General features: G+C 42.4%; 4 protein-coding genes across 5 annotated transcripts; 1 reads left to right on the top strand and 3 right to left on the bottom strand.

Annotated features, from left to right (window-relative positions):
• Positions 1–48165: 48165 nt before the first annotated feature.
• Positions 48166–149467, bottom strand: LOC311516108 (carbonic anhydrase 3-like). Of its 2 annotated transcripts, XM_084619808.1 has the most exons (8): positions 149389–149467; positions 148294–148396; positions 75371–75568; positions 63075–63193; positions 60616–60708; positions 56057–56122; positions 55142–55297; positions 48166–49299 (listed from the first exon to the last, which is right to left on the bottom strand). In XM_084619808.1, the coding sequence occupies exons 1-8, from the start codon at positions 149455–149457 to the stop codon at positions 49180–49182; spliced, it is 924 nt and encodes a 307-aa protein (XP_084475934.1). In that variant the 5' UTR covers positions 149458–149467; the 3' UTR covers positions 48166–49179. The 2 variants fall into 2 exon arrangements, with proteins under 2 accessions (XP_084475934.1, XP_084475935.1); XM_084619809.1 differs by lacking the exons at positions 148294–148396; positions 149389–149467 and adding an exon at positions 76143–76310.
• Positions 149468–158078: 8611 nt separating this feature from the next.
• On the bottom strand, positions 158079–198942 carry LOC311516107 (carbonic anhydrase 13-like; the record flags this gene model as incomplete). Its single annotated transcript, XM_084619807.1, is given in 10 exon segments — positions 158079–160408; positions 164779–164934; positions 166081–166143; positions 167761–167856; positions 171801–171919; positions 187773–187970; positions 192490–192540; positions 198622–198787; positions 198789–198914; positions 198916–198942. Coding segments are annotated over 10 exon segments (1116 nt in total). The 3' UTR covers positions 158079–160294.
• Positions 198943–206632: 7690 nt separating this feature from the next.
• RBIS (ribosomal biogenesis factor) lies at positions 206633–211350 on the top strand. Its single transcript, XM_084620262.1, is given in 5 exon segments — positions 206633–206767; positions 206771–206791; positions 207428–207544; positions 210191–210307; positions 211248–211350. Coding segments are annotated over 5 exon segments (444 nt in total). The 5' UTR covers positions 206633–206647; the 3' UTR covers positions 211317–211350.
• Positions 211351–211490: 140 nt separating this feature from the next.
• Positions 211491–239192, bottom strand: E2F5 (E2F transcription factor 5). The gene is made up of 9 exons (XM_084620261.1): positions 238899–239192; positions 225115–225224; positions 224076–224239; positions 220416–220457; positions 216983–217047; positions 215241–215508; positions 214364–214564; positions 213861–213905; positions 211491–212143 (listed from the first exon to the last, which is right to left on the bottom strand). The coding sequence occupies exons 1-9, from the start codon at positions 239073–239075 to the stop codon at positions 212034–212036; spliced, it is 1182 nt and encodes a 393-aa protein (XP_084476387.1). The 5' UTR covers positions 239076–239192; the 3' UTR covers positions 211491–212033.
• Positions 239193–243793: the final 4601 nt, after the last annotated feature.

The raw sequence follows: 243793 nt of genomic DNA on the forward strand, positions 1-243793 counted from the left end.
CCCCGCTTTACAACACATGAAAGACAAGGTCCATAACCCAAGAGCCAACAGTCTAATTTGGACAAGTACAATAACAGTTACAATGCAAGAGGGCAAGGCATATTGTCAGCTAGGAAATAAACGTTGGAAGGGTGTATTTCCTTCTCACACATACACTGTTTAGATTCTACAGTTTTGGACAGATCTCTCTCTCATGTAATGCTAATTACTGTTAGTCTGAGGACTATGCTAGAACCAGTGAAGAAAAGAGCCAGGAAGCTCATCCTGAATTTGCCAGCCAGAGCAAGATACAGGGTACACATAAAAATGCCTAATTAGAAACCCATGTATGTTCACAGGTATGGGTTTAACAATGATTGTATTTGGCAGTAGCACAGACATGGAAGCCCTATTCATAGTCAGATCTGTGCACACATCTGCCAAAAGCAAACAAAGGACTATATGTAAGTTATGTTGAACTTATAGAGCACAAAGATCCATTTAATAGTCCAAGTTACTCACTCTTCATGGGGATCAGAAATGAGCCCTAGCAGAACAGTTGCTCAAACCCTTTCATCTCTGGCCTGAGAAGCTTCCCACACCAAATGTTTGACTGAGAACATGATTAAGAGGCTATAAAAACAATTGTTCAGCCAGGTTTGAGGGTCAAATTGCAGCCTGTAAAGATTTTTACCATGAGATAGTATGGCTGAATACGTTCATCCCAATATCTCACTCAGAATATGCACAAGAAAAACATTGGCGTCCTCAGATCATCTTTTATTGAAAAGTAAGGGATAGGTGTCTTTCTAATATAAATGAAATATTACCATGGCTTCGTACATTTCACATTGCTGGGGTTTGGTTGTTTGCTGAGAATTTATATTGCTTTGGTGATTCCTGTTATGAAAATTTCTTATGATTTAGGAACATTAGGAAGCCTCAGCTCCTGGCACCACTGAGCTAGAAAGATCCATTCACAGTCCAAATGTCTTCTAAAGAATCTCAGTTCCTCTGTTTTCCCTCAGCAGAATAAGATTAAAAAAAAATTAGACAATGATTTAGAAAACTCAGCACTAAAACAGAGAAATACACCTTTTCGGTTTCTGTACAAAGAGGAACCACTGGTATCATCTTACTTTATTACACCCCATCATTTTATGTATTCTCACTTTTGTTTTTTAGCCCTTGAATATAAAATTGACCCATTGCCATTTTAATTCATAAATCTTAGCACAGACATTAATCTCTCAGAAATGGTTTCTTCCTCATGTACTGAGAGCCAGCAATGTTTATGAGATCATCAAATTCCATTTGGAGCAGCTCACAGTATTTTAGTCATTACAAACAGACGGCTCTAGCAGTCTTGCTTAGCAGAAGCTCAAAGATACATATAATTTACTTCATACAGAAAAAGAACACTTACTAAAGCCATTTATGGAAAAACAACACTTTTTACTACAAGGAAAAAAAATCTTTTATTGATTTGTTTTCTTTCATTACATTTTTTTAAATGAAGGTTTGAGCAATCTATTCCATTAAGAATTCCTACAAACTGCAGAAAAACCTTTGAAATTTTAGCTTTCCAGTAAACTCTACCTGATCTATTGCACAAACAAAATAGCTTCACAGCTAAGTGACAGATGTTGGATCAGTAAAATTATGTGGAATCAGTCACAATCAGCAAGTTGTCTTGCACTGTACGGCTCTTCTTTTTATTAGCCTTGTTGCCTTTCCTTTTCATCGGGAAATTACATGGGCAAAGTAAAGGATTCGATACCTTTAACTGGACTGACAAATAGTCATAGAATATTTTTGGCTGTGTTCCAAAAAATCCCTTCTTCAAATGTCAGTAAAAGACCTTTTCAACCCAGAAAACTTGTTAATGATGATGATTTGTTGATCCAAAACCTAACATGTCTACTTCCACTTTTTCTTGGGGCAAACATTTGCTGCAAGTCATAAAATTAAGTTACTCCAGCCACCTATTACTGATTGTTTAAGAAATGGCCAAACTTGAAAGCTTAAGCAGAAGATAAATACCTAACAATTTACAGCTGTGTTGCAGCTATTTATTTATTGTGTTAAACCTCTCCAATGTTTAATTCAATGCACTATCCAACAAGGCAGTTCCCAGAAAAGAGAAAATTGCAAAAAACAGAACATAACAAGCTCAGTTTGGTTCATTGTCCAGTGACTTAACAGCTTCTAAGTATATGCATATATGAACCTCTCTCCCCACACTATATTGCAATATCTGAGTCCATCCCAACCATCAATATCTATCTCTTCCCATTCACTGTACAGGGAGCCTAAGTGCCTAACTTTGGTTTTGTGAATCCCAGTGATGTTGTTATCGGCACTAAAAAGTTAGGCATGACAACACTGAGCATCACCGCACCTGAGGTCTTTGGGAATCTACCCCAGAAAGTTTAAGGGTGGGATTTTAAGAAGTGCATAATGGGATTTACATGCTTTCAAAAATCCCACTCTCCATGATTTGCCCATGGTTACGCAGGAAGTCTGTGTGAGAATGGGAACCAGTCCCTATGGGTGCTGGAACTAGGAGTGTGGGGGGTGCTGCTGCACCCCCTGGCTTGAAGTGGTTCCCATTATATACAGGGTTTACAGTTTGGTTCAATGGCTTTCAGCACCGCCACTATACAAATTGTTCTAGCACCCCAGCCAATCCCAGATCTCCTGAGTCAAGGGCCAGTGCCTGAATCAGAAAGCTATGCTCACTCCCCTTGGAGCATATCTGCATGCATAAGAACAGCCATACCGGGTCAGACCAAAGGTCCATCCAACCCAGTATCCTGTCTGCCAACAGTGGTCAATGCCAGGTGCCCCAGAAGGAGTGAACCTAACAGGTAATGATCAAACGATCTCTCTCCTATCATCCATCTCCACCCTCTGACAAACAGAGGCTAGGGACACCATTTCTTACCCATCCTCGCTAATAGCCATTAATGGACTTAACCTCCATGAATTTATCTAGTTCTCTTTTAAACCCTATTATAGTCCTAGCCTTCACAGCCTCCTCAGACAAGGTGTTCCACAGGTTGACTGTGCGCTGTGTGAAGAAGAACTTCCTTTTATTTGTTTTAAACCTGCTACCCATTAATTTCGTTTGGTGGCCCCTAGTTCTTGTGTTATGAGAAGGAGTAAATAACACTTCCTTATTTACTTTCTTCACACCAGTCATGATTTTATATATCTCTATCATATCCCCGCTTAGTCTCTTTTCCAAACTGAAAAGTCCTAGTCTCTTTCATCTCTCCTCATATGGGACCCGTTCCAAACCCCTAATCATTTTAGTTGCCCTTCTCTGAACCTTTTTTTATGCCGGTATATCTTTTTTGCTATGAGGAGACCACATCTGTGCACACAGTATTCAAGATGTGGGCATACCATGGATTTATATAAGGGCAATAAGATATTCTCTGTCTTATTCTCTATCCCTTTTTTAATGATTCCTAACATCCTGTGTGCTTTTTAGACTGCTGCTTCACACTGCATGGATGTCTTCAGAGACCTATCCAGGAGGACTCCAAGATCTCTTTGCGGATTAGTTGTAGCTAAATTAGCCCCCATCATATTTTATGTATAGTTGGGGTTATTTTTTCCAATGTGCATTACTTTACATTTATCCACATTAAATTTCATTTGCCATTTTGTTGCCCAATCATTTAGTTTTGTGAGATCTTTTTGAAGTTCTTCACAGTCTACTTTGGTCTTAACTATCTTGAGCAGTTTAGTATTGTCTGCAAACTTTGTCACCTCACTGTTTACCCCTTTCTCCAGATCATTTATAAATAAGTTGAATAGGATTGGTCCTAGGACTGACCCTTGGGGAACACCACTAGTTACCCCTCTCCAGTTCATTTATTCCTGCCCTTTGTTCCCTGTCTTTTAACCAGTTCTCAGACCATGAAAGGATCTTCCCTCTTATCTCATGACAACTTAATTTACATAAGTAAATTAGCCTTTGGTGAGGGACCTTGTCAAAGGCTTTCTGGAAATCTAAGTACACTATGTCCCCTGGATCCCCTTTGTCCACATGTTTGTTGACCCCTTCAAAGAACTCTAATAGATGAGTGAGACACGATTTCCCTTTACAGAAACCATGTTGACTTTTGCCCAACAATTTATGTAGTAACACTGACTGATAGCACTGTAAGTGATGGACTTTGATAACAGATACTATTCCTACCTACATGCCTCTAGCTTTCACCCAGACCACACCACATGGTCCATTGTCTACAGCCAAGCTCTACAATACAACCGCATTTGCTCCAACCCCTCAGACAGAGACAAACGCCTACAAGATCTCTATCAAGCATTCTTACAACTTACAATACCCACCTGCTGAAGTGAAGAAACAGATTGACAGAGCCAGAAGAGTACCCAGAAGACACCTACTACAGGACAGCCTAACAAAGAAAATAACAGAACGCCACTAGCCGTCACCTTCAGACCCCAACTAAAACCTCTCCAACACATTATCAAGGATCTACAACCTGAAGGACGACCCATCACTCTCACAAATCTTGGGAGACAGGCCAGTCCTTGCCTACAGACAGCCCCCCAACCTGAAGCAAATACTCACCAGCAGCTACATACCACACAACAGAACCACTAACCCACGAACCTATCCTTGCAACAAAGCCCATTGCCAACTGTGCCCACATATCTATTCAGGGGACACCATCACAGGACCTAATAACATCAGCCACACTATCAGAGGCTCGTTCACCTGCACATCTACCAATGTGATATATGCCGTCATGTACAAGCAATGCCCCTCTGCCATGTACATTGGTCAAACTGGACAGTCTCTACGTAAAAGAATAAATGGACACAAATCAGATGTCAAGAATTATAACATTCATAAACCAGTCGGAGAACACTTCAATCTCTCTGGTCACGCAATTACAGACATGAAAGTTCCGATATTACAACAGAAAAACTTCAAAACCAGACTCCAGCGAGAGACTGCTGAATTGGAATTCATTTGCAAATTGGATACAATTAACTTAGGCTTGAATAGAGACTGGGAGTGGCTAAGTCATTATGCAAGGTAACCTATTTCCCCTTGTTTTTTCCTACCCCTCCCCCCCCACCCCGTTCCTCAGACATTCTTGTTAAATCCTGGATTTGTGCTGGAAATGGCCCACCTTGATTATCATACACATTGTAAGGAGAGTGATAGCTTTAGATAAGCTATTACCAGCAGGAGAGTGGGGTGGGGGGAGAGAAAACCTTTTGAAGTGATAAACACCCATTTTTTCATGATCTCTGTGTATAAAAACATCCTCACTGCATTTTCCACTTTTATGCATCCGATGAAGTGAGCTGTAGCTCACGAAAGCTTATGCTCAAATAAACTGGTTAGTCTCTAAGGGTGCCACAAGTACTCCTTTTCTTTTTAAACATCGGTTTCATCAGAAAGATCAAATTTGCTAAGATGACAAAATTGGACACGAAGCAGGAAAGTGGAACTAGAAGAGGAAATGCTCGAAGTAATCAAATAGAGCAACGAACAAATTTCAGAAGGATTGTTACTGATTATGTCTAAAGAAACAAACAAAAACAGTGTCAGCTGATCACAGCCAGATAAAGTGTATGCTGAATAAATGGAATATTAAGTTTCTTATAACCCATCTCTGCATAATTACAGCAGAATAGTCAGTATATTGATGATAAAATGAAAACGTGAGTTAACAAGTCAATACATTTGCACCCCATTTTCTAGTTAAAAGTCTTAATTCAATAAAATATTCCAAATTAGGTGACATGACATAGGGAAAAAGCAGCTGCTTACCTTATAGTAACTGTTCAAGAAGTTCTCTGCATGTGGATCCCACTCGTGGTGCGCTCACCCCCCCATACAGGAATTTGAAAGTTTTATCAGTAGAGTCCTGTAGAGGTTACACATGGGCCTTTCAGGCCCTCTCACTTCCTTCCAAAGGTATGAACAGCAGAGTGACTCTACCCACTGCTCAGTTCCTTCATCGCCCAGAGTCCCATGAAGAGTTTCTGAGCTGTGGGGATAGAGGGTGGGTCATGGAATCTGTCACCATCTTGGGGTTCATTAAACAACAAACCAGTTAATGAGAAAGGAATAAAACTTTAATACAACAAACTGGAGAGCTTCTGTAGTGCGTTGCTGCACACAATGTTCCCAAACCCTGCCTGGAGAGCACATTCCTATGTTCATAATACTGTCCCTTATGAGGGAGTGATTCTAAATTATAATCTTTTACAAATATAGTTCTACATCGTCCCTCTTAAAGAAAAACAAATTAACTCTTTACATACATACATATATAAACAGCTAATAACCAACGACAACACACATTAAATTCTCAACCCATGTAGTACATTTCCATAAACCCAATGTGTCAGCTACCTTGAGAGGAGAATTTATCAGCACATCACTCTCGAATGAGTCTTTACCACTCACTTTCCTATAATACCGCTTCTCCAGGAAGGTTAGCAAGTCTCTAAGAGTCTTTCAGGACATTTAATTTCCCTTTCTGATCTTCTTGGTATCAAGTCTTTCATTAGAGTCTGAGTTGTTCTCTTGTTCCTTGACAGTTACTGTACCTTTAAGGACAGTATTGGGAAGGAGTTGGGAGAAGGGGAACAGCCTAAAAGCTGCATTATCCCTCACAGTCAAACAGGCCTGGTCTGCTGAACCCTCCAGACTGGAAGGTAACTGGGAACAGTGTTCAGCTGAAGGGAGATGGCAAAAGTCTTACAGCTGACTAACCTAAAACAGGCCTGAGACAAAAATCCCAATACCAGAAAGAGGGCTGAAGGGGAGCTCCTGTTCCAAGGAGAGAGAACTGATTGTCTTAAGGCAAGGGGCTGAGAAAACTGCTAGCAATACAATCCAGCTGCTGCACAGAAGAGCTGAAACTGGCTTTTAGGAAATGCATCTGTTTCTGGCCCCAGAAGAAGCTTTGAGGAACCATGAAGTCTAGTGAGAACTTCAGGGGCTGATTTTGGAAGAAGCACCATAAACCTGCGCTTATATGAAAAGATCTTCAAGAGACTCATAGTGCTGGAGATCAGTCAGATACTGTGCTGTGCGTCCCACCTCCAGTCTGCCTACTGCAAGGCAAAGGTTGGGACTGGCTAGTCTGGCAACTCCCCACTATATGGCTGTACTATGAAGAATTCAGGGGGGCACTCACCACTACCCCCAAAACAAAGTCCACAGTTCTCCATAACCATCTCTTGAGCGGGGTCAGTATATTTTTCAGACAGGAGGCTGAGGGGATGGGGGCAGTGACAGTGGACAGCCTGGAGGCAGAGGGGACAGAGTTGGAAGACTAGAAGCTGGAATAGAGCATGGTGCTGGAATTGGCCTCACACCAAGCCATGTGACTGGATCAGCTAGGGGATCCAAATATCTGTTTAGGGATGGGCACTTGGGGCACCCAGAAAAGGAAGCAGTATCACAGTGGAACTTAGAGCCTGGTAAATGGCATCTGCCATCTTTATTATTATATTGGAAATTGCAGCATAAGTAGGAGGGATTTCCAGGCTATGACCAATACAATTATTGTTATGAAGGATATTATAGGCAGGGGGTTGGATTTAGCTTTGGTTGAGGACAGAAGCCCTGCCACCACCACATGGGATCCAACATGGGTGTGGTTGTAGGTGTGGGGTGCGTGCATAGAGGGGGATTTAAAGAAACTAGTGATTTTTACTAATTGTACTCTTACTGGTAGAAAAAATGAACCAGAATTATAAGATTAGCAAGCATGAGTGCATCTTTCATCTTATTCTCCTCCCAGTGTGCTGGTATAGAGTTAGGTCACTGTTAGCATTGCAGCAGTGTCCAAGACAGTCTGGATTATAAGTGCCAATGGCTGTAACAGAATGGAAAAGCTTCTTAGGGACAGCAGTGTCCTGGCCCCCTATCTATTCACATGGTATCCAGTCTGGAGGGGAGGAAGGTGATGGTGGGGGAGGGTCTCAGTTCCATTTCTAGCAAGCCTCTGAATCCTAGCTCAGCATCCTGTTAATGTTCCCTCAAATTTTCCCCTCCTGGGTGGTGATGCTTTAAAACTTTTCATGAAAGAGAAACTCTAAACCGTTGGTCAGATTCCTGGGCAGGGCAAACTTACGATACTGCCTCTGTAGCTCACTAATCATCTCCACTCATTGATATACTGTTCAGTTTGCAAATGCTGAAAAATCTCCTTTGCACAGATAGAGGGAATTCCTCCACTGGCCTGGAGAAGAAACTGCTCTTTCCCCTCTGAAAACCCCCAAAGGCTAACATCCTCCAAGGCTTCCCCAGTCTTAAATAATGTTAAAACCAGTACTTGTAACAGGAACCTTATGAGGTGCCATCCCCCACTCTTGGTCAGGGCCAAAATGTTGTTTATTCATTACTTTTTTTAATTCATTCAATATATAATTCTTAACACAGTGTGTCTGTGGGCTGGCAATGTTAGCAGGAGCTTCTGAACAGGATGGTGAAGAAAGATGTAATAAAGCATACCAAGAGGATAAAAGTATCAACCGCTAGCTTGCCATGATGTAGAATATAAAAGGGGGAATTTTCTTCTTTTTTTCTATGTTGTAAAATAGTATGCTTTTTTTTTTTGCTTGTTTAAGCAGGGTCTGAGTGAACTCCCCTGACAGCTAGCCAGGAGATGGAGAGACTTCAGGAGCAAACTGTATTTACATGAACACATCTACTCTGCTTAGATATCCAGCAGATAGAGCCGTGTTGCTCAAAGTGATCAACTTTGGCTGGTGTTGGGTTACAAGTCACTTTAGTATTGAATGCAGAGGTAGTCAAATGCTGTTATCAATGTTGTCATCTTTATTGTATGAATAAAGGGGAGCAGAACTGCGCTTAACCTGTCCCAAATGGTGATGGGGGGGTGTCACCCTCAGCTGAATGGACCTTGTTAAGCCAGGGGATCGAATGCCAGACCTCTGTGAAAGTAAGAGGGGTGGGACAGGTGTCCCAGCCAGGAGATGTGGACTCTCCCTAAGGGTTCCCACTCTGGTTTAACCTGTTCCTCCCCACTGTTAAAAGATAGAGCTAAATAGGCTTTATTAGAAGCCTTTTGTTTTGTTAAGTACTCAATGAAAGCTGAAATCACTTGTGATGAGGCAGTGTTTCTGCCCAGCCTGCTGAGAGCTAAAAAAAAAAAAAAATCACTAAGAGACTGACCTACAGGGGTCACAGCAGAGAGGCAGGTGGCAGCCGGAGCTGACTGATGGGTGGCTGGCGGGAGCGGTCAGCAAAAGTGGCTAGTAGTTGGCTGGCAGGAGGCAGCAAGGAACAGCGGCTGGCAAGGCAACCAGGAACAGCAGCTTGCAGGGCGGCCAGGCAGCGAGGAGCAAATAATATGCTGTGTATACCACAGGAATATACAGCATTACACCACTCTTCAAAACTAGGCTGCGAGCACACAAGGCATCTCTGATTTCCCTTGTCTGCCTGGACTGAGCCCCAGCGATAACAGATGGACTTTCTGGTTGCCTATACCAGCCTGCAAACCAGCAGTGTCTTGAGACCACTCCATGCAAAATTACTTGTCTTTAGCCTCACAGACATTGTACAGGGCACACAATAATATGGACAGCATATGGCCTCACTGGCATACAATGGTTCTGTAGGCTTCATCATCTTGCCTTAAGCATGCCAAATGCATCCCACTGCCATCCTGTAACTGCTAAGCATGTAATAAACCTTCTTTTGCTAGACCCTCTGAGGTCATGGTATGGTTTCATGAGCCAGAGCAGGAGAGGGTAAGGAGGGTTCTTTAAAATAGCAGTGGGCTCTGATATCCTATTGATAACCATGTCATTTGGAGGGAAAGTGTTTGTCCAAAAAGGTAAGTGCCAGATCTCCTCAGAACCCTGGTATTGTGCACCTTTCCTCTGTATCCCATGTTAGTATTTATGACCTGGCTTCAGCAGTTGACCTAGGCCTGCATAATGATATAGTAGTACCCTCTGTGGTTGATATACTCATGTGCTCTTCATGGTGGGCAGACTATTTACAGGAATGCCATCAGTGGCCCTAGTGTAGTTTAGGAAGCCCATCCTCCCAAAGCCAGCTATTATTTCAGATAGCCACCACCCAGGGTAACCCATGCTTCAAATCTTTCCTACCACAACTCTGACAGTTGACTTGCTAACACCAAACTGGTCAGCCACAGACCTGTAGCAGTCTGCAGTAGCCATCTTCCACATGGCAACAGCAACCTGCTTCTGGACCTGTTTGGCATCTCTTATGTGCGTGTCCTGGGACTGGAGGGTTGGGGCAAGCTCCTCACACAGCTCCACCTCACAGATCCTGTTTACACAGATCAATGCAGCTGCAAGCTAGAAAAGCTCTTCCCCTGGTGCTAAATACATGGCTTGGATCTAGCTGGAACAGACTCTGATAGGTGTGTTTGTGGGCTAAGAATGCTGCTGCACAAGGACTTGGGAATTAAACACATTCTCCCACAATGCACCACGAACCCAGCCCTAAAGCAGCTTCAGTAAGTGAGGTGCTATGAACCTTGAGATATGCCCCCAGAAATTCTCACATTAAATGTGTCAACATAGTGCCACTGTGGATGCAGCTACACAGGTGTGGGACATATGTAGCCCTATTGTATGGACATTCTCAGGTAGGATAACAAACACAGATTCACATGCATGGAAGCTGAACATGGGTACATTCTGCACTGTAGACATACCCTAAGAGGCAAAATAAAACAATTTTCCCTGTGGAAACCTGACAAGATGAACATAATAAAAAAATCTGTATCAATGCATATATTGAATCAATTAATACATGAGACATCGACAGTAAAAACTCTCTCTCCATTTAAAGCACAGCTTCCAGATTTGATGCATTGAACTGCATAATCATTAGTATGTTACTGTAGTTTTTGCATAGGAATTTGTGTGAACGATATGCATGCTAAAATCCAAATCTCGATTCAAGAATGAAAATCCAAGATGAGCTATCTACTTATGCACTCTGGCACAGCCCGATTCCAAATAATCCAAGAATGAAAATCTGACTTAAGCTGTTTGCTTTAATAAACTCCTAATGTGTCTGTTCTGAAATTTCAGCACATTGGCATCTCTTTTCTACTAAAGAAAAACTTTGTCATGTAATGACCTTGAATATTACAATGTGACATGAATATACTAATATCTGAGAACAGTTCAAACCAAACAATAGAAACATTAGGTAAGGCCCGAAAGACTAATAAGATATGGAACCAGAGCTTCTATCAACACACACCAGGGATGACATTATCCATGTGGAAATATGGAAAAAGTCTCACTTTGCAGCATATCTACTGATATGGGAGTTTGGAAGAGGTAAAAGTTTCTAAACACTTTAGTAAATGGAAGGTAAATGAACTCCAAGTAGGTCAGACAGTATCACAACAAAAATCAAACAAGATACATGTAAAGTGATGCAAACCACCAGGTTCTGCTCTACCTATTTAGGGGGAGGCTGCTCGTGGTTGGCTCTTCCCACTCTCTCTAGAGACAAGTCAGTGATGATCCCCTAAACTCTCCTTCTAGGAGACACACTCCCTGTACATTCTCCCTCTGAGGCGAGTGCCCCTCAGTGAGCACCCGATAAGAGTCCCTCATGCCATACATTCCTCTAGTTCATAAGACACCCTTCCCCCACGTAACATCTGACACCTCAGGCATGCACATGAGATATTTGCCCTTAACTGATCTCCAGAAATCCTCCTCCTTTGAGTTATCCAGACAGCTCTTAACTCTCGCTTTGAGAAAGCCATCCCCTATAAACATGCCACCTTTGAGACATGCCATCATGAGTTAATGATGTGAAAAATTAAGCCCCCTCCCAAGAACATTACATTTTGGGACATCTAGCCCTTCCATGTGCTCCCACTGAATCACCTGCCTTCATCTCTCAATTCTCTACTGTTTATTTCATAGGGAACCAGAGACCTCCCCTAGGTTTCCTCCACTGTAAAATGGGCATTTGTTCCCTCAAAAGGAAGGTAAAACTGAACTGAAATAATGTAAATTCAAGGAGGGGGACCCTAAATTAGGTGGGAATAGTAAGAACATGCTAGTTCTGCTTTCCTTTTTCAACATTCAGGATAGAGAGTGTGACCAGACACTTCTTTTTTTAAAAGGCAGACTACTTGAGAATGGCTGGAAGATCACCCAGAGAGTACTAAGAGTCAGAGGGTAAAATCTTGGCTCCATTGAAGTCTCTGGAAGTTTTGCCATTGACTTTAATGAGGCTAGGATAACACCCAGTATGAAACTGTAGCTGAGAAAATAATTGTCTCTGGTACCAAAAAGATAACCTGAAGTTTGGTAGCAAATGTCAGCAGTATAAGGAAATTGGCTGCACAGCCCATGCCTTCTCAAAAGCACAACCATCAGCAGTGCATAATATACCAAGAATTAGTATGAGGAGAGAAGAAATTAAATGAATTAAATGAAAAAAAAAATCTTTAAATCCTCATGTCATAGAACCTAGCAAGCGCCCTGTCCTGGCCTCCCACTATGACTGCTGGGAGGGGAAGCCAGGCCTCTGGATGCCTGGGCTGTGCCACATTTCTGCATCCTCAGCAGTTGCAGCACACGTTCCCCTTGGTCTTTCTAGCACATTTCTTGGGCATTGGTTCTCAATCTGTTACCCCTTTTCATAAATATAAAGGGAAGGGTAAACACCTTTAAAATCCCTCCTGGCCAGAGGAAAAACCCTTTCACCTGTAAAGGGTTAAGAAGCTAGGATAACCTCGCTGGCACCTGACCAAAATGACCAATGAGAAGACAAGATACTTTCAAAGCTGGGGGGGGGTGGGGGGGACAAAGGTTCTCTTGGTCTGTGTGTTTTTGCCAGGAACAGAAAAGGAATGACAGGTTTCAGAGTAGAAGCCGTGTTAGTCTGTATTCACAAAAAGAAAAGGAGTACTTATTTGTTAGTCTCTAAGGTGCCACAAGTACTCCTTTTCTTTTTGAGAAAAGGAATGGAGTCTTAGAACTTAGTAAGTAATCTAGCTAGATATGCGTTAGATTCTGTTTTGTTTAAATGGCTGATAAAATAAGCTGTGCTGAATGGAATGGATATTCCTGTTTTTGTGTCTTTTTGTAACTTAAGGTTTTGCCTAGAGGGATTCTCTATGTTTTGAATCTGATTACCCTGTAAGGTATTTACCATCCGGATTTTACAGAGGTTATTCTTTTACTTTTTCTTCAATTAAAATTCTTCTTTTAAGAACCTGATTGCTTTTTCATTGTTCTTAAGATCCAAGGGTTTGGGTCTGTGTTCACCTATGCAAATTGGTGAGGATATTTATCAAGCCTTCCCCAGGAAAGGGGGTGTAGGGTTTGGCAGGATTTTGTGGGGACGTTTCCAAGACGTTTCCAAGCAGGCTGTTTCCCTATTATATATTTGTTAGATGCTTGGTGGTGGCAGCAATAAAGTTCAAGGGCAAAAGGTAAAATAGTTTTTACCTTGGGGAAGTTTTAACCTAAGCTGGTAAAAATAAGCTTAGGGGGTTTTCATGCAGGTCCCTACATCTGGACCCTAGAGTTCAGTGTGGGGAAGGAACCTTGACACCTCTTCTTGGAAATGGGGCTCCTGAGCCTACTACCCTCGGTCCCAGGACCGGTGCTGACCCCAGAGATTATCCCAGTTGTTTAACTCCAGCCCCCTTTCCCAGAACATCACCCAAAAGTTCTGAAGCTTCTGGTTTACAGTTTAACCCTCTCAGGGGCATACACTAGTTGTAAAGCAGTCAACACAAACACTTTGGACAATCTAATACCTTTATGATCTTTTCGATTTAGTCATGGAAAGCACAGGAGATTACAGATCATATAAAACAATAAACACTACATGCATATTTCTGTCTCAGTTTCCTCACCACTCCAGGGCATTCAATGGGATGGGGTTTGATTCCCTTGGGTTGTCCACAATCCTTGAGGTCACCTGCGCTCAGGAAAGGGGGCTATATGCTGGGTGACCAATCCCTTCTGGAGCCTATGATGGGGTGTTCATCCCACACTAACCTAATGAGGTTGAGAAGGGGACAATTAACCTGATAGGTCACAGCTAAGGGGAATTAGGTGGCCTAAATAACCCCCAAGTGATGATGGAGCCCTGCTGAGAAGGAACAGATGGGGCTAGTATAAACCCAGGAAGCTAGCAGCAGAAGGGGTCTGGAATGAGGGACCCTGAAGCCACTTTCTGGATGTTAGAAAGGAAACCCAGAGGGAGAGTAGAAACCTCAGAAAATCCAGGCTCTGAAGGAAGGGTTTATCCAGAAGGGAGGGGTGGAGTGAAAGCCTGAGAAAGACACAATAGGAAAAGGCACAGGGAAATTGCAGCAAGGTGGGACATTACAGACCTTGGCTGCTGATCAGAGGGTCCCAGAACTAGAACCTGGAGTAGAGGGCCGGCCTGGAGTCCCCTACCAGCCACTGGGGAAGTGGTACGATCTGGGCAGTGAATGGAAAGACTTGCAGAGAGAGAGAGAGAGAGAGAAATGGGAGGGTGCAAGAATGATCAACAGAAGGGCATAGGACCTGGGAGGAGCTAATCTCCAGAGCAACCAGGAGGAGGTGCCCTAGTGGTGAGTGTACCCCATGGCAGAGCCCTTTTCCCAGCTTCTGTGACTTTACTGTCTTTTCTCATGCTGGTTCTTCCTATGGGTTTCCTTATTTAAGCTCTTCCTGGTTACCTGGCCTCCTTTGTTCTCCTGGTAACTTTGCACTGTTCCTACCTTCCCCCCTCTCTTCAGAGGAAAAAGCTAAACTGTTTTTTCTAAGGATATAGCTGGTTGTTTTGCATAACTTTGAGGTTTAAGTGTCATCGCTAACCTTAAGTATTTCCCACTGTCCCTGTTTTGTGTGCATCTCCTACAGGACTGGTCAGCAATGGTGGATCCACATACATATAGGCACTAATGATACAGCAAGTGTTCATAATCCAACTTCACAATGTCAGTCAGAATTCATAAATCGTACTGATATAACCCCAATTCATTATACCTCACTATATACGAGCGTAGTAGAGAGAGAGCCTAGAACACTGTGCCTCGTGCAAGACCTGAGGCCTGAACCAATAGCTATGAACCAGAGTAAGCCTGGCCTTGGCAAAATAATAGCACACTAGATATTTACTTAAATACATTCCAGAAGGCTGGAACAGGTACACCCCTATCTAGTCCAAGATAAAATGGTTTGACAGAAGCATGAATAGGAATGTTGTGTCTGAGGTATCAGGAACAAGGGGAAGTAACAAACAGATATGATGAAATACATAAGGCGATATACAAGTTGTGTGTTTCAGTCTATAAATGTCAGAATACTTCCCCTTATTCCTTTGTGTGGCCAACGGACATCAGAAACTCCCATTGCTGATGGAGCCATTCCTTGCCACTGGGAACTCATGTGTTAGTATACTTATAGCTCCTATGGGATTCTAGTACTGTGCCTTGAGGACAATAAACCTGGCCGAGTGCCTTTGTCACTGAACCATGCGTGTGGTCTCTCTTTATGAGAAACATCAAGGTCTGCTGAATTAGCAGACTGCATTATCTGCTAGTACTGATAGCACTGGAGCTCCAAGGACAGAAGCACTGAGCAGCCTGACCAGTGTTACCAAGGCAATGACATTCCAGCCTTCAGCACTTCACACTGAGTAACTGTATAACCTCATCAAGCAGCTTGGAACACTGGATGAAAATAAAGCTAAATGGCAAAAGTGCTATTATCCTGGAGAACGTGGATGCTGTAATAATAATCACTTTTCCTTCTATACTATTCAGTAGAAAACTTTGCATTGCCTAAGTAGAAATGAGGCATATGTAGTTCAAAAGCCTGTACAACAAATATTACTGAGGGTTTCCTATGCTCATATTAAGCATATTTTCTCACTATGTCTAGCTTGCAAACAGGCATCATTTGGATGTGTCATTAATGAAGCACTGTTAGATATTGTAAAATGTTGGGCTATTAGGCCTTCAAGCAAAAACTACTAAGTGTTCTTCTCAGAGTGTGATTTAGGAAAATAACCATAAACCAAAATGTATTTCTTTGCAAACCCCCAAACAAATGAATAAAAAGTATATTGTACAAGTTACCCCTAAGATGTAGCTTGTAAGTGTCTATTTCCAGATTCAGCAGGAGACCAATGCATCTCTAATTGCTCTTTCAGCATGTCCTTTAGACCAGTGGTTCTCAAAGCTGGTCCGCCGCTTGTTCAGGGAAAGCTCCTGGTGCACCCGACCGGTTTGTTTACCTGCCACATCCACAGGTTTGGCCGATCGCAGCTCCCACTGGCCACTGTTTGCTGCTCCAGGCCCATGGGGGCTGCAGGAAGTGGCACAGGTCAAGGGACATGCTGGCCGCCCTTCCCGCAGCCCCCATTAGCCTGAAGTGGCGAACCGCAGCCAGTGGGAGCCCCGATCGGCCAATCCTGAGGATGTGGCAGGTAAACAAACTAGTCCGGCGCGCCAGGGGCTTTCCCCGAACAAGCGGCGGACCAGCTTTGAGAACCACTGCATTCGACAGTGTTTCACAACCTTTTTGATACCAGAGACCAGCTTGCTGCCTTCCTAAACTGTGTAAGGGAGATCTCAGAGATCAGCACCAGTCCACGGACCAATTGTTGAAAAACGCTGCTTTAGAGGCTCCTCATCCCCGCTCCAACTTTCTATGAGGGTTCCACAGGGCTCTGTCCTTGTTCCCCTTCTCGTTTCCTTCTATATTTTATCTCTGGGTAATCTTAGCTGCAAATACAAATTCAACTACTATCTCTGTGCTGATGACTTGAATATGCATCTTTCTACTCCAGACCTGTCTCCTGCTGTCCAAACTAAAATCTCAGCCTGTCTTGCTGACATTTCATGGATGTCTAGCAGTCAACTTAAGCTTAACACAACTAAAACAGAGTTCTTAATCTTCCCACACAAACCCTCCAGCCACATCTTTTCTTGCTGACTGTGGACAACACCACCATCCTGCCAGTCACTCAGGACCCTAGGCATCCTCTTTGACTCAGACTGCTCTTTAGGTCCTCACAGCCAGGATGTGTCTAAACTTGTTGATTCTTTTGTATACTATCTCTGCCATACGGCATTTCCTATCCATCCACACAGCTCAAACTCTTGTTCAAGCTCTTTTAATCTCCTGTCTCAATTTCTGCAAAGTCCTCTCCATCTTTTGCCCCACTGATATCCATTCAGAATGCTGTTGCAAAAAAAAAAACATTCTCCTAATCTGTTGCATGGCCTTTTGTTCCCCCTCTTCAAATCCCTCCACTGGCTTCTCCTTGTCTATCATATTAAACATAAGCTGCACGTCTTCACCTTCAAGGCCCTTCATGGCCTATTCCCACCCTACCTACCACCTTTCATTCATTACTGAGCTTTCAGCTCCCACCTCCAATCAGCCAAAAATGCCAGCCTCCATTGCACCCTTGTTAAATTTTCAAAACAGCACCATTTTGCTTTTTCCTGTGTTGCTCCTCATTGTTGGGAGGAGCTCACTGTAAACCCGCAAAGCTCCTTAAACTCTTCTTTGCTGTGATGTCTCCAAAAAAAAAACTTGACAACGTTTACTGGTATGTTGATACCACTGGCTATATCATACTGACCAATATTATCTTGTTTCCCTGTACTCCCCCATCTATCTGTATCCATCTGTTGTCTCTTGTCTTATACTTAGATTGTGAGCTTTTGGGGAGGTACCATCTTTTTGTTCTGTGTTTGTTCAGCACCCAGTACGATGGGATCTGGATCCAGGACTGGGGATCCTAGGCACTATAGTAATACAAATAAATACTAAGTAATAATTGTACATATGGAAAATTAACTCTACAGTCATAAGGGGTAAATATTTAGGGCCAATTCCCCTCTCATTTACACTGACTTTTTACTGATGTACATGTACTGATGTCAGTGGAGTTACTGTAGGCTTCCCAAAAATGTAATCAAGAGCAGGATTAGGGGAATTTTAAGACATATCTGCACTAGAGATGAAAATGGAAAAAAAGTTACTTATCTTTAGTAACTGGAGTTCAAGATGTGTGGTCCCTGTGAGTATTCATTGTCCATGTGCATGTGCACCTCAGACTTCAAAGCCAGAAGGGACCATCATAATCTAGCCTGACCTCCTGCACCTTGCAAGTCACAGAACTTCACCCACTCCTTTCTGTAATAAACCCCTAACCTTTGGCTGATGTCCTCAAGTCATGATTTAAAGACTTCAAGTTTCAGAGAATCCACCATTTACTCTAGTTTAAACCCATGTTCCATGCTGCCGAGAAAGGTGAAACCCCCCAGAGTTTCTGCTAATATGGCCTGGGGGGAAATTCCTTCTGGACCCAAAAGACGGTGATCAGTTAAACCCTGAGCATGTGGGCAAGACCCACCAGCCAGACATCTGGGAAAGAATTCTCTGTAGTAACTCAGTCTTCCCTGTCTAGTGTCCCATCACCGGCCATGGGAGATTGGCTGAAAGCCGTTGTTGGCAGTCTCATCATGCTATCCCCTCCATAAACTCATCAAGCTCAGTCTTGAAGCGAGTTATGTTTATTGGCCTCACTGCGCCCCTGGGATGACTTCTCAGTACCTGTGTCCATTGGTCTGTGCCTGAGCTATGCCTTCTTGTGCTCTGAATGAAGGGTATATGTGACAATGTGAATAACTGCCTCTCCAGTTCCCTCTCAACCATGAATCAAATGAGGATTTGAGCAGAGGGGAAGGAGGATGGGGTCGTGGGATACCCATAGGGATGACACATCTGGAAGAACTCCAGTTACTAAAGGTAAGTAATCTCCATTTCTTCTCTGAGCACTGGTCCCTATGGGTATTCGCTTTGGGTGAAGCAAACTCATTAAGGAGAAGGATGCAAGGAAGCATGCTGCACCACAGATCTCTTCCACAGATGAAGGAGGCATTTGCAGATGAAGCTTCAACAAGGGCATAATGCCTAGTGAAGGTATGAATGGAGCCCTAAGTCACCACTCTACAGGCTTCTGAGATGACAATTCCCTGCAGGGAAGCCACTGAGGCAGCTTGTGCTCTAGTTGAGTTTGCCCTGACAGCCTGAGGGGAAGGATTTCCATATGCTCATAGCAGAAGAGAATGCCCCCTGACATCCATTTCAGGAGACTTTGCAAAAAGATTGCTTCTCTTGGTGATGAAACAAATAGTCTTAGACTTCCTAAAGGGATTTATTTGTCTTTTGCAAGTAGAAGGCTAGAGCTTTGTAGACATCCAAAGATTGTCATCCCTTTTATTGAGAGGTTTCAGGTAGAAGATGGGCAAGTGAAGAGTCTGATTCAGGTGAAATTCAGAGGTGACCTTAAGGATGAAACTGGGATACAATATCAAGGACACTGTGTCCCTGTGGAACACCCAGTAGGTAGGGTCTGCCATGAGGGCCCAGAGCTCACCCACTCTTCTAGCAGAAGTGATTGCTGTTAGGAAGACCACTTTCACAGAGAGGTGAAAGAGAGTAGGAGGCCAAAGGCTTTAATAGTGGGTTCATGCCAAAAGTATCAAGTTCAGGTTCCAGGCAGATGCAGGCTATATTACTATTGGAAAGGTTCTGATGATACCTTTTAGGAACTCCATGTTTGTGGGATCGGTGAAAGTCAAGCAGTTCTCCACTGGAGATGGAAGGCTTCATAGCTGCCAGATGCACACATAGTGAACTGACAGGTAACAGTTGAAGGTAAGAGGAATCTCAGACTCCACTGGAGGTAAGTTACACTGACACCATATGGAGAACCACTTCTATTTGGTGGCATAGCACTTCCTTGTAGAAAGCTTTCTGCTGTTTCTAAGAATGGATTAGATCTGTTTGGAACATGATCTTTCTAAGCTTGTTGTCCATCGAAAATTGAGGCCGCTAGATGGAGCGATGCTGGGTTGGGATGGTTAATCTTGTCCTCAGTCTGAGACAGTAGGTTCAGGGACAGTTGTAGGTGCATGAATGGGCAAGAGGCCTTTTGCAGAATGGTAAGGAACTAGAATTTCCTTAGACACCAACTTTCCACCAGGATCACTGTTGCCTTGTTCTGCTTGATATTCCTGGGGATATGAGGTAATAGAGGAACATAGTAGATCTGACCACTGTACCAGAAAGGCCTCTAACCTCTGGAGTTGTGTCCTGGGTGGCTCAGTAGCAGTAGGCTGGGCACTTGTTTGTTTGGGTCACAAAAAGGTACCAGGATAGAAAGCCCCACTGCCAGAATACATTCTGCACTATTAAGTGTGGAGTTCCCACTTGTGATCCTGGTGGAAATGCCTGCTTAGGCTGTCTATTAATGTGTTTATTATTCCTGGTAGGTGCACTTCTGAAACTTTGATCTGATATCAGAGACACGAGTTTCAGAGCTTGATTGCTTCCATACAGGGCGGTGAGACTTTGCTCCTCTGTTTGTTTATATAAAATACTGCAGCCATGTTGTCTAACATAACTTGGGTATGTGTTGAGTGGATGAAGAGCAGGAACCTCTTGCAAGCTTTGTGCACTGGCCAAAGCTCAAGAAGGTTGATATGCAGAGCTATATGGTCATCCAGGTGCACTCCCCAACCTAGTAGGGAGTCATCAATAATGAGTGTATTTGTGGGTGATAGGAGAATGAAGGGAACCACTACATAGTCTCTTTGGTTTCCCACCGGGTGAGGGATGTGATGTCTCTCTGAAGGATCGAGACTCACTTGCTTAACGTGTGTCTTCTTGGAGCACAGTCAGTCCACAATTATGCCTGAAGTCACCAGTGGTGGAGTCTCTTAAAGGGTGTGACCATGGGGGGGGTCACATGCCCTCCCAGATTTCTGCCAGGGTTTGCCAGGCACATTCAGTCACATGGCGTGGCTGGGTCCCCTCCCTGCCCTGCAGCTGCCAGAGCTGGCAAACTGCATCCCATAGGGAGAGGTAGAACGAAAAGCTGGGAGGTGCCGGGAAGGGAGACTAAGGAGTGGGAGGGCTGCCAGGGGGTGGGGGTCATGACTTGAGCTTTTCCCTGTGCGGCTGAACCTTTAAATTGTGCTCCCCACTATCAGCAGATAAGGGTCATCTTGGAGCATGGGGGCCATATGGCCTAGCAGGAACAGAAAGGACTGGACTGTCATCAGGAGGCTGAGGTCGAATTGGGTGAGGTTTTTCATTGTGAGGAATCTGTCTAGTTGTAAGAATGCGATGGCTGGGATCAAGTTCAGATTTGCTCTGATAAATTCTGTAACTTGTGGGGGTCAAATTGGATTTTTCTAGATTTACCTGAAGTCCTAGATCATGAAAGAGGTCTAGAAAGGACTGTTACCCATGCCTCCTGTCATAAATATAAAGGGAAGTGTAACCACCTTTCTGTATACAGTGCTATAAAATCCCTCCTGGCCAGAGGCAAAATCCTTTCACCTGTAAAAGGTTAAGAAGCTAAGGTAACCTCACTGGCACCTGACCCAAAATTACCAATGAGGGGACAAGATACTTTCAAATCTGGAGGTGGGGAAGGGAGAAAAGTTTTGGCTGTGTATGTGATACCTTTGTCAAGAACAGATCAAGGATGAAAGCCTCCAACGCCTGTAAAGTTAGTAAGTAATCTAGCTAGAAAATGCATTAGGTTTTCTTTGTTTTGGCTTGTAAATTCGCTGTGCTGGAGGAAATGTGTATCCCTGTTTGTGTCTTTTTGTAACTTTAAGGTTTTGCCTAGAGGGATTCTCTATGTTTTGAATCTGACTGCCTGTAAGATTATCTTCCATTCTGATCTTACAGAGTTGATCTTTTTTTTCCCGTTCTTCTAATAAAGCTGATTTTTAAGAATCTGATTGGGTTTTTTGGGTCTTAAAAATCCAAGCAGTTTCTGCTCATCTTGTTTATTCTCAAGCCTCCCCAGGAAAGGGGGTGAAAGAGTTTGGGGGGGATATTTTGGGAAATAGGAACTCAAGTGGTCCTTTCCCTGTTCTTTGTCTAAAACACGCGGTGGTGGCAACATTTTACCTAACCCAAGGGCAAAGACTTTGTGACTTGGGGAAGTTTTTAACCTAAGCTGGTAGAAATAAACTTAGGGGGTTTTTCATGAGGGTCCCCACATCTGTACCCTAGAGTTCAGAGTGGGAAAGGAACCTTGATACCTCCTGATACAATCATCCCATAAGCAGCCAATCCTTGAGATAAGGAAATACCAGGCTACCTTGGCGATTCTGATAGGCTGCTACAGTGGAGAGTACCTTTGTAAAAACCTCTCGGTGCCATGGAGAGGCTGAAGGAGAGAACTCAGTATTGAAAGTACTCAGGCCTACTGAGAAGCACAGGAATCTCCTTTGTGCTGGATGAATGTCTGTCTGAAAGTATTTTGAAGGCTGCAAACCTGTTGCCTTTGTTCAAGGAGGGGATTATAGAGCCTAGAGTGGTCATCCTGAATCTGGAATGGAGTAGGAAGACATTCATTTGTCTGAGGTCCAGGATGAGTCTCCAGCCACCCTTCTCTTTGGGGATGAGGAAATATCTAGAGTAAAACCCCTTCCTCATGCTGAGGGGCACAAGCTCTATTGCCCCTAGCTGGATTAGGGAGTCCACCTCCTGTTTGAGAGTCCTCTCAAGAGAGGGGTCCCTGAAGAGAGACTGTAAGGGAGGTTATGGGGAAGAGATGGAAATTAATTCTACAGCATAACTGGTTGAGATGGTCTCTAGGACCCATTTGTCCGATGTGATATGCTGCCACATTGGGAGGAAATAGGCCAGGTGGCCACCGAAAGGTGTGGAGGTTGGTTGGTTGGTTCTTGGGCATCCCATCAAGAAGCCTTTTTGGGGGAGCCTGGGACTAAAAAGATGATGGTGGCAGGGTGTTCTGCCTGCTGCATTGTGCCCTCTGGTACTTCCTAGGGGGCTTATAGGCCCCTTGATGGTAGAAGGGCTTAGAGGCAGGGTGTATTACACTGGATGTATGGAGAGGATATTTCCTCCAAGGTGCCAGGGTATATATCCCAAGGAGTCTTTAAGGAAAGTCCTTAAGGAAATGAAGTGACTGTTTTCTCACTAAATAGACTGTTACCTGAAAAAGAGATCTTCTACTATTGCCTGGACCTCCTTGGGGTTCCCAAGAATTACAGTGATGCCTGTCTCCTGATGCTTCCCACTTCATGGTGACTTCTATCTGCTACATCAAGTAATGCTTGAAGGGATGATCTGGTAACCAATTTCCCTTTATCGAGGATGGTGTGGAACTGGGCCTAAGCTCCTGCAGCAGTTCATTAGTGAATTCCAATAGTTTGTTGTAATGAATAAAGTCATACGTGGATATATGGAAATACATGGTAATTCAATATTTGAAAAGAGCATAACTGATGAAAAAAATCTGACAAAGATCTAGTCTCTTGGCATCTTTGTCTGAAGGATAGGCCTAAGCTGGTGCAGCCTGTTATGTTCTGTGACAATCTGGTCCACTAGAGAATTCAGATTAAGATGAAAGAACAAGTGTTCTGCCCCCTAGGATGGAGCAAAGTACTTTTTCTCCACCCTTTTTGGGTGGGAAGTGCAGGTAGCTGGGGTGTGCCAAGCCATTTTAGTAGTCTCCAATATGGCTTCGTTCATAGGCAGCATTATCTTGTTAGGGCCTATAGTCTGGAGGATATCCAGAAGTTTATGGGCAGGATCTTGGACATCTTCCAGGGGAATCTGGAGAGAGTTTCCACAATTTTCCTCAAAAGGTTCTGACGTTGCCTATAAAGAGCTAGTGGCAGGGCAAGGCTCGTGTCTCATCCCTAGTCCCTTTAGCAATAGAAGGAAATTAATAATACTTTATTTTACAGGATCATTGTCAAAACTAAATTAGATAACATCTGTAGACTGCTTTACACATAACTGAAGTAACATAAGTATTTAGTATCGGAACACCATATTTCAGGGTATTAAGTTAATCTAATAAAAATAGCTCTCTAATAGCTCATTGTTTTCTTGTGGTGCAATGTTCTTTACAGGTAGTGTTTGGGGTGGTACGTAAAGGCAGATTTTACTTTACAGCAACCTGAAATATATGCTGGTACCTCTTTCTGAGCCAGTCTCTGCCTTTGATTTTGCATAGCTGTCTTCATTACTAATTTTTAATCTGGGCACTTCTAATTGGGCATTTTCTATATCCTCTGTTTGATATAGAATAGGCTTTAAGTGCATGTCTTTTTTATAGCTACTCAGCAGAAATTATAGCAAAGTACTCTGAGACATTTGGTATGGAAAGTATTCTTTCTGAATTTGCACCTCTGTACCTTTTCCTACAGTTGCCATGAAGTCAGTGTTTCAATTATAGATCTTACACACACATTATTAGGCAACAAGTCAACAACTGTACTTCATTTAGTCCAGAGCTAGAAGCATTTGTTTAGCTATAAACTCAGATGCTGTGCTTACTGATGGCTATACATAGCTCCATTGTGTCTTAGGAAAAAAGTGTGCTTTTGTTGATGATGACTTGTTAAACGTATTAGCTAAATAATTTTGGGTAAGAGGAATCTATACTTATGTTAAAGTGAACTATTTTCCCCCGTCATCCTCTACACTGACTATATTAAAAATGGTGTGTAAGCTTTTCTTGTTGGCACACACACAGATGGTCATAATCATTCAAGAAACTATTTTTATTGAAATTTGACTGGAAACTACATGGATGAGTATCTTATGGAATTTGATAATAGAAAAGTTTGACAAGATTAGTGTGAAGCTTCAAAAACCGGATCTGGATCATGTCATTGCTGTTAATTTCATGACTTCCTTGTAAGTCCTATTGTGAACATTACAAACATACTGCAAAGCAAAGCTTTCCAAGTGGCAAAAGTGACACTATGCTTCAGGGAAGAAAGAAATTCTAGGTTGAGCGCTTTTATGTTATCCTCAACAAGTGAAGTTTGAAACTATAAAGAAGTGACTGATATGTTTAACTACTCACAAAGTTTGGCTTCCTTAGGTCTCTTCAAGTATGAAGTGAACAGGAGATGAAAATATGCATTGAGGCATTACTCAAGGTTTACCCAAATGATCTAGAACCTGAGTTTGCTAAAATTTATCAATCTTCATTATTTATAAGGTATTGGGACATGCAGGCCAAGAGTGGTACTGGGATCATCAAGTTTTTGCATGACAAAGATTGGAGTAATGTCGTCTTGAATATATTCAAATGTGTTGAGACTGTATTTGAGTGTACCTATTGCCAACTGTGAAGCAGAGCAATCTTTCTCTAAGCTTGCCTTAAATAGTCTTTAATCTACTACGATGGAAACTAAGCTTAATACTCTTGCTACCATGTCAGTTGAATGGAATTTACAGTAGACACAGTCATTTGAGGAAACTAATTGAATTTGTGGCATTTAAAGCTGGCAAGATATCAGTTTAAACATGCAGCATTTCATTTGACTCAATGTTTTAGGTCTCTTCAAGCAGTACATAAATTGTTCATTGGCTTCAATTTTCTTTTCATGTTTTTTCCAGTACTATAAATGATTTGTTGATTGACATAAGCTGGGTACTCTTTTGCTTTCACTAATACCACATTCTTAAAAAGGGGGCCTCCAAAAACCATTAGCCCTAGATTGCCAATCTCATTAAACTAGACCTGTGAGGGTGCATGGGAGACTCTGGAAGAGGTGTTGTGCATGCAGGCAGGGAGGAGAGCACCTGCGGGAGGGGCTTGGACAGCCTCTTATTTGTCCATCTCCCAATAGCCTCCCAAATTTCTCCCTTGCTCCCCTGTCGCTGCCCTCACATTCTGTTCCTCCCTGTCCCCAACCCCCCCTCGCAGTTCCCTCATTTCTCCCTTCACCTTCTCAACAGCCTCTCATACTGCTCCTTCCTCCCCCCTGCCATGTCCTTGAGCCAGCAAGGGAACCAGAGGCCACCTGGCTGCCTCATATTTGGGACCACAATAGCCTCTGGTGGCCATGAGGAGCTGGGGCAGCTACCTTCCCACAACTGCTGAATGCAAGTGCTTGCAGTTTGAGATGTGAATAGTTGTGACAGAACTGCTAAATGTATAAGTCTCACACCAGATGCTTGACACTTGCCTGGCCTCCAGACAATTTTGCCCCTGCTGGTAAACATTCTTCTCTGCATCATTTGCCATCTAAACAACATTTGTGGCTCTCTGCCTCAACACTGCATCTTTCAAATCTAATCTAACATGCTGTTATTGTGGTTAATTATTATTTGTATTACAGTAGCACCTAGAAACCCTGATCATGGACCAGGCCCCCAAAGTTGTTCACCCCACCTCTGTTCTCTCAAGCTGTGCTATGCTTTTTTAACTCAAACTATTGCATTTCAAGGGACACTGCCAACTAAATTTGGGCCCAAATTTGCAGTTTAGACTTCTTTAAAAGCAAGTATATACAAAATCTATGACCATAACACTTTTTCCATGATTCCAATGGAAAAAGTTGTTTTTTTTAACAAATACACATTCCCCTTCCATGTTGTTCCCCAAACATTGCAGCACTAAGAACCTTAAAGTGAAACTAACCATAAACATACTAAATAATAATATCTAATTTTTATATAACACTTTCATCTGTCGATCTAAAAACATTTTAAAAAGCACATATTACAGATGGGGGAACTGTGCTAAAGGAGTTGGTGGATGTGACTGCAGAGCCATTGGCCATTATATTTGAAAACTCGTGGCGATCGGGGGAAGTCCTGGACAAATGGAAAAAGGCTAATGTACTGCCCATCTTTAAAAAAGGAAAGAAGGAGGCTCCTCGGAACTACAGGCCAGTCAGCCTCACCTCAGTCCCTGGAAAAATCATGGAGCAGGTCCTCAAGGAATCAATTCTGAAACACTTAGAGGAGAGGAAAGTGATCAGGAACAGTCAGCATGGATTCACCAAGGGCAAGTCATGCTTGACTAATCTAATTGCCTTCTATGACGATATAACTGGCTCTGTTGATGAGGGGAAAGCAGTGGACGTGTTGTTCCTTGACTTTAGCAAAGCTTTTGACATGGTCTCCCACAGTATTCTTGCCACCAAGATAAAGAAGTATGGGCTGGATGAATGGACTATAAGGTGGATAGAAAGCTAGCTAGATTGTCGGGCTCAACGGGTAGTGATCAATGGCTCCATGTCTAGTTGGCAGCCATATGAAGTGGAGTGCCCCAAGGGTTGGTCCTCAGGCCAGTTTTGTTCAATATCTTCATAAATGATCTGGAGGATGGTGTGGATTGCACCCTCAGCAAGTTTACAGATGACACTAAACTGGGAGGAGAGGTAGATACGCTGGAGGGTAGGGATAGGATACAGAGGGCCCTAGACAAATTAGAGGATTGGGCCAAAAGAAATCTGACGAGGTTGAACAAGGACAAGTGCAGAGTCCTGCACTTAGGACAGAAGAATCCCATGCACTGCTACAGACTAGGGACCGAATGGCTCGGCAGCAGTTCTGCAGAAAAGGACTTAGGGGTTACAGTGGACGAGAAGCTGGATATGAGTCAGTGTGCCCTTGTTGCCAAGGAGGCCAATGGCATTTTGGAATGTATAAGTAGGGGCATTGCCAGCAGATTGAGGGATGTGATCATTCCCCTCTATTCGACATTGGTGAGGCCTCATCTGGAGTACTGTGTCCAGTTTGGGGCTCCACACTACAAGAAATATGTGGAAAAATTGGAAAACGTCCAGCGGAAGGCAACAAAAATTATTAGGGGACTGGAATACATGACTTATGAGGAGAGGCTGAGGGAACTGGGGATGTTTAGTCTACGGAAGAGAAGAATGAGGGGGGATTTGATAGCTGCTTTCAACTACCTGAAAGGTGGATCCAAAGAGGATGGGTCTAGACTGCTCTCAGTGGTAGCAGATGACAGAACAAGGAGTAATGGTCTCAAGTTGCAGTGGGGGAGGTTTAGGTTGGATATTAGGAAAAACTTTTTCACTAGGAGGGTGGTGAAACACTGGAATGAGTTACTTAGGGAGGTGGTGGAATCTCCTTCCTTAGAAGTTTTTAAGGTCAGGCTTGACAAAGCCCTGGCTGGGATGATGTAGTTGGGGATCGGTCCTGCTTTGAGCAGGGGGTTGGACTAGCTGACCTCCTGAGGTCCCTTCGAACCTTGATATTCTATGAAGCATGGAGAGATGAAGAAACTTGCCCAAGGTCACCCACCGGATCGTCAGATCCAGGAATATAAACCAGGTTTCCTGAGTCCCAGTTCAGTGCGCTATCCACTAGGCCATATTACAGAAACAAAAGTAAAAAAAAAAAAGCATAGTGAACAGTAAATCAGATACTTGAAATTCTTTTGTTTTTAACATACAACTGTTATTGATAATGGAAAGACACTTGTTAATTTATAATGTAAGTTTTTAAAATGAACAATCTCTATCATGCTGGGATACAGTTTGTATGAAAGACAGTATACAAAATAAAATTAAGTTGCAATACATACCTGAGACTACTATAGTTTGGCACCATACAGTCACACACAAGGATAATTCTGTGGCCTCTGAAATTTTTCTTGTTCACACTTAAAAAACCAACAGTCAGAATGATGTTTTCGCCTCTGATTTTGAATCCAAGATCTATGTTGAATTGGATTTAAAATCCTAATCCAAAATTTTCAAATTGGGGTGCCTAATTTAGGCAGCTCCTATCTTGTTACTGAATAAGTGATCCAATTTTCAAAGCTTTTAAGTGCATATAACTCAGGGTATCTAGAAGCTGCTCATAGGAGATTAAGATGCTCAGCACCTCTGAATATTAGGTCACTTATTTATCGGTTTGGCAGAATTTGAATTTTTTTTTTTACAATTTCAACAAGTATCAATGTTTAATTTTAAGCATTATTTTAGATTTTAGCTATTTAAATTTTCACAGTTATGGGAAGTTATGTGGAGGAGGGTGGACAATTACTTAATGACAGTAGATATTGAGATTCAAAAAGTTAAACCTTTATAAACGGTCAAAACACAAATTGTCAACATCACATGTCAAAATATTTACAAAGTAAATATCCTTAAATCAACAAATGACATACCTGTTTTTATTATTCATTCACTAGCCCATTTGTAACCAGCCTAATTTAAGAGTGTAAATCCTTGGATTTACACTCTAATATTTTCAAGCAGCATTTTTCTTACTTTGCCTATCTGTAAATTTAGATTATTGATGGAAATATTTGTTGGTGTATACACTAAAATTGAAGTTTACTAATAAAAATCTAATCCTTCCAAGCCTATTTTAGGTACCCCAAGTTTGAAAATCTATTTTATCCTTATGTTATGCCAACTAGCTCTGATTAAGTTCAAATACAAATTAAAGGCTGTCAGTCATCTCTGATGTAGGTGCTTAGAAAGTTAACATGAAATTGATTCACAAAAATGTTGAATGCCATAAAATAGATGTTTCACTAGTTATATGCAACTCAGAATGACCACAAGCTTCTTTATAACTCCCACATTGAATACAAACAACAATCCTTTGGGGACAGTGGGAAAGATAATATTCACCAATATTAAAATGAAACACCTCCCAGTGTATCACTGGCAATGGAGTTGAATCCTATCATTGCAACAGATATACAAATATTTGTCTATTGTATGTGTTATTTCAAGAATACATGCAAATAATATACAAATATTTTCACACCTTGGTGTAGTGTCACTGTCTTCCTGTCTGACTATGATTCTGTATGGCTGACAGATCATTCACGGAGATTGCTTAAAACTAGTATGAACTAGCATAATACTTGAACAAACAAAACAAAAAAGACATTTTATTGACTTTCTACAGGAGTGTAAAACTCTGGAAAGCCTCATACTGATTTAGTACTTTTATTTAAAAATTTTCAAGTAATATCTTGACTAGTAAAAATGATTGCAGATCTCTTTGGTGCTACTATTTAGTGGCACTCAGGGTGGACAGATTTAAGTTCTTCTATGCTTGTTTTGAGACAGAAAACCCAGTAAACTTTGAGATTCCAAATGGGATTATCACCCTAAACACAAAAAGTCAGGGAATATCTGATAACCCGAAGAATCCATAGACTGAGTATGTAACAAATACTCTCCCCATAGTGACAGCAAAATTCTGGAATAAGGGATTTCAGATATGCAAAGACTTACCCACGCACTAGCTCTCAGTGTCTTAGACAATAATGTAGCAGCATGCGACTAGTGCACAGAGGTAGTTCTGTATTATTGTCTTGTTTCTTATAATAGGCAATGTTTCACAGCTGTCTGTTTAGGAGACTAACATCCTCTTCTAACCCTTTGACTGGGAAATTCTGTGACTAACAGGCAACACTTTGTGGTAGCACAGATGGCAGTTTATTTTGGAAATCGAAGTTCAAACTCATGGAACCATAAGGATCTCTACCATTTGATATGCTTGCTATGGTAGAAAAATCCCGCATTTGCAGGAATCTTTGCAATGACTTCCTTACCTAGCAGTTGGCAGAGATGAGGTGGTAAGCGAACACTCAGCCCCAAACCACAATTATACAACTATGGCAGGAACACATCTTAATTCCTAACAAACAGCATCTCTAGTTTGAACCTGGTCTTGCTATCTGAATTTCAGATTTCTCTCCCGCACTGCATCTGCTCCATACCACAATTGACCATGTCAGAAAGCATTTGGAAGCATCACTTACAAAACAGGAAGGAAGTCAGTCATCTTAATGTCCTGTCTGGGATGCAACTGTTGAAAACAAATCTACTGGTTTGTATAGTGCTGCAGTGACTTCTTTATCTAGCATGCTCCCTCTTGCACTTTGCAGATTCTTTCAGGCTCAGGGACAGAACTCCAAGCTTCACTATACCACCTTTGTGCCAACATCTGTGTAGCTGAAACCTCTGCAACTCTCTGCAACCATTACCTTTACAAGTGATCCTAAAATGATAATTCCCAGTGACTTTCTCAGTTGGTACAATCCTTAGGAACAGCCTACTATGCAGTGATGATGAACACTTTCCAAGGTTGGTAGCTTTCTTGTCTCACTTCAAGGAAAATTCAGAAAGTTTCTAAAACATAATACACAGGAGTACTCCAAGCTATCCTGGCAGAGTGTCTTTAAACTAGGATTAATATGCAAATAGATTGAAACACCTTTCTTCCTTGAACCCCTTCCAGGTTATCTAAAAGGATTCTTGTATAGCCCCAAATTCCTCTTCTAGCTCTGTAGGGTAACACTGGTCTCAAGGACCTTTTCTGTGCCATTGCTCTAAAGGAAGTTCTTACCCTGAGTTGACTACCCTATTCCATCCACCTGGGTAATACCCTTAGCTGGAAAAAGTATCCAGCACTACAGATACTAATGAATACAAATGCAGCATGAATAATGTATTTAGAACTCTATTTTGAAAACTGAAATTCAGGATATAGTACAAGTCCAGTAACACCTTAAAGACTAAAACATGTATTTGGGCATAAGCTTTCATGGGTAAAAAACCACTTCTTCAGGTGCATGGACTGAAAATTACAGATGCAGGCATTATACTGACACATGAAGAGAAGGGAGTTACCTCACAAGTGGAGAATCAGTGTTTACAGGGCCACTTCGATCAGGGTGGATATAGTCCACTCCCAATAACAGATGTGAAGGTGCAGAAATCCACTCACTATGCAATTTCATCTTTATCCCAAATAATTAAAGCTTTCAATAAATTAACTTGCTCACAGAGATGACAGGTGATGGATGGATCACATTTGCACTGCAGAAGCGACATATTTGTGCTGAGAGAAAAGATGTGCAGGGTGCTCTAGGATTCACAGCTCTCTAATTTGCAGAGCAGCACGGCAGTCAGTTTTCACCTTCCAGGGGTACAATGTGGGTGGAGAAAGGTTATGTCTGAGGAGACAGATTTAAGTATGGGTCCAAGGGCTGCAGTTGACCTGGCCCTTGGGGGAGGCTAGCCCCTGGCCCTCTCCTTCTGCCTGAGGCTTCTCCCCTTCCGCTCCCTTTCTACCCCTGTCCCCTGCAGGAGCCCAGAGCATACTCCTCCCCCATGGCTGCCAGTACCAGGGTGGCCACAGCACCCCCAGCCACGGTGTGCTAGGAGGCACAGCCACAGTGCCCACAGTCCTGGTGTGCTGGGCAGCCAGGCAACGTGGCTGCAACGCCAGGCAGGCAGCAAGCCCCAGCATCAGGCTCCCTGAGACCCTGCAGCAAACTGGCCAGCCCCAGCCAGCTTGGGCCAGAGCTGGAACTGCAAGAGGGGGTCTGAAGGCAGAGCTTCTGTAGTGAACTGCTGCACACAGCCATGCAGTGTTGCCAAACCCCACCTCCAGGTCATGTCTCCTAATTCCCATGAGTGGCACGTGACCCGCCAGCTGGAGGAGGCTAGCCCCGAGCCCAGCCTCTTCTGCCCGAGGCCCTGCCCCTTCCACAGCCCAGAGCCAGCGCCCCCCACTGTAACCACTGGCCCAATCCTGGCCCAGGCTCGGCCCCCAGCCCCAAAGGAGCACCGGGGGGCGAGTGTCACATGGCCCCAGTCCCAGAAAGGTGTGTAGCCCCAGCCTCCTCAGCCCCGGAGTGCCAGGAAGGTGGGCAGCACATGGATGCAGCCTCCTCAGCCCCATCTGGATCACTGGGGCCTGGAGGACTGGAGCTGCATGCAGGGAGTGAGGGTAAGCAGAAGGCGGGGCCATAGCTGGCTGTTTGGGGAGGCACAGCCTCCCCCAGCCTAGGTGACCAACCACCTGTGCAAATTGTCACACTCACAGCACTGTCCCTTATGAGGGAGCATCTCCAAATCACAGACTTCCATGAACATCTCTACAATCACCGCCCTCCAAATCCCCCATAATTGCTTTCAAATGTTGGCACCTCTGGAAAACTGAGCCTGAGAGGATTAAATGTCTCCTCCAGCAATGAAAATCTTCTGATTGCAGCACCTTTTCCTTCAGCTCCCAACAGGGAGCACCAGCAACGTAACAATCGACTTCACCATATTTACATAAACTGACAGAATTATTTCCATTGAGAATCATTGAAACGTACAGATAAGCAGCATTTTTTTAATTTTTTTTTTTTGCCTGAGAACTTAGAGTTTGTTTAAGGATGTTTACTTTGGATATTTTGACATATGACGTTGACAATTTGTGTTTTAATGGTTATAAAGCTTTAAAACTTTTTGAATCTCAATGACTATCATTAAATAATTATTGTCTGACCCCACCATAAGTGATAAAAATAAATCATTGCTTAAAAATATTATCCATCAAAATTATAAAAAAATCAAGTTCTGCTGAACATAATTAGGAGTTATTTTCCCAAACCATTGGAGAATTCAGCCTAGGGTGTCTCAGTCATTTGCAATTAAGTTTCTCTAACATTTAGGCTAGACAGGAACATCTTCTAGTTTCTACTTTGTTTCCACGAGTTTTGTAACTGTAAGCAGAGTCAGGATGAGCTCTACCCTGAGATCTGGTGGCGAGTCATGGTGGGTTGTGGAAAAGAACTTCAGGGGCTGATCTCATTTGCATAGGCACACCCACCCCACCTAGATGGTCACTTTGGCTGCTGTAGGAGCCCCAGTTTCTCTGTTATTGGGGCAGGAATAAACTCTTATTATCCTGATTATGTGAATCAAGGACAGTGGAACTGTACTTGGCCTTTTGTTATGATGGAGGGACTCACCATCAATGAAGCAGCACTTGCTAGGCAAGGGTCATGGGTTCCAAAACCCAGTGAATAGAGAGAGGCTGGGGATAGGTATTAATACTTGGTGGTATGGGCCCCATAGTGAGGCTGTTACATGCTAATTGTGCTTCCTCTTCTCTCCATTGTAGACTATCAGAGCTAATTTTGATTCCATTAGGAATCTAGTTCAAGACTGCTAAGCTGAATTCGCTTTGGGCCAATGGTGCACTAGCAGTGAGGCTCCCCTACTACAAGCTGAAATCACAAAAGAGCTAAACTTACTAAGAGCTGAAATCACTGGGTGTTGTGTTAACTAGTGGGGGAGCCTGAAGTTATATTGCGGAGCAGTTTTCAGGATGTCTGGCAGAGCAGAGTGGCTCTTGGAGCAGAGCAGTTCGTGGGATGGCTGGAGCAGCTCATGGGGGTGGCTAACAGAGCAGAATGATTCATGGGATGGCTGGTGGAGCAGAGCCCCATGAAGAGGTGGGGCAATCGGCTTTGGACCACGTAAGGTGCCCCTTAACCCCCCTCCCCATCTCCACCCAGGTTGGGAGGTAAAACTGCAGATAAACTTTTGAACACTGACCAGAGACAGAGACTTTTGGGGTGTTGGACTTTTGGGACTTTGGGTTGCTGGACTCAAGAACCAAAGGGAAAAGATATGCCCCAATTTGCTTGGGGTGGGTTTTTTGCTCATGGGTTGTGTTATGAATCCTGTTGGTGGTGTTTCCCCAACATAATGCCACGTTGTTTCTCTGTTATTAAAAGGCCTTGCTACATTCAGACTCTTTGCTTGCGAGAGGGAAAGTATGGCCTCTTGGAGGCGCCCAGCGGGCATGGTATATTTGTCTCAGGTCACTGGGTGGGGGCTCTAGCTGGTTTTACATTGTGTTATTGGAATGGAACCCCTAGATACTGAACCCGGCCCTTGTTGCTGCCAACTCTGATGGGCAGAAGGGTTACATAACGATTGTGTAGCAGTTCAAACAAGAAGGGAAATCAGATCCTGTCATAAATAAAGGGAAGGGTAAACACCTTTGAATCCCTCTTGGCCAGAGGAAAAACCCTTTCACCTGTAAAGGGTTAACAAGCTAAGATAACCTCGCTGGCACCTGACCAAAATGACCAATGAGGAGACAAGATACTTTCAAAGCTGGAGGTGGGGGGGAAACAAAGGGTCCTCTCTGTCTGTGTGATGCTTTTGCTGGGACCAGAGCAGGAATGCAGGTCAGAACTCCTGTAAAGAGTTAGTAAGCAATCTAGTTAGAAATGCATTACATTTTCTTTTGTTTAAATGGCTGATAAAATAAGCTGTGCTGAATGGAATGTATATTCCTGTTTTTGTGTCTTTTTGTAACTTAAGGTTTTGCCTAGAGGGATTCTCTATGTTTTGAATCTGATTACCCGGTAAGGTATTTACCATCCTGATTTTACAGAGGTGATTCTTTTACTTTAATATTCTTTTTTAAGAACCTGATTTTTTTTTCATTGTTCTTAAGATCCAAGGGTTTGGGTCTGTGTTCACCTATGGAAATTGGTGAGGATTTTTAATCAAGCCTTCCCCAGGAAAGGGGGTGTAGTGCTTGGGGGGATATTTTTTTTTTGTGGGGGGGGAGATGTTTCCAAGTGGGCACTTCCCCTGTTCTTTGTGTAACACTTTGGTGGTGGCAGCTCTTAACCTAAGCTGGTAAGAATAAGCTTAGGGAGTCTTTCATGCAGGTCCCCACATGTGTACCCTAGAGTTCAGAGTGGGGAAGGAATATTGACATGATGGCAGAGTGGTGGGATTAATCTGAAATCATTGAGATTTTTTTTGAACCAGAAGCACAGATTTTAAAAGGAAATATTTTTCCCCCCTTTGAGCTGCTTGGAAACAGGTTTTAAGCTGAAAGCAGTTAGAGGTTTTTTTTGTCTCTGCCTGGGGGCCAGAGCAGAGAAAAAAGGGAGCTCGCTTCTGTGAGCTGGAGTTTCTCTACCTAAAGGCAGGGTAGTTAACCTCCTGCAGGGAAATTCACAAGTTCTTCAGACCTGAAGAGGTGTTTCTTTTAGCTAAGAGCAACTAGAGGGTTTTTCTGTCTATTTGCCTGGAGACAAAGGTGTTAGTTTTTTGTTTTTTTTTTTAAAAAAACAGGATTTTTCGGTGTGCTGACAATCACTATCTGAGAACCTAGGTATCCGGTTACAGCACAATCTTTTTTTTTTTGACAAGCCAAGTTTTGTTTGTTTGTTTTATTTCTAACTCTCAGGTGTAAAATTAGTTAAAAACAGAGAGGCAAACATGACAGAGCCTAAGGCAGAAACAGCCCAAGAGGCTGCCCACAGGAGAGCTATGGAGACAAAGGAAAAAGAAATGGAGGAAAAGGAAAGAGAGGAAGTATGCACTGGAGATGGAGAAGGCAAAGGCTCAGCAGAATAGCAATCCTTCTCCAGGTACCGCTTCACATCCCAGGAAGTTCCCCACCTACAAGGCAGGCGATGATATCAAGGCCTTCTTAGAAGCCTTCAAAAGGGCCTGCTTTGGGTACAGCATCTCTACAGGCCAATACATGGTAGAGCTGAGGCCGCAGCTCAGTGGACCCTTAACTGAGGTGGTGGCTGAAATGCCTAAGGAACACATGAACAAGTATAAACTGTTTAAAACCCAGGTGAGAGTCAGAATGGGGTTAACACCCGAGCATTCCTGTTGGCGGTTCAGAGCCCTAAGGTGGAAACCAGACATGTCATTTACTCGACATGCCTACCACACTGTGAAACATTGGGATGCCTGGATATCAGGAGTAAGTGTTAAATCTTCAGAAGAGTTGCCCTTCCTAATGCAAATGGAGCAGCTCTTAGAGGGTGTTCCTGAGGCAATAGAAAGATACATCCTAGATGGGAAGCCCACAACTGTAATTGAGGTAGGGGAGATTGGAGCCAAATGGGTGGAGGTGGCAGAAAAGAAAAAGACGAGCAGCAGTTGGGGTGAATATCAGAAGGGGTAAATTGGAACAAAATGGGTGGAGGGAGGAGAGGGGAACAAACCTGGTCGCAGTTGGAGTGGATACCAGAAGGGACAACCTCAGACCACACCCTACTACTGGGGGCAGCCCAGGGCCCCAACTACACCCCAAGGAACACTCCAGACATCTTATCATCCCACCACACTGTTCTCCAGCAACCCACCTCGCCCCAGTGACCCATCAGCTGGACGATGTTTTAAATGTACTGAACCGGGGCACGTAAAGGCCAACTGCCCCAAGAACCAACAGATTACAGTTCATTGCATCGGAATCACACCAGAGGTCCTCAGGCCCAGATGCCTCCCAGATACCCTCGGAACGAAGGGGAACTGTGAGTGTGGGCAGGAAGAAGGTAACCACATGGAGGGACACCAGAGCACAAGTGAAGCATGGATAGCAGACCTTAGTGGACCCCAATTTAATCGACCCAGAGATCCAAGTGACAATTCAACCCTTCAAGTCCAACTCTTTCAATTTGCCTACAGCCAAGTTGCCTGTCTAGTACAAGGGCTGGTCAGGAACGTGGACATTTGCAGTCTATGAGGATTATTCAATCCCCATGCTGTTGGGGGAAGACTTGGCCAACCATGCGAAGCTAGCCAAGAGGGTGGGAATGGTCACCCGCAGCCAGGCTAAGCAAGTAGTCATGCCTAGCTCTGTTCCGGAAACTTCTACCAGGACCCGGTCAGAGGTGATGGAACTGGACCCCATGCCAACATCTGCAACAGCAGTGGATCCAGTCCCAGAGACCCAGACAGAGCCAGGCCCAGAACCAGAAGAACCAGCACCAGACCCATTGCCAGCACTGAATCCAGTACTTGCAACCCCAACACCAGAGGGCTCCACCAAGCCTGAACCCAAACATCGTGCACCAGCGGAAAGCAGTTCACAGTCAACGGAAACAGCTCCATCCCCTACATCGCTTCCAGAGGGACCAAGCCTAGGTCCACAATCCAATGAGGAACTGATGTCTCCAGCATAAAGGGAGCAGTTCCAGGCCAAGCAGGAAGCAGATGAAAGCCTCCAGAGAGCTTGGACGGTGGCATGGAGCAACCCACCGCCTCTCAGCTCTTCTAATCAATCCAGGTTTGTTGTAGAAAGAGGACTTTTATACAAGGAAACTCTTTCTGGAGGACACCAGGAAGACTGGCATCATCAGAGACAGGTGGTGGTTCCAACTAAGTACCGGGTCAAGCTCTTGAGCTTAGCTCACGATCATCCTAATGGCTATGCTGGGGTGAACAGGACCAGAGACCGTTTGGGGAGGTCATTCCACTGGGAGGGAATGGGCAAGGATATTTCTACTTATGTCCGGTCTTGTGAGGTATGCCAAAGAGTGGGAAAACCCCAAGACCAGGTCAAAGCCCCTCTCCAGCCACTCCACATCATTGAGGTTCCATTTTAGTGAGTAGCTGTGGATATTCTGGATCCTTTTCCGAAAAAAGACACCCAGAGGAAAGCAGTACATACTGACTTTCATGGATTTTGCCACCCGATGGCCGGAAGCAGTAGCTCTAAGCAACCCCAGGGCTAAAAGTGTGTGCCAGGCACTAGCAGACATTTTTGCCAGGGTAGGTTGGCCCTCCGACATCCTCACAGATGCAGGAAATAATTTCCTGGCAGGAACTATGGAAAGCCTTTGGGAAGCTCATGGGGTGAATCACTTGGTTGCCACCCCTTACCATCAAACAAATGGCCTGGTGGAGAAATTTAATGGGACTTTAGGGGCCAGGATAAGTAAATTTGTAAATGAGCACTCCAATGATTGGGACCTAGTGTTGAAGCAGTGGCTCTTTGCCTACAGAGCTGTACCACATCCCAGTTTAGGGTTTTCACCATTTGAATTTGTATATGGCCGCAAGGTTAAGGGGCCATTACAGTTGGTGAAGCAGCAATGGGGGGGATTTACACCTTCTCCAGGAACTAACATTCTGGACTTTGTAACCAACCTACAAAACACCCTCCGAACCTCTTTAGCCCTTGCTAAAGACGACTTACAGGATGCTCAAAGAACAAAAAGCCTGGTATGATAAACATGCCAGAGTGTGTTCCTTCAAAGTAGGGGACCAGGTCATGGTCTTAAAGGCGCTCCAGGCCCATAAAATGGAAGCATCGTGGGAAGGGCCATTCATGGTCCCAGAGCGCCTGGGAGCTGTTAATATCTCATAGCATTCCCCACCTCCAACCAAAAGCCTAAGGTGTACCATATTAATTCTCTAAAGCCCTTTCATTCCAGAGAATTAAAGTTTTGTCAGTTTACAGCCCAGGGAGGAGATGACACTGAGTGACCTGAAGGTGTCTACTATGAAGGGAAAAGTGATGGTGGCGTGGAAGAGGTGAACCTCTCTATGACCCTTGGGCGTATGCAGCGACAGCAGATCAAGGAGCTGTGCACTAGCTACACGCTGACATTCTCAGCCACCCCAGGACTGACTGAACGGCATACCACTCCATTGACATAGGTAATGTTCACCCAATTAAAGCCCAACCTTACTGGGTGTCTCCTCAAGCTAAAACTGCTATAGAACGGGAGATCCAGGATATGCTACAGAGGGGGGTAATCCGCCCTTCTGGCAGTGCATGGGCATCTCCAGTGGTTCTAGTTCCCAAACCAGATGGGGAGATATGTTTTTGCGTGGACTTCTGTAAGCTAAATGCTGTGACTAGCCCAGACAACTATCCAATGCCACGCACAGGTGAACTATTAGAGAAACTGGGACGGGCCCAGTTTTCTCTACCTTGGACTTAACCAAGGGGTACTGGCAGGTACCGCTATATGAATCTGCCAAGGAAACGTCTCCCCCCCAAAATATCCCCCCACGCACCACATGCTTCACCACACATCAGGCTTTATGAATTTAATGTACTCCCTTTCGGGCTGCAGAATGCACCCGCCACCTTCCAAAGACTAGTAGATGGTCTCCTAGCAAGATTGGGAGAATATGCAGTCGCCTACTTTGACGATGTGGCCATATTTTCGGATTCCTGGGCAGAACACCTGGAACATCTACAAAAAGTCTTCCAGCACAAAAGGGAGGCAGGACTAACTGTTAAGGCTAAGAAGTGTCAAATAGGCCTAAACAGAGTGACTTACTTTGGACACCAGGTGGGTCAAGGAACTATCAACCACCTACAGGCCAAAGTGGATGCTATCCAAAAGTGGCCTGTCCCAAACTCAAAAAAACAGGTCCGATCCTTCTTAGGCTTGGCCGGATATTACAGGTGATTTGTACTGCAATACAGCCAGATCGCCACCCCACTGACAGACCTAACCAAAAAAGCAGCCAAATGCCATTCAGTGGACCGAAGAGTGTCAGAAGGCATTTAACCAGCTTAAAGCGACACTTATGTCTGACCCTGTGCTAAGGGCCCCAGACTTTGACAAACCGTTCCTAGTAACCACAGATGCGTCCAAGTGTGGTGTGGGAGCAGTTTTAATGCAGAAAGGACTGGATCAAGAATTCCATCCTGTCGTGTTTCTTAGCAAGAAGCTGTCTGAGAGGGAAAGCAACTGGTCAGTCAGTGAAAAAGAATGTTACGCCATTGTCTATGTTCTGGAAAAGCTACGCCCATATGTTTGGGGACGGTGTTTCCACCTACAAACCGACCATGCTGCGCTACAGTGGCTTCATACCACCACGGGAAATAACAAAAAACTTCTTCGGTGGAGTTTAGCTCTCCATGATTTTGATTTCGACATCCAACACATCTCAGGAGCTTCTAATAAAGTGGCTGATGCACTCCCCTGTGAAAGCTTCCCAGAATCAGCTGGTTAAAATCATCCTTGAGTTGTGAAAAATATTGTTAGTCTTTATATACTTGATAGTCTATTTAGAGGTGCATGTGGTGCTTGGGGGGATATTTTGGGGGGGGAGGGGGAGACGTTTCCAAGTGGGCACTTCCCCTGTTCTTTGTGTAACACTTTGGTGGGAGCAGCTCTTAACCTAAGCTGGTAAGAATAAGTTTAGGGGGTCTTTCATGCAGGTCCCCACATCTGTACCCTAGAGTTCAGAGTGGGGAAGGAACCTTGATAGATCCCCTATTGCCCAAACCCCATTAAAAGTAGTGAGGAGTAGTCTGGGCAAACAGTGCAGTGTCAGGCCCTAGAATTAGGTAAGCAATTATTCCTGTCTATACACTGCATCAGGTCCAGAATGAATAAAACTTGATTTTTTAAAATAAGATTTTTTAAATTTAAATTAAACACATTTGGTTTTAAAAATAAACCTATTTAAAATTAATTTTGAAATTATGACAACTGTTAAGGCCTAAACATATAATCTAAAATAGTTTAAATAAAATTATAAAAAATGTATTAAGCATTACATATTTCCGATGCTTTAAAGAAAGTAAAAATCACTGAACTGGTGGAAGTCACTAGCTAAGCCTCAGGAACTGGAGTTTGTTGAAGTGCAGAGCCAGCTTTTGACGGCAGTGGCCTCTTCTGCAAGTGCCTAGAGAATTTTTCTCATTTCAATTTATTCAGCTAGTTCAGTTCAATGACAAGTTAATTCAAAATTTAAAAAAATAAGTGAGTTGAAAAATGCAGGAAAGTGTGTTTTCACCTTCCAATCTATGAATAAAAAAACTACATGTGAGAGGATGAGATCTACAAGTTCTAAAATCTTGACGGACCTGGTGACCAGAAACAGTTAAATTCACTAACTCCAGATAATACTTTTGTTTAATAAATTGGTTACTTGTAATTGCAAGAGATGTTTTATAAACATTTTTCTTCTGTATCCAGCATACTTATGGTCATTTTATTTAACTAAAAAATTAAAAATATTGTTAATGGATTTTTAATTGAATTCTAAATTCGATCCACAGAGCTCGATGCAAATAAAACAAATATTAATGATATCATAAGAAATGACTCATTCACCATTTTCTAACATACTAAAATGAATTCAGAATCTGAATAAATATGTTAAGGTATATAATTGCTTAAATAAATGTGTATAGATGTGGTCTCTCTGCTACATAGCACATTGTCCTGGTCAGCACAAAGTACCAAATTTAGAATAGAGGTTACAAATCAACATGCTTTAAAGGTTACCAACCAACAGTAATCCACTTTTAAAGAAAATAACTAAAAAGTGTAAAAAAAACAATAGAATATTTAAATCAATGGTTTCCTACTTGCCGATTAAAATTGCACTTAAAGTCAGTGATTTTAAGTCAACCCATCCTGCTCACATTTCAGTTTTCATATCTAATGTGCTTGATGAGACGAATAGTCAGTCCCCTGGATCTACAGGTTTTCACCTTTGATTTATGTTTCAGATACTAGCAGCTAGCAAAGACAGGAGGCAGGAGTTAAATATGGAGGCAGGAGTTAAAGCCTTTCAACTGCACTTAAAGCAATAACCCTTACAAATGAGTTCTACAATGACATAAGAAGTTCGAATGGCTACAAGATATATCTGCACAGATATCCAAAAGAAGGTCTGAATCTTATCCTTTTTAAAGGGAAGTGGTAGAATCCGTTCATGCACCCAACATCGTGTGAGAAACACAATAACCAAAAAAAAAAAAAAAGACCAGTGAAGTTTAAAAAGTGTTAGGGATAAAACTGGAAAAAAGGAAATCTAATCTTAACTATGTGGTATGAAACAGCAGAATGAAAGTTTAGAAAAGACCGATTGAAAAGTGCAATCTTATTCCTGGTTATGAACCCTAATTATGCAAATGTTCCTGCACATGAGTGACTTTATACACATGAATAACCCCATTGAATTAAATGGACACAGTGTATTCATGCCATCTGCTGTGCTCAGAGTAAATTAGCATCATCATTTGCAATTCAGAAAAACAAAGTTTATCCCTTTCCTTAAGATGTATGCAACTAGTGCCAGTCAAACTTCTTTTGACACAAACTTGCTAAGATTGAGTTTTTGTTAATAGACTAGAACTATCAACTAGTGGGGATTTGTTTATTCTTCCAGTTTATAAAAATGCACCTCTAAGCAGAGGCAGCAGAACCAGAGGGAATTTTTGGGGGGAGGGCTAGCACCTCCACAACGTAAAATTTGTGTTGGCTCCACCTCCCACAAACTCCTGCACATGCTGGATGTGTGTGTGTGTTGGCGAGAGTGGGACACAGAGGGGTGGAGCAGCTGCCTTAGGGACCAGAATTAGGCCAAGGAGTAGATAACAGGACCTGGAGCAAGAAGGAATCCTCTAGACCCTCCTGCCCACCCTTATCCTCCCGAGTCTAAGTATCTCCCCTCATACCCCCTCCTATCCATCCACCTGCCTATTTGCAGGGAGCTTCCTCCCTGTCTTTATGCACAAAGAATCACAAAGATGTAGGATTGGAAGGGACCTTGACAGGTCATCCTCCCACACAGAGAGAGCCAAGTAAATCTAGACCATCTATGACAGATGTTTGTCTAACCTGTTCTTAAAACTTCTGAAGACAGGAATATCCACAACCTCCCTTGGAAACCTATTCCAGAGCTTAACTATCCTTATAGTTAGTACGTTTTTTCTTAATGTCTAACCTAAATCTCCTTACTGCACATTAAGACCATTACTTCTTGTCCTATGTTTGTGGGACCACCCTTTTTATAACAGTCCTTAACATATTTGAAGACTTTTATCAGGTTCCCCACTCAGTATTCGTATCTCAGGATTAAACATCCCTGGTTTTTTAACCTTTGGTCATAGGTTCTCTAAACCTTTTATCATTTTTGTTCTTCTCCTCTAAACTCTCTCCAATTTGTCCATGTAAAAAAGTGCACTCACCTCTAAGGTGCTCCCTGGTGGCTTGGTCTGGCATAGCAGGCTCTTTTCACATATGACACATCCTGCTGACTGCTACTCTGGCCCAGTGGTTCTCTCTCTTCTTGTAACTCAGCCCTCCGTCCAGGTCACAGTTTAATCCCACCACTTTTGGTGTCACAAAGGCCAACAAATGAGTCCCAAAATCCTTACAAAAAGGGTCTTCAGCCCTAAGTCAGGGCACCAGGATCCTCACTCCCTTCTCTCAGGACTTTCTCATTCTGGTCCCTACTCAGGGCCTTACACCTCATACCAGGGGCTGCTAAGGCAACCCAGGCCCTCCCACTCCAATGGGTTCCTGTCCAGGGATGCCAGTACAGGCAATTGAGGTTTACGCCACAAGAATTCTTGTTGCCACATCACAGGACTTCTTCCTACCCAGCTTTTCCCAGGCCTTCTCCACTCACAACCTCTCTAGGTTCACCCTTCTTTTAGATCCAGTACTCTCAGGGCCCTCTCCTGTAATCCCCCAACAAAATCCCAAAACCAACAAGTACAAACTTCTGCCCCCTTGGGGCTTGACCTTTCATCTCTCTCTACTTTCTCCTACTCTGCTCACCAGTTAAATGCCTCCTAAGGGTCTTTGCCAGGGCACACCCCCAGATTATACTCCACTCCATTGAATGCTCTGTGTCTCTCCTATCTGCTTGCCAGTCTTGTCTACTCAGACAAGGATCTCAGGGTTTACTCTCCCCTGAGCTTCCTCCTTGACCCTCCCAGTCTCTTCACTCTCTAGTCCTACAGTCCCTTTCTGTCTTCTCTGCAGTCCCCTTCTGCTCCAAACTTCTCCAGTTTAAATTAATCACCCAGCTCCTCTCCCAGCTTGGACTGATCTTTAATTAAGCCTGGCCCACTCTTCAGGTGCAGCCAGGTAGCATAATTGACTCTCAGGACCACATTAACACTTTCAGAGACTGTGGGGTACACACCTTATCACAATTCACATCTTTCTTAAAGTGTGTTACCCAAAACTGAACACAGGACTCCAGCTGAAGCATCACCATTGCCAAGTATACTGGGACAATTACTGCCCAGGTCTTATAACACTACTCTTAATAAACTCCAGAATGATATTTGTCATTTTTGCAAGTGCATCACATTTTTGACTCATTTTCAACTTGTGATCCACTATAACCCCAAGTATCGGAGGGTCAGCCATGTTAGTCTGTATCCACAAAAACAAGGAGTCTGGTGGCACCTTAAAGACTAACAGATTTATTTGGGCAGAAGTTTTTGTGGGTAAAATACCACTTCTTTAGATGCACGGCTATAACCCCAAGGTCCTTTTCTGCAGTACCGATGCCTAGCCAGTTGTTCCCTGTTTTTTAATTTCTGCATTTGCTTTTTCCTTCCCAAACATGGTACCTTACACTTGTCTTTACTGAATTTCATCTTACTGAATTCAGACCAATTCTCCAATTTGTCTTTGTTGAATTTTATCATGTTTTCAGACTAAGTTTCCAATTTATCAAGGTCATTTTGAATTCTAATTCTGTCCTTGAAATCCCTCCCAGCTTGGTGTCATCCACACATTTTATAAGTGTACTCTCTACTCCATCATCCAAGCCATTAATAAAAATACTGAGTAGTATCTGACCCAGAGTACACTCTGGCAGGACCCCACAAGTTACATCCTCCCAGTCGGACAGCAAACCATTGATAACTACTCGTTGAATACAGTTTTTCATGTCCATGAACTACAAAATTCAATAAGATCAGATACTGCTAATATCAAAACTAGTGACCAACTCTGCTATGTTCCCTGAATGCTGAAAAACACAGGCACTGCGGGTAAAATTCAACCAAATAGCACATAAAAGTTTTGTTTTTTTACAGGGCCAACTGTATGCTAGTGTATTTAATCACAGTACTGCGGCTCTGAGGGTATGGCGGGTATGGGAGGGAAATAAACTAGAGTTGAGCTAATAATTGATTGTTTTGGTTTGGTGGCTGAACTGAACACTCTGGGGGAAAAATTGCTTCATTTTGAACTGAAACTGAATGTTCTCAGTCTTTTCTTACCAAAATGCAAAACCCCAATTTTTTTCATGCAGATCAAACAAAACATTTAGAATGATAATTTGAAACACCATTTCATTTCAGAAATATCCATCTGAAATTACTTTACATTGAAAAATGTCAGTTCAAAACTGAATACTGAAACGAAACAAAATATTAAGACATTTCCAAATCTTTTTTCCAGTTTTGTTACCTGAATTCATGAACTGTTTCGGTGCTCTGAAAAATGCATTTTTTGGCAAATTTATTATTCATTGCTTTACTATTCTACTCAGTTCTTTCAGTCTGGACTAAATTTTGACCAGTCCATCCCATACAAACTGGGTGTTTGACTGGCTTTTATTACTGATAAATGACACTGAGGTTATAGTAAGTATTATTTGTCTTAAAGAAGTAATCCTGCATCATTTCAGGCTGCGTCTTGGTTCCTTATCTCACATGTAAGCCTCTGCACATGGAGAGGAATGCAAGTGAATTTGACAAGGGCAAGGCTCTTCCTTTACATTTGTTTAAAGTGTCAAAACACAAGAGACTGCACTGTGCACCACAGATCCATCTTTTAAGGGAAGATCAGCATAGCTGGATATACGGCTTCCTGATATAGACCACTGAAAGGCTATGTATATTTGGCATTTCTGCCTTTGCAACAGAAATCACACTGGCCTTAAACAGTGATGGTTTAACCCTTTTTATTGATAGGGGTTAAGAGTTTCAATTTTGATCCCCTTCCCCAAAAGGCCACTGCATGTAAAGGCAGGAAGTACAAACTTACTAAGTCATGCGTGTTACTTTCAGCAAATGAATAAACATTGTGTATTCAGCGATCCATTGTTTACAAGTTATGTGACAGCATTCAGAAGGCCACAGCAAAATGCATGACTGAGCCAAATTCAGTTGAATCAAAATGTTAGAATTGTCACAGTGCTCGGGATACAAGAAAGAAAGGAAGGAGGGTTGCACAGCTCATTTGAGAGATGATATAGCCATGAATCATAAGCTGAATGTTGCTCATAATATAACAATACATGCCCACTGCAGAGCTGCAATGGAAGCCAAAGCCATCACACTTGAGGAAGCTTCTGCCAGGAATGACATACCCTTCTCTATAAACATTCGCACAATCTCACTGCTGACGAGAAAGGTCATTCACTTAAAATGGTCTACTCCAGTTCTGGTCAGATAATCAATATAGAAGCAAAGTGCATGGTGTACTGGAGTGAAAATTTCAGCCAATTGCTAATGGTACCCCAAATTTCTTTGGACCCTGACATTAAGGTCACTGCTAAGTTGACCTACTCTGCCCAAAATGATCCTTTCTTCACAATATCATGAATTAAATAAAGACAGATTCATGTTATTCCTATGAGACTTTCTTGGCTCATGCTGGCTTGTTCCACCCTAACATTGTTGAATGTTTCCTTGTTATAGTGAATTGCACAACTACACAGATGCACAATAGTGCATCTAAATGGATGCTAACAAAGTGAAAATATATCCTGCACTGTTCTATTACCCCTGCAGGTATGGGGTGTGAGGACAGAAAAAGGCATTTTGCATTAGCACTAATAATGGAAGTTCCGGTCCTATTGGTTCCAAGAGACGTAATTAGCACAGACCAACCACCTTTTCTTCAGGCTCATTGGAATCTATTACCTGACTTGACTTCCACCTCACAGACTACTGAATACCATTCTATGTCCTCAGGACTTCCACTTCACAGGACTACTGAATATCATTCTAAGTCCTCAGGGCAATGAAGCTGCTAATTCCATTCTTAAACTTTCAGGTTATTGTACTGCAAAGTACAGAGGTGAAGTAATGAATAAGAGGAAATTTCAAAGTGACCCAACTGTACTATGTGTTTCCTTGCAGGAAACTAGAGTTCATGTACATTATTAGAAATGAACCAGATCAGTTCAGAAAAGTTCAGGCAGAATACTTCTTAATATATGAGTTAGGTAGGATCAAGGATAGTACACGTCCAAACGAGAAGTAAATTTTATTAGGAATGAGGATTTTCTTGGAAGCAGAGATCCCCAAATGATATCAGTGTGGGGCAAGTACCAATTAGTGATGCCCTGATGAAGTACCACATCTTTGAGATGCTATCGGGAGTCATAAAGATACATGTCTGTATCTTCCAGTTCAAGCAAATAGCTAAATGGGTTGGGTACTACAGTCTTCATCCATTTCTAAGTTATACAGAAATGTTGTGAGGGGTTGTACCAGGCTTTTGCTACCCTCTGCTGGAGGCCATGCCCAAAGGAGAAAGTATTCTTTTGGGGAAAATAATGGCAGAGAAGTTAGATCTCCAGGAACTTCTTAGGGAGGCCATCCAGCATCAGCCATGGAGGGAACCAATGAGAACTGATCCTCCATCAGCTGGAAGGACTGGGAGCAGACAAAAGCCAATCAGGCCTGATGGCACTGTAAACTGGCTTGGCTACTTCATCCAAGAGGCAATTCTGTCTGAAGCTGGAGGAATTATCTTTCCTATCTTAACTCCAAAAGCCAGCTTGTTCAGCCAAAGCCTATTTTTGTTTACTTTGTGGAATGTAAAGCCCAGATGGCCACCCTGAGTTGAATATCAATTTGACTGATGTAAAATTACAAAGAGTTTGCTTGTGAGTTGCTCCAGTGGCTCACATGAACCCATAACAAATGTGTTATGGAAGACATTACCAAGTCTTCCTGTTAAATTTGTGTCTGTTATTTTTCCTGTCACCCAACATTAGAAATAAAACCAAAACCAGGATCTCTTATTTAAGAGTATTTATTTGTGTTGGTTGTCCTCAGACAGAAGTGGTGCTGTTACTTTAATTGCAGTCATGCAGTCCTGTTTCATTGCTTTTGCTACCATAAGATGAGTCCAACAGCAAAGGAGGAGAACATAGCAGTCAATTGCTTTTAGATATTCAATTAAATTCTGGTCTCAGATACTTGCACACAAATGTCAGTGACATCAGGCTCAAATGCATATATGCATGAGGATAAAATTTGGCCTTGAGACATATAAGTAAAATGTTATAGTATTAAAAATGGAAGTGAAATAACACTTAGGATGCTAAAGGGCTTTCTACAGAATCTATCCAGTTTCATCCATCAAGAAGGCCTACAAATTCTCTACTCTTAGTTTGATCTAACACCTGGATTTCAATTTTCAAAATGAAATTGTACAATATTAACCTTTCAGTTTGTTAAAATCTTAACTTGCTTTAATTATCTATGGGAATTTAGTGAGTCTTTGTACTCTCAACAGTTCTATATGAATACAAAGGCCAAAACTCTGCCCTCAGTTACACACAGGAGTTCCCACTGGATTATATTAGTACAACTGATAATAGAATTTGATCATATTGCCCATTTTAAATTCAGATGACATTGTTTCTTAGTTGGAAACCTCTATGGTCTTGAAAAAGGTGAGCACTAAAGAACATAAGGATAGTGGGAAAATGCCTTTTCTAGCCATTGGTAATTATACCATTTTTCTCCCTTAGAAATATCCATAAAAATACTACTGCCAAAGCTAACACAGTTGTTATTGAGATCCAAACACAGATTCCACATTTTCACGTTAAAGTTAGAGTTTGCCTCACGTAATTTTTGACCTCTCAAAATTAGATTAATTGATCCACGACATTTCATTACTCAGCATTTCAGAATCAGAAACAGATCTGCCTCCAGAGGAAGAGCAGTAGAGAGCACAAAGCTAACTAGGCTTTGAGATGTAGGAATTTCCTCACTCGAAGACACCCAGTTTTAGTACAGATTTTATTGGAAAGAGGCTTTCACCACCCTTCCTTTCACAGGCTGAGGAGGGCGCCAGTTATCCACCATTGGGCGAGCAGGTTCTGTCTCAGCATTGATGGAAAGGCTACGAAGCTTTGCCATCTGCAAGAAAGCAAAATTAAAATGTCAACATGGAATCCACTTAGGGGTAAATTCAGGGCGTAAGGCCTAGACCAACAAGCTGGGCCAACCACTGGGTGTTGGGGAGGAATCTCCCTACAAAGTCACAGGAGCCACTGCATGGAGACTACTGCAGCCTAATGGCTGGAATAGCCTCTGGGGATCCTTACACAGTCAATCTCTATAGCAGAGGATCCTCTGAGCATGCCTTGCCTCTTTATGCCCCATCTCCACACATCCTCGCACTGAGGAGCTCTGTGGTGCGCAATGGATAGGCAGCCCTTGTGTGCCCCTTGTGCTGTAGAACTGCAGTGGAAATTACCCTTCATGATCAGGGAGGCAGAGTAAGAGTATAAAGGATGACAGAAATCATGGTGACAGCTTGCCTGCAGAGTATTTAGTTAATATTTTCAAAAGGCAGTGAAAAGTTCATCAGCTGGATTTTTAATCTGAAACATAATAACAAATGCATCATGGGCCTCATGGCTCACTGTATCCTGTGTTCAGAATGTAAGGCTGTCTTTTAAGCTGGCAAAAAAGCAAGAGTGGTTTAACAAGGTTTTGTTCCAATGAAGGAATGTAATTCTATTTTAGAGAACAGAGGCATGTGTTTTGCATTCCATGAGAAATCTGCCCAGCCCAGCCTGTGCCACTTCCCACAGTTCCCATTGGCCAGGAACAGTGAACCGCGGCCACTGAGTACCTGCGGACGCTCAGGTAAACAAAGTGTCTCGTGGCTTGCCAGGGGCTTACCCTGCACTAGCCGCGAACCAAGTTTGGGAACCATTTAATGGGATAAAATAGCCTGGGGACCCATTGCCTAGATACTACAGCAAAACTATATAAATATTGACTGTAGATAGATGGACAGACAGACAGATACAGTGGATAAATCCAGTTCCACGTCTGTATTCTCCAGCTCAGTCTTGCCGCCAGGCTCAATGTGATGGGGTGCAGGGAGCACTGGTTTTGCAGAGTACTATGACATGCAAGGGGTGTGGACCACCTATGCAGGGGCTCCAAATCCTAGCCCCTCCCTTTCAGCACAAGAACTGCACCATTTTGTCCTAGCAATAGAGCTCTCAGCGGTTGCGAGGGATGTGTCAGGATTTGGTCCCTTGTGAGAAGCCCTTAGGGCTGGATTTTCCAACAAATCCTTTGCTTCAATAACAAGCTGAGGCACAGGCTATATCCTGTTGTGGTATAGTAGGAAGACCCGGTACTAGTGGCAGCAATATTGTTAAGTAGGATGCTGCCTCCTGCAATGCTTTGAATGGGTTAGGAGCAGGACCTTCAGTTTGTTTCTTTTCTGCTGAAAAAATTAAAAATCCAGGGTTAACCTCTCTTTCTGTGATGCCACAAGCTGCATTTTCCAAGTGCTCTTCAGGACTTGATGACGTTCTCTTGCTCTGCAGCCAGAGGGCCCTACTTCCAAAGGAACTCGCTCCTGCTGTACCTCCCCCGCCACACTGGAGTGCACCAATGGATGTTTGTATGTGCATTTTCTGTAAAGTTCCATGCATGCCAGGAGTGTTGTAGAAATAATATAATAACAAAGAGTGGACTGGGTAATGGCTCACAGCCTAATGCGTGTGGAGTGAGCACATCTTTCCAGGTGCACCAGTTGCACACTGGACAATTCGGCCCTCAGTGTCCCAGCCATACAGAAGGAGAACAATCTTGGCCACTCTGTCAAAGGGATTAGCACTTACAACATTACTGTCAGCAAGTCTGAATGTTAGCAGGCTTCTAGGATTAGAGATCTTTAAGGGTCTGATCCTGTGAACTTCTCTCAGGTGATGGTCACTTATACTGTCAGCTCTTTGGGGCAGGGATTTTCATTTTGTTCAGTGTTAGTACTGTGCCCAGCACAGTGGGGCCTTGGTCCAAGACTGGGGCTCCTTGGCATGACTACAAATATTACTACTAATAATTCCGTCTGTAAAACAGCATAACCCCAAATAAGCAACAAAGCATGGCTACAAGTACTAATTATCCACGTTTTGAAATGATCAGACTCTCTGGATGAACCGATCAAGGTGCTCCCTTGCAGGTTACACACAGGCCCTGCTGGCTACTGGGAGAACAATTAATGCCATGCCTAAAACCTGCTACTGGCACTATTTAGAAAGAAGAGTGTTGTCTGAATACAGCAGTGATCAGAAACACATCAGATGGAGCTGGATCAAGGATTCAGCACATAGTTGTTGCATTCTAAATGAATTTCACACTAAGATCGACCCTTAAAGTGGGGGAAGAAGAGAAAGTTGATATTTTTATTGCTGATGCAACACAGAGCTGTTCACTAATAGCTATGCCTTCATCGGAGTTCCAAATAAATGTACTGTAAATACCTGAGTCAGTAATGAGGCTCTAACCAAACTTGTGTTGTTGAGCCAGGAAAGCTGACCAGAGCCAATTTGCATTTTGCATGCAAGGAGAAGCTCTCAAATATCTAATACCTTTATATTTTGGTATAAATAGGGAAAAATAGGGAAGTGACCTCCAGATCAGCTCTGTATTTGAATGAGCTATGAAAATGCAGCGATGAGCTATGTTAATATAGTCATGCAGGAGCTTATGTTAGCTTTAACCTTTGGGACTAAGGTTCAAGTCAGCCCCTCAGTTCTCGCAATCTCACTGTACTCCGCTTAGTCCATTTTTCGTATAATAAGCAGCCACAAAAGTATCAGGTCAGAATTTGGAAATCAAATTGTTGTGTGATATGCTAATACCAACCAGAATCTATATGCAGTGTCAAAGATGCCGGCACTGGCTTATTTGTACCATATTAAAAAAGCACCTTGAGATTCTAGGATGAGAAGTTATACATATGTAAATACATATGTATAATCTAATACGTACCTGTGTAACATGTCACTCACTGACTCCTTGAATTTTCATTTTCCTATTTAGCTAGAGTCTTGAAATTTGGGGCACTCATACATTGTGGACTGCTGAGTGTAGGAACAATCCTAGATTAGAAAACTGATCTTTAAATGTGAGATCACCAAAATGATCATTGGTCAATTTTATCAGATTTCTACCATTTAAGTGCTGGGGCAGGGGATGGAAATGTACAAATATATTTATTTCTCCTCAAAGACCATCATCTTGGGTATGAAGCCTTCAGCTCAGAGAAATGAAGGTCACCCAAAGTTACCACTTCTGTCTACTAAAATTTAGCCAAGAACATTTCCAGAAATGTACTTTTTACATAGAAATTAATGCAAGTTTTGCAATCACCTTTGTTACACACTGCCACCTAGAATGTGTGGGGCAGGTCACTGTACTTTTGAAATTAGTATTTCAAATAAAATGGATTTTAGGGAAGAATCTTTTGAAATATTACATAAAAGCTAAATTAAAAGAACATTATGGCTGTAAAATGAATCCCTAAGAAATGCCAAACGTAAGGTCGCATTATGATACAGTTTTCAATTAGATGATCATAGGAACCCCTGCTTCATTCAGTGCATACTGCATGAGCCATTGGTTGACTATTTATTATTAGTCTCGCTCATCGTGCCTCATTCATTGCACTCCACAGTAAAAAATTTTTTTTTACTCAGTCTTCATTCAAGTATAATTGGTGATTTTGCTCAAATTTTCAAAAGGAAAAAAAAATCAACACAAATAGACATCAGACCTGGGAAATTTTCTGCCTGAAAGATGGAAGTTAGAGGGAGTTATAGAGGTGGGCATTTCATGGAGATATTTTGAAATTGGTTTCGTTCAAATTTGGAATGAAAACCAAAAATTTAAAAATTCTCTGAGAAAGGGAATGGAGCACAGGCTCTGAGGCTGTCCCTTTGGGATGCTGCCCAGGGGCCACAGATCCTGAGGTGATCTATTTGTTGGGCTGTCCCAGAGCAGAGGACCCTGGGCTTTCGAGGAGCTGTGGGCTGCAAGCCAGGTCTTATCCCAGGCTCTCAGTTCCCAGTAAGGCCCTCTAGGCAGGTTACTGAGGAACTTGGCTCTCCAGCAGGTAGCCAGGCAGGCTGCCAAAAAGCCAGGCAGGCAATCTGGCTGAAAACCAAGCAGGGTTTGAAACCTGTGAGGCAGGCAGGATTCCATGGGAACCCTGCCTGGGTTCTGTCAAAACTTCATCAAAATCAAACCGTCTCTGCCATTTGTTTAGATTTCAAAAAAATGGCAAATTCCAATAAAAAGTTTCATTGCATTTTTTCCAACCAGTTCTAACTGAAAAACCCCTTAGAATTTAAATGGTTTAAACATACATAACTATAACTTTTGTTACATGCATCAAACGTTCCGCTGATTTATCACACCACAGAAGTATCTAGGTTAGTGGCTTAAATTTTGATAAGCTTGGTGTATGAGCAGCGCAGGTTTTGGTTTTGCAAGGACAGAAGACTCCCATGCACTGCTCCAGACTAGGGACCCAGTGGCTAGGCAGCAGTTCCACAGAAATGGACCTAGGGGTTACAGTGGACAAGAAGCTGGATATGAGTCAACAGTGTGCCCTTTTTGCCAAGAAGGCTAACAGCATTTTGGGCTGTATAAGTAGGAGCATTGCCAGCAGATGAGGGATGTGATCATTCCCCTCTATTTGGCATTGGTGAGGCCTCATCTGGAGTACTGTGTGCAGTTTTGGGCCCCATACTACAAGAAGGATGTGGAAAAACCGGAAAGAGTCCAGCGGAGGGTAACAAAAATGATTAGGGGGCTGGACACATGATTTATGAGGAGAGGCTGAGAGGACTGGGATATTTTAGTCTGCAGAAGAGAAGAATGAGAGGGGATTTGATAACTGCTTTCAACTACCTGAAAGGGGGTTCCAAAGAGGATGGATCTAGACTGTTCTCAGTGGTAGCAGATGACAGAACAAGGAGCAACGGTCTCAAGTTGCAGTCTGGGAAGTTTAGGTTGGATATTAGGAAAAACTATTTCACTAGGAGGGTGGTGAAGCACTGGAATGGGTTACCTAGGGAGGTGGTGGAATCTCCTTCCTTGGAGGTTTTCAAGATCAGGCTTGACAAAGCCCTGGCTGGGATGATTTAGTTGGGGACTGGTCCTGCTTTGAGCAGGGGGTTGGACTAGATGGCCTCCTGAGGTCCCTTCCAACCCTGATATTCTATTCTATGATTCTAAGTTCCTATGTGAAGTAATGTGTGCGTGTCACATCCAGCTCCATCTTCTACACTCATGGGTTAAAGTAAGGAGAGAGCAGACAGAGAGGAAAGGGAGAGCTACCACTCCTCCTTGGCCAATGTGGTGAGAACTCCCTTGTACCCTGCCTACAATCAGATCACCTCCACATAGCCCCAAACTCTCACATTCATTTCCTAGTCACCCACTGCCTCCCTGTGAGCACCCCCATCCCCCAGCCTGATTTATGAAACTCTATGGTGTCTGGTGACCTGAACCCTCCCACTGACATGGTGTAGGAAGCCAAAAGGAGGAACAAACAATTTTCCAAATGAGGAAGACAGCTAGGGATTTCAGTCTCTGCTGCCACCTGCTGGCACTAGAATTATATAGAGACTGGGATGTGGGGCTCGTGGGTTGGGTGGCTATATTTGGTGGCAGGCCCAGGGAAACCTGGAGTCCTATGCAGCAATTTTCAGAGTTCCAATGGTGTTCCTAATGAAGCCAACTGAGTAGTTTCTAATAGAAGGGCCCAATCCTGAAATTCAGCTTTCACTCTGTTTTAACTCAGTCTTTATTCATGCAATTTCCCACTGATTCCAGTGGGAGTTTTCCTTATTGAAAGAGTAAGGTCAGGATGATGTGTAAATAAATAATCTCAAATTGTGAAAGAACGATGACAATAGGGGGTTAATGTCCAGCTGAAGTTTACCTGGTCTGGGCTGACTTCAATAGGCTCCCTCAGAAGAATCCAGGTAATGCACTCTTCACAAGGAGGTGTAGTGAAGGAGCCATGGTAGGTCCAATAGTCCCGAGATTTAGGGAAAAGAATTGATGGATCAAAGTTTGGAAAAGGAGCCTCTTTCCCCTTAAATAAACAAAACAGAAATCTCTTTAATAACACTAATGGAGACACCGAGCTTGCTTAAAATGAGAGTCGAGTTTCCATGGAAAAATTAATGAAATGTCCAATATCATGTAAGAGGCTGACCTCCTCCTTTCAAATATTTGCCCTGTAACTTACTTTTCTAGAAATGACCACTAGTCCGAGGCTGAGATTTCCCAAAGAAATAAAATAAGATGCACTTTATCAAAGAGTCCACTGATGTAACTAAGTATTGTAACTTCTCAGAAACTCTTGTCACCATAATGTACTGTTACCTAACAATTGTGACTAACAAGGAGTCTGGTGGCACCTTAAAGATTAACAGATTTATTTGAGCATAAGCTTTCTGATACTGTAATTCTTATGCAAACTAAGATCCCTTCTGTGGGAGTTCTGTCTATATAAGCCCTTAGGTAATTAATTAATTTGAAAAACAGTTTAGGATAGGATTTGCAATGATATTTGTGCTGATATCAGTGAGGGCTGCCTGGCAACCGTGTATTTAGGGGCTGATGGAAAGCCCATTGAAGTCAATGGGGGACCTTAGAGAAGTGAGAGGAGGAATTATATTTCTCCTTAAAGAAGAGAAGATATTCTGGGCCATAGTCACCAGAATGCTCTGGCTGCTATGTGTTGCTGGAACAATGCAAAGCAGCCAGAGCAGACTAGCAAATCTGGCCTTCTGGTTCTTGCTACTGAAGCTACCCAGTTAACTTAATAAAATAAAAACTATTTTGTTACCTTTGTCTTAATATTATCTATTTCTTCAAGAATTCTCTTCATCTCTGGTTTGGGAGTTTTTCCAACCTGTAATGCAGAAAGCATAAATTGAACAGTAGATATGCCAGCTGAATTTGTTTTCCTTCATATCTCACAACTGCATGAAAAATGCTACTTGACCCATCCCTCTGCCAATTAACATTCTCTGACCATTTTGTACTGAAAAACAACAAAACGTTACTCCTGATGGAGGGAAAAAACACCCAGAATAATATAAGAATAAATTACTTGATTTTTCATTACAGTAGTGTTTGCTAAAACTACCTACAAAGCTCAGTCATGCTCCAGTTGAAGTGGCTAGTATAATTCCCACTGATTTGAGTGGGGACAGGATGGGATGCAAAAGAAGAAATTCTGATGATTAGAACTAAATTAGTTTCACATCTCACACAATTTTTACTTATAACAAAGAGAAAATGTATAGTTTCTTTAGCATATATATATATACAAGTTGGTGGTAATTTTCCTACCAAATGCATGCTTTAGCCCTTATGCAGTAGCCTGACTTTAGTAAAGAATAAAACTACATGCTAAACTGAGTACGCAGGGAAAATAGAAGTGGAAAGCTGATATCTTTGCAAAGGATCTGATCTCACGTAAAGAAGTGTAAAGAAATACTACATTATGCCTTCTGATACTTCAGAAGAGGATAGCAGCAGAGTCTAACACTAAAGAAGCTTCTCATCTCTGGAAGAATGGGTTATAACATGGTTCATGTCACCAGTAATGTAAATTTGCCCTTCTTAAACTACCTCCTCTTGGGCCTTGTTCTGCAGGCTTCACATAAACCAAACATCCATTGAAGTACAGCATCAGAGAAGACACCATGACTCACTCTAGTATCACTAGAACTGAATGAAATATCTTCAGTGAATTGCTGAATAGTTTTGACTGAACTGAAAAACTCAAAATGTTTTGATAGCACCAAAATGAAATAATGAAAAGCGTCTCAGCCTTCTCATATGTGAGCGTTGCTGATGGTCGGACTCAAGGTGCATTTCCAGAGATGTGTGGAGAACTGCACGCGGTACTACTACGACCTCTGCTAATAACCAGTGCTCATTCTCACCACGGACACTGACAGCCAAATGAGAAAGAAAAATCATGACAGACGTAAAATATCTGAGGAATTTTCACTACTCAACTACTATTCAACCCACTAAGTTATTTCTACACTGCAATGTAAGCCCAGTGTTAGCAGAATTCTAGTTAGCAGACCCTGGGATTGTTAACGTAGGTCTTGAGCATCTACACTCATTTGTAACCCCAGGACAGGAATTGTTGAACTCTGGGTCTCAACCTGGAGCTCCAGTGTCTACACTGCATCATGTGGATACGAGTTCAACCACACATATTCCAGACTTCCCAGCGCCTTCCCAAAATGTGGCCACTCTGGTCCTTTGTTTGTGGTGCAGTGTGGGAAAACTTGACTGTCCCGAGGACAAAGTCAGCCAGCCATTGGGATTGTGGAATACTTCTGGCAGACTCCCAGAGCACAAGTCCAGTGGGGCGGCATCTACACTGAAAAACAATAGGGCTCAAACTTGGGTCCCACCTTGAATCAGGCTCAGACCCTCCATCCAGGGATCTTGGGTCTGAGCCCTAGGTTGGCACAATTTGCGTGTAGGGGGATTAGGATTCAGCATGAGTTCAGACCCTGGTTTTATATTGCAGTGTAGACATACCAACTGAGTTTTGCCTGGTTAAAGACACTTCAGTAAGGACTTTGAGCTTGTGTCTATTAGTATTAGAGAAGTGCCTAAACCAAAATGCTGGATCTAATTCCAGAATTTGAAGATAGTTTGAATCTGGACCAAATCCAACCTTCATGGTGGGATCCCATTTCTGCATTGGGCTGAACTAGTGTTGTGCCAATATTTAAAAAGGATAAACAGGACAACCCAGGTGATGATAGGCCTGTTAGCCTGGCATTGATCCCGAGCAAAATAATGGAACAGCTGATATGGAACTTGATTAATAAAGACTTAAGGAAATTAATATAATTAAGACCATCAACATGGGTTTATGGAAAATAGATCCTGTCAAACTAACTTGATATCTTTTTTGATAATATTACAAGTTTGGCTGGTAAAAGTAATGGAGTTGATGTAACATACTTGGACTTCTGCAAAGCATTGAACTTGGTTCCCCATGGGAATTTGATTAAGATACTAAAATGATACAAAACCAACACAGTGTATAATAAATGGATTAAAAGCTGGCTAACTGACAGGTCTCAAAATAAAAAGAAAAGGAGTACTTGTGGTACCTTAGAGACTAACAAATTTATTAGAGCATAAGCTTTCGTGAGCTACAGCTCACTTCATCGGATGCATTCAGTGGAAAATACAATGAGGAGATTTATATACACACAGAACATGAAAAAATGGGTGTTATCATACACACTGTAAGGAGAAAAGGAGTACTTGTGGCACCTTAGAGACTAACCAATTTATTTGAGCATGAGCTTTCGTGAGCTACAGCTCACTTCATCGGATGCATGCCGTGGAAGGAGAGTGATCACTTAAGATGAGCTATTACCAGCAGGAGAGCGGGGGAGAGAAAACCTTTTGTAGTGATAATCAAGGTGGGCCATTTCCAGCAGTTAACAGGAAAATCCAAGGAGCAGTTGGGGGGGGGGGAATAAGCATGGGGAAATAGTTTTACTTTGTGTAATGACACATCCATTCCCAGGCTAACACGGCTGCTACTCCGAAACCTATCATCAAACAGGTGTATTTCTAGTGGGGTACTGCAGGGATTCGTTCTTGGCCCCACACTATTTAAAATTTGTATCAATGACCTGGAAGAAAACATAAAATCATCAGTGATAAAATTTAGAGTTTGCACAAACACAGGAAGAGTGGAAAATAAAGAAGAGGACAGGTCACTGATAAAGAGTAATCTGGATCGCTTGCTAAATTGGGCACAAGCAAACAATATCCAAATGAAAAGGAGTACTTGTGGCACCTTAGAGACTAACCAATTTATTTGAGCATGAGCTTTCGTGAGCTACAGCTTTGAGCTGTAGCTCACGAAAGCTCATGCTCAAATAAATTGGTTAGTCTTTAAGGTGCCACAAGTACTCCTTTTCTTTTTGCGAAGACAGACTAACACGGCTGTTACTCTAATATCCAAATGCAAAGTCATACATCTAGAAACAAAGAATGTAGGCCATGTTTACAGACCTCTATCCTGAGAAATATTTGTGGGGCATGGCTGATAATCAGCTAAACAAGAGGGTGACTCTCTGACCAAAAGGGCTAATGCAATCCTTTAATGCATAAACAGAACGATCTCACGTAGTCAAAGGGAGGTTATATTACCTCTGTATTTAGCACTCGTGAGACTGCTGCTAGAATACTGTGTCTGGTATTCACAATTCAAGAAGGTTGTCGATGAATTGAAGAGGGTTCAGAGAAAAGCCACAAGAATGATTAAACGATTGGAAAACTTGCTTTATAGTGGTAGATCCAAGGAGCTCAATCTATTTAGTTTAACAAACAGAAAATGAAGGGGTGACTTGATTATAGACTACAAGTATCTACATGAGGAACAAATATTTGAGAATGGGATCCTCAGTCTAGCAGACAAAGGCACAACAAGTTTGAATGGTTGGAAGTTGAAGCTAGAGAAAATCAGACTACAAATAATAAGGCATACATTTTTAACAGTGAGGGTGATTAACCATTGAAACAATTTAGCAAAGGTTGTGGCAAATTCTTCATCACAGGCAATTTTAAAATCTCGATTAGATTTTTTCCCTAAAATATATGTTCTAGTTCGAACAGGAATTATTTCAGGGAAGTTTTCTGGCCTATGTTACAAAGGAGGCGAGACTACATAATCACAGTGGTCCCTTCTAGGCTTAGAATCTATGACTAAAACTTTGGACCTGAACAGTGAGAAAGTTTTTCTCATGATCCCTATATAAACTTAATGAGAAATCATTGTGTATATTGCTGAGATAGGATGAAAAGCTCTGTTGATGGGGGTGGCTGTGGGACAGGCTGCCATGAACAGTGGAAGAAGTGACCCTGGTTTTTGTCAGGGTAAGATTAAGGCAGATTCTTTGAGAGAGATCTCTGTCATGGAAATCATTCAGTGAGTAACACTGCACAGCTGATTGCTACTGAGCAGATACCTGCCATTGATACGGCACCCAGAGAGGAGGAGAAAATGCAACCTGGGTTCCCTCACTCCCCATCAAAACATAGTCTCAGTGTTGTGGATGTAGCAACAGGTACAGACTGCAGATAAAATGACTCCTATTCAGGTACATGTATGACACACACTACTGAATGTTAGGGATGGTGCTAAAAGTCTGTTTTATGGGTGTGAGTGCAATAAATTTCTATGGATCCAGGCCTATCCTAATCCCAATGTATGCATCATTCTGAATATTATTCTCTAATGAGATATATGGCTGAGAAGTAAGTACAACAGGAACTTTTTTTCCTGCAATTAGCAGAAGAATACAGGTATGCAACAGTATAAAGAATGAACACTTCCAAACTTACTTTCAGAAAAATGCCCACAACAGCCACGCCATCAGGTTGTTTCAAAGCTTCAGCAAAATTACTATATTTCGGATTCCAGTGTACCATATGAAGCTTGAACCAAAGAAATGTAAATGTTACAAATACTGTTATGCAATAAAATGCCATCACAGGCCAGGTCCTGCATTCCTTGTGCATCCTGCTGAAAGAGTTTTGAATGCACAGGGAATGCAGAACTTGGCCTCCAAATGAAAATATGTATAAATATGTCCTATTGCTTCTACAGCTCTTCCACATGCTTGTGTTTTTTGCAACAACTGCTTGTCAACTACTTTGGTTTTAAATGAAGCATAAAAATACAAAACTTGCTTGAAATTAATCAAATAACGTAATAGAGGAGATGCTTACAAATGCATGTAACATGCACACATGCAATGCAGAAGTTATCCATTGATGTGTTTAATATCAATTGTATTTTCAGGTTAAAGAAATTCTTTTAAAAAACTGAAATATATTTGTGCTTTATAAACCATGGTTCTGCTGTTCTTGCTCTACTCTCCATCCCACTCCCCTGACCTGGTAGTGAATGGACCAGGTGACCCTGTAGTTCTTTCTCATCTCTACTGTCTACAATACTAAATGTTCAGGAAATTTTTCATAATGTTTTATTTATTCTTCCAGAGGACTGCTATCTATTTATTTAGCTTCTAATAACATGGCCATCACCATGGTATCTGAATATATGCAGAATCTGGACATATCTTCATATAATACGAATGTGGTATAACTTCATTCACAATGAGATTATCCAGCAGTTTCATTAAATTTAGCTCATGTACACTCATATTTTAAAAAATAGCACTCTTCCTGAATGCGGCATATAATATATTGCTCTTTATTTACTCCTCTGTTGTTACGTGCATCATTGTTTAGGATAAAAGCAACATGGCCCACAGCCTCCACTTGTATTCTAGCAAAGCATTATTCACTCCATATATTGTTTCTCCTCTGTATAAAGGCCTAGGGGTTAAATCTTAGTCCCGCAAACAAAGGCAAAGTAAAAAGACTTTTCTTGATGGAACTAAAAACAGAGGTTTGGGGGACAGAATGCTCCCACTCAATCCACTAGTAGAAACTGGGATACCCATGGAGCTGGACCATGGTAGATGCTACTAGGCAAAGGGAGGAAAGAGGAAAATCACCCACAGCCCCCACACAAAGTTTTGGGCCAGGGCATCTCTGATATGCATCTTGTCTGCCAGCATTTCTTCTGGATGGGAGTTGGTGCAAAGCCATGGTATATCTCTGTACAGTAGGTACATGTGACATGTACGGGCTTGCAGAGTTGGGAGGAACACTAGCAGGCTGCTGCACGGCTCCTGATAGAGAGAAAACATGGTGTTTCCATGGTAGTTTGAAATTTACACTTGCTCCCATGTAGGATGTGCAAAGAAGGCAGAATTTGTTATTAATTTATTGCTATCAGAGCTTAAGCCCACACCGAATACACACTGGGTCAAACTCAGCCATTAACTACAGAGAGTTTGGCCCATAGTAGTTTGTGCGTTTACATCAAAAAAGCAGCAAATATTTATTTAAAACAATTCTTGACAATACACTGATAGATTTTTAAAAACAGATATTTAAAATCTAGAGCAGTGTTTCCCAAACTTGGGATGCCGCTTGTTCAGCGAAAGCCCCTGGCGGGCCAGGCTGGTTTGTTTACCTGCCACGTCCGCAGGTTCGGCCAATCGCGGCTCCCACCGCTGCAGGCCAATGGGGGCTGTGGGAAGCAGCACGGGCTGAGGGACGTACCGGCCGGCGTCGCTTCCTGCAGCCCCCATTGGCCTGCAGCGGTAAACCGCAGCCAGTGGGAGCCACGATCGGCCAAACCTGCGGACGCAGCAGGTAGACAAAATGGCCCGGCCCGCCAAGGGCTTTCCCTGAACAAGCGGTGTCCCAAGGTTGGGAAACACTGCTCTAAAGGATATTCTCAAACACAACAGTTTTAAACTAATTGAAATGTCCTTGTAATAACCTTTTTCCCCACACTGGTAATGCATGTGAAAAAAATAAATCCTGGGACTTTATTTTTATAAATAATTAATTATATACGAAAAACTCTTAATGACCAATAAAACCAGCAAAAATGATATTATAATAAGTTTGAGAAAAAATAAAATAATGCAACCAAAGTTGTGTTTGCTGCAAAAAGATCTCACTGAAAATGGTGAATTTAAGGTTTGGGCATATTTACAAAAATTTATAGTTTTGGTAGGGGGCAGGCAGGGGAGTTGTATTTTTGTTATGAAAAGCTGTGTTTGTTGGCAGAAATGATTCACCCCAGGTCACATTTTTGAATAGTCACAGCTATAACATAGTTCATACAAAATCAATAAATTCAAATAAATACTGGAAAAGGAAGCGATTAGTGTTGCCCAATTGCCCAGTACGCTAGTATATAGAAAAACTGGTCCCACCTCTGCTGCACATTTCACTCCATCTACAATGTGCTCAGAGCCATGGTCATCAGAAGAACCCCAATGAAAGTGAAACTGCCGCAGCCTGTAGGGTCCTGGGAGTGGTCCACCTCGCAGCACTGCAATTGACAATCCACATTAACATTAGCTACAGACCTTTTCAAAGAAGCTTTGATTCAAAGTATAAGCGTATACAATTACCACAGAGGAGTCCAACATTTTGAAGGTGTTGAGCACCTACAGCAATTCCAGCTGATTTCAGTGGGAGTTGAGGGCACTCAGCACCTTGCATGATTAGGCCTGTATCTACCTATCACTGGGCTATATAGCACTATTTGATTTCAGAGCTATAGAAATTACCATGAATCAGGGTAAAACCACAGAATGGGATGCCAGTTGTAGAACACATCCCATTCCCCGCACGGCAGAATGTATGATAGTTTGGGGAGGATGGGTGCTCAGGATGGCTCACCATTCGCCAGTGAATGTCCTGTTATGGAATTCACAATTTTATGCTGAGGATTTAATGGGAATCTCTGTGAAACTGGCCTAGAGGGGCCACGCAGTACTACACCTACCCTACTAGTGCCATAAGCTTATGGCACTAGTAGGGTAGGTGTAGTACTAAAGTGCTACAAGCCCTGCCTATGATCCAGTACTGTCACTGCTTTTTAAACTATGTTGCAAGCAATGTTTGCAGTGTAGTCTGTTATCTCTAGGGAAAGGTCTATTTCCTGAAGAAAGAGCAGAAGACAAAGGTAAAAACAGATGAGCTAAAAAGTGGTTACTGAGCATTCAGACAAACCTTATTCTCTGAAAAAGTTCAGTATGTGTAATACCCGTGGCAACATTGCCACCAGCAGGGCCATACTAATGAGTCATTATTCCAAGCAATAGGAAGGTTTTACATTGTAAACCACAAAGAACAAGGTAAGTGTATTTTATGATAGCATCATGAATTACACACTTTCTGACTATTAGCTTAGGACTGATCCTTGCAGGCTCTGAGCATCCTCAATAGCCATTGACTTTCATGGAAGTTAAAGGTGCTCAAACAGTTTCAGCAAGGGATCCACACATCATGGGATTGGGTCCATATGGTAAAGGCATACCAGGTAAAGACAATTACATTCCTGGATCTGAAAAGACCAGGAGTAAGTCCATGCCCAGCTCTTTTCTGAAATGTCCTAGAAAGAAAGTATCTGAAGGATACAGAAGAAGGCCATCTTCCTTTCACGTGGTCTCTCAGACATGTAATACTGTAGGCAGTTTGTCAGTGGGATCAGTAGCAGCTGTCAAGGTTACCAATTCTCCACTAAAACAGATTTATAAAACCAGTAATCCTGTTTGAAGGTCAATGGGGTGCAACCTTGATTTTTTAAGGGCAGGTACTCCACCTCCACCAGTGTATCCTGCCCCGCCAGTATCAACCCCCCATCTCTGCACGTTTCTGTATAAAATGGCGTCCTCCATGTGGCGTGACTTTGCATATACAATGCATGTGAGGTCAAAAGTGTGGGAACACTGTTCACACACTTTTCTGCCCCACTACCTTACATTGTTTTCACTTGTGAGTGATCACCAATCAGTGGTAATCCTTTCACCAGGTGAGGCTGTAAAACCTGATGCCAAAAAACTCATTGCTTCTCTCAACTGTAAATAGGGCTTAACTTGACCATAACTGATTTTGAACCAGAAAGACTATACTCTCAATGAGGGGAAAGGCTTTTTCTTTTATGTTTGTTTAGAAATATGGTACAAACACACAAAAGCACATAATGAGGGTATAAACAGACTCTTTATTTATAGACGGTCTCTGATGTAAATACCTCTCTTCCATATTCTAATTAGGTAAAAATTGATGAAATCTATAAGACATACCTTTCTCAAACACTTGGTCCAAATTCCAAGGGCTAAAAAATAAAGATGAAGTCCACAGAGGAGATATGGCTCAAAAGTAATAAAAAAATCATCTTTATTTTGTTTCAGCTTATGGACTGGAACAAAATTATTTGAAACTGTCCTCTTCTTGAAGAGGGAGAAATGAAAGGGGTAAGGTTTACTTTCACTCAGAAAGGATGAGAGGATTAAGTACAATGCATGTGACCAAACGTTGGGAAAGAAGCATATACACATCTCTCTTGATATAGTATTTGGGGATGTGGGGGAAATGATATGTTACTATTCCCCTCAAACAGAATTTCCTGTTGTTAAAATCAAAGGCAACTTGTTTTTATACATATGGAATAATGCCACATTATTTCAATTTTCTAGTACTTGAGATTCAAAACTGCCAAGCTGAATATGTTCACATATGAAGGTCTCCAGTAATATTTTATAAAGGTTCTGCCATCAAACCAGTGAGCTATGGACAATTCTCTGGAGATGTCACATCCCCACTGCTGCTGATGTTCCTCTCTGGGAGTGGGCCCAAAAGGAGACACAGCAAAGTCTGTGGTTTTCTTGACTAGCTTTGATTGCATTAGACCAAACTGGCTTTCAGGGTCCTGCAACTGTAACAAAAAAAGATGTCTACTCAATCCCTTCTATCCAGAGACTTTCCAATGTACTTCTTTAAGCAGGAGAGGACAGAGACTTCTGAATTCTATCATCCATGATCAGATGAAGCAGAACAGGAGAACAAGCCTCCTGTGTCATAGATCTCCAAGACTGAAGAAATTCACAACCTTTGAGATATTGCTTCTTCAAAGGTGCCTTCATTTTTAGGAAATGCAATTCTACCCCTCTGATAGACAAATACAACAGTAGGAGATATGGCAGTTTTGCAGATGAGTTTCTGATATTCCATTAGAATTTGTCCACAGAGGCTATGCGATTTAGTAAAACATTTGCATCCCCCACAATATTTATATTTAAGCTGTATTGATTTGGTTTGGGAGGTCAGCATTCCGAATTCTCTGGTCCTACTTACTTCAGGGAAAACAGAGGCAACAGTACATATTTTGGCAGTGCTAGTAAAGGTCCCTTCTGACTATATCTAGTTAATAAGACAATATCACAAGGGTGTTTTTACCTTCTGTGTTTGATTTTGCCCACAAAACAAAATCCCTATTTTAGGTTATGTCGGTTGCACTTTTCCCACCTGAAAGCAAGAATGTGATGGCATGCACCTGAAATCCTCCAGAATGCAATGATTCTCTGGCAGCAGGTATGTGATCATGGAGAATCCTTAACTTTTTGGAGTACTGGAATGTGGGGGAAACAGGTGGAGAAGTTCTGTGCCTGTCCAAGGAATGGAGAATGCATGCTTCCTATATTTTTGCATTGGAATCTTCAGAATCTCAAAGTTTTGTGTCTCCCATAGATGAGGAATGTTTCAGGGTCCAATGGTGCTTCCTTCCAAAGACAGGATTTACCACCACATTCTCTGACCCTGGAATATGTTGAGCAGTTAAAGTTTCCAGATTTTATTTCCAGATTTTATGGATGGTGGTCATCCATGCTGATCCAGTTTCTACTATTTCTAAGTAATAGACCAGTCATTCTTCTCTGACGGTCAGCCTACAATGAGCTGGGCTGCTCCCTTTTATACGGAAGCAGCAGTTGGAGCATGCCTAGCAAGGGCGAGGAGGCATGGCTTCCTCTGCCCAGAGTGTGGGGTTAACCCCTTCTTTTCCAGTGCAGGGCAAGTACACCCCACCACACTAGAGTAATAGCTCTACGTTTATATATAAAATGGGGTCCCCCTGCACTGGATTAGAGCTGAACTATAATTTTAGCCTGCCTGTTGTCTATCACAGCATTAATAGGAGAAGATTGAACCTTTTCCAAGTTCAAACACAAAACCCTAGTATTCCTGCCTTTGATAATGTCTGCTTTGGTTTTTGAAAAGAATCTCTGCAAGTAAATGTAGAGTGGTTGCATTTAAAGGACTCTGCCAGTTTCAATCTCTTATCCTGTAAGTCAGTAAGAAAACTCTGCTTACCCTTCCCAGATCTCACATCTCCCAGTTGGTGAATAGTCTTGCCTTGAGATGGAGCAGATAAGTGAAAGCTGAAAATTCTTTTACAGGCTGGATACTCTTGGTCTTCTTCCTGCTTGTCTTGAGGTTGACTATCCCAGCCAAAGAGCTGACGGTGTCTCCTCTGTTCTTAAACTTCACTATTACTATGCCTTAGGAACACTGCATGGTCCAATTAGGGACCACAAGTGGTTTGGGCGGCACTTTTCCTACCCATGAGGTCTCTAATATTTACTCTACATGGGCACTATTAACCCAGCAGTGAGTCTGGCCTGCTAGTTGGGCTAACGTAATGGAGCCTCCTCTTCCAAGAGAATGTCCCACTTTCCCATCATCTGTGCTAGCTCTGGGCAATGTCATATTGAATGCAAGGACAGCTGGGAACCCACAATATTCCTCTGCACCTCAGTGCACATAATGCACACAATTCCTTTGTCCCTAAGCTTTGAATTTATTTTGTCCTAATGGGAAACACTTTTCTGGGAAATTAAAATTGGACAAAAGCCTCAGCTAAACTGAGGGTCTCCGAACAGTCTAGATTGAAATCCCAACAATATCTCTCAGCTTCTTTTAATGGTCTCTGAGTTGGGATTGCAGAAAATGGCAAGCAAAGGCTTAATGATGTAGCTCACAGGCTTTCTCTTGATGTTTTGGTGTCCAGCATTTCTGTTGGTGGAGATGTCCACTTCAAGAGTGTCTTGCCCTCTTTAAGCAGCTGAGTGTTTGGCCTTACGTATCAGTTTTGGATTCTGGAAATTTCCCACAGTCCATTCTTCAGGAAGTAACATTTTAGCCACATTATTTAGCCTCAGGTTTGCTGTTGCTGGGCTCAAGCAACATGGACTAAGCCATTTGGGTGCATCTCTCTAGGGGTGAAACAGTGGGGAAAGTATTTGCAGCATTTTGGTTCTGAGAGGACCCTTGTGAAAACAAGCTCTCATCCCATTGGTCAGTGACTGGTTCTTACTCTGTATATTTGTAAACTGCCTAGCAAAGTACGGCCCTGATCTCGGATATGGCCTTTGGGCACCACAGGAATAAATATTCAATGAATGAGAGAAGACAGTCCAAGATACTTCCTGAGATTTAGTGTTTGCAGCACCTATTTAAAAGATGCCTCTGTCACAATGTGGGGCCTGTAACTGGGTGTGCAGAGATAGACGCCTGATAGAGTGGCCTGCACTCCTCATGCTTATCCATCATGGAATTGTTTTCTGACTAGCAAGAGGCTGAGCTTGGATCAAAACAGTGCAGTTTTTCAGTTTTCAGTGAAGTCAGTGAGGCAGGCATAGCCAGTGAAGGTCAATGCTGCGTACGCGGATGCAACTAAGGTGAGCAGAGACTCCTCCATGCGGCTTGTCTCACTGAGGGTCAGGTGACAAAAATCAGTTTGGCACAGAAGGTCAGCGCTGTTTATAGACATAAGGAGGGTTTGTCCTTGCAAACATGTCTTAAAACACTCACCTGTTGCCTGATCTACAAGGCCAGGTGATAACCCACAGGGGAACATAATGGGGCATTATTCCCTGAGATAGAAAATGTTGCTTTACAAGAAAACAAAGAGACAATATCGTGAGCAAATGTTACAGCTCATTATGTCAATGATACATTATAAAATCCATAAATAAATAAGCAATTGCTCAACAGAAGATATCAGTATATCCACAGTCATTGTGGCTAATTAAGTCAGGTAAGCACTTTCCTGAAAGGCCTTCAACACATGGTTACATTGTTGACATTTTAAAATGGAATTCTCTATCTAAATAACTGTTAAAAGGAGAAGATAACACTCAAAAGAAATAAGGGGTTTATTTGTATGTGAATTTGGTGTTCTTTAGGAACAAATGGCACTGTCTATACAGAAGAATAAAGAGTGGGCCTCTCATACCATTTTCCAGCATACATCAATCCTGACTTACTACACAAACCACCCTAGTCTTTCAATTCTGGGCCTGTTTTGAACAGACACTGGTATAAAATAAGCTCCCAAATTCATTTTCATGTTTGACCTAAATGAAGAATGCAGCCCATGACTCCAGAGGCAGAAAGCTGATAACCCAAACCACTATCGCAGTTCCAGAAGACTAGGTCTGAAGAGCACTGAAGTTCTGACCTCCAACAATATCATAAAGGTTCAAAGTTAACATTAATACAATTCTTAAATCCTCTTGTGCATAAGCACTGCTGGTCTCAAATTAATGCTAAATACCAGACATGCTGGAAGATCTAGGGATAAAAGATGTGCCAAGCACAAAGTGAAAGGCTTAACTTTGCTGTTTGTCTTTAGTTGGTATGTGCCATATCCACTGGCATACATAAAGCAGGCATTGTACTGGGCTTTAGCTATGTAATTCTTGTAAGTCTTATTGACTTCAGTAATACATAAATAAATCATCATAAATAATTTGCAGTTAGATAAAGCCTTTTATAGAAGAATCTCAAAGTGTTATGCAAAGATAAATAAGTATTTACCTATAATTACTAGGAACCCTACTCATGCACCTGGCTAAGCACTGTACAAACACAGAACAAAAAGATGGTCCCTGCCCCCAAGGAGCTTTCAATCTAAGTATGACAAGAGACAACAGATAGATGCAGACAGATGGGGGAATACAAGGAAACCATGAGACAATATTGGTGATAGACAGTGGTGTCAGCGTACCAGCAGACTAACCGGCGTCAAGTTTTTGGTACTCATCACATCAAAGAAGAGTTTGGAGGAGTGTTTTGAAGGTGGATAATGAATTAGCTTTGCAAATGTTTATGGGGAGCGCCTCTTAAGCATGAGGGGCAGCATGGGAGAAAGTATGAAGGTGCTTGTTTAAAAACTAAACAAGAGGGACATGGAGGCTGGTGTCTCAGCCATTTGGTAGCAAGTATCGACAGCTTGATAGTGAAAGAGAGATAATAGGTGTGGTTAGATATTGATAGATGTTTGGCTGTGTGTGTGTGTTCCCTCTGTGTGCTGCCCCAGCCCTGTGCAGACAGCTGGCACGGCAGACCTTGAGCGAACCTCTCAATGACCACAAGATCCGTTAAGGGATGAAGGCACCCGGCCAGGTTTATTGTCAATGAAGTACAGTACTAGTATCCCACAGATTCTACCAAACCACTAATACATGTATGCCCATAATAATGGACCAGCTCAGTGAATGGCGGGACTTTCCATTCCTCCTTAGGCCAGACAAAGATACTCCCTCTGAGATACATCTTTATATCCCAATACAAACAAGTTAGTATTGTCCCTCTAACATAGTTACTCCAGTTACTGCCCCCTGACGTGACTACTTATCACTTATCATCTTGTACATGTTGGTTTTATCAAAACATTTCTATTACATACTGGCATCCTGACCTTATCAGTGTGTTCCTGTTATCCTTGGGGAATGTTTTTGTACCATACTTGATATTGGGATGTTTTGATACCACTTGATATCCGTATGTGTTTGTGTGAGTACTCTGTGACTAGCACGTCTTAGGAGTGTGTATTTCTGCAATATCAGCCCTGTTCTTGCCAGATTCTGTGAGCAGGTCCTGCCTCATACCAGGCACCTGATACAAGGGTTTATGTCTCAGGCTCTTTCCTACTACAATAGGTACAGTGGGATTAGGTCATGAAAGGTCTTGAAAGTTAAGACAACAAGATTGTCTTAATGAGATAGAGAAGGGGGAGCCAGTGAAAGGATACAAAGAGAGGGGAGACATGATTAAAGCAACCGTCTAGGAAAACAATCTTTGCTGCAGCATTCTGAATGGATATGAGTAGGGCAAGAGTGCATTTGTAAAGGCCAGAGAGAAGAATGTTGCAGTAATCGATACATGAGATGATGAGAGCTTGGATGAGTGTTTTAGCTGTGTGGATGGATAAGAAAGACTGTATCTTAGAGATGTTATGCAGGAAGAACTGGCAAGATTTAGACCTAGCCTGGATGTGAAGACCTAGTCAGAGGTCTGAATCAAAGATGAAGCCCAGGTTATGTGTCTGAATGACTGGCAAGATGATGATGTTGTCCACACTGATTGAGAAAGGAGGTAATAGGGAATGGGGGTGGGGGGGAGATTAGTAGCTCTGTTTTAGCCATGTTGAGTTTGAGCTAATGAATATGAATTCATGAGTTGTTAGAGAGACAGGCCAAGATTTTCGTCTGGTCAGGAGAAGGGAAGAAGATCTGTGAGTCATCGGCATAGAGATGGAAGTTGAATTGATGTTTATTGATGAGATTAACTGTGGATAAGATGTAGAAGGAGAAGAGAAGAGGACCAAGGACATAGGCCAGTGGAACACCCACCAAAAATTGGAAAGCAGATAAGAAGGATCCTCTGAAGGACCCCTATTTCACTTTTACCTATGGGGAAACTGAGGCAAAGGCTAAATGACTTACCTAAAGTCAGACATCAAATCAGTGGCAGAGCTGGAAAGTCTTCTAGCACAGTTTCCTAGTTAACAACAGACAATGCTGTCTTCCTGTAATGTGAGGTATGGGTCTAGAATAGAGTGCAGAACTTAAAAAGAATATTTTTTGGATTTTTGGTTCTCTCTAACTTACAGATGGCTTTGTGTAACACTCTAAATTTAAGTAGGATTAGACCAAAATAAAAGCCATGCTTAGGCTAGACATTTTTTCCAGTTAAAAGCAGAGTTTTTAATTATTATTTGTCCTCATTGTTTCTATCTCAGAAGCTAACAAATGAACATTTATTCATCAAAAGTTCATAAATAAAATGTTCTTTGTGAAATGCGTGCATATACAATTTTTACTTTAAAATTCAGTTATCAGGTTTATGCATGGACTACTTCCAAAGAGAAACATGCCTATGAAAGGCTGTAATGCAGCAGAAGAAGGTCCTGCATGAACACAGGGGAGGTTTGCAGGAAAGTGTGTCTTAACTGTGCAGCTCCATGCTCTTCTCCTGCAGCTGACAGAAAGTCAACAGCAGGAGGGTGGGAGTGCAGATGGCCAGAGAATTTGCACATGAGGAGAGACACTGGTGCCTTCTTGGGATACCTCCAACCTTGGAAGAATCAGAGTCTATTTCCAAGAAAATGTATATAACCACTGCTGGAATACCATGTCCAGTTCTGGTGTCCACAGTTCAAGAAGGATGTTGATAAATTGGAGAGGGTTCAAAGAAGAGGACTCAGAGAATGATTAAAAGATTAGCAAAAATGCCTTACAATGATAGACTCCAGGAGCTAAATTATTAAGATTAACAAACAGAAGGTTAAGGAGTGACTTGATCACAGTCTGTATGTACCTACATGGGAAACAAATACTTGATAATGGGCTCTTCAATCTAGTAGAGAAAGGTATAACATGATCCAATGGCTGGGAGTTGAAGCTAAACAAATTCAGATTGGAAATAAGGTGTAAATTGTAACAGTGAAGATAATTAACTATTGGAGCAATTTATGAATGATCCTGGTGGAGTCTCCCTCACTGACAATTTTTAAATCCAGACTGGATGTTTTTCTAAAAGATCTGCTCTAGGAATTATTTTGGGGATGTTCTATAGCCCATGATATACAACATGTAAGACTAGATGATCACAGTGGGCCCTTCTGGCCTAGGAATCTAGTTAATCTATCAGTACTACTGGACACGCATCTTCCACAGCTGCCTGTCTCTAGCAGTTTGGGCTTTTAAGAAGCTGCTCAGAAACTGGAATGTTAGAAGTATTGCTGGCAGAGATGGCATAATGCAGGTGAGGTGCTAAAAGATGCATCATAAATGTACTTTATTACATGTCTCTGCGATGTATTGCATGGTCCTGAAATGTATACCATAGATAGCTCCATCACATACCACTTATGTGTGGCTATAAATGGTCATAGATATAGGCATGGTCATATTTGCTGGAAACTTTAAGAAAATGGAATAATATCTAAATGTTGTTATTTGAATTTATTTATAGTGTAAATATCATATTATTATTTTGGGCAAAAATCCTGAAGTCTTCATTTATTATTGTTGTTATTTAACATTTATATATTGTGCCATAGGTGTGTGTGGTAATTTACAGAGAGAATGAAGACCCAACTCCTGCTCTAAGGAACTCAGAATGGAGGCTGAAGTCAATGGGAATAAGGACATCAGGATCTGTCCCATTATTAATATCTGCATCTGCAAACACAGAACTGATAAGAAGAGACAGAGCAGTATGAAAACATTTTTCTGCCTCTACCGTATTATAAAGTTCACCTTCTTTCACCAGTCACTTTTTCTCTCTCAGATCAGAATCAATCACTTAGTGAGCAGTTAATCTGAGCAAAATTCAGACTGTCCCAAACATTTCTGCACTTCATGGCACCAAGTGTGGCATCAATGCTATATATTGATTTTGGTTAGGCATTTCATATTTTACCTAAGGTTATTGTTAATTATTATTAATAGTATTTATTTGTATGACAGTATTGCCTATGGGCTTCAGTAATGGATCAAGGCCTGGCAGTACTAGACACTGTACAAATACATAAATAAAGAGCTCTGAAGAGTTTGTAATCCAAATATGAAATGAGAGACAATAACAAGTGGATGCAACATATGGATTGGAAGCAAAAGGAAAAATGAGACAAACATGATCAGCATGATCAGCAGTGGTTATGGAGATCTTTCAATATACTCCAGCTACAGCTCTTTAATGATGTAACTTGATGTGGTTTATCAAGAATAGAATTCCAATGCAAATGCCACCAAAATTAATCTAATGCAAATAAATAAATAACATATTAGAAAGAAATGCTAAGTGATCTTAGGGAAGTAGATTTGTTTTCTATTTTGCGAGAGAACGAATCAAAATCCGGCAACTATTCCCAGTCTTTTGTGTGTTTCTGTTTTGTTTTTTTTTATTTTATTGGATAACTCAGCTTGTACATATTTTGACTTTGGATTTGTTTTCATTAACCCATCAAAAATGAACAAAAATCAAAATTAAGATGCACACACTTAAATATTCAAGAACATTGAGTCTATTAGCAAAATTACTCTTACAAATTATGACTATCCCTACTAACAATGCAGCAGTAATAGTTGAAGTTTCCTGTGTAGTTTAGAAATAACACCATATGTTGTGTTTTTTGACTGGTCTTTCACTACATAAAATGTACACATTTGTTTTTCCTTGCTGTAGCTTGGCACTGCACATATTACAAATATATGCCAAAATCCTGCAGTCCTTACACACAAGTACAAAGACTGTAGCCTTGGGTCCAAATATTGTATATCTTTTCCAAAGCTGCTTGAGGCATCTTGGCAATTATTGCTAGTCTGCATTCAGGATTATGCACTAAAAGCTTTGCAAAGATGGAAGCAAGTTTAGAATCATTTGATTTCTAGAGATGCAAGAATTAGAGTTGCAATATTATTCATCTGATTTCCTTTTTAATGCAGTAGTGAAGAAATTTCACAGCTTCTTGCCAGTTACTTTTTCCTAGGAAGTGCAGCCAACAGTATCAGTATGAAATTTCAGTGGTTAAGTCAACAGATGCTAAATACTTCTAGCACTTGCTAAGCAGCATCGGTATATTTAGTCAAAATGTCTAGCCATTCTAACCCTTAAGAGCCACATAGTAAGTACGCAGCATAGTGCATGCATTTGTGAAGTGTAGGTGGACAGGTTAATAAGAGTAATGATAACAGAGTTAATGTTTGCTTTAAAGAAGCTCATTTTAAGCTGAAATTTCTCAGCCTTTTGTACCTGAGGTCTCATTTAGCAGAAATATTAGAGGCCTAATCCTAGTCAAAAATCTCATTAATGTCAATGGGAGCTTTGTTTGAGCAAGGACAGCAGGATTTGGGGTTTATCTATATAGCTACATTGCTTTATCCAAAATAGTATGATTACACTTTTCAGAAATGATACCTTGCTTTTACATAGACATTCCAGCTGTGTACCTCAAAGCCTTTTGCGTAAAATTCACTCCTCTCACAGAAAGCCTGAGGATTTGAGCTCCGTGTAGGTGGAGTGCAGTGTGACTGGGGAGGTGAAATCCATCCTCCAGCCCAGGGCCAAGATTGCATGTCTGCTGCAGCCTCTCCCTCCATCCCTCCCCCACCATGTGAGACTGCACCTGGGGGCTGCAATAGCAGTCATAGTCTCCCTGCCAGAGTTGTGTTGAGTACTGGGGCAACTGGATCCTCTCAAATGCAGATCATGGTCTATCCCCATTCCATCCCTAATGTGGCATTCTGTGCTGGTGTGTGCAGGGCCAAATCCTTCAGCAGTAATAAATAAAGCAGAGCATAGGTTGTCTTCCAAGCACTTTCCAACCATTAACTAATTCCGAATAACTTCTTAAGATAAAACTAAAACTAACCTGATCTATCAAAGGTGTCATCAAACACAACTCTGCAGGTTCTCCCATTGTTCAGTATGGTCTTCGCTGCACCGGGATCATAACCAACAAACCAAGGGGGTAAAGAGGGGTCATGCTGGACCTCTTTGGAATTGATTTCAATAGGTGACTGGTGGTCTCCTTTGGCAATAGGGTAATATTTGTGCCAGTGCTCAGGTCCTAGGAAGAAATGCAAAGGAATGACATGAAAATCGCTTCCATTTAGGCATAAAGTTGACATCTGTTTAATACAAATACAATCAATGTTACACTTTATTCATACATCGCCTCACAGCTGTGCCATTCACTGTGGATTTCCCCCCTCCTTTTGGTTTTCAGACAGAGGCATTTGAACCATTGGGCGGGACTCCTTTTAAGAAACTGTTTTTGCAGGTGAATATGCGGCTGAGCCACAGGCCCGCCCCACCCGCCCAGCCGGGGAGCTGGAGTCAGCCGCCTGGATCGCCGCGCTCCAGGAGCTGTCCAAGATCCACTTTCCGGGTGAGGGTGGAGATCGGACGGGGAACGCGGGTTGACCTGGCGGTAAAGTGGTGCCCAGACTTATTATCATGGCAGCAGAAGTTGCAGGAGCCGGGAGCCAGCCCCCACCCAGCCCGCCCCAGTCTCAGCCCTTACAGCGTCTGCCAGAGCGGCGGTGCCGGACAGATGCGCGGACAGCGGAGCCCGGGCCGGCCGCGAGCGCTGCAGGCTCCCGCCCGGGGAGGCTGCGGGGCTCGCCCTGCCCCTCACTCACCGTTGTCACTGTCGTAGCCCCACTGACAGGATTGCTGGGCCATGCTCTCGGCGCGGGGTCTCCGCACTCTGGGCCCGGGCTGCTCCGGCCGGCTCCTGCAGGACGGTGGCGCCGGCTCCGCCAGGGGCTTTTATAGGCTCCCGCCAACTCCGAGCCCCCGTTGAGGCCGGGCGGGGGGGCGGGGGGGAGAGGGACAGAGGGGGCGGGGGCGGGGGCGCCTGGCCGGCGCGCAGGGGGCGGAGAGAGCGATCCCCTGGACTCCCCTGCTGCCCCCCCGCCGCCTCTGCCCCGCTCCCCTGCCCGTCTGCTTCGCGCCTGGCAGGCTCGCCCCCCGCAGAGCTAGTCCCCTGCCTGCGCCGCTTCCCGCTGCGTCCGCCCCGGCTCGGGGCTGCAGCCCCCCGGGATCGTTAGTGTGTATTTGTAATTGAACGAGGAGCTGCTGTGCTCCTGTCCCCACTCGGGTGCGGGGGGAGGGGGTCTGGGGAAGGGGGGGCAGGTACAGCGGATGCTCAGCGGCGGGTCACATTCTAACCAGACACTCTTCGTGCTGCCCTGTGCTGAGACATCAAAGGACCCCGCTGGCCGCTGAGCAGACTCCTGTGATCGATTTTTCACTTGGAATTGTCCCTGTGCCCCACAAAGGGTGGGCTGGTAGCCCGGGCCAGGAATGGCGGGCTCAGCGTGCTGGCGGTACCGCGCCTCGCACCCCTTGCTGGGTCTTCACGGCGTGTTAAACTTGTGACTTCGGGGCGTGACACAAATCATTGCACAGGGCTGTGTCTGGGAAGAGAGACTAACTTATGTTGAACCATGTATCTTATACCACTCCTTTGCAGTAGAAGGCGGTCACAAAATTGTCCATAGTGGCGGTGGTTTTTGTTTTTTCAAGTTATTTAAATGTGAAGTGCATTGCAAACAGGGGGACTGGGCTGGAATCTCTGTGGCATTTATTTACATTTCAAAAGTACAGCTCTCCTCCTTTGTACCCTAGTGATTCCAATCAATTAAACCCATACTACAAATAAATTAAAATCTCAGTAAATGCACCGGGGCAGTGCAGAGCCCCCATAATTCATTAGACGGGTTTTAACTGATAGTCTCTATTTCATGGTTCTTAGTCAATGTTTCACATTTCACCATTAATTATTAAATGTTGTGTTCATTTTTTTTTAAAAAGCAATCAGTTTCCAAAATTGTTTTAAAATTCATCAGGTGAGAATAGTCTGTTAGAATCAGGGACAATCTAAATTTGTTCCTTATAGTGATATCGTGGAAAAAAATGCCAGAGGGAATTTGAGAAAGGAAACAGACTTCTTAACAAAGCTACTGTCGCCTCCTTCCGCTGTCTCTGCATGCATGTGACATGGTAGAAATCATTTTCATTACTGAAGGATTTAAAAATATATATGGGAAGCACAAACTGATTGGTTTCCATTCTTGAAAAAAAAAATCTTGCTTCCCACCTCTACCCCTGCTGTCAAGGTGAATTGGTCAGATTCTTTGGCCAGGTTGAAAAAATGCAGATTATTGATATGTCACACTGAGTAGACACTGTCACAGCACTGCAGCTGTCTGCTGTGCAGGCTGACATATAGAAGCTGCTCCATGCTAATAACTTCTCCATAGCATAAAACTTAGGGTGCCACTGCTCATGTTTTATCATATTTGACAGCTGCTCCCATTCCTCTCTGGGTTCCGGTAGCCGGAGAAAATATGGATATATGCAGTATGAAGATGGCTCCTAGAGAGCCAGTTTGCAACATTAGGAGGGCCCAGACGGGAATAGTACCTCAGGGAGACACAGATTCAGCAACATTTTTTCCCCACATTGTGTTCAACTTAATTCTGGGTTTGGAGTTTCGCCAAGGATGAGTTTGCTTTAATCCCTGCATAAACTCTACAGCATCCCATTGGCTTCACAAACAGCCTAACTGCACAAAGGCAACATTGGGAGTGAATATCCACTTTCTCAGATTATTTTAAAGGAGCTACTTCTGATAAAGAGGAATCCTATTAAACTGCAAAATCATTATGCTATACGAAGGTAGTCTCCAAGAACTCCAAATAAGAAAATCCTTGCTCTCAAATCAAATGCAGATTTGGTTTTGTTCGTTTTGACTTCACTAAGCAGGGAGTTATTGTATATTATATTAAAGGAAGGTAATATAATTAATGTCAATTAACCTGGGTTTATAGAAAATAGATCTTGTCAAAGTAACTTGATATCATTTTGAGGAGATTACAAGTTTGATTACAATTAGTGTTGATGTGATGTACATAGACTTCTGTAAGGCATTTGATTTGGCACTGCACAACATGTTGATTAAGCAACTGGAACAATACAAAATCACTATGGTAAGCATTAGATGGATTAAAAAGTGGTCATGGTGGATAATCAGCTGAACATGAGCTCTCAGTATGACACTTTTCAGAGTAACAGCCGTGTTAGTCTGTATTCGCAAAAAGAAAAGGAGTACTTGTGGCACCTTAGAGACTAACCAATTTATTTGAACATAAGCTTTCGTGAGCTACAGCTCACTTCATCGGATGCATACTGTGGAAAGTGTAGAAGATCTTTTTATATAAACACAAAAGATGAAAAAATACCGCCTCCCACCCCACTCTCCTGCTGCTAATAGCTTATCTAAAATGATCACTCTCCTTGCAATGTGTATGATAATCAAGTTGGGCCATTTCCAGCACAAATCCAGGTTTTCTCACCCTCTCCCCCCCGCACACACAAACCCACTCTCCTGCTGGTAATAGCTTATCTAAAGTGACCACTCTCCTTACAATGTGTATGATAATCAAGGTGGGCCATTTCCAGCACAAATCCAGGGTTTATGAAAGTTGTGATATTACAACGAAAAAACTTCAAATCCAGCCTCCAGCGAGAAACTGTTGAATTGGAATTCATTTGCAAATTTGATACAATTAACTTAGGCTTGAATAGAGACTGGGAGTGGCTAAGTTATTATGCAAGGTAACCTATTTCCCCTTGTTTTTTCCTACCACCCCCCCAGACGTTCTTGTTAAACCCTAGATTTGTGCTGGAAATGGCCCACTTTGATTATCATACACATTGTAAGGAGAGTGATCACTTTAGATAAGCTATTAGCAGCAGGAGAGTGGGGTGGGAGGAGGTATTTTTTTCATGCTTTGTGTGTATATAAAAAGATCTTCTACACTTTCCACAGTATGCATCCGATGAAGTGAGCGGTAGCTCACGAAAGCTTATGCTCAAATAAATTGGTTAGTCTCTAAGGTGCCACAAGTATTCCTTTTCTTTCAGTATGACACTGCGGCCAGAAGGCCTAATGCGATCCTTAGATGTGTAAACAGGGAAATGTTGAATAGGAATAGGGAGGTTATATGAACTCTGTATTTGGCACTGGTATGACCACTACCAGAATACTGTGTCCGGTACTGTTTCCACAGTTCAGGGAAGATGTTGATAAATTGGAGAGGGTTCAGAGAAGAGTCATGAGAATGATGAAAGGACTGGAAAACTTCCCTTATAGTGAGAGATTCACGGAGCTCAATCTGTTTAGTTTAACCAAAGGAAGATTAAGGGGCTATGTGATCACAATCTATAAGTGTTTATATGAGGAGCAGAAATTTAATAATAGAGGGATCTTTAGTCTAGCAGGCAAAGGAATAAGAAGACCCAATGGCTGGAAGTTGAAGCTATACAAATTGAGACTAAAAATAAGATGTAAATTTTTAAGAGTGAGAGTTAATCACTGGAACAATTTACCAGGAATTGTAGTGGATTCTCCGTCTCTGAAAATTTTTAAATCAAGATTGGATGTTTGAATTTAAACAGGAATTAATTCATGGAAGCCTGTGATATACAGGAAGTCAGACTACATAATCACAATAATCCATTCTGTCTTTAATTAAAATATTAATTTATTCTCCAAGCGGGGCCCTTGACTTTGGAATTAATTTCCTCCACCATTCACAGCCTAAAAGAGTCCAAATCTGTTGGCCTTGAGGGCACATTGCAAAACCTGTTTTCTCAGGGATTTGGAGCATGGGCGGACAAATGAAGAAGGGACTCTGATATGGGATGAGTGGATTTGTTTGTTCAGTTGCTCTGACTGGCTGATTTATTTATTTCTGAGGCTGGGCTGATTGTACTGGCTTCTGGTATGTTTTGCATTTGAAATAGGTTTTATATGGTGTAACACCTACTGCTGTTTGGCAGGTGCTCTGTATTGGTACTGACAAATAAAAATAAATATTCTTAAAAAAAATCCCAGATAACATTACAGCAGATGCTATGTTTATTCATGAGAGTCCTTTTGAAAGCCCTACTAAGCTATTTGGCTAAGTAACATTGTGTAGAAGCAAATTTCACAATTTATATATACTTATATTAAAAAGGATTCCCTTCTAGTTTCAATATGTTGCCTCTTACTTTCAAGGGCCATATTGTTTTTATATAATGAACTCATTAGCAGTGGATCACCATAAAAGGCAATATGTCTGATAGTGGGGATTGGAAAGGTGTCTCATAAATGGTACTGCACATATGCTCTTCATTTATGGATGATTTTTCTTTTGGAGAAAGTATACCCTCCATGTACCTCTCAGAATTAATAAGATTAAGCATTTTTTTTTCAAAAAGAAAATATGCCTAATAGAGAATTTATTAATACTACCTATACAGCAGCGTGCATGTCCACAATGCTTTACAACTACTTGATGCTACACAATGACAGAACCTTTTCTCAAATATTTTCCAGTCTAAAAGTACAAATGCAACAGTGGAAAAACAGAAAGAGGTGGATGGTCTTTACAGCCACAGTGCTTCACAGTACAGGTTAATTTTCCCAAATTTGTTGAAGAAGAGGAAGAGAACATGACATGCACTACTTAGAAAGCTGCCCCAAGCATAAGAGTAGCAAGAAATAATGTACAGAATTAGGAATAACAAAAAGAGACAAAGGCTTTATTTTAAAAAGCATTTAAGTGACTTAGAAGCTTAAGTCTCATTTTTAAAAGTGACTTGGGCACTTAGGCTCTAAGAGTACATCTACACGGGCTGGCATGGGTCAGCTGACTTGGAGTCGCTGGGCTCAGGCTGTGGGCCTAAAAATTGCTGTTTAGATGTTTGGGCTTGGGCAGGATCCTGACCTCTGGGACCCTCCACTCATGCAGGGTCTCAGAGCTCAAGCTTCAATCCAAGCCCGAATGTCTACACAGGGCTTTTTCAGCCCTGGAGCCTGAGCCGTGTGAGCCCAAGTCAGCTGACTTTGGACAACCACAGATTGTTTACCCATGTGTAGACATACTCTAAGTTGTGAGTGGCATGTATAAGAGGCTTGGGGAGGCTTAGCCTCCCCATAAAAGGCTGGCCATGCAGGGGGCAAGAAATGCCAGATGCGGGCATGGGTTACTGCCTTATGGAGGCATGCCAGCCCACTGCCTTTGGAACCCCGCTGCTGGAAGCTCCCTAGAAGTGGGAAGGCCACTGGTGCCCAAACTGTGGCCCTGCCTGTGCTCTGCCTCAAGGCCCCTCCTATGCTCCGCCTCTTCCCCTGAGGCTCATTGCTTGCTCCTCTGCACCCCCTCCCCCTCCTGTCACTTGCCCTTAAGTCAGGAAAAAAATGGAATAGCATTTAAAAGTGGGATAGCCATGCCCTCCCCTGTTCTGGCACCCCTTAGCTGAGTGTCTCTGGCATCAGCACGCACAGCAGGAAAAGGAGTCCCACAGCTGGGCCAGCCAGTGAGAGGCTGTGCATGCTGATGCCAGAACAACTCAGCTAAGTGGTACCAGAGCCCTCCCCCCTTTTTCCTGTCTTAAGGGTGAGTGACTGGGAGATAAGGGATGGAGAGGAGCGAGCGGTGGGCAGGGGGCCTCTGGGAAAGAGGCAGATTGAGGGTGGTGCCTCGGGGGAATAGGTGAAGTGAGGGTGGGGCCTCGGGGAAGAGGCCGGGTGGGGGCAGGCCTCAGGGGAAGAGGCAGGGTGGGGATGGGACCACAGTCCAGGTGTTGGTTCCCCCCTACTTCTAGGGGGCTTCCAGCACTCACGCAAGCCTCCCCACATAAAAGAGTCATGCACTGGATATGCCCTAAGTCTCACTGAAAGTCAAAGTCAATGGGACTTAGGTTCCTAAGTCACGTTTGAAATCAGGACACAGGCACCTAAATCACTTAGGGCTAGATCAAACTTATCTAGGCTCCTAAAGATGCAGATAGACATCTTGTGAGATATTGAAAAAGCACTTAAATATTGAAATTAATGGGATTTAGGTGCCTAACCTTCATATATGCTTTTGAATATCTCATGAGGTGCTGATCTGCATTTTTAAGTGCCTAAATATCTTTGAATGTCTGGCCTTTAAGTATTTTTGAAAATGTCACCCAAAGGGAGCAATCAGGAGAGATGGTGGGATGGACCACATGGAGTGGAAAGTGGTTTAGAAGAAAACAAAGAGTGGAAAAGTAGGCAGGGCCTAAGTTATAGAGTGCTTTGAAAGTTAAGAAGAAGGAAGAAGACATAGAACAATAGGAGACCAATATAAGCTTGCCAGAAGCATAAATGACTCAGAAGAAAGACAGATGAGAGAGAGCGTGAAGCTGGAGAATGCAGTAGTTGAGGCAGGATGTTATACTGATGGCACATAGCGAGACAAAGGTTCATAAAAGTTGACCCTTTAACTATTGTTTGGGATAATACTAAGGTATCAATAGTATTAAAAAGCCCACCGAGAATCAATTAAGCCTGTTCATTGCTAAATATTAAACAATGCCTGAAAAGGGGTATTTTTAAAAAAAATAAGTACAAAGGTAAAATGAAAAACAATCTGGAAAGAAACACACATCAGAAAAGAAAATCCCAGTATCTTATGGATATCAATAGTTACTAAGGATCAGATTCTGCCACGTGTAACACCTAGGGCATGATACAAAGCCCATTGAAGTCAACAGAAAGATTCCCTGGGATATTAATGAGTTTTGGATCAAGCCCATAAATAACATGGGAATGGGGCTCTATAAATATTGATAAATTAGATTAGATAGATGCATCCCTTCTGGCCTTCAAGTCTATCAGTCTATGCACACAATACAACGTTTTTGGCATTGAGCTCAACACAAGTCACTGCCTAGATATTTTCCCCTCAGTGTTGCAATTTTGTTGCAATTTCAGTGAGACAAATATTCAGCTCTGTATCTTTCCTGTGGAGTCTGGATCCCTATACCAAAGGTGAAGTTAAAAAAAACATTACAGGTCATTTCTGCCCTTTAAAACAACCACATAGGAATTCAACACATTGCACCCCATAATTTCTCTAACTAGTTGACTACTGTATTTTTGCAATAGGCATTCACTGACATGGCACGCACACTGAAATCCAAGTCTCAATACAAGAATGAAAATGTGAGCTGAGCTATCTGCTTTTATAAACTCTGGCACAGTTTGACTCAGAATAATCCAGGAATGAAAATCTGATCTAAGCTGTTTGCTTTTATAAACTTTGGATGTGTCTGCTCTTAAATTCCAGCATATTGGCAGCTCTTCTCTGCAAAGGTAGAGCTTTGTGTCTCACGTTGACCTTGAATTGTACAGTTTAAGGTGAGTATTCAGTCAACTGGGAACAGACAAAACTGAAGGGTATCAGAACAGTTTGGAATAAAGTGCAGCTGACTACAGGGAAAGCCAGTATTTTTCCCTAGCCATCAACCCTAATTGCCTTGCCAGAAATATTAAGGTGAGTACCAAAATATACATGCACAAAAGTTAAAACAACGAGGAGTCCTTGTGGCACCTTAGAGACTAAAAAAATTATTTGGGCATAAGCTTTCATGGGCTAAAACTGACTTCATCAGATGAATGAAGTGAAAAATACAGTAAGCAGTATATATATTACAGCACATGAAAAGATGGGAGTTGCCTTACCAAGTCAGGTGTCAGTGATAATGAGGTCAATTCAATAAAGGTTGGGCTCGTTAGCAATGACCTGCCACTTGGTAAGGCAACTTCCATCTTTTCATGTGCTGTAATATATATACTGCTTACTGTATTTTTCACTCCATGCATCTGATGAAGTGGGTTTTAGCCCACAAAAGTGTATGCCCAAATAAATTGGTTAGTCTCTAAGGTGCCACAAGGACTCCTCGTTGTTTTTGCTGATACAGACTAATATGGCTACCACTCTGAAACCATACATAAAAGCTGAAACTAATGGAGAAATCTCCCTATATAAACCATAACAATGGTCCCAACTCCCAATCTATTTGTATCTCTTACAATGTTCACACTTCCTTTTGAGGTGAGCTCACTTGATCATGTTGGGCATGGTCTTTATTAGAAGGTACCTTGGGAATAGATGTTTACATGCAAATATACTGTTAATCTACGTGCTTTCAGATCTATGAGACATATCCTGCTCCTATCTTGTGCAGCCACACAAGGACCACAAAGTATTAGAACTGACTGCCATGGGGAGTGATGGGGCAGGCTGTGAAGAGGCTTCACAGAAGGAATTCACAGCCCTTACATGTCCATAAGAAGTGCTCAACAGAGGCACCCTCCATAGCAGTGCACAGGACAGTCTGAGTATGGGGGTGTGGCAGGAGATTGGATCTACAGCTATGAAGATCCACTGACTAAACCCCCTGTCATGTTGGTGGTGATGGGGTCAGTGGGTACAGAGACTGCTTATGTTTCACAGACGGCCACCAGACAGCAGAGGAGGATTCCATTCATATCAACCCTTACATAGCACCTCTGCAAAAATCCTTTTATTTGCACTTTGCTCAGGGGACCCAAAATTAGTACTGTCATTGATTGATTAGCAGAATATCATTTCTGAATGTTGCCTCTCTTCTTCATTATTTAAAGTACACCATAAATATACACCTCCCTGTACAGACACATGAAAGACAAGATCCCTAATCCAGGAGCCAGTGGTCTAATTTGGACAAGTACACTAACAATTCCAATGCAAGTGACCAAGGGATATTGCTGGCTAAGAGATCAAAGTTGGAAGGGTGTATTTCCTTCTCACACATGTGCTGTTTAGACTCTACCATTGTGGATAGATATTTTTCTCAGTAATGCTAATCACTGTTAGAATGAGGACTGTGACAGAACCATGAAAAAGAGCCAGAAAGCTCATACCAGATTGGCCAGTGAGAAAAAGACACAGAGTAGGCACAAATGGCTAGATTCACAAAGACTGAGTTAGGCGCCTAGGCTCCCGGTGTAACGAATGGGGAGAGATTCACAAAACCCAGTAACCCAAGTGGCTTTCTGCCTAAGTTAGCCCGTGGGCTATGCCAAAGCCAGGAGTATGTCCTAAGACCTGCCCATCTCAGGCACTTCAGTGCCCAAGTCTGGGCTGCAGGGAGGCACCTCTCTCTGCCTGAGATTCTCAGCTGCAAACCCTCTCTTGGCATTAGGTGACTACACTGTTTCTGAAAGAAGTTGGGGAAATGAGGAGGAGGCCACAGTGAGCGAGCATGCGAATGACTCTATCATTAGAGCATGCATGTGGGTAGGGTGACCAGACAGCAAATGTGAAAAATCGGGACAGGCAGTGGGGGATAATAGGAGCCTATATAAGAAAAAGACCCAAAAATTAGGACAGTCCAAATAAAATCGGGACATCTGGTCACCCTACATGTGGGAAACCTGGGATCCAGTTCCCCTGCTCCAATGACTCTTTCATTATTTAGTCACAGGGGAAGAACTTTAACAGAGTAGCCTGATATCAGACTATCCCATAGCCTACTGGTTAGGGCACTCACCTGAGAGGTGGCAGTAGCTCTCAGCACACCTAGTGGATTGGGCCTTGCAGGGTGAGTTAGGAATGCCTATCTTCCCCCAGTTTGCACATCACCTGCGGGTTCTGGCTTCCAGACATGTAGACTAAGGCTAAAGCATGCATCAGCGGAAGCAGAAACATAGGTGCCTAGGGAACTTTTATTGCAGAAATGTAGGTACTGAGTGAATTTAAGCACCAACAAGGTACGGCAATAGCTAAGTGAGGGTCTTGTGAATCCCAGTGGGACCTGATTCTGGGATTCAGGCACATAAAATATCAATTAGGCACCTAAGTGAAGCAAGCCCAAAAATGCCTAAGTAGAAACCCATATATTTTCCTAGGTATATGAGGATTATATTTAGCAGTAGCAAAGACATGGAAACCCTGTTCACAGCCAGATCTTCACCCACCCGGCTGCCAAAACAAACAAAGGAGTATGTGTAAGTTATGTTGTCCTTATAGAGTGCAAAGATTCACGTAATATTCCAAGTTACTCACTTTTTTTCTCACAGAGATCAGAAATGAGCCCAACAAAACAGCTGCTCAGACCCTTTCATCTCTGGCCTCAGAATTTTCCCACTACTATGTTTGATTGAGAACATGAGTAAGAGGCTATCAAAGCATTGTTCAGCCAGGTTGGAGGGTCAAATTGCAGCCTGTAAAGAGTTTTAACATGGGATCATGTGGCTATATAAATTCATCCCAATTCCTCACTCAGACTGTGCATGAGCATTAACCTAGGAGTCCTCACATTACTTTTATTAATTAGTAAAGGATAGTTGTCCTGATATAAATGTATTACTACCTTCACTTCATACATTTCACATTGCTGGGATTTGGTCCTCTGCTGACAATTTATACTGCTTTGGTGATTCCTATTATGAAAATGTCACAGGAGAAGCATCAACTCCTGGTACTATTGAGCTAGAAAGATCAGATCATTGTAGGAGTGGCCTCTAAAGAATCTCATTCTTTGTGTATTCCTTTAACAGTACTAGATTCAGCAAAATATATGGCAATGATTTGAAAACTCAGTATTGAAAAAGAGAAATACATGTTTTCAGTTTCACAAAGGAATCACTGGTATAATCTTACCCTTTATTACATGCCATCAGTTAATGTTGTTTTTAGCACATGCATATAAAACTGACCCCTACTGCAATTTTAATTCATAAATCTTAGCACAGGCGTTAATCCCTCAGAAATGGTTTCTTCCTCACCTACTGAGAGACAGAAACATTTATGAGATCATCAAATTCCATTTGGAGCAGCTCATAGTTGTTTGGTCATTATAAACAGGTGGCTTTAGCAGTCTTGCTGAGAGGCACATTTAATCTACTTCACACAGAAAAAGAACATATAATGGAGCCATTTATGGAAATAAGGGATACGTTTTTACTACAAAAAGAAGAGTCACACCAACTCTTTTTCTGAATTGTTTTCTTCCATTTCATTTTTAAAAAAAAAGAGCAATCACTTTCATTAAGAATTCCTACAAACCACAGGAAAACCTTCACGATTATAGCTTTCTAGTGAACTCTACCTGATTCCATTGCACAAACAAAATAAATTCACTGTGAACTACAGAAGACTGTAATCTTTCAGCACAGGTTAGTTACAAATGTAGCATGAATAAAAAAAAAGTTATGTGGAATCAGTCACAACCGGTAAGCTGTCTCAAATTGTATAGTTTTGACTTATTTTTGTCACCCTTTTGCCTTTACATTGCATCATGAAACAAATTGGGCAAACTGGAGAATGTGATACCTTTAGTTGGCTCAACAAATGGTCATACTAAAATGTTTTTGGCCCTCTCTCCAAATATCCCTTCTTTGGATATTGGCAACAAAGGACCTTTTTGGTTCACAAACTTGTCATAGATTATTTGTCAACTCAAGATCCATCCTGTCCCCTTCCCCTTTTTCTTGCAGGCAAACATTTTCTGCAAGTCATGAAATTAAGATATTCCAGCAGCCATCATTGTTTGGTTAAGAAATGACCAGCCTTGAAAGCTTAAGCAAAAGATAAATACCTAATGAATTTACAACTGTGTGCAGCAAATATTTATTCTTGTTAAACCGCTCCAGTGCTTACATCAATGCACTATCCAACAGGGCAGTTTCCAGAAGAAATAAAATATCAACAGTCAGCAAAACAAGCTTAAATCACTGCCAAGTGACTTAAGAACCTGTAACTATGTAGGTATATGAAAACCACCTCACACTCCTAAATCACTGAAGTATCTGGGCATATCACAACCATTAGTAAATGGACCATTTTATGGATGGGGAAATAAGACACAGAAAGGTTAAAGGTGGGATTTTTAAAAATGCCTAATGAGATTTGTGTACCTAAATACCTAAATCACTTAGGTGCTTTTGAAAATATGAATTTGCCCACAGTTACACAGGAAGTCTGTGGAAGAGCAGGTTACCAAATGCAGATCTCCTGAGTCCCAGTCCAGTGCCTTAATTAGAAAGCCATGTTTACTCCTAGAGAACATATCTGCATACAGTAATGCTGAATGATAGCACTGTAACAGATGGACTTTTGTCACAGATAAACTTCTGTTTCACCAGAAAGATCAAATTTGCTACAATGACAAAATGGGATTGGAAGCAGGAAAGTGGAAGTAGGAGAGGAAAACTGTGGAAGTAATTAAATAGAGCCAAGACTATCACATATTTCAGCAGTATTATTACTGATGAGGTTTAAAGAATGTTGGCAAGGTTGTTATCTATGATTTTACTTGCTGAGAGGAGAATGCTCTACTTATTTCTATTTTGTTTTTAAAATAAGAAACAAACAGGGTACCAGATAAATTGTAGGATGAATAAATGCTAAATATAGAATATATAGCTTCTTATAACCCATCTTTACATAATTACTGCAAAACACAGTGAGTACAATGATAATAAAATATAAATATGAGTTAACAAGTCAATAAATCTGCTCTCCATTTTTAGTTGAAAGACTTAATTTAATAAAATATTCCAACTACAGGTGACATGACATGGAAACTGATATTTTTAAAAAGAAAGCTAATTATGTACTGTCTCTGAGAAGATTATTGACAGATGCTGCTCTCGTATCTGCTCTCGTATCTGTACATGTAAACATAGATAGGTAGAATAATCCGGGTACATTATTAGATGCTAACACAAGCCTTCATGCTAAACTGCTTCTCTGCTACAATACTACAGTCACCCATAAAGTGTGATACAGTAGGTCAGACAAATACACACATCATCCACTCCTGTGTTTCAGGAAAAACAAGATGGGGTATAGTTTGGCCAAAGTGGAGAGGTTTTAGCTACATTCTAGTTGTATATACACTTATGGCTCAATATGAGGAATCCATTTCAGGACTGCAAAATATTTCAAAAGCTTATTGGAATAAATAACACATGGTTGCCTCCTCACACTCCTAGTCAAAAAGGGATTTTGCACAACTGTCATCTAAGTGAAAAATCCAAACAGAAGAGCCAGCACTAGTTAACAGTGCATGGATGTGAAACACTTGCTGGTGGATTTTGAATCAACATGCAACTTTCTCCTCTAGGAGAGATGCAATAGGCAAAATCCTGCTCACCTTTCTTATGCAAGTAGCCCAACTGAGGACAGTGGGGCTTTTCACTTGAGTAAAGTGAACAGAATTTGACACAAAATGGATATTGGCCTTGATTCTTGGCTACACCCAAAAGGAACACAGTGCAACTAGAGAAGAGGGGATGTGCAAAGGTGGCTTTAACACTCCACCAATTATGAGCCAATTGCATGCTGCGCCAGTCCCTGGGCATAAATTAAAACAGAAGAAAGGCTGCCCGGATCAAATTTATGTCAATTGCCAACACCTTCCAGGGGCCAACATGGCAGCTGAGGATGGTTGATTTACAGAGAAGTCTTGGCTACACCCCTTGTAGCAGCAAGGAGAGGGGAGGCATAAGTGTTACTACACTGCCTGTATACCCTTTGAGGATCCCTTTACACTGGTGTGAGCTTGCCTTGCATGATCAGCCATACTAGTTTTAAGGCTATTTTGCACCATTAACTGGTGCAAAGTGACTGTACTACAGTGCAGAAGATAGCCCAATATTCTTATAAAATAATCCGGGCATAATTATTCAAAACACATTGCAAATATAAAATATCCTTTTTATGTAACAGCTTTTGTAAGAGAAAAGAATACAACAGAATGGAGAATGATTACGCAAAATAGGAGTGGGACTGCAACAGTTCGTGGCATGTTGCACACAGCATGCCTGGCAGTTTGAGAAAGGCATGTCACATTGTGTTTTTGATTGAGGAATGCCATAGTTAGGAGGCATGTCACAGCCAAAGAGCAAGATTGTCACTGTCTTTCACTTCACTGAGATGCATGCCTGGATATGGAAAGCATGGTAGGCGTGAATGGAAATCCCATTAACAGTCAGATCTTTGTAGGAAGAGCTGCCAAACCAAAAAGGGCAGTATATGGGGATAGGTTCTGCCGCCTTCATAACACACAGAGATTTGCCAGCTAATTTACATTTTTTGACAAACAGCAGAATCTACCACACGTAGACAAAGCTTAGACAAACCTTTTCTATCCCTTTTTATTTCAGTAGGCATATAGTGATATACTGTCAACCCAGTACACAGCAGCGGACATGCCAAATCCCATCATAGTTATGCTATAGTTCAGTAACCAGTCCATCACCTACATTAATTTGTACTCAATGAAATGTAAACTAGCATGAAAAAAATAAACTGCAGAGTTTATTTAGCATGATCAACTAGGAGGCAAAATAAGAGAGTTTTCCTGGTGAAATTTGATTAAATGAGCATATAATAACGAGAACATCAGAATTAATGTATACATCTAATCAATGAATCAGTTAATACATATGGGACTTCTACAGCATAACATTTTTATCCATTTAAGGCACAGCTTCCAGATTTGATACATTGAACAGCATAATCTCTGTAAGTAGGTGACTATTATACATTTGTCATTGGGATTTGCTTGCATGACACGCACACTGAAATCCAAATCTCTATTCAAGAATGAAAATCCGAGCTGAGCTATCTACTTTTATACACTCTGGCACAGTCTGACTCCAAATAATCCAAGAATGAAAATCTGACCTTTTATAAGCTCCAGGCGTCTGCTCTGAAATTCCAGCAGACTGGCAACTCTTCTCTCGCAAGGTACAACTTTATGTCTCTTATTGACCTTGAACACTACAGTCTGACAAGAACATTCAAATAAGTGAGAATAGTTCAAATCAAATCACATTCAACTAAGGCCAGAAAGACTAATAAAATATGGAGACAGAGCTGTCAAAACACACTGATGACATTATCCATGTGGAAATATAGGGAAAAAATCTTACTTTGCAGCATATCTACTGATACAGCAGATTAGAAACTTTTGCCTTTGCCAACCACCTCAATAAGGGGATGGTAAATGAAAAGGGAGTACCTCAATAAAGGGAAGGTTGTACAAAGTGTATCACAACAAAATCCAAATGAGATACATGTGAGGTGAAGCAAACCCCAGCTTCTGCTCTAGCTAAAATATATATGGGGAGGCTGATGGTGGCTGGCTGTCACCATGCTCTCTAGAGAGAACAATATTATGGTTGGAAGGTCAGTTGTGGTCCACTAAAATTTCCTTCTAGGAGACACACTTCCTATACATTCTCCCTGGGAGACAAATGCTCCTCAATGAGTAACCTTTAAGAGATTCACACTCCATACATGCTCCCTATTTATGGGACACCCCTTTCCCATGAAATGCCTGACACCCCAGACATGCACATGAGATATTTTCCCTTAACCGATATCCACAAATGTCTGTCTCCAGATTCAGCTGGAGACCAGTGCATCTCTAATCACTTCTTCACCATGTCCTTTAGAGGATACTCCTCATTCCCCCTCTAACTTTCTGTGCGGGCTGCACATGGCTCTGTCCTTGGTCATGTTTTCTTCCTCCTCTACACTTTATCTCTGGGTAATCTCATCCGCAAACACAAATTCAACTCTATGCTGACAACTCGCATCTCTCTCTCTCTCCTCCAGACGTGTCTCTTTCTGTCTAGACTAAATCTCTACTTATCTCTGACACATTCCCATGGATGACCTATGGATGTCTCAAGCTCAACATGGTTAATTCAGAGTTCTTAATCTTCACCTCTCTCCCCCCTCCCCCCACCTCTTAAAGCATCCTCCCAGCCTCCTTTCTTGATTACTGTGGACAAAATCTCCATTCCTGCTGCTCACCCAGCCCCATAATCTGGGCATCATCTTTACTTCATACTTTTCTCAAAATCCTCACATTCAGGCTATGTCTAAATGTAATCTTGCTCCTCTGATATCCATTCATAATGCTGTTGCAAAGATCATTCTCCTAGTTTCTGCAGAGTTTACATTTGTGTAAATACACTGATGTCAAAAAGAAAAGGAGGACTTGTGGCACCTTAGAGACTAACCAATTTATTAGAGCATAAGCTTTCGTGAGCTACAGCTCACTTCCTCAGATGCATATCGTGGAAACTGCAGCAGGCTTTATATATACACAGAGAATATGAAACAATACCTATTCCCACCCCACTGTCCTGCTGGTAATAGCTTATCTAAAGTGATTTCCAGCACAAATCCAGGTTTTCTCACCCTCCACCCCCCCACACAAATTCACTCTCCTGCTGGTGATAGCCCATCCAAAGTGACAACTGATGTCAAAGGAATTACTACCAATTTATTCCAATGTAACTGAGAGCAGGATTAGGTTGTGGATTTTAGGGCATATCTGCATTATATATGTAGCCATGTCTAATGTAACTGTCTTATTACATGCCACTGGAATAACAATTAACATGGTTTGACTTGTCGAGCACAGCCGTTTTTGCTGTCTGTTCTCTCCCTCATCTCTATCCTCCTAGGTTTTTTTTCTTCTATCCACATTTCCTCAGCTTACTTCTCCTTTCTGCACATTTTATCCTCTTGTTCTGTGAAGGACACCATTTTGTCATCCTTCCAGCCCCTCCTTTTATATCGATTATCCTGGAAAAACTCCTTCCATCTTGAGTTTTTCTTTCCCGAAAGATTATTTAGAGCACCATACACACAAAGGATTGGGGCTTGGCACTTGCTCCTGGCTACCAGCTGCCAATGCAGGTTTGTCTTAGATGCCTACCAGCCTATCAGTGCATTTCTCTTTCTGTGAAGGTTGCAGAATTTTGGGTGGAACAAGATAACAATATGCAACACATGTTCAATGGAAGTTTGCAACACACCAAAAACAAGCAGCCCTACTAATTTGACTGAGAAGGGGAAAAGTCTATCAACATTGTCTTTGACCTTTATCTAACCTCAGATGTGACCCTGACATATCAGACACAAGAGGCAGACACCTACATTCAATCATTTTCATACATGTTTATTTCCCTGTCACCTCTCTGGGCAGCAAGTTTCAGTGGACACCTGTCATTCAAACTCAGTCTGTCACTGTACATATTGCAATTTCAATGGGACTACCCACATGCTTAAAGTGAAGGGTGTGAAGTACTTTGGGGAGTGGATCAAAGTACTCAGAACCTTACAGGATTGAGCCCGGAAGGCATAAGGATACTGATTAACTTTTTGACACTTCAGTGATTTTAAATTTGTCGGATTTGGATGCCATCATAGTTGTTCCAGGAAACGGGAAGTGAGTATTTTCTGAGTACATCACCACACTTCCTAATTGCAGGTTGCTTCACCATAAGAACAAACAGTATGGATGGTCTTGATGTGCTGAATCAATGTGGAGCTAGGAAATTTGTGCTAGACACTGTAGCTGGGGGCAGGGACTGGTGTTACTCTTTGTGCTGCATTTGTACAGAGTTACAGAAATAGGAAAATTAGAATAGGCAGCAGCATGCCAAGGAATGACATCAACACAGTGCCTCTGTTATTAGCTGATGCTTCTACTTGTGCAATGGCAACAGTGACAGGACTTAGAGTTTGGATGTGGTAATGCAATATTAATGAGCAATGAATATGTCAGACTAGGTACTTACCTTGTTGTCCTGTGAGTGCCTCTATCGATAGTCCCAAGAGCTATCACAAACCCCAAACTTCAGCACTCCACACCCCAGTTCCTATACCTCCCCACTCACAGCCATAATAAACATCATGATATCTGTTATGGCTGCGGACACCTTTTCTTCCTCCCAATCATCATCATCATCATCATCCCCCTTATTAGAGGAGAAGGGGAACAAAACCCTTGACAGTGTAAAGAGTGTCAGAGGTAAATCTGGTGCAGAGGATCCTGCTCAGTTCTTCATAAAAGGGGCAAATGGTCCCTAGCTGAACCCTTGGCTGTGTTCTTTCACTCAATGATACTGAACTTGAATTATGTTGATTTTGATGAGGCATTGGTTGATACTTCAGTTAAAGTCACATTTGGTGACAGAAATCTGCTGCTGATTTCACTTTGTGGAGCTCAGATCTGCTTGTTACTCTCCTTGATCTGGAAAGCAAGCAAGGTGCTCGTGATACTATCAGACTTGGTGCACACTGATGGCTTAGACATTTTTAGACAGGTGGTTCCAGATAGTTGCTAGCACAACAGTTCATCTACCAGCAAAAATGGATACTCAGGTGCTCCCTGTGCCTTGCTATGGCTGTCAGAAACAAGTTGTTGGCATTTTGAATCAACCCCCCACTTCCTTGTTACATAGGCAGTATTATGCCATGGGATAGTTGGGAGGAGTTAGAGTTTTAGAAGGACCTGAATACAGATTACTTTGTACAGCTGATGACACAATACACTTTCTGATGACCTGCCAGAGAGATCTGGGAAGCAGGAGGACTGGCTCACACAGTTACATGAACATGGCTAGACACTGCTTTCTACACAGTAAAATACCCATTCTAGACTGTTTCTGACAATCATGCCCTGCCCTACAGTAAGATCAGCTTCACTGTTATGGATGGGAGTTTTGAGGACATGAGTTATGCATTGAGTTGACCATTTTAAAACTAGTTAGAAACTGAATAAAATGTAATCTAGACAAGACCTTACTGATTCTTGTTTCACTACTTTAAAAATGTGCTAAATTGGAATGGAGAAATAAAAAAAAAACCACATACAAACAAATTAAGAATCCTGAAGGAGGAAAAACCTGTAAAAAATCTTAAAGCAATCAAAGCTAATACCTTTAGACTACTGCAGAATATATTACTCACACTTCAGCAACACCCCATGCAGATGTCAATGATTTCCCCCAGTACATCATAATTATACAGAAAGGAACAAGCTAGTGATTTGGGCATGATCAGAAAACCAGCATCCCTCACTTCTAATCCCAGTGGTCATTACACAAAGTAAAAACTATTTCCCATGCTATTTTTCCCCTACTGTTACTCACACCTTCTTGTCAGCTGTTTGAAATGGGCCATCCTGATTATCGCTACTACAGTTTTTTTTCTCCTGATGATAATAGCTCATCTTAATTGATTAGTCTCGTTATAGTTGGAATGGCAACACCCATTTGTTCATGTTCTCTGTGTATATATATTTTCCTTCTGTATTTTCCACTGCATGTATCCGATGAAGTGGATTTTAGCCCACGAAAGCTTATGCCCAAATAAATTTGTTAGTCTCTAAGGTGCCACAAGTACTCCTAGTTCCAACACTGACATCCTTTGAGGATTTGGGCAAATCACTCAATCTCTTTTGTGCCTCAGATCCTCTACCTGTAGAAGGAAGATAATAATTTTTCACCTATTTCACAGGACCATTGTGAATTAATTAGATAACAGCTGTAAAACTGCTTTACACATGACAGGAGATGCATAAGTGCTAAGTATCAATTATTTAGTACTGGAACACCCATATGGCAGGACTTAAAGTTGATCAACTATAAAAATCTACAAGTGTTCATTAACTCTCAAATAGCTCATTGTTTTCTTGTGGTGCAATGGTCTACAGATCATGTGCTGGGTTGTAGTTAAAAGTAGCTATTTCATTACATTGGCACAAACCTGAAATATATACTGGTACTTCTGTGTTGACAAGTCTCAGTCTTTGATTTTGCATAACCATCTTCACTAATAATTTTTCATCTGTGCACTTCTAACTGGCCATTTTCTAAACCCTCAATTTCATATGCAATAGGCTTTAGCTGCATGACTTTTTTATATAGCTACTTAGCAGAAAGTACAGCAAAGTATTCCATGACATTAGGCATAGAAAGCATTCTTTCTGATCTTACACCACTGTACCTTTTACTACAGCTGCCATGAAATCAGTGTTTCAATTATAGATCTTACACAAATTGTTGGGCAACAAGTCAGCAACTTTCCTTTGTTTTTTCCAGGGCCAGTAGCATTTGTTTAGCTATAAATTTAGAGATGCTGTAGATGCATATAGCCATGTTGAGCTCCGCTGAGACTGAGGAAAATATTTGCTTTGTTGATACTCTCTCATTGGAGAGACAGGAAACTTTACAGAATAAAAGCTTATAACGTTTGGGATTTACATGTGGAAGCCAGGACCATTAAAAAGAAAAAAACACTTGGGCTATGAAAGAAGAGAGGTACATGGTACTTTAATATCTTTCCTTGTCTACAAATTACACAGGGGCATTAACTTCAGTCTTATGACGCTAGCCAAAAAAATGCTACCTGAATGGAGAAGAAGGATATTTAGGAATAAAATGGTGGTTAAGTAACATGTGTCCCTTCTCCCTTTGACATTTAATGTTAGGCTGAACAAAGCACTAGTAGAAATACAATAGGGAATAATCCTGCATTGGCAGAGAGATGAACTAGATGACTTTTCCATCTCTAGCTTCTATCACTTTATACTATGATTCTATAAGAACAGCACCCAGGACCCCAGCTGGACCATCCTTCAGGCTCTAGCAACATAAATTTGCACATCCAAAAGCCACTTGGGCAGCTGCAGACAAGTGTGTGAGGAAAATATAGTTCTTTCTGCATGCAAATGGATATGAGACTTGTGTTCAAACAAAACATTAAATCTGAGGATCTTAGATATCAAGTGTAAAATTAGGTACAACCCCTACAAACAAATGTTGCATTACAGTTGAGCTTTTCTGGCAGCAAGGGAAGCTGAGGCCACTTTTAGTCTGGCCCCATGGTGGCTTATGGTGGCTAGGAGAAGCTGCTGACCCACAGTTCTGCTTAATGCAAGTGCTTGCAGATGGGATGTGGGCAGGTGCGACAGGGCTGCTTAATGTATGAGTCTCACACCAGATGCACAATACTTGCCAGCCCTGCAGACAATTTCACAACTGCTGGTGAGTGTTCTTCTCTGCAGCTTTGGGCATCTGAACAACTTTTGTGTATATCTCTGCCTCAAAGCTCCATCTTTCAGATATGAAGGCTACTTACCTGTGACCAGAGTCCTTCCAGATGACTCTGCATAATCACACTTATGGGTAATGCACCGACCAGTGTTGACTAACAAAGGAACTGTCTCCAAGCAGTGCCCATTGGAGAGCGCACACCAGCCCCTCAGTATTCATAAATGCTCTGATGGCAAAGTATAAGGGGGTTGTATGCCTTCTGCTGCCTCAGTTCCTTTCAAAGCTGACCCAAAGAAAACTAAGATAGGACTCTGAGAAAGAGGGGAGAGCGGGTGGGTGCGAATATGCAGTACCACCTTGAAGAACTCCAGCTATAAGTAAGTAACCTTCATTTTGTCTTCAAGTTGCTTTACACATTCCAATTTACAGCCAGTTTGGCAAGCAGTTCTGAAAAACTCAGGAGTTGGAAACAGGCTCCTAATCAAACAGTGACTTAAACACAACTCTACCAAACCTAGCATCCCCTCTAGAAGCCAAATCCAAAGCATATATTTAGTAAACATACAGTGACTTCCAAGCAGCCTTTCAGATTTCCCCAGTAGGAATATGTTTAAGACAAGTCAAAGACACTGACACTGCCCTAAAGGACTGCCCTTAAGCCAGTAGGTACAAGGACTGCTGCTAATTTATAACATTCAAGGATATATTGTTTTACCCATCCGTAAATAACATGAGCAGGTACATTATAACCCATATGATTCTTAGTATAACAAACAAATAACCTTGAAGACTTCCTAAAATCTTTAGTTCGATTTGAATAATATGCTAAAACCCTTCTAGCAAATAAAGTATGGAAAGCAGATTCCCCTTTATTAGCATGTGACTTTGGAAAGAACACTGGTAAAGTTATTGTTTGGCTGATGTGAAACACAGACACTCTTTTGGGTAAAAACCTGGGATTAGGTCTGAGAACCCCCTTAGTTTTTGAAAAAAATAGCAAAAGGCTGGTCTTCCATAAATGCATACAAATCACTCAGTCTTCTGGCTATTTGATGACTACAATAATCACAGTCTTAATAGATTATTAAAATAAAGTATGCTATGCCAATGATTCAAAAGGTGGCTTCATAAACATAGATAAAACCAAATTAAGATCACTCACTGGAACTGGATCTCTTAAGCAGGGGAGAATGTATGTTCTCAACCAGGGTCCGGGGTCAGTAGTTCTCAACCAAGGGTCCGGGGCCCCCTAGGGGGCCACAAGCAGTTTTCAGGGGGTCCATCAAGCAGGGCCAGAATTAGACTCGCTGGGGCCCAGGGCAGAAAGCCAAAGCCCCACCACCTGGGGTTGAAGCCAAAACCTGAGCAATGTAGCTTTGTGGGGGCTCCTGTGACATGGGGCCCCAGGCAACTGCTTGCTATCCCCAGTGCCAGCCCTGGCTCTTGTGTGCAGAAAAGCAGTTGTTGTGGCACAGGGGGGCTGTGGATTTTTTATTGCAAGTGCGGGGGGGGGATGATGGTGCCCCCCAAAAGACTTTAAGTATGCATATACTTATGAATGTATATACGACATAACTAGAATGTGTTTTATGCTACATATGCCATGTAACATATCTCTGTAAAGGTTATGATCTACTGAATCTATTAATCCTATTTGTATGCATGTATCATTTTTGTATTCAAAGTTACGAATATTGGCTGCATACTTGTTAGATTCTGAGTAGGTTTTAGTGAAGCAGTTGATCAGCTTCCTGAGAAAAGACTATTCTCAGTTAGTGCCCAGTCAAGAAGCCCTTAAGCCAACAATGAACTTGGAGATGCCAATCCACATCTGGGCTTTCCCAGGAATGTGGTTTGGCTGGTAAGGAGCTCAGTCATGCGTGGACATGTGACTTGTCCAGGTGACTCCAAACCTCCATTTTGTAGCTCGACTTTGCATAGGAGAGAGGAGGGGGTCTCCACCCACAAGATAAAGTCTGTTTGAACCCCTGGGAGACCCCCTCCATTTTGTCTTCAGCTGGCTAAAGAGAGAGCGTCTCCACCCCCAAAGATATCTGAAAGAAACTGGAACAAAGGATAGTAACTACAGGGGATGTGAGTGATTGCTGGACCCAGACTAGAAGGAGACTAGTCTGTAAAAGAGAACTTACTGGAACTGGTGAGGTTTTATCTGTATTCAGTTTGATTAGACATAGACTTGCATGTTTTATTTTATTTTGCTTGGTAATTCACTTTGCTCTGTCTGTTACTTCCTGGAACCACTTAAATCCTACCTTCTGTATTTAATAAAATCACTTTTTACTTATTAATTAACCCAGAGTATGTATTAATAACTGGGGGGGGGGGTAAACAGCTGTGCATATCTCTCTATCAGTGTTACAGAGGGTGAACAATTTATGAGTTTATAAAACTTCTACAGGGTAAAATAGATTTATTTAGGCTTTGGACCCCACTGGGAGTTGGGTATTTTAGTGTTAAAGGCAGGAACACTTCTTAAATTGCTTTCAGTTAAGCCTACAGCTGTCAGGTGATGTGGTTCAGACCTGGGTCTGGGTTTGCAGCAGGCTGGCGGTTCTGGCTCAAACCAGGCAGGGCACTGAAGTCCTAAGCTGCAAGGGCAGGAAAGCAGGAGCAGAAGTAGTCTTGGCACATCAGGTGGCAGATCCCATGAGATTTCTGTGATCCAACCCATCACGGGGGGCGGGGGGGGGTGGGAAGGGGTGGCAGGAGAGCCTCAGAACGAAAAAGGTTAAGAACCCCTGTGTTAGATAGTGCACGGAGTGAACAGGTGAGCATGTATGGTGATCACTTGGAGGCCAATTAGTTCCCCAGAGAAAGCTGATTGAGGTAATTAGATAATCAGGCTGTTGGGTTTGGTGGAATAAAGAGCCAAATAGCTATCAAAATAAATCTGATATGGGGGTACAGGAAGGAAGTTGTCATGGGAGAGAGACAGACAGAAAAAAAGAAACAGGGCTAGTTGAATCCGGTCACACAGGGAAGGGAGATCTCTGTTCCCCTCAGGTCCTGATGAGAGGGCCAAAAGCACAGAAGATATTATAAATAGACTGTTGCATGGGGACTCCAGTGATATTGGTGGAGGGAATTCAAAATAAATGACATTGTGAATGCACAACTAGCAGAATCCGTGCAGTTTCTGCAGGAAAAGAAAACAGGAGCAAAGGTGCACCCCCATTACACCCTTCAGAAAGCTTTCAACCATGAGATGCACAAATAATGATCTGCCATCAGTCAAAATGAAATAAGCTGAGAGAGTTGTCAGAGAGGAATTATATAACCTCTCAGACTTTAGATACATCAAATATTCCAAAACACAAGGAATAGAAGCTGTATCTTGTGACTCAGATTTTCCCAGAATCCAAAAATCTAGTCATTGTTAACATTTCCTTGTAATGTTTTCTAGAGTTAAGCCATACATTCTGAACCAACAAAGAACAGAACCATTCAGTGTTAGTCAGAGTCCGATAGCCCAGACTGTCAGATGAAGAGAGTGGGGGTCTGGATGAAGAATTCTGTCATGTTGCTAAGGCAACAGGTCCAGAGACAAGGGAAGCAGTTTGTACAACCCTAAGCTGAAGCAGGTCCATATACCATTGCTTTCTCACCCGGATGTTGCAACCAGAATCAGCCTTACCTTGTCCTGTCTTATCTTCCTCACCACCTTCGAATTAATGGTAAAGGAGGGAAAGTATACAGAAGGCCCTCTCACTAATGCATTAGACCAGTGGTTCTCAAAGCCAATCCACCACTTGTTCAGGGAAAGCCCCTGGCGTGCTGGTTTGTTTACCTGCCGAGTCCTCAGGTTCAGCTGATCGCGGCTCCCACTGGCCGCAGTTCACCGCTCCAGGCCAATGGGGGCTGCTGGAAGTGGCGCAGGCCAAAGAACATGCTGGCCGCCCTTCCCGCAGCCCCCATTGGCCTGGAGCGGCAAACCGCGGCCAGCGGGAGCCGCGATCAGCCGAACCTGCGGATGCGGCAGGTAAACATACCTGTCCGGCGTGCCAGGGGCTTTCCCGGAACAAGCAAAAGACTGGCTTTGAGAACCACTGCATTAGACAGTGTCCAAGATGGACTGACTTTCCTAATCTTGAACTGTCAGAGACCCCAAGTGAGTTCCCCATCTACTGTCTGATGCATCTGAGGTTATCGTGACCAACTCCAATGGAGGACAGACCAGAACTTTCTTTAGGTGATATCTACATGATATTTTCTGTCCTATTACCTATCTCTTTCTTAATTATTCCCAGCATTCTGTTCACTTTTTTGACTGTCACTGCATATTGAGTGGATGTTTTCAGAGAACAATCCACAATGACTCCAAGATCTCTTTCTTGAGTGGTAACAGCTAATTTAGACCCCATCTTTGTATATGTATAGTTGGGAATATGCTTTCCAATGTGCATTACTTTGCATTTATCAATATTTAATTTCATCTGCCATTCTGTTGCCCAATCACACAGTTTTGAGAAATCTTTTTGTAGCTCTTCGCAGTCTGCCTGGGTCTTAACTGTCTTAGTTATTTTGTATTATCTGCAAAATTTGCCACCTCACTGTTTACCCTTTTTTCCAGATCATTTTATGAATATATTGAATAGTACTGGGCCCAGTACAGTCCCCTGGGGGACACCACTATTTACCTCTCTCCATTCTGAAAACTGACCATTTATACCTACCCTTTGTTTCCTATCTTTTAACCAGTTACCAATCCAGGAGAGCACCTTCCCTCTGATCCTTTGGCAGCTTACTCTGCATAAGGCCCTTTGGTGATGGACCTTGTTTAAGGCTTTCTGAAAATCTAAGTACACTATATCCACTGGATCCCCTTGGTCCACATACTTGCTGACCCCCTCAAAGAATTCTAGTGGATTGGTAAGGCATGATTTCCCTCTACTAAAACCATGTTGACTCTTCCCCAACAAATTATGTTCATCTATGTGCCTGACAATATAGTTCTTTATTATAGTTTCAACCAGTATGTCCAGTACTGAACTCAGGCTTACAGGCCTGTAATTGCTGGAATCATCTCTGGAGCCCTTTTTAAAAATTGGCATCACATTAGCTATCCTCCAGTCATCTGGTACAGAAGCTGATTTAAATGATAGGTTACAGACAACAGTTAGTAGTTCTGCCATTCCACATTTGAGTTCCTTCAGAACTCTTGGGTGAATACCATCTGGTCCTGTTGACTTATTGCTGTTTAATTTATCAATTTGTTCCAAAACCTCTTCTAATGATACCTCAGTCTGGGACAGTTCCTCAGATCTGTCATCTAAAAAGAATGGCTCAGGTTTGGGAATCTCCCTCACATCCTCAGCCATGAAGACCGATGCAAAGAATTCATTTGGTTTCTCTGCAATGACCTTAAGTGCTCCTTTAACACCTCAATCATCCATTGGCTCCACTGGTTGTTTAGCAGGCTTTCTGCTTCTGATGTACTTAAAAAAAAATTGCTACCACTTTTTGAGTCTTTGGCTAACTGTTCCTCAAATTCTTTTTTTGGCCTTCCTAATTGTATTTTTATACTTCATTTGCCAGTGTTTATACTCCTTTCTATTTTCCTCACTAGGATTTAACTTCCACTTTTTAAAGGATGCCTTTTTGCCTCTCACTGCTTCTTTTACTTTGTTGTTTAGCCATGGTGGCTCTTTTTTGGTTCTCTTACTATGTTTTTTAATTTGGGGTGTACATTTTAAGTTGAGTCTCTATTATGGTGCTAAAAATTTCCACACAACTTGCAGAGATTTAACTTTTGGCACAATACCCTTCAATTTCTGTTTAACTAACCTCCTCATTTTTGTGTAGTTCCCCTTTCTGAAATTAAATGCTACATTGTTGAGCTGCTGTGGTGTTTTTCCTGCCACAGGGATATTAAATTTAATTATATTATGGTCACTATTACCAAGAGGTCCAGCTATATTCACCTCTTGGACCAGATCCTGTGCTCCACTTAGGACTAAATCAAGAATTGCCTCTCCTCTGGTGGGTTCCAGGACCAGCTGCTCCAAGAAGCAGTCATTTAAAGTGCCAAGAAACTTTATCTCTGCATCCCCTCCTGAGGTGAGATGAATCTAGTCAATATGGGGATAATTGAAATCCCCCATTACTATTATTAAGTTTTTTATTTTAATAGCCTCTCTAATTTCCCTGAGCATTTCACAGTCACTATCACCATCCTGGTCAGGTGGTCGGTAATATATCCCTACCGCTATATTCTTATTATTAGAGCATGGAATTTCTATCCATAGAGATTCTATGGTACAGTTTGATTCATTTACGATTTTTACTTCATTTGATTCTACACTGTCTTTCACATATAATGCCACTCCCCCACGAGCACAACCTGTTCTGTCCTTCCGATATATTTTGTACCCTGGTATTACTGTATCCCTTTGATTATCCTCATTCCACCAAGTTTCTGTGATGCCTATTATATCGATATCCTCATTTAATATGAGGCACTCTAGTTCACCCATTTTATTATTTAGACTTCTAGCGTTGGTATATAAACACTTTAAAAACTTGTCTCCTTTTAGCTGTCTGCCATTACATGATATAATTGAATGGGATTCTTTTTTATTTGACTGTTTCTGATCAGACCCTGCCTGTATTTTATCATTTTCCATCCTCTTGTCCTCACTAGGACATAGAGATTCTCTATTAATAGATCCTCCTCTAAGGGATGTAGAAACCATGTGGTCTTCTGCACCTGTTGGCTTCCCCCAGCCCTTAGTTTAAAAACTGCTCTACGACCTTTTTAATGTTAAGTGCCAGCAATTTGGTTCCATTTAGGTTTAGGTGGAGCCCATCCTTCCTGTATAGGCTTCCCCTTTCCCAAAAGTTTCCCCAGTTCCTAATAAATCTAAAACCTTCCTCTCTGCACCATCATCTCATCCACGGATTGAGACCCTGCAGTTCTGCCAGTCTAACTGGCCCTGTGCATGGAACTGGGAGCATCTCAGAGAATGCTACCATGGAGGACCTGGACTTCAATCTCTTACCTAGCAGCCTAAATTTGCCCTCCAGGACCTTTCTCATATCCTTCCCTATGTCATTGGTACCTACAAGTACCACGACCACCGGCTTCTTCCCAGCACTACACATAAGTCTATCTAGATGTCTCGAGAGATCCACAATCTTCGCACCAGGCAGGCAAGTCACCATGCAGCTCTCCCAGTCATTTCAAACCCAGCTATCTATGTTTCTAATGATCAAATCACCCGTTACTAATCATAGAATCATATAATATCAGGGTTGCGAGGGACCTCAGGAGGCAACTAGTCCAACCCCCTGCTCAAAGCAGGACCAGTCCCCCACTAAATCATCCCAGCCAGGGCTTTGTCAAGCCTGACCTTAAAAACTTCTAAGAAAGGTGATTCCATCACCTTCCTAGATAACGCATTCCAGTGTTTCACCACCCTCCTAGTGAAAAAGTTTTTCCTAATATCCAACCTAAACCTCCCCCACTGCAACTTGAGACCATTACTCCTTGTTCTGTTATCTGCTACCACTGAGAACAGTCTAGATCCATCCTCTTTGGAACCCCCTTTCAGGTAGTTGAAAGCAGCTATCAAATCCCCCCTCATTCTTCTCTTCTGCAGACTAAATAATCCCAGTTCCCTCAGCCTCTCCTCATAAATCATGTGCTCCAGACCCCTAATCATTTTTGTTGTCCTCCGCTGGACTCTTTCCAATTTTTCCACATCCTTTTTGTAGTGTGGGGCCAAAAACTGGACACACTACTCCAGATGAGGCCTCACCAATGCCAAATAGAGGGGAATGATCACATCCCTCGATCTGCTGGCAATGCTCCTACTTGTACAGCGCAAAATGCTGTTAGCCTTCATGGCAACAAGGGCACACAATTAACTCATATCTAGCTTCTTGTCCACTGTAACTCCTAGGTCCTTTCCCGCGGAACTGCTGACTAGCCATTCGGTCCCTAGTCTGTAGCGGTGCATGGGATTCTTCTGTCCTAAATGCAGACTCTGCACTTGTCCTTGTTGAACCTCATCAGATTTCTTTTGGCCCAATCCTCCAATTTGTCTAGGTCCCTCTGTATCCTATCCCTATCCTCCAGAGTTATCTACCACTCCTCCCAGTTTAGTGTCAGCTGCAAACTTGCTGAGGGTGCAATCCACACCATCCTCCAGATGAAGGTATTGAACAAAATCAGCCCCAGGACCAACCCTTGGGGCACTCCACTTGATACTGGCTGCCAACTAGGACATGGAGCCATTGATCACTACTCTTTGAGCCTGATGATATAGCCAGCTTTCTATCTACCTTATAGTCCATTCATCCAGTCCATAGTTCTTTAACTTGCTGGCAAGAATACTGGGGGAGACCGTATCAAAAGCTTTGCTTTGCTAAAGTCCCCTCATCCACAGAGCCAGTTATCTCATCATAGAAGGAAATTTGGTTAGTCAGGCATGACTTGCCCTTGGTGAATCCATGCTGACTGTTCCTGATCATTTTCCTCTCCTCTAAGTGCTTCAAAATTGATTCCTTGAGGACCTGCTCCATGATTTTTCCAGGGACTGAAGGATTAATAGCTATCTCTTTGTAATAACTGCAATTCCCTCCCCTGGAGAGGTATCCTCAGTGCAAGAGGATACCTCAACATCATCTGGAAAGAGGGTCCCAACTGTGGGATCATTTCCTTCTGCTCCAGTTGGATGTTTTCCTTCCCTGGAACTTTCATCCTCCTCAACAGCACAGAGGCTGTCAGACCGGGGGTGGGATCATTCTACTGTGTCCTGGAAAGTCCCATCTATGTACCTCTCTGTCTCCCTCAGCTTCTCCAGTTCAGCCACTCTGGTCTCCAAAGCCCGTACACAGTCTCTGAGAGCCAGGAACAACTTGCACCAAATGCACACATATGCCACCTGCCCACCGGCCAGGTAATCATACATGCTGCATTGGGTGCAATAAACTGGGTAGCCCCCACTGTGTTGCTGGACTTCTGCCTGCATTCTCTTTTTATTCCTGCAGCTGGTTCTTTTGTTGTTGTTTTGTTTATATCAATGGGGTGTTTTTGGCTTTTAAGTTTAAAGAATGTTGAGTTCTGACCCCTGCTCACACTCTCCCCTGGAGAACTCCCTCGCAAAACTCCCCTGTTAGCCGCTCCCGTTCGCTAGCTCCACTTCACTTCTGTTGTAGAAGTGAGTAGCCATCAAATGGAAAGGAAAGGGTGAAATACATGTGAATATAAAGCATATATAAACACAGGAGAAAATTTCAACGCTGCCTAATCACAGGATACCTGGAAAGCTACTTCTAGGACAAGTCAATTATTGTACTAATTTCAAGACATGTCAGTTCAAAGCTTTAGTCTTTTTACAAAACACAATTAAGGTCCAATCTACACTACAAATAAGAATCATGTCTGTAATCAAGTTAGAGGGCAACTGAGTTCTAGACAAGTCCTTGGCCATTATTGTATTTGCAGCTTAGACAGGGCCTCAAAATATATTGTTAGCCAAAAAAAGTCCCGGAATCCTTTACAACATTTGAAATGGCTACCAGTGTATCTCTCTTAAATACAGTATTGATGCCCTTTATTCATCTACTTGTGCCCTAGAGGATAAAGAACATCTCACCCAGACCCTCCAGACAATCCCTCTAGCTGTACTCTACCTCCCAGAAGGCAAAATCTCCTCTCTGATCCAAAAAGGAGATCCTGACTCTGATAGACTCTGTTCTGCCCATGAAGGAAGTGCAGAACATTGGAGTTCATATCAGCCATCAGAATCTGAAAGGAGAATTTTATCCTTAGTTCTTATTGTCATACTCAGTGGCCTACAAATACTATATAATTTTCTCTCTTATCAAAGTCCTGCTTTTTTGGCTCCCCTTTTCAGTTCTATTTAAGGTTTCCCAGTTTCTTCTTTAAAAGAAGAAAGACTGAAAATATTTGAACAGTACTAAGCTAGTTGTAAATGGCTGGATCAATCACTGTGTTAATGATTCCTATGCAATCATGTCCCACAACGTATTGTACCAACAATATTTTTGCTTTGTTTACTGAATAGAAAGTTAAATTACAAGATTATGAAGAAAATCATTTGGTGCAAAAAATTATTTCCTGAGAACCCATCCTGGTCCATCCTAAGCTAACACTCTTCACTCCATACATACCTCATGACCGGCTATCCTAGTTTTCTGTGATTAAAAAAAACTAAAATTCTCCAATAAAAAAGACAAAAATCTGCGTTTTTCTGTGATTAAAATGAAACACTGAACTTTAGTTTCCCGAGGCATAATATATATATATAGTAATCAGTTGAACACAATGTTTTATTGATAAATTTACAATTTTTAAGCAAGTTCAAAGTCTACCAGTGTTTAGCACTTTTCATGTATTCTACAACTGTCTATCTTCAAAAGTAATCGACAGCCTTGCTGCATACGGTACAGAACAGCACATTACCATCAATGTGAAATTTGTCCTTGGCAAAATCAGTGACACAGTCTTTAGGGGTGATTTTTAAAGTTGTCGGCATCTTTTCATAACTTTAATCGCTCACAAGTGGAGGCTGAAGTGAAACTTAAGATGCATTAAAACACGAATCCCTATACACCATTTAGTAACCTTTATACGCCAGAAGCAGTTTATAGGAGTATGTTTAGCTATGTAAATTTAAAATGCATTCAAAAATTAACCATGAGAAGGGGCAGTTGCGCACATTGAATAAGTGACAAGGATCTACAACCTATCCTAAAGGATGACCCAACACTCTCACAAATCTTGGGAGACAGGCCAGTCCTTGCCTACAGACAGCCCCGCAACCTGAAGCAAATACTCACCAACAACCACATACCACACAACAGAACCACTAACCCAGGAACTTATCCTTGCAACAAAGCCCGTTGCCAATTGTGCCCACATATCTATTCAGGGGACACCATCACAGGGCCTAATAACATCAGACACACTATCAGAGGCTCGTTCACCTGCACATCCACCAATGTGATATATGCCATCATGTGCCAGCAATGCCCCTCTGCCATATACATTGGTCAAACTGGACAGTCTCTACGTAAAAGAATAAAGGGACACAAATCAGATGTCAAGAATTATAACATTCATAAACCAGTCGGAGAACACTTCAATCTCTCTGGTCACGCAATCACAGACATGAAGGTCGCTATCTTAAAACAAAAAAACTTCAAATCCAGACTCCAGCGAGAAACTGCTGAATTGGAATTCATTTGCAAATTGGATACTATTAATTTAGGCTTAAATAGAGACTGGGAGTGGCTAAGTCATTATGCAAGGTAGCCTGTTTCCTCTTGTTTTTTCCTACCCCCCCCCCCAGATGTTCTGGTTTAACTTGGATTTAAACTTGAAGAGTGGTCAGTTTGGATGAGCTATTACCAGCAGGAGAGTGAGTTTGTGTGTGTATGGGGGTGGGGGGGATGTGAGAAAACCTGGATTTGTGCAGGAAATAGCCCAACTTGATTGTCATGCACATTGTGTAAAGAGTTGTCACTTTGGATGGGCTATCACCAGCAGGAGAGTGAATTTGTGTGGGGGGGTGGAGGGTGAGAAAACCTGGATTTGTGCTGGAAATGGCCCACCTGATGATCACTTTAGATAAGCTATTACCAGCAGGACAGTGGGGTGGGAGTAGGTATTGTTTCATATTCTCTGTGTATATATAAAGCCTGCTGCAGTTTCCACGATATGCATCTGAGGAAGTGAGCTGTAGCTCACGAAAGCTTATGCTCTAATAAATTGGTTAGTCTCTAAGGTGCCACAAGTACTCCTTTTCTTTTTGCGAATACAGACTAACACGGCTGTTACTCTGAAACCTGTAAAATTTAATTAATAGCTAATATGTGTTTTTATTTTTTCACAAAATGTAAAAACTAAAGATTCTCTGTAAAAACGTAAATTCCATGTTTTTCCATTGCAAAAGGATTTCTAGGATCCCTGCTCATAGCTAATTGCTCCCTCTGTATTCTTCTCCCACTTTCATATTGGTGAATTCTTTCATGCTGTCCTTGACAGCTGGAACAAGCTCCCTATCCTTGTTTGGCAGGCATCTATCTGATCTTCTGTAATACCTCATTATGAATATCAGTACTTCTTCTGTGAGGCCTCTCAGGGTTAATCCACCATTCAAAGAAATGCCTGTCAGTTGCCACACCACAAGCCTGCTGGACCTTTATGTAATGAATCCAACCCACCCTTTGTTCACAATGTCAGTTGTTTGTCTGTTTAGATTGGAAGCTCCTTGGGGACAGGGATGATGTCTCTCCAGTTATCTGTGCAGCGCCAACTACACAGCCAGCCGCCATCAAATAGAAAATAATAATTATGATAAATAATAAATAGTAAATAATAATGAAACAGAAAGAGACCATCTCTGAGAGGGCTGATAAGTCTCTTTTTTAAATAAAAGAGTCAGAGAACTGTCTTCTTAAGCAATCACTGTACTTTCAGATTAAGCTGTTTTTAGTAACTCACCATACAGGTTGAAACATTTAATAAAAAAGTATCATCTGCAAACATGTATATAAAAATAATATAAGCAGAAAACAAACATTTCCGTGCCAAGTCATTATTCTATTCCAAGTGCAGAGGTAAACAATCCCGCATAAATCAAGGCATTGTTAAAAGAAGATTCTTTGTTTCAGTCAACCAACAAAAATGCCAATCTAAAATAACACCAGAGCACACTGTTTGGTTTTAAGTTTTATATCCTTATTTGTACTAATATAAATTACATGACATAAGAGCTCACTCTGGTGTTGGACTGAGGAATGGAATAAAGTAACAATATGATTGTGCTTTGTAGGAAGCATCAGCTGATTACAGCCTACAAAGTCCCTCTTAATTCAAAATTAGCCCTATTTTGTAAATATTTGAGATTTCCCTTTGTTCTGTGAAATCTAATATATTTACTTCTTGGATTCCCTGTTTTGGTTACATCTATAGTCCTCAATACCACTCATTACTCTTAAAAAGCAAAGACATAAATTCTGGACCATTTGCGGTTTTATTCTATTTATTGACTCCACCATGGACAGTTGTTCAGAGAGTAGCCTTAGAAAATGCAACCATCCTCACAATCTGTGCATGTATGCTTTAATTAAAATCTTGCAAAATCTGCTAGCTATCCTGCAACAACTCCAAAGCTCCACAGATGGTGCCTATGGCTTTGAATCATATATCTGAATTTGTCAACTTTTATGCCTGGTTACAGAAAACAAATACAAATAAGAAGTACAGGAAATAAGCAACTATGGGATATTGGTGAACTGAAATCTAGATACTTTTGGGATCCCAATATAATTCTTACCTAGAATTAATATTTTTCTTGATGACAAGGAAAAGAATAGTAAAATTTTAGACAAAACTTCCAAACTATGGACCAGGTCTGTAATATGACACACAATAAAAGGAACTGAATTAATGACAAATGGGAAGAGCAAAGGAGAAAAGTGAGAGATTCTTTTCTTAGAAGCTGTTCTCAAAATATAATTCTTAGTGCTGAGTGCTACAGAGTCAGAGATAAGGGAAATGATGTAATCAGTATCTTCAAGTTGGGCCTGAAAATCTTGCTTCTGTCTGAGGATCATCTTTCTGTTCTTAGCCTAACTTGTGTGTCTGGTGAAATTTCTCCTCTTGCTTTCAAAGGAGTTGTGGTTCACTGATGCTGAAGCAGGTATTAGAGGTGTGAGAACGAGACACATCTAACTTCAGTCCTTCCAGAATTAACTTGGGTTTTAGATCCAGTACTTTCATGTACCTTAGTCCATGCCCATGAAATGTCAATGAACAAAGGTGGAAGTTATTCATATGGGCCCCAATTCAGAAAAGCACATATGTAAATGTTTAAGTCCATCATGGCAAGGTCTTAGCCATTAAGACCTTGTCCACACTGGTCTGGGTAGCATGGGTCTGCTTCTGCTGCTATCAATGGTTTTTTTGCCAAGATGTCATATTTCTTAAATCATAGTTTGCTGGAAAGGTGCTAACAGGTTCCCTGGACAGTAGAAATAGGCCCAAATGTTGAGGTATTAATTTGTGTGGAGGGAATCTAAGCTTGTGTTCTAGAAAGCTCCCTAGGAATAGTGGTTCTTAGCTTTTTGTGCCCCATACCTTTTTCAAAGATTGCCTTTAAACACCTGATGACTTGTCTGCATTAAGAGAGAGAACCATTTTCACAAATGCTATTTTTTCTATTATTTTTCTTCTTGTCCTACTGCTGGCTATTTTTCCTAGTGGAATTGTAAGTGGCTTTCAGTTGCTCCATAAATTATCATTATTATCAGGTTATAAAAACAATAGACAAAATCCTGCAGATCTGACCCAGTCCTCATTGAAGTTACCATAGATTCTATACTTTGAAAGAAGTTACAAAATTGAATGCACTTTTCACTATTTATGCTGCTTGTACTCTTTGTAGTTCTCCATTTATTTGTAACCAGTTTCTTCTCAATTTCTTTTTCTGATTTTCATGTAATAGTACAATACTGCAACATTTGGACAGCGAACACTGCAGGATAACATGTGAAAACACAAAACAGCTTCTTTAAAAAAATATATGTTTAAAGGTATATTATTTAAATTATGTAATTTTTACAAAATTATTATTTCAATCAATATTAACTTTTGTAAAACCTTTTTAATTTGGGGTAAAGTATGTGGCACTGTCCCTTTAATTCAAATCTCATTACTCACATCACTGTCATCATTATTATAAATAGTCTTTGGCTTAGATTGTGAGTTAGACTGTGTACCTACTCAGGGCTTCTCAGAGAATAAGAACTCCCCTTGTACTCCTGTGTAAGCTAAATGGACCATGGGTCCACATGTGCACGGGTAAGCAGAAACTGTTTCTGCTACTTTCTCTCCCTGGAGCAGGTGGGTGAAAAGCACAAGGGAAAGAGTAGAACTTTGGTTCTCCCTCCCTGACATATGGGCTAACACAGGCTGTTTTGGGATGGTGTCATCATTAAATTCTTGGAGAAAGGCCAGGAGAAAATTACTACCCTCTGCCCAGAGCAAGGTGGAAGCAGGGAGGGAAATGTGCCTTTCAGGAAGTTTTTTCCCTGCACTGTTCCTGGTGCATCACATACACATGGCTTGTGGCAGAGCTACACTTACTCTAGTTGTTAGTTATCTGTGTTCCAAGGTAGTGCATCTGTCTGCAAAAAAGCTTCATTTGTCGTTATTTTTTGTAGACCCTTTGCCATAGATTTTCCTAAGGGAACATGGTGGTGCGAATAACCTATCAGAAAGTATTCTCTATTGTTTGTTATCAGGCATTCTTATGTGTACTTTGGCTACCTAATAAGGAAAAATCACCAACAAATAAACAAACAGGAAAACTTGATAAAATTAAAAGCAACAATTTGTTACCAGTCCCTGTCTTTAAACAATTCTTTAACAACATCTCCACAATTACCATGGCTTTGATTTAAATCAAATACAGTTTGTCGACATTTTGGCTGCAGGTCAGTATCACCAACCTCAAGAGTTAAAAAATCATTAATGAGATCCCCCAAAATCATGAGGTTGGCTTAAAAATCATGAGTTTCTTTTAAAATAATAAATGAGGGGAGGGAGGTTGTTTGCTTTCTGGTTTCTGAGACTTAAGTGTGTACTTGCTTCAAATTTCAAAGGTTTTTTCTCTAGTTATAAGGGCTAGAAACTTACTTAAAAAAAAAAAAAAAGCTGAGATTCCCAGCAACTGGCGGAGGACAAAGGGGAGGTTAATATGAATGCCAAATATCACAAGACTCCTGATAAAATCGCAAGGGTTGACAACACTGCTAGAGTTAGAGTTAAGTTTTGAAGTTCACTGAGAGGGTGTAAAAGGGTGTCAACCAATTGGGGGAATATGAACCAGTTGTTTTGGATTTCAACAGACAAACCAGTTGTCCTGTCAGTCATGAATGGCCCATGGCATTAAATGGGTGTTCTAGGATTACTTCAAAGGTTGGCAGATGAGACATGGAAAGATCATACCTCTGAAAATCGGCTGCTCCACTAAGGAGATCTTTTTACTGAGTCTCTGCCATGCTCACCTCGCACAGAAAGAATATTTTTCATAGCCAGAAAATTGTCGTTAATTATCTGATATAGTAAAAGATACCTTAACATGCTTTTCCAGGTTGTATTTCCCCTGTATCTGTCAATCAGGGTAAGATTTATGTTTCTATTTGCTCTTATTCCTAATAATTTTGTTTCTTTATCTATTAAGGAATTACAAATAATTTCACCCAAATCTCTTCTGTTCTTAATTATTTCATTTCTTAATATCTTATTGTCCTGATGTCTGCTTGGAGCAGAGGACCTATTTCATTGATACATCCATAGAAACTGATAGATCAGAGAATACGATACAATTGGTTGTCTGCTTTTTCAATGGCTTACCAGGTTATTAGTGAGGTTCTTGTTTTCAGCCTTTGGTACAGTGGCTTTGCTATATGCACTGCTACAGGTTGGGGACTGACTGGCTAAGCAGCAGTTCAGCAGAAAAGGATCTGGGGATTACAGTGGACGAGAAGCTGGATATGAGCCAGCAGTGTGCCCTTGTTGCCAAGTAGGCTAACGGCATATTGGGCTGCATTAGTAGAAGCTAGGGTGACCAGATAGCAAATCTGAAAATCGGGACGGGGGTGGGGGGTAATAGGTGCATATATAAGAAAAAGTCCCAAATATCAGGACTGTCCCTATAAAATTGGGACATCTGGTCACCACAGTAGGAGCATTACCAGCAGATAGAGGGAAGTGATTATTCCCCTCTATTTGGCACTGGTGAGGCCACACCTGGAGTATTGCATCCAGTTTTGGGCCCCCCACTATACAAAGGATGTGGACAAACTGGAGAGAGTCCAGCGGAGGGCAACAAAAATTATCAGGGGGGCTTGTACACATGACTTATGAGGCGAGGCTGAGGGAACTGGGCTTATTTAGTCTGCAGAAGAGAAGACTGAAGGGTGATTTGATAGCAGCCTTCAACTACCTAATGGGGGATTACAAAGAGGATGGAGCTATGCTGTTCTCAGTGGTGGCAGATAACAGAACAAGGAGCAACGGTCTCAAGTTGCAGTGGGGGAGGTCTAGGTTGAATATTAGGAAAAACTATTTCACTAAGAGGGTGGTGAAGCACTGGAATGGGTTACTTAGAGACAGAGCCATCCTTTGGCTAGGGCGAATCAGGGAGACTGCTCTGGGCCCCATGGTTTGGGGGGCCTCGCGGGCTGGTGCAATTGGCCAGCACATATGGTCCTGGAAGATACGAATCTGTCACTTCCACCGCGGGCCCTGCACCCCCCTATGGACGGCCCTGTCTAGGGAGGTGGCGGAATCTCCATCCTTAGAGGATTTTAAGGCCTAGCTTGACAAAGCCCTGGGATGATTTAGTTGGAGTTGGTCCTACTTTGAGCAGCGGGTTGGAATAGATGACCTCCTGAGATTTCTTCCAACCCTAATCTTCTATGATTCTATAGATCTCTCCATATACCTAATTCTCATTGCCATGCAGGTGACATGCGACAGAGGAAGAGTTTGAGTGTGAAATGGAAGTCAATGGACCCTGAATCTGACTGACTGACTGTGGTATACAGTTTTCAAGATCATACGCTATGGCTACAGTGCAAGTGAAGAATTTTTTCATTCCTTCCATTATTCTCAGGGAATTATATTGATTTTCACATATTAGAATATACAACATAGTCAATCTTGGAATCAATGTGACAAATTCTGCAGGCTATGAAATGAAAATAACACAGCAGTATCTTATGTGCCTGACCTCAGCTGTGAACATCTGCATGATTCTGATATCAGCAGTTTACTACCAAGAACGGTTTGCAGCAGTAACAGAAAAATGTAAACAGGTTCATATTTTTGCAACTCAGGATGACAGGGCAATGCTTAAATATGTTATGTTAACCCTTATTTTACGTAGAAATAGTTACCTTGATTTTCTATGCTTAATAAAAGCTGGCAAAAAAAACTGCACAACTATTTAATGATATTGTGGTATTATGAAATTCAAGTTCTTATACATGAAATTCTACTGCTAGGATTTAAGAGCCAGATTCTGCAAATTTTATTCAAGCAAAATCCAACTGATTTAGCCTGAGTAAGGAAAGCAGGGCCAGGCCCAAATATTTTATTATTGAAAAAAGAGTGTCACTCTTATTGGATCTGAAACCACTTGATAAATTGTGGGTTGACACTGTAGGCCCCTATTCAGGAAAGCACTTAAAATCCATCCTGATTCAGGCCTACGTTTGCTTAAGTGCTGTCCTGAATAGGGATATGATGCTGAATTGGGACCATAATGATTAGATGAAAGCTTCAGAGAAATATCTTGGTTGTTATGGCACAGATTTTCTTTCAGAAAATCCATGCAAAAGTGGGATTAGGGAAGGATATCTCGGTGAGGATCTTCCCTCCCTGGAAAACACTACAGACCCTATCCCCAAAACTAGCAGATCCCCCCAGATCTGCTGGAGCCTGGCACCATCCCTGCCACATTTGGATCCCTCAGGGATGGTCTGGACCTGAATTATTACTAAGAAGAATATTGTTGTGAATAATATTAAGCCAGTATTTAACCTTACAATTAACACATCAAAATATTAGAACTGCTTGTAGTATTTATTTTACATCACCCAAAAGTACCAAGGCCAACATTTTAAAAATGAATGCCTGAAGTTGTTACTAGTAAGGCACCTAAATAAGTGGCCTGGATTTTCAAAAGTGAAGAGCACCTCACTGCTCCCACTGAATTCAAAGGCAAAGTTTGGCTGGGGAGGCTTAATGTGGCAGACACCTTTTGCCAACATTTCTACAAATAAAAGGGTCTGGCTTTTAAAATCTTATCTGATTCTTACAGTACAAAACATGTTCACTGAATCAAAATGGTTAGGGTAAATCGACTGCAAACTTCTTTTTTTTTCTTCCAACCTTCTCACCCCCCCTCTCTTTTTTTAACCGTTTCTCATGTCATGAGATCAGGTGACTCCCTAAAATCTGATTATAAAGTATTACCAAATCCCTTACTTGATGACGTATATAAACTCCCTAGCGTAAGGCAGAAATTCTGTGGTGAAGCAAAGTGCTGACCTCATCCCAGAATTAGCTACTACAGACATCACCAATTTCTTTTTGAAGACAAGATCCTGCAATTAGAATCACAGAATCATAGAATCATAGAATATCAGGGTTGGAAGGGACCTCAGGAGGTCATCTAGTCCAACCCCCTGCTCAAAGCAGGACTGATCCCCAATTAAATCATCCCAGCCAGGGCTTTGTCAAGCCTGACCTTAAAAACTTCTAAGGAAGGAGATTCCACCACCTCCATAAGTAACGCATTCCAGTGTTTCACCACCCTCCTAATGAAAAAGTTTTTCCTAATATCCAACCTAAATCTCCCCCACTCCAACTTGAGACCATTACTCCTTGTTCTGTCATCTGCTACCACTGAGAACAGTCTAGAGCCATCCTCTTTGGAACCCCCTTTCAGGTAGTTGAAAGCAGCTATCAAATCCCCCCTCATTCTTCTCTTCCGTAGACTAAACATCCCCAGTTCCCTCAGCCTCTCCTCATAAGTCATGTGTTCCAGTCCCCTAATCATTTTTGTTGCCCTCCGCTGGACTCTTTCCAATTTTTCCACATCCTTCTTGTAGTGTGGGGCCCAAAACTGGACACAGTTCTCCAGATGAGGCCTCACCAGTGTCGAATAGAGGGGAACGATCACGTCCCTCGATCTGCTGGCAATGTCCCTACTTATACATTCCAAAATGCCATTGGCCTTCTTGGCAACAAGGGCACACTGTTGACTCATATCCAGCTTCTCGTCCACTGTCAGCCTACGTCCTTTTCTGCAGAAGTGCTGCCAAGCCATTCGGTCCCTAGTCTGTAGCAGTGCATGGGATTCTTCCGTCCTAAGTGCAGGACTCTGCACTTGTCCTTGTTGAACCTCATCAGATTTCTTTTGGCCCAATCCTCCAATTTGTCTAGGTCCCTCTGTATCCTATCCCTACCCTCCAGCGTATCTACCTCTCCTCTCAGTTTAGTGTCATCCACAAACTTGCTGAGGGTGCAATCCACACCATCCTCCAGATCATTTATGAAGATATTGAACAACACTGGCCCCAGGACCGACCCTTGGGGCACTCCACTTGATACCGGCTGCCAACTAGACATGGAGCCATTGATCACTACCTGTTGAGCCCGACAATCTAGCCAGCTTTCTATCCACCTTATAGTCCATTCATCCAGCCCATACTTCTTTAACTTGCTGACAAGAATACTGTGGGAGATCGTGTCAAAAGCTTTGCTAAAGTCAAGGAACAACACGTCCCCTGCTTTCCCTTCATCCACAGAACCAGTTATCTCATCATAGAAGGCAATTAGATTAGTCAGGCATGACCTTCCCTTGGTGAATCCATGCTGACTGTTCCTGATCACTTTCCTCTCATGTAAGTGCTTCAGGATTGATTCCTTGAGGACCTGCTCCATGATTTTTCCGGGGACTGAGGTGAGGCTGACTGGCCTGTAGTTCCCAGGATCCTCCTTCTTCCCTTATGTAAAGATGGGCACTACAATAGCCTTTTTCCAGTCATCTGGGACTTCCCCCAAACGCCATGAGTTTTCAAAGATAATGGCCAATTGCTCTGCAATCACGTCCGCCAACTCCTTTAGCACTCTCGGATGCAACGCATCCGGCCCCATGGACTTGTGCTTGTCCAGCTTTTCTAAACAGTCCCGAACCACTTCTTTCTCCACAGAGGGCTGGTCACCTCCTCCCCATGCTGTGCTGCCCAGTGCAGTAGTCTGGGACCTTGTTCGTGAAGACAGGCAAAAAAAGCATTGAGTACATTAGCTTTTTCCACATCCTCTGTCACTAGGTTGCCTCCCTCATTCAGTAAGGGGCCCACACTTCCCTTGACTTTCTTCTTGTTGCTAACATACCTGAAGAAACCCTTCTTGTTACTCTTAACATCTCTTGCTAGCTGCAACTCCAGGTGTGATTTGGCCTTCCTGATATCACTCCTGCATGCCCAAGCAATATTTTTATACTCTTCCCTGGTCATTTGTCCGATCTTCAACTTCTTGTAAGCTTCTTTTTTGTATTTAAGATCAGCAAGGATTTCATTGTTAAGCCAAGCTGGTCGCCTGCCATATTTACTATTCTTTCTGCACATCTGGATGGTTTGTCTCTGTAACCTCAATAAGGATTCTTTAAAATACAGCCAGCTCTCCTGGACTCCTTCCCCCCTCATGTTATTCTCCCAGGGGATCTTGCCCATCAGTTCCCTGAGGGAGTCAAAGTCTGCTTTTCTGAAGTCCAGGGTCCATATTCTGCTGCTTTCCTTTCTTCCTTGTGTCAGGATCCTGAACTCGACCATCTCATGGTCACTGCCTCCCAGGATCCCATCCACTTTAGCTTCCCCTACTAATTCTTCCTGGTTTGTGAGCAGCAGGTCAAGAAGAGTTCTGCCCCTAGTTGGTTCCTCCAGCACTTGCACCAGGAAGTTGTCCCCTACATTTTCCAAAAACTTCCTGGATTGTCTGTGCACTGCTGTATTGCTCTCCCAGCAGATATCAGGGTGATTGAAGTCTCCCATGAGAACAAGGGCGTGCGATCTAGTAACTTCTGTGAGTTGCCAGAAGAAAGCCTCGTCTACCTCCTCCCCCTGGTCCGGTGGTCTATAGTAGACTCCCACCACGACATCACCCTTGTTGCTCACACTTCTAAACTTAATCCAGAGACTCTCAGGTTTTTCTGCAGTTTCATACTTGAGCTCTGAGCAGTCATACTGATCTCTTACATACAGTGCAACTCCCCCACCTTTTCTGCTCTGCCTGTCCTTCCTGAACAGCTTATATCCATCCATGACAGTACTCCAGTCATGTGAGTTATCCCACCAAGTCTCTGTTATTCCAATCACATCAAAATTCCTTGACTGTGCCAGGACTTCCAGTTCTCCCTGCTTGTTTCCCAGGCTTCATGCATTTGTGTATAGGCACTTGAGATAACCCGCTGATCGCCCCTCTTTCTCAGTATGAGGCAGGAGCCCTCCCCTCTCACGCGCTCCTGCTCGTGCTTCCTCCCGGTATCCCACTTCCACACTTACCTCAGGTCTTTGGTCTCCTTCCCCCGGTGAACCTAGTTTAAAGCCCTCCTCACTAGGTTAGCCAGCCTGCTTGCAAGGATGCTCTTCCCTCTCTTCGTTAGGTGGAGCCCGTCTCTGCCTAGCACTCCTTCTTGGAACACCATCCCATGGTCAAAGAATCCAAAGCCTTCTCTCCGACACCACCGGCTATACGTTGACTTCCACGATTCAACGGTCTCTACCCAGGCCTTTTCCTTCCAAGGGGAGGATGAACGAGAAGGCCACTTGCGCCTCAAACTCCTTTATCCTTCTTCCCAGAGCCACGTAGTCTGCAGTGATCCGCTCAAGGTCATTCTTGGCAATATCATTGGTGCCCACGTGGAGAAGCAGGAAGGGGTAGCGATCCGAGGGCTTGATGAGTCTCGGCATGAACATGGCAAGTCTGAACTGGACTTATCAAGGCAACAATAGTAACCATAACTTTCCTTAATAGCAACTTTCCTTAGTTTAACTGACCAAGATGGGATCTTTCTTTTCTTTTTTGATAAAAGGAGACATAAATCAGTGATCAAACCATAAGAATGATATATTTCTTGCTATTTTAAAGTGATCTAATCTATTATTTTTACAGCTATACAAGAAGAAAACACCACAGTTCAGTATTAACATATAAAAATAAAGTAGTAATTAAGAATTAAATGAAACATAAATTTATATCTGTCTAGGACCTGACCAGTGGCACAAAATTATACCCTATTGCCAATGGAAACCATCAGTCCCCTATTGACATTAAAACCAAGAAAAAGATCCATCTCTGGTGCATCTCAAGATCACCTGGAATTTGAGCACCTGCAAAGAGATTGTCAACGTTGGACACTCCTTCCATGTGAACTTTGAGGACAAGGATAACCGATCAGGTTAGTGAGCAGAGTTTTTTTGTTTGATTTTAATCTTTTTTTTTCTGACCCCTTTGACTAGAAACAAAGGCAAATGGACTTTCAGCAGCATAAATACCAATTCAAATGTGCTCACTGATTTAGCATGCTATACCATGTGGTGATATAACTTTACACTCCATGTAAGATCTGAAATATGTCATTTTAAAATTAGGATTTGTTGGCACGTGTTCCATTGTTTAAAATTTGCCATATTTACTGGACATTTCCAGGTAGTAAAATATGCACAATCATGACTGTTTTCTGGTGGATTTCCTAGCAACAATTCTCTACTCAGATATGAGTTATGGATTTAGCTTTGCTTTAAAAAGGGAGGCTGAGGCACTGTTTACTTGTTCTGATGTGCAAAGACTACTACCATCTTCTGCATGAATCTTCAGACAAGTAATTCTTAGTGTGATGGTTAAGCAAATGCAGACCCTATCTGCCAGGAGGACTGAATACACTGAACTCAACGTTAGAAATATATGTATCATTGATGGTGACCTACAACATCACTAACAAGAACATCTAAGCTTAGCTGTAAAATATTATGAGAAAAACTAATATACTAGACTCGGAATATCTTGTACATATTATTGATTTTTCTTCTTGAGCAGAAAAGCAATTTTAAGATCTAATATTGTGTCCTCTAGTGGTGGATTCTCTCCTGCCCTAGGAACGGAATGAACTCAGTGTTCTAAAAGGTAGTTTCCATCTGACACTCTTGGAATCCTAATCCCGTATCCAATAAACTGCTGCTACTATATGTTTCCCTGTCTTTTGTTTCCTCATTTAAGTAATGAATAGTCTCTGTTCATGTTGAGTTGACATAAATTTTAGGGCTGAATTTGACAGGCATGCTGATTTACTGTAACTAAGCCATAAGATGCACATATCAAGATTTTTATTTCTAAGGGCTTGTATTAATCCATGCACAATCTTATTTTTTTAATTTACAAATGAAAATTACATGTTAAAATAGACTAATAATAGATCTAATATTCTAATTGTCTACCTGTAGGTAGGGAAGTTTTGGGATGTTATGATGCCTGTGCTGGACTCGGAACTTGATTTTAACAAGTTATTTCATTTCTGTGCAGTGGTGACCAGTGGACCTCTGACTGGAAACTACAGGCTGCATCAGTTTCACTTTCACTGGGGCCAGACTGAGGACCATGGCTCTGAGCACACTGTGGATGGAGCAAAATATGCCGCAGAGGTAGAGTCAATGAAACAAAAGTAAAGGTCCCATTTTCAAAGCTTGAGTCATAAATGTCACCCTCAAAAATGGATATGCACATATAAATTTTCACATAACATCTGTATCTGTGTTTACTGCTTGGTTAGTTACATCTGTTTGCACAAGCAACAACCTGCTCTGCATGTGCAAAGGGGATTTTGCAGGAGAAAGTTAGGACTTGAAGCCAACATTTTCAAACTTGGTTGCCTGAATTTACTCCACCTAAATCCATATTTAAGCACCGAAAGAGGGCCCAATGCTTCAAAACACATGTGTGTACACTCTTGTGAGTAGTCGTACTGGCATTAACGGAGCTAACTACTCACACGTGTAACCCTTTACAGAATCAGACTCTGGCTGCTTTGCAGAGGGCCTGATCACCCCTACCCACCACTGAAGACAGTGGAAGTTGAAGGTGCTCAGCACCTTGTAGTATCAAGCCTAATGCTTGTTGCTGAAATGTAGCTTTCTGTTGCTTCTTAAGGACAATAACCATGAGCGGGCAAAGCTGGAAGAAAATAATGGAAGGAAAGGAAGGAAGGAAAGGTTGTTAACTGAGACCCACTTTTCAAGAAATGAAAGCCACTCCTGAACTGACTGCTTTTGTTTGCTTTTCACTATCAACATATCAAGAACAATTTAGTCAATATTATCTTTGGCTAATCTTTATATTTTAGAACATTATTGCATATGAATTTAATGAGATGGACTGGCGTATCTGTCTGTATTGTAGGCAGTGCCTGTCACAACCAACAGGCTCTTCCTATTAGGAAATTTTCCGCTGTTGATGGTGCTAGAGCTATCTAATTTATGCAGCCAAGATATGAAAGGGGCCTCCCTTTAGAACTGCTTCCTGCTATAATTAGATAGTGAACTTGGACTGCGTTTGAACAACACTGAAATAAAATTTGTATTACAGATCACTTTGCATCAGCCCTTTAAAATAGTTTTAAAACATTAAGCTGTTGCAGTTGAAAAAAGACTGCAATTTAGCTTAAAAAACATAGCTGGGAAAATCTTTCCCGTTTTTACTTCTTTAAACCACCTTCTTTAAAAATTGTGTGCGTTGCATGATAATTTCTGCAATGTGCCCCTGCTTTTAGTGACCTTCCATTGCCATTTTAATATGCTGTACCACTTGATCTATTGATGGAAACTGCTATACCAATAAAACTAGTTTCGATTGCTATAGTTACATAGTTGCTAACTTGAGGAACTTCTAAATGTTTCTAAATATTAATAATTTCTAAAATAATTTCAGGTGAATTAAGACTTTCAGCATATGATTTCCAGATTTCTAAATATATTGTCATCATGTGTTTTAAGGTGTAATGCTCAATAATAAGGTATAATAGGCAAAAACATTAGTGCTGAACAAAAAGTACCATGCCCCTTTACAGCTGATATGTAAAGGAAAAACCACTGAAATATCTACTTCTAGTATGTATGGTCCTCTAGATATGCCTGCTCACATCACAGGCTTAGGGCCTGTCTCTGTTAATCACACCACTATCTCTATTGCAATAAATAGGATACTCCTCTGAGTAAGAACCTCCTGTATGACTAAGGGTTTCATCCCAGAAAGTAGTATTTCCAAGAATAAAGTTTAAAGAAAAATAGTAATAATGGCATTCTCAGAAGGCAGCTAGAGACTGGGTTAGAAAACTACCCTTTCTATTTGGGGTTTATCGATATTTATATTCCCCTATATTTTACAGGAAAAGCCTGTAGCTCTGCAGCCTACAATATAAGGTCGCAACCCTGCAGTTAAAAACGCATGAATAAACTGCACAGTGAAGTCAGTGGCACTCCGTGATGGAACAGAAGTTCATGTGCACACTGCCAATTGCAGGATCAAGCCCTAAGAATGTAGCTTTGGTTTGTCTCTAATGTTGTTGGCTTTCATAACTGTTTCTCTGTCGATTACTTTTTAGCTTCACCTGGTTCACTGGAATTCAGAAAAATATTCAATTTTTGCTGAGGCTTCAGATAAGCCTGATGGTTTGTCAGTCATTGCTGTTTTTCTGAAGGTCAGTTACACAACATAGTGAAATCCCCTTTTTACCTCTTTTGCTTCCCCTTTTAAAAACTGTTCTATTTATTATCCACAGAATCCATTCAGTAAAGGAGACTAGACAACACAACATTATCTGTATTTAGAGACACACATCTCTGTTGACTTGTCTTCAATTTCAGTAGTCTGATTACCTTTTCAACCCCAAACAGTGAAATGGTCAAGTCATTATTAAACTCATTTTTATCATGCTACCTCTGTAGAATCCACAACAATTTTATATTGCTGAATCTTTGAATGGATTGTCTCTGATTTTATATGTTGGAATGTTTGGCCTACTCCCAATTAATTACTATTATTTTACTTTAGTTATAAATAGTTTTTATTGTAAAGTTACACAAGACACACCTAAATTATTGCAGTCTATGTTGTTGTTGTTTTCCAAAATGTTCTCTTCCAGAGCATGGGAAGACGTTGTATTGACAGGTTTCAGAGTAACAGCTGTATTAGTCTGTATTCGCAAAAAGAAAAGGAGTACTTGTGGCACCTTAGCGACTAACCAATTTATTTGAGCTTAAGCTTTCGTGAGCTACAGCTCACTTCATCGGATGCATACTGTGGAAAGTGTAGAAGATCTTTTTATATACACACAAAGCATGAAAAAATACCTCCTCCCACCCCACTCTCCTGCTGGTAATAGCTTATCTAAAGTGATCACTCTCCTTACAATGTGTATGATAATCAAGTTGGGCCATTTCCAGCACAAATCCAGGTTTTCTCACCCCCACCCCCCTCCACACACACAAACCCACTCTCCTGCTGGTAATAGCTTATCTAAAGTGACCACTCTCCTTATAATGTGTATGATAATCAAGGTGGGCCATTTCCAGCACAAATCCAGGGTTTAATAAGAACGTCTGAGGAGGGGAGGGGTAGGAAAAAACAAGGGGAAATAGGTGATAGGGAAATAGGAAATAGTTCCCAGAAGTCACCTACTACAGGACAGTAGGATTATATCCCGTTTCACAGTCAAGGAAACTGAGGCAGGGCATAATTAAGAGATTTTTTTCAAGGTGATCTAAAATGTCTGTGGTACAGTTGGGAACAGAACCTTGGTTTTCTGATGCCTCCTCCCATATAAGCTGAATACAACTTTGGCTCAGTTATTTTTTTAGATTAACAGCATGAATTAGTTCAGTTACATTTGAAGCCGCACACTTCAATACAACAATAAAAGGAGAGTTAGTAGAGCTAACAGGATTTACTTTGGTCAAATTCTCGCCGTTTTGTGTTTCCTTCCCACACAGACTTGTGTGATCAACTTTTACTGACATGAACTTTCATGGAAAGTAACTTTCAAAGTCACTTGCTGGTATTACTGGAAAACAAACATGAAACTCATATGCATAGGCATCCATGCCTGAAGTGAAGAAGCAATACCGTGTGATTTATCTGGCCACTCACAACCAATTAACACAGTTTAAATACTGAATACCCCATAAAGAACAGTTCACAAAAAATAAATTAGAAAAACATTTTATTGAATACTTTCAAAGAAAGAATAAATTTGAGGAAATCACAATAACAAGAGGTTATGCTTGTCAGATAAATTATTAATGACAGTCTAGATTCTAACACCGTTACTCACGTTGAGTAATAGCTTATTCTACCAAGTAGCTCCACTCATTTCAGTGGCACGACTTGGGGGGTAAAGTATTACTTACCCCACACAAATATAGGTGTCAATCTGATTTTATGAATGATTTGCTTAGCTCTAAATCTTAGCTAATTTATAGTGGGGTTGTGAGGCTAAACTAATTTATATTTCTAAACCATATTCAGATCTTGGAGTAGAAGGTTCAGTGTTAATATAAATTAATTTTTTATGTTTATGATTCAACAATTTTCTCACTATGCTTATATTTGCAGGTTGGTCCCCCTAATGAACATGTGCAGGAAATTGTGAAGGCATTACGTTCCATAAAGACTAAGATAAACATCACAGCACGGTCACAATACTTTAGAGTAGGGTATTAATTTAGAATCTAGTGAGTTCACTCTGGAAATTCTCAGTTGTGCTCCTTACCTTATGCCAGTTTGAAATGTGATGAGATTGCATTGCATAGCAGTTCCATCTGTATACTTGTTATAGAAATCCAGGGTTCAAGCTGCTCATGTAGCGGCAATATTGAACGTCCTGCTTAAATTGCCTTTCTGAGTCTAGGAGTAGATGTATACTTTATGACGTTTATAAAAGTGCAAAAGAATAATTTACAATCTTAACTCTCAGCACTTAAGCTGCCAGGGCCTCCTGTAAAATGATAAGAGCTCTCAATTCCCATTAATTTAAGTTATTTTAAGTATCTATCCATCCATATACAGTTTATCTTTAGCACTTATCACCATATATCCAACTACTGACTGGTCTTAGTTTTGCCTCATCTCTACAGCCTATCACATATATACATCCTGTCCAAATGTTCAAGTAAAACAGGCTATGAATTTCAATACTCTGTATTTAAGATACAGGCTACATTTCCCACACAGTATTTACGAAGGGCTATGGATTTGATCCTGGGAGGAATTCAGCAGTCAGGTCCCAAGCAAAGCACTTAAGCATACGATTGGTCCTGTTAAATTCAACAGGAATATTCCTGCTTAATGTTAAGTATGTGCTTAAGTGCTGGATCAGGATCACAGTGTTCAGCGCCGTGCAGGTTTGAGCCCATAGGAAAACACCTGTATTTTAAAACGAACCGTACTTCATTCTGGTGCAAAAAATTTCCACACTTATTCTCATCTTTTATATAAACAATATCTGACTGATGCATACTCTCACTATCATTCTCATTAAATGAAACACATTTTCCCCAGGGTAAAAAAAGCTCCATTTACCAATTTTGACCCATCAAACTTACTTCCTGGATCCTTGGATTACTGGACCTATCATGGTTCTCTGACTCATCCTCCCCTTTTTGAGAGCATCACCTGGATTATCTATAAGGAGCCCATTACTATCAGTTCAGAGCAGGTACAGTACCACAAAGAAAACAAGACTGTTCGTCACAGAGAAACTGGAGAACAATATAATTTTATTGTGCACTATGATTTATTTATTTTATGTTTATTTTTCTCATTTTCAACATATAAGACATGAAAAAACCTTGTAAGGTATTTTTCACTATGTCTTACATTTTTTAATAATTTTATGCCATTAAACTGTTGCCATCTATCATTCTAGAGGTGGCTACATGTTGGTATGAATGAAGTCCTTTCTGTGTAAGTTTTGCATATGATTTTGTAAAGAGCTTTTGGATCTTTTGAGATAAAAAGCACTGTGACATCATTTATTAATAATCCCTTAATAAATGGTAAGGGATCTTGACATCTAGGCCATTAGAATGTACACTTGATAGAAGCTTGGTACAAACAATTTTGGCTAAAAAGCAGTTTTGTAAACCAAATCTGAATTAAATAAGGAAGTTGATCTTAAAAGCACTCTTCTGTGTTTTAACTAATAATTACCAACATTTTAAAACTAAAACTTTAAAGGATGCTTGCCACATTGGGGAAGGGGGATAGGGGAACTCACAGAAAGTTGTTTTCTGTATCAAACTGATTTATTACACAAATGCATCAATGTCATCACTGAATATTTGATAGATTTTTGTACTTGCCAGTGACAAAGGTGATAAAATGCAAAAAGTGGTCAGATCATTCGAACAGTCATCTAAAAGTATAGCTCCTGACCCATCACTGTGTTACTCCAATTTAATGGTGTCACAATTCCACTGATAGCAGTGGACTCTTTATTTCCATTTGTTGAGGGTATTTTTAATTATGAGATTTTGGATTAAGCGCATGCACAAAAAATATTAACTATAGAACCAGCCTAAGAAATATTGCTTCTCCTTTTTAATATATGGTATTTAAGTTGGAAACTAACTGTGTCCCTTTCCCCCTCATTTAGCTGGCCCAATTCCACAGCCTCATATTGACCAATCACCGGCTTCCCCAGCCATTGAAGGGCAGAAAAGTGAGAACCTAATTCCAGGTAATTAAGAATTAGTCAGAAGTGAAAATATTTTCTCAAAACCTCTATATCTAAACAAAAGGCCATATAAGAATTCACAAAAATTATTTTAAAAAGTGAATCTCTGTTTAAGATACAATGCTCATATCCTGACAGATGCTATTGCCATTGATTGTAATGTATTTACTGAAATGAATCTATGTTTCTTGTGCATTGTGAAGCAAATGCATTTTAATGTGTGGCTTTTACCTTAAGTATTTTAAAATATTTTTGGAATAATCACATTTTTACTAAATGTATTAAATAACCTAGATATTGTGGTGATAAATAGCAAAAGAAATGCTTTGAATAATATAATAAAATAAGTCAGTCAGTGTTCATGCTTAGCTAACTAATCAAAGATTTCATTTAACTATAGTAAATATATGTGTTAATTTTTGCAAAGGCATCACTTCTGTTAATGCTAATTTTAGCTGTTGTAAATTGTTTGCACAATAAAAATTAATATATTTGTCCTTTTTGCCTGGTAGGTGCTTTATTTTATTAATTGATATTATTAAAGTTTTTTGTAACAACAGTACCGTAAAAGTGCTAAATATTGCTATTTTCAAGGGAAAATATGTCACTTGTTTATTTCCTTTACTTTTACTTGTCTTATTATGACAATATTGAAACAAAAAGGCAGTCAGTGAGATAAAGACCTCTCCTTCACACTGTAAATATCTAAGTTTAAGTGTAGATTTAAGTCACATGCTTCTCAGGCTAGTTGAGACTAAATTCATCACAAAGGCCAGATTTTGCTACTTTTACTCAAGTACTTTACCCTGCAAACAGCCCCAGTGGAGTCAGTAAAACTATTGCAGTAAGATACTGCTGCGCGATAGTAAAGGTAGCAACATATGACCCAAACAGGACAGGATGGGACTGTAGAAGGATCAGGGTTATGCTTAAGAACAGATGCCAGATATCCAGCTGGTGTGAATAGGCATAGCTTCATTAAATTCAATGGAGTTTTGTCAACTTACACCAACTGTGAATCTTGCTTGCCATAATATTCATAAATGGCCAATCTAGACAAATATGTAATAAAGAAAACCTTGCTGGGTGCTAATAATAGCTAGAGAATTCAATTTAATCATGGATAGGTTAATTTTTGAACCCTCCCCTATCAAGAATCTCATTTCTTTTGATTGGTAATTGTGTACCATCCACCTTGGACCATATATGGAACAGGACTGTACTGAATAGGTTTTGCTAAGCCATAACAAACAATTGGCTAAAGACTCGCATAATATCAGCCATTATCTTTTAGAATATTTAAAGCAGAAATCAATGTATGTATAGCTACTACTTTAACATTTGTATTCCTTTGTTTCATTACACAGCAAAACCAATAAAAAACAGTTGTAACTGCTAACAGGAATGTGTTTCATAGTCTTGTCTTCTTCAACCACTTTCTCAAAACATATTCCAATGCAGTATTACTTTAAATACAACTGCTAGATCCATTCCTAAGGGAATTTCGGTACCAAAAAATTAAAAATTCTGTGCAAAAAATAAAAATTCTGTGCACAATATTTTAAAATTCTGCACATTTTATTTGTCAATAAATATATGTGGAGGCTCCAGCATGGCAATGGGGAGCACAGGCCACTGGCTGCACAGAGGTGGGAGATCACCCTGCAGCCCTCTCCCAGCACCAGGACATGGACTCAGCAGTGAGGCTGCACCTGACCCTGACACAGAACAAGGGCTGGCCCTGCCCCGGAAACACTCTGGGGCCCTGCCTCTCTTAAGGTTGCCAACTGTTTAATCACACAAACCCAAACACTCTTGCCCTGCTCCCTGCCCCTAACGCCACAGCCCTGCCCTATCCCTTTTCAGAGGCCACGTCCCCCACTCACTCCATCCTCCCTCCCTCCATTGCTCACTCTCCCCCACCTTCACTCACTTTCAGCAGGCTGGGGTAGGGGTGGGATGTGGACTCTGGGAGGGAGTTTGGGTGGAGGAGGAGGTTTGGGGTATGGGCTCTGGCAGGGAGCTTGCTTGCGGGCTGCAGACTCTGGGCTGGGGCAAGGGGTTGGGATGTGGGAGGGGGTGTGGGGTGTGGGCTCTGGGAAGGAGTTTAGGTGCAAGGTGATGGTTTGGGGCTGCAGCAGGGGTTGGGGTGTGGGAGTGGTGGAGGGGTGCGAGCTCTGGCCAGGCGGTGCTTACCTCAGGTGGCTCCTGAAAGCAACCAGCACATCCCTCTGACAGCAGCTCCTACGTAGCAGGGGCCAAAGGGGTCTCCGTGCACTGCCCCTGCCCACAGGCACAGCCCCACAGCTCTCATTCCCAGCCAATGGGAGCTGCGGAGTCGATGCTCTGGGGGAGGGCAGTGCGTGGAGACCCTCCTACTACCCTCCCCCCAAGAGCTGCAGGGACATGCGGGCTGCTTCTGGGAGCTATATGGGGCCAGGGCAGGCAGGGAGCCTGCCTTAGCCCTGCTGTGCTGCCAGACTTTTAGTGTTTTGAAATCTCCCAGATTGGCTGCAACAGCCTCTGGGAGATAGAGCCCGATTCCGGGAGAATCCTGGTGAAACCAGGAGGGTTGGCAACCCTAGCACCTCTGCACCAGGCACACCAGGTATGGGCAGGCAGGCTCGGTCTGGCAGGATCCAAGTGTGGAGGGGCTTAGTGTGGGTGGGATCCAGGTGTGGGATAAGAGGGTTCTGTGTGGGACAAGCGGGCGTCTCAGTGCAGGGTCTGGGTGCAGCGGGCATTTGGATGCACAGGGGCTCATTGAGGGGTTCTGGGTGAAGGGCAATGGGACTCGTCAGGGGGTCCAGGTGAAGATGGTTGGGGCTCAGCAGGGGACCCTGGGTGAGGGAGGATGGAGTTTGGTGGGGTGGGGGTCTGGGTGCAGCTGGTTAGGCTCAGAGGTGTGGAGGTCTGGGTGCAGCATCTCATCAGGGTAGTCCAGGTGCAGGAGGAATGGGGCTATTGTGGTGGGGGCTCGAGTGTGGGGGGCTTAGCAAGGGGTGGTCTGGGTGCTGGGTCCGGATGCTGGGATGTGGGGCTTGGCAGGGGCATCTGTATGCAGGGGAGTTCTGGATGCACAGGGGTTGGGCAGATGTGGGAACAGCTCCCCGTACAGTGACCCCCTCTTCCCATGGCTAAGGAGCGATGGTGGAAGAAAGTGGGGGCCTGGGGGTGCGGAGTTTCCTACAGCTGGGGGAGATTTCTCGGGGTGAATCTGACGCAGCCCCAGCCACTCCTTGCAGGAGAAGAGGAAGTTATGTCCTCCCTCCCCCAGCCCAGCCAAGCCAGGACTAGCAGCTGACCCTGGCACAGGGTAGGAGACACCAGCCAGGGTGTCCCCAGCCCTGCTCCCCCACCCCACAGTGATTTACCTCTCCGTCGGCTGCTCCGGGTGCCCAAAACGATGCTCCTGCACTACTGGGAAGGGGTACCTGGCTGCTTTTGTTGCTTCCCCATCAGAAAGTCATTTTTTGCAGGGAAGCAAAGAAATCTGTGGGGGACACAAATTCTGCACATGCGCAATAATGGAGAATTCCTCCAGGAGTATATATTGGGCAAAATGATGAAGTCAGTAAACTGTCCACATTCCTTGGTCCATCTGTTCTCTTTTGGTTAGCAAGTGTGTATCTTAACCACTGGGCACCCAGATACCAAAGGCTGGTGTTAGGGGGCTTATTCCCTCACCCACTTACTTCCTTGGTCCTTCTCACATGAACAGAGAGCAACAATATCCAAAGTCCAAAGGTGCAAACAATTCGATGTTTATTGGGGTGAACTTCCAGCAAGCATGATTCCAGTTTCCTTCCTTAGTGTCCCCCTTCCCAGCTCTGACACCACAGAGCCTTACACCTGTGTCCCTGTTCCCATTCCTGCCCTTAGCCAAACATGATTCCAGTTTCCCCAGCCCCATTCCCTGTTCCCATTTCCCCTTTTAGCAAAACATGATTCCAATTTCCCCACCCCCATTCCCTCCACCCACCCACCCACTTCCTGATTGACTGCAGACTATATAGTAAAATGAATTCTGCTTAGCTATACCTTAACCAATCATTTTACTGAAGTTTAACTAACCAATCCTAACATATTGCAACATGATTATTTAACCAATTATATCCCACCACCTTAATTAGTTTACACCCAGCAAAATTAATTATACAGCAGACAGGAACAATCACAGAACCAGACAGAGATTATGCAGACAAACAATAGTGAAATGGGGACTACAGTGATAGAACAAACACAGAAATGAGGTGAACTGTAGCTCACGAAAGCTTATGCTCAAATAAATGTGTTAGTCTCTAAGGTGCCACAAGTCCTCCTTTTCTTTTTACAGAAATGAGGATTTCACATCCCAGCTATTGATAAGCGAGTTCTTGCCAGACAGGATGCTATCAAACTAGGTTTCCTTTTACATTTGCTAGGCACTTCCCTTTCTCTGGAGGCAATAGGCATTATCAGGACAGGATTGTATTCCTAACAGCCCAATAGCACCTGATTTCAATGTGACTAGTTTGGCATGTGAGGATGTGAGATGTGACCGTTCGCTTCCCAGCTTATGGCTCCCAACTTATGGCTGCCTAAGAACAGGGCCTCAGACTGTCACAGTAAGAGAAGGACCTTACACCGGCAGATAGTGATTTTGATTCTTTCTTTTATACCTCTAGAACTAGCCAAGTGATAAGAATACACCTAAATTCTTAGCGTATAGGCCTTCACAGACAGGCCTGAATATCTATATCCTAACAGCTGGTACAGTGAGATCCAGGTCTATGATTGGGGTTCTAAGCACTACTTCAATACTGCTTCTAAGACTTTAGAGCAGAGGTGAGCAAACTACGGCCCGCGGACCACATCCGGCCCACGCGACCATCCTGCCTGGCCCTTGAGCTCCTGGCCAGGGAGGCTAGCCCCCCCCACTGTCCCCCCTCCCCCGCAGCCTCAGCTCACTGTGCCGCCAGCGCTCTGTGGCGTGGCTGCCAGTCCTGCTTCTCTGAGCAGCATGGTAAGGGAGGGGGGGGCCGGAGGGAGGGGTTGGATAAGGGGCAGGGGGTCCCAGGGGGCAGTCAGGGGATAGGGAGTAGGGGGTGGTTGGATGGGGCAGAGGTTTGGGGGGGGCAGTCAGAGGACGGGGAACAGGGGGGGTTGGATAGGCGTGGGAGTCCCGGGGGGGCCTATCAGGGGGTGGGGGTATGGATAAGGGTCAGGGTAGACAGGGGACAGGGGGGGAGGAGGTTGGATGGGTCAGGGGTGGCAGGGGTCAGGGGAGGCAGTCAGGAGGCGGGAAGTGGGAGGGGGAGGATAGGAGGCGGGGCCAGGCTGTTTGGGGAGGCACAGCCTTCCCTACCCGGCCCTCCATACAGTTTCGCAACCCCAATGTGGCCCTCAGGCCAAAAAGTTTGCCCACCCCTGCTTTAGAGCTTGTCTGGCAGGAGGTAAGATTCCACACCTAACTGAATCCAACTCAATTCCTGGAAGTGCAATAACCCTGCCAAGGCACTGTGTTATTCCATCCAATAGGGGCTCCACATTCCTGGCTGGAGAGTCTTTTCAGCCCTTAAAAAAAGAACAGGAGGACTTGTGGCACCTTAGAGACTAACAAATTTATTTGAGCATAAGCTTTCGTGAGCAACAGCCCACTTCATCAGATGCATAGAATGGAACATATAGTAAGATATATATATATATATATATATATACACATACAGATAAGTTGGAAGTTGCCATACAAACTGTGAGAGGCTAATTAATTAAGATGCGCTATTATCAGCAGGAGAAAACAAAACTTTTGTAGTGATAATCAAGATGACCCATTTCAGACAGTTGACAAGAAGGTGTGAAGATACTTAACATGGGGAAATAGATTCAATTTGTGTAATGACCCAGCCACTCCCAGTCTTTATTCAAACCCAAGTTAATGGTATCTAGTTGGCATATTAATTCAAGCTCAGCAGTTTCTCTTTGGAGTCTGTTTTTGAAGTTTTTTTTCCCTGCTGATAATAGCTCATCTTAACTAATTAGCCTCTCACAGTTTGTATGGCAACTTCCACCTTCTCTGTATGTATATATATATATATATATATTTCTTACTATATGTTCCATTCTATGCATCTGATGAAGCCCACAAAACCTTATGCTCTAATAAATTTGTTAGTCTCTAAGGTGCCACAAGTACTCCTGTTCTTTTTGCAGATACAGACTAACACAGCCGCTACTCTGAAACTTTTCAGCCCTTAGCTTCTTAACTTAAATCTAGTGAAACAAGGAGCTCACCCTGCTGCTCAGAACAACAAGAAGGAGCACAGCCTGTGGATAAGCACCTAACTACAAAAATGTTACCCTTCAACTTAGACCTTAGGAGATAAGAACTGCCCTTTATCACCAGTCATAAAACAAAAAGCATGTCTGCCTCCCCATAACAACCCCCTTTCCACAAACCTAATAATATCAGTTGCCTGATACAGAAAACATATCTAAAAGGGGAAATCAATAATCCTCTTGGGATGTAGATGTTTATACTCATCAACAACATTTTGTCCTGTAAGAAAACACATGATTAACTGGTTTCAGAGTAGCAGCCATGTTAGTCTGTATCCGCAAAAAGAACAGGAGTACTTGTGGCATCCAATGAAGTGGGCTGCAGCCCATGAAAGCTTATGCTCAAATAAATTCGTTCGTTTCTCAGGTGCCACAAGTACTCCTGTTCTTTTTACATGATTAACTGGCATGCAGTCAGATTGTTCTATGACCTTCATTAGCAGCACCAAATTCTACTAACTTTTCACTAGCTGCTGTAAATGAAACAAAGACATTATGGCTCTAAGATTTCTGGCTACAAACCTGAATAAACAACAACAAAGTGGCTTAGTGACTGTTACTGAAACCACACTGTGTGTCACTGCCTCAGGGAAATAACTATTTAATTCAATAAACAGCTGTGAACTGCACATAGATCAGAGATGAAGGTAAATTTCTTATTTCATTTTCAACACGGGTGCTGCAGTAAGAGATCTTCCATTGACTGCTCCTGTCTGAACTAAGGCAGTAGCTCTGCTGTTCGGTTACTTTGACATTCAGCAGCAACTTCAACATCACCCTAGCTAGACCTGACCTCCAAGAACCGTGTTCACTTGGCCTTAAGACCAGAAAGGCTCTTCCTCTAAGCTTTCTTCTGTCATATGAATTATACGTCTTCCGAGAAAAAGAAAGCACTGCTAGCTCTGTTCTCAGCCTGCATGTCAAACACTGTAGGACATAATGCCCTCCATTTCTACCTACTTTTGGGGGGGGGGGGGGGGGTTTGCAGCCAAATGTCATTTTAGCTTACCATCTTCAATTCTCCCAAAAATAAATCTGCTTGTTTAACAGAATAAATGAGACTGGAAAGGCCATCATATTAACTGTATTACCTACCTGATCCTTTGGGGAAGGGATCATGATCGTAAAACAACTTTGTGGTGTTTATTATATCTTATAAATGCACACAGGGATTGTGCTGGGTGTATATTTTAGACATCCAAAAATCCAGTAAATAACCCTAATGCACACCATAAAAAGAGGTTTTGATCATCCTCTGTTTACAAATTACCACCCATTTTCCTGAAATAAACATGACTACCTTCTTAAAAACTCAATGTGGATCAGAGCCATGGAGTTTGGATCACAGTTTAAACTTTCCCAAAATGTAGGTGTATTTGGACTTGTGATTCTGGCTCATGGTAGAGACATGCCCAAGCTGTAAAGTTTGGATCTATATCCAGATTCCAATTTTTGCTGAAGTTTGGCTCTGATCCTGCAACTGGATCCATGTGGGTGAACCTTTACAATATAGAGTTCTATGGAAGTCACAGATGCTCTACATAAGTGCAACGGTCCACTCAGATGGATCCAGTTACAGGCTGGGGACCTGTGTGTATCTATATGTGATAATAAACAGGGGAGAAATTCAAGCCACTGTTCACTTCAGGCCTATCTCTAACACAAATCACATGATCCGGTCTTTTCTTGGTTTTATTCTTCTGCAGGGGGACATGAATAAGTGTTCACATCACACTCCCAGTCAGAAACTGGCCTGAACCAGAAAAGCTAATGATCCAACCAGTGAACCAAATTCAGTGATGAATCCTGGTCATGTGCTGCCTGAGGCACACTGCGCATACACTAAGATTCTTCAAGTGAATTCTTCCAAAAGAAAACAGATGGAAAATACCAAATGGGAAACCAAAGGAACTAGTGATGACAACCAAAAATGACACAGAAAAATTGTTATAGCACATGGTCTCATAAAATGTAAAGCAGACTAAATGAACTTGATAATGTAATCCACCTGGCAAATGGCAAACCACTCTGTTTCAATACCTCAATCACCAGTGACATAACAATCTGTTATCTTTATAGCAAAGGAAGAAAGCAATGTACAGAAACCAGGGATCATATTCTGAGACATTAAATTAACATAGCAAGATGTATAAAGATATATTTTACAATCATATAATGTACAACCCCAAGATTGCTGATACTTGAAGGAGTTAAAACACATTAAGCGTAGCTTACAAGGTAGGTATCATTATTCAACCTCTCCTCATTTGAATCCCAACATAAGATTTACTTCTACTGTGATGTCCACACATTATTAGCTAATCAAGATTAGGTAAAGAGGTGATTGGGGAGAGTTAAGAACTTAAGAACAGCCATACTGGGTCAGACCAAAGGTTCATCTAGCCCAATATCCTTTCTTCCAACAGTGGCCAATGCCAGGTTCTCCAGAGGGAATGAAGTGAACAGGAATCATCAAGTGATCCATTCCCTGTATTAAAAGACATGAAATGATCACAACCTATGCCAGTCCTCCCCTTCACCACTTTGGATTGTAAGATCTTTGTGGCAAAAAGACAGACAAAGAGTCTGTGTCGGGAAAGGGTGCAACATACAAAGACTGTTTCTTCTAATACATCTGTACTGTGCCTCACACACTGTGGATGTTAATGTGATATAAGTAATAATAATTCATAAAATGCATATTTTTACTCAGCACCTCTGTTTGGATCAAATTAAATTTAATAAAATTATGTGATTTCTGAGGTTAAACATCTTGGATTCAGGATACAGTCTGCATTTTGATGTGAAGCAAAAATCACAAGGCAGGGCTAATTATTATTATTCCTAGATTTTTAAACTAGAAGAGACCATTAGATCATCTAGTCTGATCTCCTGTATAACACAAGACTTAGAATTTCATCCAAATATTCTTGTATTGAGCCCAGTAACTTGTGTTTGACTAAGGATATCTTCCCAAAAGGCACCAGTCTTGATTTGAAGACTTTAACAGACGGAGATTCCACCACTTCCCTTGGTAGTTTTTTCCAATGGTTAAATCAAAACCAGGGAGATTTGAACTCACAACCCCAGTTTACATGACCAGTATTCTAACCCCCTGTATTTATTATTTTTTTCACATTAAGAACCTAGATAACACTGATGCAAAAAGACTCAGCAAGCCATGTTTGGACCCTGCAGAGAAGAGCACCTAACACAAAACTATGTGGCATGGTACAGCTGATCCTATGGAGAATGATTCAGAAAGAAGTGTCACTTTACACGTTATTCAATTCTTTCTGCCTGACTATTACCACTCAAAAAACAGTGTCATTCACTGTTTTGTGACCAGCCTCCCACCCACCTCCCCTTAATGGTCCTTTTGCAGTGCTGTAAATAAATACCAGATAATATCAAACACTTCAAAGCACAAACTAGATAGTACTACCAGGTTCACTAGATGTAACTGTAGTCAAATGTATTAAAATAAGAAATCTACTGGACAAATAAATCTACATGCTTTAGTTTATGTCATCCCAATGTATGATGACGCTCTTTTTTAGAGACTATCAGTTACAACACTTAATCTGCCAAAGGAATACGGTTCCTGTTCAGAAAAGTGTTAAAGAGATCACCCCACTGGCAACAAAAGGCTTGATCCTGCAAGGTGCTCAGTGCCCTGAGTTCCCACTGACTTTGGTGAAAGTCGAGGATACTCAGTAGCTGGCAGGATTGGGCCTAAAGAGAACAAGCTCCCAACCCAGCGACTGGGTCTCACATTGCAAGCATTGTCCAGACAGTCCATAACCTAACAAAATTTCAGAATGCTAATGACATCTGGAAATCAGTCAGAGCAGCAGCACTTCCTGGTCTTGTATCCTGAAACTAAAGCTTTCATCGCTGTGAAACTATCTACACCTGACTCTCTTTTTATGCCTATTAGATTCACTTCCTATTCTGTCTGGAAAGCATTGCGGTATTCATTAATAATATAACTAGTATAAAATAAATAATAAAAAAATACTACGAAAGGCACAGTGACAGGCTGCCAATATTTTAACAAACACCTACAAAAATGGGTAGGTAATGTGGCTTGTGATAAGACCCTTTCACTACAGTCAAGTTTGCTTCCAGAGGAGAGGGCGGAGGGGCTGCAGAATCTATTCATCTGATTTCCCTTTAAAACAATAACGCTTTCTTATAATCATAAGGAGGCAACACAACATGGCAAACAAAACTTTGTTCAGTGTCCTGGGCTGGAACTTTTTAGAGTTGATTCCTGAAAAATGTGTGAGGTGAGTTTCACTGGCAGCGGCACAAGGAGCAATAAATTACACCTCTGTGGGCCAGCATAGCCGCTTGTACCTTAAAAGGAGGGATTCATCCTGAGAAAGAACAGACCACTGCTGTCCTTCCTCTGAATTTTCAGCTGAGAGAGAGAGAAAAGCTTTCCATAATAATCAGGCTCCACTGGCACCCTTCTCCTGGAAAATGAATCAGCTCATTCCCCGACTGCCCTGGCCTATTAATGGGAGCATGCTCTCTGTCTCTGATTCTAGTTGCTTTGACAAGTAGCCTAACTTTACACCATCAGACAGGGAAAAGAGTTTATTTCCCAATTATCTTAAGGGGCCATATTGGGCTGAATTATCTACTTCTTCCCCAAGGGGATCAAATTTGATTACACAATGGCTCAATTATATCTTCTATTTGAAGGAAAAGCATGCAGGAGAAATGCAATCACACCTGGAACAGAGTCACTCTCCTTATATTATTAAGGGTAACGCCTTCCCCTTTGTGGTTACTATTATCTTATGATCTTTACTAGGTTGCCAGATAATGTCAAATTGGGTCAGTTTCCATTACATCACCCAGGGCAAAGCTTGCAATTTGGATTCCTATGTCACAAGCGGAGGGGCTCCAGCCCGCTTTAGATATTTATTGCAACAGAAAGGCTTGCCAATCCACACAAAATTGTTTCCTATTTCTCTCATTGTATCCTGCCTGGCCTCCTAGTTTTACTGGTAGGACTGCTGCCGGACCTATCCTCCCATCCTTTTGTGATGGTCCTGCCCCCATGCATTTGCTACATGCACATTCTCTCTTCAGGTGACATTTTAACTCATTTGGGCATATGTGATCTAGAAAAGGAGAACGGAGATCACACGTCTGGCTCAGGAAGTCACAATCCTTGAAGATCTAATTCTAGAAGGGTCCCTGGAATTCCAGTTCCAAGAGCCTACAGCAGGTGGGGCCAGTTGCCAAAGCAATATAGCTTAGATTGGAAGAGATGGGTCAACGTAGTTATATTATATAATACAGATTAGTATTTATACCATGGTCACAGGCATCACACACTTAGCATCTATACAGCTCTTTTAATTTGTAGGTCTTAAAGCACAAAGGTGGGTATGTGTCGTTATTCTACCTTTACAGATGGGAAAACTAAGGCACAAGAGGCGAAGCTAACATTCTCAAACCTGGGGGCCTAGCACTAGGCTCCTAAGTCTATATTTAGTCATTTATAGAGAAATGATCTTGATCCCAGAAATGCTGAGCACCTGCAGCAACCTGTGATTTCAATGCGAAACGTAGGGCTGAGCTCTCATGGAAGTCAGGCTGTTTCTATTCAAATGCCTAAATACAGATTAAGAAGCTTAACTTTGGGCACCTAGGTTTAAAAATGTCGGCCCTGAGGGACTTGGTGAACACCACAGAGTCAGTTGCAAAGCTCGGAAGAAAGCCTAGTCTTGCGGCTCTGTGTTCATTTCACTCAGAGCATAGCTGACAGCTGGTTGGCATCAGCTATCACACTGTCCTGGGCCAACTTATAAAATCATACTAGTTAGAGATGGATTTTTTCCTATCTACCTGTTAATGCAGACTTGTTCATAGCAGTATATGGTGAAATCCACACTAAGGGCCACACCTTTATTTCTTGTTAAAGACAGATTTAAGTAATGAATTCAATATTTAGGATCACTTTCTGACCTTTTTACTCACAATGAGTAGTATCTTACTCCTTTAGTCCCACTGATTTCAATTTAACTGAATTCAGGTACTATTAAGGTTGGCAATGTCACAGTTTCAGGATAATTGCACTTATATTCCCCACCTCCATGGTCCGCTCCAGGAGCTCACAGTCAGGTCTTCAGCCATGACCTGTCTCTGGACAGGGACCCTTGTCCCACTCCCTACTGACCAAGTGGCCTTAAATCTTCTCAGCCCCCTTCCACACACTGATATCCCCAGCAAGCCAGTCTGCCTAATGGCCAGCACCTGTACATTGCTTTCCTGCTGAAGGCTATGAACAGTGTATTGCCAAAAGTTACGTGTTACCCACAGCTCTTTCTAAGCAAGCACATTTATTCTTAAGCATTACAGAGAACACATATTAAAAAACAATCAACATATTTAAAATACACATTAAACATACCTGAAGTCACCCATTAGTCTTATGGGGCCCTAGTTGGCCAAAGTTCTTCCAACTCTTCTGCAAGGGTTGGAGCGCCCCATGGACAGAAGTTACAAGTGTAACTCTGGAGTAATTCCTCTGAAGTCCATGGAACTGCTGTGATTTTACATCAATGTAACTGTATGCAGAATTTGGCCCCAGATTTCTAATTTCTTCCAATTTTTCTTTCTTGAATCCTAACTTTGTGTTATTATGAATACAATCTCTTTCTAAGGGCTATACTGGACCATCGGTTTTTAACAAGAACTCTCCACTAGCTTCTCTGGGCACTTCCAGTAAAAAATGGATGGTAGGCTGTGGCTTTGTGTAACCTCTGAAAATGCAATAGAAAATGGCACCAACAAGGATATAAAACTCAGGAATTTTTTTAATCATGTAAAATTTTAAGGTGCCACAAGTACTCCTTTTCTTTTTGCGAATACAGACTAACACGGCTGCTACTCTGAAACCTGTATTTTATTTTAGTGGCTTTTGTGTTTTGGCTGAATAGGTTTGGCTGGTGCTTTATAAACTAGAGCACTATAAGAGTGTTAAGTACTTGTTAATGAGTACAGAAGAACTTCCTGACACTCAGACAGCTGTGCATTAAAGACCTGTTCCAATGGCCACTAAAAGTGATGGAAAGATTACCACTGACTCCAGAGAGCACTGAATAAGTTATAACAAAGAGACCAAATCCAGTACACATGTATAAATAAATCGGAGCCTGGGCCATCGCTATTTCAGTCAAAAGAATTTGAGGCAATTACATTTTCCTTCTTCCATAAGCCCATCCATAAATAATGTTGGAGAGAAAGATTCTGTTTTTAACAGTAGTCAGTTTAGCAGAGACTTAATACTGATGCATTTTCAGCCTTTGGGAAGTTTGTTCATCATCTGTTATAGATATTGCGGCAATAGAAGCCATCACAATGCATACAGCATTCTGATGCAATGCTCCCCCCTCCGCCCCCCATCAGGAAACAGAGAACACTTGAGGCATGCTCATGAGACTTCTGTATTTTTTAAAACAATATCAGATATGTGGAGTGAACATACTGGAGTAAAATATGCATACTGGAGTGCTTCTTAATCCTGATATCACAATTGCTCCTGCCCTGCAATTAGAAGTCCATCTTGCAAAGCCAGATTGGTTCCTAATTATTCTAGTGTAGAGCTTTGTCACATGTAGGCTACTGGCCATATTATGCCCTCACTACTCACATGAAGCTGACATAAAGAGTGAAATCCTGGCCCCACTAAAGTCAGTGGTAAAACTCCCCATGACTTCAGTTGGATCTGAATTTTACCTTAAGTGTCTAATAGACATTCAGGTCTCAAACTTAGCTCGTTACTATTCAAACACACAGGTGTTTATATAATCAGCCCTGTCAGGTCCACTGTTGAGAGGAAAAACCTTCACCAGTCCATATTTGACTCCTGGTTTAAAAGTGAGCTGGGGTTTCTTAATTGTAACGTGAGTGTAATGCTCTGAAAAGATCCCAGGCTTAAATGCCTGTATTTCTCTATTTACCCACCAAAAAACAAAAACAAAAACAAAAAAAAAGGCATGACAAATAGAGTGAGATGTGTGCTGTGTACAAATACATTTGCCTATCTTTCATAAGCATTCAGTTCACATTTCAGTTAATAGAGGTGGACAGTTTGCTTTCAAAAAAGGAGTCATGTGAACCAGTAAAGATTTTTCCTTTCAGCAATTTTCATCTGACCAACCCGTTTACACAGAACATCCTGTTTGGATCAAGAGTTGGAGACCTGAATATCTTCATCAGATTCTTTGGGCCAGATCCTTAGTCAGTGTTCTGTTGACGTTAATGGAGCTACATGGATTTACAGCAGCTGAGGATATGGTCCCTTATGTCAGCTGCATGTGGGTATTGGAGGCACAATATACCCCTTCGCCTACTTTCCAAAAACTTCTACACTACAAAAACCAGGAAATAATCTAGCTTTGCAACTTAGACATCTAATTACAGGGTGGGAGCACTCATGATATCAGGACTGAGCAGTGCTCCAGGGAGTACACCGCACGTATTTGATACCATGAACAGTACAGAGAGAAGTCTCAGTGCTCTCTGCTGATTGTAAAGGATGTGTTGTATCATGCCTCTGCTAATCTGGATAAAATTTTAAACAAAATTTCCCCCTCTTTCTCCTGCTCAATTAGCTCTTGAAAGATCCTCATCTTGCCACTTATAACTGTGACACCTGATTGAAGAGGTCTGCACAGATGTAAGCAAGGTATTAGGGCATGAAGTTTCATGGTTAAATGCGGAGAACATGGCTCACTTGGGTCTAAGAAAACAACACACTTTGAGCACAATAAACAAGTTCTACATCATTTGAAATTCATGGATTTCCATTGAGTTATTTCTGACTTACATTGATGTAACTGAGTGGAGAATGAGGCTCTTTGTATGCTTTCAAAGGCCCTGATTCTGCCACCCTTACTTATTCTGAACATTACCTTACTCCATGAGAAGTCTCACTGTAGCCCATGGAGCTACACTTTTGTAAGAGGAGAACCAGACCCAGAATCTGAAAATATTTCTTTCACTTACTTGTCAATACTGGAGTTCAGGATTTTATGTCTCCTTTTATGCTCTTATTTTGTTGGTTGAGGTTTTACAACTGTTGCAGAGGAAACATGAAACCCTGAGTTCAGGATTGCAGTTAATGCTGTCAAACCTGCAACTGCAAGTCAAGAACACACACAAATGTTACTGTTAAGTTTACTAATCATATTCCAGTGTTTTGTGGTGTTGGATATACACGGTTTCCTGCTGGCTGAGATAACAACTTGTGACTCCTGATGAAGTAGGATTGCGCCTTTTTTATCATGAGACAGAGGAAGATGGTAGGTTTATTTAAATGAAACCTCCATCCTCAATTTCACTAATTCTCTCCACAATCACATGTATCAGCTTGGGTATATTATTTATTCTCTTCCACCTTCAGCTGCAACGGTATCCAAGCTCAAGCAAAATGCATGGCATAAGCATGTGGCAGATGGAAAAGACATGCGCACGCTGAATCTAGGGTCTTGCAGACGTGCGCCCCAGCTGAATGATTTTGTAGGGGCTCCCAGATGTGTCTGAATCATTTATCTAGGGTTTGTCAGGAAATATATTGGAATGTCTGTCAAATTCTGTGAATGAGAGATTGGAGGTTCATGTACACAAAAGTGTGTGCAATTGTTTGCCTAACTTTGTGTGTTTGTTCATTTACTGCAATTGGGGATTTGCACTAGCAAAGGGCTAGTCAGGGATCTAAATGGCCTATTGTTTGGCGAAACATTTGATACTAATTGCTCATGCAAAGTAAGTGAGCAGTTGCATGTGCATTCTGCACAAAGAATCACCCAAAATGCAGCCCAACAAACCTGCACATATATTTTTCTAACAATCTGAGATCTCATTCATTCCTTTCTTTTTACAAGGTCTTGCAGTTCACTTTTAGAAAGGAAATAAGCCACTGGTTCATCCTTAGTCCTTAGATCATTTTACACCATTTCCCCCCCATGGGTTTAAACTTAATGTAGTATATATGTTTTCCCAGCTATTAAGTTAAGAGTCTGACACACTGAACACTGCTTTGTTTGCAGTGACACCTACTGGTAGAAACAGGCGGCAAAGACTAAGATCTGCCCCTTCTATTCACCACATTACCTATTGTTTTTCTTCCTTCTCCATGGCAAGTCCTCTGTCAAGCATTTGTGCCCAGTTGAAGTCTCTCATTCACTGAGTTAATATAAAGCTATTTATTATGCTTTTTGCAGATTCATTACCATCCTTATCATGGAAGAAAATGATGATCCCTGCCACTACAAGTGTATGTGTGGAGTGATTGCAAAATCTTGTTCTATTAGTAATAATAATTTTGAATACCTGAAAGTATGCTAGGCACTTCTCACAAACAAGTAGACATGTTCTCTGTCCTGAAGAACTTACATTCCACATTGTCATGACCCTGGGTTTCCTACAAGACAGTCTCAGATACCTGCAGCCATCATCAAGCTTCTTACTTGGAAATTTTACCTCAGGGCACTCTTCCCTCTGTTCCCTCTTACAAGGATCTTGGCCTTAGGAGCAGGGGTCTCTGATAGGTATGGTCAGTGTTCTTCAAAGGCCGCTGCAGAAATCACCCTTCAACACAGCTCCACTGCAGATTGAATTAGTAAACTTGTAATTTGTGATTTTCCATTAAAAGCTATGAACTCCGGTACTGATCTGAAAGTGCCCACTGTCCTTTTCAAGCCCCGCAAAGTCTTATTTCATACCCTAGTTTAGGCTTCCTTTCCATAAGCCACAGAGTCCAGTGTTCTCTTAATCTGGTCTCCACACCACCCTCTCAGCAGCCCAGACCGCCATCATCCCCGATGGACAGTCTCAGGAGCCAGAGAACTTTCTTGGCAACTTCCATGAGCCCAGACCAAACCGCATACAGCTGGCAATTCTCCACACTCACTCCTCCAATGAACTTTTGAACCAACATTCTGGAGTGGCTCATAGCAACCCAATGGGCCTCACAGAGTCTTTAGGTTTCAAGCCACTACCTGAACTCTACCCATATATTTTACTTCCCACATACCTCACACCTAAAATAATATAAACAGAACACATATCCTAACATTCTCCACACTGCCTGGCGAAGAAATCTTATGAATTCTAACATAACCATCATTTAGAATCCAGGCACCAAAACCCACCCTGGGACTGAGGCCCATGCCATCAGAGGTCAAGCAATGGGGTACAATTTCAGTTCAATTTTATAATACTTTATTGGCCTGACAAACTATACAAATGTTGTCAATGTATGAAGACCAAACAGAAAACTTCAATTACTTGCCTTGCCTTGCTAATGAGAATACTGTGTATTATTTTTACTATCTACTATTCAAAGACTAACAACAATTATTAAGTATCAATTACACAACCTGCAACCATTGCCTACTAATCAAATCAAAATAACTGGACAACTAGAAATGAGCCTTTTGGTCAAAGTGCAGCCATTTAAAACAGTATCATTTTGATAAATAAGGTGTTTTCTGATTGGCTTAACCACAAAACAAATTTGTTCCGCAATCAATCCAATCCCAGTAATTGTCACTGTAGTGTATTAATGCAGATCAGAAAAACAAACATGTTCTTGAATTATCTGTTTCTTCTATTGGTATTTCAATCAGAAGGTAAAGTGGAAAGGAAGTCACAGGCATATAATGCTATCAGGGAATAAATATCTTTCACTTTGAAAACGAATGCCTCTGCTTCACCAGTCAGTGTTACCAGTAAGTTGGCTACCTCCTCTTTGCATTGGCTTTGATTCAGCAGTGAGAGAGGATGACTTTGATTCCATGTCCTAGTGCACCTACATCATTCCAGCCTAAAGGTTTATTTATTCATCCATCCATTCAGTCTAATTGCAATGGAGTAGTATTCAAACAAGGACTCAATATGCGACAGCAGACATCCATACAAACTACCCTAGCCTTCGGTTCTGTTCTTGTTATTACCAAGGCCCCATGTATTCTGTGGCAAGCTGGACCTAAATCATGCAGGAAGATCCTAGGTTTCTGCAGGGCACTGGCGCAATATACTGGAAATTCTGCAGCAGCTTTATTTAAATATTTTAATGGAGTGTTTTGACTAATTAAATATGATACTGAATAATCAACTTACTTCAATAACTGTGGTATTACTTTGACATTTAACTACCCAATTGGGGCGGCAGTTTAGGATTGTGGGGTGCAACAGTATATTTGTTGGCTATTTCTGTTAAAGTGATCAGCAGTGAAATAGTTAATTGAGTTGTCATTTACATTATCATCTTTAGGTTTCAGAGTCAACACCCACTGAGAGGAATAAGGCAGTTCACATCTCCCAGAGCTATTGTCTCATTCTGTTTGCAGAGTCAGGAACACAACACTCCATTGGTTTACATGTGTTTCCTGTTTTTAAGGTTTTCTTCACAGTCATGAGGCCTAGAAGCATTTTTTTTAAATGAACACTTAGATACCAAGGCAAGGGGTGGATCCAGAGCAGATTATGTGACATGGAATCATAGAATACACTCAGAACTGATTAGGGACCATCTTTTTGTCCTGTGTTCATACAGCACCTAGCACAGTGGGATACTGGACCATGACTGGGACTACTAGATGCTACCAAAATATCAATAATAAATAATAACTATTATTACTCAGTTTACTACCAGAAGTGCACTAATCAATTCACAGCCTATATAAGAGTGGTCCGGCCCTGGAGAGCTTACAGTCTAAAAACAGACAAAGGAATGGGAGGAAAGATGAAACAGTTGTTTTGTCCCATGTTTTGTCCTCTTTTGTTGATTTAGCCTTTTAGCCCTCATTTCTCTCTTTTTTAAAAAACTATTTCCATTAAAACTTTAGGATAATTACAAATAAACATTCTGTCAAAGGACAAATTGCAGGAATCTAATAATGCTGTATGTGCACAAGTCTCTACAGAGAAAAAAGGATCAATCCCTGCTAAGGAAAGTTCCCAGAAGAGTAAATGATAGAGTCAGTAACCTTAGTCCTTGACCATTAAATTCAGTTTATGGTAACTTCTCTCATATTAATTCCTAGTTCATTTTCTATTTTTATTATTGCCAGTTCAATTTCATTTTCTCTGTGTGTGTATACACACACATGGGCACATGCACATACATACGCTCACTCCAAAGGAAAAGTATTATAAATAGGGCTAGTAAGCCCTGCCAGTTATTAATGTTGTCCAGTGCTTCCCATTATAATACCCTATTTTCAGTTGCTTATAACTTAGCCAAACTTTAAACTGTTTCAGTTGCCAGAAGTCTGCCTCAGTCTGATTCTTTTCTGAAAATTTCAGCGGTTCCCAAGAACAAGGCTATAGGAAAATACACTGTTTTGCTCATGTTAAAAAAAAATCTGGTGACCTTTTCTAGCACCCCCATACTTTGGAGCAGGGAATTTGAGGGAGAGGGGTGGAAGAGGAGGGTGGCCTTTGTGTCAGGGATGTGCCTTTTGCCATCCCTCTGAAACGCTTTCCAAATCTGGCCAAGTGATAGGCTTCGAAGGATTAGATTTTTATTGGTAAATGTCAAAAAATGTTGATATCACTGTACACACCCACCAACTGATGAAAAAATATTTTCACCGATAATAATAAAAATGTTTAGATAGGCAAAGAAAGAAAAATGTTCCTTGAGAACTTGTTAGAGTTGATTAAGGATATTTACTTGATATATTTTTACACGTGATATTAACAATTTGTGTTTTAACAGTTATAGTTTTAACTTTTTGAACCTGTGTATCCTGTCATTTAATAAGTATTGTCTGAGCTTCCCACTCCTTCCTGACCTGTGAAAATTTAAATCAATAAAAAGCTACTGTGAAATTTTAAATTGATAAAAATAAAAAATGCTTAAAAATAAGCATCAATATTATCCATCAAAATTTTAAAAAGATAAAAATTTAATTCTGCCAAGCCAAATGATAAATTTCTGCAAAATTGCAATTTGTACATGCTCGGTAGAGACTTTGATTTTAGCAGTGAAAAATCTCCAAAGATTCTGACCTTACTGAGCATGCTTGCGCTTCTCACAACTCCTAGCACTGACCAGACTCTGTGTGTGTGCCAGTCCCACAGAGTGACATAGGCTATGTCTACACTACAGCCAGGATCAAGGCTCTGAGATCGATCCACCAGCGGTCGATTTAGCGGGTCTAGTGAAGACCCACCAAATTGACAGCAGAACGCTCTCCAGTCGACCCCTGTACTCTACCGCCGACGAGAAGAGTAAGATAAGTTGACGGGAGAGTTTCTCCCATCGACCCCCTGCGGTGTAGACCCCAAACCTAAGGTATGTGGACTACAGCTATGTTATTCACATAACATAACATAGTTGAGGAGTGTAGGTCAACTTACCGCAGTATTGTAGACCTAGCCTAAGTATGCTCCATTCCCCCTTTCCACCTCCACAGCTCCTGTGTGCAACTATACTGCCCGTGCTCCTGGTGCTTAAAGTCATCTGAAAAAAGTGGGGCCTCTGTCATCACCCACACATTCACCTGCCCTCCAGAACAGCAATTTATTCTGATTGGGCCCATACACTGGAACTGACAGCAGGGAGCTTCTCAATGCCCCTCCCGCACCCCTGCTAGCACTCAGGCAGCATGGAGGAGGACACTGCCTGATTCTGAATGCAGAAGGGAGGAGAGCTAGACCAGGGGGAGGGAAAGGAGTAGATTAGGATGAGTCTGATGAGACTGGGACTGGAGCAGGCGGAGGAGCCTGGGACTGAAAGAAATGAGATGATAGGACTGGGAGCCATGGAGGAAGGGAGGCTGAGACGTGGAGTTAGCAGTGGGAGGGGAGACTGGGAGTGGTTGGGCAAGACGACTGAGATGGGAAGTTGGGAGTAAGGGAGGCTGGGACTGAGACCTGAGGGGAGAGGCGAAACACATGGAGACTGAGAGCTCAGGATTGGGAGCTAGTAAAGGAAACAGAGGGAGAAGGCGGGACTGGCAGCCAGTTGGCTGTGTAGGGGACCACCAAGATCAGATAAGAAGCAGAGGGGGGATGGGAGACTGGGACTGGCTGGAGACTTGGACTAGGAACCAGTGTTGGAGGGAACTGCAGTGTGCGGGGGGGCAGACAGATTTCACAAGGACCTGCAGTGTGGGAGAAGAACTGGGAATGGCTGGGCCAAGTGGCTGGACCTGGGTGGCAGGAGGGAGGAGAGAATGGGAGTGGAGGGGGAGATTGGGACTCAGACTGCAAGCCCAGAGGGAGAGACAAGGATTGGCTGGCAATATGACTGGGACGAGAAGGCTGAGAAGTGGAGAATGAGATTGAGTGGATAAAGAGAATGGGATTGGGACAAGGAGCCAGGGTGGGGAAGAGACAGGATTGGGTGGGGCAGAAGGGGACAAACCTGGGGCAACAGGAGAAGAATCTGTGTCCACTACAGTGCACACCCCTCCAAACCCTGGAAAGGAACACAAGACTCCCAATTCTCACCATTCCACTTCTGTCAGCAAATATCCATGAAACCCCATTGGGAAAGTATGTGTCTCTTTCTCCTTTCATGCTAATCCACTTAGAGGATGACATCCTACTACTGCTATTGGTTGTTCATTAGCTCAAGTGGCAGAGGTCAGTGCTAATGATTGATAAAGGTGCAAATATATGCCACATGATGCAATTTCTGTTTTATCAGTTTGCTATTTTTAAAAACCTGGAAAATTACACATGAAAATTACAAACAATTACATTAAAAGACAATTATGGTGGCAAAGTCAAACACTCAGAAATTAGGAAATGCCAAAATTAAGGTTGCTTGTGCAACTTTAATTCAGCCCCCTTACGAGTATTCATTTGACACACTATTACATGATCACATACTATCCTTTCCACAGGACCCTCTGCATCCATCATTGCACAAGATGGACCTGATCTGGGGAGGAATCAAGATTGTGTGGTGAATGAGATCTTCCCTCTTGTGGCTAGATGTAGGTGATGCAGCAACTCTGCCTCAGTTTTCCCCACTGTCTTTTGGCCTACTCCAGTCATAGAGTGACCTGGCCCTCTGGCCAAGACAGGTTGAAGAGACCAGACCCCTTCCAGTGTCACAGAGTCCTTTACCAAAGTCCAGCAGAAATGTGTAAACAACCTAACCTTCCCCCCAGCTGGCTCAGCTCAGCTGTCTGTCACCTCATTGCAGGCATGCCTCCACTGCTATAGATATCTTCTTCTTGTCTAACCACAGGCTACCGTGCCTCAGTCAACCCCCCAGCCGAGGGGCTGGCACAATCCTCCCCTTAAGCCAGGGGTTCAGGCAGGCTACAGCTCAAAAGGGCCTGTCCAGTCAGGCTTCCAGCTCGCCCCAAGAGAAAAATCTGTTTGCATTTTACCCTTCCTCCTCCCAAGTGCTGTGCTTTCTCCTTTTTAAGTTGTGCATCCAAGACTAACAGCCAGTACAGATGCAGCCTCTGGCTGCAAGTTAACCCCTTCCAGACTGGGTTGGGGTCTAGATAGCCTGTCAGAAGGATCCTTGCTTCATTTCTTGCAGACATTGGAAGTTATGTAGTGAGGCAGGCAGGGGATTGCTGGAGGAGAAAAGGTGGCCTCGTGTTTAAGACAGTCCTGTGCTGCTCTGGAGAACTGGATTCTATCCCTGACTCTGCCACAGAGTTCCTAGGTGAGTCACTTAAACCAAATTTTTCACGGGTGGTCATGAACTGTGTGCGTCTCAATTTCCGGATGTCCAACTTGGAACCCTGGGGTCTGATTTACCAAAGTGCTGAGTTCTCACAGCTGCAGTTGAAGTCAATGGGAGCTGCGCTTTGAACATAGAAAGCTATATAATGCTAAGGATTCTGAAAAGTCAGGTACTATAGGCCTCAAATTTGGCACACAATAGTAGTGCATACTTTTGACTTTAATCTGTCAGTGCCTCATTTTCTCATACGTAAAGCAAGGATACCACGACTCCCTCATCTCACAGGGGTGTTACAAAGGTGAATTAGATATTGCGGTGATGAGTGTTATAGAAAAGCCCATGCTGAAATTAATTCTTTCTTCAGTGCAAGGTTTGACTAGTGAACAGGAAACACAGCCTAGGGCCACACATGAAACAATGAGGATAAAACAAAATAGTGAATAGCTTCTCATTAAATTAGCACAGTCCATTCTGTGAACTGAGGGAGGAAGGAGTCCTGTGGAAAACACAATATGAGCTGATGTGATTAAAGGTTGTGTCATCATAATGTACATGCACCAGGGGACTGTGCAGCCTTAATTCTGGCATTTCCTAACTTTTAGGTGCTTGATTTTGCAACCTTGATCATGTTCTTTTAACTTAGTGTTACTTTGTATAATAATGTTTATGTTCCCCTTGCATTTTTCTAAATGTTTAATTTATTTCCACCCAACTCTCACCATTTCCAAAGCTCACTTGTTTCAATCACACATTCAAAACATTCATATTGATAATAAAACCACCATTTATCCCTTCCCTAGTATAACTAACCCTGACCTACTGTCTCTCTCTTCATCCATCCACCAGATACATTGAAGCTGTAGGCCTTTAATCTGACTTCCTCCCTGCACTTCTCTCATCACAATCACCTTCTGCCCTGTTTGCCAAGGTTCAATGAGGGGTCAAAATACTGCACAAAATCCTATTTGCTTCCCTCACAAGGATTTGACACCTTGACTCCCCTTTCTCCCTCGCCTTCTTTCCACCTCACCCATTCCACTGTTACCTCTTCTCAGATCATACAGAAGCCAGGAGCCAAGGATAAGAGGTCATATGCAGGGATGTAGGAAAGTGCCACTCTTCTCATCAGTGTCTCTTCTGTCATACCTGGATTAAATTTGAGTCAGCAGCTTTTTCATCTAGATGCTTATCTATTGCAGGAACTCTGGCATCTGGGAATTGCTGTTATTTGTGCCTGCTGAAAAGGAGATGTAAACTGGGTGTCATCAGTATATTGGTGGCACTGGAGCCCGTGGCATCTCCTAACCTCTTCAAGAAGCCTCATATATATATTGAAAAAGAGAGGAGCCAGGATTGAGCCCCGCAGGATTCCCCATGATAGGGTTCTTGGTGTAGAGGAGTGGTGGCCCACCACAATTTTCTGGGTTCCATCTGAGAGGAATAACTGAAGCTAGTTTAGTGCTTCCTCTCCAGTCCTGCCAGGTGGCGTACGCCATCAGCAGCACATTATGACTGATGTATGAAATTTCAGAGTGCTGGACAGAACAAAAAGAAAAGGAGTACTTGTGGAACCTTAGAGACTAACCAATTTATTTGAGCATAAGCTTTCGTGAGCTACAGCTCACTTCATCCTCACGAAAACTTATGCTCAAATAAATTGGTTAGTCTCTAAGGTGCCACAAATACTCCTTTTCTTTTTGCAAATACAGACGAACACGGCTGTTACTCTGAAACCGGACAGAACAAAATGGGTGCCATTTAAGGTTTTCACAACACACACCATCTTCCTAGAATGGTTAGACTGTGCCAAAACTGTGATTAGAATTATATTAGCTACAACTGCATTTAAACTATTGTTGGTACCAGGGATTTTAGCGTGGTTCCCCTGATTAATATGTAACCCTTTTGCCAGGTGGAGCCGGAAGTAACCAGGTCCAGGTTCAATATCTAGGGGTTCCTTTTCAACAATACAACATAGAACCAGCTCAAACCCCCACCCAGTGACCTGGGACAATTACACACTATCCCTGGGCACCTCTGAGAGGCAATACTTCTCCACTCGCAAGCACAGAGTCCGAGTGTAGAAAAATAACTTTTAATGAAAGGAGAGAAGCAGGGCTGGCTCTAGGATTTTTGCCGCCCCAAGCAAAAAAATTTTTGGCGGCCCCCGCTTTTCTTTCTGCCCCAACTCCACCCTTTCCCAACCTTTTCCCCAAATCCCCAGCCCCGCCTCCTCCCCCAGGCATGCCGCCACTCGACTTCTCCCTCCCAGGCTTGACGCACGAAACAGCTGTTTTGTGTGCAACAAGCCTGGGAGGGAGCGGGGAGAAGCAGAGCGGCGGCGGTGCGCTCAGGGGAACAGGCGGCGGCGGAGCGGAGGCGAGCTCGGGCACATTTCAGGGGCTGCATGGTCGGCGCCAGAATGCTGCTCCTAGAAATGTGCCACCCCAAGCACCGGCTTGTTTTGATGGTGCCTAGAGCCGGCCCTGGAGAGAAGTCACCTGACATTAATTAGGGTAAATGCCACAAGCAGGATTCATAAACCTAAAACTATGAGCAGGACACCCACCCCAAAGAGTGTGGGGAAGTGTCTTCTGCCTCCTGGTCTTGAGTTCTACAACCAAAAGTTACGTTACTGTGTCCTCCTCTGCTCCCTCACCATATCCCACTCACAATGGTTGTCCTTGGTCAGTGAGGACCCAGGGTTCAGAGGTGCATCTGTGTGAGTTCACATCCCACCCAGAGAAGAAGGCACCTGGCTTGCTCCACCATCTGAGCACACGCTCTGCCTGGCTGCCTCACCAGCCACTGTTCCTCGCTGGCTGGCCACCCTGCCAGCCAACGGCTCGCCACTTTCACCGGCTGCTCCTGCCAGCCAACAGCTCGCCACTTGCGCCAGCCACTCCCACGGCTGCCCATCAGTCACCTTCTGCTGCCACCTGCTTCTCCACTGTGACCTCTGTAGGTCAGTCTCTTAGTGATTTTCTTAGCTCTCAGCAGGCTGGACAGAAACACTGCTGCCACCACTAGTTATTTCAGCTCTTATTGAGTACTTAAAATAACAAAAGGCTCCTAATGAAGCCTCTTTAGCTCTATTTTTGAATAGTGGGTAGAAACAGGTAAAACCAGACCAGGGACCCTTAGGGAGAGTCCACACCTCCTTGCTGGGACATCTGTCCCCACCCCTCTTACTTTCACAGGGGTCTGGCTTTCGAGGCCCTGGCTTAACAAGGTCCTCTCAGCTGAGGGTGACCCCCTCATTTGGGACAGGCTAAGCACAGTTCTGTTCCCCTTTATTCATACAATAAAGACAACAACATTGATAACAACATTTCACTACCCCTGCATTCAGTAGTAAAGTGATTAGTAACCCAACACCAGCCAAATTTGATCACTTTGAGCAACACCACTCTATCTGCTGGATATTTTGGCAGAATAGGTGCTTTCATGTAAATACAGTTTGCGCCTGAAGTGTCTCCTGCTCCCAGCTAGCTGTCAGGGGAGAACTCATTCAGACCCTACTTACAAGTAGGGACAAGGATTTTTTTTCTGAAAGCCATGCTTTCCAAACCATCATATAGACCACATATTAGTTTACAGCACAGCCTTGTAATAGGGTTCTAACAAAGCTTTCAGCCAAAATTACTTGCTAGACTATGGTGTTAGTGAGCACAGTTCCGATGGTGATAGCTATTGCTTATCTGTCTCATCACAGTGCCTAGGAGCCCTGCCATAAATCAGGACTTCTCTGTGCTAGGTGCTGTACAAACACAGAACAAAAGGATTGTAAGATATTTGGGGGCAGAGACAATCGAAGTATAAGGAAACAGACAACAGATGACTACAGATAAACAGAGAATTACAAGGAAACAATGAGACAATATTGGCCAGCATGATAGCAGTGGTATCAGTGCACCAGTAGCCCAACTGTTGTCAATTTTTTTTTGTAGGGATCAGAGCAAAGGTGAGTTTTGAGCAACATTTTGAAGGGGGATAATGAGTTAGTTTCATGGATGTTTATGGTGAGCTCCTCCCACACATGCGCGCAGCATGGGAGAAAGCACAAAGGTTCTTGTTTGAAAATTAACAAGTAGACAACAGAGGCTGGTATTGAGCCAATTGGAGCAAATGAGAGATGATAGGCAGAGTGGGGATAAGCCATGAAAGGGCAGCTTATGTTTGATGAGCTGGAGAAGGGGAAGACAATGGAAGCATACAAGGCAGGGCAAAGTGATGGCTAAGAACATGATCTTTGTAGCGGCATTGTGAATGGACATGAATGGGGCACAACTGCATTTGTCAAGGCCAAAGAGAAGGATTTTACCACACTAGAGACTCAAGATGATCAGAGCTTGGATGAGTGTTTTAGCTGAGTGGATGGATAAGGAAGGCTATATCTTAGAGGTGTTATGCAGAAAGAATCAACAAGATTTAGACCTAGCCTGGAGGTGAGGATCCAGAGAGATGTCCAAGTTGAAGATGATGCTCAGGATATGGGCCTGATTTACAGGCAAGATGGTGGTGTTGTTTACAGTGATAGAGAAAGGAGATGTGGAGGAGGAGGTCAGGGGATGGACTGGGCTGCCGAGATTGCTGGGCCCTGGTGACAGACCCCATGGTATAGAACAGTCCAACACCCAGGCACTGGCAGTAGGCAGCTCCCAGCCTGTGGGGCCCCAGTTAATGGAAAGCACAGAACCCCTGCCACGCATGAAGCCACCTGGGCTGGGACTGCTGATCCCCCTCACACAGGGGGCAGTGGGTTCCTTTTCACTGAACAGAATCAGAGTTTCCTCACCTTGGCCCCTAAAACTCCAGCCTGGCCCTGCCTCACACCTTGCCGCGCCTCCCCACCACCACCACCACCACCACTGCCAGTCCTCAGCCTCGCTTCCTGTATTCCACATCCCCAATCCCTCCCAGCCTGTACCACTCGCCCAGCCACCCGCACTCCACACCCCCAGCTCCCCTGTATCCTCCCACTAGTCCACACACACACACTCTGCACCCTCAGTGTGCACCCCTCACCCACAGCCCAGCCCACACCCCCACATTCCACACCTCCAGCCTGCACCCCCCACCTGGCACCCTCTGTAACCCCTGCACCTTTCTGAATGCACTCTTCACTATCAGACTTGCAGTATTCGCAGTGGTAGCACCTTCAAAGCCTGGACATAGTTGAAGTGGCAGCCAGGGCTGACGTGGAGCTGGGTGGGTTGCTGCACTTGTGGCCAAAGCCCCTGCAGCACTCACAGTGCCACTAGGAGTAGCTCTGAGTTGCTGAGTCATGGCCATGGCAGTGAACTTACCTGTGATGGGGGTGGGGAGTAGGAGCGCTTCCCTAGCACCCCAGGTGGGGGCTGATTCCTGCTCCTTGGAGCCCTGGCTGGTAGCTGCCCTCTCCTCCAGGCAGTTCCACCAGCATCATCCCTTGCCACCGCCACTGCCACCCTGGGCAACTGCCTAGTCTGCCTTTAGCTAGAGCAGCCTCTGCTCATCCCTCTGCCCCTTTCCCAAACTATGGTTCTATTTTAGAACTTCATCCTGCACTTTTTGTAGATTCACAGATTCCAAGGCCAGAAGGGACCATTTTGATCATCTAGCCTGTCCTTCTCTACAGCACAGGCCACGGAACTTCTCCAAAATAATTCCTAGAGCAGATCTATTAGAAAGACAGCTACTCTTGATTTAAAACTTGTCAATGATGGAGAATCCACCATGCCCTTCATACATTATCCCATTGGTTAGTGCCTGCTTTCTCTGTGGGTAAAGGCTGCAGGATCTGACCCAGAGAAAGTGATCTGCTTGATTGGGCCGTTTAGGTAGAGCCTCTTAAAGGGCTTTGGGAAGATGCATTGCCCCTGGAGGAGTACTGAGAAGCATTCTACTGGAGTGGGCATGCTCCTGAAAGAAGCATGCCATCTAATAGGCTACAGCTTACTTTCCCATATGTTCCTACACAGCTGGGCAGCTCTACTGGCTGGTGCATTGTGCATGGAGCTGTGGCCATGCCTCCCTCCCACCCTCAGTGGGGCACCGTGCACGCAAGAGAATAAAAGGAAGCAGAACCTGTATTCCCATGAGCTCAGGGACTTGAATTCTGCATGGTCCATACAAAAGGAGAGAGAGACATTGTGACTTGACCCTCTCCCTGCCCTCTGCACGTTACAGAAAAGCAAGAGCCCTACAAAAACATGAGATGTAAAGGCCAGATTCTGCCTGGCACTGTTGCAGCTGCAGAGCCAGAGGAAGGGAAAGTGCTAGGGGTCTTCACCACTTTGTGCAGCCCGCACAGGTACCAAGCCAAACTGCAGACCCTATGCTCCCCAGAGCCCAGGAACTGCTCCCCCACCTACCTTCCCTGCAGGAGCACAGTGCCCCAAAGGGGCTGGGAGGCAGTGGAGTTCCCCTGCCCCCACATCAGCAGGCAGCAGAGCTGACTGGCTGCAAGATGGGTAATAGGACGCAACCCACAAAAGGGTGCAGTCGTGGCACAGTTGAGCTCCAAGTGCTATTTTACCATTCTGTTAAATAAAAACTGTGGGCTAGATTCTGGCCCCCACCATGCACCACCAGTGTGGTAAAGAGAGGTTAAAGGGGCTTTCAAGCCAGTTTAATCAGCTTCTGGGGATTCCCTCAGTGTAACTGCTGAAGTTTTGGCCCAGCTAACTCCACATCAACACTCTCACAGGCACCAACATGGAGGCACGTTAGGGGAAGGACTGGTGGAAAAGGAAGGTGGCTGGACTGCATTCTTGATCCAGTATCTCCAGCTGTTGGAACAACTCCTTGGAGGTTGGGGCAGCCAGGCACAAGTAACAACAGTCTTGAGGCTGCTCTAAATTGTGCTGGCATCGGAACTGCCCTGAGAATCATAAAGCTCCACAGCCTCACTCAGGTCCTGGAGCCAAGGGTCTGTTTAATTCTGAAAATAAAAGTCTTGTGACAACCAGCCATCCAGCTACGTGTCATTCCTGACAGCTCCAGTTCTCAGCAAATGCCCTTCATCTTTTGGCTGACTGCACATTTCATACTTCTCGGTATCAAGTCCCAAACACAGAAGGTGGCCAACACAATCAATATATCGAACAAAGCCACTGCTAAGAGGCAGAGGAGGTCTATGTTTTAGCACTGCCTGCTCAGTTGCAGTATGTCTCAGCAACTAATAGGGCACCACAATAGTTTAGATGCATTGTACTAAAATAAAAAGTGCCTAAGACATTGGATGACCTAAGATTGCCCAAGACATTTCACTTAGATCCTGTTAACAATATCTACTCCAGACTTCGTTTCAACTACTTTGTCTTCCGATCCATCACAAAACTAGAGCTGAAAAGCAAATGCTGCAACTGAACCACAAGCTTGGCTGTGGGCATCTAGGCAAATCTGTAGGCTGTCGGCAAACTCCAGTCTATTCAGTGGAAAGTACAAGACACATTGACAACATCTGTTTTTATTTGATAAAATCCTTACAAATATCAAACCACTGTATCGACTCCACTATTTATTTTCAATGCAGGAAAAACAGCTAAAACTTTTTATATTTCTAATATGAATACACACAGCAGTAGCCTCATTATTCCTGTCCTCAGGCAAATCAGTTCTTTAGCACCCTTTACACAATGTGTAAATTTCATTCATGACATCCTGCAGCTACTCACACGACAGGGAAACAGACCAGATGCAACATCAGGTCAAAAAAGAAAGGGAAAAAACACACGTGCCAGCAATTATACTCTACACACATACTTGTCATTTGAACAAGACCACACTCACTTTTTTTATATCTACCTGGGTCCTCCTGCCTATCCTGGTTAGCGGGGACTGAAAAAAAAGTGCCTGCAGGTTTTACATTTGGCCATTCTTGTCCACAGCTCCTGTTGCTGCATTGCCTCTATTGCTTCTCCCATGGACAGTTTTCTTTTTCTCACTGCTCAAAATACTGTATTGCAATGAGAGGATCTGCAGTAACAGAAGCAACTTAAGCTCCCCCTGAGAAGAAGCACTCTACTGGAGTGGAGGAGAGGACAATAAGACTTACTTTATCTATCTATCTATCATCTAAACCAAACTAAACAATCTATTTACTTATAGAGGAATGTGAGGGACTCGGGAATCTCTGCAAGGTTGGCCTTGCTCGTATGGTATCCCCTCAATTTTTCCCTCCTGGAGGATGGGTCACCGTACCAATGGAGAAGGCAAGAGGTGCAGCCTACAAAACCTACAGTCCTAGGCATCCTGGAGAAAGAAATACTCAGTTGCATGGAAAGGTGGCTTTCCCTCCATGTGGCTGCTCTCATACTTCCTCCCACTCCTGCACGAGTTGTGTGGCCACTGGCTGATTCTCCCTTGGCTTCACGGTTACAGCCCCGGAGAGAGTCAGGGGGAGTTACTACCACTTCATGTGGCATTAAATCCTGATTGGATTTTTGAGCAGAAATCCACAGGCTCAACAGGGAAGTTGCTGTAGAGAGTGGCTGGTCCTTTGCTCCACTCCCATCAACATCCAGCTCTGTTCTCAAAACAAGGCATGGCACCAGCTCCGCAGAAGACCAGTGGAGAAATGCTGAAGGAAAAAGATTGAGACGAAAGAGCTACTGAGATTTCAGTTCCCTTTGCTTGCAGAAGCAGAAGGGAAAGTTTGGGTCATAATTTTCATATTTTAAGGGCTACAGCTAGTTCATTAAAAGCAAAAGAAGAAAATTGGCCAACTCCATGAGTGCTCCAGGGCCACAACACCCATGGAAAATAATTAGTGGATGCACTGCACCCACCAGCAGCCAGCTCCCTCCCTTCCCCGCAGTGCCTCCCATCTGCTGGTGTTCCACTGATCAACTCCTCACCCTTCCTCCCAGCGCCTCCCGCCTGCCGCAATCAGCTCTTCCACAGCATGCAGGAGGTGCTGGAGGAGCGGGGAAGAGCGGGGATGGGGCACAGTCAATGGAGGGGTGGAACTGAGTGGGAAGAGGTGGAGCGGGGGCGGGAAGAGGCAGGACAGGGCTTGGGGGAAGGGGTGAGGTGTGGGTGGGGCGGGAGCAGGGTCTGGGGCAGAGAGGGGGCTTGAGCACCCCTGGGCCCCGCAGGAAGTCGACGCCTGTGAATACATTTGTATACTTTATGGGTTAAATGTCATTAGTGGATACTATGTTTTTTGGTAAATCTATCATGGCGTCCCAACTTAAACAGGATCCCTTTGCTTATGATCAGTAATGGAATCCTACCAGCTTTAAAATACTAAGTTCTCCTTGAAAATTAAAGGAAGAAGCCAGTCTAGTCCCTAAAGAAAGATTTATGGTGTTAAAAAAATGGGCTTAGCCCTTTAGGGGGCTATGTATCCTCAACTGCAACTGACATGAAAGGGAGTTGCGGGTGTCCAGTACCTTGCAGGAGTTGCTCAGCGCTTTGCAGGATCAGACTCAATATAAATGATTGTATTCACATACACAGACTGAAACGAAGTTGTTCAGAAAGCTCTGCTGCAAACACTAACACCACAATGCACACGCACCAGTTGGGGCAAAACCCATTCAAACCAGTTAAAATCAGCCCAAGTGCTACAAGTCAGGACATCTTTGTCTTGCTGAAATGACTGCATTGAAACTGAATAATAAAATAATACCTATTCGTTAGGCACAAAGCATATTATTATTAAAAAACTAATTCAGCCTAAGTGGTCTCAGCAGTGGCTGATTCTTGCTTTACTCCTTAATTCCTTCTGACTTCCCGTCCCTTTAAAGGCTGTGGTGGCCGGTAGTTTCTCAGCATGCAGCAGGCTGCCTCTCCCTCAGCAGTACACAGAAGGCTGCGGAATTTGGCTAGCTGCAGATGAAAAGAGGTATATAGAGTTCAGCAGAGAATTGTCATGCTAAGGCTAAATGAAGAATTCTAAGTAATAAACATGAACATACTTGTCACCTTTATTTCACCAAGAAGTATGGGGATCGTATTTTCTACAGCACACCTGGAATGGCCAATTGGCCATTTCAGCCCTTATTCCTGTTAGCTTTTATTTTTCATTTACATTTTGTGAGTGATGTTTCAGACATTGTCTGGGTATAGCACGGTATTCACACTTGATCTTTCCTAACCTGAAGCCTCAAAAGAATTCTCTTTTAAGATTTCTGCACTCTATTTTGCAGTCCAAAGGCCAGCATAATTCCGACTAATTTTTTCGTCCCATACGGATTGCCTGGGAGCCAACATGAGCAAGCAAACAAAATCTGATTGTATGCCGTCATGGTGAAGAAATATCACCATCAGTGAAGAGTGATGGATGCTGTGCTACAAAACACTTCTCTACTTACCATTTTTACATCATCTACCTGGCACACAATACAAAGCAAATAATAATTACTAGAGATGAGCCCAAACTGAAATATCTGATCCAAACTTTCTCTCTCACACACACTGACAATTAGGAAATGTTTAAATCTTTATCCAAACTTCACAATTTGGATTTATCTCAACAATAAGGCAAACTGGAATGCCCAGCACAAATAATTATGAACTGTGAGGGCATTTAGATCTGGATTTGATTCCAGATCTGAACCTTGCTAATCTGACCTATTGTGAAAAGTTATTAGTTTTATACACTAGCTTGCTTCAGACTGATTTCCTTTATTTAGTTAACATTAGTAGGGCAGCACAAAAGTCATGATTCTGATAGTGGATATATTGTACGTTATGGCAGGGTCACTGTCCGGGGGGAGGGGGGAAACAAACTTCCTTCAGAAAACAAGCATCAAAAATAAAGTGGTTATTAAGATAGTTATCTGGGAGAGGCAGCAGAGGGTAGAAAATAGCTGATGACCAGATTCTCTCACTTCCTCACACTGAGTAGAACCTTACTCCTCAGGTACTCCCATTGATTTCAGTAGGTCACTGTCTTTTGCTTTGGGCTGTGCCACAGAAGTACAGTTTAGCCCTAAGAGAGTAGAGAATCAAGCCCACAGTCAGAGCCCAGAAGGCTTTAGGACTGGCCAGGAGAGTCCCATTCTTAGGGTATTTCTACACTTCAGAGACTATACCAGCAAAGCCATGTTTTCAAAGCTATGTTGGCATAATCTCTTAGCATAGACACAGCCTACACAAAACGAAGAGATTTTTCCATTGCTATAGGAACCCCACCTCCTCAAATGATGGGAGCAAGGTTGACTGAAATATTCTTCTGTCAACACAGATATGTCTACACTGTGGGGTAGGAGGGCATAGCTAAGGTTTTATTTCCATACCCATGACTGCCATAGCTATGTCCATCTAACATTTTAGTGTGGACCAGGCCTTATTGTCCCCTCTTAGGGTCCTGAGCTCCACGCTCCCAAGTAGGAAAGAGAGAGAGGCATGCTAGGCTGCTTCTCCATAGTTACAGTCTGGATTCTAAGCATAGAGATCCAGCTGCAGGTGCACCCTTACCACAGAGCTCCCTAGAATCAGGCTGCCTGTCTGTGAGCCTAGAAATATGGCTAGAACAGCAGCACTGGGAGGGAATATATAGAGTAAGGGTCACTCTACCCACAGCTTTAGGCACAGACTGGGCACAGACCATACTCTGCGGGGTGGGGGAAGCTCCAGATACAGGGGAGAATCAAAGGGGGTTACATCAGGGAAACTCAAAGTGGGGTTAGGGGCAGAAGGTGATCTTGGGAGGGGAAAGGAAGAGAAGTGGAGGAATTCAAGAGGGAAGCTAGCCCAGGAGGTGGAGGTGGGGATGGAAAGCTAGGGAAAACTTGAATTGAAGTAGATGGAAATGATGGATGGCAAGGGAGGGAAAAGTATGTAAATGGGGTGGTCATACTTATGTATTACTTATGCAAATCAGTAAAATTTGCATAATACATCCAGATTTCCAAACTCACAGCCTTATGATGTATGTCAGTGTCTCAGTCGACAGAATAAAAACAGAAACTACTGACTCATACTTCTTTAATCACGGTTTCATTGGCAGGACACCTCAAAACCAAAAATTAAGAACATGCACCACTATGTAAATTAAAGTATTTAAGTAACTAATAACATGGCACGCTCAATTAAGAAAATGTATTTGAGAATAAATTAATTTTCATTAAGCAATTAATTAACAAAAAGTAAAAAATAAAACAACTCTCCCTTTGAAGTTACTATTCAAAAAATTAAGGCATTTTTTCCATAATGATGTTTCTGGTAAATCACTGGAAGCTTGAAACTGACATTTGTTTCTTTATTTTTAAAATATTTCCCAAGTGGAAAAGAATAAAATCAATAGAGGAAGAAATTGTATTTTAAGCTTCTAAGAAAAAAATATAAAAATGAAGAGTTAACAAGCAAATTGCAAAGTAGTACCAGTCAAGGCATGAACTATGATTTCCTTTATGTTTGTACAGCACATGGCACAGTGGGCGCAACTGGAAACAAATAATATGTAATAACAAACCATTTTTTGTATTTAATTATAGAGCATATAAAATATCACACACTGAACAGGATAGATCGAATTTGAAATAATACATAGTAAGAAATGAAGTAATGTGTTGCATCAGATACTGATACTTCATTCCCTAAAAATGGTATACACGTTCCCTGTTCCATGCAACATTGCACTTTTAAAGTATCTTAACTAGAGACTATGCCCAATCAAATTTGGATTTGGGAAGTTCAGGGCTGGATGTAAACTTTGGACAGCAGTAATAATCATCATATAGCACCTTTTCATCTTAAAGAGCTTTACCAAGCCCAGTAAGCATTATACCTATTTTACAGATGGGGAAGGTGAAACACTGAGTGGGTAAGTGACTTGTTCAAGGCCAGCTGCTCCCAGAGCTCAACGTCTCTTGATTCCCTCACTGGTGTCCTATCCACTGAAACACCTGGTTTGCATTTTGATCAAAGATTCAGGCCAGTTCTTATTTCTTCTGAACTGGTTCTTTCATTCTTAGTAAAATGCTACTCAAAGAAAATGCTACACATAAAAAGAAGGCTACTCTTCATGTGACCTTTAAACTTCCTAGCTCTTCTTTTGAGTATTTGAACTTTCTTGAGAGATAATGCTTCTAGGTTGAGATCCTGGCCCACTGAAGTCAATGGGAGTTTTCTTTCTGATTTCAGCGGGGCCATGATTTCACCTCTAGAATCCGCCAGCAAAGAGATACCAGTCAAACCACACCATTTAAAACTTAGCAGCTACTGGGCCATGCCACATTCTACCAATCTTAATCACACTGAGTAGCATCACTCAGTGGGACAATCTTATTCCTCTTAATTATAGTCCTGCTAGGGGATTAGTCTGAGCTACAGGATGGCTCAGCAAAGCTGTTCATTGGCAAAGTTGGAAGTGGCATTATCTGGCAAAGAACAATTAATGTTACTGAGTGAGTTATCTATAACACAGAACAGGTAAATACTGAGGTGTGATAAGCCACAAGTTTGTAATGTGCCAACTGGAGTAATGATGCCCACCAACAGCAGCACTGGTTACCAATTCCTAATAGTAGAAACCCATATTCCCTTTAGCATCTTCATTGCATAAGAATATTAACCTCAGTAACCACTGGATGTCACTGTTGGTCTACAAATATACAGCTGGAAGGTCAATTTTACAGCTGCAAGTAACCTGAGAAATATAAAGGGCAGTTCCAAGTGGTGTGCTCATCCCTCTCCTACATTCATTTAGCCTGACTGTTAGGAACTAGTTATTAGTAGTAACCACAGTACTCAGATCAACCAAATTTCATACCCTTGGTATCTAGGAAAGGCTCTGTATTTATTTGGCCATTTGCTAAACTGGAATTCTATAATGAATGAGTTAAATACAAATAAATAAATGGATAGTGGCGTTTTGGAGACAGTAAAGTATACAAAATTAAACTCAAGTGGTTCTTATCATCACCAGAACCCTCAAATGAAATTAACTATCAGTTTCTTTCTTGCATTTTTCCCAATTTGTAGCTCCCAAACAATTTTTTTAAATTTCAAAACATTTTAATAATAATACTTGATCATTCTGATGCCTAAAGGACATCAACAAAAATTCATGTTAATTTCAAATTTATCTAGAAACTCAAGACAAAAATGTAAAGCACAAAATTTGGTAGGGTAAGAAATGTCATAATTAAATATCTAAAGCTATAAATAAAATAGTCTTGTGAGTATCACTTTAAACCATAATTCAGTTTAAAAAACATTATATTTGAAGGGTTGGGGGGATCAAAGTGTACCTGCTCAGAGGAAACACTTATAGGCTCTCTGAGAATTATCCAGATGACACTTTCAAGAAGAGGTGGAACAGTAAGAGAGCCAAGATAAGTCCAGTAGTCCAGAGAGTGAGGAAGCAAACAGGAAGGGTCAAAGTTTGTGAACAGTGCTTGTTTACCCTGGAAAAAGAAGCATGCACATTCTAACCCAGAACCACCACATTTAGCAACCACTTATTATGCAGTCTAGTTAATTTCTTTATGGTGTCATAACATTTTGTTTATTTAAAAGTGACAAGCAGGATCTCCCCCACTAGTCATGCCAAAGGAGAATTATGGAGAGAAAAACTGTAAGAGATTGTTCCATTGGTGGGGGCCAGGTTTGCATGGCTCTGGAGGATCACAGAGGTACATCTACACAGCTCATGGCAATGAGCCTCCCAACCGAGCTCCACAGACTTGGGCTTGCGCTACTGTGCTAGAAATAGCTCTGTAGATGTTGCATCTTAGGCTCTGAAACCTAGGGAGGGGAGTGGGCCAGAGCTACCCATGTGGAGGTCCTGTGCCTCTACAGCAGATCTGCCCCTAGTGTTCCTTCTGGTGACAGCAGGGTTCCACTGAAGCCATGCTACCAGGCACCCCTGTTAACTATGAATAGCCTAGTGATGGGGGTCTGATGCAAAAGTAATACAACATCGGGATATATTATCCTTTGCTTGGAATGTCTGTAGAGCTGATGGGATGGCAATCTGTGTCTTCTGCAGTCTGACACTAGCCCATTCATGCCTCCCTGGTCCACCCATCCATGCCCTCCCTCCTCATGTGGATTTTTGGATTAAGAGAGAGGCTTCTGCAGGGTTTGATGTCACAGAGATAACTGCCCCCCTCCCGGTCACAAATGAAGGGCCAATTAATGCATGCAAGGCCACTCCATGTGCTGATCAAAGGGGACACGATTCTCTTCTCCCCCCATAAAACAAGGGAGAAAATATGTCTCGACTCTCCATATTCTTAAAAAAAAATCCCACAAAAATAAAATGTGCAATTATCCTCCATCAGTGATCTTGATGATAATGTTATTTGTCAGGGATTAAATTGTTACAGCTAATTAATGATCTTCTCCCCTCCCCCCGCATTGTACAACAAAATAATTACAATGTGCTGGTTTGCGTCTGACTTTATCCAGCAAAAGTGCCCCTAAACTGCCCCAAATCAGAGCTAATCCTTGTTTACCGGCTGTAAATACCTAAGGAATGTGAATGTGAAGCATGGAAGAAAAAGAACAGCAGCAAGAAGTACTGGAGAATTTTAGGAGAATTACTTTACCTTGGCTCTAATGGTATCCAAACGGTCAGTAATTTTCTTCAGCTGAGAATTACATTCACCAATCTATAAAGGCAAATAGTCAAAGATCAAACTCTCGAGGGAAGAATATACATTCACTTTCCACTTATTAATGTTTAATTTTAAAGTTTTTCACACAGGGCCTGATCCTTCACCCAGTGAAGTTAATGGTAAAACTGATAAACATCAATGGATGCAGTATCAGGCCATTATTAATTAAAACAACCTGGAACAAATGCTGATTATTCAGAAAGAGGGATGTCATTCACTTTGCTGAGGCTATTTTTTCATTAGCTGTATCAGTCTGGGGAGTTGATTTTATTTTTAGTTCACTTTTTGTGGCAGTAGAATAAAAGCTATTTTTCTTAACAGTGTTTTACAGAGGAACTGTAAGAACCTCAGGCTGTATACATGATGTGAATAAATTAGTCTACACCCTTTTTAAGCTTAAGTTTTTTAAAGCACACTGGAAAATTCACGAACATGACTCTTCTGTGTGACTCATGCAAAATCAGGTTTCTCAGCAATGTTCATTGGGTCAGGAGGGTGTACACTGGGAAGGTGACAACACGTATAAAGGAGTGGCTCATGAAAAGAGTACTTTGTAATTAGTTGGCAAGAATGGGATAGGTTCAACATGAACAAGCAGCACAAAACATGTCAAGGATCCCTGATGACACTGATCTCTGCAGCATGACAGCTGTAATATAGTCACAGAGGTGAAATTTACCAGTCAGCACAGGGACAGAAGGCTCCAGATGAAGCAGAACCATTGCAGTTACACAGTATGGGAGGAAAGTGGGGAGAAGGTAGCTTTGTAGCAGCCCTCCATATCACTGATATCAAGCAAAGCTTGGTTTGCATTTGCTTTGCAAAGACAGGGTGTGTGCCTGTTGTGTAGCCAGGAGTCCTGCAATTTTGTGGATGCAAAGGCCACAAAATCCTGTTGACAGCAAGGGTCTTAACCACTGCTCCAACCCAGGGCATTGGCATTTCCAAAGTGGCAGTGGCCATCACCGTATTAACGTGACACTGAAGTAGGGGCTACAGAGCTGCTCGGCACCCTGTCCTCTAATCACAGGTTAAGTTTTTTGTGTCCTTTCTGGGGTTCCTTGCACAAAGTCAGTGAGGCTGTGGGATGGGGTGATTTTTTTATCCTAGAATGAGCAGGTTATCAAGTGTATGAGGTACGATTTTGTTCAGAGATTTTAAGGAAACCCTCTAATGTTTGTTTTCCTCTTGAGACAGAAAAGAAGCAATTCACCATTGGAACAAACGGCTAAGCGAAGTGGTGAATTCTCCATCTCTTGACATCTTCAAATCAAGACTAGTGCTTTCTGGAAGATATGCTTTAGAAAAACACAAGTTATTGGGTCATACAGAAGTGCCTGGGTGAATTTAAATGGCCTGCAATATACAGAAGGTCAGACTAGAGGATCTAATGGTCCCTTCTGGTCTTAAACTCTATGAATTATGGTGTCTTACAGGTGATGCAGCAATCTACTATTACAAAGACATTAAAAATTAGGCATGTGTTTTCTGCCTTCATATTTTTGCTGCTGCAGAATTATGGGTAAAGAGATATTTGCTACAGAATAACAGTTTTGTTGTCTAAGCTTATAACACAGATTTATTAAAAGGGATAAAGCAATCGTTGCTTACCTTTAGAAATACTGCCATGACAGCTAATCCATCCCGCTGCCGAGCAGCCTCAACAAAAGTGGAATATTTGTCCGAGTTCCAGTGAACCACATGAAGCTGAAAGGCAAAAGCACAAATACTGTCAATTCCCACTGAACTGGTGCAATTACAATTAACATGCAATTGTACTAGTGTTGAGGTTTCTACTTCACCTGTTTATATTCAGACGCATTCAATTTTCCAGCTGCAAATATTTATGTTTATTGAAATCTGGAAATATATAATCATACAAAGGGCAACAACAAGCACTGATGTGGCTGGATAGATATGAGAATGGCACAATTAACAGTATTTTTACATTTCAGGTACAGCAGTTACTATTAAAAGTCAAAATTTAGCAAGTTACCACCACCACAGTATCTATGGATACTCACTGTTCTAAATATGGGGGAAAACTGCAATTTCTTAGGCCAAAATTTTCAAACACTGAAGGCTAAAGTTAGTCTCTTAAATCCACATTTAGTAGAGCTGGTAAAAATAAGTGGTAGAATAAAATCATGCAAATTTCATCAGCATTTTCCCCTCCCTGCTCCCATTTCCTCAGTCAAAATTTCAGCAAAACATTGATCTGCCTTACAGCTGGTCATGAAATGAGGAGGGGATGGAAAAATGAAATTTTCACAAAAAAATCTCCCTCCCCCCTCTTTTTTCTCAAATTTAAATTTTGCATGAAAAATTTTCAAAGAAAACTTGAAGTTTGGAAAAAAAATTACCAGCTTTTGTATTTAGGCATCTAAATAAAAGTGGCCTGATCTTCAGAGGTGCTGAGCACCTGCATTTCCAACTGATTTCTGACTGGGAATGTTTTGTGGTAGATTTGTAATGAGCAACCTCGCTTGTTTGATGTGTAATTGCTTGGAAGCTTCACGCAGACTGGTCCAAATTCAGAAGATCCACTCTGGCTAGTCCTAGGATTGCCACGATTTGGCGAGGTAAAAAGCAAAGTGATCTTTGCCCCAGTGTCCTCCAACCCCTCCCACCAAGCCATGCTCCCTAAAGTCATGTTCGTACTCCCCTGTCAGGAGCCTTCAAGTCTCTATGGAAGGTGCTAAGTCAGAGTCAGATGTCTCTCCTAGCTTGTGCAGAGTACTGCTGTTCTCTGCACTGCCATGCTGTTGAGTGTACGTAAGTGCTATATAAAAATTAATTTATTATTTTCAAAGTACTGTACAAACATTATCTAATAAATCTTATAAGACTTACTAACTCACCCAGAGTCTATCTTCCCTATTCTTCAGAGACGGAAACTCAGAGTAGTTGAAGATCACATTTTTCAAAAGAGGCTTTTAATTTTGGGTCCATTTTCAGATTTTCAGAACCTGATTTTCAGAGGTGCTGAGAATCTGTTGCTCCCAGTTACTTCACTTGGAAGACTTCACATGCTTGTTGAGCTCCAGACGGACACACAAAAACTGGGGACCCCAAAAGTAAAGGCTTCCTTAGAAAACATGGGTCTTAATGGCTTGCCTGAATGAACTGCATGGGAGGCTGTGTGGTCTTGTGGATAAAACAGGGGTCTTGGAGATCTTGATTCTAGATCCTGCCTCAGACATGGACTTGGCCTTTGGCAAACTGCTTAATCTCTATGGCCTTAAGGTTTCCCTAACTGTAAAATGGGTAATACTTGGTGTTGTGAGGCATAATTAATGTTTGTTAAGCTCTTAGGCCCAAACCAACAAAGTACATAAGTATATGTTTACCTTTAAGCACGTGAAAACTCCCATTTAAGTCAATGGAAATACCCTCATGCTTACAGTTAAACACATGCTTAAGTGTGTCGCCGGATTGTGGCCTTATGACTTGTCTACATGGGGAAATAGCCCAGAACAGCTATCACAGAATAGCTCCTGTGTGGACAATCTCATTTCGCATGAAGGTGTCTGAGTGTGGTGTAGCTTAACATGTTTTGGAAGTGAAGCTAAATTGCACCCAGGTACTTTCAGTGCAGAGTAAGAGTGTCCAGTTGGGGAGTTAGTACAGAATAGCTATTTCTCTTTAAATTCATACCCTAGCTTATTTAGCAATAGCTTCCCTACATAGACAAGCCCTGAGTTATCCTTGCAGGAAAGCTACCACAGAAGTCCAAAGTAGTATTATTAAGACCAGAAATAGAATATAGGAATTCATACCTCACTTCTCAGTCCAATAGACCATTCTGTGTGCACATGTATGCATGTTAGTATTCTGGAGCTTACAATGTCTCCATCGGACCATTCACGATTTTAGATTCACAAAAGCTAGATTGAATAACTTTTAAAATGTTATATTTTGCATACACAAACAGGAAACAGATACTTTCAGTCGGAATGACTTTTATTGTGAATTAAAAAACAACAAACAAGAAAGAACAAAAAGTAAAATCCCTATAGCTAAATAAACCACACTACTCCCTGTAATTTTTCAAAAAGACAAAAAAACCAACAAAACAAACAAGAGCTGTGAAACATTTTGGGGTAGAGCCCCATTCTCAATGGCTTGTGACTTCTCTTTTAAGGTATGTATCCCATCTTACCACCGCTCCTGCACTGCAGCTTGTTGAAGAGAACTTGGTCTGGCCAATGCGATGCCACAACTCAACAGGACCAGGGAGCCCTCTTGTTTCCTGATGTCCTCTGACATGGGGCAAGCCACGTAGTCTTCTTTGCTTGTGAACTCTCTCTTTCTTCTAGCATGTGCCAATTTGGCAGAGGTGCTTTCTTGATTTGTTAGAGCATTTTCTTCAGGGAGTTCGGCACTGAAACTGCATTCTCATCTCCTGGGGTATTTCTTCTGCATGACCAGTGCTCAGCAGCCTCACTCTTTCTTCTGGTTTCCTTATCCCAAAACCAAAACGATGTCTAACGTGCTTCTTGCAGAAAGTTACCAAAATGACAAGCAGTGGGAAGCTTTTTAGACTGGCTAGAAATTCAGAGAGATTTTCTCCTTCCATTTGGTTTCTGAGATGGAACTTATTTTTTTTTTCAGCTAGAAATTTGGTTTTGGTACATAATGTTTTTAAGCACCTCTATTAATTCTTTATACTCCATCTCACCTGGTTCCTGTGGAAAACATAAGCCTTTAAACACTGCAAATGTCACTTTTCCCACCAGTGGTAGAAAAATTGATTTTTTTTTCTTACCACTGTCTTCTATAGCATTTCCAATAAAATACTGATCAGGACTTGTACATATATTTCAAATTGTTCCTCTTTTGCATTATATTGAAAATCTGCCATATTTCCATAAAAAATTATTTTTACCTTTTCTATTTTCCTTTTTTACCCAGGAAAACTCTCACTTTCTCTGAGCTATTTGTTGTTTGAGATCCCATTTTCCTCACTAAAATACTTGTTTTATTTTTCCCATACGCAAAGAGGAAACAGATACTTTCAGTCTGAATTATTTTTATTGTAGAATAATCAAAAGCAAGGAACAAGAAAGAGCATAAGTAAAGACTCCATGAGAGAGCACACTGTGCGTTTCTCCTCTGTGACATTCTGCACTAAATGGAACACTCACAATGGCTGCCTGTCTCTGTAGGCAGCATAGTCCTTAGAGATTTAAAGGTGCAGTACACAGAAAACAAAGGCATAACTGTCACATTGCTACATACACCACAAAAATAACCACCCAACTCTTCTGCAAATAGTAAAATGCACATATCCTCAGTAAGGCCGATTAAAAAAAACAAATCTGCAGTTTCTATGTCAGGCTTATTTTGAGATATAAACGATTCCAAAGGAAAAGTTAAAAATTAAAAACAAAAAAGATTAAAACAATTCTCAAACAATAAAAATCCTCTAAATTTTCCACTTATAATATTTCATGTACTTCTTGTCTTATCCTTTGCCAAGGTCTCCAAATATATTCTCCTTTGGCAGAGGATCACACACGAAAAATTTTAGGCACATTGCTCATGTTTTGAAAAGTTAGGGAGGCAAAATCTGTCTTATAATGGAACACTAGTTCAACCTTAACTACAGAGAGACTATGGCCTCTATATAATTCAATACAATGCCTTACCTCCGCTGCATACTTCTTTCCATCCACTGCATGCTCAGAGCCAATGTCATCGCTGGCCCCCCAATGAAAGTGAATTTGGCGCAGCCTATAGCTTCCAGTGAGTGGTCCCCCTCTCAGCACTATAAACCAGATAATAAGAGATTTTTAGCCAAGGCAACATGCATTGTAATAAAATCTTCTGACCTATACTTTCATGCATACAGCATTATTTTGGGATCCAGGCATCTCAAATAGATTCTCAAAGCATATGTATTAATAGGATACCACTACTGCACAACAACAATAGAAAGGAGAGAATATGCCCTTCAAAACTTAAGTTATATATGTAAATTAGCTAATTAATACTACTAGGGGATGAACTGAGATCACCCAATGTGTTTTACTATAGGCAGAAAGCAGTACTTGTTGGTTGTTTTTTTTTAATTCTTCTGAGAAATTGAATTATTATTATGCAATCTATTTGGCAGCTACATTCTTATCAACACATTTCAAAGTGACACTGACAACCAAATTAGGCCTAAAGATTATGCCATAAAAAGGTAGATTCTTTAATAAAATTGGAGGAAAATAGTCAGTTGGTTTAAAATTTATTTCAACATTCCTTGGCATTGTTTGAAACCCAGATGAAACTGTACTGTACCAAAGCATGAAAACCAGGCAGTGAAAATGACTATAAACAAAGTGAAGCTAATAATGAATCTGTTTTGTCCAAGTTCAAAATTAGTGCATGTAAAATGTAAATAAATGGCACATTAAGAACACATGTAAGGCACGTGTGTGTTTTATTTGTGTAAATATGTCTCTCTTTAAAAAAACAAACAAACTAGAGATAGATCCAAACCAAAATTCAAGATCAGAACTGTAGATCTGATCTCACCTGCAGTCTCTCTCTGTAATTCCCTGACGCTGAATTCCCTGCCTCTTAGAAAAGCTTCATCTGAATTCAGCTCTTCCCCCCCTACACACACACACCCGAAAAAAGGACTATTGTGCTCTGGGGTTCTGGCTAGACCCATTATAGAGATATAGAAAAGGGGATCCAGTCATTTAAGGCACAGGATGGTAGGACGTACACCAACAGCAAAAGTGGAGGGTGAAAAGGAGAAATAAATTGAAGCTATCAAGAACAAAAATTCACCAAAGGATGAGAAGAGAAGAATTTCTTTATTTGCCTATACACTAATGCTAGGAGTCTGGGTAACAAACAAGAGGATCTGAAATTGCACATTTATGAGCGTGCATTCAACCTAGTTAGTATCGCTGAAATCTGGTGGGAAAATTTGAATTATTAGAATGTTAAAATCACTGGCTATAACCTATTTAGGAAGGTTTGAGTAGACAAAGGAGGAGGGGGAGTGGCACTGTCAAAAATGGCATTACTTGTTTCTGAGTCACTGACAACTCAGAAGTAAATGACCTTGAATGCTTACAGATCAATGTTCTAACAGATAAAGTACACAATAGGATACAAGTTGGTGTAAGCTAAAAACCCACACCAAATCAGAGTGGAGAACAGGATGACCGGCTCCTTAAATAGGAAAAAAATATAGATGACAATTTCTTAACTCAAGAAGCATTGCATCCAACATGGTGGAATTCTACATTAGACCTCATCTTGACATATAAAGAGGAACTGATCACAGAACAAAAAGTTACTTAGATACAATTTATCATGTTTTGATTACATTTCTGTTCAAAGAGAATAAAATCCCAGCCAATTACACACACGCTTGTGTGATCACATACACACACACATACACACACACACTGCTTTAAAAGAGCCAGTGTCACAAAGTTTAAAACAATAAATGACCTGAAAGAAAACAAAATCATCACTGATAAATTTGCAGATGACACAAAGATTGGGGAAGGGTAAATAATGAAGAGGAATAGTCACTGATACAGAGTAATCTGGACTGCTTGGTAAGCTGGTTAAATCAAACAATATGCATTTCAATACAGTGAAATGTAAGGTCATACATCTAGAAACAGGGAATGTAAGCCATTCTTACGGAATGGGGGACTCTATCCTGGAACACAGGAAAATTTTTTGGAGATTGTGATGAATAATCAGCTGAACATGAGCTCCCAGTGAAACATGGCTAAAAGGGCTAATCCTTGGACACATAAACAGGAATGTCAAGTAGGAGTCATGAGGGTATATATTACCTCTGCATTTGGCACTGGTGTGGCCACTACTGGAATGCTGCATCCAGTTCTTGTGTCCACACTTCAAGAAGAATGTTGAAAAACTGGAAAGGCTTCAGAGAAGAGCCACAAGAATGACTGAAGGATTGGAAAACATGGCTGATAGTGAGAGAATTATGGAGCTCAATTATTTAGCTTAACAAAGAGAAGGTTAAGGGGTGATTTGATCACCGTCTGCAAGTACCTATTGGGGAACAGAAATTTGATAATAAAAGGCTCTTCAATCTAGCAGACAAAGACAAAGATCCAATGGCTGGAAGTTGAAGCTATCCAGACTAGAAAAAACAGATTAGACAAATTCAGACTAGAAATAAAGCACTTTTTTTTAAACAGTGAGGATAATTAACCATTGGAACAATTTACCAAGGGTTGTGCTGGATTCTCCATTGCTGGAAATTTTTAAATCAAGTTTGGATTTTTTTAAAAAATATATGCTCTCGTTCAAGCACAACTATTGTGTTTGAATCAGGAATTAACTCAGGGAAGTTCTATGGCTTGTGTTATGCAGGAGATCTGACTAGATGATCACAATTGTATCATCTGGCCTTAAGATCTATGAATCTATGAATATGGGCCTTGATCCTCAGCTGTGCTGCATATATGTTGGGGGTGGGGGGAGTCAAAGGAGAAGTCCCAAAGAAGCCATTTGCAGCTTCCAGACCCAGGGCTGTTTCTATGCCAGGTCAGTCCCTGACCTAATTTGAAATAGCCTCAGGGTTGATCTAAACTATGCCAAGTGTCTGTGGCCCCAAGTGGCTGGTATGCCAGGTGGAGGGGATCACCAACGCACAGTCACACTTCAGCCATGCCTCTTTCTAATAGGCTATATCAGCTCCACCTCTAGGATTCCCACACTGAGGGGATTCCCATCTGCTTGGATTAGCTGACTTGGATTGAGGCCACAACATAGGAGAAAACCTAGCCAATGAAGTCTGAATATAGGTTCAGATCTGAAGTTACAGTTGGGCCCATTTCTAACTTTTTGTCATGACACTGTCACTTTAAATATGAAACATATTATTTATATAAATAAATTGGGTCAAGAGAATCCAGCAGAAGTATTCCTTACAGAAGTCCAGGCAACACCGAACATGTTGAGATATCATAGAATCACAGGACTGGAAGGGACTTGAGAGGTCATCTAGTCCAGTCCTCTGCACTCATGGCAGGACCAAGTATTATCTAGACCAGTGGTTCTCAAAGCCAGTCTGCTGCTTGTTCAGCGAAAGCCCCTGGCGGGCTAGACCAGTTTGTTTACCTGACGCGTCCACAGGTTCGACCGATCGCGGCTCGCACTGGCCGCGGTTCGCAGCTCCAGGCCAATGGGGGCTGCGGGAAGGGTGGCCAGCATGTCCCTTGGCCCGCGCTGCTTCCCGCAGCCCCCATGGGCCTGGAGTGGCAAACCGTGGCCAGTGGGAGCCGCAATCGGCCGAACCTGTGGACGCGTCAGGTAAACAAACTGGTCTGGCGTGCCAGGGGCTTTCTCTGAACAAGCGGCGGACCGGCTTTGAGAAGCACTGATCTAGACCATCCCTGACAGGTGTTTGTCTAACCTGCTCTTAAAAATCTCCAATGATGAAGATTCCAAAATTTCCCTAGGCAATTTATTCCAGTGCTTAACCACCGTGACAGTTAGGAATTTTTTCCTAATGTCCAACCTAAACCTCCTTTGCTGAAATTTAAGCACATTGCTTCTTAGCCTATCCTCAGAGGTTAAGAAGAACAACTTTTCTCCCTCCTCTTTGTAACAATCTTTTATGTACTTGAAAACTGTTATCATGTCCCCTCTCAGTCTTCTCTTTTCCAGACTAAACAAATCCAGTTTTTTCAATCTTCCCTCTTGGATCATGTTTTCTAGTCCTTTAATAATTTTTGTTTGCTTTCTCTGGACTTTTTCCAATTTGTCCACATATTTCCTGAAATGTAGCGCCCAGAACTGGACACAATACTCCAGCTGAGGCCTAATCAGCGAGAAGTAGAGCGGAAGAATTACTTCTCATGTCTTGCTTACAACACTCCTGTTAATACATACCAAAATGATGTTCACTTTTTTTGCAACAGTGTTACACTGTTGACTCATATTTAGCTTGTGGTCCACTATGATCCCCAGATCCCTTTCCGCAGTACTTCTTCCTAGGCAGTCATTTCCCATTTTGTATGTGTGCAACTGATTGTTCCTTCCTAAGTGGAGTACTTTGCATTGGTGCTTATTGAATTTCATCCTATTTACTTCAGACCATTTCTCCAGTTTGTCCAGATCATTTTGAATTATAATCCTATCCTCCAAAGCACTTGCAACCCCCTCCCAGCTTGGTATCATCAACAAACTTTATAAGTATACTCTCTATGCCATTATCTAAGTAATTGATGAAGATACTGAACAGAACCAGACCCAGAATTTGATCCCTGTGGTACCCCACACTTTATGCCTTTCCAGCATGACTGTGAACCACTGATAATTACACTCTAGGAACGGTTTTCCAACCAGTTGTGCACCCACTTTCTAGTAGCTCCATCTAGGTTGTATTTCCCTATTTTGGTTATGAGGTCATGCAAGACGTATCAAAAGCCACACTAAAGTCAAGATATACCACATCTACTGCTTCCCCCCTATCCACGAGGTTTGTTATCCTGTCAAAGAAATCTATCAGGTTGGTTTGACACAAAATTTGTTCTTGACAAATCTATGCTGACTGTTAATTATCACCTTATGATGTTCTAGATGTTTGCAAATTGGTTGCTTAATTATTTGCTCCATTATCTTTCTGGGTACAGAAGTTAAGCTGACTGATCTGTAATTCCCCTGGTTGTCCTTATTTCCCTTTTTATAGATGGGCACTATATTTGCCTATTCCAGTACTCTGGAATTTCTCCCATCTTCCATGACTTTTCAATGATAATCACTAATGGCTCAAATATCTCCTCAGTCAGCTCCTTGAGTATTCTAGGATGCATTTCATCAGGCCCTGGTGACTTAAAGACATCTAACTTGTCTAAGTAATTTTTAACTTGTTCTTTCCCTATTTTAGTCCCTAATCCTATCTCATTTTCACTGGCATTCACTATGTTAGAAATCCAATCGCCACCAACATTCTTGGTGAAAAACTGAAACAAAGAAATAATTAAGCACCTCTGCCATTTCCACATTTTCTGTTATTGTTTTCCCCCCTCATTGAGTAACAGGACTACCCTGTCCTTGGTCTTCCTCTTGCTTCTAATGCATTTGTAGAATGTTTTCTTGTTATCCTTTATGTCTCTAGCTAGTTTGATCTCATTTTGTGCCTTGGCCTTTCTAATTTTGTCCCTACATACCTGTGTTATTTGTTTATATTCATCCTTTGTAATTTGACTTAGTTTCCATTTTTTGTAGGACTCTTTTTTGATTTTTAGATCATTGAAGATCTCCTGGTTAAGCCAGGGTGGTCTCTTGCCCTACTTCCTGTCTTTCCTATGCAGTGGGATAGTTTGTTATTGTGCCCTTCATAATTTCTCTTTGAAAAACTGCTAATTGTCTTCAATTGTTTTCCCCCTTAGACTTGCTTCTCATGGGATCTTACCTACCAACTCCCTGAGTTTGCTAAGGTCTGCCTTCTGGAAATACATTGTCTTTATTTTGCTGTTCTCCCTCCTACCATTCCTTAGAATCATGAATTCTATCGTTTCATCATCACTTTCACCCAAGCTGCCTCGCACTTTCAAATTCTTAACCAGTTCCTCCCTATTTTTCAAAATCAAACCTAGAACAGCCTCTCCCCGAGTAGCTTTCTCCACCTTCTGAAATAAAAAATTGTCTCCAATACATTCCAAGAACTTGTTGGATAATCTGTGCCCTGCTGTGTTATTTTCCCAACAGATGTCTGAGTAGTTGAAATCTTGTGCTTTGGATGATTTTTATATCTCTGAACACATACTTATTTGAATATTGTTTGAACACACACTTGTAAGCTACCAAAACACAGTATTTAAACCAAATAAGTAGGGTTGTCAAGTGATTTAAAAATAAAACGTGATTAATCGTGTGATTAAAAAAATTAATCGAGATTCATCGTGCATTTAATTGCTCTGTTAAACAGTAATAGAATACCATTTATTTAAATATTTTTGGATGTTTTCTACATTTTCAAATATATTGATTTACAAAGCAGAATACAAAGTGTACAGTGCTCTCTTTATATTTCTTTTTTATTACAAATATTTGCAATGTAAAAATGATAAAAGAAATAGTATTTTTCAATTCCCCCATTACATGTACTGCAGTGCAACCTCTTTATCATGAAAGTTGAATTTACAAATGTAGAATTATGTACAAAAATAATTGCATTCAAAAACAAAACAATGTCAAACTGTAGAGCCTACAAGTCCACTCAGTCCTACTTCTTGTTCAGCCAATTGCTCAGACAAACAAGTGTGTTCGCATTTGTGGGAGATAATGCTGCCCACTTCTTGTTTACAGTGTCACCTGAAAGTCAGAACAGGTATGTCATAAATATAAAGGGAAGGGTAAACCCCTTTAAAATCCCTCCTGGCCAGAGGAAAAATCCTCTCACCTGTAAAGGGTTAAGAAGCTAAAGGTAACCTCGCTGGCACCTGACCAAAATGACCAATGAGGAAACAAGATACTTTCAAAAGCTGGGAAGAGGGAGAGAAACAAAGGGTCTGTGTGTCTGTGGTATGCTGCTTTTGCCGGGGATAGACCAGGAATGGAGTCTTAGAACTTTAGTAAGTAATCTAGCTAGGTATGTGTTAGATTATGATTTCTTTAAATGGCTGAGAAAAGAATTGTGCTGAATAGAATGACTATTTCTGTCTGTGTGTCTTTTTTGTAACTTAAGGTTTTGCCTAGAGGGATTCTCTATGTTTGAATCTAATTACCCTGTAAGGTATCTACCACCCTGATTTTACAGGGGTGATTCCTTTACTTCTATTTCTATTAAAAGTCTTCTTGTAAGAAAACTGAATGCTTTTTCATTGTTCTCAGATCCAAGGATTTGGGTCTGTGGTCCCCTATGCAAATTGGTGAGGATTTTTACCAAACCTTCCCCAGGAAGTGGGGTGCAAGGGTTGGGAGGATTTTGGGGGGAAAGACGTGTCCAAACTATGTTTCCCAGTAAACCCAGTTAGAGTTTGGTGCTGGCAGTGGATATTCCAAGGATAAAGGATAAAATTAATTTGTACCTTGGGGAAGTTTTAACCTAAACTGGTAAAAGTAAGCTTAGGAGGTTTTCATGCAGGTCCCCACATCTGTACCCTAGAGTTCAGAGTGGGGGAGGAACCTTGACATGGTGGCAGAGTGGTGGGATTAACCTGAAATCATTTTGAGATCAATTTGAGATTTTTTGAACTAGAAATACAGATTTTAAAAAGGAATTTTTTTTTCCTTTGGGGCTGCTGGAAAGGAGGTCCAGAAAGCAGCTGAAACTGAAAGCAGTTTGTTTTTTCTCTGCTTTGGGGCCAGAGGAGAGACAAAAGGGGATTATCTTTGTGAATTGCAGGTTTTCTTTGCCTGGAGGCAGGGTACTTAACTCCTGCAGGGAAATTCAGTCTTCCAAACCAGAAGGGGTTTTTTTTCCCTAAAAGTAAATAGAGAAAGTGTTCTACCCATTTGCCTGGAGACAAAAGTGGAAGGGCTTATTTTTTTTAGGATTTTGATTTTTTTACAAGGAGCACAAGTTTGAAAAGGATTTTTTTTTCCCTTTGGGCTGCTGGTAAGCAGGTTTCCAAGTAGTTGGAGGTTTTTTGCTTTGATTTGGGGCCAGAGCAGAGACAAGGGAATTGTCTTTTTCTGTAGGCTGACAATCACTATCAGAGAATAGGTATTCTATTCCAGAACAGCAAAATTTTACAGCAAAGTTTTGTTTGTTTATTTCTAAACCAATTTCTAAATTGGGTGTAAAGTTAGTTAAAAACAGAGAGGTTAGGATGACAAAATCCACGGCTCGACAAAAGCTGGAATTAGCCAGATTTCAGGCTGAGGAAAAACAAAGGGAACATGAAAGACAGATAGAACTCATGTGGCTGAAGAAGGAGGAGAAGGAAAAAGAGAGGAAGCATGTGGAGGAGGAGAGGGAAGAAGAGAGGAAGCATGCACTGGAGATGGAGAAGGTAAAGGCTCAGCAGAATATACCAACAAACCCTAGCAATCCTTCTCCAGGTACCACTTCCCATCCCAGAAAGTTCCCCACCTACAAGGCAGGCGATGATACTGAGGCCTTCTTAGAAAACTTAGAAAGGGCCTGCCTTGGGTACAACATGTCTACTGACCAATACATGGTAGAGCTGAGGCCGCAGCTCAGTGGACCCTTAGCTGAGGTGGCAGCTGAAATGCCTAAAGAACACATGAACAAGTATGAACTGTTTAAATCCAAGGCGAGAGTCAGAATGGGGATAACACCCGAGCAGTCTCGTCGGAGGTTCAGAGCCCTAAGGTGGAAACCAGACATGTCATTTACCCGACATGCCTACCACATTGTGAAACATTGGGATGCCTGGATATCAGGAGCAAGTGTTGAATCTCCAGTAAATTTGCCCTTCCTAATGCAAACGGAACAATTCTTAGAGGGGGTTCCTGAGGAAATAGAAAGATACATCCTAGATGGGAAGCCCAAAACTGTAATCAAGGCAGGAGAGACTGGAGCCAGATGGGTGGAGGTGGCAGAGAAGAAGAAAACTGGTCGCAGTTGGAGCGGAGACCAGAAGGGACAACCCCAGAACACACCCTATTACCGGGGGCCACCCAAAGCCCCACCTACCTCCCAAAGAACCCTCCAGACACCTTATCGTCCCACCACCCCGTTCTCCAGCAACCCACCTCGCCCCAGTGACCCGTCAGCTGGACGATGTTTTAAATGTAACGAGCTGGGGCATGTAAAGGCCAACTGCCCCAAGAACCCCAACAGATTACAGTTCATTGCACCGGGATCACACCAGAGGTCTGCAGGCCCAGATACCTCCCAGATACCCTTGGAGCAGAAGGAAACTCTGAGTGTGGGCAGGAAAAAGGGACACCAGAGCACAAGTGTCAGCTATCCATGCTTCCTTAGTGAACCCCAATTTAATCAACTCAGAGATCTAAGTGACGACTCAACCCTTCAAGTCCAACTCTTTCAATTTGCCTATAGCCAAGTTGCCTGTCCAGTACCAGGGCTGGTCAGGAACGTGGACTTTTGCAGTCTATGATGATTATCCCATCCCCATTCTGTTGGGGGAAGACGTGGCCAGTCATGTGAAGCAGGCCAAGAGGGTAGGAATGGTCACCCATAACCAGGCTATACAAGCCGTGAGGCCTAGCTCTGTTCCGGAAAATTCGATCAGGACCCAGTCAGAGGTGATGGATCCAGACCCCAGGCCAATGTCTGCAACAGCAGTAGTGGATCCAGTCCCAGAGACCCAGATGGAACCAGTCCCAGAACCGGAACCAGCGGAACAACCAGCACCAGACCATTTGCCAGCACTGAATCCAGTACTTGCAAACTCAACACCAGAGGGCCCCACCGAACCTGAACCAGCAGCAGCCGATAACCCTACACAAGAGGCTCAGCCGGAGCCTGAATCCCAACATAGTGCACCAGCGGAAAGCGGTTCACAGTCAACGGAAACAGCCCCATCCCCTACATCGCTTCCAGAGGGACCAAGCATAGGTCCACAATCCAATGAGGAACTGATGTCTCCAGCATCAAGGGAACAGTTCCAGACCGAACAGGAAGCAGATGAAAGCCTCCAGAGAGCTTGGACGGCGGCACGGAGCAACCCACCGCTTCTCAGCTCTTCTAATTGATCCAGGTTTGTTGTAGAAAGAGGACTTTTATACAAGGAAACTCTTTCTGGTGGACACCAGGAAGACTGGCATCCTCAGAGACAGTTGGTAGTTCCAACTAAATACCGGGCCAAGCTCTTGAGCTTAGCCCATGATCACCCTAGTGGCCATGCTGGGGTGAACAGGACCAAAGACCATTTGGGGGGGGTCATTCCACTGGGAGGGAATGGGCAAGGATGTTTCTACCTATGTCCGGTCTTGTGAAGTATGCCAAAGAGTGGGAAAACCCCAAGACCAGGTCAAAGCCCCTCTCCAGCCACTCCCCATCATTGAAGTTCCATTTCAGCAAGGAGCTGTGGATATTCTGGGTCCTTTTCCGAAAAAGACAGCCAGAGAAAAGCAGTACATACTGACTTTCATGGATTTTGCCACCTGATGGCTGGAAGCAGTAGCTCTAAGCAACACCAGGGCTAAAAGTGTGTGCCAGGCACTAGCAGACATTTTTGCCAGGGTAGGTTGGCCCTCCGACATCCTCACGATGCAGGGACTAATTTCCTGGCAGGAACTATGGAAAGCCTTTGGGAAGCTCATGGGGTAAATCACTTGGTTGCCACTCCTTACCATCATCAGATAAATGGCATGGTGGAGAAGTTTAATGGAACTTTGGGGGCCAGGATAAGTAAATTCATAAATGAGCACTCCAATGATTGGGACCTAGTGTTGCAGCAGTTGCTCTTTGCCTACAGAGCTGTACCCCATCCCAGTTTAGGGTTTTCCCCATTTGAACTTGTATATGGCCGTGAGGTTAAGGGGCCATTACAGTTGGTGAAGCAGCAATGGGAGAGATTTACACCTTCTCCAGGAACTAACATTCTGGACTTTGTAACCAACCTACAAAACACCCTCCGAACCTCTTTAGCCCTTGCTAGAGAAAACTTACAGGATGCTCAAAAAGAGCAAAAAGCCTGGTATGATAAACATGCCAGAGAGCGTTCCGTCAAAGTAGGGGACCAGGTCATGGTCTTAAAGGCACTCCAGGCCCATAAAATGGAAGCATCGTGGGAAGGGCCATTCACGGTCCAGGAGTGCCTGGGAGCTGTTAATTATCTCATAGCATTCCCCACCTCCAACCGAAAGCCTAAGGTGTACCATATTAATTCTCTAAAGCCCTTTTATTCCAGAGAATTAAAGGGTTGTCAGTTTACAGCCCAGGGAGGAGACGGCGCTGAGTGGCCTGAAGGTGTCTACTACGAAGGGAAAAGTGCTGGTGGTGTGGAAGAGGTGAACCTCTCCATGACCCTTGGGCGTATGCAGCAACAGCAGATCCAGGAGCTGTGCACTAGCTACGCGCCAACGTTCTCAGCCACCCCAGGACTGACTGAACGGGCATACCACTCCATTGACACAGGTAATGCTCGCCCAATTAAAGTCCAACCTTACAGGGTGTCTCCTCAAGCTAAAACTGCTATAGAACGGGAGAGCCAGGATATGTTACAGATGGGTGTAATCCGCCCCTCTGGAAGTGCATGGGCATCTCCGGTGGTTCTAGTTCCCAAACCAGATGGGGAAATATGTTTTTGCGTGGACTACCGTAAGCTAAATGCTGTAACTCGCCCAGACATCTATCCAATGCCACGCACAGATGAACTATTAGAGAAACTGGGATGGGCCCAGTTCATCTCTACCTTGGACTTAACCAAGGGGTACTGGCAGGTACTGCTAGATGAATCTGCCAAGGAAAGGTCAGCCTTCACCACACATCTCGGGCTGTATGAATTTAATGTACTCCCTTTCGGGCTGCGAAATGCACCCGTCACCTTCCAAAGACTAGTAGATGGTCTCCTAGCGGGATTAGGAGAATATGCAGTCGCCTACCTTGACGATGTGGCCATATTTTCGGATTCCTGGGCAGACCACCTGGAACATCTACAAAAAGTCGTCCAGCGCATATGGGAGGGAGGACTGATTGTTAAGGCTAAGAAGTGTGAAATAGGCCTAAACAGAGTGACTTACCTTGGACACCAGGTGGGTCAAGGAACTATCAGCCCCCTACAGGCCAAAGTGGATGCTATCCAAAAGTGGCCTGTCCCAAAGTCAAAGAAACAGGTTCAATCCTTCTTAGGCTTGGCCGGTTATTACAGACGATTTGTACCGCAATACAGCCAAATCGCCACCCCACTGTCAGACCTAACCAAAAAGAAACAGCCAAATGCTGTTCAGTGGATCAAAAAGTGTCAGAAGGCCTTTAACAAGCTTAAAGCAACATTCATGTCTGACCCTGTACTAAGGGCCCCAGACTTTGACAAACCGTTCCTAGTAACCACCGATGCATCCGAGCGTGGTGTGGGAGCAGTTTTAATGCAGAAAGGACCTGATCAAGAATTCCACTCTGTAGTGTTTCTCAGCAAAAAACTGTCTGAGAGGGAAAGCAACTGGTCAGTCAGTGAAAAAGAATGTTACGCCATTGTCTACGCTCTGGAAAAGCTACGCCCATATGTTTGGGGACGGCGTTTCCACCTGCAAACCGACCATGCTGCACTGAAGTGGCTTCACGCCATCAAAGAAAACAACAAAAAACTTCTTTGGTGGAGTTTAGTTCTCCAAGATTTTAATTTTGACATCCTACACATCTCAGGAGCTTCTAACAAAGTGGCTGATGCACTCTCCCGTGAAAGTTTCCAAGAATCAACTGGTTAAAATCGTCCTTGAGATGTGGAAAATATTGTTAGTCTTTATGTACTTGGTAGTATGTTTAGAGATGCATATGTCTTATTAACGCTGTTTTTCCTAGAGCTCCAGGAAGAAATCCCAGCCAGTGTTTCACCCTAGCTGAGATTTGGGGGGCGTGTCATAAATATAAAGGGAAGGGTAAACCCCTTTGAAATCCCTCCTGGCCAGGGGAAAGCTCCTCTCACCTGTAAAGGGTTAAGAAGCTAAAGGTAACCTCGCTGGCACCTGACCAAAATGACCAATGAGGAGACAAGATACTTTCAAAAGCTGGGAGGAGGGAGAGAAACAAAGGGTCTGTGTGTCTGTGGTATGCTGCTTTTGCCGGGGATAGACCAGGAATGGAGTCTTAGAACTTTTAGTAAGTAATCTAGCTAGGTATGTGTTAGATTATGATTTCTTTAAATGGCTGAGAAAAGAATTGTGCTGAATAGAATGACTATTTCTGTCTGTGTGTCTTTTTTGTAACTTAAGGTTTTGCCTAAAGGGATTCTCTATGTTTGAATCTAATTACCCTGTAAGGTATCTACCACCCTGATTTTACAGGGGTGATTCCTTTACTTCTATTTACTTCTATTTCTATTAAAAGTCTTCTTGTAAGAAAACTGGTAAAAGTAAGCTTAGGAGGTTTTCATGCAGGTCCCCACATCTGTACCCTAGAGTTCAGAGTGGAGGAGGAACCTTGACAAGGTATTTGCATGGCACTGTTGTAGCCGGTGTCACAAGATATTTACGTGCCAGGTGTGCCAAAGTTTCATATATCCCTTCATACTTCAACCACCATTCCAGAGGACATGTGTCCATGCTGATGATGGGTTCTGCTTGATAATGATCCAAAGCAGATCATTTTCATCATCTGAGTCAGATGCCATCAGCAGACAGTTGATTTTCTTTTTCGGTGGTTCGGGTTCTGTAGTTTCCTCATTGGAGTGTTGCTCTTTTAAGACTTCTGAAAGCATGCTCCACACCTCGTCCCTCTCAGATTTTGGAAGGCACTTCAGATTCTTAAATCTTGGGTCGAGTGCTGTAGCTATTTTTAGAAATCTCAAATTTGTAACTTCGTTGTGTTTTGTCAAATCGGCAGCGAAAGTGTTCTTAAAATGAACAACATGCTCTGGGTCATCATCCGAGACTGCTATAACATGAAATATATGGCAGAATGCGGGTAAAACAGAGCAGGAGACATACAATTCTCCCACAAGGAGTTCAGCCACAAATTTAATTAACACATTTTTTTAATGAGCATCATCAGCATGGAAGCATGTCCTCTGGAATGGTGGCCAAAGCATGAAGGGGCATACAAATGTTTAGCATATCTCACAAGTAAATACCTGCAATGCCGGCTACAAAAGTACGTTTGTTCTCACTGTCAGGTGACATTTTAAATAAGAAGTGGGCAGCATTATCTCCCATAAATATAAACAAATTTGTTTGTCTTAGTGATTGGCTGAACAAGAAGTAGGACTCAGTGGACTTGTAAGCTCTAAGTTTTACATGGTTTTTTTTTTTTGAGTGCAGTTATGTAACAAAAAAAATCAACATTTGTAAGTTGCACTTTCATGAGAAAGAGAATGCACTACAGTACTTGTATGAGGTGAATTGAAAAATACTATTTCTTTTATCATTTTTACAGTGCAAATATTTGTACTAAAAATAATATAAAGTGAGCACTGTACACTTGTGTTCTATGTTGTAACTGAAATCAATATATTTGAAAATGTAGAAAAACATCCAAAAAGATTTAATAAATTTCATTTGGTATCTATTGTTAACAGTGGGATTAAAGCTGGGATTAATCATGATTAATTTATTTTAGTTAGTCGTGTGAGTTAACTGCAATTAATCGACGGCCCTACAAATAAGCAAACTGAAAAAAATGCTTTGTTCAAGGAAATATTCAATAATTCATCAAAAAGTTCCCAATAAAATTATCTGTAACTCTTTTTCAGAACATATCACAATTCCATTTTCTGTTTACAAACATTTCATTCAAAATAATGTCTGCTGTGCCAGAATCTTCATATGATTACAGCTTCTGCATTTGTAATTTGGCAATGTGGCATATACTGCCTTGCGAATATATTGCACAATAGGGTAAAGTGTAACAATGTTACAGGAAGTTTACAGAAGTTTAGAAGTTTCAACAATCTGGAAGATATAGTAAATGGAAGGAAAAGAAACTGTTGCCTAAAGCAGTTCCTCATTCCTCTGTAATGTGGGAAGGCAGGATTCTCCTGCTCAGCTTTCTTTGTAAATCTTATTTTGTCCATGCTCACTTTCCTAACTATCCTAAACTTGGTAAAACATACAAACAACCTTTGATCTTACAGCACCTGCTAATGAAACTGGATTAGTTACAAAGAAGGGTTTGAGAATATTTACGAATACATCCTGACATCCTGTAAATGTCAAACAGCAAACAGAAAAATCAAAACAGTTCCATACTAATTTGGGTTTATCTTCTCACTTGCCTTTATAACAAAGGCTTCTCTTGCTAACCTTCTCCAAGTAGTGAGGCAGTATCTGAAATTAACAGATCAACCATAAGAGGCTTCTCTCGCTTGTGAAGGGCTTACACTTTTATTGTTTGAAAAAGAGCTTTCTGTAGATGCAACTTGCCTCTCTGCTATGCAAAGGAAGCATTCTGAAAACCCATATGAAGTCAGTAAATATAACAGAATGTTTTTTGGACAGGATAACCTCCGAGCCTCCATAGTTGTTTGCAAAAGGAGAGTCAATGGGTGTTAAAAAAAAATGGGACAATGACATTTCTTAGAGAGAAAAAGGATCCTTTGACATATAATTTCTTTGTTCTTTATTGATCAACTCTTGGCATGAGTTCAGAGCAAGAACATAAATCATGCAATACCTGTATTTAAACACAGATAAGAGATTTGAGTGGACCTTATTCATTTGAATGGACCTGCAATGAGACACAAAGGCTCCATCTATGCTGTGGAGAGCAGTGTTTGAAAAATGTGTTATAAAACAATTCAAACTGGGGGTTGGATACCGTATGGATGATACTATACCATGTGGGGAAAAATTAACAGAATGTGAACCTGGGCATTTTCTGAGAAACTGTGATTTAGAATTTCTTTAAGAAATCATCTCAATATTGCAACAAACTGAAAATCAGGAAAAAGTATTTCTTTTGGACTCAGAACTACAGGGTTGCTGTTCATATGCCATGATATAATCTCCAGTGCAACATACCCAGACTGTACTCCATTCAAGAGACAGGGAAAGAAAGAAAGTACAATTAAATATGAACAGAAACAAACCTGATTTATTTTCTGTGTCATCAAATTCTACACTGGTGGAGTGTCCATTGTTGAGGATGACTTTAGCAGAAGTTGGATCATAGTTGGGGCTAATAGGAGGTAGAGCAGGGTCATATTTGGTTTCTTCAGTTTTGATGTCAATGGGGGATTGACGGTCTCCATTAGCGACAGGGAAAACCTCTTTCCAGCGAGCAGGTCCTAAAATGTATTGGAAGGAAGTGGGGAATAAGGTGTTTTTAATTAAGTAAGTAAGTAAGTAATTTCACTGTGTTTGCTATTTTCATAGAAAAAAGCAACTGACAAATGAGAAAATGAATCACAAGAACTCACCTGGATTATTTTAATTAATTTTATTTATTTATTTTAAATTAAAAACAGAAAGATTCACCAAAGAATGGAATTCAATATATCATACGGCTGTCTTTGCCAGGTCATCAGACAGCTCTCTGCTCTCAACACAGATCCTTCTCCAGTCTAATTGATCAAACACAAATTAGAACATTAGTTTGGCACTTTTTGCCTCTTCCCAGGTTCTTCTAGCCAATAGGAATGCAGCAGGCACCTGTTCATTCAGTAAGCTCAGAGATACTTAACTCTTCATCTGAGCAACACCAATATTTAACAAGTTTTCCTTCCAATCCAGTATCCTGCCTCTAGCATACTGTGTGTCTCAACTAAATTTTCAGGCCTCCAAAGACCTTGCTTTAATCCAACAGTGTTTCATCTAGACCTCACTACATTATCTTTCCTCAAGGCCCCCCTCTTTAAGGGGTTCCTTCATGGTATCCCTGGAGGCAGAAGCTCTGACAGTGTGGGGATGCTGGGGTTTGTGCATAGACAAGTGAAGTACTTCCATTCTCATCCTGCAGGACCTCTCTTCAGCATTTGTTACCACTGATCAAATTCTCCTGTCCCACTAGCCGCAGGGGTGGATGGAGTTTCCTTGAAATGGCTCAAGTCATACTTCTGTGATCAGGGGCATTCTGGACAACTGTATCTCCATCTTCACAGCCCGCACCACTAGAGTTCCATAAGGATCAGTCCTTTTCCCCTTCTCCCCCCCACCTCCATTTTATTCAGTGAGGAGCCAATGGATGAGATGGCGAGGGTAAATAGGTGGAGGTGTCAACAATATACAGATGACACCTAACTCTATATCTCCTTTATGACAAATGGAAACAGCACCATCTCTCGGCATTCTCAGTGTTTAGCCAAAATCCGCATATGGAAGGAGTGCAAATGGCTAAAAATGGATCCAGGCAAGACTAAGGTGATGCTACTAGGAGGAGGAAATAATTTTGAAGAACTTGTTTCCTCTATGACCTCCTCCTCCTCCCATTATTAAGGGCATCTGCTTTCAAAATTGTTAAGTCTGTCTGTAGCTTGGGGTCCTTTAGGACTCCTCAGTGCTACCATAAACCCAAACAGAGGTTGAGGGGTAGCCAGGGGGACAGGCAGGGGGAACGCACACAAACAAATAAGGACCAGAAGTTTATATCCCATCCTGTCACTCTCAGAATTAGGGCACAGTAATCCAGTCATTTATAACCTTTTGATTATTACAATTTGTTATACATAGACTTAACAGAATTTCATGTTATATAATTTTGATGGATGGATGATCAATGTTTATTTTTAAGCTTTTTCCATTTTTATTTATTTAAATTTTCACTGTTGCATAAAACTATGGGGTTAGGAAGGGGTCAACATCACATGTAAAAATTTACAAAATAAACATCCTTACATCAAATAAATTCACAATTAGCATTTTTCTTACTGTGCCTATCTGTAAATTTTAATTATTATGGATGAATATATTTTTTCATCCGTTTGTGAGTGTGTGACATTTACTAACATTTAGCGATAAAAATATAATCCTTCCCAAACTAGTTACATATAGGAATAAAGACAACACACTGAACAAGCTCTAGCTGGTATAAAATGCATCAGCCCACCTATTTAATAACACAGGTTATGATATGCTCTCTGCACTGGTTGCCTATTGAATACAGAGTCCAGTATGAGATCTCTGTCCCAATCAAGATTGTCTTCAAGACTGGCCCTAGCTACTAGAAACACCCTCCTTCCTTCACTCTCAAAACCTGCCATGACAGCAACATTCCTTAAGACAACAAATGGTTTATCAATAGGGACAGATTCATGCATGCAGGAGACAGTATGTTCCCAGGAGCTGCGTCTGGACAGTGGAGTTTGTTCCTGCGTATAATAAAACTAACCATGGATCTCACAGCGTTCATAACTAAATGTCAAGCTCATCTTTTTGATTTGTCTTTTCTTTAATAATATCTTCACACATCCCAATAAAAAACAAACAAAACTATTTCTCTTACAGACTGGAAACAAATGCTGCTTTAAATGATTCTTCTAGCTCTTGTTGATCTGGTGGACTCAGATATGGGCATCTGACTTTTGATGTATTTAAACAAGTTCTACTGATTTGTCTCAATATCCTTGGCTGTCTGGTCTACATATTCCCTGGCTTTCCATATGAATAATAATAGTCACAGCAATAATTTGTGCTTCCTTTGTAAGACTGAATGGATTTCCATTTTATTTTGTTCATACAAAGTTAGAAAATAATGCCAAGCAAAATAGAGAATTTTGCTATAAATCTGTGATAATCAGGAAACAACAATAAAAGAGATATACTAAACTGCGTGTAGGATTATCACTTTTAAGGAGACACAAAAGAGATATTCTTGGTATTGAGCAAAATGTATTGGTGACGAGTTAGCTATGTAAGGCCAGATTCTGATATTTTGTTTTTTGAGTAGCCCCATTAGTACTTAATATAAGTAAAAGTATCAGAATCTGGCTACATAGATTTCAGGGTATAAACTAAAAGCAGGAACAATATTAGAAGCAATGGTAAATCAGATGCTGAGTAGTGTCTCACTGTGCAAGTAGTCCCATTGAAATCAATGGGATTACTCAAGGAGTAAAGAAGTATGAGAATCTAGCCCATGGTAACTTGTGTTGGCACTGCCATTATCCTCTAATAAAAGTGCAATTGATTTGTCTTTTCAGTACTAGAACTGTACTAGTATCACAGTGTTTGCCCGCTATTGCACTGCTAAATGCATGCTGGGGATGCTATTAAATACTCTTGAAATGTCAGCTTCATTCACACCAGGCTTGCTTGTCTCCATCACTCAAACTAGTTGTGCCCTATCCTCATCCATTTTGGCTCCATCTTTCCCTAGCACATTCAGTGCTTTTCAACTAATGGCCTAAATCGGAGAGATGTTGAGTACCTTTCACACTCATTGATTTTAAATGGAGTGCTTGGCACTCAGCACCTCACAGGCCCTAAAATAGCATCAATGTGTCAAGTCAGGGCTAGTCTACACTGGCAACACTAAAGCACTTTATCGTGCCTTGTGTGGTCGCGGCACAGCGACCCACCTCAACGAGGGGCGTAGCTCCCAGCGCTGAGGTACTGTTTAGACTGGCGCTTTACAGCACTGAAACTTGTTGCACTTAGGGGGGTGTTTTTTCACACCCCTGAGCAAGAAAGTTGCAATCCTGTTAATTGCCAGTGTAGACAAGCCCTCAGTGTGTCGCAGAAAGCTTACATAGAATCATAGAATCACAGAATCATAGAATATCAAGGTTGGAAGGGACCTCAGGAGGTCATCTAGTCCAACCCCCTGCTCAAAGCAGGACCAATCCCCAATTTTTGCCCCAGATCCCTAAATGGCCCCCTCAAGGATTGAACTCGCAACCCTGGGTTTAGCAGGCCAATGCTCAAACCACTGCATGAGTTTTAGGAAAGCAGGTCTCTTAGAAATCTCTTTCTCCTCTAATCACTTTCATAAAGAGAGTACAGCTCTCCTAAACAACAGAGGGAAAATGCACAGAATAGGTCTCAGAGAAGAGCAATTATTTGCATGTCAGAAAAAAGGCTGTCTGCACGCAGCATAGAGGTAGAGGCTTTCGGTCTGGGATGTGTCTGAGGGTAATTTTTACTCAATAAGATGGAAACTCAAAATCTATTAACTAAATAGCAGAATTTACAAAACACATCTTACTTGCTTGAAACGGCAGATCAAGAAGTCATCATAGCTTTTTACTTCAAACCCAACTGTTTTAAAAGTCATAAATTGACAGCCAAAAAAACGAACGTTACCAATCTAATGTTAACAATTTGTAACCATCACTAAATATTTTGTAATCGAATGCCTAAAACACAACAAAACCAGATTAATAATTTATTTTCAAATTCTTACTGACAACTACTTCATCCTTCAGTGGGAAAGAATTTTCTTGTGAATTATTGTAACAAAGACAATTTTAGCTTCTCTAGACTTGAGACAGAAAAAGTATGTGTAGGGAGGTCATATTACCTCTGTATTTGGCACTGTGCAATCACTTCTGGAAAACTGTGTCCAGTTCTGGTGTCCACAATTCAAGAACGATATTGATAAATTGGAGAGGGTTCAGAGAAGAGCCATGAAAATGTTTGAGAGATTGGAAAGCCATGTCCTGTAGTGACAGGAGCTCAATCTATTTAGCTTAACAAAGAGAAGGTTCAGAGGTGACTAGTTCACAATCTGTAGGTACTTTATGGGGAACAGAATTTTGATAATTGGCTCTTTAATCTAGCAGACAAATATAAAACAAAATCCAATAGCTGAAAGTTGAAGCTAGACAAATGCAGATTGGAAATAAGGCATAATTTTTTGGAACAACTCACCAAAGATTGTGGTGGACTCTCCATCACTGGCAATCAAGATTGGATGCTTGTCTAAAAGATAGGGTGTAGTTCAAAAAGTAATTATTTCAGGTAAATCCTACGGCCTGGACTATGTAGGAGGCCTGACTAGATGTCACAATGATCCCTTCAGGCTTCAGAATATATGAAAAGGCCTGATTTTGCAATTCTAGTTTGAAACTGTTTTGGTACATAAAATAAATGTAACATTACAAGTCATTAGCTAGTTGTGCACCCAAAAGTTTACTTTGGTTTAATAAAGAAATTGCAGAAATATGTAACAGAGATGAGCATCTGCTTTCCTACTTTTCATAAGTTAAGAGGGTCAGATTCACTTGTTTACTTCAGCTGCTTTGCACCACTCTAGTGACACAAAGCATCCATAAACTTTGGCTTTTCAGTAAATCTGGCCAGAAGGTCAAAATGTTTTAGTCTTTAACTTTTATTTATACAATTTTGTTAAAATATGGTTTACAATATACCAATATATTTAATCTGATACTGTTGCCACTCTGGGACCTCCGTTACATAACTGGTTATTATAGTTCACATAGCAAGCATAGATATTGTGTCTGATTGGCTAAAACGGAATCATTCTAATTGGTGGAATATATACATTATGGCCAAATTTAGTGCTGACCTACACTCTGTGCAACCCTATTTAAAATCAATGGGATTTAATGAATTGTTAATCACTGCTGAATTTGATCTGTGACCTATATGCCTCCATTGAGCCAGGAAAATGTTGTTTGCTTCCCCCATTCTAATGTTGAATGTACTTCCTTAAAGGAAAGTTGATACACACTTTCACAAAATGCCCACATGACTTGCCTAAGAAACTCAAAGCAATCTCTAACTGATATACTAATTTATTTTGTTACATTTCTGGTTATACTGAGAGAACTTTGCTCCAAAACCTGTTCTTTGGACACATGCCTTTTCTTTCTGGTGAAAGTTAGCAGGAAAATACTGTATCCTTTGCTGGTGGAGATTGTCTATACTTAAGGAAGGGCCAAATGTTGAGTGCTCTAAAGGAAAAATGTGTAATAGTGGCTCAAGAAACTATCACTTGACACTGACAGTCTAGCCAGATATTGCACAGTATCTAATTTTCCAGTTTTGGTTAAGATTATGGATAAGGTTGTAATGAGACAATTCTCAGAGTACACGAGGAGGACTCAGATCTCCTTGACTCTTGTCAATCTGTCTTCAGACCTTGTTACGGTAATGGGACTGCACTACTAGTATTGATCACTGATCTCTTACCAATGTAAAAAATATGAGGTGATATCCTGTCTCTATAAAAGTAAGTGTCAACTCCCATTGACTTCACTGGGGCCAGGAATTCATTGCAGGTGTCCATGATGATATTACTGGATCTATCAGATATGTACAAAACCACGCAGCCCCGAGTGCAAGTAGATGGGACTACCTTGCAGTTATTTCATTCTTTTCTGAAGCTTGGGCATGGTCTACACAAGGAACTTATGTCGGTATAACTATGTTGCTCAGGGGTGTGGAAAATCTGCACCCCGAGTGACACAGTTATACTGACCTAATCCCCAGTGTAGACAGCGCTATGTCGACAGGTGGGCTTCTCCCATCGACATAGCTACTGCCTCTCAGGGAGGTGGATTAACTACGGCAATGGGAGAAGCTCTCATGTTGGTGTAGCTAGCATCTTCTCTAAGTGCTACAGCAGTGCAGCTGCACCAGTGCAGCACTGTAGTGTAGACAAGCCCTGCCAGAGAGATCCTAGAAAGTATTTTGTTAAGAATCCCAGGGACAGTTAAATGATCATATAGCAACAGTGACCAAAATATTTTTCCCTCCATCTGAAGATTGCATTCCTTTATCTTGGAGGCAGAGCTCACTATACGTCACTCATGTGTTTGTCACTTCAAGATTAGGCTATTGCAATCCATTCCACATAGGGCTACACCCTGTATCAACTTGGAAACTGATTCTCGTGAAGAGAGCAGCTTGTCATGATGAGCACATGATACCAGTCCTCCAAAATCTCCTCTGGCTGGCTGCTGATTTTCAGGTGGCATTAAAAGTAGTGGCTTTCACCTATAAAACCCTAAATAGCTTGGGATCTGACTATCAGAGATACCATATGCATTTGGGGGTCAGGGTTCAGGTGAGGGTGTAGATTTATATTTGTAGACATGAATTAGTGTTTTGCAGGAGCTGAGTTGAGGATATTCAGTTTGTGGACTGGCTTCTTTTATACGGAGTAAGGTTGTTGGTTTGTTGTTCGATTATATCTTTGATTATTTATAAAGAGCAACTATAGCATGGATTTATGCCACACAAAAACCTTAAACTGAAGTTAAGGTCACTAGCACATCACAGTGCTCTAAGAAAATATTATTTCACAAGAATGCTAGCGCTAAATAAAATAATCGTTGGAAATGCAGAGTTCAGTGTGTACTTCTCAAACAAGACACTGAAATTAACCTACCTATGGGGGCAGAGGTATGCCCTGAGAAACTCCAACACTCTTATTACTTTATCCATAACAGTTTCATTTTTATCAGTGACCACAAAAACACTTTAATCCTAAAGTAGTTGCAACAGCTTTATAATTTCTTTATAGTCATACACAGTACACATACAAGCATTTTTCAAATTCTTTATTAGAGAAATAGCATACTAAAGGTAACCATTCCCCATTTGTCATTAACGGCCCAATCCTGTCAAGTGCTGAGAGCACCCATCTCTTCATAGGAGGTGCTAAGCACCTTATAGGACTGAGCCCTATTCCACATGGCAGCCAATTCTCAAAGTGTCACTGCTGTGCCTCCCTATATCAGATGCCTATATCATGTGAAATAGGAGCACTTACAAGAACAAAGCAAAGATTAGGGTGGTGACAAAGTAACACACTTAGTATTGGTGATATAAATGCACTGGACAATCTGCACTGATCATTTCATCCAGTTGGAACCAGTGAATATAGCGTATATCTGTAGCTATACAGCGTACCAATGAGTATAGTGTATCTCTATATCTATCTATTTATACATGGGGACATACACACACAAATGTAGTGTAATGCTTTAAAAAATTCACTTGCTCTCTTACCAGTGACAAGCAGAAAGCAGAAAGCTTTCTCTGGCAGGTGGCACCTAAATCATCAATTTGTGCAGACATAAACTTTCATTAAAAAAAAAAGAAGCTTTCATCTTTATGGTTGCAAAGATAACATTGAAAATGTGAACTGAATATAAAGTATTGCAGTTTTACCTTCCTGAATCTGCAGGGAGTCAGCTTTAGTATCTTTACTGCTCTTCAAGTAGCAGCTTTGCCAAGAGCAGCACACTGCTATTTGAAGAGCAGCAAAGACACTAAAGCTGTCTCTCTGCAGAATCAGAAAGACACAACTGCATTGGCAGAATGAAATTAAGACTAGTCCGTTTATAGAACATACTGGGAATCATGTAGAGCCGTGAAAGTGTCAAGAATCACATCAATTTCATACTTCTGCTGCTTGACAAAGCTCGGAGCAAGAGCAGAGACAGGCAATGGAGAATCATAAAAACATGAGGAACAAAAAAGAAATGTTGCTAGGGAGGAGTAGAGAGTAGATACCACCTCCACCGAGGCTGAATGGATTGACTAATGAAGATCTGCCTGTCTAGCAACAGCTGGGGGCTCTCAAGGGGGAGAATATTGGTGGGATTAAGGGGTGTGTGGAGTTTCAAGTTTATCAGTCACCAAGCAGAGCCTGATATGAGAGATTGGGGCCTCCACAGGGTCCAAGGGCAGAAAACTGATAGAAATTCCAACACCCTCCCCTTTCCCAGAAACTGGGAGGGTGGAGAGGAAGGAGAGGGAGGGTATCTTATCTGGACCTGCAGGTGGGGCCCAGAATCTTTGTTTTTCAGGTGTTGTGCTCCATCAAGAAGGTGTTGTCATACATTATTCAATCTGGGGAGGGGAGAGGGACAGGATAGAGTATAATGTATAACAATAGAGAACAAATCTAATCATTTCAGCATTGCCACATTTCAACATCACCCAACCATTCTGAAAAGTATATCCTCACAAGTACAGTGAAAACAGAGAGGTAGAGAAAGAAGGCAGAGACTTGCATAGCTATTCCTCCTGACTCCCAATCTATAAAAGACGTAGTCACCATATAGCTACACGTTTACATTTCTCATTTAGCTACCTGTGAAGCAATGGAACAATTTCAGGTTTTTTAAGTTTTATTTTATTAGGGCTGCCTCTCTTCATGAACCCACTGAAAATAAAATCTTGAATTCTCCTTTCACTTACACTTGTGTCAATCAGGAGTAACTCCACTGAAGTCGTTTGCCATTATAGATGAGAGGAAAATCATCCCCCAAGACTAAGAGCAAATAAATAATCCTGAGAGTTCAAAAAAGTATGAGAAGATTGAGGGAAATCTGAAAATGTTTGAAAAAAATCACTTGCCCACTCACCAGTGGTGAGTAGAAATAGGTCAAATTCTGCTCTTACTTACAAAGGTGTAAATCCTGAGTAACTCTGACTTCAATGGAAGTTTTTGGGATTTATATCTGTGTAACTGGGAGAGCAGAACTTAGCTGAAGTCAGTAAGAAATTCCTTAATACAATAGCTACCATTAACTCAACCATTTAAAAATACAGCTGATGTTGACTGTCCATATGCAAATTAAACAAGCATCATTCTAACAGGAATATGCTTGAATAGTTTTGTAGGAACAATTATATTACTTAGCCATTAACCAATACAACTTTCTCATGGATCACAGTGTACACCAAAATACAGCTCTCCAACTTTCAATGTTCTATAATTTATCTACAGATGCAGCTCAGCCTGCTGCATATTCCTTTGAGTTATACTCCCTCCAGCTAAACTGTCTTACAAACACAGCAGCTGCCAAAGTCATTTTCCAAGTTTAAAGTCCTCTAAGAGCGCAAGTACATTTTCACTGTCCCTGTATCTACTTTTGACAACCAGCACCCACCCACAATCTGGCAGTGCATCATCTGGGTAACTCTTCTTATGTGAAAGAAATAGTTACTGTCACTGAATCACTGTACAAGGTAGTTTTTTCTTTTTATAATGTAAGGCCATATTCTGCTGTGCCTCCTCAAGTACTCCCATTGATTTTAGTGGAGATATTTAGGGAGTAAGGCATGGCTCAACTCCAGACAAGATGGCAGATTCTGGCTCTTAGAATTTTGGTGCTTTGATACCACGCTCATTACAAATATGATTGATTGACTGATTGATAGATGTAGAAGCAAAAACAGGCTGTGTGGAGCTAACATTTCTTTTACAAGCACTCGCTTAGCAGTGCTAAACAGGAGAAAACAAAAATTAACGCTGCAAAAACAAAAGGAGGGGGAATCAAATTCTTACAGAATAGTTATTAAATTGTTTACCATTTAGCTGATAAATATATACTTCCAAGTGCAAACACATTGCCATTAGCAAGAAGAACTATTCTAATTAAAGCCGGTTGGTATATTTCCACCAACAGCTATTACAGAGCTTGATAATAGGACAATATTTCTTAACCGGGGATAAAACCCTTATCTCCCAAGAGCAAAAATGTTCTAATAGGGAACTATTTGGCTGTGCTAAGAAAAAAAATAACCTGCCTAAGTCCCACTTCAAAGCCTAATCTTTGACCCAAAGGTTCTGCTGCAGTGTTGACCCTGCCTGGCACCAGGATGGCCCCTCTGTGGAAATGGGCAGGGTCCACCTCACTCCCTGGGGTGAAAGAGACTCTCCCAGGTTGAGTTGCCTCCTGCAGGGGCTCCCTAGCCTGACACCCGGTTTGCTCAGGTCGGTGCTAATAACCAAAAGAGCGAAGGACCCAAGGACCATTCCTGGGGCAGTAGCAGCTCCAGCGGGGAAAAGCTGTTCAACCCGCTAACTCAGCTCGGGCGCCAAATCTCCCCTGCTCTCAACCGCAGCCTCGCCCCCTTCGGCTCCCAGCGCCCGCACTCAGCCTCCTGCACCCGGCGGGCAGCCCCCTCACTGGAGAGGGCGAAAAGTTGGAGCAAGCTCTGGAGCAACCCTTGCTGCTGCTGAGCCAAGGTTGTGCTCCTCTCACCTGGGCTCGCCCCGCAGGAGCTGTCCCCACTCACCGTTGTGCTCGTCGTATCCCCAGTGCAGCATGGCCACCCACGTCCCCGCTTGCTGGCGAGAGGAGCAGAACGTCTGGCTGTCCGGAGCAAGGCACAGGGCGCTCTGAAGGAGGCAGGCGGCGCCCAGATGCGCAGGGGCTGATAAAGTCTGGTTGAGCCCCGGGGGGCGGCCCGGCGCCGCTTGTAATTCCCGCCTTCCGCCAGCTGGGGGACCTGGCCCCCTCCAGCGGGGAGTCACCTAGAGCAGGTAACATTACTCGAGTAGCAACAGCCAAGACTGCGATCCCAACCCCCCATGGGGTCATTTGGGTTCCTGTACATCAGGGATGGGCCTGAACCCAAACCCTGGACCTGGAAAAGGCCAAGATTGTGAAGAGTCCAGATCTGGATCCAAACTTTGCTGCTCCCATCGGCGTAGTTTATTAATAGTGACATTTTAAACAGAGGATCTTTGCTTGTTGTCCAGTGTTGCAAGGGGGTAAGTGGTATCTGAGGGTGCTCAGCATCCTGCCTGGGTCTTAACTATCTTTAGTAATTTTGTATCATCTGTAAATTTTGCCATCTCACTGTATACCCCTTTTTCCAGATCATTTATGAATATGTTGAATAGGACTGGTCCCAGAACAGACCCCTGGGGGACACAACTATTTACTTCTTTCCATTCTGAAAACTAAACATTTATACCTACCCTTTGTTTCTTACTTTTTAACCAGTTACCAATCCATGAGAGCACCTTCCCTCTTATCTGGTGGCAGCTGACTTTGCTTAAGAGCCTTTGGTGAGGTACTTTGTCAAAGGCTTTCTGAAAATCTAAGTACACTGTATCCACTGGATCCCCTTGGTCTGCATGCTTGTTGACCCCCTCAAAGAATTCTAGTTGATTGGTGAGGCATGATTTCCCTTTACTAAAACCATGTTGACTCTTCCTCAACAAATTCTGTTCATCTATATGTCTGACAATATTGTTCTTCATTATAGTTTCAACCAGTTTGCCCGGTACTGAAGTCAGGCTTACAGGCCTGTAATTGCCAGGATCACCTCTGGAGCCCTTTTTAAAAATTGGCATCACATTCACTATCCTCCAGTCATCTGGCACAGAAGCTGATTTAAATGATAGGTTACAGAGGACAGTTAGTAGTTCTGCTATTTCATTTCTGAGTTCCTTCAGAACTCTTGGGTGAATACCATCTGGTCCTGGTGACTTATTACTGTTTATCAATTTGTTCCAATACCTCCTCTAACGATACCTCAATCTTGGACAGTTCCTCAGATCTGTCACCTAAAAAGGATGGCTCGGTTCAGTCTGCAGGGGGTAGAAGGCTCCCTTCCCCCCACTGGCCATGACAGTGCAGAGCCACAGAACAGAGAGGGAAGGGCTCTTTGCTAGTGGAGATAAGCGGGACAGGGTGCTGCTGACACCAAGACCAGGCCTTGGCAGGAGGAAGATTAGCTCACACACTGCAGAGCACAGCTTCATGGTCAGCATAGGCATGCAGCCCTTCTCATGGGCGGGTTGGGCCAGGGCTCGCTCATGATAATGATCATAGCGGTAGGAACAGCCATATATGCTAACTTGATGGGTGACAATCCCATTCAAAAAGTAACAACTCTAGCCACAGGCAGAGCCAGGGGCTAACCAAATCCCAGAGGTTGCAGAGATTAGGAACCAGCAACCTGCCATACTCAGCCAAGACAAAGGCTTTGGAGTCTACACTAGGTTTGTTAGGCAGGTCAATAGCCCAGCCGCTGATCTGGAGAGGCTGTTAGGGACACAGCTGTGCTAACCCTAGATCCCTGTTAGCCCTCATAAGGGTCTGGTGGTAGCTGCTGCTGCCCTATTTATTAACGTCCCAAGTATTTAACAATAATCTCTCTTTCTTTCTTCTTTTCCAGGCCTGTAGGGGGGAAAAACTGATTGTTTTATAGTTGGGGTAAGGGAGTTCTTTGCTTATAACACATTATCTATTGTGTATGTGTGCATGGAGGGATACGTTTGAATCTGTGTCTGTCTTGGTATTGCCAAACAAAGGATTACAAATCATGAGTTAGGCTTAAATATAATGAAATTGGCTTAAAAGGCATGAGCTGTGGTTTTGTTTGTTTTTAAATAGGGGTTATTTTTCTTTGCTTTCTGAGGGTACACTTGGCTGTGCACACACATATGAGCACATAACTGTGGTAATGATATGCACAAATTACCAATTCAGTGGCTAAATGTCATTTGCACAAACAGTTCCTGCAACAGTACATGTGAAACACTGAAAATCTGGCCCTAAAAGTAAGCATTTCTTATATTTTGTTTCTGTCTTCATTGTAATAATTTTTAAAACAAAATACAATTATTGTCTAAACATCAAGTTTTATGGGAACATTTCACATATACTACAAAAAATTATAAAACAAATGAAGCCTAAACCTACTCCTGAAGATTAAATGACTTCTTTCCAATGTACAACAAAGTGCACATATTTTACTAACTACTCTGAGTTCTACATTTGCTCTATTTAGTTAATGAATTATGCATACTATTTATTTATACGCTACTCCATTTCTTTTCTCTTGCTGGTTTTGTTTACCTGATTTACTGTAGAGAGATCCCTTGAAGATGATCTTGTACTAGGATAAGTACTAAAGATGAATATTTTTAACTGGATTCAAGAAGGAATGTGGTTCCAAACAAGCAACCCAAAGGAAACCAAGAAAGTATTTTTATAAATTAGTATTAACCTTGTAGTTAAGCACATTATTTTCCATAGCTATCCATGATTCAAGTAGAAAGCTGAATTTTCCAATATTTACGTAAGTATAGACTGAAAAATAAGAGCCATAGATTATATGCAATTTAAAAGAACCTCTTGATTCTCTGATGTGTAGCATAATCAGAAAACCCTCAAGCTGATGTCCTGAGTAAAACAAAGTGTTGCCAAATGCAAATGGGAGAAAATGTTTTGTGTTGCTTTTTTAAAATCTTTCAGTTATAGCAGCTCCAGGGGTTATTTGTAACAACGATAGGTACAAAATTTTCAGATGGAAGTGAGATTTCCAAGTTGATGGCATCCCTTTAAGTTACTCATTGGGGCCTGTATCCTGCAAACAATTTCATGTGTGCTGCTAACCTTTACACACTGTGTGACCATATGACTGCTCACAGTGCACAAAGTTAAGCACGTGTGTCTTAGGGTTGCCTTGTGTTTGAAAAACAACCTTCTACTTCTTTTTACGGTAGAAAAAGCTGTAGTTCTTCTCTAATGAACAAAGCGTTTGTGACACTGAAAAAGACTTGCTTTTTGTAGCTATGGTGAGCAGAACAAAACAGTTTGATGATATTACACTCTTTTTTAAAATTAAATGCATCTATAATGCTATCTGTTTTTTTACCCTGCAAAATATTTGTTAATCATTTTCTTATTTGGTATTTCCAAGTGACTTGTGATGTCTCTGTTGTTTTTCCACAGTGATGAAGAACAAATACATGCTCTCCAAGCTATATATACTATGAACGCCAGCTATTCTCACATAAAATTCCCATTAATAGGAGTCAATAGGAGTATTGAGTGAGTGAGGATTGCAGAATCAAGCCCAGGACCATTAGCAGAGGCATTAGCCTGAGCTCTGGCCCCATTATTCGCACAGTAGGACTACTATTATGATATGAAGACTGAGAGAGGTTTCACCAGCAATGGCAGTGGACAGTCACCATGGGTTGTAATAGCGTGGATGTGCCTGTGCTAAGCTGTTTTCTTCAGAGATCATCTGTTTTACAGCACCTAAAAGTGTGCTAGGAACTTTATGTAACCCTTCTGCCCGTCAGAGTTGGCAGCAACAAGGGCCAGGTTCAATATCTAGGGGTTCCATTCCAATAACACAATGCAAACTGGCTCGAGCCCCCACCCAGTGACCTGGGACAAATATATACCACCCCCGCTGGGCGCCTCCAAGAGGCAATACTTCCCCTCTCGCAAGCACATAGTCTGAGTGTAGCAAAAGTCTTTTAATAACAGAGAGAAACAATGTGGCATTATGTTGGGGAAACACCATCAACAGGATTCATAACACAACCCATGAGCAAAAACAACCCCACCCCAGGCAAATTGGGGCATGCCCTTTTCCCTTTGGTTCTTGAGTCCAGCAACCCCAAATCACCCAAAGTCCCAAAAGTCCAATGCCCCAAAAGTCTCTGTCCCTGGTCAGGGCAGCCCCAGAGTTCGAAAGTTTATCGGCGGAGCTTTACCTCCCAACCTGGGTGGAAATGGGACGGGGGTAAGAGGCACCTTACGTGATCTGAAGCTGACCGCCCCATAGCGGCACTCCACTCCGCCAGCCGTCCCACGAACTCCTTCACTCAGCTGCGCTCCGCTCCACCAGCCACCCCACGAACTCCTTCGCTCAGCTGCGCTCCACTCCGCTCCGCCAGCCGCCCCACGAACTCCTTCACTCAGCTGCGCTCCGCCAGCCACCCCACAAACTCCTTCGCTCAGCTCCACGGCCCACAAGCAGCTCCTGCCATCCACACACTGCTCCACGTCAAACTGCTTCACCAGCCGTCCCGCAAACTGCTCCACAATATATCTTCAGGCTCCCCCACTACTTAACACAACACTCAGTGATTTCAGCTCTTAGGTGAATTCAGCTTATAGTAGGGGAGCCCCAGTGCTGGTGCACTGTCAGCCCAAAGTGAGCTCAGCAGCCTATAACTAGACTTCTAATGAAATCAAAATTAGCTCTGATATTCCACAGTGGAGAGAGGAGGAAGTGCAATCAGCATGTAAGGCCCTCACCAAGGGGCCCATGCCACCAAGTATTAATACTTGTCCCCAGCCTCTCTCCATTCACACAGTTTTGGAACCCATGACCCTTGCCTAGCGAGTGCTACTTAGTTGATGGTGAATCCCTCCATCATAACAAAAGGCCACGTACAGTTCCAAGCACAGTTCCCATAATCAGGGTAATAACAATTTATTCTTCCTGCCCCAATAACAGAGACACTGGGGATCCCACAGCAGCCAAAGTGACCATTTGGGCAGCTATGGTCTCATTCTAGGCGTGGTGGGTGTGCCTATGCAAATGAGATCGGCCCCTGAAGTTCTTTTCCACAACTTGCCACACCTCACCACCAGATGTCAGGGTGGAGCTCATCCTGACACTGCTTACATCTACAATAGCATAAAAATTAGAAAAAAGAAAAGGAGGACTTGTGGCATGTTAGACACTAACAAATTTATTTGAGCATAAGCTTTCGTGAGCTACAGCTTACTTCATCGGAATGCATCCGATGAAGTGAGGTGTAACTCACGAAAGCTTATGTTCAAATAAATTTGTTAGTGTCTAACATGCCACAAGTCCTCCTTTTCTTTTTGCGGATACAGACTAATGCGGCTGCTACTCTGAAACCTATAAAAATTAGAAGATCTCAGGCCTGAAGAGCTTACATTACAACAGAAACCCTATTGTTGTATGGCACCTCTCTGCCAAATGCTGTCTGTTAAAGAGGTGGCACTCTGTGGAAGGAGTCATTGTAGAACATTCTGCTTCCTTTACCACAGATAAACTTTTTCAAGGGCCTGCTGGAGTAACTAACTGCTCAGTTGCTAAGCACAGCTACAGGTGGAGAATAAGGAGGGCAGAGCAGAGATATGCCCACTCTCTACCCAGGTCCTGCCATTTTGTAGCTTGTCCAACCCTCACCACTCCCTTTGTTAAGTGCGAATACATGTGGTTCTGCAGGCTACTACTGAATATAGAATTGCTTTTTACACCACACAACACAGCTGATTTGCTACTAGAAGCATTGCACATCATCTTCGCCTAGAGGTTTTACAGCCACCATAGCTGCATAAATGAGCTGAGATTAGGCCCAGAAATATGGCCCAATCCTGAGAGGTGATGTAAACACCCAACGTCTGTTGAGATCAATGGGAGCTGAGTGATGCTGGGTGCCAGTTAGTTCTCAGCACCCTGTAAAATTGGCCTTATGTTCACACTGCTGAAGTAAGATTAATATTTTAAGCAAGCGGAAAATTCCTGTTCATGCGCTTAGTCGTACACATAGTTAGAACAGGTGATTAATACAGGATGGGAAATGGGAGCGGAGAACAAAATCAGATCACACATGACATGTGGGTATTGCTGATAATGTTTTTAACAGTCTTCAAGAGGAAGACATTTATTTTTGAAAAACATACACTGAAAATGAGGGCCTGAGCCTGCAAAACATCAAACGCTGATTGCAGTGGGACTTGAGAGAGCTCAGCATCCTGCAATCTCAGCATCTTTTTTAGCCCTGTGTGAGGTTTCATTTCAAAACAGACACGTACCATTACAAAATTTTTCCTCACTTTGATTAATAACATTCTTAAATATAAAACGTTTCATCTAGGAAGTAGCAAAAGGCATGAGAATTGAACCAATTAGGCAGGGAGGTGTCCTGCATTTCAATTCAAATATTTCTAAAAGTAAGTGTGGTTGCAGAATGGGCAAGAAGGCAGATGGCACCATAGAAATAATATTTATCACCTGGATGCTGGATCAAGTCAATAGGCAAGCACTGTTTGTTACCATGGGTTTGCTAATTGCTGGGCACAGCTGGGTGGCTGATTGATCTCAAGGGGTGCCTCTTGGTCAGCGTTTCTCAAATGCGGCCACTGTGGCTGCGTGCGGCCACCAGGGGCTTTTCTTGCAGCCACAGCCACCTGGGCTGTGATGAGGAGCAGGGGGACAAAGCAGTGGCTCCTCTCCTGGGGCTGCCTGCAAGGGTTGGTCCCTACCCCCTTCCGGAGCCACAAACACTGTAGGAGCAGGCAACCAGTGTGAGTTCCCCACCTTCCCAGGGGCAATATGGCTCAAGCTTCCGCCCTGAGGTGGTGGGCAGCAGGCTCTGGCCATGCGGCAGTGGGCTCTGTCTGCCAGCCGCAGGGTTTGGAGCTCCATTCCTGGATTCACCCGCCGCCATCACCATGACCCTACTGCCTCCTCCAAAACCCCCTTGCCCCTGGCGTCCCTGCCTCCTTATCCACCTTCTCATCCAGCGCTTAATTTGTCCCTCGACATAACAGGGCTGCATAAGTCTGCTGTGAAAAGTGATATCACTTTTCACAGTAGCATTGGTGACTTACTAACTAGCAATCTTAAAAAAAAAATCAAAACATGCAAAGCACCTTATTTTTGTTTCTATTCTCTGTAGGTCCAGTAAAGAATAGAGACCACAGTACATTATTTTTATTTGAGTCTTCAAAAAAAAAAAAAAACCACCCCTACATAAATACATTACAATGATCTGGACATGTATATGTGCATGTTTATTTGTTTTTCCTAAAGTTAATTAAGTATTTCAGGAAAAAATTCTCAGAGTGGCCACCAGGAAGAGTTGGTGGCTGCACTCTGAGGTCACCAAAAATATGTTAAAAGAACAGGAGGACTTGTGGCACCTTAGAGACTAACACATTTATTAGAGCATAAGCTTTCCTGAGCTACAGCTCACTTCCTAGGATGCATCCCATGTTGCAGCCCAGGAAGTGAGCTGTAGCTCAGGAAAGCTTATGCTCTAATAAATGTGTTAGTCTCTAAGGTGCCACAAGTCCTCCTTTTCCTTTCAGGGATCCAGACTAACACGGCTGCTACTCTGAAACCTGTCAAAACTAAGTTGTGAGGACCCCCCCCCCCCACCGGCTGTTGGTGTGTAATTCAAGGAAGGCGTTAACAACAGCGGGGCGATAGCACCCCCAAGTTCAAACACACGCGGGGGAACGCCGCCCCCTCGCGCTTGCTCCCGGTAGGTGGGCTGGGAGCCTTGTTCAGAATCTGACCGAGCCACTGATTTCCTTCTGCCGCGTTGCCTAGCCTCCGAGCTCGTCCGCCCTCCCGCCCCACCGGCACGCGCGGCTTTGTGCCCGCTGGGCACCGGGCTCACGCCGGTGACAGGAAAGGAGGACTTGTGGCACCTTAGAGACTAACCCATTTTTTCCTTTCCAACCTCCCAGCCCCCGCAGGGCCCCTGCCTGGCTGGCAAGGCTGCCCCGGGCACGTGGAAATGCGCCGGGGCGGCTCCGGGGGCGGGGCCTCAGGATCGGGGTTTCCCGCCTCCGGGGCGGGGGAAATTCGCGGGAGCGCGCCTGTGATGACGCAGGGGCGCTCGCGAAGCCGCCCCCTGTGAGAGCCAGCGGCCGCCGCTGCGGTGAGTGCGCTGGGGGTGGGCACGCGCCCGGGCGCGGGGCCGGGAGCCCCTCGTGCGCCGGCTGGGGCTCGGCCCGGAGCGGGGGGGAGCGCGTGTCCGTAGGCCAGGGCGGGCGGCGGGGCCGGTTGGTCTTACTGAGGAAGCGGGGGGCTGCCATGAGGCAGCCCGGCTCTGGCTGAAGGCGAGGGTTTGCTCCGCGCCCGGCAGCGCATCTAGCTGCGAGGGGGATGGAGGGGGGGGGGATTCCGGCTCGACCCCGCCTGTTACTCGCGTCGGCGGGCGGGGGAACGAAGCCTCCGCCGCCGTTTCCCGAGAGTTACGGGCGGGCAGGACCTGCAGGGGGCTGGGCCCAGCGGGATGGCAGCCGGGCTCGCAGCGCCGCCCAGCTGCCGCCAGACCGCACCCGGCCGATCGGCGCGGGGACCCGCCGCCTCCTTTAGTCTGAGCTGCCCGGTCTCTGGGGCAAGCCTCCTGAGGGCCGGCCTGATTCAATTGTAAACAGACCCCCGCCCGTGCTCTTACTCTCTGGGGTAGCAGGCCCAGAAACCGATTTTACCGGTGAAAAAGCTGGCACGTGCTCCGGCCCATACCGCCACATACTTACAAGGTGAATTTCGTTGTCTTACCCCCTTCTAGGCCATGGGCAAGAACAAAGCCAAAGGGTCAAAGCCGAAGAGCGTGTTCCACCTGGCCAACACCAAATCCCTGAAGGCCAAGAATAAAGCTAAACCTGTCACAACAAGTCTGAAGAAGGTTAGTGTGGCCCCAGTAATCAACCTGTGTAAACATTTTTTTCTTCATATGTTCTTTTAGAAATTTCTACCAAGCATAGTTTAGTCAAAACAAAACAAAAAAACCAACCCGACCTATACCCTGGGTAGGGCTTTACCAAATTCACAGCCACAAAAAAATGCATCATGGACTGTGAAATCTGGTCTTTTGTGTGCTTTTACCCTATATTATACAGATTTCATGGGCAAAATCAGCATTTCTCAAATTGGGGATCCTGACCCAAAAGGGAGTTGCAGGGGAATCTCAAGGTTATTTTAAGGATGTCACAGTAGTGTCACCCTTACTTCTGCGCTGCCTTCAGAGCTGGGTGGCCAGAGAGTGGCGGCTACTGACTGAGGGCCCAGCTCTGCAGGCAGCAGCGCAGAAGTAAGGGTGGCAATACCATACCGTGCCATCCTTACTTCTGCGCTGCTGTTGGCAGTGACTTCGCCATCACAGCTGGGCTCCTGGCTAGCACCCAGTGCTCTCCAGCTGCCCAGCTCTGAAGGCAGCGCCACTGCCAGCAGCAGTGCAGAAGCAAGCATAGCAGTACTGCTAACTCCCTACAATAACCTTGCAACATACTCCCTGCACACACAACTCCTTGTTGGGTCAGGACCTCTACAATTACACCACCATGAAATTTCAGATTTAAATAGCTGAAATAATGAAACTTACGATTTTTAAAATCATATGACTGTGAAATTGACCAAAATGAACAGTGAATGTCTAGGGCCATCACCCACAGAGCAGAGGCAAAAAGCCTTCAGTTGCCCCACTGTGTAAAACATTAATGAGCATGGAGAGAGCTGACTAAAAGCAAACACTATCCCTTTCCTGATTCATCAATCAGGCTAGAATAGAAGAAGCCAAGATTATATGTGGATATTCTGAATCAATACTGGTTGATAGGAACTCCATTGACAAAGCTGCTTGCAACAAACAAGAAAATATCACAAGAAGTAGACATTTACACTAGAACAGTCAACTTGAAATCTAGGGTGGATTGTTGGTTTTTTTAAGAACTTTGGGGACTACCCTTTGCCTCTAAGTCTTACTGCCCATTTTTGTGGTTTTGCCATTTTTTCTTTAAAGAAACAAAACTAAAAAAACCCTGGCCTTTATTGCTGCAAGACCTAGAAAAACCAAAAGACAGAAGAGTTACTGGGTAAACAGTAAAACTGATTACATACCAAGCACTGTTAAACAGAAAACCTGACAGAAATAATCTCGGTTACTGTAATCTTTGTTACTAGAGCTGGTTGGAAATTTATTTCAAAACAAGAAAATTGGATCTAGGTAAATGAAAATTTTTGCAGAAAGATTTTTTGAGAACCCTTTTTTTAAAACCAATTCTTGCTGTTACTTGTTTCATTGGTAAGTACAAGAAGTTTCTAGGTGGGGGTATGATTTCTAAATGTAATGGTATTACCTTAATGAGTGCTGAAAGCTTGAAGGCTAGTCCACAAAACTGTTCTATATATCCCCAATACAAGGCTTTCATACGGCTTTATCTTGGAGATGGTTATTCTGAAAGTGGTTTTGCAGCATGCTATTGATTACTGGGGAACATGGCAATGAACAAGACTTAAGATGTAATCCCTGGTTTAATGAGCTTTCATTCTAAAATTAGACAAAACTGTACTGTTCAGGTGATGCACTAGACTTGTTAGCTACCACATTACTTGGCTTTGTTTTCCCAAAACTTGTGTCAGTCCTGAACTGCATAATCTGCCACAGAATTAAACTGTTAAGAATCTAATAAAGTAACAAAGAAATTTTTCCAGTAAGTATTTTCCAACTGTTGGAAAACGTATAGCTAAGCCAATTGTAATCACATTTTTTTTCTGAGGAGGGTGTTTAAGGAAAGACCTCTTAACTTTCCTGCTGAAAGTTATAGACAAAAGAAAACAAATCATTCAGTAGAAAGTTGGAATGTTACCAAAGCTATGGAAATAAACAGTGACTCAAAGGGAAAATGTTTTGTGTCACTGGCACCTGAGGATGTTATTCAGATACAAAGATAACTTTCAGTGAGAAACAATAGCAGTGAGTTTATACTCAGGAATATCTATAGGTGGAGCCAAATCTCCATTTTATATAGTATTTTGTATATAATAGTAAAATAGATTTGAGAATGCTGTTTCAGAAAAGTGGCCCATTAGATCAAGTTAAGATGAGATGAGCAACTACAAATTACAGGTACCTGCTGATAGAAATAAGGAACCTGTCTGGACTGGGTGCCTCTTCATATTGGCTAAAATAAACTGAAGGTGGGCTAGTTTGTCTGAACTATTTTTCTGTTATGTGTTTCATTTCCAGAAGGAAATCTTTCTTCCCCTTTTATCCCCAATATAAACAAGTTAGCTTTGACCTATTCATTAGATTTCTTTGCTAGTGACCCATTTATATGAAAGTTCTATTAAAAATTCACTATCTTTAATATTTACACATTCAACAGTAGTACAATTAAAATATAATTTAAAGAATGTGCCCCACTCCAAGCAATTTTTAAAAGGTAGAACCATTATAAATATATATAATAAATAGGCTATGAATAAGTCTTAGCATCATATTAAGATCTCTTTCTGCCTTTGACTAACTTGTGCATTTTTTTCTCCTCTAAAGATAAACATTGTGAACGATGAAAAAGTTAGAACAGTAAATAAAGCATTTACTGAAGTACAGAAAGAAGTCAAACAACTATCAAAAGGCATTTCATCAAAATCTCAAAAGAGGCAGCGGGTAATAATTTTGAGTCCTATTTAATGCATCTTTGGTTGGGAGGGTAGCAGCAACCTCAGGTTAGAATGATTCCAAAGTTAAGGTTTAATTTTAATAAGTTTTTAGGTCTTGACTGAAGAAAAAAAATAGTTGTGACCCCATCATGAAGAGGTGTCAAGTCTGCAAGCAACCTTAGCAGTTCTTCTGAGGGGGCAAACTCCCTTCTTAGTCAGAAGAGAGGAAATAGTTGAGCATCACTAGATTGTTGCCAGAATAGATTTTTCATTTAATATCTGGATGTTTTAGTTGATTCTTTTACTGGTGAGCTTTAAAAATTAATAAAATAGATTTTCAACTGGAAACCTTGATTCATCGAGTTAACCCTTAACACGAATAGGCATAGAAAATAAAGGTGGTTGCTTTTGCAAGACATCCTGGATCTCCTGGCTGAACCATTTGATGACAGTGTCAATAGGAAAATATTAACTTTTTTTTTTTGTAAAAACATCAGCCCAACCTCTGCTCCAGTTGCAGCTTCCTCATCAAAATATTCTCTCTTTCTGGAGCTCTAGTAATAATTCAAGCCATCTCCCTGGAACAAGTTAGACAGTGTGTTAGTCTCTGTGCAGTAATAATCTCCTTCACAATTTTAGATTTTATTGACTAGAGCATTCAAGCTTATCTCCATTTTGGCCATATATGGTATGGGCACGGATTGTTTTGGCCTTCCTCTGAAGCATTAAGTATTGACCACTGGTCCATCTAGTCTACCAAATCACATATTCCCATAAAGTGAATAAGGTATAAGAAATGTAGGATGTCTTGCAGTCCAGTACACCAAGCTAATCAATCTTTCAGACAGCAAGTATTTGTTAGCTTTATATCTTCCATCAATGATGCTTTTTATACAACCTCAGCTTCCTATTTTATGGAAATTTTTTTTTTCCTTTTCAATTTTCAGGTTTCCAAGCACCTGGAAGGTGAACCAGCTGATGTGGATGCAGCTGCAAGCTTATTATCTCAGTTGTAACGCATAATAAAATATCCGAGTTTCAAAAGCAAAATTTACTGGCAAATCAGTGGATGGCAGATACTGAATACTCGGTTTGTACAGTTTTATTAAAAAAATCTTGTTAATATACAAGCATTGGCACACTTTAATACAAACTACAAACAGACTTTTCCTATAATCTAGGAAAGTGGAATGTCAGAAGTTAAAATGTGAGAAACTTAAAGTGCTAAAACAGAAGGCACTTCACAAAATTGGTTCACTGAAACAATTTAACATAACCCATTTAATGTCCTTCACTTCAAAATTTGGCAGTGAACGTTTTTTAAAAATTGTAGTGAAAGGTTAAAAACATACAGAAAGCTTCTTGGCAGTAAAGCTTCAGAAAGAAAATTCTGCTAAGTGACAAGCCTGGGTCTGTCGTTCTCTTTTTTTTTAAGTGACCAGAAGACTGCAAGAAAAATGGGAGGGGAGAAGAGGAGAACTTGGGATCTCAAAGCTGAGTTACATTAATGTAACTTGTAAAAAAAATACCAGAGAACACTTTGATAAGAGCCCTTTCTTATGGTTTTGAATTTAAGGTGTTTTGTGAAGTAGGTAAGGAAGCAAAAGGAAATACACTCCCAGAGTCAGTGAACTAAGAGGTTATACATTCATTCTTTAAAATACTTAGGTTATGAAGAAGTCTAGAATGTTATAAAGTTAGAGGTAGATATGACAGTCTGGTTGCCACTGAATCTAATAATTTAGTATCTGCACATCAAAAAGATCACAGACTCCTTCATTATCATCCAGGTTAAAGTTGTAGTCATCTCCAGGAGTAGGAGAGAGTCGTAAGAGAGGAAAAACTGTAAAACAAGAACAGTTTTGTTAATCATAGAATCACAGAAATCTATTATTTGAAATTCTGCCTTGCAACATCCTATAAATTTCAAATCATTTCCAGCAGAAGATAAATAAAAACTTTGATGTCCAGTTTCAGTAGTCCAAAATGTTACAACTTGCTTTGCTTTGGCAGTAGTTATCTGCAAGCACTGGACTGTGCATTGGGGATCCTGGTGCAACTCCACCAAAATAAGGTTTAAAATAATTTAAATGCACAGACGCAATTTATTAACTATGCTTTAAATGAATTTCCTTTGCCATCTTACCTGCAGCAAAGCCAGTGCAGTGTAACAGAGATTAGTCTCCTCTGCTGCAGCAAAGCAACACTTAAGCAGCCTTTGTGTTTCGTACCTAGCAGTGGATCTCTTGTATTATATAGCCTCCATTATTGTAGTAGCTGTGTGCCTCACCATCTTCAAATGTATTTTTCCTGTGAGGTAGGGGCATGCTATTATCCCCCTTTACAGACTGGAAAATAAGGCATGAAGAGACTGAGGCCATGTCTACTCTATGCATGGAAGTCCATCTAAGCTACACAATTTGAGTTATGTTAATAGCATAACTCAAGTTGATGTAGCTTTGATCTACTTACTGCGTGGTCCACACTACATGAGGTCGACTGGAGACATTCTCCCATCGACTCTCCTTACTCTTCTTGATCCAGTGGAGTACAGGAGTTGACAGGAGAGCAATCAGCGGTCGATTATTGACCACCCATGCATCGATCGCTGCAGCATCAATCCTCCGGTAAGTGTAGACAAGCCCTAGGTGACTTGCCCAAACTCACACAGGAAGCCTGCAGCAGAGCAGGAAATTAAACCCAGGTGTCTCCAGGCTAATACCCTGACCACTGAGTCATTCTCTCTCTCACCAACTGGATATTCAATTAGGCCCTGAGCCTGCAAAAAATTGAACACTGGCATCATTTAATGCAAATGAGTAATATCACTGAATCTAAAGGTATTATACATGTATAACATTACTCACACACGTAAGTGCTCGCAGGATTTGGGCCTTAATACCTTGACAGTGACGGTCAGTTTGGAAGGGAAAACAGGTTAGTGATAGAAACTCGAATAAGGGTGTAAAGGGGGAGCTGCAGCAGGAAAGAAGTGGGAGTGAAATAGGTCATGGTTAAAATGGTGCTGGCAGCTCATAGGCGCTGACTCCGTGGGTGCCCCGGGGCTGGAGCACACGTGGAAAAAAAAATAGTAGGTGATCAGCACCCACTGACAGCCCTGCCAATCAGCTCCACCCCCACCCCAGCACCCCCTGCCCACCTTCAGCTCTGCCAATCAGCTCCTCCCACCCGCTGGGGATCAGCTGTTCAGCAGCATGCAGGAGACACTGGGGGCAGGGCACATTCAGGGAAGAGGACTTACAGGAAGGGGTGGAGTGGGGGCAGAGCAGGTGTCAAGCACCGCTGGGGAAATGAGGAAGCTGGGGCCTGTGTGGCAGCTGTTTTAATATCAGATATTTGTAATGAAGTTTGGAATCAGATTTGAACAAACATCTAGGGAAATGGTGAATTCAGATATGAATGACATTTGCCTGCAATAGCAGAAGACTAGACTCAATGACTCAGGAGATCCCTTCCAGTCCTATGTTTCTTTGAATGAATCACATTCTTAAAATATAACTCTGCTTATTAAAAAAAAGATAGGAATGCTAAATGCTTACCATCTGAAGACATCAATTCGTCAATGATATCACTACTAATAGTTCCTGTTAAACACAAAAGCACTTGTTTGTGAAAGTCAACCCAGGCTCCATGCATTAAACAGCTATTGAAATGGAGAGTGTTAGCTGCTAGGCTGCTACATTTATAATTTAATGCTTGCAAGAGCAGTAGAGATAGTCAACCAGACCAGTATCCTACTGGGCTAAAAATAATAAAACCCCTTAACTTTTCCTTCTGGACAGTTTCTGGTGCTATTCTTAGGTTGCACAAACACTTATAACTACAAAGGGAATGTAACCAGTATACCAGAATGGAGCACCTTTATGCGGGATGCACTTTACCCCAAACCAGACAGAAACCACAGCCAAAATGGTGAAAAGAAAAGAGCTGCAGGAGGGAGAAGGGAAAGGCTGCAGACAAGACAAACTGCTGGCCTCTTCTCCCCTGGGAAATCTGCTTTTAGCTTTGTCAGGAAGGGTTAAACTAAAGAAAGTCTGCCTACCTGTGGGCTCATCCATCTTTGCTATATCAAATGAGTTTGGCTTGAGAATACAATTAACATCCAAGGGAAGCAAGGCCTGATAGTCATTTGAGCTAGCAGTAGTTTGTGTTGTATCTGTTGCAAGGCTCGTATACAGCAAGGAGTCCGGAAGGCTAGAGTAAGAAGTTGCTGGAGTTGTATTGTTCTCTTGCATACTGTTGTCTACAATGGCAGAAAAGTACATATTACAAAGTTTGGTATGGTAAACTATACGCACACACCTGTATCTGGCTAAGTCCTACTGGTAGAACATGGCCAGTATTTGAGATGTCATCTCCTTTCAAAAACCAGGCACAGGTCTCAAGGCCCTTCAGAGATTTGGTTCACAATGTAGTATGTTGCTAAACAGCATTTGATTATCTATTAGTGATAAAAACAAGTTCAGGTAATCTCCCTTGCTGAGCCTGCTTTTCACATACAACTGCCTTTTGCAGCAACAGCAGGGACTGTCCTAGTACAAGCTTGTCAAAGGTAAATGTTAAATGTTCAAGCTTTACATTCCAGTAGAGGTTTGAAGCCTTTTTCAGACAGCACATGCAATCACCTTGAGGAACAGCCCAGAGCCCTGTTGTGGGCTAGTTCCTGGATCACTTCTGAAGTGTTTCTGGTATAGGATGATAAATTGCAAGTGGAACAATCCATTTCAACAGAAGTCTGAACATAGAACAGGAAGAGGATAGTGACCTCCCCCTGCAACCTCCAGCCAGCTGATAATAACTCCATTGGGGTCAGGTCTCAGGCTGGCAGCTGCTACATTATGCTAACAGTTGATTCCCTTTCTCTACCCGATCTCTAAACAAATCTCTTTGGGGGTAGGGGGAACAAACCAGGGACCCACCTGATGGTGTATCTGTAACTGGGGTATGTGGTAAATGCTGCTCCTGGTTAATGTCATGCTGCTCTGATGGATTCTCAGTAGATGCAGTAGGTTTTGGGGGAGTCAGTGGAGTTGCAGGTTGAGATGGGGGCTGTGTAAGGTCATCAGGTGGAGGAACTGGAAACACCACAGGTGTGGAGGAACTTGATTCTTTATTAATAAGCAGCACATGGATAGGTCCTGAACTACTCTTTAGACTGATCTGGTATTTCTTTTGTCCGTTTTGTCCCTTTAAAGGTGGCACATTGAAACAACAGTTACAATTCTTTGTGACTGACAATTAAGCCAAGTAACTGCATGCAGCAATTGCCATAGAAAGTAATGGAAATGCATAATTGCCTAAGTAGAAAACTTTTATTTAAGAATAAAATTCTCAAGGTGCTATAGCAAGGTGACATACAATTTTCTAGTCATAAGACCACATTAAGACAGTTCTATGCAAAGTTAACTAACCTCACATATCACAGAAAAAGATTTAAAACCAACCCACCCCATAACCGATAAGATTACAACCCTTCTACATTCTCACATAATTAACAACTGACACATGGCACTCAAGTACAGAATTCTGTGCCATGCTCATGTAATTGAATACAAGCTTAGCTGTGAATCACAGCAGGATTCCCACTAAAAACTGACCACTGGGACATAGCCTCTTTAAAATAATTTTCTCATCTGCAAAATTGTCTTGATTAGAACTAACTGTCCCACCATAGCCAAATCCCTGTGATTCAGTGAACACAAGAAAATTAGTGTTAATGGGGACAATTTCCCTGCAGAATAGTCAACATAAAGCCTTCATGTTAAAGACCTAGTTCTTGTGATTCAATCTGGCATGTGCAGTGCTGCTACCATTGGCTAGTTAATGGGATTAAGTCATTATCTTTCTATTTTGGGAACAGGTGAGATATTTCAGTCATGGAGACAACTCTAATACAAATTATCTGTGTCCACCAGTTCAAAGGACAGTCTCACTAGATTAGCATTGCAGTTCACCTTGTGGCATTTTTTATAACCTCATTGTTTAGTTATGGTGCTTTTTACTCATTCCTTGCTCAAATTAAAATATGAAACGCATCAAATGGAATCACTATCCTCCTACTACTGCACAAAAAATGTTTGCCACTCTTTCCCCACCTATGTAGGCAGCATGAAAAACTGAAAAGCATTGTATCACAGAAATTAAAGACAGCAGAAGGTAAAAAACATGAAGCCAAATAGATTGTCTTAATCCATTGTTCTTTGTCAAAGCAAGTTTGCTCTCTCTATTCTCTGATCCTCTATCTGTTTTTTTACCGCTTCCTCTGTTGTTCTATGTGGATCTGATTTGGGTTTCCAAATTCCCTGGCCCAGCAGGGGTTGGGAAGAGAGGAGCTTGCCACTGAAAGACCACCATTGACAGACTCTGAAGGAAGCACCACTGCTTTTTGCCTGGAGGGAAACAGCAGCTATTGGGCTTTTGCAAGCAGAAGAGAGAAGGAAGTGGAAAACCGAAAGTATCTTGTTTTAACTGAAAGGTCCAATCACTTTTACTCTGCCAAGATGTGCAAAAATGCTGTTTACCCAATATCAGTCCACATCCAATTAGGTGAATCCTAATTTTTTCCTCCCACACAGACGAAGAGACAAACCTTGCTAGCTGCAACACAGGCATCCTTACCCCTCCCTCACCACACATATGTAAGCAAACAGTTTGTACATACCATTTCAGGTATAGGTACTTCTAATTGTGTACCACAAGGTGCTTGAATTGCTAGAAGTGTGTCTCCTGGTGAAGTAGTAATTTAAGAAAATGTTAACCATATGTAATTTTACACATTCTTGGGTTGTGTACACTCAAATGGAATACAGTTCTTCTCTAATGCCACTTCAGCATTAGTTTGATACAAATCGTGCACAATTTGGTGTTCTTCAGGAACAAATTATAACATGAATGAGAGCAAAGCTTGAAGAAAAGCTGTCCATCTTTGTATTCATAACCATGATATCCAAGGACTTAGCTTTAAATGTCCCCAGAACTCCAGCCTCTGTAGATGTACAATTTGGGTGTAGTTACCTTGCACAGTGCACTTGGACACCACTGTTCTTTCTGTAGCTTACTGACTCTTTGAAATACCAGGGGAAAGTCACTTCACTTCTCTGTGCCTCAGTTTCCCACCTATGAAATTAGGATAATTCTTCTTTCCTCTCACAGTATATTGCGAGATAGAATGAGGTTTACAGTGAGAGAAGTGCTAAGTGTTTCCATATTTTATAATTAGTGAACTCTTGTAATAACCTTTTTTCATTTTTGGGTTAAACTCTATAGTACATAGAAGTACATGGTAACAGAGAACATTATCTTGAAGTTCTTCCTCAGGCAAAACTAGAGAAGTTAAAAAAATAAAAAGGCATTTTATGTAACCTAGAATTGTTTTCTAAACTTTGGACCACATTGTCCCCTCTTGTGGAAAAACCAGGAGGGGAACCTGGGAGGGAAATCTCTGCTAGAGATCTTTGCAGAGAGTCTCCCACATTCTCCAGTGGGTGAGAGGTCCCAGTTTTTCACCACCCCCAAATTGCATGGAATAGGAGGAGTCCATGAAAAGAGTGGAGCCATCTGTGCAGATGTTATGTGCTTATTCCCCAGCTCTTGGCTTCCCCTATCCCCAGTAGCATGGCTCCACTGGAACTGTACTGTCAGGGATTCCCCCTGGCTGCAGCTGTCCCCAGAAAATATATGGAAGCCTGGGCCTGAGTTGTCTTTTCTGGGGAACCTCTGGTGGGTCAGACCAACATGTCCTGCCCTGCCCCCCGCATCTCCTACCTCAGAACTTGGACAGGTCCTGCAGAGCCTGCATTAGGAAAAACAATGCCCCGGGGGCAACCAAGCCCCCCTTCCATAACTGCAGATGGAAAAGACACCTAATAGCTCATGTTGCTTCTGTCAAAGTATGTAGTTTCAAAGTATCAAGTAGCTATGTATTGTAAGTTCCATTTCTTACAAACATGATTACACTTGCAAACATTTTCTAAATTCAAAGTAACAATGGGAAAAAAACAGGGATCTAATGTTACAGTGAGGTTTATGTAACAAAATAATAAATACAAATAACGATCCTCATGTTGTAAGAACTTTGCTCAATAGCAGGAATATGGAATCCCTGGTTCTAGATCTTCATTAAATAGCCATTTTGTATTGTAGGATATGTGTTTTTGGCGAGGGGCTGGGGTGAGAGGTATTTGAAAAGATCCCATTTCTAGAGGTTTCAAACAGCAAACAGCTTTCTTTCAAGTCTGATGGTTAATGCATGAAAACATAAGAATGGCCATGCTGGGTCAGACCAGTGGTCCATCTAGCCCACTAAATTGTCTTCCAACAGTGGCTGGCACCAGATGCTTGAGGAAATGAACAGAACAGCGCAATTATTGAGTGCTTCATCCCCTGTCGTCCAGTCCCAGCTTCTGGCAGTCTGAGGCATAGGGACACCCAGAGCATGGGGTTGCGTCTCTAATCATCTTGACTAATAACAAATTGAGGGACCTATCCTACATGAATTTACCTAATTCTTTTTTTAACCCAGTTATAATTTTTGCCTTCACAACATTCCCTGGCAATGAGTTCCAGAGGTTGTTTGTGCGTGGTGTAAAGAAGTACTTCCTTATGTTTCTTTCAAACATGCTGTCTATTAATTTCATTGGGAGACTTCTAATTCTTGTGTTACGTGAAGGAGTAAGCAACACTTTTCTTCACTTTTTCCACACCATTCATGATTTTATGGCCCTCTATCACATCACCCCCTTAGCTGTCGCTTTTCTAAGATGAACAGTCCCAGACTTTTTAATCTCTCTTCCTATGGAAGCCGTTCCATACCCTTAATCGTTTTTGTTGTCCTTCTCTGTATTTTTTCCAATTCTAATATATCTTTTTTAGAGATAGGGCAACCAGAACTGCACACAATATTCACAGTGTGGGAATACCATGGATTTTCTATCCCTTTCCTAATATTCAGTCAGCTTTTATTGACTGCCACTGCACATTGAGTGGAGGTTTTCAGAGAACTACCCACAGTGACTCCAAGATCTTTTTCTGGTGTGGTAACAGCTAATTTACATCCTATCATTTTGTATGTATAGTTGGGATTATGTTTTCCAATGTGCATTACTTTGCATTTCATTTGCCATTTTGTTGCCCAGTCACCTACTTTTAGTGAGATCCCTTTGTAACATTTTGCAGTCAGCTTTGGACTTAACTATCTGAATATATATATATATTTTTATCATCTGCAAACTTTGCCACCTCACTGTTTACCCCTTTTTCCAGATCATTTACGAATATGTTGAACAGCGCTGGTCCCAGGACAGATCCTGGAGACTGGGCTGTTTATCTTTCTTCACTGTGAAAACTGACTATTTATTCCTACCCTATCTGTTAACCATACTGATCCACAAAAGGACCTTCCCGCTTACCCCATGGCTCCTTACTTTGCCTTTGGTGAAGGACCTTGTCAAAAGCTTTGTGAAAGTCCAAGTATGCTATATTCACTGGGTCACCCTTTCCACATGCTTGTTGACCCCCTCAAAGAATTCTAATACATTGGTGAGGCATGATTTCCCTTTACAAAAACCATGTTGACTCTTCCCCAACATACCGTGTTCATCCTATGTGTCTGATAATTCTGTTCTTTACTATTGTTTCAACCAGTTTGTTGGGTACTAAATTTAGGTTTACTGGCCTGTAATTGCCAGGATCACCTCTGGAGCCTTTTTTAAAAATTGGTGTTACATTAGATATCCACCAGTCATCTGGTACAGAAGTTGATTTAAGCGATAGTCTACATACCAGTTAGTAGTTCTGCAATTTCATTTCTGAGTTCCTTCAGAACTCTTGGGTGAATACCATCTGGTCCTGGTGACTTATTACTGCTTAATGTATCACTTTGTTCCAAAACCTCCTCTACTGACACCTCAATCTGGAACAGTTGCTCAGATCTGTCACCTAAAAAGAATGGCTCAAATATCGGAATCTCCCTCACATCCTTTGCAGTGAAGACTAATGCAAAGAATTAATTTAGCTTCTCCACTATGGCCTTGTCTTCCCTGGTTAAACCACCTGCTCCAAACATCTTACAAAAATACAGTCTAGCAGAAACTTACCATTGAAGCAATTACAGATGTCTTCATGAGTGACATATGAAAATGTGATTTATGTCAAGGAAATTTTAAAGAAGTAAGAAGCTGAGATTTTTGCCTAAGGAATGTGAAGTTGATATTTAGTGCCATTTACAAAAGAAGTTTGTGTTCCTACAGTGTGTTGTTTAGGTGAGGTCTACACTTTACATTTGTACTGTTATAGCTAATGTTGGTCAAGAGTGGGATCTGTGACTGACATAACAGTGGCAAAAACCCTTAAGGTGGATGCAGCTATACCAATGCAGAATTGTGTCATTACCACCTATGTGCACATTATAAATGCTTTGCCAATATAGCATTCCAGTATAACTAGATCAGCAAAGCCTTTCAAGCATAGCTTTGGCCTTAGACTACTATTAGAAAGTTTCCAAAATGTTATTTAAATGTATTTCACACATACTATCACCATTTCCTTTTTACTGATAAGTCTGGTTAATATCATATCGCTACGATACAGGATGTCCAAAGCTATCGTGGATCAGCACGAATTCTGGATGAATCCAGGATGAATTCTGCCAGTGACAACATACCCATCAAAAAACTAAATGCAGCCTACAGAATAGTCGAGGCAAGCGGCTTGGAAAAGAAACAACATCCTGTGTTTGTCCTGGATTTAACTCATAGTTACGGGAATTTCTCTATTAAAAATCCTTATGTTGAAGGTTTTACCTGTCAACCGTAAAAATACACAGGTCAGCACTGGAGCTTGGAAAAAGTATTGTTCACTTTACTGAAAAAAATAACTTTGGCTGCTGTGAGTATAGTTAAGAGAAGTCAACAGAACAGAAAGCTATGAGATGTTTTACTGTTTCTGTGTAAAAACTACAGCAAAACCAAGACATTGTCATTATCAAGAGAGAGAATACTGGTTCCCAGATCCACGTTATGTAAGTTTTTCTTCTAAATAATTTAGAACCAAAATGATTTAGTTTTAATGATTTTGTCTGATGGAATTTGGTGCAGTCAAATGATAGTTGCTAACTCTGCCACCATTAACATATAAATTATTTTGTAACAAATGTAAGCCACTAAAATGTAATTTAAAAAATTTAAACCACCAAATAGGAACCTGTTGATGTTGAGAAGCAGGACAGAGAGCTCTGAATATATCTTAATGCAAGGGCATGGCAGGGCTTCCAAAGGTGTAAAACAAGTTCTATTTTAAAAAATTGTGTATATACCCATATCCTCATACACTTACAACAACTTTGAAACCACCTGCTTTCCCTTCCACTTTTAAATGGGTCCTAGTCAAAACTCCTCCTGGAAAATAACATTTTGGGTTTAATCCTGTAATCCCACCACATTCAACTAATAATTATTTCAAACTGAGTACTGCACATGGTGGTTTTTTTAGGACTGGACTTCCCTGAGAGACCATTTGGAGCTACAGAGACAGTGCCATAATTTATATCAACTGTTTTGAAGTTTCATGCAATACGTTCTTAGTCAACGTTTCAACTAGGTTATAACTAATCACTGTAGTTTTCATTTCAAATCTACCCTTTTTCAAATGTAAAAGCTGTTTTCTGAAAGTCATTTTATCTGTAGCGTTTAGAAGTAGAGGCCAGGCACTCTGGGTTTTGTTTTGCTTACTAGGTATTCAGCTTGCAGTATCACACAAGACAAAACTTAGCCTTACATTGTTTTAGATATTTAATTATATCCCAATTACTAAATTATTTTGTTAACGAGGTTTGGTACACTACTCACTATTAGACCTTCTCTGGTGGCTTGGGGTGCCTAATCCCACTCCATTCCCAGCACTCTCAGCAAACTGACTCCACTCAGAGCTTTGCGAAACTGGACCAAACTGTGCCTTCACAATCGATAATTCATTTAAAAATGGATAGTTGCACATGCTAGTCTACACTGGCAATGGTAAAGCGCAACTGTGGGAAATTTAATTATTCCATGGGAAATTTAAAATTTCACTGCTCATTTGGGCCTTAATTCAGCATAGCACTTAAACACATTTAATTGCTTTGCTGATTAGGGACCTTACCTGTTATGTCATCTGTATTGATTGGATTCACTTCAGAACAGCTGTAGTCTATCAGGTTAATGATCTGTCCATTTAAGCAGGCCCTGACGTGATAAAAATCACTGATTTGATTGGAGCGGTTTCTATTGAACAATCATAATACAGTGTTAAGTGCTTTAGAACTACTTATAGATAAGACAGGTTTCACAGTAGCAGCTGTGTTAGTCTGTATCTGCAAAAAGAAAAGGAGGACTTGTGGCACTTTAGAGATTAACAAATTTATTTGAGCATAAGCTTTCGTGAACTACAGCTCACTTCACGAAAGCTTATGCTCAAATACATTTGTTAGTGTCTAAGGTGCCACAAGTCCTCCTGTTCATTTTATAGATAAGAGTGCATTTTCCCCTCTCCAAAGTCTCTAAGAACCTATTTTGTTCAACATCCTCTAAGGGCTTGTCTACACCGGCACTTTACAGCGCTGCAACTTTCTCCCTCAGGGATGTGAAAACACACGCACACACACCCCGCCCCGAGTGCAGCAAGTTTCAGCACCATAAAGCACCAGTGTAGACAGTGCACCAGTGCTGGTAGCCACACTCCCAGCTCTGGTAGCTACACCCCTCGCGGAGGCGGGCTCTTTTAGAGTGCTGAGAGAGCTCTCTCCCAGCACTCTGCCACGATTACACAAGCCACGTTAAAGCACTGCCACAGCAGCACTTTACCACTGCCAGTGTAGACTAGCCCTAAAAATGCTAAATGTGGTTACAAAGTAATGAGCAAACATAGTTTAAACAATATACTTATTACCTGTTTACACACAGGATAATTTCAGTTCCAGTTTCAACAAGCCTGAGGAGTTTATCAACTCATGTATCTTTTCAAAAGATTTAGATAACCTATCCTATGAACGACCAAAGAAGAGTATCCAGGAGTATCCTAAATCTAACAAAACCACGAAAGCAATTAATTTCAGTTAAAGCTAAAAGTCTGGATTTTCTGCATTAAAAAATTACCACTGTGTAAATTTCTGATGGATTATTTCCAGATTACCATTGATACAACCACAGAGGTCAAAACTTGAAAAGACCTATTAAACCAGTGGTTTTCAACCTTTTTTCATCTGTAGACCCCTAAAAAATTTTGAATGAAGGTGGGATCCCTTTGGAAATCTTAGATATAGTCTGTGGACCCCCAAGGATCCAGGGATCACAGGTTGAAAACCACTGTATTAGACCATCCAGTGCCTCTTTCTGCTAATACAAGATTGTTCCCTACAGTATATCTTCCAGCACTTTGTCTAGCTTGGTTTTAAAATGCCACAAGCAAACTTTCTTCTACTCCTTTAGATCTCACTGGGTATTCCACAGCCTAATGGATCTCGCTATTGTCTCATAGCGCTTGCTTCACAAGGTGAGTTAATTTCGCTACCAGTGCAAAAGAAAATTGAAATCATATTTTAACGGAAAAATGCTTGAGACCAATTCCATTTCTTCTAGAGTTAGTAAACCCCCCTTGGTCACCTAGTTCAAGTATCTTCTCACTTCTAGAGCAGGTCATATTATGTGACCAACCTTTTAATATATGACTGGTGCTTCTTTAATTCTATTTCACGAATGCACACAATGTACGTCCCAAAGGATATTGGTTGTTTGTGGAGTCATCCATAACATTTTTGATGCTTTGCTGCAGCCATAATTTTTGCTGATCCAGCTCTTTTTCTTTTAGTTCCAAATCTTCAATTTCTGCTTCAAGATACCTCAGTCTGTCTATGACTTCTTTCGTATTGCAGCCAGCACCTACACCTCTTTTAGAAGGTACAATATTTTATGCAGTCACAATATGTGCAATGATAATGTAAAAAAACTACAGAGAGAGAGAGTTTGAAGCATGGGTATTGCTTTTTTTTTTTTAAACCCACCATATTAATTATATTATGAAATACTAAGAGGTAGTAAAATCCCTGCTTTTCTTTTTTAAGTATAAAAATATTGAAAAATGTTTTAAATGTGGGGCCAACATTAGGATTCCCGTCACTGATTTCCATTTTCAAGGCAGGTGGTGTTTTCTGTGTCAGGACTGTGTACCCAGCTCAATTCCCCCTAGTTAGCTCCTCACACGAGCGATGGAAGAATGGAACATGTTTTCTTATAGGCCGAATCTTAGGCTAGCACACTGCCTGCCTGGTCCTTAGCACTGCTCTGTTCAACTCTACCACACACATCAGAGCCACATCTCCAATCCCTGCCCAAACTCTTCTTGAAGTTCAAAGATTTATTTCTTTTGAGTAGCAAGTTATAAAGTTATGTTATATAAATTTTAGTGCCCATGAAAATGGCCAGATTCACTTTTCAGGACTGTCAATCTAGACACAGTACAATATGAAAAACAGCAATGCTAAATTGCCCCTCAAATATGCTGAAAACCTCAGACTTCACAGTTCAGAGTACTTCAGTCTCTAGCACCATTCAGTTCTTGGCCTCTCTGAAAGCAAGGATGCCAACTGCAGAGAGGACACCTGGTCATTAGGAATTGGATTGAGACCACTGACATATTCTACATAGGCTACCACTGATTACAAAATGAATTTTAATTATTGTTGAATATAGCCAAGGAAAAAGGAATTAGGCCAACTTTTCCCCCCTTGAGAATGTGAAAACTTGCAGAATTGACACTTCTTACTTCCATTGGATGCTGTTTTTTGACTTTTTCTCAATTAAATCTATGCCTTCCAAAACATTGGTGATGTCATAGATTCTTCTTTTTTGTCTCACAGCAAGAGTATCAGCAGCCTGTTAAAAGAACAGAGATAAGTGTCAGCAATCTGCACACCAAGGCAAAAGGCTGGCCCATTAGGCTGCTCACCTGAAGCTCAGCAAGCTTCCTGAGTGCTACAGACTCTAGGTCCCTGGTTTCACAACCTACAGGTCACGACCTTAAACTGGGTCGCCAGAACACTTCAAAGAGTTGCAGGGCTGGCTAGGCTTGGCTCCTTGCTCCCTGTGTTGTGACCTGGTACACAGGGTTGCAGTACCGCTTAGGTTTGGCCTAGCAACTCTTCCGTAATGACAACGGTGGGCAAGCTGGGCGCTATGACCCCATGAGCCAGGCCACAATGTCACTCACACAAATTCCCACTCCCCTCCCCTCCCCCCAGCAGGGTGGCCATGCTAAACCTGAGCAGTACTTTGACACTGGTGTATGTAACACCCAGAGCAGGGAGCCAAGCCCCGCCGCCTACAAGGACAGGAGCCGAGAGGGAACAGCTGATGTCGTGTTCTCCAATAAGTACTGGCCTCCCAAAGTGCATCCTGCTCTGCAACTGAGCAGCACCCCATCTTCTACTCCTGTCCTCCCCACGAAGCTTGCCCCCACCCAATATACCCCTCTCACTCAGCCAGGTGACTTCCCCTCTGTCATGCTACCTATACCCCAACTAATTCCTTCCTCCATTCCCCCCACTTTACCGCCAGGACCTCAAATTCCCCCTACCCCTTGACCCTCTGCTGCCTACGGGTAATGCGTGCGGCTATGTTTTTGGGGGCACTATAGGCTCACTGCCCCTCCCCCACACTGCTTTGACCCCATATCCTTCTCCCCCCCCCAATACCCCATATCCCTCTGCCCCCTCCCACAAAATTCCTTCCCCAGGTTCTCCTCCACCTCTGACATGGGCCATATGCGGGGACAGTGTGTTTTGGGGGGATTATCTTGGCTCACCCCCCCATCCCCAGTTGCTGGGGTTCCAGCTATTCACATCTGGCTGGAGCATCTGGAATCTTAGCTCTGAGCTCCTCTGTCCCTGTCCGACATCCCCCTGCCCCCTGGAGGAGGGAGGCCTCTGGGTTGCAACAAATCATCAAAGTTTACAAATGGTCCTGAACTCAAAAAGATTGAGAAACACTGCTCTAGTCATAATTCTGAAGGGAAAGGGTTCACTATTCAACACTCACAGATGTCCAATTATACATTTTTAAGGCCCTCAGTTTTCAGTTTTTACCAATTTTTAATAAAAAACAATTCCCAGTTCTTACAAAAGCTATTATTCAGGTTTTACAGATATTAACCCAAATTTTGGACCACTTAAGTACATGAAAAGTACTGATTATGTTAAACACATCTACCTAATGGACTGGATTTTCTTATGTTAATAATAAAATAGTCTGACTGTAAATGCAAGGCTGTCTGTTAAAGTCAGTCAACGTAGTGGAAGATACGCACATGTACATGAATGCGTGTGTGTATGCACAGTTAATGTACAGCTAATGAAATGAACCAGCATTAAACTGCTTTTACTTTCACTACTATTATCTTTCTATTGGTTGCTTCTTCTTTCCTTCCATCCCACAATATTAACTGCTAATATTTACCTAAAAAACAACTGACTGATTTTTTTGTATCGGTTTTCACCCATTTTTTAAATTTTTGTAACAAACACTGATAAATTCGTGAGAAACATTAAACAAAACACAAACCACAGGCCTTGCACATTCTGCACCACTGTCCTTCAAGATCAGAGTCCCTGGCTAAGTCCAGCCAAACTCCATACAAAAATGGCACGCAGGGCTCTACAGTCCATGCTCAGAGAAACCGCCAGTTACCTCAACATAGGGGCCAGTTATTCCGTGGCCAGCTGGGTATATGCCATGCAGGAAAGAGTACAAAGGTGCTGTGCATGTCCCAAATATTAAATAACCAATCCCTCTCCTTCCCCCCACCCCCATAGAAAAGTCTGAAAATTTCTTTTTGGAAGGTGGAGAATGAGAATATGGAAGGAGGAGGGCAGTATCTCTCTGCAACAATAACCAAATAAACCCTCAGAGTAGAGGAGGCTAGAAAGAAGTCTACCTCCTCTGGTGACTTTGAAAAACTAATCCAGTTCTATGATGGATTAACTCATGTTCACCTTAGAACCACACATCACGGAGTAGTTAAAGCCTCAATAACCAGGGGTAGTCTAGCCAAAGGATTTTCAGTGTATCTTGTGTGATATAAAATGGAGCAGCTACCTTCTGTTAATATATTTCTGGATCCCACCATTGGACCTTCTCTCCAAATCACTGAGGAAACACTTATAGAGCGACAAAGCAGATTGACTCTTCATGTGTTCCATTAGAAATGTAGAAATCATGAGACATAACAGAGTGTAGCAACTTTATAATTAAGAATGCCTTTAATACAGACCCTTGTATTAAGAATGTAATACACAATTAGAATTGGGAGTAGAAGTGATTTTGCTTTTATATAGCGTGTTCCATACTAAAGCTATCTAAACACATAGAAAGAAATGAGATAGAAACATAGCACAGCAACTTAATGGACAAATGTTGAAGCCATTACACACTTAGCAATAGCTCATGGCTTTGGACAATTGAAATGTTTCACTAGAGAACAGAAATGTTGATTACGTCTCCAGAATTATCCCCAACCTTTTTCAAAAGGCTTAGTAAGCTTAACTTCTACCTGGAAATCCAGCAAAGATAGGTAGAAAGAATCTCATTTTAAAAGGTGGGGCAGGGGCAGGGCCTCATGGAAGAGGTGGAGTGGGGGTGGGGCCAGGGGCAGCAAGGGTGTCAGTGATGCGGCCCTCGGGCCAATGTATTAGTCTTCATGTGGCCCTCCTGGTAACTTGTGTTTGAGATCCCTGCCCTAACCTAACTATGTCTGAGCTACTGAAGTCCTCAAATCGTGGTTTAAAGACTTCAAGGTGCAGAGAATGCTCCAGCAAGTGACCCATGCCCAACGCTGCAGAGGAAGGTGAAAAACCCCCAGGACCTCTGCCAATCTGCTCTGGAGGAAAATTTCCTCCCGACCCCAAACATGGCGATCAGCTAAACCCTGAGCATGTGGGCAAGACTCACCAGCCAGACACCCAGGAAAGAATTCTCTGTAGTAACTCAGATCCCACCCCATCTAACATCCCATCACAGGCCATTAGGCATATTTATGGCTAATAGTCAAAGATCAATTAATTGCCAAAATTAGGCTATCCCATCATACCATCCCCCTCCATAAGTTTATCAAGCTTAGCCTTGAAGCCAGATATGTCTTTGCCCCCACTGCTCCCCTTGGAAGTCTGTTCCAAAACTTCACTCCTTTGATGGTTAAAAACCTTCATCTAATTTCAACACTAAACTTCCCGATGGCCAGTTTATATCCATTTGTTCTTGTGTCCACGTTGGTACTGATCTTAAATAATTCCTCCCCCTCCCTGGTATTTATCCCTCTGATATATTTATAGAGAGCAATCAATTCTCCCCTCAGCCTTCTTTTGGTTAGGCTAAACAAGCCAAGCTCTTTGAGTCTCCTTTCATAAGACAGGTTTTCCATTCCTCGGATCATCCTAGTAGCCCTTCTCTGTACCTGTTTGTTTGAATTCATCCTTCTTAAACATGGGAGAGCAGAACTGCACACAATATTCCAGATGAGGTCTCACTAGTGCCTTGTATAACGGTACTAACACATCCTTATCTCTACTGGAAATACCTTGCCTGATGCATCCCAAGACCGCATTAGCTTTTTTCACGGCCATCCTTACTTATATGATCATACACTATTTTTTCACAGGACCTCTGACTCATTCAGTGCAGAGGATGGACTATGCTCACTTAATGAGCAGCTATTCAATATTCTGTTTTCTCCTTGTTGTTTAATGTGTGCCCTATGCCTTATTTACTGCACAATATTCAAACCCTGCTCTAAAGCCAGAATTAATTTCCTCATAGGTTTTTCTATGGCATTCATCATTATAATATTTGACTGCTTCATAGATTCCAAGGCCAGAAGGGACCATTGTGACCATCTAGTCTGAACTCCTGTGTAACAGAGGCTACAGAACTTCCCCACAACATTCCTAGAGCAGATCTTTTAGAAAAACATCCACTCTTGATTTAAAAGTTGTCAGCGACGGAGGATCCACCACAACTCTTTGGTAAGTTGTCCCAATGGTTAATCACTCTCAACGTTAAAGATTTCAGACTTATTTCCAGTCTGAATTTGTTAAGCTTCAGCTTCCAGCCATTGGATCCTGTTACACCTTTCTCTGCTAAACTGAAGAGCCCATAATTAAATATGTTCCCCATGTAGGTACTTATAGACTGTAATCAAGTCACCCCTTAAGCTTCTCTCTCCGTTAAGCTAAACTGTTTAAGCTCATTGAGCCTATCGCTATAAAACACATTTTCTAAACCTTAAAGCATCTCACGGCTCTTCTCTGAACCCTCTCCAATTTATCAATATTATTTAATTAATGTTTACAACTCCTTGTAAAGTGGGGGTGTTGGTGCATGGGGGAAGGGGGTATTATCTCTATTTACAGATGAGGACCTGAGGCACAGAAAGTATGTCTACACTACAATCAGTTAGTCTCTAAGGTGCCACAAGTACTCCTTTTCTTTTTACTACAATCAGATGGTGTGATTGCAGCACCTGCAGACATACCAAAGCATAGGCAACTTCACCCACTAGCTCTGCCCAGCCAGGACCCTGGGTACATACTCTAGTGACCACTGCTGAGTCTCCGCTTCTATTATTACTCAAGCTAGCTTTGATGTAGCTAGATGAAAATTAGCTCAGGTATGTACACATATGCTGCAATTATACCTCTCAAATTGCAGTGTAGACATACCTAATGAGATTAAGGTCAAAAGCAGCCACTAATTTTGGGTGCTAAATTTAACACATCTAAGACTGATTTTTCAGAGTACTTAGCAGTATATAGCACTTTCTAGGTTCAAAGCACAGTTCCCATTGACTTCAGTTGCAGCTGTGTGTGCTCAGCTCTTCTGCAGATCAGACCCCAGGGTCTCATGTCAGGAAACCAGAAAATGAGGAACACACAATTAGCAACCACCTGTGAAAAGCATGGTTTAGGTGACTCAACTAGCATCACATATGAACTCAATGGCAGAGGGAGGGCTAGAATCCAATTCTCCAAGGCAGTGTTCAGCTGCCTTAACCATGGGACCATCCTATCACTCCTGAAATCCCTTGCCTCATTCACAACACACCTTCCAACTTCCACACCAAATAAAGCAGGGGTCCTACAGACAACAGTTTCCTTCACTACACAACTCTGAATGATACCCAGAGGAGGTCCAGCCTGTGCACTGATGGAGACAGAGATCCCTGTGGACAAAATGGTACATGATCATATAATCAAAGACTTTTCACTAATAATAGCCACAAGAAGGAGCATCACCAGCAGGAGAGTGAATTTGTGTGGGGGGGTGGAGGGTGAGAAAACCTGGATTTGTGCTGGAAATGGCCCACCTGATGATCACTTTAGATAAGCTATTACCAGCAGGACAGTGGGGTGGGAGGAGGTATTGTTTCATATTCTCTGTGTATATATAAAGTCTGCTGCAGTTTCCACGATATGCATCTGAGGAAGTGAGCTGTAGCTCACGAAAGCTTATGCTCTAATAAATTGGTTAGTCTCTAAGGTGCCACAAGTACTCCTTTTCTTTTTGCGAATACAGACTAACACGGCGGTTACTCTGAAACAAGAAGGTGAGTTAAGGTTAAACAGGCAAACTTAATAATAGTCCTTTAATTTAGTTTTTGGGTAATTTCCTAGGATTTTTAAATAAGCAAACTGAAAAAAACAAATTTTATCATGTGGCATCTTATTGAGACCCACATAGGTCATCAGCTGGGTTGGAACCTTTACACCTTTGTCACTTGAGCTGACAGAGTAACTGACAGAAGTAATAAGTTGTCACCTTCTAAGCTAGGGGGGAGGAGACACTTTGCCAAAGGGTTTCACTCCTATTTGCTGACAGCAGAGGAATGGTGAACTCAGGAATCCTAGGTTTTGTTCCAGGCTCTGGAGGGGAGTGTGGGCACAGACTCTTTTGCCCATTCCTCCCAGTGTGTGAGCCCTTCTACTCTGTCCTCTTCAACCTATCCTTGTCCTAGTTCTATCTCTTCCCTACTCCAGGCTCCTTATCCCAGTCCCATTCTCCTAGCCTACCCAGAGTCAATCTCCATTCCTCAGGACTCTCATCCTAGTTCCAATCTCCTTGCCCAGTCAGTCCTACTCTTACCCCTCTATACTCTCCGTCCCACTCTCTTTCTCCATCCAGTACCACTTCTACTCTGCACATCTTTTTAGCCAATGTTTCTCTCCCTTCTCCTGGCTTCCAGTCACCAACACCCCACACCTACCCATGTTCCCTGTCCCCACTGGCTCCCAGTCCTACTATCATCCTCTTGGCTCCTTGCCCCAGTTTCTTTACCCAGCCAGTACCAGTTTTACCCTACACCCTGGCTCCTCATCAGATCTGTCTTTCTTCCCCCCGGGCCTTGATTCTTAATCCCTGTCTCTCACCACATACACCTACTGGCTCCCAGATCCAATCTCCTTGCCCAGCCAGTTCCAATGTCCTTCCTGCCCTTGCTCGCAGGCCCAGTTCCCCCCTCTATTTCCCAGCCTCCTTGTCCCAGTATATCCCTTCAAGCCCAGCTCTTCTTCCCTTTATGTTTGCATCAGATAGATTCCTCCTGCTCACTGTCTGGGCAGGAGACTGATTTCCTGCTTTTAGTTCCAGTGCCCAGACCTGGCCCAAAGCGGCCCAGATCTGTAACTGCAGGGAAAGTCCTATTCAGGCCCCGACTGGAGGATGCCCTGTGTGGACACAATCTTCAGGGAATTTAGCTGCTAAAATGTAAGATGACTGGCCATACATGAGCTGCAATTTTTCAAAGGCTTATAACTTGGTCAAATGTGGGTGGATTTTCAGGGGGACATCAAAAGACATTCCTGATTTAAAGGCTACCCCCTGCCAAATTTCAAGTCCCTATTCCAAAGCATGGGGGCAGGGAGGGTGGCACTAGGGCACCAGAGTTCTATAACATGGACAAAATATATTTTTTTCTAGCTTCAGTTTTGGAAATAGATGAACAGTTTTGGTTGAAATTTTCAAAAAGAAATTCAGCCTGAGCCAGACACTCAGTATGGAACATCTCAGCCCAAATGGTTAAAATTGTAAACAGGACCTTACAGTGGGAAGTGTTGGTCAACTTTAATAGTAGGCAATGCTACAAAAATCACACAGGGCATATTTTTTAATATAACAGCTGTGCTGGAACGGTCTATTCTAGATTTATATTTAATCATTTATATATTTATGCATCACAAAAATTCATTTTTATGTAACAAAGAATTCTGCTGCATAGCTGAATTAAAACCCATCCCCATACTTGCAGAAGAATGGAGTTAATGGTGGTCTTTATTACCACCTCTCGTTAAAAAAAATATCCATTTTATACTGTTAGTCTGAGCTAGCAGACTGGTCTCAAATGCATTGCCCCATCCCCCATCCAAAAATACACCCTTCTAAAATAAAAGGGGTTTGAAAATTGTATATGGCAGATGATTCAGAAAGAGCCCATCTACAAGAGGAAAGTGACCTATTTCTGACAAAATTTTTCAGCAACGGGTTTATACTGTCCCCATCATGCTCCAGCACACAAACTTGTGAAAACCCTTTAGTTGATACTACAGGCAGGACAAAACTGGTTTCAACACAATTACAGAACTCATGAAAAATGCCATGTTCCACTAAGTTTTAATAACAGGGAGGTAAAACTTTCAAAAGCACCTTAAGAGTCTAAGTCCTATTAACTTTCAATAAGACTTAGGCTGTTAAACAGTTAAGTCACTTTCAAAATTGGAACTTGGGTGTTTTTGAAAATTTTACCTAAGACTTCTCCACAATTCTCCCACTGTTGGTAGCACTGCCACAGGGAACCAGATGTGCCAAGGTGGCTCACAACAGGCCTGGTCTACAAGAAAAAAGGCCATTTCACTTTAGTTGGGATCAGCTCTCCTTTCTCCCCCTCCAAATTTCTCATATTTGGAATTGCTCAATAAAATATCTTTAGTGGAAAATAGCTGCACAGTAGTCACTGTTTCTAGTAACTCCTCCCATTTTAAATAAGTATAAACCCAGGCAAATATTACTTGACTTTCTCTTACGAAGGTTTGTGACTCGCAGACAAATACACAGCATGATGCACAGATTCTGTGAATATTTAAACTGTGACCCATTTTATGCTTCCAAGGAAGTTTTAAAAAGTAGTTCATTGGTATTTGGTTGAAATTAGAATCCAGGCACATTTATCAAAGCAGGGGCAGCATCAGCATACCACTAGTTATGAGAAGTAAGGAGTATGCTGCTTCCCTGCCCCTTAAAAAAATATAAACCTCAGACAACTCAGCTCTGCTCTTCTTGCTCGCTGTAGCACACAATGTGTGCACTTGCATTTCTGCAAGCATTGCTTTTTACCTGACTGCCACGAGGAACCATTTCCGGTGTGATTAATTTAGTCTCTCTTTTCTTGTTTCTACTTTTCCAGTGGGATTTTTTTGTTTTGGAACCTCCTTTCCCTCCTCATCTTTCTTCCCTTCTCACTTCTTCACTGATAATTTTCTTTCATCTCCTTGACCAGGCTTGTCTACTCACACAGTTATTCCAAGATAACATCACAGATGGGGATGGATATTATTCTGGAATAAGAATGTCCACACATGAAATGACTGAAAAATAACTGTTGCATTTTAAATTCGCACCCTCCTTTAATCCAAATTAATTTTGAAGTGTAGACAAGCTCCCAGTTCTCCCCCCACAGTCCATCTACCTCTAAATGTTAACAAGGTATGTGTCTAATGCTAGAACTATTGCCAATGACAGGCATTCAGAGCCATCTAAAGAGAGAACTGCTCCTAGTGACCACTTATGGGATAGTGCACCAGAACCTAATGGGGGTGGGAGAAGGAAAAAGAATGACAAGACAACAACTGTGCAGTATCACATGCCCAAATCATAATCCCACAGCCAGTTTAACTGTGATTTTCAAGCTTTTTAAGTCCTGCTAGTGGACTACGGGTAGAGAGCCAGCTCCTCTTCCTCTTCATATTCTGCTGCTAAATCAGGAAGCTAAAAACACATTTATTTAATGCCTTCTAAGTATTATTTTCCATATAAACAACTGGTATAGTTGTCACAGAAGAGTTACTGAAATGGTAAGTGATTTTGAATGGGAGGATAGGCGGCTCACAAGACAATGTCTCTCTAAGATGTGGAACCCCTGGCCTTATAAAGATACCTGCTACTGGAACTAAAATTCATGAGCCACCTGCCTACAGAAATTCTGTAACTCCCTGAAAATGTAGCTATGGTATGCAACTTGGTTTCTACTTTTCTTAATAGAGACATGTATAACTGCTTTACAGCAGATACTGGGGTAAACAGATGTTCAGTTTGATTGGTCATGAAAGTACTAAACATTTATTTAGCACAGACTGTGCTTTAATAAAGTTTACTACTATCTTCTACTCATACTTAACAGCTCAGCAAACAAAATGTGTAAGAAAACAGTTTCTGACTTAAACCTAGAAAACCTGCCACGATGGTGAAAGTAGTAGTAAGATTTAAACCCGAGCCTTAATTTTCATTCTTCACTCAAATTTTCTTTGTTTTTCTGGGTAAAAACAGACAAAACTTTAAATATCAATCATCACTACTACTATACTACCATGACCCTGAAAGAGACAACATGAAAAAGTGGACAACAGACAGACAACTCAGGACTTGTGTATACATCGAGTTATTCAGGATATCTACTGTGGAAGAATTCCATGTGTGGACACAGTTATTCAGGAATAAGAGTGTCCACACATGGAGTTATGCCAAAATAGTTATTCTGCTTTAAATTCATAATCTACCTTATTCCAGAATAACTTTAACATGTAGACAAACCCTTAGATACTATGGTGATGAGAGTTAGAAATACTAAATAAATTAACCCTAATACTTTTGGGGAGCCATTATGGGCCATAATGTAAATATATTAGTGTTCAAAACAAATCTCCTTTTGCTCCATCATCTTTGGAACCATCATTACTGACTTTTATACTTTCCACTTCTCAAACTGTCTCAGAGGATATCAAAGTTCATGACAGATAATAAAGTAAACTTCACAGCAGCCCCTAAGGCAGGGATGTTCTATGCTTATTTTACAGACGAAAAAGTTAAAGCACAAAAAGGCTTACTGACTTGTCCAGTATCACATAGGAAGTCTGTGGTACAATCTGGGACAGTCCTAATATCTTCCGGCTACCCTCCAAGCTTCCCTTGAAAAGTTTCATTTTCAAGTCAGACCCAGCACTTTAGTCATTAGCATTTCTAATCTAATGCTGATGCACAATACTAAACACTAAGAAAAAGTACATTTTCTCCACCATAAAACTCCAAAAAGAACAGTTGATGTTTATTATTAATTATATGGGAGCACAAAATTTTCTAGCTAACCTCTACTGTATTTTGCACTAAAAACAGTACATGAGATCTCAGTCAATTGGCAAAAATTAATTTTCATTGTACATGTTATTTCCTAATTAGAGAAAAGGTGGGTAAGGTAATATTTTTTTATTGGACCAATTTCTGTTGGTGAAAGATCCTGAAGGAGAGCTCCTCATAGCTTGAAAGCTTGTCTCTTTCACCAACAGAAGTTGGTCCAATAGAAGATATTACCTCACTGACCTTGTCTCTCTAATATCCTGGAGCCAACATGGCTACAACAACATAGCAAATAAATTATGTAATTAGGACAGTTTGGGCAAAATTATCCATCCTTTTTCAAGAGATTCATCTGTAGGTAATACGAATTTTCCATCTTCAATAGTTCTTGAGTGTCCACCTGGCTGTAGGGATAAATCCTGCTTCCACTAAAATTCTGTTACTGACTTCAGTGGAATCAAGATTTGATGTCTGAACATCCTGCTTCTTCCTTCTGTGAAGATTTTCTTCAATAAGTAGTCTCCAAGTCACTTCAAACTAGGGTGACAAGACGTCCTGATTTTATAGGGACAGTCCCGATTCTGGGGTCTTTTTCTTATATCTGTTTCTATTACCCCCCCACCCCGTGTCCCGATTTTTCACACTTGTTGTCTGGTCACCCTACTTCAAACACTAAACAGTTTAAAAGACCTCAGCAAACACAACCTCTTGACCAGCAAAGCATCACGCAACATACAACTTCTTTGTGGTACAGTTAAATCAAGGATCTCTGACAAACTCCAAATATGAGATCTCTGGCAATAGTTGGATACATCTGATTGGGTATCAAGACAACTACTTTACGTCACACCATTTCAAAATCACTTCAATTTGGGCTGCTCATAATTTATGGCTTGAACAAGTGCTGAAATGAGTTAAAGGGATACTATCAACTTTGAAACTGAATATTTTTAAGTTTCTGATTGAGCTCCATTGAAATAGTACGTCCTGAAAAGTTTTGTTTTGTATTGTTTAAAAGTCCTTTTGTTCATTAAAATTACCTGTTTTTCTGCTCTCCTATTGACATTTAAGGGTCTTTTCAACAAGGGAAAAACTGTTTATATAGGGAGATAGTGAAAGTGACAATACGCATTGTTATCAAATGCACAATGTGAGCAAACCAGAAGGAAAAAGTGTTCACTAAACTGTTTCAGTTAAGGTAATCTTGGATATTATTTTAAAAAAGTTAATACATTTTTAAATGAATTAGCTGGAAGTCACCTGATTTTCTTCTGTGCAAATGCAAAAACCAAAAGATAGTAATTTTCTATCAGCAAAATCAGAGTTTGCAAGTACAACATAATATTAAAATGTATCACACGACATTCCCGAATTTCCAATGGAGGATGTAATGTACAGAATAGGATCTTCCTTTTACACAAAATTTTCTAGTATCTCTGTCAGTCATAGGTAGAAAACAGGCAAGGAAATTTTAGATGCCAATAACTGCTTTTCTGAGGTTTCTGTGAACATATGTGTAAGTCACACAAGTTCTGAATTCTATAATCTGCATTCGCTGATTAAATTTCAGCCATCTCACAAGTGCTTCCATTAAAATAACTCCAGAACAAATGAGATACACAAACTGCCTTTTTTCTAAAAATGGAAGTTAGAAGCACTAGTAATGCATAAACATAAATCCAGAGTGGCCAGAGCTCTACAACACAACCCAAATTATGGAGACTAGAGATTCAGTTCATCATGATCTGGCAGGCGGCCTCACCATGCCCTCTTGAACTAAGTTGGGGCTACACCTTATGCAGAGATCTGTCTCCACGAGTGCTCACCCAAGGGTAAGGTGCCTACAATCTGTTCCATTCTGTACCTATTAAGAGAGCCTTTTGGTCTCTTGGAAAGTTGAAACCTCTTGGCTCGTCAAAAAATGACCATCCAATCCCTGAAATAAATCATGCAACAGAGAAAGCCTTACAAGTACAGACCAGCACAAGCCTTATACCAGTGGTCCCCAAACTGTGGGGCATGACTGCACCCCTAGCAGGGCACTGAGGAATGTTCAGGGGGGCACGGGTTGGGCCCAGCCCCCACTGGGGTCAGGGAAGGAATACCACACTTCCAGCCCCGTCTGCCCCCAGACCACCTCCAACCCTTGCCTCACTCCTCCCCCAACCCTGTTCAGCCCCTAGTCCTCTCTGCCTCCAGACACAGATACACTAATAAAGGCGTTTTTACTCTCTGCTTGGTTCTCAGACAGAAAAGGTTCTCTTTTGCAACCTGGGCTGGCCTCGGTCACAGCTGATTCATGCCACCTGTTGGGGCTCCACAGATCCTACCAACTTACAAGCCAGCCCCATTACACTGCAGGGGAACTGGAAAGGAAGAAAACACTTGCTCTGACAGGACTCCACTCTCCCTTGGGAGAGGATCCTGCTTGTGTTCCAGTCCCTGCCAACTGCAACCTTTTCGCACTTTGATTGAGAAAGGAGTCTTAATACAGCTTTTAGTTTCTCTCTGGAAAGTGAATGGGGGAAAGTTATAGTTTGTATAGAACTATGGGAAATAGCGCATGAGAAAGAAGCCTGTCTATTCAAACACACACCACTTTCAGTTCCAGAGACCCCCATGCCTTTTCCCATATTCAACCCCCTACACAGAGACTAACTCCAGACTCCCCATCCCAAAACACATTACACCCTCCAATGACGTTCAGCTCCACATCCACCCCACCACTGGGCCACCTCCACTGCAAAGACCACCCAGATCCACCACACACAGGGAGACCCCTCTCACAAACAGGGTCCTCCCCGAAAGATACTCCTCCTTACAGGTGGGCCCACCTAGGCAGGGACAAGCAACCACTCCGTCAGAGTCACACACACACTCCCCCGCACGCTACACAGGTCTGGACACCCCCTCCTCAGCCCCTTCACCCCCCCCCCGCCGCCGCCGCCGCCACTCTCCTCAGGGCCCCCGGGCAGGTCAGCCCCTCGCGTTCACATGGAGAACACCCCACCCCCCACTCACACTCACTCCATCAGCCCCTTCCAGATCCCAGCCTAGCCCAGGAACCCCCATGCAGACCGCAACCCCTCAGCGGCTTCCCTCCAGATCCGACCGACCGCCCGCCCCCTGCCAGGCAGACCCGGCCCTGCCCCGCGCACCCACCGCTTTCAGGTCCAGCACGCCGTCCTTGGCCTCCTGCAGCAGCGACACGAACTTGGTGGTGAGGAGCCCCAGGCTCTTCTCGTGCCGGCTGCTGCTGCCGCCGCCGCCGCCTGCCGCCGGGGCCCCCGCGCTGCTGCTGCTGCTGCTGCTGCTCACCGCCTCGGCCAGAGCGGCCATGCTGCTGCCCGCCCTCCAGCGAGCGGGGCGTCCCCGGCGGCAGCGGCGGCTGCGGCACCACGTGTCCCGGGAGGCCCCGGCCACAACAATCCGAGCCCTGCAGGAGCCCCAGGGCCGGGGGGGAGGGGGGGGGTGAGACCGTGCGAGGAAGTGACGCTACCCACCGCTGTTGCTTGGAGACGGGCTGTTGGGGGCGGGGCTCCGGGCGCCCCACGGAAGGGCGGGGAGGGAAGGCAGCTCCCAGGAGCGCTCTGGCCGCGGAGCGTGAGCGAGCAGCCCTCGGCTCCGCCAGCGCGCAGGGATGGGGCCGCGGGGGTTGTCCCACCGGCGGGCCTCCGGCGTAGGCAGGGGCAGGGCTCCCCGCGGGCGGGGCCGGGGCCGGAACAGTGTTTACAGGGCGGGTGCTGCTGATGGAAACCGTGTATTTGGTGCTTGTTAGTCTTTCTTCAAGCCGCAGCGCTCCTCGCAGCACCGCTGGTGGGGAGCGAGAGCGTGAACGTCTCGTTTGAACTCACCCAGCACCCCCTCCCCCCCCACGCCCCTCCTCCGCCTGGGGTTGTTGCTCAGCCCCGCCCAGCGTGGGGCAGCCCAGGGGCCTGCACCCAGCGTTCCTCCGTTGGGTGTGATTTTCCTCACCGCAGTCGGCGAGTGAAAGCCCGGGTGCGGAAGCCGGGACACCAGCACTGTCCCCTCCCGCCAAGCCAAGGCAGAGCACTGGGAACCGCGGGAGGGGGCCGAGCCTGGGGGCGGAGCGTGGGCCGCGATGCTGGGCTGTTTGGGAAGGCACAGCCGAGCCCTGCCTACGGTACCTGCCCCCCAAAACATTCAGATTTGACTCCAGCCTAGGTAGGCGCGCAGTGAAACCACCTCCCCCAACGGCATGAAGCTGTGGCTGACCTCAGGTGCCACAAGTACTCCTTTTCTTTTTGTGGATACAGACTAACGCCACTGCTACTCTGAAAACTGCAAATGTAGATACTGTCCACCCTAACAGTCAGCTAGCAGCTTACCCCTCTGGTCATAGTTGTGGACTGTGGTGCCCAGGGTCACGCAGACCAAAGCCATGCCTACCTCCCCCTTAAAAACACTCGTATTTTTAAATGCTTTTTTCTGTTTGTCCAGCTTTGCAAGAATGCTTAGCATCTCTCTCTCCTTGGTGTAATTGACCATGCCAGCTCCATCCAGGGAATGCACTCCTGCGTGGAGTAGACAGGTGGTATTAGGTCTCCTGGCCCTGTGTGGAGAAGAGGCTGTGCACACACAACTGTGGACCAGCCGTAGAAATGTGGACATCTCAAACAGATTGTAGGGGGCATGCAGGCAAAGGGTACAATGGGGCTGTGTAGCAGTGCCATGTGAAACAAACCATAATCAATCCGGTTCTGAGCCACTTCTTTATTCTTTCACAACACATACTGCAGAATGCATTGCAGTACTTAGATCACTCAAATGTACAGCACCACCCAACTCATAGGTTTAAGAAAACACCCAGTTGTATGTATAACAGTAAAGCAAGCACTGCATAATTAATAGCTTCAGTAGTTATAAATGTGTAGGAAGTGCATAGTGCTTGCTAACAGCATGCAAAGCATCAGGACCAGAGAGCAGTTCAGCAGACAACACACTGTGGCTGACCATTAAAGTGTTCTTTTCAAAGTGCTCCTCAACCACATAGCTCCACATTAATATTTGTAATGACCCTTATATCTGGCTTTTCAAAGTCAGCAGACAGCTGCTCCACCTCTGCCCTCCATCTTGGTAGCAGCTTTTCCCCCTTTGCCTCACAAGATAAGTCTACACTCAGGGCCATCCTTACCTGTACTCAAAGTACGCAGCTGTGTGCTGCTCTACCTCTTCCCTATGGCCCCTGCTCCACCCCTTCTCCAAAGACCCCACCCCTGCTCTGCCCCCGCCCTGCATTTTCCTGCCCCTGCTCTGCCCCAGCCCCGCCCCACTCCACCCCTTCCCCTGAGGACTGCAGCAGTGGTCAGGTGCCCTGCAGCCTGCTCCACGCCACCGGCTCCCAGCCGCCCCGCTGGTGAGTGCTGGGGGGTGGCTTCCCCTGCCCTCCAAGTCACAAGGCTAGGAGCCAGGGGAGCAGAGTGGAGCGGGCTGTGGCCAGGTCACTCCACTTCCTGCCGCCCCGTGAGTGCAGGATTGGGTCCACCCTGCACTCACCAGGCAGCAGGAAGTGGAGCGACCCAGCCCCATCGCTGCTCCGCTCCGCCAGTTCGTGCTGGGGGGCCGTTCCCCCCTGCCCTCCAAGCCTGCTCCTACCCCTTCCGCGGAGGCCTGGGGCTACACCCACCCACCCTGTGGGGGGGCTGCATAGGGCACCAAAATGGCTAGGGCTGGCCTTGTCTACACTGCACACTTCTTTCTGCAGTGTGTCATGTACGTGTCCCCCTTGCACAGTGTAGATGGTGAGGCAGGCACTGATTAGGTGAGTAAAGACATGCCTGAACCCTGTGGGTATCTACTCAGGTATATACCATACATGACTCTCTACTTGTCCAACAAATGTTTCCCCTTTGTACACTGCTGTTTTTAGCAGGATAGTGTCCTGTTGCTGGTAGGGAGAGACTCTGGCAGGGGGTAAAGTCTCCAGCAGTTCCCTGCTGCCAGAGACTTTCCCCACCGCAGAAAACTGCTGGATACCTATTCATGGTGCACCGCATTTGCATCAACACAAGCACTCTTGGTGAATATGTGCAGTGCTGATGAAAGCAGCCATGTATGTATTCAAACGAGCGACATATTAATTTTGGTTGCTGTACACCAATCTAACTTGCATCAACCTAAGCTTGTAGTGTAGACATGGTCCTAGACAAGCCTGGGGTAGGTCTATATGATGGAATCTTCCTCATCCCTTTCCTTAATGAGCAAGCTGATTTTAGGTCAGTAGATAGGTCAGGGGTCAGCTGATGGGTGATCAGATGTTAAAGAAAATTCTCCAAGAGAAGACAAAGTAAACTGGCCTTTCGCAGAAAACACTTAACCCGGAACTAGCCCCAGACATCTGGAACCTTTTCTTCTAACCCAGGGTTTCCCAAAACTTTGCCCAAACAAAGAGTAAATTAAGGGGAGGGAGGACATGGAAACCACAGCAAATTAGCTTTAAATGAAGCAGTTTTTATGTACAGCAGGTCCCATTTTTGAATGATATAGTCTCCACTAGGATCAAGATAAAGCATTGCTCATTGGGAATTGGAATCTTCACAGCTGCATCCCTGCATAAAAAATAAAGGCAGCCACAGACTGTGTTATAGAATGGTGTGGGTTTCACTTTGGCCATCCCTTTTTCTGTCTGCTTTTTTCTTAGGACCATCAATCCTGCCAGAACTTAAGCACATGTAACTTTACTCATGTGAATAGCCTCACTGAACACTATGCATGTTATTAAGTGTTTGCAGGATCTGGGTCAAAGTTTCCAATAGGCTAAGAAGCCAGATACAAAGACTAGTATTTAGCATTAATATAAAATATTGTGCCACAATATTTAAAAAAAAAAACAAAACCTACAAGGAAATACAGACTCCCTCTCAAGGTTGTTCACGGCAACCACTTTTCTTTCAGTTACAAAGTTTAAAGTCCAAATCAAAAGGAGGTGTGGACTATGTCTCCAACAAATCAGGTCACTGTTACCATGCTGTTAGTCCTCTGATCTGACCATTGCTGTTTTGCTTGGGAGAGAGTGTAACTTTTAAAAAAAAGTAGAGCTTTTCCTTATGGATTTAAAAGTGATATGGAATACTTCTTAGTCAGAGTCAAATTCTTTTAATTATCCTAAATCATTGCGAGTTAGAGTTTTTGAATTAAACCCTAAATATATTTATAGCAGTGTGAAAAATCAAATTCTCTTTAACTTACCTGCCAAGACTAAGTTCTGGGAGTGAAATTTGTGCTTTCTGTTAAACTTCTTCAATTGGCTTAGTGTAATTTGGTGATGATAGTGCTCACCCCCTTTTGTAAAGCACTGAGATCCTTGGATCAAAAATCCTAATTATTAGCCCACAGTTACTTACTGGTAAGATCAGAATTAAGGTTGTGCTTGAGTAACATTATGAGGAATTAGATAGGAAAATTGTGATGGGTTTGGGTCTGTCCCATACAGCACTTCTCCCTTTGTTAGCTCATCACACCGGGAAGCAATGCCTTGGGAGTGCAGTCAGAGGCTGGGTTCCCCGCTGCACTGCTGTCTGGTACGCTGTGGCAACAACACTGTAGAGAGCAGACCCATCATAATGTACATATCCAGTTCCTCTCAATTACAGTCTGGGGTCTCCCACCTCCCAGGTGGGTGCCCTGACAGGGGCGGCAGGTTTGCATAATTTTTGGTGGTGCCCAGAACAGGTCCAAGTCCCGCCCCACCACACACACCTGCCTAGGGCTCTGGGACGGAGTTTGGGTGCTGGGTGCAGGCTCTGGGCTGTGGCAGAGGATTGGGGTGCAGGAGGGGGTACAGGGTGTGGGCTCCGGGAGGGAGTTGGGGGTGCAGGCTCTGGGAGGAATTTTGGGTGCTGGCTGCGGGCTCTGGGCTGGGATGGGGATTGGGGTGCAGGAGGGATTGTGGGGCATGGGGAGAGGCTGGGGATGAGGAATTTGGGATGCAGCAGGCAGGCTGCCCCAGGGCTGGGGCTGGGGCCGGGGCCAGAGAGGAGGGCTCCCCCCAGTCCTCTCCCCTCCAGCAGCAGCAAGCTTCGGGGGAGGTGGTGCCC

The sequence above is a fragment of the Lepidochelys olivacea genome, assembly GCF_965140295.1.
Source record: "Lepidochelys olivacea isolate rLepOli2 genome assembly, chromosome: 2".
Taxonomy (NCBI): Eukaryota; Metazoa; Chordata; order Testudines; family Cheloniidae; genus Lepidochelys; species Lepidochelys olivacea.

Bases quoted from the DNA above. Each gene is read 5' to 3' on its own strand.
- E2F5 (XM_084620261.1), bottom strand. From the start codon at position 239,075: ATGGCCGCTCTGGCCGAGGCGGTGAGCAGCAGCAGCAGCAGCAGCAGC. The intron at 224,240-225,114 runs GTAAGAAGTGTC...ACCTTCTAAAAG, and splicing joins AAAAACAGCATCCAATGGAA to AGGTGTAGGTGCTGGCTGCA. The intron at 215,509-216,982 runs GTATGTACAAAC...CCACCTTTAAAG, and splicing joins AAGTACCTATACCTGAAATG to GGACAAAACGGACAAAAGAA.
- LOC311516108 (XM_084619808.1), bottom strand. From the start codon at position 149,457: ATGAAAGGAGAAAGAGACACATACTTTCCCAATGGGGTTTCATGGATA. The intron at 63,194-75,370 runs GTTAGTTTTAGT...TGTCAATTGCAG, and splicing joins TGACACCTTTGATAGATCAG to TGCTGCGAGGTGGACCACTC. The intron at 55,298-56,056 runs GTAACAAAATAG...TGTTTATTTAAG, and splicing joins TAGATAATATTAAGACAAAG to GGGAAAGAGGCTCCTTTTCC.